General features: G+C 36.9%; 1 protein-coding gene and 1 non-coding gene across 5 annotated transcripts; one reads left to right on the top strand and one right to left on the bottom strand.

Moving 5' to 3' along the window:
* Nucleotides 1-61,317: 61,317 nt before the first annotated feature.
* On the bottom strand, nucleotides 61,318-271,389 carry DTWD2 (DTW motif tRNA-uridine aminocarboxypropyltransferase 2). 4 transcript variants are annotated; one of them, XM_077138881.1, is made up of 6 exons: nucleotides 271,089-271,389; nucleotides 209,604-209,694; nucleotides 195,900-195,994; nucleotides 175,730-175,922; nucleotides 76,663-76,791; nucleotides 61,318-62,855 (listed from the first exon to the last, which is right to left on the bottom strand). In XM_077138881.1, the coding sequence occupies exons 1-6, from the start codon at nucleotides 271,301-271,303 to the stop codon at nucleotides 62,685-62,687; spliced, it is 894 nt and encodes a 297-aa protein (XP_076994996.1). In that variant the 5' UTR covers nucleotides 271,304-271,389; the 3' UTR covers nucleotides 61,318-62,684. The 4 variants fall into 4 exon arrangements, with proteins under 4 accessions (XP_076994996.1, XP_076994999.1, XP_076994997.1 ...); XM_077138884.1 differs by having other exon boundaries at nucleotides 271,237-271,389; XM_077138882.1 differs by lacking the exon at nucleotides 271,089-271,389 and adding an exon at nucleotides 211,342-211,523.
* On the top strand, nucleotides 147,783-147,853 carry TRNAE-UUC (transfer RNA glutamic acid (anticodon UUC)). The gene has a single exon. It is a non-coding gene; the product is annotated as a tRNA-Glu (tRNA).
* Nucleotides 271,390-288,358: the final 16,969 nt, after the last annotated feature.

The following is a 288,358-nucleotide window of genomic DNA, read 5'->3' as shown; positions in this document are numbered from 1 at the left end:
ACTTTATCCATTCCTATGAGCATGAACCTATCATAAGAAGGACATTTTGATGAGGTTACTTCAACAAAGGTATGACTCTGTCAGGATGGGTCTTGATTCTATTACTGGATTCCTTTATAGCAGAATGAAATTCAGACAGATAGAAAGCCATGGGAAGCAAGAAGCTGTAGCTCAACAGAACCCAGAAAAGAAGGCAGAGGCCAAGAGAGGTCACCAGGTACATTGCGATGTGACAGTGGAACCAAGGCCCAAGATGGCAGCCAGCTGTAGAACACCAGTCCTTAAGAAGAAAGCATGGCCTTGATGATGCCTTGATGGACTTTCTCCTAGCCTCAGTGAGCTATTATAAATTTTCATTATTAAGCCATTGTCTAATTCCCATTGCATAGCATTTGCTTGCACAGCCAAGGAAACTAAAACATCTATTCTATCATCTCAGTATTCTATACAGAGAGACAGTTAAATCATCTCTGCAGGTCAGCCACCTCTCTGCAAAGCTTCCCTGAATTCTCAGCCTAGTTGACTCTTACCTCTTAATGTCTAAGGTGACCATTGAAAGAAAAGAGTGAACATTGCCTTAGTCCACATCTAATCATCACTCCACATTCGTGTTACTGAAATTATCCAGTTATAAGTCCTAAGAAAGGTGGAATATAGGGCATAATTCTATGGTACTTCTTTCCACAATTTTATCAGGAGCTAAACTTCCAAATTCATTCAAGAGAGCTGCTCCTTGATGGTAGAGTTGGAAGGGTCAAACAATTTCTTTAGGGGTTATGATTGGTGCTTGTGGACTAATACATTTTGTGTGACTTGCACAATGTTTACCTTTAAAAAATAAATAAATTTCTAGCATTTCACATTGGGCCTCTCAGTTAAAATTCAGATTTCTAGCTTCTCTCAAAAAATTAAAAGAATTTGATCTAATTGGACCTGTATACCTTCATGGCAACAATCAACTGGAGGTCAGTGTTGTCTGCTCTGTTTAGACAGGTATACTGTTATTCATGTGGGACTGTAATTCTTATTTTTGTTTGTTTGTTCATTTTTGTTTTGCCTGAGCAAGCACCAGGAAGTGAACCCGGGTCTCTGGCATGGCAGGTGAGAACTCTGCCACTGAGCCACCATGGCCCACCTGCAATTCCTGTTTTAGACTCCAAATTGAGTACTTGTATATAGCCCTATAATCAAAGAGGTTACTAAGAGTAACCTTAGTAATCTCTTAGAAGAGGTTCCTAGCAGTACTCTTTTAAGTTGTTTATTGTAGGTATAGCTGGCATATATTGTTCTCATCATGTCTCTCTGATCAAATGGGACAAAAATTGAACTGCTTAACAGTCATAATATTGTTTCTACAAAATTTTTTTCCCAGTTTCTACTGTGGATGTGGAAGTTTGCTATATATATTAGTACAGGGTTCTTTTTTGGTGGAAATTTATAGTTCAACATTTCAATATGAATTGAGCTGATTGGCTCAAAATATTCGTTTTTGTGTCTTAGGCAGGGTTAGTAAGGACATAGCTTGCTGCTTCTTTCTGTATTTAATACATTTTACACACTTTTGATTCTAACTAGAATAATTCAGGAAAATTTTCCTTGTATAGAGATAATAGGAAACCATTTAGAAGGAATAGTATATAACTTGAACCAACCAAGGAATGTATTGTAACCACTTAAGAATAAATAAACTCTTCAAAAGTTAATTAGTTGTATCACAAAGGACAACAGAAAGAAGTAGCAGATTAATAGAGCTGTATAAGGTTATTGCAATATCTTCCTACATTCCAATGTATTTTGGGCAGAAAATAAAAACAGTATTTGCAAAGAGAAGAATTTGTAATTAATAAATTTCCCTACTTGGGGAATTCCTAATATTCTCTCAAGGGTTAGGACTCCCAATTTAATAAATCAAGCTCTTGATCTTGAGGCTTGACTTTGTGAAATTTATATCTGTAACAGATAGGTAAGCTTACTTATAAACATGCCTAAGAGTCACCTACAGAGAACCTCTTTGATGCTCAAGTATGGCCTGTCTCCCTAAGCCAAACTTTGCAAATAAACTCACTATCCTTCTCTCCAACTTGGGACATGACTCCCAGGGATGAGCCTAGCCCTGACATCATGGGATCAACAATGCCTTCTCGACCAAAAGGGAGATGGGAAATGAAACAAAATGAAGTTGCAGTGGCTAAGAGATTTGAAATAGAATTGAGAGGTCATTTTGAAGGTAATTCTTATTCAAGTTTCATCCAGATATTGCAAATTGCCACAGCTTACCAAGCCCCAACAAAAAGTATTCCTGGAAACCCTAGAGACTACCCTTGGCTCTATCTAGGACTCCATAAAAGTTTTACCTACTAAGTTTATTTTTTCAGAAACTTAAAGCCTCCAGATGGCTCCTATGCCAGATAAGCCCTGAAACCCAGAGTTACCAATCTCTCCAAGAACATCAACCAGTTTCATTTCTCTATCCCGTAATGTTGACACCCCTTATGAGCATGAAGAATGGCTGTTGTCCAGATATCCCTGAAGATTAAGAAAATGATCAAATGAAAGGGGTGAGTTGTAACTCAAAGTTAGGATTTAACAAATAATTATGACTACTGACTCATCATATATTTCTTTTTAGTTTCTAGTGTGTTAGAATTGCCAGAAGGAAATACACAAAATTGCTGAACTGTAATCCAGTAACCTTGATCTTTGATAATGACTGTATAACTATACAGCCTTCATCTTGTGACCAAGTGATTGTTAAAACCTTGTGACTGACATCCCCTTTATCCAGTGTGTGGGTAGATGAGTAATAAAATAACGAATATATGAAAAAAAAAGGCTAGGAATATGGTGGGACTCTCTGTCCTATGTAAACTATGGAAGGTAGCTAATAGCACTACTTCAATAATATTTCATCAATTGTAACAACTATAACTACTATCAAAAATAGTAGAATTACAAAAAGGTGCTGTCATTAATCTTAACAAATTTTTCTCACCAAAGCAAGTACTGGTGCTGGGAAGGTATATGGAAACTTGTATTTCATGTATAATTGTTCTGTAAACCCAAAACTTCTCTAATGAAAGGTTTTTTAAAATAGAGCTGTACAAAGAATTGGATCTGACTGATCCCAGATTTACGGTTGCACACCTTCTTTACATGCCCCTAATGGTTTATATCTGGACGGAGCCGAAGGTATTGAATTTTCACGCCAAAGACTAAAGTAAAAGTGGTTATGCTTCTGCTGCTTTCTTGTACATGAGAAGAATGTTTATGTGATGCTTTATTTTTATTTTTACTCCTAAGTTGAGTCAAAGTGTTAAAAGCATATGTTACAGGGTGAGCATGTGAAGAAATATTCTAATTTTAGAAAATGAATGTAAAAATGTTGAAGTTATCTAGATTTTCTGGAGAGAATCAAGTATATGGGTGGGGTGTAATGCAATAAATGAGATTAAGAGAGAGAGAAACTGGTATGTGTAGGATTTCAAGAAAGAGTTTAGACTGAATTGGAAATTACTGGGTTGTCTTTGAAATGAAACTGAGTAAGGAGTTGAAAAGCCAAAGCCTTCTTCTCTTGTCTACTTATATACACCTCTGCTCTACAGGTTGCTACTGACATTTGTATTTTTTGAGTCTTTTAAATTTAAGGTTGGGTAATTGATCGAATCAATAAGAATCACTCACAGAATGGGGCAAAATGTTATTTCATTGACTTTGTAAAAACTGTTTATCTGAGTGTAATGTGGCACCTAAGAAGCAAATGGAGGCAGAGCTGCTTCAGATTGTAGACAATTCATTTCCAAGGTCTGGTGGATATTTCAGTGTTAATTGAAGTCTGCAAGGACTGCAAAAAAGTACCCCCTTCCTTTTTATTTTTAATTTCTAACAAATGGTGTTACACTACCTTTTGGTATCATTCAAATCATGATGAGTCCATCAAGATTTCTATGATGATGAACCAAAGACAAGTCATTTGAGCTCTAGGAAATTAGGAAAGTTTATTTATGAAATCATCTCAAATTATTATATTCTAGCAAACACCCACATTTATAACAATTTGAGGATATAAAAATATGCTGATTAGCTTAACTGGTTAGCCGCAAAATAATCTAAAATAACACATTTATGATAAATAGTGTGATACACTATATGTCAGTCAGGTCTGTGTATTTTTATACTAAACATTAGGGGGAAAAAGTCTTCATTAGGAACTTTAGAAGCTAATATTTGATTGAAATAGTTGTACTCTAAATGAGGATGCTTGAAAAGAAAAAGTGCAAAATGAGTAAAATCTCACAGGGCACCAGACCACTGGAAGCCTGAAATCTGAGAAAGTAATTATTCTAATATGCTAGTCAGAGGAATGATTCTGAAACTCTATAAACTATGATCTACGATGATGCAGAAATCATCATAGTTATGAGCCAAATTCACTAACAGGGGCCAATTTCTCTAAACAAATTTTAGGTGTAATGATATTATTAATCCTTGCATCCTATATTGTTATACAATAAATATAATCAAATCAATGACAAGAAGAATAAAAGATTTTGTTGATGTTAAGATTCTGGTGCAATGTGATGGTAGCTAGCAATTCAGACAGATATAAAACTTAAAAAAACATTTTGAGGGCAGTGTGATGGTGGCTCAGTGGCAGAATTCTTGCCTGCTATGCCGGAGACCCGGGTTTGATTCTCTGTGTCTGCCCATTAAAAAAAAAAAAAACATAATTAAATGTCAAAAATTCTGGGTTACTTATGTAAACTAAAAATTCTTATGTCTTTGTTAAAAGGACATTTTAAAATCCCTCTGAAACGTGATTCATGGAGTTAGGCCTAATCTTAGAAAAAAAAAGACTTTGAAGAAATCATTTTGTGTGCTTTACTTCTCTAGCTGGTATTTTTATCTGGGTGTAATCAAATTAATACAATCATCAAAGAAACCTCTGAAAGAATGCTGTGAGAGTACAGGGAATGGAATAATGTTATAAATCCTTCTTCCTAATACAATGTATGTGTTAGGAAAGAAGAAACTCAAAAACATTATAGAATGCCCGAGATTCCGGGTTACTTGGGTCAACTAAAAATTCATATGTCTTAGTTAAAAGGACATTTTTAAATCCTCTGAAATGTGATTCATGGAGGTAAGCCTAATCTTAGAAAGAAAGAAGACTTAAAGAAATCATTCCGTGTGCTTTACTTTTCTAGCCGGTGTTTTTATCTGGGTGTAATCAAATTAATACAATCATCAAAGAAACCTCTGAAAGAATGCTGTAAGAGTATGGGAAATGGAACAAAATCATAAATCCTTCTCCTTAATACAATGTGTGTGAAAGGAAAGAAGGACCAATTTTGCTTAGTTTGCTTTGTGTATAGTAAGGGTTTTATATTTGATTTATAGGGGTTTATATTTGATTTCTGTGGGAATCCCAGATCTTTTCTAACACTAATTTGCCGAGCTTCCTTTTCTCATGAGTTCCTTGTGGGACATTCTGTGGTTGTGCAGAGCCATAAAGTAGAGGCTGGCAAATTATGGCCCAAGGGCCAAATCATGCTTGTCACCTGTTTCCTTACATCTCTTGAGCTAAGAAGGCTTTTAATATTTTTTAATGGTTGGAAAAAATTGAATGCTGAAAATATTTAGTAACATGAAAATGCCATGAAATTCAAATACCAGTGTCCATAACTAAATTTTTATTGGAACACAGCCATGCCTATTCATTTTTATATTGTCTGTAGCTTTCTGTGGGTTATAACAGAAGATATGAGTAGCTGTGACAGAGACTACTGTTGGCAAAGCCTAAATTATTTACTGTCTCTTTACAGAAAAAGTTTGCCCATCCCAATCCTAAAGGTATGAGATTTAGGAAGAATACCTGAAATTCTTTCTCAAGATCTGGGCATCAACAGCATAAACTCTCCTGTGGAAATTCTAAAAGTGCACGTCCCTGAGTCCCAATGTTGCACCACCTACTGAACAGAAATCCATGGAGCTAGGACTACAGTCTGCATTTTTAACTAGCTCTCTAAGTGAATATTCTGTTTTATTCAGGAAAGCCACACTGCGCTCTAGGATGGCTAAAAGCAGATTTAGTCAATCTGGCAGATTTTCCTGGCTCTATAGGAAATGTCATTTAGGGATTATTTGAGATAGATTGGAGTATTGTCTCTGAATTCTACATATTTCTGTGATCCCTTCTCACCTGCAGAGGAAGCCTTGCTTATTGAAATAAGATTTTATAGTATAAAATGAATGTCTCCAAAAGTGGGGGCATTTAGAGCTGGAGACTGCAAACCTGAATTCGAGGAAGAAAATATTAGAATTATAAATTTCCATTGCAATTTAATTTTTACTTTTATCTTAATGAAATACATGTATGTAATTTAAAGATTAAACTGTCATAACAGAAATACAGTATTCCCCAATTATTTCCATTCCCTCACTGATGCCTTTACCCCAGATGCTGTTGCTGCTTTTTGTTTTTATGTCATTTACCCTTATATTCCTAAAAAGAATACCCATATTATTATTTCTTTTTTCTTTTTGCAGCTATTTTAAAATTTTATCTGGAAATCAGCTTTTAGTTTTCATTCATATTGACTGCCTGTAGGTTTTTGAAAGCATTGACAGGTATATAGATAACCAACGTATAGAGCTTGTTTGGCGAAGATTCATCCTATTACATTTTCTGTACTAACACATGGATCTAGTATGGGCTTTTCCTTATTCCTTTGGGTCAAACAGCTTTGTTGAGCCTGGTGTTAATGTGCACATTTGACTTTCCCATCTCCTCGATAGCAAATTTCCAGATCTCAGAGGTGCTTGATAAAGAAGGGACACATCTTTAAGACCACTCCATGGATGTGCTTGGGAGCGTGGATGGGGTTCTCCCCTGTCTCCATCTCAGAGATGGTAGGATGGGCCTTTTCCTTCTTGCCACCCTTCTTTGCATGAGCCGTTCTCCCTAGACTAGGTTGGAAAGGAAGCGCACAAAGGATTATCCATACTACTATTTCTTGATTTCTCTGTTTTAGACATTATCTGTGACTTCTTATTACGAAAGATGAAGATTTAATTGTTCTATGTTCTTACTCCTGCTTTTCCCTTTTGCCATTCTCTTAATGTGGTTATACCAGAATTTTTTAGCTTAATATTAATATACTCTTTTTTTGTTGATCTTCTGCTTTCTTGAAACTCGTATTACCTTTTTCTTGATTTAGTCCCTCATTTTGATGGATCTACTTTCCAATATCTTCCTGATGAAGATAATGCAGGAGAGAATTTTTTCCTTCATAAGGCATTGTTTCATTTACTTCTAACTTCTAAAGTTGATATTAAGAAAGTCAATGCCATGTTGACTCCTGATCCTTTGTTTCTCTCTGAAGCTATATTTATAAATTCCGCTTTCCACCAGGGATTTGAAATTTTAGGATCACAGGTCTTATTGTAGGTCATTATTCATTCATTGTGAGGAACACATTATTTCACTGGACAATCTTTCAAGTAGAACAAAAGTCATTAGATGTCTGACTTTAGCAGTATAGTATTAATCCTTATTTGGAGGACATGTAAGGTTTATGTAATACCCAGGCATCAGTCAATCAGACCAAGAAAAAAGACACATCAATTTTATGAGTCTGCCTGAGTCACGCATTTGATTTCACTGAAGCTTTCCTTCTGCAATTGATTATCTGCTGACTCCTATTCTATTGACTCTTAACTAATTTTGTTAAAGTAATTTGTCATTCCTCATTTGGAGTAAGAAAGAAACTCTTCTTTAAATATCAATAGATTATAAAGTGAAGGTGGGCTTAATCTATTGTGGTGCCAATTAATGGTGCTGAAGTGTACGTGTAGGAAGGGACTAGGTCTGGAGCATGCTGCGTGGCACGTTTTCCAAGACCATATGAGAAGTTATGGCTCTCTATTTTACATACACACACAAATGGTTGGATAGTCAATACCAGCACTGATATTTACAAATTAAAATGTGGTTTTATCTTCACACTATTCTTTTATTTTTTATATCATATTCTTACTAATGTAAAGTCCTGCCTATATATGGAAATGGAGGTTGGAGACTACATGATTAAATTACTCTTGCCAGTTAATATTAACTGATGCTGTTTCATTTCATTCTCAGTCTCTAAATAGCAAAACATTTAGTGGCTTGTTTAGAACAACAACGTTGGACCTAACCTTTAATTGCTATAAACAATTAGTATACCCACTTAAGGCTACTACTTCTGGCTACATGTTATTTGTCAGATATCATTCAAATTTCTATATGTATATCCAGTCTCCAGATCTTCTGATATTTGTTTGCTGAGTTAAGCCAGTAATAGTAAGATAGTAATGCATTATCTACTATGATAATCTTAGGAACCATTTTCTAAAATTTTGCTGAATTACTTGATGAGTTAGATATTAAACAGACATTGAATGAAGAATTCACGAGAATGGACTACTGCTGAATGGGCTATCCAAAGTAGAATAGGATCTTCACTTCAATCAAGAATTCTATAATGGGAAAAACTGTCCTGTGAAAGTGAGTGAGAGATGGTGCAAGGGTAATTCAGTGGTAGAATTCTTACCTGCATGTGGGAGACCCAGGTGCAATTCTTGGTCCACGGACATCCCAAAAAACATACAAACAAACAAAAAATTCAACAAATGGTGCTGCAATAATGGGATACTCACATGGAAAAAGAATGAAATATGACCACACCATAGAGTATACAAAAAAAAAGAGTGAAAGTTTAAGATATTTTCAAACAAACACACTGAGAGATTTTGTGAACAAGAGACATGATCTACAAGAAATACTAAAGGGAGTATTATAGGCAGATAGGAAAAGACAGAAGACAGAGGTTTGAAGAAGAGTATAGAAATGAACACTATCAGTAAAGGTAAAGAAAAAAGAAGTATGACATACAAAATCCAAAAGACAAAATGCTAGAAAAAAAGTACTGCCTTTAAAGTAATAACATTAAATATTGATCTATTAAACTTCCCAACCAAAAGGCACAGACTGGCAGAATGGATTAAAAAAAAACAGGACTCATCTAAAGATCTACAGTAAGTAGGATCAAGCCAAGGACAATCATCAATTAAGCCATATAAAAGAAGGAGAAATTGGCCTTCAGAGTTAACTCCTCATGATACTCAGAGGTCTAGATATCACCAAAAATTACAAGGCATGATAAGAAAAAGGTAGAAATGGTTCAGTCAAGGAAACAGATTAAAACTTCAGAGGATACTCAGAATTTGGAACACTAATCAATGAAGTTCAAGATAACTGAAACAATTCAAAGAAATGAAGGAAAATATACATGAAGAGATAAAGGATATTAAGCAGACAATGGGTGAGCATAAAAAAATTTTCAAGTATAAAAAGAAACATAACAGAAATTATGGAATGAAAGGCCCAGTAGTAGAAATTAAATACACTAGAGGCATGCAACAACAGATTTGAAAAGGCAGAAGAAAGAATCTACAAACTAGAAGATAGGACAATTGAAATCATGCAGTCAGATAAACAAATAGAGAAAAGAACAGAAAAAAATTGAGCAGTGCCTCAGGGGTTCAAATTATAGCACAAAATGTGCAAACATATACATCATGGGTGTTCCAGAAAAAGAAGAGGAGTAAAAAAGGGCAGAAAGAATATTTGAAGAAATAATGGCTGAAAATTTCCCAACTCTTATTAAAGACATAAATATACAAGTCCAAGCTCAATGTACCCTAAACAGAATAAATCCTAATGAACTTACTCTGAGACACATATGAATCAGAATGTCAAATGCCAAAGGTAAAGAGAGAATTCTGAAAGTAGCAGGAGAAAAGTGGTTCATTACATACAACAGATTCTAGATAACTGTGCTTCAGAAATGAGAAAGAGTTGAAAATATTGACAGATAAACAGAAACTGAGAGAGTTCATCAACAAAAGACCTGCTCTGCAATAATTACTAAAGGGAGTTCTGCAGATTGAAAGAAAAAGACAGGAGTAAGTGGCTTGGAGTAGTAAGAAGAAATGAAGATTATCAGTAAAGGCAACTAAGAGTGTATATGCGAAACTCAATAGTAACTGTATCCTTAACACACAACTCCACACTTTAATTCCTGTAAGAGTCAGAATAGAATGGACAAGAGAAAGGCATGTTTCTTGAAAATGGACATGCAAAATATAGTGTGGTAAGATGGAACAAGAAAAACACAAAGAGGGGAAACTGAAGAATATGGGAGCAGACAGCATGTATGCTGTGAAGCTAAGTTGTTGTCTTTTCAAATTAGTAGGTGTATTAGTTAGGGTTCTCTAGAGAAACAGAATCAACAGGGAACACTTGCAAATATAAAATTTATGAAAGTGTCTCACGTGACCGTAGGAACGCAGAGTCCAAAATCCACAGGGCAGGCTGCGAAGCCGATGACTCCAATGGATGGCCTGGATGAACTCCACAGGAGAGGCTCACCAGCCAAAGCAGGAATGGGACCTGTCCCCTTTGAGTCCTCCTTAAAAGGCTTCCCATGATTGGATTTAGCATCACTAATTGCAGAAGACACTCCCCTTTGGCTGATTACAAATGGAATCAGCTGTGGATGTAGCTGACGTGATCATGACTTAATCCTATGAAATGCCCTCATTGCAACAGACAGGCCAGTGCTTGCCCAATCAGATGAACAGGTACCACAACTTGGCCAAGTTGACACCTGTCCCTAACCATGACAGTAGGTTACACATTGGAGATGGTTCTCTGAGGACTTGAGTGGTTGGCTGACAGCCAAGGGCATGGGGCATAGGCACACCATGCTCTGCTAATGTGGTAAACTGAAGAAGCAAGGGCATAGGCACACTGTGTTCTGCTAATGTGGTAAGCTGCAGAAGCAAGGGCATAGGCACACTGTGCTCTGCTAATGTGGTAAATTGCAGAAGCAAATGTTCTCAAGGATGCTGACTCAAGAGTCCAAAGAGACCTGAAAAGAGAACATTTTGATAAAAAATAAACAATTCCTGAGACAAGGAGCAGGGAACCAAACTTTGCAAGCATGACAGATATTCAAAAACAATCTTGCTTTGATTATACTCCCTAAAGCAAAGCCTGTGTAAGAGCACAATAACTATGTGGATGTCAGTATATTCAGGGCTCTTGCTCCTGATGAGTTTGAGTCCCCTGACCCCAGTTAACTATCATCTCGTGTCAGTCATTTCTTAATCCTGTACAGCACCCCTTTTTCTCCCCTGTTCTCTGGGAAATTCCCAGCAGTTACAGAAGGGTTATGTAATATAACCCCTAGTATAAACACAAAGAAAATATTTACAAATTGTACAGAAACAGAAATCAGAAAGGGACCAGTTAGTTATATCAAGAAATATCAACTCTACAGAAAAGGAGGTTGCAATAAAGGAGAACAGAGACAAAAAATCATGACCTATATAAAAAGTAAAGGACAAAGTGGTTGACATAAGTACTGCCTTTACAGTAATACCACTGGATGTTAATGGATTAAACTTCCCAATCAAAAGAAACAGAATGTCAGAATGGATAAAAGAGCATGATCCACCAATATATTGTTTACTAGAGACTGATCTTACTCACAAGACAAGAGGTTTAAAGTGACATGATGGACATACACGTATATATAAAATACATTCCAAGCAAATTGTAACAGAAAAGACCTGGGGTTGCTGTACTTATTTCAGACAAAATAGATTTTAACTAAAAGCTGTTATAAGACACAAAGAAGTACACTTTATTTTAATAACAGGAGGAATCCAACAAGAAGAAATAACAATCATAAATATTTATGCACCTAACCAGTGTTCCCCAAAATACTTGAGACAACACTCACAAAACTAAAGGAAGAAGTAGACACCTCTATAAAACAGTTGGAAACATGCAATCATCACTCTCATTAATAGATAGAATATCTAGAACAAAGATCAATAAGGAAACAGAGAACTTGAATAATATGATAAATGAACTAAACCTAACAGACATATGGAGAACATTGTCCCCCCAAACAGTAAGATATACATTCTTCTCAAATGCATGTGGATCATTCTCCAGGACAGTCCAGATGATGGGTCAGAAAACAAGTCTCAAAAAATGGAAGATGGTTTAAATTCTTGAAACTATCCTCTCTGACCATAATGATATGAAGCTGGAAATAAATAACAAGCAGAGAAGTGGAAAATATATGAAAGTTAAATAATCAGTGGGTCCAAGAATAAATTGTAAGGGAAATCAATAAATATTTTAAGGCATACTGAAGTAAGAACCCAATATATCAAAATGTATGGGATGCCTTATAACCTTACATTAAAATAGAAGAGCTAAAATCAAAAACCTAAACTTACACCTGGATTTCTAGGAAAAAATGAAAACAGAAAATTAATCCCAAAGCAAACAGAAGAAAAGAACAGAGAATATACCAGATACAAATAAAATTTAGAACAACAAACAATAGAGATTATAACAAAACTAAAAGTTGGTTCTTTGAGAAGACCAATAAAAATAACACTTAGTTATACTGACAAAGAGCAAAAGAGAGAGGATACAAATAAATAACATCAGTATTGAAAGGGGGGAGATTACAACTGACCCCACAGAAATAAAAGGTTCATAAGATTATATTATAAACAATTGTATGGCAACAACTTAGATAACATAGATGAAATGGACAAATTCCTAGAAACACACAAACAACTTACACTGATGAGAGAAGAAATAGAAGACTTCATCAGAACAATTACAAATAAAGAGATGGAATCAGTCATCTAAAACCTCCCCCAAAAAGGAAATCCCATGACCCCATTTCATTCACAAATGAATTTCAGCAATCATTCTAAGGCTATTCAATACCAATCCTGCTCAAACTTCACCAAAAATTTAAGAGGAGGGTACATTACCTAACTGATTCTATAAGGCCAATATCATCATAATATCAGAGCCAGGTAAAGATACTACAAGAAAAGAAAACTGCAGGCCAATTTCTCTTATGAATATGGATGCAAAAGTTCTCAACAAAATACTTACAAATAAAATCCAATAGCATATCAAAAGATTTACATGCCTGATCAAGTGGGTTTTATCCCAGGAATGCAAGGGTGGGTTCAACATAAGAAAATCAATGTTATACATCACATCAACAAAATAAAAGGAAAAGAATGCATGAGTATCTCCTTGGATGCAGAAAAGGTACTTGGCAAAATTCAGCATCCTTTCTTGATAAAAACACTTCAAAAAATAGGAATAGAAGAAAACTTCTCCCATATCATAAAGGGCTTATATGAAAAGTCCACAGGTAATATCATACTCAGTAACAAAAGACTGAAAATGTTCCTCCAAGATCAGGAACAACACAATTACTCCAAATTGTTATTCAACATTGCATTGGACATTCTAGCCAGAGCAATTAGGCAAGGGAAAGAAAGGCATCCAAATTGGAAAGGAAGAAGTAAAACTTTCAATATTTGCACATGACATGATCTTATATAAAGAAAGTCCAGAAAAAAACAACAAGACTACTAGAGCTAATAAATGAATTCAACAATGTAGTTGGTTAATATCAACATGCAAAAATGAGTGGGGTTTCTATACACTAGTAATGAGCAATCAATAAAAAATTTCACTTACAATAGCAATTAAAAGAATAAAACACCTGGAGCCTGCCCAAGCCATAAATAAATATATAAATAAAACATTTAAAAATAAATTTAACCAATGATGTAAAGGCCCTATACATAGAAACTTATAAAACCAGCCAAAAGAAATCAAAGAAGTCCAAGATAAATGGAAGAACATTCTGTGTTCATGGATTGGAAGACTAAATAAATACCATCGAGATGCCAATTATCCCAAAAAATGATTAATAATTTCAATGCAATTCCAATCAATTTAAACTGCCTACTTTGTATAAGTGGAAAAACCAATTGTCAAATTTATTTGGAAAGACAAGGGGCCCAAAAGACCAAAAACATTTTGAAAATGTAGGAAATTGGACTTACATTTACTATCCTTAAGGCAATTAAAAAGCAACAGCTGTCAAAAAGCATGGTACTGACATGAGGATAGACATATTGACCAATGGAATTCAATTAACAGTTCAGAAATAAACCCTCACACCTATGGCCAATTGAGTTTTGATATGGCTGCCAAGTCCACTCAACTGGAAAAAAATAATCTCTTCAACAGTTGCTACTGAAAAAACTGGACATCCACAAGCAAAAGAATGAAAAAGGACCCTATCACACAGCATATATAAAACTAAACTAAAAATGGATCAAAGATATAAATAGAAAAGCCAGAACTCTAAAACTACAAAACTCCTAGGAGAAAATGTAGGGAGGCATCTTCAGGATTTTGTGTTAGGCAATGGTTTTTTGGATCAAAACACAAGATAAAATAAATAAATGCGACCTCATCAAAATTAAGAAGTTTTGTTCATCAAAAGACTTTGTAACAAACGGTAAAAGACAACTTACTGTTATGTGGACAGCTTAAGTGAAGACCATAATACTTGGAATCATGAGTAGGGCATGAGATTTTGTAGGTTTGTCCAGACTGATGCCCTGATAAATCCCAGAAGGATTTAAACAGTGAATAAAAGAGTATTTGCAAAGTCCTCTTGGGGGAATGGTGAGACGGGGGAAATTCAACATCCCCAAGTGGAGAACTCTTGATATTCTCCCAAGCAGTGGGGAGAATCAAAGCAATAGGCTGAGCCCCTAATCTTGGGGTTTGTTCATAAGAAAATTAACCCTGCAAGGGACAGGCTAAGCCTACTTGGAATTGAGCCTGGGGGTCACCCCCAAGAGAACCTCTTTTGTTACTCAGGTGTGGCCTCTTTCTCTCAGCCAACACGACAAGCAAACTCACTTCCCTCCCCCTCTGTATGTGGGACATGACTCTCAGGGGTGTGGGCCTTCCTGGCAACAAGGGACAGAAATCCTAGAAAGAGCTGGGAAGACCTTCTCAACCAAAGAGGGGAGGAGTGAAATGAAACAAAATAAAGTGACAATGGCTGAGAGATTCTGAACTGAGTTGGGAGGTTGTCCTGGAGGTTATTCTTGTGCATTAAATAGATATCACCTATTTAGTTGGGGTGTAATGGAGAGGCTGGAGGGAACTGCTTGAAGATGTAGAGCTGTGTTCCAGTAGCCATATTTCTTGAAGATGTTTGTATAATGATATAGCTTTTGCAATGTGACTGCATGATTGTGAAAGCCTTGTGTCTGATGCTCCTTTTATCTACCTTATTGACAGGTGAGTAGAACATCTGGATTGAAAATGAATAAATAATAGGGGGAACAAATGTTGGAATTGATTTGGTGGATTGAGATGCTGGTGATCGATGAGAAGGAGGGGTAAGGGTCATGGTGTGTATGAAATTTTTTTCTGTTTTCTTTTTATTTCTTTTTCTGAATTGATGCAAATGTTCTAAGAAATGATCATGATGATGAATGTACAGCTGTGTGGTGATTTTGTGAGTTATTGATTGTATAACAAGAATGGAGTGATCATATGGAAAGAATGTTTGTGTTTGCATGTGCTTAAGTTTCATTAAAAAATGATTATGGTGAAGAATACACAGCTATGTCATGATGTGGTGAGCCATTGATTGTATACCATGTATGGACTGTATGTTTGTGACAATTTGTCAATAAAAATATTTAAAAAATAAAAAGACAACCTACTCAATGGGAGAAAATATTTGGAAACCACATATCTAATAAGGTTTAATATCTAGAATATATATAGAAATACTATAACTCAACAGCAGAAAGATCAATAAACCAATTAAAAAGTGGGCAAAAGACTTGAGAAGACATTTCTCCAAAGAGGATATACAAATGCTAAAAATCACATTAAAAGATGCTCAGCATGACTAGCAATTAGGAAAATGCAAATCCAAACCACAGTGAGACATCATTTCATGCCCATTAAAATGGCTGCTATTTTAAAAAGTACGAGTATTGGAGAGGATATGGAGAAACAGGGACATTCATTCTTTGCTGGTGGTAATGCAAACTGGAGTAGTCACTACGGAAGACATTTGGCAGTTCCTCAGGAAGCTAAATATAGAAATACCATATGACCCAGTGTTCTAGGTTGAAAGCTGCCAGAATGCAATATACTAGAAACAGAATAGCTTTTAAAAGGGGGAATTTATTAAGTTACAAGTTTACTGTTTGAAGGCAGTGAAAATACCCAAATTAAACCAAGGTTATAGAAATGTTTAATATAAGGCATCCAGTAAAAGATACCTTGGTTCAAGAAGGCTGATAGTGTTCAGGGTTTCTTTCGCAACTGGAAAGGCACATGGTAAACATGGGGACATCTGCTAGCTTTCTCTCCAGGCTTCTTATTTCATGAAGCTCCCCCAGGGGTGTTTTCCTTCTTTGTCTTCAAAGGTCTCTGGCTGCATGGGCTCTAAAGCTTTTTCCAAAATGGTTCCATCTTAAGGGGTTCCAGTAAGCAACCCCACCTTGAATGGGTGGAGACACATCTCCATGGAAACCATATAATCAAAAGTTACCACCCACAATTGGGTGGGTCACATCTCCATGAAAACAATAAAAAAGATACCACCCGGCACTATTCAATGAGGATTATAGGACATGGCTTCTCTGGGGTATACAAGATTCAAACCAGCACATCCAGCAATCCTGCTATTAGGTATATACCCAGAAGAACTGAAAACAGGTACTTACATTGGCATACCAATGTTCATGGAAGCATTACTCAAATTGCCAAAAGAAGAAAGACATCCAAGACTTCAATAATTGATCAAAGGATAAACATAATGTGCTATATACACATGATGGAATAGTATTTATCCATTAAAGGAATGAAATCCTGATGCATGTGACACATGGATGAACTGGGAGGGCATTATGCTTAATGAAATAAACCAGACACAAAAGGACAAATATTGTATAATCTCACTGATATGAACTAATTATAATAAGCAAGCTCACTGAGTTAGAATCTAGAATATAGGTTATAAGGGGAAGCTAAAGGGAAGATATTGCTTAATTAGTAGAGAATTTCTATATAAGTTAATTTTAAAGGTTTAGAAACAGCGATGGTGGTATCACATTATTGTGAGTGTAATTAACAGCATGGAGTTTGTATATGAATGTGGCTGAAAGGTTTTGGGCTATGCAGACATTTCATGGACTTAAATTATGATCTCGTTGGCTGCATCCACAGCTGATTGCAGTTGTAGTCAGTTAAGGGGAATGTCTTCCGCAATGAGTGATGCTTAATCTAATCACTGGAAGGCTTCTAAGGAGGATTTAGAAGAGACAGTCACTCTTCCTGCTTCAACCAGCGAGCCTGTCCTGTGGAGTACATCCAGACCCTTCATCAAAGCTGCAACTTTACAGCCCTCTCTATGGATTTTGGACTCCTTCATTCCCACGGTTGTCCAGCCAGCCTTTCCTGAGAGTTCATTTAAGGACGTTCATCAGAGTTACAGCTTGTGGCCTGCCCTACACACATTGGAATCTACATTCCCATGGTTACATGAGACACTTTTATAAATTTTATATCTATAGATATCTCCTGCTGATTCTGTTTCTTTAGAGAACCCTGGCTAATATAACATATAAAATGCCACTGTTTGTACACTTTGGATGTGTCATATGGTATATTAACATATCTCAACAATACTGCTTTAAAAATAAGTCCTTAAGGAAGAGTAAAAACCCAAGGAATTTTTCTTTTGTAAGATTTGTTCTGGTTCCAAGGAGACAGAATAGAGCAAAAATACATCTTATGAGATGTAGGGAGACCATTAGTTTTACTACTCAGAATAATCTCTTCTATATCATTATGTTCAGGTGCATAAAGGACTTCTACGCAGCAGAGGAAAAATTCTTTCAGATAATTGTATCTTTACAATAGTAAGAATAGATTCACATAATATTTCACCTCATTTTAAAACAAGTATCCCTATTCTATATTAAATATATATGATGTCAAAATTTGAAACACCAAGATATGAAAGAGGTTTTTTTTTTTTGAAACCATTTCACTGCCTATTCAGTAAGCAATTTAGTAAAGGATGAGTTAGGAGATAACTAGGCAAAGAAGAAAGGAAAAGCATTATAGAGAGAGAGATAACAGCACGTATGTGTAAATGTCCTGGGTAGAAGGAATATGGCCAAAGTAATTGCTTTAAAGAAGACCTCTATAGCTGGAAGAAAGAGAGTAGGAAGGGAAGATGGCACTATCTGAAATCAGGGTTACACATGGAATGTTTTAGCACATACTACATTTTGCTTTTATTCTAAATGCAATGAAAAGTCACTGAATATGTTCGATAGACACATAACTCCACATCCTACTCCTCCATTCTAAGCCCTGTACAGGCCTCTGACTGCCCCAGGGAAAGTTCAATGGGACTCCAAAATTAATAGGGCAAGCCCTCGATCTTGAGGCTTGCTCTTGTGAAACTTATTTCTGTAGCAGAGAAGATAAGCATACCTAGAATTATGCCTAAGAGTTGCTTCCAGAAAACCTCTTTTGTTGCTTACATGTGGCCTCTCTAAGTCCAACTCTGCAAGGAAAGTCATTACCCTTCCCTGTACAAAGAACATGAAATCCAGGGGTGAAACTCTCCCTGTCAACATGGGAGATGACTTCCAGGTATGAGCTTGGCCCTGGCACTATGCATTTGACAATCCCTTCTTGAACAATAGTGGGAAAATAAACATAACAAAATGGGGTATCAGTGTCCCAGAGAGTTCAAATAGAGTCAAGAGGCTATTATGCAGGCTACTCTTATGCAAGCCTCAGCTAGATACCACTGATTGGTTTGCCAAACCCCAATCAGCATCATTCAGCTCCATTTGAGATTCTACAAAAATTTCACACATTAACTTTACTTTCCAGAAACCTATACCTCCAGATGGTTCCTAGGCCAGGTAAGTCCTGAAACCCAGAGGGGCCAGGCTCTGCAAGAACATCAACCAGTTCCATTCCTCTCTCCTATACTGGCAACATCCCTTTTCAACAATAAAAAGTTACAGTGGGGCGGGGCCAAGATGGCGGCTTAGTAAGGTACGTGCGTCTTAGTCCCTCCTCCAAAGCAACTACTAGGTGAGCTGAAACAGTGCAGAACAGCTCCCGGGGCCACGGCAGGTAATGGACACACAGCATACCCCAGTCTGGACTGGCTAGCCTGACTGCGAGACTCGGCTGCGGTGAGATCCCCAAGCGGCGCGCGATTTCCCAAGAAGCGGCAGCTATGGCGGCCGGAGCTCCTCCCTCCCTCCTTCCCTGGCCGGCTGAGAGTCTCAGAGAGGCAAGTTTTCCAAGCCGAGGCGGCCGGCGCCCCTCTTTTGTGGGCGGCTTCCTGGTCTGGCTACGAGTCTCGGATCAGAGGGCTACCCAAGCTGCGGTGGCCCTCCCCCACGGGCGGCTTCCTTGTCCGGTGGAGAATTCCACAGGCCACGGTGGCCGGTCACCGACACCACTCCCCCGCAGGCGACTTCCTGGTACGGTGGTGAATTCCCTGGGCCCGCTGCGGCCAGCGACCAGCCACAGGGTCCCCTCAAGCCGCAGTGGCTGACGCCCCCACCACGACGGCCCCCCGAACCAACGGAGAGAATTGGATCGGAAATCCCCAGGCTGCGGAGATTGGTGACCAGGGGGATCCCTTCCAAACACGTGAGACAAACGTGTGCCATGAGCGCCACCTACTGGGCAGGATAAGAAAAACAGAACCCAGAGATTTCACAGAAAAATCTTACAACCTTGTTGGGTCTGACACTCAGGGAAATCTGACTAAATGCCCAGACGCCAGCAGCAGAAGATAACGGTCCATGCTCAGAAGATTGAGAATATGGCCCAGTCAAAGGAACAAACCAATAGTTCAAATGAGATACAAGAGCTGAGACAACTAATGATGAATATACGAACAGAAATGGAAAACCTCTTCAAAAATGAAATCGATAAATTGAGGGAGGACATGAAGAAGACATGGGCTGAACATGAAGAAATAGAAAAACTGAAAAAACAAATCACAGAACTTATGGAAGTGAAGGATAAAGTAGAAAAGATGGAAAAAACAATGGATACCTACAATGATAGATTTAAAGAGACAGAAGATAGAATTAGTGATTTGGAGGATGGAACATTTGAATTCCAAAAAGAAACAGAAACTATCGGGAAAAGAATGGAAAAATTTGAACAGGGTATCAGGGAACTCAAGGACAATATGAACCGCACAAATATACGTGTTGTGGGTGTCCCAGAAGGAGAAGAGAAGAGAAAAGGATGAGAAAAACTAATGGAAGAAATTATCACTGAAAATTTACCAACTCTTATGAAAGACCTAAAATTACAGATCCAAGAAGTGCAGCACACCCCAAAGAGATTAGACCCAAATAGGCATTCTCCAAGACACTTATTAGTTAGAATGTCAGAGGTCAAAAAGAAAGAGAGGATCTTGAAAGCAGCAAGAGAAAAATAATCCATCACATACAAGGGAAACCCAATAAGACTATGTGTAGATTTCTCAGCAGAAACCATGGAAGCTAGAAGACAGTGGGATGATATATTTAAATTACTAAAAGAGAAAAACTGCCAACCATGACTCCTATATCCAGCAAAATTGTCCTTCAAAAATGAGGAAGAAATTAAAACATTCTCAGACAAAAAGCCACTGAGAGAATTTGTGACCAAGAGACCAGCTCTGCAAGAAATACTACAGGGAGCATTAGAGTCAGATACAAAAAGACAGAAGAGAAAGGTATGGAGAAGAGTGTAGAAAGAAGGAAAATCAGATATGATATATATAATACAAAAGGCAAAATGGTAGAGGAAAATATTATCCAAACAGTAATAACACTAAATGTTAATGGACTGAATTCCCCAATCAAAAGACATAGATTGGCAGAATGGATTAAAAAACACGGTCCTTCTATATGCTGTCTACAGGAAACACATCTTAGACCCAAAGATAAACATAGGTTGAAAGTGAAAGGTTGGGAAAAGATATTTCATGCAAATAACAACCAGAAAAGAGCAGGAGTAGCTATACTAATATCCAACAAACTAGACTTCAAATGTAAAACAGTTAAAAGAGACAAAAAAGGACACTATATACTAATAAAAGGAACAATTAAACAAGAAGACATAACAATCATAAATATTTATGCACCAAACCAGAACGCCCCAAAATACGTGAGGAATACACTGCAAACACTGAAAAGGGAAATACACTCATATACCATTATAGTTGGAGACTTCAATTCACCACTCTCATCAATGGACAGAACATCTAGACAGAGGATCAATAAAGAAATAGAGAATCTGAATATTACTATAAATGAGCTAGACTTAACAGACATTTATAGGACATTACATCCCACAACAGCAGGATACACCTTTTTCTCAAGTGCTCATGGATCATTCTCAAAGATAGACCATATGCTGGGTCACAAAGCAAGTCTTAACGAATTTAAAAAGATTGAAATCATACACAACACTTTCTCGGATCATAAAGGAATGAAGTTGGAAATCAATAATAGGCGGAGTGCCAGAAAATTCACAAATACGTGGAGGCTCAACAACACACTCTTAAACAACCAGTGGGTCAAAGAAGAAATTGCTAGAGAAATTAGCAAATACCTCGAGGAGGATGAAAATGAAAACACAACATAAAAAAACTTATGGGATGCAGCAAAGGCAGTGCTAAGAGGGAAATTTATTGCCCTAAATGCCTATATCAGAAAAGAAGAAAAGGCAAAAATGCAGGAATTAACTGTCCACTTGGAAGAACTGGAGAAAGAACAGCAAACTAATCCCAAAGCAAGCAAAAAGAAAGAAATAACAAAGATTAGAGCAGAAATAAATGAAATTGAAAACATGAAAACAATAGAGAAAATCAATAAGGCCAGAAGTTGGTTCTATGAGAAAATCAATAAGATTGATGGGTCCTTAGCAAGATTGACAAAAAGAAGAAGAGAGAGGATGCAAATAAATAAGATCAGAAATGGAAGAGGAGACATAACTACTGACCTCACAGAAATAAAGGAGGTAATAACAGGATACTATGAACAACTTTACGCTAATAAATACAACAATTTAGAGGAAATGGACGGGTTCCTGGAAAGACATGAACAACCAACTTTGACTCAAGAAGACATAGATGACCTCAAAAACCAATCACAAGTAAAGAAATTGAATTAGTCATTCAAAAGCTTCCTAAAAAGAAAAGTCCAGGACCAGACGGCTTCACACCTGAATTCTATCAAACATTCCAGAAAGAATTAGTACCAACTCTCCTCAAACTCTTCAAAAAAATCGAAGAGGAGGGAAAACTACCTAATTCATTCTATGAAGTCAACATCACCCTCATACCAAAACCAGGCAAAGATATTACAAAAAAAGAAAACTACAGGCCAATCTCTCTAATGAATATAGATGCAAAAATCCTCAATAAAATTCTAGCAAATTGTATCCAACAACACATTAAAAGAATTATGCATCATGACCAAGTAGGATTCATCCCAGGTATGCAAGGATGGTTCAACATAAGAAAATCAATTAATGTAATACACCATATCAACAAATCAAAACAGAAAAATCACATGATCATCTCAATTGATGCAGAGAAGGCATTTGACAAGATTCAACATCCTTTCCTGTTGAAAACACTTCAAATGATAGGAATACAAGGGAACTTCCTTAAAATGATAGAGGGAATATATGAAAAACCCACAGCTAATATCATCCTCAATGGGGAAAAATTGAAAACTTTCCCCCTAAGATCAGGAACAAGACAAGGATGTCCACTATCACCACTATTATCCAACATTGTGTTGGAGGTTGTAGCCAGAGCAATTAGATAAGAAAAAGAAATACAAGGCATCAAAATTGGAAAGGAAGAAGTAAAACTATCACTGTTTGCAGACGATATGATACTATACGTTGAAAACCGGGAAAAATCCACAACAAAACTACTAGAGCTAATAAATGAGTACAGCAAAGTAGCAGGTTACAAGATCAACATTCAGAAATCTGTAGCATTTCTATACACTAGCAATGAACAAGTGGAGGGGGAAATCAAGAAACGAATCCCATTTACAATTGCAACTAAAAGAATAAAATACCTAGGAATAAATTTAACTAAAGAGACAAAAAACCTATATAAAGAAAACTACAAAAAACTGCTAAAAGAAATCACAGAAGACCTAAATAGATGGAAGGGCATACCGTGTTCATGGATTGGAAGACTAAATATAGTTAAGATGTCAATCCTACCTAAATTGATTTACAGATTCAATGCAATACCAATCAAAATCCCAACAACTTATTTTTCAGAAATAGAAAAACCAATAAGCAAATTTATCTGGAAGGGCAGGGTGCCCCGAATTGCTTAAAACATCTTGAGGAAAAAAAACAAAGCTGGAGGTCTTGCACTGCCTGACTTTAAGGCATATTATAAAGCCACAGTGGTCAAAACAGCATGGTATTGGCATAAAGATAGATATATCGACCAATGGAATCGAATAGAGTGCTCAGATATAGACCCTCTCATCTATGGGCATTTGATCTTTGATAAGGCAGTCAAGCCAACTCTCCTGGGACAGAACAGTCTCTTCAATAAATGGTGCCTAAAGAACTGGATATCCATATGCAAAAGAATGAAAGAAGACCCATATCTCACAGCCTACACAAAAGTTAATTCAAAATGGATCAAAGATCTAAACATTAGGTCTAAGACCATAAAACAGTTAGAGGAAAATGTAGGGAGATATCTTATGAATCTTACAAATGGAGGCAGTTTTATGGACCTTAAACCTAAAGCAAGAGCACTGAAGAATGAAATAAATAAATGGGAACTCCTCAAAATTAAACACTTTTGTGCATCAAAGAACTTCATCAAGAAAGTAGAAAGACTGCCTACACAATAGGAAACAATATTTGGAAATGACATATCAGATAAAGGTCTAGTATCCAGAATTTATAAAGAGATTGTTCAGCTCAACAAGAAAAAGACAGCCAACCCAATTACAAAATGGGAAAAAGACTTGAATAGACACCTCTCAGAGGAGGAAATACAAATGGCCAAAAGGCACATGAAGAGATGCTCAATGTCCCTGGCCATTAGAGAAATGCAAATCAAAACCACAATGAGATATCATCTCACACCCACCAGAATGGCCATTATCAACAAAACAGAAAATGACAAGTGCTGGAGACGATGCGGTGAAAGAGGCACACTTATCCACTGTTGGTGGGAATGTCAAATGGTGCAACTACTGTGGAAGGCAGTTTGGCGGTTCCTCAAAAAGCTGAATATAGAATTGCCATACGACCCAGCAATACCATTGCTGGGAATCTACTCAAAGGACTTAAGGGCAAAAACTCAAACGGACATTTGCACACCAATGTTTATAGCAGCATTATTTACAATTGCAAAGAGATGGGAACAGCCAAAATGTCCATCAACAGACGAGTGGCTAAACAAACTGTGGTATATACATACGATGGAATATTATGCAGCTTTAAGACAGGATAAAATTATGAAGCATGTAATAACATGGATGGACCTAAAGAACATTATGCTGAGTGAGTCTAGCCAAAAACTAAAAGACAAATACTGTATGGTCCCAATGATGTGAATCAACATTCGAGAATAAACTTGGAATATGTCATTGGTAACAGAGTTCAGCAGGAGTTAGAAACAGGGTAAGATAATGGGTAATTGGAGCTGAAGGGATACAGACTGTGCAACAGGACTAGATACAAAAACTCAAAAATGGACAGCACAATAATACCTAATTGTAAAGTAATCATGTTAAAACACTGAATGAAGCTGCATCCGAGCTATAGGTTTTTGTTTTGTTTTGTTTTGTTTTGTTCTTACTATTATTACTTTTATTTTTTTCTCTATATTAACATTCTATATCTTTTTTGGTTGTGTTGCTAGTTCTTCTAAACCGATGCAAATGTACTAAGAAACGATGATCATTCATCTATGTGATGATGTTAAGAATTACTGATTGCATATGTAGAATGGTATGATTTCTAAATGTTGGGTTAATTTCTTTTTTTCCGTTAATTAATAAAAAAAAAAAGGTTACAGTGGGTATAGTCCAAATATCTCTAAAGATTGGGAGAAGGATCAAAGGTGAAGGAGGAGTGTGCTGAGTTAAAACTGTTGCATAGCCCAGTAAAGCCATGTTCTCTAATCCTGATTCAATATTGTAGGGTGGAACCTTTTGATTAGATTACTTCCATGGAGATGTGATACACCAATTGTGGGTGGGACGTTTTGATTAGATGGAGATGTGACTCTGCCCATTCAAAGTGGGTCTTTGTTAGTTTACTGGAGTCCTTTAAAAGAGGAAACATGTTGGAGAAAGTTCAGAGCCAATAGACACAGATATATGGAGATGCTTGGATTGCCAACACAGAGAGCAAGCACCTAGACACAGATGTTTGAAGATGCAGAGCCCAGAAGATATCATCATTTCCCTTACTATGAGATGCTAATCAAGCCAAAACCCAGAGTTGTGTCCCGAAGGAACTATGTGAAGGTGCATGGATGCTTAGAGAGGAAACCACTGGTATCAGAAGATGGAAGTATTGGACTTGAGAACAAGGTCCAGCAGATGCTAGCCACATGCCTTCTCATGTGACAGAAATAAGCCTTTCTTGAGTCAAGGTATCTTTCTCTGGATGCCTTAGTTTGGATGCTTTTATGGCCTTAGAATTGTAAACTTGTAATATAACAAATTCCCTTTTTAAGAAGTCATTCTGTTCCTTCTAATTGCATTCTGGAAATATTAGCAAACTAAACTGGTTTTGGTAGCAGAGAGGTAGCGTACTGTGGTTTGCAAATACACATGTTATAACACGTTTTCCATGGATAAAAGGGAAGATTTGGGAAGAATTGTGATATACTTGAAAGGGAATGCCTACAATGCTTTGAAGAGACTGATGGGAGGAATATGGGTGCTAAGGTGCTTCCAATTAGGTCTTAGACAGAAATGATGCATGCGTAATTGCAAACTGGAAGAAGGATGGTGATCCTTGCTTTAAAGTGGCAGAGAATTTGGCCAATTTAAGTGCTGGTATAGGATGGAAGGCAGGATTTGAGAGTGATAAACATGGATATATAGCAGATAAGATTTCTAAAGTAAATGTGGAAAATGCAGTTTGGCTGCACCTTGCAGCGTGTAATAAAATGTGACAGGAAAAAGATGAGCTAAGAACTGAATTCTTGGGTACAAAGAAATCAGAAATTGAAGGTGTGCAAAATTATGGGTTTCCAAAAAGAAAAACCCCAGAGGTTATTGCCCCATGTGAAGATTTAACCAAACATGAAACCAGATAGACATAAAGGACAAACCAGAATTTGAGATGAAGTTATCCAAAAAGGATCTGTGGAAGGTCATCTTGTCTGATGGGTAGGATCCCTGTATACTGCACAGAAAACCAATAAGAGTGTTGTGGGATCTATACAAATGGAACCACTGCCAGTTTTGACTAAAAGAGACAGAAAATGAACTAAGTGAAGGAAAAATAAATTCAAAGGCAGGATCATGGATGCTAAGGTCTGAAGCCAAGAAATCTCAGACCAGGAAAGCAGACCCACTCATGCAGGTGGAGAGGGTGAGTTTGGCTCAGAAAAGTAGAGGGTGGGCCTTATGCCTCATTGCTGAATAGGAATTTTGCCACCCCAAGCCTCAGAGAAGTTGGACCAAATTTGTCAGGGATAGGCAAGAGCCTCTTGACCACCCATTGTTTTGAAAGTTTTGTGTGCCCTGGAGATGGCAGAGAATCTGGGGGCTGTCCTAATACTCAGAGACAGTAGAGCCTGGAGAAATGTGCTCCAATGTTGCAACCCTCATCCCAGCATTTGGAGAGAACAGGGCCACTGCGTAGGCCTTTGTAAAGGGTGGAAATGCCACTTTCTAAAGTCCCAAGGATGAATGACTCTCAGACTTGCCCTGCAAATTTCTGGAACTGTTTGGGTCCTGTGACCCCAGTTTTCCTTTCAAACTCCCCCAATGGCAATAGGAAATTTTATCTTATGACTTTTTTCCCTCCTTTGTACATTGGCAGCAGATAACCTGTTCTAAAACTTCACAGGTCCACAACAGATGAAGAATTTGCCTTAGAATAAACCATGCCTGTAACTGACTTCGATGAGATTTTGTAATATTTTTGAATTGGTATTGTATTTGTATTGTTACTGAAATGGTTTAAGGATTTGTGATACTGTAATGGAATGAAAACATTTCATATATGGAAAGAATATGTCCTTTTGGGGTCAGACGTTGGAATGTGCCAGGGTGAAACTGTTGCATACCCCCAAAAAGGCATGTTCTCTAATACTGATTCAATATTGTAGGGTGGACCAATATTATAGGGTGGACCATTTTGATCAGATAATTTTCCATGGAAATGTGACACACCCAATTGTGGGTGAGACCTTTTGATCAGATAGAGATGTGACTCTGCCCATTCAATGCAGGACAGGGTGTTGGTCTTTATTAGTTTACTGAAGTCCTTTAAAAGAGAAAACATTTTGGAGAAAGCTCAGAAGAAACAGAGATGTAGATATTTGGAGATGCTTGGATTGCCAACAGACAGAGCAGACACCTAGATACAGATGTTTGGAGATGCAAAGCCCAGAAGGCATTGCTGTATGCCTTACCATGAGATGCTAAGCAAGCCAAAACCCACAGTTGTGTTTTGGAGGAGCTAAATGAAGGCTCACAGACACTTAGAGAGGAAACCATTAGCACCAGAATTTGGAAGCAACAGAATTAGGAAAAACAACCAGCAGATGCCAGCCACATGCCTTCTCATGGGACAGGCGTCAGTCTTTCTTGAGTCAAGGTATCTTTTTCTGGATGCCTTAGTTTGGCCATTTTATGTCGTTAGAACTATAAACTTGTAACTTAATAAATTCCCTGTTTAAAAGCTGTTCCATTTCTGCTATATTGTATTCTGGCAGTATTCAATAAACTAAAACAAGGATTTATAACAGAGAAGATAGAATTAACACATGAATAGGACTGCTGAATCATACTGATATTTCTTTTAGTCTCCAGTGTCTTGGAGCAGCTAGAAGGAAAAACCTGAAATTGTAGAACTGTAACCCATACCAAACTTTGAAATTTCTTCTATAACAACTTATTAGAATGTACTCAGAAATTTATTGCTTTTTGTATATGTTATATTTCACAATAAAAATATTTTTTAAAAGAGTAAATTTAATAATATCTAGGTATGAGTAGTTCAGCTCAGAATATCTTCTTCCTCCTGGGGAGGGACTTGTCTAGTGAAGTAGTAGTCATGGTATATCTTCTCTAAGAACACTCAATAAAATATTTTGGCTTCCCTTTCCATTCTTTCTAAACATGTATATAATATTTGTTATAATCCAGGAAAGAAGAGGCATGCTATTTGTTGAGGGACTCCTATGAAACTCAGCAAAATAGTTTTATGAGGGATAGTACATAATGAAAGAAGAACAAAGTTGAAATAGTCACTGAGGAAAACAAAACGAGTGGCATGAGAAAGATAGGATAAGCACTAATTTGAAAAATTACGATACAATTGGTTAGTTTAAACAATGGGAATTTGTTGGTTTATGGTTTTCAGGCTAGGAAAAGTCCAAAACTAAGGCATCAGAAAGGCAATGCTTCCTTTCCTAGGATCATGGTGTTCTGGGGTTGACTACTGGTGATCTATGGTCCTTGGCTTTCCTTTCATATGGGAATGCACAGGACAGCCTCTCCTGGCTCCTCTCTCTGTCTTTCACACTGCCTATGAGGGACGTCAGTAATCTGGGTTAAAGCCCAACCAGATTCACTGGGGCTATACCCTAACTGAAGTAGTACCTTGGAGATATCTTACTTAAAACAGGCCAATAAGGGTGGGCCATGGTGGCTCAGCATGCAAAGTTCTTGCCTGCCATGCTGGAGATACGGGTTTGCTTCCCAGTGCCTGCCCATGCATAAAGAAAAAAAATGGGCCAATACCCACTAGAATGCAGACCAAGACCAAGAACGTATCCAAATTGGCATATACAATTCAATCAAATGCAAGTACAGCAGCTCTGTTTTCTATTAGCCATTAATTCATAACATTGTTAATGTGTTCACTTTTGTAACTTTTTTCAACACACTTAGATCATTTGGGGAGGTAAGAAAAAAGTGAATTATTTGGCTCACCCAGATTTAAATTTTTTGCCAGATGGTAAGACAGAGGGACACAGAATTCTGGGATGTTGGCAGGAGTTGGCTATATCTTCAATACCTACAGCAATACCTGATACAGATGGTGTGTGTGTGTGTGCATGCACATGTGTGTGTGTTGATTAATGGTAAATAATATGGATTGAAAAATGAAGAATGCCAGCATCTGATGGAGTGAGAGAAAATACAAGGATCAATGACTGGAATTCCTAATGAAGTTGAAGAATGATTAGAGTGAAATTATTTGAACAAGATGGAGGGGAGATTATTGGATATTAAAAAGGGATGTTCAATTTAGAGCAGTGTCTTTGTTTGCCAGGCTGCTATAGCAAATACCACTTAATAAATTGGCTTAACAATAGGAATTTATTGGCTCAGTTTGTAAGGCTAAAAGTGCAAAGACAAGACATCAGCAAGGCCATGCCTTCTCTTCAAAGTCTATAAATTCTGGGGCTGGTTAGCTGCAATCCTTGTCTCCTGTCATATGACAATCTCTCTCTCCTTGTGTCTGCTTTTTTAGTATCTGCTGACTTCCAGCTTTTGGCTCCTTTATACAGCTTCCAGGAATATGGATTAAGACCAACTCGATTCATTTGCCCACATCTTAACTTTTAATAACAACTTCAAAAAGTCATTTATGAATGGGTTAAAACCCACAGGAATATGGATTAAGATTAAGAACATACCACAAGCAGTTACAAGTGATAAATCTGAATATGGAACCATGGAGTTGGTGGTTGAAAAGGAGTGGAGGAGGTCACTGAAGTTGGGAGGTAAAGGAATTTGGGGGTCATGATGTTAAGATACCAGTCAGGATACTCATAAAGACTGGAGGGTGCAGAAACACTATACTCAGATGCTACTTCTTCATCATTGAAGAATGAAGAAATGGACAGTCAATTAATATTTGGTACCAAGAGAAAAAAAAAAGATAATTCCTGCTATGCCTAACTCACATCAGTATTTCTCGTAAATCTTCATAAATTCGATACATACCTTGATTCAATGGCTTCCTGTTCTTAGGCTTATGGCCCAGTTAGAACTTTAGCCAGGATCCATTTTCTCATACTCAAATAAGTATTGGGGTATATTGAGGATGAATATAATAGAATCCCAACCAGAGTTGTATGTGCAGGCTTATCAGTGTGATAAAACCAGGATATGGCATATGGCGGTATTATAGAATAGCTTGCAATACAGCATAGGAAGTAGTGTGCAATTTCCTCAAAGTATACTCATTGCATATTACATATAATTTTAAGTACTTTTAAATACAAAAGTAACACAATACAAGTCATATCTTACAATATATATCTATATAACTATCTTTACCTTACATAAGAATAATCAAATAGCACAAAAGAGCTGATAATGAAAAGCAACAGATTCCTTCCTCACTTCTCTAAACAGCAGTTCTTTATTAGATGTGCAATTTGCAAATCTTTTTTCCATTTTCTTATATTAGCTTTTCATTCTTTTGCCAGTGTCTTTTTTTCCAACAAGTTCTTCATTTAATAAGTCTGAATTCATTGTACCTACATGGTATTGTTCACTGTCATCTGTTGAACCAGATTTCTGGGTTTTTGTTTGTTTGTTTGTTTATTACATGGGCAGGCACTGAGAATCAAACATGGGTCTCTGGCATGACAGATGAGAACTCTGTAAGCTACCATGGCCCACACCCAGATTTCTTTTTAACAGCTTTTAGTTTAAAAGTCATATAGGACACAGGGCAAGATGGTGGCATAGTGAGGTGTGGAATTTAATTCATCCTCCAGAGCAGCTAGTAAACAGCCAGGAAGTATACAGAACAACTGCTGGGGGTCATCAGTGACTGGACACACATTGTACACCAGTTGGAAATGGGTTGGAATGGCTGAGATCCCACACAGAACTATAAGTCTCCCAAGCCATGGAGGCTAGTGCCCTTCCCCAATGGGCATGGCAGGCTGGTTCCCCAAAGGGAAAGGAAACAGACTTTATAGTAGCAATGAGTTAGCTCAACCAAACTCCAATTGCAGAATTAATTAATAAATTCTGACTACTGAAAATAAGTCTCAAGAACAGATAAACCTATAGTAAGCACTAAAGGAACCAGGAGTTTTCACCCTTGTAGAAAGGGGAAAGGTCTGGTGGGGGAAAAATACAGTATTTTTGAGTTGGACAGCACAAAACAAGGTAAAGGGCTAGACCCCAAGAAAAGAGGGCACACAGAGCCTGGGAACACACAGAGCCAGTTACCAACTCCAGCTTTTGTTGGGCAAACCTGGGGAGCTGGGGTCAGCTCTGGAAAGGCTTTTTAACTTCTTAACAGCTCATTAGAACTGTGAGCACTCTCAGGCTCTAGTTAAGTGGATGGGGACAATTCCCTACAGGGTGTAACTTCTCCAATAAAAGGGAGGTATGGCTCAGCTCATGTTGAGGCCCTCCTTCAGGGAATTCAGGCCTGAGGGGCTGGAAACAGAAGCAATAAAAGCCTGCCTTCTACTCAGCCTCTGTATTAACCACACTCCTGGCAGAGAAAGGCTATTGAAGTTGTAGATGCCACATCACTTTAAGCTGGTGGGAAGCTGTGGGCAGATGAGTACACATGGTTGGCAGGATAGAAAAGCACAGAGTCTAGAGGCTTCACAAGAAAGTTTGATAATCTGCTGGGTCTCACCCTCAAGGAAACTTGATAGTGACTACTCACTCCTGAGGTGTGGGCCTGTCTGGTCTGGGAAAATCTGACTGGGGTCAATAGCATGAGAAGACCCTCCTCAAAAAAAGGTTCCACATAGGCAGGGCAAGAAACAGATAAACAAGAACTGAAAAAATTATGATCAGTAAAACAGACCTCTGCTAATAGTCTAAAAGGAGTTGAACTGAATGCCAAAGAACAGACAGAGATCAAAGCCACTCAATAACAAAACAAAACAAAAAAACCTAAAGAGTGAAAACAACCTCCAGAATAAAGTAATTAAGGAAATCAAATGCCTAGACACCAGCAAAAAAGAACAAATCATACTAGGAAAATTGAAGATACAGTCCAGTTAAAGGAGAAAAACAACATTTCAAATGAGATACAGGAGTTGAAACAACTATTTCAGGATGTTCAAACACACATGCAAAATCTCATCAAAAATCAAATCAATGAGTTGAGGAGGATAAAAAGAATATATTGGGAGAACATAAAGAAGAACTCAAAAGTTTGTAAACATCAGAGAACTTATGGAAATGAAAGGCAAAATAGAAGAGATAAAAAAAACAATGGAAACTTACAACAATAGATTTGAAGAGGCAGAAGAAAGGATTAGGGAACTAGAGAACAAGTCATCTGAAATCTGACACACAAAGGAAAATACAGCAAAAACTATGGAAAAATATGGGCAGGGTCTCGGGGAATTGAATGACAACATTAAGAGCATGAATATACATGCTACAAGTGTTCCATAAGGGGAACAGAAGGGAAAAGAGCAGAAAGATTAATGGAGGAAATAATCACTGAAAATTTCCCATCTCTTCTGAAAGATATAACATTACATATCCAAGAAATACAGTGTACCCAAAGAGATAAGATGCAAATAGATCTGCCCTGAGACACTAATGAAATTCTCAAATGTCAAAGACAGACAGTTTCTCAGCAGAAACTACAGAGTGAGAAGAGAGAGGTATGATAGATTTAAGACTCTGAAAGAGAAAAACAGACAACCAAGAATTCTATATACAGCAACACTGTCGTTCAAAAGTGAGGAGATTAAACTATTTTCAGACAGTTACTGAGAGAATTTGTGACTAAGAAACTGGCTCTACAAGAAATACTAAAAGGAACACTACAGGGAGAAAGGAAAAGACAGGAGAGAGAGGTATTAAGAAGAGTGTAGAAATGAAGACTATCAGTAAAGGTAAAAAAAGAAAATAGATATGACATATAAAATCCAAAAGATAATATGGTAGAAGAAATTACTGCCTTTAAAGTAATAACATTAAATGTTAATGGATTAAACTCCACAGTCAAAAGACATAGACTGGTGGACTGGATTAAAAAACAGGACCCATCAATATGCTGTCTTCAGGAGACTCACTTTAGACACAAGGGCAAAAATAGGTTGAAAGTGAAAGGTTGGAAATATATTTCATGTAAACAACAACCAGAAAAGAGCAGGGGTAGATATACTAATATACAACAATTTAGAATTCAAATGGAAAACAATTAAAAGAGAAAAAGATGGACACTGTGTATTAATAAAAGAAACAATTCAACATAACAGATATAAATATTTATGCACTGAGCCATGGTGCTCCAAAATACATGAAGCAAATCCAGATAACACTGAAAACAGAAGTAGACACTCTACAATAATAGTTGGAGACTTCAATTCTCCATTTTCATCAATGGATAGAATGGCTGAGATCCCACATGGGGATAGAAGGAAATATCCTCCACGTGATAAAGGGAATATATGAAAAACCCAAGCTAACATCATCCTCAATGGGGAAAGACTGAAAGCTTTCCCTCTAAGATCAGGAACAAGACAAAAACAATTTCACCATTGTTACTCAGCATTGTACTTGAAGTTTTAGCCAGAGAAATTAGACAAGACAATTAGACATCCAAATTGGAAATGAAGAAGTAAAACTCACTTGCATGATTCTATATGTCAAAAATCTACAATAAAGTACAGCAAAATGGCAGGGTGCAGAGCAACACTCAAAAATTAATAGTCCAACTCACCTGGGACAATAAATGGTGCCTAGAGAACTGGATATTCATATGCAAAAGAATGAAAGAGGACCCGTATCTCACACCCTATACAAAAGTTAACTCAAAATGGATCAAAGATCTAAACATTAGGTCTAAGATCATAAAACAGTTAGAGGAAAATGTAGGGAGATATCTTATGAATCTTACAATTGGAGGCGGTTTTATGGACCTTAAACCTAAAGCAAGAGCACTGAAGAAAGAAAGAAAGAAATGGGAGCTCCTCAAAATTAAACACTTTTGTGCATCAAAGAACTTCATCAAGAAAGTAGAAAGACAGCCTACACAATGGGAGACAATATTTGGAAACGACATATCAGATAAAGGTCTAGTATCCAGAATTTATAAAGAGATTGTTCAACTCAACAACAAAAAGACAGCCAACCCAATTACAAAATGGGAAAAAGACTTGAACAGACACCTCTCAGAAGAGGAAATACAAATGGCCAAAAGGCACATGAAGAGATGCTCAATGTCCCTGGCCATTAGAGAAATGCAAATCAAAACCACAATGAGATATCATCTCACACCCACCAGAATGGCCATTATCAACAAAACAGAAAATGACAAGTGCTGGAGAGGATGTGGAGAAAGAGGCACACTTATTCACTGTTGGTGGGAATGTCAAATGGTGCAACCACTGTGGAAGGCAGTTTGGCGGTTCCTCAAAAAGCTGAATATAGAATTGCCATACGACCAGCAATACCATTGCTAGGTATCTACTCAAAGGACTTAAGGGCAAAGACACAAAGGACATTTGCACACCAATGTTTATAGCAGCATTATTTACAATTGCAAAGAGATGGGAACAGCCAAAATGTCCATCAACAGACGAGTGGCTAAACAAACTGTGGTATATACATACGATGGAATATTATGCAGCTTTAAGACAGGATAAACTTATGAAGCATGTAATAACATGGATGGACCTAGAGAACATTATGCTGAGTGAGTCTAGCCAAAAACTAAAGGACAAATACTGTGTGGTCCCACTGATGTGAACCGACATTCGAGAATAAACTTGGAATATGTCATTGGTAACAGAGACCATCAAGAGTTAGAAATAGGGTAAGATAATGGGTAATTGGAGCTGAAGGGATACAGACTGTGCAACAGGAGTGGATACAAAAACTCAAAAATGGACAGCACAATACTACCTAATTGTAATGTAATTATGTTAAAACACTGAATGAAGCTGCATCTGAGCTATTGTTTTTTGTTTTTTTAATATATTTTTTGTATTTTGTATTTTTATTTTTTCTCTATATTATCATTTTATTTCTTTTTCTGTTGTCTTGCTATTTCTTTTTCTAAATCGATGCAAATGTACTAAGAAATGATAATCATACATCTAGGTGATGATATTAAGAATTAGTGATTGCATATGTAGAATGGAATGATTTCTAAATGTTGTGTTAGTTAATTTTTTTAATTAATAAAAAAAAAGAATCTACAGTGTTAATATGAAAAAAGAAAGGATTTTTGTTCCCTGAAGAGAGAATTCTAAGGGTCAATAATTATTTTTAAATGTAACCCAGAGGAATGAACTCTACTTGACATTGTTACAAGATATTTCAGTACTGTCTTTACTGTGCATGAGTCCTTTAGCAATCAGATGAATGAAGGGGAACATCATAATTAAGATGCATATTGAAAGGAATAAAAATTAATTTGATCATGTTAAGATTAAAAAAAAAAGAAATGAAGTTCTGATACATGCAACAACATGGATGAACAAAAATCATAAAACTAAACAACACAGTGAATCCTATTGTAAACAATAGGCTACATTTAATAGTACAAGTATAAAAAAGTTTGCATTAATTAGGGTTCTCTAGAGAAACAGAATCAACAGGGAATACTTGCAAATATAAAATTTATAAAAGTATCTCATGTGATTGCAAGAACACAGAATCCAAAATCCACAGGGCAGGCTGTGAAAAAAAAAAGATTAATAGTGTTTCTATACAATAGTGAGGAGGAAATCAAGAAAAAAATTCCACTTACACCAGCAACCAAAAGAATCAAATATTTAGGAATAAATTTAAGTAAGGATACAAAAGATTTTTATTCATAAAACTACAAGAAATTGCTAAAAGAAATTATGGAAGACCTAAATAAATGGAAGGGTATATGATGTTCATAGATTGGAAGACTAAATATAGTTCAGATGTCAATTCTACCTAAACTGGTTTATAGAGTTAATGCCATACTAATTAAAATCCCAACAAATTACTTTGCAGAAATAGAAAAACCAATAATCAAACTTATTTGGAAAGGCAGTGTGCCCTGAATAGCTAAAATATCTTGAGAAAGAAAAATAAAGTGGGAGATCTCACACTATCTGACTTTAAACCATATTACAAAGTTATAGTGGTCAAAACAGCATGGTTCTGGCATCAAGATGGATGTACTGATCAATGGAATCAAATTGAGTGCTCAGAAATAGACCTCTCTCATCTATGAACAATTGTTCTTTGATAAGGTGGTCAAGCCAATGCAACTGGGACAGAGAAGTCTCTTCAATAAATGGTGTTTGGAGAATTGGTATCAATATGCAAAAGAAGAAAAGAGGATCTATAATTCATACTTTATTCAAAAATTAACTCAAAATGGATCAAAGACTTAAACATTAGAGCTAAGACTATAAAACTTTCAGGAGAAAATGTAGGGAAATATCTTATAAATCTTATAATAGGAGCTGGTTTCCTAGACCTTACACCCAAAGAACAAACAATGAAAAAAGAAATAGATAAATGGGATCTCCACAAAATTCAATACTTTTGTGCATCAAAGAACTTTGTCAGGAAAGTGAAAAGGCAGCCTACCCACTAGGAGACAATATTTGGAAACCATATATCAGATAAGGATTTAATATCTAGAATATACAAAGAGATCCTACAACAGAACAGAAAAAGACAAATACCCCAATTTAAAAATGGGCAAAAGACATGAACAGACACTTGTCAGAAGAGCAAATATAAATGGCTAAAGGCATATGAAAAGATGCTGAACTTCACTGACTCTTAGATAAATACAAATCAAAACCACAATGAGATACCATCTCAATACCACCAGAATGGCCATTTAAAAAAAAAAAAAAAAAAAAAGACAAGTGCTGGAGAGCATGTGGAGAAACAGCATATTAGCCATTGTTGGTGGGAATGGAAAATGGTATAACTGCTCTGGAAGGCAGTTTGGTACTTCCTCAGGAAGCCAAGTACAGAATTGCCTTATGATCCAGCAATCCCATTAATGGTATATATTCAGAGGAACTAAAAGCAAAGACATAAATGGACACTTGCACACAGATGTGCATCATTCACAATTGCCAAGAGATGGAAAACAGCCCATATGTCCATCAATAGATGAGTAACTAAACAAGCTGTGGTATAAACATTCAACAGAAAATTATGCAGTTATAACACAGAACAAAGTCATGAAGCATGTAACAATGTGGACGAAACTTGAGGACATTATGCTGAGTGAAATTAGCCAGAAACAAAAGGGCAAATACTGTATGGTCTCACTAATATGAACTAACATTAATCAGTGAACTTTGAGAGTTAAATTTAAGAAAACAGGTTATTAGGAGATAGAAAAGGGTAGAAATTGGGCATTTAGTGCTGAAGGAATGCAGAATGTGCAACAGGACTGATTATAAAGATTCAGAAATGGATAGCACAATACTATCTGATGGTAGCACAATAGTATAATTACACTGATGGAAGCTAAACGTGAGTACGGTTGAGGGAGAAGGACTGGGGGCACATACTACACCAGAACGAAAGACAGAGGATACAGATTGAGACTGTATAATTTAGGAATGCCTAAAGTGGACATTGATGGTGATTAAATTTGCAAACATAAAAAAATGTTATTTCGTGAGGGAAAACGAATGTTAGCATTGCAAGGTGTTAAAAATGGAATGGTATACAGGAAAAAAATCAATGCAAGCCAGGGTCTATAACCGACAGTAACATTGTAATATACTTCCACTGAATGTAACAAAGGCATTATGCCAAAATGGGGGAAGGATGAGGATTCTTTGTGAAAGAGAAGGAAATGTCTTCATATAGATTATGGTGGTGAAGGTGAATAGAGAAAGAAATATACATATTCAATGTTTGTAGGGAAGTGGAGAGGTCACGGCTCTCTGGAGGTCAATGTAGTCATTCCACAAGAGGCTAGGGATGGGCTTGCCATAGGATCCTGCAACCCCTTTGTTAGGAATATAACAGGAGGAATTGAGAGTGGGGACATGAATGGACATTTGCATACTAGTGTTTATAGTGGTAGTGTTCAGATTTGCAGGGGATGGAGGTGGCCTAAGGGTACAATGTTGGAGAGTGGAAGGGGAACTGTGGTGTATATATACAAAGGACTACTGAGCAGCTGCAAGGAGGAGTGAAGTTGTGAGGCATGCAACTAGGTGAATGAAACTTAAGGACACTATGTTGAATGAAATATCTGAAATACAATGACAAATATTTTCATGTCTCACTCATGCAGACTAACTATAATATACAAGCTTGGAGATTTGAAGTAAGAGCATGGGTTATCAGGTTGGAGCCTCTTGTAAAAGTTCCTAGCTTGTAAGCTCTTACAACAGTCACATGTATTGGGGAGTTGCAGTGGTTGTTTCTAAATTCTGAGATATTGAGCTATTTGTACATAACCTGGTCATTCCCTGAAACAGTTATGTGACACTCTTGAGACTCAGAGTTAGAGCTCTAAAGCTATGAAAGTCAGCATTACCCCATACAGAAACTGTTAAATCAGTTGAAAAAATGATCAGACTTCATGTAGAGAAATCAGTGAAGCTGATCTGGATAGGACTAAGGTAGATCAGAATGCAGGGTAAAGGATGTTATGGTCTGTACTTTAAAACTTCAACTCCAGTGTCAGATCAAAGGAAGAGATGTTTATTCAGTGCAAAATTTGTTTTGGGTAGTGCACTACCTAATTTAACTCATATGATCAGTTTATCTGAACACCATAATTACATGGGATCTTGAATAGGGCGTGAGATTTTGTTGGTTTGTACAAGTTAGTGTAGATACCCTGATATATCCCAGAGTAATTTGGGTAATGAATAAAAAAAAATTTTGCAAAGTCCATTTGGGGAACTGAAGAGAAAGGAGGAAATATTAAACTTCCCTATGTGGGGAATTCCTAATACCCTCACAAGCAGTGGGGACAATCAATTCAATTGGCTGAGCCCTCAATCATGGGGTTTGCTCCTATGAAACATTCCTACGAGGGAGAAGCCAAGCTTACTTATAACTATGCCCCCAGAGAACCTCTTCTGTTGAAAGATGTGGCCTCTCTAAGTCAACTTGGCAGGTGAATTTACTGCCTTCCTCCCTTCGTGGGACATGACCCCCAGGGGTGTAAATTTCCCTGCAACGTGGAACAAGATTCTCAGGATGAGTCAGCACCCAGCATCATGGGATTGAGAAAGCCTTCCTGACCAAAAAGGGGAAGAGGGAAATTAGTCACAATAAGATTTCAGTGGCTGAGAGATTTCAAACATAGTCAAGATGTTATCCTGGAGGTTATTCTTACGCATTATCTACATACCCCTTGCTAGTTTATGGTGTATTGGGGTGGCTAAAGAGAAGTACCAGAAACTGTTCGACTGTATTCCAGTAGTCTTTATTCTTGAAGACAATTGTATAACTGCAGTTTTTACAATGTAATGGTGTGACTGTGAAATCCTTACGTCTGATGTGCCTTTTATTCAGGATAAGGATAGATGAATGAAAAAAATAAGGGAAAAACAAAAATAATAGGGAGGTAAGAGGTAAAAAAAATCGGGTAGATTGAAATACTACTGGTCAGCAAGAGGGAAGTGCAAGTGTTAAGGGATGTATGAGTTTTTCCATTTTACTTCATTTTCTAGAGTGATGCAAATGTTCTAAAAATGATCATGGTGATGAATATACAACTATATGATGATATTGTGAGCCACTGATTATATACTAGGGATGGACTGCATGTGTGTGAATATTTTTCAATAAAAATATATTTTAAAAATTCATAGATACTGTGAATTTTGTATAAATTTGTGGATAGTAAGTCAGTTCCTTTCTTTTGACTTATAACCCTCAATTTCACTGCAGAATAAAGGCCAAAGAAAGCATAGTCGGTAACTCGTATAGAACTGTATTGTTTATATAATGTGAAGCTTTCTGAATGGTCAGGTTCAGGCCTGATGCAACTATATAAAAAGATTACTTAATGGAATTGCACAAAATATTATTAACTTTAATCATTAATAGCTTGAATAGCACTATATTACTAATGGCTATTTGAGATAAAAAAAAAAAACCTGTTTTGAATCACGTACATGGCATGTGTACATAACCATGTGAGCTAATGTCAGCACAGATCTCAACAGAAACTTTGGCTTTAGGAAAGAATCACGAACATTTAAAACAATGACTTTAATAATCATTTTAAGTATATGGTAGGGGTAAAATGTGCTTTAATTAAATATAAATCATACCAGTGATGCTGACAAAGTTGAAAGTTACTCCTAACATTGATAGCAATAAAAACTAGTTTGTACATGATGAGACAGAGAAAAAAGGAGTCCCTTTGAAACAAACTTCTAAAATAAAAAAAAAAGTTTACAGTGATTTGTTTCAACAGTATGTATTTTATGACAATAACATGTATAGATTCAGAGAATTTGCACTCTCTTTATATACTAAAGAAAACAAACTTTACATTACACGTGAATTGTACTTCATTTGAAAAGATCAATGGTACACTTGACCCCTAGACAGGTTAAACTCAAGGGAGCTCCAACTGAAGATTTAATTAACAAATTCCGGAATACAAACTCTGAGCATAGTTTTAACATGACCATTTACATTGTTTGAAAAGGAAAAGACAAAAAACAAAGCAAAATGCTATTCTTGGGAATGGAAGAGTCTTTCGTTTGCTGTTATAACCAGTAAATGAATTGTTTTGTCCATTTAAATATAACACAATTATGGATATATTTGGGGTTATATCATACTGCTGTTTGTTTTCTATTTGTCCCCTCTAATCTTTGTTCTTAACTCCTCTGTTCCTGTCTTCTTCTGGGTGAACTATGTTTTAGTATTTCATTTTATTTCCTCTACTGACTTTTTAGCTATATCTCTTTGTATAACAGTTTTAGTGGTTGTTCTAGGAAAGTGTTATCCAAAAGAACTTTCTGTGATGATAGAAATGTTCCACACTTGTGCTAACATACTAACCACTAGTCACATGGTTATTAAGCATTTGAAAATGAGGCTAGTGCAAATGAGGATCTGAATTTTTTAATCTGAAAGCTGCATATGGTGGCATTTAATTTTTCTTTTAATTTTTTTAAACATAACAACACACAAATATGAACATTCTTACCATATGATCATTCCATTCTTAGTATATAATCAAGAACTCACCATCTCATCACATAACATAGTTGTATATTCTTCATCATGATCATTTCTGAGAACACTTGAATCAATTCAGAAAGACAAATAAAAAGAAAAAAGAAAAAAAATCATACATACCATTCCCCTTACCCCTCCCTTTCACTGATCATTAGCATTCCAATCTATTAAATTTATTCTAACATTTGGTCCCCTATTATCTATTTATTTTTAATAGATAGGTTTTACTAATCTGTCCATAAGGTAGATAAAAGGAGCATCAGACACAAGGATTTAATGATCACACAGTCACACTGAGAAAGCTGTATCATTATACAATCACCTTCAAGAAACATGGCTACTAGAACACAGCTCTACATTTTCAGGCACTTCCCTCCAGCCTCTCCACTAAACCTTAACTAAAAAGGCGATATCTATATAATGCATAAGAATAACCTCCAGTTTAACCTCACAACTCTGAAATCATTCAGTCATTGACACTTTATTTTGTCTCATTTCCCTCTTCTTCCTTTTGTTCAAGAAGGTTTTCTCAGTCCCTTGCTGCCGAGTTCCAGCTCATTCTCGGATTTGTGTCCCATGTTGCCAGGAAGGCTTATAGCCCTGGGAGTCATGTCCCACATACAGAGGGAGAGGGAAGTGAGCTTGGTTTGTTGTGTTACCTGAGAGAAGGCCATATCTGAGCAACAAAAGAGGTTCTCTGGGGGTGACTCTCAGGCCTAATTTTAAGTAGGCTTAGCCTATTCTTTGCAGGGGTAAGTTTCATATGAACAAACCCCAAGACTGAGGGCTCGGCCTATTGCTTTGGTTGTCCCCACCGCTTGTGAGAATATCAGGAATTCACTATATGGGGAAGTTGAATTTTCCCCCTTTCTTGCCACTCCCCCAAGGGGATTTTGAAAACACTTTTTTATTCATTGTTCAAATCACTCTTGAGATTTTTGGGGCATCACTTTGAACAAACTTACAAAATTTGATGCCCTACTCAAGGTTCCATGTACTTATGGTGTTCAATTAAACTGTCCACATAAGTTATATTAGGAAATGCACTAGTCAAAATGTAAATTTTGTACCAAATAAACATTTTTTTGCTTTAGTCTCACACATAAGTTAAAGTTTTAAAATATGAATTACCATCTATTTTCACACCCTGCAGTATTGACATTCCTTTGTTCTTCCTCATGCAAAAACATTTTTAAATTGTTACATTTAGCCACTATCATTATACATTCCAGGCATTTCTAGATTACACCATCTCAGTCTCTATTGTCTATCTTTCCTTCTGATTTGTGACATTTAATTTTAAATAGCAACATAGGGAGATGTGGAATTCAGTTTGTCTTCTAAGGTAGCTAGTAAATAGCCAGGAACTGCCTGGATCAACTACTTGGGGGACTTCTATGACCGGACACACATTGTACACCAGTCTGGAATGGGTGGACTGGCCAAAATCAGAGTGCAAAACTGTGAGTAAAAGCTCCCAAACCATGGAGGTTGGTGCCTCTCCCCCACTGACATGGCAGACTGTTGTGGAGTCACTTACCCATGCTAAAAGGAAGCAGTCTCTACTAGGAGCAAGGGAAGGAGAGCTCAAAAGAGCTCCAAGTGAAGATTTAATTAACAAATTTGGGCCACTGAATAGAAACTCTGAGCACAAATAAACTCAGAGCAAACATGAAAGGAACCTGGAAGAGAAGAGGCAGGCTGACAGAAAAAAAAAAAAAGGCTATTCAAATTGGCAGAGCTCAGAATAGTGGAAAAGGGATATGCCCCAATAAAAGAGGCACACAGAACCAGGTACCAATTCTGGCTCTTGATGGGTGAACTTGAAAAGGGGATTGGCACTGAAAAAGATTAAAAAATAAAAAAAACTTTTTTGCAGCCCTAATAGAGAGACCCAGGAAACTTCAATTGTCAGTACTGCCATAGGCAAGGGCAGAATTAAGGGATGTCTGAGAGATAAAGTTACTAGTCAGATGAAGGAGATAATTCCCTAAAGGATATATCCTTCCCAAGAAAAGGTGAGGGGCTGGGCAGGGCCCAGCACAAATGGTATATCCCATTCAGGTATTTCAGACCCCAGGGGCTAGAAAACAGAAAAGAGTTTAAGCCAACCTTCTGCCTCAGTCACTGTGTCAACCATCTCCTGGCAGAACAGGGCCTACTGAGAAATAAAGGTACCACAGCACATTATGCCAGTGAGGAGATGTGGGCTGACAAGTGCATCTGCTGGACAAGACAGGAAAAGTACAGAATCAAGAGGCTTCATGGGAATGACTGGTAGCCTGCTGCATATCATCCTCAGTGAAACTTGATACTGATTTCACTCTCATCCTGAGAACTGGGCCTGTCTTGTCTGGGAAAATCTAATTGGGGTCAATCATATCTGGGGAGACCCTTCAAAAAAACTTCCATATAGGTAGGGCAAGAACCAGATAAACAGGAGTTGAAAAATTCTGATCACTTAAACAGTACTTATGCTGGAGGTCTAGGATAAGTTGAACTGAATGTAAAAATAATAATAATAATAAAATAAAGAACCGGAGAGCAAAGCCAACCAACAAGAAAACCCCAGATAAAAGACAGAACAAACTCCAGAATAAACCAATCAAGGAAACCAGATCCTTAGACACAGCAAAAAATCACAAGTCATATTAGGAAGCATGAAAATATGACCCAGTTAAAGGAACAAACACTTCAAAAAGATAAAGGAAATTAATTAAAGATGTTTAAACAAATATTCCAAATCAAATCAACGAGTGGAAATGCCTACTCCACGACACTAATCAGATGGCCAAATGTTAAAGACAGACAGAATTCTGAAAGCAGCAAGAGAAAACTGATTCATTACATACAAGCTCAGTAAGACCATGTGTGGATTTCTCAGCAGAAACCATGGATGCAAGAAGGCAATCATATGATATATTTAAGATATTGAAAGAGAAAAACTGCCAACCAAGATTCTTTATCTGGCATAACTGCCCTTCAAAAATGAGGGAGAGTTTAAAATATTTTCAGACAAACAGACACTGAGTTTGTGAACAAGAGACCTGCTCTATAAGAAATACTCAAGGGACCACTACAAGCAGATAATAAAAGAAAGGAGAGAGCGGTTTGGAGAAGAGTATGGGTATGTTTAAAAGAGAAAGGCTCAAGGCATTTATGACACTAGAAAGAAAGAAAAGAGGATAAAAACTGGGATGGTATAACTTAGTGAAACCTAGAATGGTAAATGATGGTGATTAAATGTACAAATAAAAGAAAGTTCTTACATGAGAGAGAATAAATGAATGTCACCTTGCAAGATAATGAAAATAGGATGGCATTTTCAAAAAATACAATCATTGCAAACTAGATCTCTAGTTAACACTAACATTGCAATATGCTTCCATTAATTGCAACAAAGGTGATATAACAAAACTAAATGTCAAGGAGAGGGGTATATATGGGAGGGGTATGGTATTCTTGGTGTCTTTTCTGTTTTGTTTTTGGTTGTTTTTTTTGGCATGGGCAGGCACTAGGAATCAAACCCGGCTCTCCAGCATGGCCACTGAGCCACTGTTCCACCACCCCCTTTTATTTTTTTATTCTTTTTCATTTTTTTTCCTCTTCTTTCTTTGTGAAAGACATGAAAATATTCTCACATAGATTGTGGTGGAAATGCATAACTATGTAATTCTACTGGGAGCAATTGCTTGTTTACTTAAGATGGGTTGTATGGTGTGTGAATAAAATTATTTTAAAAATAAACAGAAAAATACAAGTTCTGGAGAAGTTGCGCAGAGAGGTATGTACCTATTCACTGTTGACAGGGAAATAGATCAGTGCAGTCCCTCTGGAAGGCAGTGTGTGGTTCCACAGGAGGCTAAGTATAGGGTTGCCATACGATCCTGCAACCCCTTTACTAGGTATATACTCAGAAGAACTGAAAGCAGGGACACAAATGATCATTTGCACAGTGGTGTTTATGGTGGTATAATTCATGATTTGCAATGGAAGTAAGGGTTCACAAATGAATGGAAGGATGAACTGTTGTACATACATACAAATGGAATATCAAGCAGCTGCAAGGAAGAATAAAGTTGTGGGGCATGCAACTAGGTCAATGAACCTTGAAGACAGTATTTTGAGTGAAAAAAACCAGAAATGAAAAGACAAATATTGTAAGGCCTCACTACTATGAAATAACTGTAATGAGCAAATCTAAGACTTGAATTTGAGAGCACTTGCCATCAGGGGATAGAACATTGGTAGAGATTGGGGAATCAATGATTAAGAAGTACAGAATGTTCAATAGGGCTTCTTGTAAAGGTTCCCAGACTGTAAGCAATCACAGCAGTCACATCTATTCCTGAGTTTTATTTCTAAATTCAGAGATGCTGAGCTATTTGTGCATACTGGCAGTTCCGTGGAATTTTGGGTATACATGCAACATGTAAGACTCTCAGAATTATCCCATACAGCACCTGTTAAAGAAACTGAAAAAAGAGACCAGACTTCAATTAGAGATACAAATGAAAAAGGACTTGGTTAGGACTAATGTAAATCAGAATACAGGGTAAAGGATATCAACTCCATTTTAGAACTTCAACTTGTGTGTGAGACCAAAGGAGGAGATGTTTATTTGGTACAAAATGTATATTTTCTGCAGTGCACTATCTAAACATGTATGGTCAATTTATTTAAACAATATATTTACATGAAATCTAGAATAGGGAATGACATCTTGTTTTTCTGTACAGGTTAATGTAATACCCTGATACATCCCAGAGTATCTGGGGCAGAAAATGGAAAAGGTATTTGCAAAATCCCCTTGAGGAACTGGGGAAAATTATGGAAATATTAATCTTCCCTATCTGAGGAATAACGGATATTCTCCCAAGCATTATGGTTTCTTACTTTAGTAAGCCAAGACCTTGATCTTGGATCTTAACCTTATGAAACTTACTCCTTCAGAGGAGAAGATAAGCCTACTTTTAATTCTGCCTAAGAGTCACCCCCATAAACTCATTTATTGGTTAGATGTAGCCACTCTCTCTCTAAGCCAACTCTGCAAACTCACTACCCTTCCCCCCTACGAGGGACATGACACCCAGGGATGAGCCTGTGCCTGGCATTGTGAGATTCAGAAAGTCTGCTTGACCAAAATAGGGAAGAGAAATGAAACAAAATAAAGCTTCAGTGGCTAAGAGATTTCAAATGTAGTTGAGAGGTCATTCTGGAGGCCATTTTTTTGCATTATATAGAAAGTCCTTTTTACTTTCTAGGTAAAAGGATAGCTAGAAGGAAAGACCTGAAACTGTTAAACTGTAATTCAGCATTCTTGATTCTTGATGATAGGACTGTACAACTATATAGGTTTTATGGTGAGACCATGTGATTGTGAAAACCTTGTGACTGACACTCCCTTTATCCAGTGTATGAGCAGGTGAGTAATAAAATAAGATATACATACATACATACATACATACATATGGAGGATAAGAAGTATGGGATGCTTTGGGTGTTCATTTTTATTTTTATTTTTTTGAGTAATGAAAATGTTCTAAAATTGATTGTGGTGATGAATGCACAACCATATGATGATATGGTAAGCCACTGAATGTATACTTTGGTAGATTATATTGTGTATGAATATATCTCAATAAAATTGCATTAAAATTTAAATAGTTGCATTTAGCTAGTGGCTACCATATTGGATAACACAACTATAGGGATTACAATATGCTTCCTTAATTTACATAGTCTACTGTGAATTAATAATATATTACTTTGACAGCATAACTCTATTTATACTCCCTTGAATCCTCTGTACTATTCTTATATATTTTACTTCTATGTATTATAAACCTTACAGTACATTTTTTAAATTTTATATATTTTTATTTTTTTGTTTTCATTTATTTTTTTTAACTTTTTTATTAATTAAAAAAATTAACAAACAAAACATTAATATATCATTCCATTCTAGATATACAATCAGCAATTCCTAATATCATCACATAGTTGCACACCCATCATTTCTTAGAACATTTGCATCGATTTAGAGAAAGAAATAAAAAAACAGAAAAAGAAATAAAACGATAAGAGAAAAAAAAAGATTATACATACGATACCCCTTACCCCTTGCCCTCATCCACCACCAGCATTTCAAACTAAATTTATTTTAACATTTGTTCCCCCTATTATCTATTTTTATTCCATATGTTCCACTCCTCTGTTGATATAGTAGCTAAAAGGAGCATCAGACACAAGGCTCCCACATTCACCGAGTCTCACTATGAAAGCCATATCTTTGTTCAATCATCATCAAGAAACATGGCCACTGGAACACAGCTCTGCATTTTCAGGCAGTTCCCTCCAGCCTCTCTGCTACATCTTGAACAACAAGGTGATATCTACTTAATGCATAAGAATAACCTCCAGGATAAACTCTCAACTCTGTTTGGAATCTCTCAGCCATTGACACTTAGTCTCATTTCACTCTTCCCCCTTTGGTCGAGAAGGTTCTCTCAATCCCTTGGTATTAATTCTCAGCTCATTCTAGGGTTTTTCTCAGTCCTTTGATGCCGAGTCTCAGCTAATTCCAGGATCTCTGTCCCACGTTGCCAGGAAGGTCCACACCCCTGGGAGTCATGTCCCACGCAGAGAGGGGGAGGGTGATGAAACTGCTCATCATATTGGCTGGAGAGAGAGGCCACATCTGAGCAACAAAAGAGGCTCTCTTGGGGGTGACTCTTAGGCCCAAACCTCAAGTAGACTTGACCTATCCTTTGTGGGGTTAAGTTTCACATGAACAAACCCCAAGACTGGGGGCTCAGCCTACAGCTTTGGTTGTCCACACTGCTTGTGAGATATCAAGAATTCAACTTGGGGAAGTTGAATTTCTCCCCACTCTCACCATTCCCCGAAGGGGGCTTGCAAATACTTTTCCAGTCACTGATCAAATCACTCTGGGATTCATCAGGGGATCACTCTGGACAAACCAACAAAATCTCATGTGCTACCTGAGATTCCAAGTACTTATGACATTCAATCAAACTATCTACATGAGTTATATTAGGAAATGCTCTAGTCAAAATCTAAATTTTGTTAACAAATAAACATTTTTTGCTTTAGTCTCACACATAAGGTGACATTTTAAAGTATTAATTATCATCTATCTTCAGCACTCTGCAATAACATTCCTTTGTTCTTCCTCATGCGAAAACATTTTTAAAATTTGTACATTGTACATTTCACAATTATTATACACTCTAGGCATTCCTAGATTATACCATCTCGATCTTTACCATCTATCTTTCTTTCTGATTTCATTTATGTCCCCAGCCCTCCTCCCTCTATCATTCTCACATGCAGCTTCATTCAATGTTTTAACATAATTACATTACAGTTAGGTAGTATTGTGCTGTCCATTTCTGAGTTTTTATATTCAGTCCTGTTGTACAATCTGTATCCCTTCAGCTCCAATTACCCAATATCTCACCCTATTTCTATCTCCTGATGGTCTCTGTTACGAAGGAAATATTCCAAGTTTATTCACTAATGTCAGTTCATATCAGTGAGACCATACAGCATTTGTCCTTTTGTTTCTGGCTAATCACACTCAGCATAATGTCCTTAGGGTCCATTCATGTTGTTACATACTTCATAACTTTATTCTGTCTTACAGCTGCATAATATTCCATCTTATGTATATGTCACAGTTTGTTTAGTCAGCTGTCTGTTGATGGACATTTTGGCTGTTTCTATCTCTTGGTAATTGTTAATAATGCTGCTATAAACATTGGTGTGTAAATGTCCATTTGTGTCCTTGGTCTTGTGTCCTTTGAGTAGAGACAGCATATAGATGGGTCCTGTTTTTTATTCCATTCTGCCAGACTATGTCTTTTGATTGGAGAGTTTAATCCATTAACATTCAGTGTTATTACTGCATGGGTAGTACTTTCATCTACTATTTTGCCTTCTGGATTTTATATGTCATATCTAATTTTCCTTCTTTTTACCTTTACTCATAGTCTTCCTTTCTACACTCTTCTCCACACCTCTCTCTTCTGTCTTCGTATCTTTCTCTAGTGTTCCCTTTAGTATTTCTTGCAGAGCTGGTCTCTTGGTCACAAATTCTCTCAGTGATTTTTTGTCTGAAAATATTTTAATTTCTCCCTCATTTTTGAAGGACAACTTTGCTGGATATAGAATTCTTGGTTGGCAGTTTTTCTCTTTTAATAATTTAAATATATTATCCCATTGTCTTCATGCCTCCATGGTTTCTGCTGAGAGATCTGCGCATAGTCTTATTGGGCTTCCCTTGTATGTGATGGATTGCTTTTCTCTTGCTGCTTTCAAGATCCTCTCTTTCTCTTTGACCTCTGACATTCTGATTATTAAATGTCTTGGAGTATGTCTATTTGGATCTATTCTCTTTGGGGTACGCTGCACTTCTTGGATCTGTAATTTTAAGTCTTTCGTAAGAGTTGGGAAATTTTCAGTGATAATTTCCTCCATTAGTTTTTCTCCTCCTTTTTCCTTCTCTTCTCCTTTTGGGACACCCACAACACGTATATTCGTGTGCTTTGTATTGTCTTTCAATTCCATGAGTCCCTGCTCATATTTTTCCATTTTTTTTCCTATAGTTTCTGTTTCTTGTCGGATTTCAGATGTTCCGCCCTCCAGTTTTGAAATCCTATGTTCTGTCTCTCGAAATCTACCATTGTAGGTTTCCATTGTTATTTTTTCCTCTCTTCTACTGTGTCTTTCATTCCCATAAGTTCTGTGATTTGTTTTTTCAGACTTTCAGTTTCTTCTTTTTGTTCTTTCCTTACCTTCTTTATATCCTCCCTCAATTCATTGATTTGGTTTTTGATGAGGTTTTCCATGTCTGTTCATACATTCTGAATTAATTGTTTCAGCTCCTGTATGTCATTTGAATTGTTGGTTTGTTCCTTTGACTGGGCCATATCTTCAGTTTTCCTAGTGTGATTTGTTATTTTTTGCTGTCATCTAGGCATTTAATTACCTTAATTAGTTTATTCTGGGGATTGCTTTCACTTCTTTTATCTAGGGTTTTCTTGCTGGATGAATTTGTCTATCTGTTCTTTCACATTCCGTTCAGCTTTATCTGGACCTTTAGCTTAAGTTTTGTTTAACAGGGGAGAATTTTTCAGTTCTTGCTTTCTTGTTTCTTGCCCTGCTTGTGTTGTGCCTTTCCCCGCAACACACACTTAGGAGGGTCTACTTAGATATTATAGACCCCAGCCAGATTTTCCCAGACCAAACTGGCCTCCTATCAGGAGGAAAGAGTCACCTGCATCGGTTTTTCCTGTGGGTGAGACCCAGCAGGTTGAAAGACTTTCCTCTGAAGTCTCTGGACTCTGTTTTTCTTATCCTGCCCTGGGTGAGACCCAACAGGTTGAAAGACTTTCCTGTGAAGTCTCTGGACTCTGTTTTTCTTATCCTGCCCTGTGTGTGGCGCTTGTCTGACTGCAGGTCCCACCAGCATAAGATGATATGGTACCTTTAACTTTGGCAGACTTTCCCTGCTGGGGGCGTGGTGGAGACAGAGGAGAGGTTGTAGGCTGGTTTTAATGGCTTCAAATTACCAAGCCCTGGGGTCTGAATTCCTTGATGGAGGGATTCCACCTAAGTTGGGCTTCACCCCTCACCTGGGGAAGGCACAGGCTCCAGACAAGCCCCCCAAAGAACTCACTTCTGCCTATGCCTGGGGCAGTTGCAGCCTGAAAAGTCCTGCCGCTGTATCCAGAGGCAGTCAAGTCTTTGTAGATACACAGCCACAAAAACCTGTTTCCTTCTCTTATTTTCCCCCTTTTTCTGTCAGTCCTGCCCCTTTGGTGCTGGGGCAAAAATGAGCAACCTCCGCTTTGATCCAGTTCATCTAAGCTGGGGGCCTATTTTTAGTAGCCAGAATTTGTTAATTAGTTTCACAATTGGCGTTTGATTGTGCCCAGTCCCTGCTGCTGGTAAAGTCCTTTCCTTTCCCCTCTGGGAAGCAGCCTGTTGGGGAGGGGCGCTGGCCGACGCAGCTTTGGGAACTCACGATTCTGGGGGGTGCTCACAGCCTGTCCAGCTGGTCCAGACTGGGGTACGCTGTGTGTCTGGTCACTGATGTGGCCCCAGGAGCTGTTCTGTACTGTTTCTGGTTATTTAGTAGTTGTTCTGGAGGACGAACTAAAACACACACGTTGTTAAGCTGCCATCTTGGCCCAGAAGCCCCTACAGTACATTTTACTATTTTTCCTTTAAACAACTGATTTTAAAGAATTTTAAAAGGAAAGAAAAATAATATTCTATATTTATCTATTTCTTTTTTTATTTATTTATATATTTTAAACATAGAAATATGAACATTCTTACCATATGATCATTCCATACGTGATATATAATCAACATCTCACAATATCATCACATAGTTATATATTCATCATCATGATTATTTCTTAGAACATTTACATCAATTCAGAAAAAGAATAAAAAGAAAAAAAGAAAAAAATTCATACATACCATACCCCTAAAAACAGATTTACTATTTCTATAATAAAATATAGTGCCATTTCTATTGCAGATACAATTGCCATCTGCCATCATTTCCCTTTATTCTTAAGAATATCCTTAAGAATTTGTCATGTAGGTTTGATGGATATGAATTATCTCAGCCCATTTTACTGTCTTTATTTCGTTGTGTTTTTTTTTTTACATGGCCAGGCACCGGGAATCGAACCTGGGTCTCTGGCATTGCAGGTGAAAACTCTGCTGAGCCACTGTGGCCTGCCTAATTCTGCCTTCATTTTTGCAAGACAGTTTTATTGGATGAATAATTTCACATTCAGCACTAATGACATCTGGTCTCTTCTGGCCTCTTTCCTGGATCCATGGATTACTATTTTTTATTATAGTTAGATACTTTTTCATTGTTTCTAATGTTGTTCAAACATATTCTCTTCTCTCCAATTAAACATGTTAGCTGCTTAAATGTTTCACAGATTATTGAGGTACAAATTTTTATTTGACATGTCTTCAAATTCACTGATCCTTATTTTTCCTGATGGGGCCAATCTATTATTAAAAATAACATGCAATGAATTTCCCATTTCAGATTTTGTACTTTTCATTTCTAGAGTTTCCACTTGGTTCATATTGGTATAGTTTATATATATAATTTCCAACTCTCTTGAAATTCCCCCTTTTTTTACCCAATATATTCATCTTTTCTGGTAAACCCTTTAACATATTTATCAGAGTTATTTTAAACTTCTTGCCTACTAATTCCAACATTTGAGTAATTAGCAGAACTATTGACTAGTTTTTCTCCTATCAGTCAAATTTTCCTGTCTTTTCACTATCATTTTTTAATTGTATAACTGAACACTGTGAATTATATATTGTAGAGTCTCTGGGATCTGTTATCTTCTGAAGAGTTTTGGTCTAACAGTTGAATTACATTTAATTTGTTGAGATTTGATTTTACCCTTCATAGGGTGGATCTACTGTGTCTTGTCCTCAGTTCTAGCTCTAGTTACTTAGTCATGGAATTTCTAATTTTTTCCAAAAATGTGTTCCTTCTGGATTTTCATGAAAGTCTGGAGTGTATACAAAATTCCTCTAATTTGGGAGGACTCAGACTTCCAAACTCTCTCTCATGCAGCTGGCAATAACTGAAATCTCTTCCTAGCTCTTTCAGCTGTTGTTTTCCTTTGGAGCTTCTTGGAATCTCACCCACTTTTTAAAAATTTATGAATCAGACAATAATTTAAGGTCAGATTCTATGAAAAATTTAAAGCTCTTTCTATTCCAGGATTTACCTCCTCCATCTCAATATCTAATCACTCTAGCAATCCCAATCTTTGCCCATGATCTACCCTCCCCACGCAATATGGACCAGATTGAACCCTCAGGGAAAACCCATATAAAAATGGTCTCATTCAGTGTGGGGTCCCTTCTTTCAAGGATAAAATTCCAAGTTTATGCCTAATTTTCATCACTCTTCAAGTGCCTTCATTGTTTTTTAAAATATAATTTCCAGAATTACGAGTGTTATTTGCGAGAAGATTGTTCTGCTACAAGTTACTTATGACTCACTTCCAGCCTTTCACTTTTCATCTCCAATTCTATCACTTTCCCCCATTATCATTGTCACTACCTTAGTTTCAAACCATCAGTATCTCCCAAATGGCCTATAATAGAATTCTAATGTCTTCCTATTAGCACACTTATTTCCCCTACCTGTTTTCCGCACATCATTTAAAAACTGGATTATACCATTCTCTAGCTGTCATATTAATGGTTCACCATACAAAGTCTTTCAGCTGGTCCCAGCCCAATCAAATTCAAGCTTGCCAGGACCGCTTAAACTTCCTCATTTGGTCCCCATACTTGACAGATTAGCTTTCTCAGAGCAAGCCCATATGGTTTGGCCCAATTCCCTTTCCCTTAGATCCTTACAGTATTTCCCGCATGCTTTTTGTTTGAATTTTAGCAGGTCATATGACTGAAGATGCTTTCTCATGCCTATTAAAAGCATTCTAAAATTACAAGTAGCACAGGAATACAATTAAATGAGGCACCTAAATGAAATTACTTTAAAAGGTTCACGCTCCTAAAATATTAGAGTAGTAATAAAGCTATTTAAGTCTCTGAAAATGATTATAAATAAAATACAAATGGTCAGACTTGACATTTCAAAATGAAAATTGTTTCCAGATATTCTTAAAATTCATTTATATCTTTGGTCTGTTAGAAGACCTTTAATCACTTTATATTTAAATGCCTGCCCTTTCCCATAAACAATCACCCTTAGGATATAGAGACTTACTCCCTCATGGCTTACATAGTCAGTCATCTCAACCCAATCAGAAATGCAAACCTCCCAGATTATTCATCATTATATGTACTCACCACTAAGATTCTCTGTACATCCTATTTCCTATTCTTCTAACCTTGTAAATCCTTCCACTGTAACTTTTAGAAGTCGTGGTGAGTCACCGATTGTGTAACTATGGGTTACAATTTACCCATTACTGTATCACTTTAGTTTTTCCAGTATCTCATCCAATAGATAAAAGTTAATCTAATCATCAGTAAGCTCTCTTATCCTTTGAAAGTTACCTCTGAGCATTTCTCTCACTGTAAATGAAACCTGCTGTTCTCTGAGGACACAGCTTCCCCTGCAGCCCTCTCAAGCGGAGACTGTTTTTCCTCCCAAATACCTCACACCTTAGAGCCTGGAGATATGATAAATCTCCTCTTTGATGGCCACTGTTCATTACTCAATTCTCTACTTCATTAAAAAACCCAGCCCTTACCTCTTACTCACATTGCTAGCATTTGCTATTAACTTCTAGTCACCTCACTCATTGATGAATTCAGCAACTAGTTTACTGTCTCTCCACCACTACTCTTTGTTTTTTTCTGAGGGTTTCCACATCCCATAAGTGGTCCATCCAATTCCAAAGTCTTCTGATTCTTTGACTATGCTAGCTCTAAACATCAATACCTCCACCAAACCTCAGCATCATTTCAATGACCAAACAGTGGATATTGTGACCAGTAATAACTACCACTTCTGAAATCTCAATTTCAAATTTCCTGTTCTCTGATGCTTACCTTCTAGCTTATTTACTCTAAAACCCATAGTCCAATAATTCTCTGACCTTACTAAGACCTCCAGTCAATGACCCTACCATTTTTTACTATCCATCGTCCAGATATATTCCTTACCTCCTTACCCAGCCTAGATTCTATGGTTTAGCATTATAACACATCACCCCTAACTCTCTTACCTTCTCTCCTTTCCTTGTGCTCATCTAAAAACAGCCAAAATCAATCTTTTGCTTACTCTAGAACTATCCAGTACAGCAGAATGTGGGGGGGGGGGGGGACAAATAAGTATATAGACTAGATCTACTTCAAATTTATCATCATACATCTGAAAGGAGCACACAATTATGCCAAGTATTCCTACACCCTTCTTTAGTAAATCCATTCTCTAGATAACTATTTCACATGCTCTTTCACTGATACATCTATATCATCTTATATTTAACCAATGACTTTGCCACTTGATTCACAGGGGGGAAAAGAATGTAATCAGATGAAAATTACCCCATATTTTTATTCAATCTACCTACATGACTATCTTTAATATCACCTATCTTTAAAAGAAACAAAATAAACAAACAAAAAACCTTCTCCTTTGACCCCTTTGTATTATCATGTCTCTGAATGTCTTTTTCAGAGAATTTTTCCTCTCTGAAAAACTCGAGTTATTTATATGGATGTTTCCATCTCATTATTTAGCACAAAACTGAAATGTCACCTCGTCAGCGAGGCCCTTCCTGAACACTATGACTAAAGAACCTTATCCCCTCATCATATTCCACCTTTGGATCCTATTTTTTATCTTTCTAATAGCAGTTATCAATACATGAAATTATTTGATCATTGTCTGTTTTTAATCACCAGAATATCAATTTCCTGGAGAAATGGATTCTATCTTGTACTCCTTAGTATCTAACACAGTGCCTGAAACACAGAAATTGTTAAATAAAAATATCTGCTGAATGAATTAATGGTTTATTGGATTGATTAAGAAGCAACAATCAACCCAAGACCTACCTACTAACAGTAATAAAAAACAGAATTACAGAAACTGCTAAAATATACTGAAATTTGATGTTTTTAGGGAAACCCAAATCTATTTCACTACCCATCATCATGAATGTTACCCAAAATAATGGTAGATGCATGGAGAGAGATGCTACCCAAAATATCTCAAAGACCTACTCTCCCAAAGACTCTGCTCTTTGCTTCTGAATACTAGGGCATAATTCATATACTTGCAATTAAATATTTGCTATATTTTAATAACGGGTGTTCTAGTTTGCCAGCTGCCGGAATGCAATACACCAGAAATGGAACAGCTTTTACAAGGGGGAATTTAATGAGTTGCTAGTTTACAGATCTAAGGCCAAGAAAATGTCCCAATCAAAACAAGTCTGTAGAAATGCTCACTCTAAGGCATCCAGGAAAAGATACCTTGGTTCAAGAAGGCTGATGAAATTCAGGGTGAGAAGGCACATGGCAAACACAGTCAGGGCTTCTCTCTCGGCTGGAAGGGCACGTGGCAAATGCAGCATCATCTGCTAGCTTTCTCCCCTGGCTTCTGGTTTCATGAAGCTCCCCGGGAGGTGTTTTCCTTCTTCATCTCCAAAGGTCACTGGCTGGTGGACTCTCTGCTTTGTGGTGCTACAGCATTCTCTGCTGTCTCTGAATCTCCCATTCTCCAAAATGTTTCCTCTTTTATAGGACTCCAGTAAATCAATCAAGACCCACCCAAATGGTTGGAGACATGTCGTCACCTAATCCAGTTTAACAACCACTCTTGACTAAATCACATCAACCAGGGAGATGATCTGATTACAGTTTCAATCATACAGTATTGAATAGGGATTATTTTACCTTAATGAAATGGGATTTTGATTAAAACATGGCTTTTCTACGGGGCATACATCCTTTCAAACCAGCACAATGGGATTATTGAAAATCACCACCAAAATAAAATGCAAGAATAATATTTTAAAAAAGAACTCAAACAAAAGATTGTAAAAGCATTATAAAAAATAACTATTAAAGTTATTAATGATTTAACTAATTCTTTTAAGGCCTAAATAAAGTTTTAAATTATATTAATAATTTTTAAAATTATTTCACATTATAAATCATAAATGTTTAATTCTAAGTAAAAGCTATTAGTATACCCCATCAGAAAAGACATTATACTCAAGGTTAAAATGATGACCAATGCTCTCAAAAGTAATGAAATCAATTAGCATAAGATGAAAAACAAAGAGTGACACCAGATTCCATCTTTCCCACTTCAACTGATTACACCATTTATAAATTAAAGAGTCTGTTGCTTAAAGATACTCATTATTTCTATTAATCTTTACTTTTTCTTTATTCACTAAATGGATCTTTTCTTCTATAGCAGACCATAAATGTTCTGGGTGAAAGCACTTGTCATTGTTTACCCCATAGAATTTGAATCTGCAAGAGTTCTGAGATTTACTTAAAAAGCAAGTATTAAAATATAATGTTAAAACAATGCTTTCATTTTTACAATTGTAGGTTACAATGCCAGCAATGGAAAAAGAGGGGGTTTATATTTTAGATCCAAAGTCAAGGCATTTTTACATACAAGTAAAAATGTTTCCCCATAGATTTTTATTAAGAAAAAAAGTGACTCTAGAAATAAAACTTTTAATAAAGTCAAAATAGCACTTGAAAATTATACAATTCGATGACATTATAAATTACTGCCCTTTTTCATAATCAATTCATTCTTTTCCCTAAAATTAAATATACAAAGAATGCAATGGATATTTCACTTTGTAAATAACATATTCAGAAGCAGAAATGAGTAAATGCTATTAGCATACAAAATAAATGAATATATCTGTGATAGAAATTAATTCTGAGGAAGAGGTACTTTTTAAAATGCTTCAAATCTGTAAAAAACTTAAAAACAAAAACAGTAAACCAAAGAGTATAATTTGTCATTCAAAGTTTGCTTAGTTCAGTTTAAAAATAATCCCTTACCTTTAAAAGTTTTTTTTTTAAGTAGTTCTAAAAAAGTAGTTCTTATGTTGTTAAGACTAATAAACAATTGCTTGTATATCTAATATGCTTTTTTATTTTTTTGAATGCTGTATGGTGGGGCCACATTTCATTATTTTTCCCTGTGAGTATTCTGTTATTGCAGCACCATTTGTTGAATTTTTTGTTTGTTTGTTTTTTGGGGCGAAGTGCATGGACTGGGAATTGAACCTGGGTCTCCTGCATAGCAGGCACTGAACTACCCTTGCACCCCCTAATATGTTTTACTTTTAATAGTGAAGGAACAAAGTAATCACAGGGTAGTCTTAAAAGTCACAGAGAACCACCTGACCTCCTGAGCAAAATTTAAATAAAAACTTCTAATTTATCAAGACAAACACAGGATCTTTGTAAAGAAATATGTTAAATCAAGGATATAGGAATAATCTGCAAAAATAAAAGGAGCTAGTACCCAGGACAAGGATAGTAGAAAAGGAAAGAGTACAGTGGTGATGTGAGAGGGAAAGGAAGAACCTGGGAAGGAGGATGAAAATGTGAAGGGAGAGGAGAGAGAACATGCTTTAAGTAAATCCAGTAAATGAAAATTTATATTGGACAAATTAAGAGGTAGTTAATCATTCTACAAAAAGAAGAACTGCTTATGGTATATAATTAAATGCAAAGTTTCATTACATTTAAAACAAGATTGCTTATAAAAAATTCACTTATACCTATTTTTAAGGAATAAATCCACATGGTAAAGTTAAGTACTGTTATATAAAGTTTTGAGTTCACTCAGTCAGACCTAATTTCTGACTTATCAATAAAATCACTTCTGTATCACTCACATTAGAATCCAAGGATTAACAACTCACCTCCCTAAAATTCAGCATCATCCAATGGACAGGATAACATTTTTAAACAGCTGGTTTAGGACAATTACGGGAATATGTGATGAGGAAAGTGAAAGAATAAGGTAGATGTGTTCTACATAATTCAACTAACAATAGCAGTAGTGAGGGAGCTTGCTTCTCTCCAAAATCTTAAAAAAACAGTCCTAACACTGTAATGGTCAGAACCAAGGACAAAGTTGCATCTGGCATCTTAAAGTAAAAAAAAGATAATTTTTCCTAATAAAACTCTCATGCTGAGTGGCATTGGTGTTTCAGAGGCAGAATTCTCACCTCCTGTGCCAGAGACCCGGGTTTGATTCCAGACCCCGCCCATGCAAAAAAAAAAAAAAAAAAAAAAAATTCCCACGCTTTCCATAACAGCTTTCATAAGCTATTGAAAGCTGCCAAGCACTGTGACTCACTTCAAATATTATAGTTCTCAAACCTCTATATGTGCCCTCCCCAGCAGTCACAGGTGTAACTCCTCAAATACTACTACTCATTACCTGTACTGACTCCCAGCCTACTGTGAACTAGCTGACTAAAAGTGCAGTCCCTTTATATATAAGGGAATACCAATATCTGAGTCACAGGGTTTAAATATCAACTCATGAAACAATCTGCCCCACTTCAAGTGCATTTAAAGTATATATGTATATCTACAAATCCAGAAAATCTGGAACTAGTGCAGGCAAATTATGCAATTAAAAAGCATCAGAATTTAAAAGCCAACTAATACAATAAAAAAGTAACCATTTTTCATAAGCCAAATTAAATTAGCAGTTAAAATATGCACATAATGCTACATCCTTTGAGAACTTTACATTAAAAATACAGTAATACTTTTAAAAACTTACTTTAAACTTACTGAAAGTGGGTAACAGTTATGGCATGCATTGTAGACTAGAGAAGATGGAATAACGGAATCACTTTATAAAAAGATCAGTAAAAAATAAGTAAAAGGTTAATTTGGAAATCTATACTTTCTTAAAGAAAATTTTATACATTTACAAAAATTAAATTTTAGTTTTTGAAAAACTAAAGTACTGAAAGTTTGAATGAAGTTTGAAAATACTCTAAAATGTTATATTTAAAAGGAGAAAGTAGCAATTATTTAAAAAAATCAACACAAACTAAATTAAAATTTTTGAGATATAAATGATGTCATATGTAGAAATTTTCTTTTAAAAAACACTTGTAAGAATAGCTACAGAAAATGAAGAAGTTTAATTCTGATATGAAAAAATTTACTGCAAAATGATTTTAACTCATTTGTCAAGAAACTATTATACATTATTATATATTATTTATTTTCTATCATACCTAGCTAAACATTTGATATTGAGTATTTTAAATTATAAATGCGTTAACTTGGCTTTGTTTTTTATTTTTGCTTTTTTCAAAGAGAGAGTTTATTGCTAGGTGGGAAGCAAAAGATCAAATGGCCTAGTGGTCCAAAAAGCTGTCTTCCTGAGTATAGGAGGTTCAAGGTTTTTATGGATTCTAACAAGGAAAGACATTAAAATTTCCAAAGTAAGCAGAGTGGAACAGAAGAGACAGAGTTAACATTTCAATAGCAGGTAGAGGTGGAACAACTTACAAATAAAGGAATGAAATTGGGGCGGTAGCTAGTTAATGGCTGACTCATTAGTATTAGGGCATTTGCCCTTACACACTTCTAAAGTAAAAAAAAAAGGAAAAGGAATAAATTTTTTTTGTATGGCACTGTCACATTTCATTTGTTCTCAATGTGAGTAACCCATTATTGCAGCACAATTTGTTAAATTTTTTTGTTAGTCTGTTTTCTTATTTGTTTATTTTTTGGGAAGTGCATGGACCTGGAATCAAACCCGGGTCTCCCACATGGGAGGTGAGAATTCTACCACTGAACTACCCTTGCACCCCCACTAATTTGTTTTTAAATCCAGAAAAAAAGCCAAAGACAGGAGACAGAAACCTAACTTTTGTTTAATATTTAATAAAGTTTTCTGCAGTTTCCTCATATAATTTCATTAGCATTCTAATCATTGATGGAACTAACAAACTTACGTAACCTGTTGCGGCTGATTAAACTTCACCTACCCTGGCGAACTGGAGAGCCCCACCTGCCTATCCCTAACAATCTACGAAGCATACCAAATGTTTAACTACAGAAGTGCAACCACAAAAGACATTGTTCTTGGCGGGCCGCGGTGGCTCAGCGGGCAAGAGTGCTTGCCTGCCATGCCGGAGGACCCCGGTTCGATTCCCGGCCCCAGCCCATGTAAAAAACAAACAAAATATAATAAAAATAAAGATGTTTCCCTTTCTTCCTCCCTTCCTTCCTTCCATCCTTCCTTCCTTCTCTGTCTTTCTTTCCTTCCTTTCCTCCCTCTCTCTTTAAAAAAAAAAAAAAAAAGACATTGTTCTTTTGTTTTTTATCTTTCTTGGTTTCAATAAAACCTGCTCTATAAATATGCTACTCTCCCTCCCCTTAGCATGGCTTTTGGTTCAGTTAGCTTGACTGCTCCTTGGGCCAAGCTTGCCAAGATCCGTTGAGGTCCGTCCGTTTCTTCTTTTCATGAATTTTCCTCGTCTACTGTCCTTCACTTTCCTTTCAATTGTGACTAGCATTATACCTACTAAAAAAGGTCTAAACCAGTCAACAATAAACAAATAAATGAGCAAGATGACTGTTGAAAAATACCATTGGTGCATGCTCATGTACCATCACACACATGCAAAAACATGTATCAAACTTGCTCTTAAATTGCTAAACTGCATGTTTTCGTTTTCTGTACAATTTAAGACTAAATACTGGAAACTCTGTAAGTTATAAACAAAGAACAAAACAAAATCCTCTCTCTTCTTGAGAAAAGGTGTACATAATAGCAGTAGACTTAAATTAAATATAAATGCACGTTACATACATGTTTCCTATTCTATGCCAAATCCCAGTAAATATTTTTCTAAGGGGGAGATGGCAAATTTGTTCTCTCAAATTGAAAGTTTTTGCCCTTAATTTTCCTTTTATATAGCCCAAACTTCAGGGCTCAAAATAACAGTTGTATTATATCCTATTTCAGTTGTTTACAAATATGAAAACTTAGATACAATCATTTTATCACCTAGAAGTAAATCTCCTTAATAAGAATTGAAAAATAAAAATGTATCCAAAGTGAATGCGAATGAAAATGTAGGCTATATCATATTATATGCACCTCTTACAAATTAGGATGAGTTAAAATCACATCAGCTGAGTTAAGGTTTAGTACTTAGAGAATACTTATTTTTATTGTTTTGCTGAAAGAAACAAGTTTAATCTGAAGTATTTGGTTATGATTATCTTCTATTACTTATTTCAAACCATAAAGTTCATGTATAAGTCTCAAAACTAATGTAGGTACCCTCTATTATAGATCTACATCTAATGGCCTATAAATATTAATTGAAGCAATACTGTTCCAATCAGTCACAACAGTTTCCTTCCTTTTTATAAGCAATAACTTCTAACTCAGCTCAACAATTAATCACATTTTAGATTATAAATTTGAAAATTTTATTAGAGGCACATTAAAAATGAAAACAAATACAGTAGGAAATCTTGCTTTTCACACTCGGTAAATTTTTTTGCTTTTGTTTTTATGGCTATTTGGCTTACTTCCTTCTCCTGGGCAAGATTAGCACGCAACTCTTCTTCTTATAGACGGTCAAAAATCATAGAGTCAAACTGTCTGCATACCTAACTTAGCATTGTCAGCTGAAGACAGGTAAACTAGCACCATAAGAACAACTGTACTAAATTTTAATACTCTTCATTAATAGTTCCATTTTCCTGAGTTTTCGTTTGTTCCTTGGCATGGGCTTAGGATATAATCCATTTTTCAGAAGGTGTTCCTTGCTGAGGCGAATTTGAGCACCATGCTGAAGCTGGAAGGAGCATAATGCTTGAAGAGGTCGAAGCAAAGTCTGTTAAGAAAAAGATACCAAAATGGTGTTGGGACAAATCATGATAGTCTATCCAGATTTTTTTTTTTTCAGAAATGGATTATTATGTTTCTTTTTGTACTAGGACTGGCATTTAACTATGAAAAACAGTATATATTGTGATAAATGTATCATTATAAATAAACAATACTTTTAAATTCATACCTTGCATAGCATTAAGGAACCAAAAAGATAGAAATACTGATTTTTTTTTATTAGAGAAGTTGTGGGTTTACAGAACAATCATGCATAAACTACAGGATTCCCTTATACACTCCCTACTACTAACACCTTGCATAGGTGTGGTACATTTGCTACAACTGATTAAAGAAAATTTTTATACTTGTACTATATTAACTATAGTTTATGGTTTAACTTAAGGTTCACTGCTCGTGTAGTATAGCTTCAGGGATTTTTAAAAAATATTTATCCTATTACCACATACATAACCTAGCATTCCCCCTTTATCCACATTCAGATACATATTTCCATGCTGTTAATTATGTTCATGATGTTATGCTACCAATTTCCTCTGTTCCAAATAGGTATTCTATACATTTTAAACCCTAACTCCCTATTCACTAGCCCCACTCCTTCCCCCTGGAAACCTAAATGCTAGATTCTGACTTCATGAGTTTGTTTATTCTAATTACAGAAATACTGATTTTTAATATAGGTAGTAAAATCTGAATGTAGTATTTTTTTTTTATGTTGTATGGTTAGGGTCACATTTTATTCTTTTTTCATGTGAGTATCCCATTATCGCAGCACCATTTGTTGACTTTTTTGCTTGTTCGTTTGCTTGTCTGTTTGTTTTTTGGGGAAGTGCATGGGCCGGGAATTGAACCTGGGTCTCCTGCATGGCAGGCAAGAATTCTACCACTGAACTACCCTTGTACCCCCTGAACTCACTTTTTTTTTTCGCATGAGCAGGCACTGGGAATTGAACCTGGGTCTCCAGCATGGCAGGAGAGAATTCTGTCACTGAGCCACTGAACTTACTTTTTATACATTAATGTATTCAAAACACCAAGAAAAATTGTTACCACTTATAATAATTTAATGTTATAAACAGGCTAAAAAAGTTTTATATTTAAAGATAAGCATATCAAATTAATAATTCAGCTTCAATCTGACTGAATTGGTTAACAGTAAGGTAACAACAGAGCGTAAGCAGTTAACTAATTCTCTCACACTGGTCCATGGACTATACAGATTAGATATCAAAGTTTTTGGTGCATTTGAAATAACTACGACTGTAGATGTATGCACCTGTCTCAATTTAAATACCTACAGGGCCATGTATGTAACATAAATATGTGAAGAGGGAATGGTGGAAATTATAAAATAACTGGAATACATGTCTTTCCTAAAGTTACTCAAATTCAAAAAGAAAACAAAATAATATCATGTCGGTGTTTTAACAGCATTTTAGGTCAGATTCTATTGTCAGGCCTGTGAACTCTGATCTAACTAAACCTTTAAAAAATAAAGGCAAAAACTTGAATTAAACAGACACTCAACTTTAAAGGAACATAAAAACAGTAAAGATAAAACTGACAGATTTAACTACAAAATTTTTACATCTATATGAAAAATTTACTCCCCACCATATACAACCTAAGTGGGAGAAAAAGAACTCACACAAACTATGATGATTATTAGTAGTTCCTTCTCTATAGCCATTCTTTTTTATTAAAAGAACTCAACTTGTATTCAAGGTGGCAATGTTCCCTGCTAATAATATAATATTACACTAGATACATGACACAGTTTTATCCAAGGAGATATAAGTAGAAGTCCTTGGGTGGGGATTCCAGACATCTTGTTTATAAGTGGACAGATAGAGCAGGCACAAGCACTTTGATCTTTCTCCTTGCCTGGAACATGTTAGACCATCATGTGGACTACCAGACAATTAATTTGGGGAGAAAGACCAAAGGTGATGGTAGAGTTATACAGAGAAGGTTGGGTTTAACAAAGGAGTATGACTGCAGAATCATTATATGGATACTTCTTTTAGTCTCCAGATTCTTAGAGCTGCTAGAAGTAAAAACCTAAAATTGTGGTATTGTAACCCATACCAAACTCTGAAATCTGTTCTACAACTAATTGTTGCACTGTGCTTTGAAATTTATTGCTTTTTTGTATATGTTAGTTTTCACACACAAAAAATAAAAAGTCGATTGTGTTGATAAAAGAATATTTATTCTTTCTAGCCTGCAATGTTCTAGAGCAGCTAGAAGGAAAAATCTGAGATGATAATATGGTAGCCCCTGACAAACTCTGGGATCTGTCCTGTAACTACTCGTTGAAGAGTGCTCTGAAAACTATTGCTTTTTTCTTTCTTTGTTTTGTATATATGTTATGTTATACAACATATATAAACTATAAACACTAATAAGAAAAAGATAAACACCTTGAGAAAAGCTGTGTATCAAATTACTGTGGAAAGTCTCTTAGGTAGATTCTTTTTTTTTTTTTTAACTTTTTAAATTATATAACATAACATATATACAAAACAAAGAAAAAAAAGCAATAGTTTTCAGAGTACTCTTCAACAAGTAGTTATAGGAGAGATCCCAGAGTTTGTCAGGGGCTACCATATCATCATGTCAGATTTTTCCTTCTAGCTGCTCCAGAACATTTATTAGTTTACTGAAATTCTTTAAGAGAGGAAGCATCTTGGAAGGAGTCCTTTTTCAAAGCCGCGAGAGAGCCACGGCACAGCTTTGAGAATCACACAGTCCACTAGCCAGAGACCTTTGGACATGCAAAAGAAAAACGCTCCAGGGTAGAGCTTCATGAAACAAGAAGCCATGAGAGAAAGCGAGCAAACTAGAACATTATCTTCACTCAAGAACAACCGATGAAGTTCAGGGTTTCTCTCTCAATTGGAAAGGCACATGGCAACTATGGCGATGTCTGCTAGCTTTCTCTCCAGGCTTCTTGTTTCATGAAGCTCCTCCTGGGGCGTTTTCCTTCTTCTCCAAAGGTCTCTGGCTGCATGGGCTCTCAAGGTTCTCATGGCTCTCTAGCTTTTTCCAAAACACTTCCGCTTTTAAAGGATTCCAGTAAACTAATCGAAACCCAACTGGAATGGGTGGAGTCACTTCTCTGTGGAGACAATCAAGTTTCCCACCTATAGTATTAAAGAGGGAATAAAAGAAATCTTTTTCCTTTCTTCATGCTACAAGATGGGATCAGGATTAAAACACAGCTTTTCTAGAGCACATAATCCTTTCAAACCACCAAAGACTCTTACACCCCCATGTCTGCATGAGACACTTATAAATTCTATATTTACAGGTATCTCCTGCAGATTCTGCTTCTCTAGAGAACTCTAGCTAATACACCATCATTTGCCAATCTACTTTCCAGTCAGGGAATCCTTCAGTCAATTGTATTCCTAAGGCATCATGCATAATGCCCAAAGTCCACAGTCCATCCACATTCTCCATTTAGATAATTTCATTGTTCCCAAGAGAAAGAACACCAATAAACACACCCTCACCAAACAGGAAATCTGAACTTCTTCTTAACCCATTATTTACCTGTGGTGTTGCTGTGGTATTGGTGATGTTTTCCTGTTAAATATAGACCACAGCACGCAATAGCAGTTTTTCTCCTATACCCTGAACTTAAACACTCTGTACAAGAATCATATCTTTGAAGTAGTTCATGCAAGAACTTATTTATATTTGTAGTGTTATTCAATGGGACACATAGTGTAAGAATTCGAGAATTCGACAGTTTTGCCACGCAAAGGAAGACTCCAAGAGACGTTCTCTCATGCAACACGCAAGGGGTTTATTTACCACACATGCGTGGGGCTCACTGAACACGCAGGAACAGACAGCCCCGAGCCTGGGTTTTGGGAAGCTTTTTGAGGGCCAGGATAAGGGGGTGGGGTTTGAGGGTTGAACATGAGTTACAGGTTCTGCTTTATGCAGGAAGTAGATAACGAACATTTTGCAAGAAGTAGATAACAAACATTTTGCAAGAAGCAGATAACAAACATTTTTCGCGCATGAGTCATGGGAGCTGCTTCATGCAAGAAGCAGCTGTCTCGTGCAAAACTCCCTTACTCAACCTTCTCAGTTGCATTCTTAGATAAACTTCCTCCGGCAGTTACAACCTTGCATAACAAAGGCAGCAGAAAACCTTGCATAACAAAGGCAGCAGATAACTGCCCCTGGGAAGTCCCAGGTTGTTTTTCTTAGCCTGATGGGGCCCATAACTCTTTTCTTTACAATCCTTCTTTACATAAGAAAAGTTAGCTACTGCTAAGTTTTATAAAATCCTTCTTTACATAAGAAAAGTTAGCTACTGTTAAGTTTTATAAAATCCTTCTTTACATTAGGTCTATACAATCCCTTTCAATCAAGTTTACCTTCAATTCAGTAATATTACTTATAGACCCACTAGTGAACCACCTTCGTGTCTATTCCCTTACATTTGTGTTCAACCACATTAGCTAACCATTTGCCCATCTCTAGCTTCTATGTACCTCTAAGTCCCCCAAATTCTGTATTAAAAGCCTTCAATTTTACCTTTACCATGGTCGTAAAAGTGCAGTCAGATAGTATCTATTCTTCTGTGTCTGGCTTATTTCACTCAGCATTATGTCCTCAAGGCTCATCCATCTAGTCATGTGCTTCAGGATGTCATTTTGTCTCGCTGCTGCATAATATTCCATCACATATATACATACCACATTTTGTTAATCCACTTGTCTGTTGATGGGCACCTGGGGTGTTTCCATCTTTGGGCAACTGTAAATAATGCTGCTATGAACACTGGTATGCAAATGTCTGCTTGTATATTTGAATGCAAATGCTTTCATTTAGCTCTTCTGGGTATATACCAAGTAGCGTTTTGTTGGGTCACAGGGCAACTCAATATTCAGTTTCTTAAGGAACTGCCAAACTGTCTTACAAAGTGGCTGTACCATTATGTATTCCTGCCAGCAGTGCATAAGTGTCCCAATTTCTCCACATCCTCTGCAACATTTGCAGTTTCCTATTTAATAGCAGCCATTGTTACAGGAGTGAGGTGGTATCTCACTCTTGTCTTGACCTCCATTTCCCTTATAGCTAATGAAAATAAGCATCTCTTCATGTGCTTTTGAGCAACCTGTATTTGCTCTTCAGAAAAATGCCTATTCATATTTTTAGCGCATTTTATAATTGGATTGTTTTGTTCTTTTGTTGTTGAGTTGTATGATTGCTTTATGTGCACAGGATATCAAACCTTTGTCTAATTGATTTCCAAATATTTTCTCCCACCATGTTGGCTGCCTCTTCACCTTTTTGACAGTTTTTTGAGGTACAGAAGCATTTGATTTTGAGGAGTTCCCATTAATCTATCATTCCCTTTGTTGCTTGTGCTTTGGGTATAATGTTTAGGAAACTATCGCCTATTACTAGGTCTTGAAGATGTTTCCCTACATTTTCTTCTAGAAGCTTTATGGTACTAGATATTATATTTAGTTGTTTGATCCACTTTGAGTTAATTTTTGCACAGGGTGTAAGGTAAGGGTCCTCTTTCATTCTTTTGGCTATTGATATACAGTTCTCCCATGCTCATTTATTGGAAAGATTGTTTGGTCCCAGTTCAGGGTATTTGGGGGTCTTGTTAAAAATTGGTTGACCATAGATTTCGTGGTCTATTTCTGCACTCTCAATTCAATTCCATTGGTCCAACTTCTATCTTTGTTCCAGTATCATGCTGTTTTGACCACTGTGGCTTTATAATGATTTTAAAAATTAGGAAGTGTTAATCCTCCTACTTTATCCTTCTTTTTTAGGGTGCTTTTAGCTATTCAGGGTCTCTTTCTCTTCCAGATGAATTTGGTAACTAGCTTTTTCAAGTCTTCAAAGTAAGTTGTTGGAATTTTTATTGGTATTGCATTGACTCTGTAGGTCAATTTGGGTAGAACTGACATCTTAACTACATCGAACCTTCCTATCCATGAGCAGGGAATGTCTTTCCACCTATCTATATCTTCTTTGATTTCTTTTAGCAATGTTATGTAGCTTTCTGTGAACAAGTTCTTTACACCCCTATCTGTATTCATTCCTAGGTACTTGATTCTTTTAGCTGCTACTTTGAATGGAATTTTTTCTTTAACTGATTCCTCAGTTAGGTCATTGCTTCTGTACAGAATCATTACTGATTTTTGCACATTAATTTTATATCCCACCATCTTGCTGAATTTATTAGCTTAAGTAACTTTGCTGTAGATTTCTCAGGATTTTTCCAGTATAGTATCATGTCATCTGCAAATAATGAAAGTTTTACTTCTTTCCAGTTCGAGGACTTTTATTTCTTTTTCCTGCCTGATTGCTCTAGCTAGAACTTCTAGTACAGTGATGAATAATAGTGGTGATAGACAACATCTTTGTCTCATTTCCAATCTTAGATGGAAAGCTTTCAGTCTCTCTCCATTGAGCACAATGCTGGCTATCAGTTTTTCAGATATGCCCTTTAACATACTGAGGAAGTTACCTTTGATTCCTATCTTCTGAAGTGTTTTCATCAGAAAAGGGTGTTAAATTTTGTTGAATGCTTTTTCAGCATCATTCAAGATGATGTGGCTATTTTTCCCTTTCAATTTGTTAATGTGCTATATTACATTAATTGATTTTCTTGTGATGAACCATCCTTGCATTCCTGGTAGAAACCCCACTTGGTCATGGTGTATAATTCTTTTAAAGTGCTGTTGGAATCAATTTCCTGGTATTTTGTTGAGAATTTTTCCATCTATATTCATTAGGGAGATTAGCCTGCAGTTCTCCTTTCTTATACCATCTTTAACTGGTACTAAAATGACGTTAGCTTCATAAAATGAATTAGGCAGTGTTCCTTTTTCCTCAGTTTTTCAGAAGTTTGAGCAGGATTGCTGCTAGTTCTTTTTGGAATGTTTGATAAAATTTCCCTGTGAAGCCATATGGCCTTGGGTTTTTCTTTGTAGGAAGATTTTTGATGACTGATTGAATCTCTTTATTTGTGATTGTTTGTGGAGATCTTATATTTCTTCTGCGTCACTGTAGCTTGTTTGTATGTTTCCAGGAATTTGTCCAATTCATCTAAGTTGTCTGGCATTACGTTGTTCATTGTATTCTCTTATGATCTCTTTTATTCTTCAAGGTCTGTGGTAATGCTCCCCTTCTCATTTCTGATTTTGTTTTTTTGGGGTTTTTTTTTTTTTTGCATCCTCTTTTTTACTTCATCTGCCTTGTTAGTGGCCCATTTATTTTACTGATTTTCTCAGAGAATCAACTTTTGGTTTTATTGATTCTTTCTATTGTTCTTTTGTTCTCTCATTCAACTCTGCTTTAATCTTTGTTATTATTCTTCTATTTGCTTTGGGGTTAGTTTGCTGTTCTTTCTCAAGTTCCTCAAAGTGAGCAGTTAAATCCTAGATTTTTGCTCTTTCTTATATTTTTTAATTTAGTTATTTAGGGTAATAAATTTCCCTCTCAGCACAGACTTTGCCACATTCCATAAGTCCTGATACGTAGTACTTTTATTTTCATAAGTCTCCAGATAGCTACTGATTTCTCTAACAATTTCTTCTATGACTCACTGGTTGTTTAGGAGTGTGTTATTTAATCTCCATATGTTTGTGGAAGTTCTCATTCTTTGATGGTTACTGATATCCAGCTTCATTCCACTGTGATCAGATAAAGTGCTTTGAATAATTTCAGAGTTTTTAAATTTATAAAGACCATCATATGATCTATTCTGGAGAATGTTCCATGAGCACTAGAGAAGAATGTATATCCTGGTGTTTGGGGGTATAATGGCCTATATATGTCTGTTAGGTCTAATTCATTTATCAAGTTGTTTAACTTCTCTATTTTCTTGTTGATTCTCTGTCTGGTTGTTCCATGTATAGAGGAGAGTGGTGTATTGAACTTTCCTACTATTATTGTTGAAACCTCTGTTGCTCCCTTCAATTTTGCCAATATCTGTCTTAGTTTGCCAATATCTGTCTCAAGGAGCTCTTTGGAGCTCCCTGACTGGGGACATAAGCATTTATGATTGTTATTTATTCTTGGTGAATTGTTCCTTTAATTAATATGTACCGTACTTCTTTGTCTTTTATGATATGTTTACATTTAAAGTCTATTTTGCCCAATATTAGTAAGCTACTGCTGCTTCCTTTTGATTAACAACTTGCGTGGAACATCTTTTCTATTCTTTCACTTTTAATCTATTTGTATCCTTGTGTCTAAGATGAGTTTCTTGTAAGTAGCATATAGTTGGATTATATTTCTTAATCCATTCTACCAATTCGTATCTTTTAATTGGTAAGTTTAGTCTGTTAACAGTCAATGTTATTAGTGAAAAGGCGTTTCTTGTATCCATCACTTTATCCTTTTAATTTTATTTGTCAGATCTATATAGTCTTTTTCACCCCCTTTTTTTTTATCCTTTAAGTTACCCTTATTAATACTCTTCAATTCTGTGCCCTCCTCCAGAACCCCCTCTTCTGTCTTTTTTTGTTGTTCAATTGGCAGAATTCCCGTTAGTATTTCTTGTAGGGCTGGTCTCTTGATGACAAATTCTTTCAGGACTTCTTTGTCTGTGAAAACTTTAACCTCTCCCTCAGTTTTGAAGGACAATTTGGCTGGGTACAGAATCCTTGGCTGGAAGTCTTTCTCTTTCAGGATTTTAAATACATCATACCACTGCCTTTGTGCCTCCATAGTGCCAGTTAAGTAGTCTGAACTCAGTTTTATGTGGTGTTCCTTGTATGGAGTATTTTTTTCTTTTTTGCCATTTGTTGCTTTTAGTGCTCAAAATCAGTTGTCCTGTCCTTTAGTTCACTTATTCGTTCTTCTTCCTCTTCAAATCTGCTGTTGTGTGCCTTGAGTGCATTTTTGTTTTGGTCTACAGCATCTTTAATCTCTGTGATATCTGCTATTTTTCTATTTATTCTTTCAAATTCCTCTTTATGCTCTTCCAGTGTCTTCCTGATCTCCTTTATGTCATTAACCATCATATTTATTTTATTTAGTAGAGTTATAGGAACATTTTTGTTTAGTTGTTCCAAAGTCTGTGTCTCCTCCAGTGTTTTAATATGGTCATTAGGCTGGGCTATACACGTCTGCATCATGATATGCTTAGTGATCATCTGTTGTCTTCATGTAAATATCTTGATAGGTTTACTTTGGAAGTTGATTTCCTTCAGCATTCTAAAATTTTGTAATTGCATGATGAATGTGGAGCACGGGGTGGGGCACAACAGTGCAGTGATGCATTGCGGTGCAGGTATAGGCACAGGTTGGGGACACCATGCTCGTGCTTCCGAATTCCTGTCTCACTGTCCATGCGCTCCGGAGGGTTCCAGGCTTCTGTTTGGAACAGGGCACATTAGGCTGTTTGCACCAGCTGGACGGTCTCCAGTTCTTTGTGTCTCAGTTCTTCACCTTTTGCAAGCAGGGCCTCCCTGTATTGTGTAGAAGATATTCCCAGGTCACTTCCACCCTAGGACTGCCTCACCTTCTCATCCATTCTGTAGCTGGTCCTTGGAGGAGGGATGAACTCGACCTATCATATTCTGCCATCTTCCTGGAACTGCTTAGATTCTTATAATTTTTAAAGAATGCATGGAAACAAGAGAGGGATATGTGGAAATGACTGTATATTAGTTTACACAGGCAACACTGTGGTTCTAGACTGGATCTGAAACATCATCCCTAGGAGATATTTTGAACTATATATAGACTGATTCAACAAAAGGGCCTATTGCTATTTCATGATGTTTATTAAATTCTTCATATACAGGTGAGAACTAAAATGCCTCCGGGAAAGGGTTTCCAACTTTTACAACCTAAAGACAAGATTTCATCAATTTAATTAGTTAATTAGGAGAATGAACTTCATAGTTAGAGCTGGATTAGAATTCTCACTTCCTCTCTAAGGTAGTCACTGAGGGAGTAACTGAAAAATAAGGATTTAAGAGATGATTATGATTACTGAATCATTATTTAGATATTCCTTTTTACTCTCTGGTATATTAGACAAAGGTGAACACTTGAATTCTCTGAACTGTAACCCAGCTGCCTTGAACTCTGATGATTATATATAGCCTTTATTTTGTGCTGTTCTGATTGTAAAAACCTTGTGACTAACTTTCACTTATACCCATTTTATACTGTTTTTGGACTTTAGAGTCATTTGATCACTAAAGATAGCCCCTAATGTTTATTAATGAAGGGTCTTGGGTCAGTCCAGAACTAACTCACCCCAAGTCCAAAGTCACCTTAGTAACCGAAGCTAGATCTAACCAAAATGGTCCACCTGACATGGGTAGTAGCTTAGACTTTAACCTATGAGCCACTATACCTCATTATAATACCAAAATTCATGTCCATCATCATAAGGCCATCATTTTCTTATATTCATCCTATGACTAAGTATGTAATCAATCTCTGCATGCTCAATCATTAGATCCTCTCTAATTACATATTCTAGAGCCACTGTACTCATTATCCTAAAACCTTCCCATCTTTAAATGTATAAAACTATCAGAATTACTACAGTTCAGGTAGATAGAATTTTGGGCCAGTAGGCCATCTGATCTCCTGTTTCACACCTAGCAATAAACTTTTTCTCTCTTTGAAACCCCAGTGTCTCAGGAATTGGTCATTTGATGCATGGGGCAGAAAACTCACCACCTTTGTCTGTTAACAAGGCTGTTCACAAATATACCAATACTCCTAATTAGTACATGATCAGATTGTACTTTCTAGCTCCCCTTGACATTAAACACGGCCATAGGACTTGTTTTTGTTAATAAAATGACAGCTTGAGTAATGTGTGTCATCTCTGGGCAGAAGTGTTAAAAGCAGTATAAGAAGTGGAAAGATGTGACCAGATAGCACTTCCATCAGCCTGGGTCACTGAGTGACTGCAAGCTCAAATATACGTAGTGTGAGAGGCATAAACCTTTGTTATGCTGGAGAAGTCACGGACATGCCTAGCAGTCATTTCCCAGCCCTCACCTGCACACACGCCCCGCATCTCCAATTTATTATGTACAGATGTTTCAATATGTTTCCATTCCACAGGGAGGAAGGGGGAGGGATGAATTTAGGTCTAATAGAGTGTCCTGACTGTACCTTAACCCCAAAACTGGGAACAAGCAGTCCCAATAGCTGATCAAGGCAGGAAGTCACAGTGATAGGGTGCCCTCCCCTAGGTATATAAACAAATCTAACTCTTGGGCAGCACAGATTGTCTTTTCCCTCCTATGCAAAGTGGGGTGTAACAAACCACCAACCATTAAGTGTGACCAAATCAGTTGGCCAACAAGATGGACTGGCTATGATGGGATCTCTTCCCCTGCTCTTTTGGACTCTTTGTGTTATGTAAGTAATAAAGTGGTCATTTGCTGAAAGTTTTTGTTGTGCCTGATGTTGTGTTCTCATGACACACTGAGTAGGAACTGCCCCCACACTGAGTTACACCATTTTCAGTTTCAGAGTTGAAAGTTACTGCAGCCTGATGCAGCCACCTAGTAGTTATGTGTTCCCAGATAAGTTATATAACCTCTCTGCCACATTTTCTTTGTAAAATGAGGAAAAGAATGCCTACTTCAGAAGATCATTGTTAGGGTAAAATAAGATGATACTTCTATATAAATTATGAACATCCTATCTGAAGCAATGTGAAGCTATATAAGAGACAGATAGGTTCAGGTGGAACAAAGAAAATACCCTACTTATAAAACAAGTTCATTTCTAAAAGTTAATTTGGGGAAAAATCAGTCTTTTGTAAATCCTTTAGTTTGTCTGTAGGTGCAAAGTGACAGTTTTTAAGTGACCACTATTAATGTTACTAACTGCTGATGTTGGAAGAGCTAAGAGCTAAGATGTTGGAAGGCTGTGGCAAAAAGGTTTGCCGTATTTGTCTACAGAAATTCATAATGTAAAATTTCCCAAATACAGGAAGTTCTGTAATTAAAAAAAAAAAAGACACCCAAGTTCAAGGTTTCCAATACAGCAAAAGCCTTGGTAAATAATGTAGTAGCTAAATGAAAGTCACCACTTACAAATCCAAAATTTCTTTTATATTTCTATAAGCAAGAATCAGAAAGGCAAAGAAGTACAAATAACTCTTCTTGAGTATCAATGTATCAAGCAATTAACTCAAACTATCACAATAATCCTAGGATAGTTTTGTATACTACAAACTATCACAACAATGCTAAGTGGTAAGTATTTTTGTGTGTGCTACATAGGAAACAAGTATAAAGAGATTATTTGAATTGCCCACTTATAAAAGGTGATGAAATTGCAATTCAAAGCCAATTCAAAGCCCTTATCATGTTATTTATAGGGAGCTATGCCCCCATATCACAGTACTTCCAGGTACTTGAACAACTTCTGCCCTAGAAAAAAGGATAAGGATGAATCCACAGACCAAGGAAAAATCCTCAAACAAGAATTCTCTGGCAAATTCTTTATTTTGAGGAGCCCACCTTTGTAGAATGAAGCTAACTACTCTCCTCTATCATTTTAAAGTTTTATTAGAATACCCCTAATAAAAGGTTATTGCTTTAAAAAAGGGTATATCATAGCTTTCCTCCCTAGCAAGGGGAGAAAACGCCTATGATAAGAGCAGACAATAATTGTGCTTCATAGAGAAATGTACTAATTTTTAAAATTTTAGCTAGATTTGAATAGACTGGACTTGGGGTTCCTCACTGAGACAGAAGGCTTTCCCATAAACTGACTGAGGACCAATTTTTGCCATCTATGATAGTAAGCAACCTGAGTTGTTTCATTATGCATTTTTTCTGTTCATGCTCCTGTCCACCATCGTATCAGCACCTCCCAAATCACACATCTGATTATCAAACGTTCTTTTTATACTCCTGGCCACTGTAGTATAACTATGCCTGGAAACCAAGGCAAACAAAATGAGAGCTCCTAGGATCTTACAGTTATTTGGGATTTTATTTTCAATTTGGTCACAGACAGCATACAATAGTTAAAGAGATGACGGGCCCTGAGTCCTAAATCAACATTCTGAACCTTAAACTTTGCCTGTTGTTAGATATTATACTCAGAACAAAAGTTTTCTTGTTAGTGTCATGGAAATCATAACAAGGATACCTTTTTTTATTATATATCCCAAAAGACTAAGATGTTAGTGAGCTCGCTGACTCATTCTTTTTTGATTATTATTAATTATATATGAAATCATCAGGCTTTCAGGTAAATTAAATAAAATGATGATTACAGGCATTTTATATTCATATTTTGAATATTTTGAAGGCATTTTCTCAAAAAAATGTGTATCATTTTATACTCTAAGCAAGGTTAATAAGACAAACAGAAAATTGGTATACTTCATCAAATAAAAGTAACAATGCCAACATATAAATATATTTGTTGTTGCTGTAAGAAGGTACTTTCAATTAAAAAGGAATAAGAAAAAAGTTGGGTATAGGAGAACAGAAAATACTGAAAGAGAAATATCAAATACTAAAAGAAAAATCTATCTTAAAAAAACAATTTAATGTTGTGTTACTTAGATGCAATTTAGCATATTATAAATGCTGTTTACACAGCTTAGGATGAATATTAAATAATACAGTCTAGAACCCAAACTAACCCAGAAAAATACAGAGGGAATGATGTACCTTTCACAGATAATTCTACTTGTCACTTGATCTATAAATTTAACATTATACATTTCTAAATTTCCTAGATAAAATCTAAACAAAATTCTACTTCTGAAAACTATAACCTTCCAACACTTTCCATACCTCTTGTATGAAACTATTTTTCTCCAGGATGGAAAGAGCAACAGCTGCACACTCCAGTGTAGAAAGGCACCTATTGGTTGGCTGCATCCGAATTACATACTGACTAGAAACACTAGTTTTTAACTGCACCTGAAATCAAAAACAAATAACATCATTGAATTTTGTTTGAATTTAAAACTATAAAGTTTGTTAGAAATAAAAATTTCCCTCTGAAATTGCCTTTTGTTGTTGCTGTTCTTAAATAGTAATTCAAGAGGACACTTACACATATATCTGACAAAGAACATATATCCAGAATCTAAACAGAATTCCTACAAATCAAAAATAAAAAGACTCAGAGAAACTATAACACAGGTTATGAGTGGCCAGGGTAGGGGTGGAGAATGGGGAATTAATACTTAATTGGTGCAAAGGTTCCATGTGGGGTGATGGAAAAATTTTGGGAATGGATGGTGATAATGGTAGCACAACATTCTGAATTTAAGTAACACCACTGAATTTGAATGCAGTGAAATGTGGAAAATTTGGGTTATAATTATGTTACTAGAATAAATATTTTTAAAAAAACATAGAAGAGTACAACATAAACTGAATCCTAATATGAACTATTGACAATTATTTATAGTATAACAATGATACTTCATCAATTTTAACAAAAGTACCACATTCTGCTGGTTTGAAACTATTATATACCTCAGAAAAGCCATGCTCTTTTAATACTAATCCAATTTTGTGGGGGCAGATCTATTGTTTGGATGGGATCTTTTTTCTTTTTTTCCAGATGGCCGATTATAGGTTTATTGTAGTAAAGGGATACAACTAAGAAGCCAAGAGATGCATAGGGTGAGGTTTGGGAAGGTCTCAAACAACTGTCCATGTCCTTTCCATGTGGAGTCAGAGCATGAGAGACCCTCCCAGCAGAGTGATGTCTCTTTCCAATCATGGAAGCTCATTGGAGTTTCAAGTGTCCTAAGTTTATATGGGGTCTCTTCATGTAGGCATGGTTGATAGAATCAATACTCTCATGGTTGAGCTCCATCTGCAGCCGACCCCTCCTGTAGGAAGATTTTTGATGACTGATTGAATCTCTACTTGTGATTGGTTTGTTGAGAGCTTCTACTTCTTCCTGAGTTAGTGTAACTTGTTTGTGTGTTTCCAGGAATTTGTCCATTTCATCTATGTTGTCCAGTTTGTTGGTGTATAGTTGTTCAAAATATCCTCTTATAATTTCTTATATTTCTTCAGGGTCTGTGGTAACACACCCCTTCTCATTTCTGATTTGGTTTATTTACATCCGCTCTCTTTTTTTCTTTGCCAGTGGCCCCTCAATTTTACTGATTTTCTTAAAGAAACTTTTGGTTTTACTGATTCTTTCTATCATTCTTTTGCTCTCCCATTCATTAAACTCTGCTTTAATCTTTGTTATTCGTTTCTCCTATTTGCTTTGGGCTTAGTTTGCTGGTCTTTCTCAAGTTCCTCCAGGTGTGCTGTTAAGTCCTCGATTTTTGCTCTTTCTTGTTTTTTAATATAGGCATTTAGGGCAATAAATTTCCCTCTCAGCACAGTCTTTGCCATATCCCATAAGTTCTGATAAGATGTATTCTCATTTTTATTCATCTCCAGATAGCTGATTTCTCTAGCAATTTCTTCTTTGACCCACTGCTTGTTTAAGACTGTGTTATTTAATCTCCATATATTTGTGAATGTTCTCGTTCTTTGGTGGTTATGGAGATCCAACTTCATCCCGTTGTGATCAGAGAAAGTGCTTTGAATAATTTCAAGGTTTTTAAGTTTATAAAGACCTGTTTTGTGCCCAGCATATGATCTATCTTACAGAATGTTCCATGAGCACTAGAGAAGAATGTATATCCTTGTGCTTTGTGGTGCAATGACCTATATGTGTCTGTTAGGTCTAATTCATTTATCAAGTTATTTAACTTCTCTATCTCCTTTTTGATCTTCTGTCCGGTTGTTCTATCTATAGAGGAGAGTGGTGTATTGAAGTCTCCTATTCTTGTTGAAACATCTATCACTCCCTTCAGTTTTGCTAATGTCAGTCTCATTTGCTTTGGAGCTCCTTGATTGGGAGCATACACATTTATGATTGTTATATCTTCTTGGTGAATTCACCCTTTAATTAGTATATAGGGTTCTTCTTTGTCTCTTATGATGTCTTTACATTTAAAGTCTATCGTGTCTAATATTTGTATAGCTACCCCTGCTTTCTCTTCATTACAACTTGCATGGAAAATCTTTTTCCATCCTTTCACTTTCAATATATCTGTATCCTTGTGTCTAAGATGAGTCTCTTGTAAACAGCATATAGCTGGATTATGTTTCTTAATCCATTCTGCCATTCTGTATCTTTCAATTGGTAAGTTTAGTCCGTTAACATTCAGAGTTATTACTGAAAATGCATTTATTGAATGCACCATCATATCTTTTTTATTTTGTCAGATCTATATATCTTTTCCCTCTTTCTCTTGGTATTCTTTAAATAACCCTTAGTGGTACTCTTCAATCCTGCGCCCTACTCTAGACCTTTCTCTCCTGTCTTTTTTCGTTTTCAGCCAGCAGAACTCTTTTTAGTATTTCTTGTAGGGTCAGTTTCTTGTTGACAAATTCTTTTAGGACTTCTTTGTCTGTGAAAACTTCAATCTCCCCCTCAGTTTTGAAGGACAACTTGGCTGGGTATAGAATTCTTAGCTAGAAGTCTTCCTCCTTCAGGATCTTGAACATATTACACCACTGCCAGTTTGCCTCCATGGTGCTAGTTGAGCAGACTGAACTCAGTCTTATTTTATTTTCCTTGTATGTAGTAGATTGTTTTTCTCTTGCTGCTTTCAGGATTTTCTGCTTCTCTTTAGTATGTGCCAGAGTGATGAGTATATGCCCTGGGGAAGGCCTATTTGGATTTATTCTGTTGGGAATTTGTTGGGCTTCTTTGACTTGTATATTTACATCCTTTATAAGTATTGGGAAGTTTTCCCCCATTATACCCTCAACTACTCTTCCTAGCCCTTTACTCCTCTCTTCTTCTGGGACACCAATGATTCTTATACTTGTGCGCTTATTTTGTCTATCATTTCCCTGAGATTCAATCCAAATTTTTTCATCTTTTTTTGCCATTTGTTGTTTTGAGTCTTTGAAGTCAGTTATCCTGTTCTCCATGTCACCTATTCTTTCTTCTGTCTCTTCAAATCTGGTGCTGTTGTGCCACTGGTATGTTTTTTTATAAATCAAGAAGTTACCTTTACTCAAGAAGGACCGATGAAGTTCAGGGTTTCACTCTCAGCTGGAAAGGCACATGGCAAACATGGTGATGTCCAGTACATTTCTCTCCAGGCTTCCTGCTTCATGAAGCTCTCCCAGGGGCATTTTCCTTCTTCATCTCCAAAGGTCTTGGGCAGTGTGAGCTCTCATGCTTTTCTTGTCTCTCTGTGGCTCCAAAAAGGGACTATAAAAACAAAAAAATTTGGTTACTGGTTCCTATATTTCTGAAAAGTTAAGTTGTGGGAATTTTAATTGGTATTGCATTGAATGTATACATCAATTTGGGTAGGATTGACATCTTAACTACATTTAGTCTTCCAATCCATGAAGACCATATGCTCTTCCATTTATTTAGGTCTCTCGTGATTTCTTTTAGCAATGTCTTGTAGTTTTCTGTGCATAGGTCTATTGTATACTTAGTTAAATTTATTACCAAATATTTGATTCTTTTGGTTCCTATAGATAATGAATTTTTTTCTTGATTTCCTCCTTAGATTACTCATTATTAGTGTATAGAAGCACTACTAATTTTGGGGTGTTGATCTTGTATGTTGCCACTTTGCTTTTTTCATTTATCAGTTCTAGTAGTTTTGCTGTGGATTTTTTGGGATTTCCGACATACAGTACCATATCATCTGCAAACAGTGAGAATTTTACTTCTTCCTTTCCAATTCTAGACACCTTTTATTTATTTTTCTTGTCTAATTGTTCCAGCTAGAACTTCTAGCACAATGTTGAATAACAATGGTGACAGTGGGCATCTTTGTCTTGCTCCTGATTTAGAGGGACAGCTTTCAGTCTCTTCCCTTGGAGGATAATATTAGTTGTGGGTTTTCCATATATTCCCTTTACCATGTTGAGGAAGTTCCCTTCTATTCCTATCCTTTGAAGTGTTTTCATCAAGAAAGGATATTGAATTTTGTCAAATGCCTTTGCTGAATCAATCAAAATGATCATGTGGTTTTTCTGCTTTGATTTGTTGATATGGCATATTATATATTAATTGATTTTCTTATGTTGAACCCTCCTTGCATACCTGGAATAAATCCTACTTGTTCATGGTGTATAATTCTTTTAATGTTGCTGGATTCGATTTGCAATTACTTTGCTGAGGATTTTTTGCAAAGATATTCATTAGAGAGATTGATCTGTAATTTTCTTTCTTTTTTTTTTGTAGTAGCTTTGTCTAGCTTTGTTATTAGGTTGATGTTGGCTTTATAGAATGAGTTAGGTAGCCTTCCCTCTTCTTCAATTCTTTTGAAGCATTTGAGTAGGATTGGTACTAATTGTTTCTTTTTGCTTAACGTCAAAGAATTGTCCACTTAAAATGGTCACAAAAAATATTTTTATTGATAAATCTTAACATACAAACATACGAACATTCTTAACACACAAACATTCCATATATGGGGTACAATCAATGGCTCACAATATCATCACATAGTTGTGTATTCATCACCATGATCATTTTTTATAACATTTGTAACACTCCAGAAAAAGAAATAAAAAAGAAACTCATACATACAGTACTCCTTACCCCTCCCTCCCACTGACCCACTGAACTTGGGTATTTTCATCTACCCAAAGATATTTTAACCCCTGTCCCCCCATTGTTTATTTTTTATCATGTTTTTTGCTCATCTGTCCATACCTGAGATAAAAGGAGCATCAGGCACAAGGTTTTCACAATCACACAGCCATATTGAAAAAGTTATATCATTACACAATCGTCTTCAAGAATCAAGCTACTGGAATACTGCTCTACAGTTTCAGATACTTCCCTCCAACCACTCCAGTACATCATAAACTAAAAAGGGGTACCTATATACTGTGTAAAAATAACCTCCAGGATAACTCTCCACTCTGTTTGAAATCTCTCAACCACTGAACCTTTCTCTTTTCTCATTTCTCTCTCCCCCCTTGTGCTGGTTTGAAAGGATTATGTACCCTAGAAAAGCCATGTTTTAATCCTGATCCATCTTGTAGAGGCAAATGTTTCTTTTAATCCCTGTTATCTCCACAGAAACATGACTCACCCAATTGTGGGTATTAAATTTTGATTGGAGAGAAATGTGACTCCACCCATTCCAGGTGGGTCTTCATTAGTTTGCTGGAATCCTTTAAAACAGGAAGCATTTTGAAACTTGAGAGCTATGGGAGAGCCACGAGAACCATGAGAGCCCACACTGCCAAAGACCTTTGGAGATGAAGAAGGAAAATGCCCCTGGGAGAGAGCTTCATGAAACAGGAAGCCTAAAGAGAAAGGTACCAGACATCACCATGTTTGCCATGTGCCTTTCCAGTTGAGAAAGAAACCCTGAACTTGAACGGCCCTTCTTGAGTAAAGGTAACTTCTTGTTGGTGCCTTAATTTGGACAATTTACAGACTTGTTTTAATTGGGACATTTTCATGGACTTATGATTGTAAACTTGCAATTTAATAAATTCCCCCCTTGTAAAAGCATTCTGTTTCTGGTATATTGCAGTCATGCAGCAAGCAAACTAGAGCACCCCTTTTTGTCAAGAACATTTTATTTTCTCAATCTCTTGATGCTGGGTCCTGGCTCATCCCAGCATTTTGGTTCCACACTGCCAGGGAAATGTGCACCCCCGGGATTCCTGTCCCATGCAGTGGAGGGAGGGGCAGTGAGTTCATTTGCCACATCAGTTTAGAGAGGCCACACCTGAGCAACAAAAGAGGTTCTCTGGGGATAAGTCTTAGGCCTAACTTTAAGTAAGCTTAGCCTATCCTTTGCAGGAATAAATTTCGTAGTGGTGAACCCTAAGATTGAAAGCTCAGCCTACTAATTCTTTCCTGAATGCTTGGTAGAATTCACATGTGAAGTCATCTGGCCCTGGACTTTTCTTTTTTGGGAGCTTCTTGAAGAATAATTCAATTTCTTTACTTGTGACTGAATTGATAAGGTCGTCTATTTTTTCTCAAGTCAATTATAGGTGTTCATGCCTTTCTAGGAAGTTGTCCATTTCATTCATATTGTCTAGTTTATTAGCATATAGTTACTCATAGTGTCCTCTCATTACCTCCTTTACGTTTGTGGGGTTAGTGGTTATGTCTTCTGTGCTGGTTTGAAAGGATGTATGTCCCCTAGAAAAGCCATGTTTTAATCAAAATCCCATTTCATAAAGGCAGAATAATTCCTGTTCAATACTTTATGTTTGAAACTGTAATCAGATCATCTCCCTGGAGATTTGATTTAATCATGAGTAGTTGTTAAGCTGGATTAGGTGGCGACATGTCTCCATCCATTTGGGTTGGGTCTTATAAAGAGATTCAGAGAGAGCAGAGCAGAACAACATAGCCATGAGAAGACCTTTGGAGATGAAGAAGGAAAATGCCTCCCGGGGAGCTTCATGAAACAGGAAGCCAGGAGAAGAAGCTAGCAGATGATTCCATGTTTGCCATGTGCCCTTACAACTGAGAGAGAAACCCTGAACTTCATCAGCCTTCTTGAACCAAGGTATCTTTTCCTGGATGCCTTTGATTGGGTATGTCTATAGAGTTGGTTTAATTTGGACATTTCCTCAGCCTTAGAACTGTAAACTAGCAACTCATTAAATTTCCTTTTTTAAAAGCCATTCCATTTCTGGTATATTGCATTCCAGCAGCTAGCAAACTAGAACAGATTTTGGTATCTGAGGAGTGGGGTGCTGCTGCAATTTGTAGATACAAAACACATTGGAACAGTTTTTTAAATGGATAAAGGAAAGAATCTGGAGGAGCTGTGAGAAGCCTGATGGAGAAGACCTAGAATGTTTTGAAGAGACTGTGGGTAGAAACGTGGACTCTAAAGATATCTCTGACCAGGCTCTAGACAGAAATGAGGCATATGCTATTTCAAACTGGGAGGAAGGCGATCCTTAGTTTAAAATAGCAGATAATCTAGTAAAATTGACCAGTGGCTTTGGCTGGAAGGCAGATTTTTAAAGCCATGAACTTGGATAATTAGCAGAAGAGATCTCCAAATTAAATGTGGAAAGTACAGTCTGGTTACTCCTCACAGCTTATAGTGAAATACAACAGGATAGAGATAAGCTTATAACTGAACTCTTGGGTACAAAGAAACCAGAAATTGATGTCCTGGTAAATTCTGGGCTTGCAGGAAGGGAGACCCCAAGAACAGTGCTCCATGTGAGGATTTGGCCAGATGTGGAACCAGTCAGTCATTTCAGAGAAAGCAAGATTCGGACTTGGAATTATTCAGAAAGGATTTGTGGAAACTCCTTATGTCTGATGGGCACGATCCAAAGCTACTGCATAGAAAGCCAACGAGAGTGCTGTGGGACCTGTATAAACACAGCCATGCCAGTCTGGACTGGGAGGTTCAGAGAAGGGACACATTGGAGGAAAAATAACTTCAGAGGCAAAACCATGGAGGCTGAGGTCTGAAGTCAAGAAGCCTCAGGCCAGGAGAACGGACCCACCCAAGCCCGTGAAGAGGGTGAGTTTGCCCCAGAAGCAGAGTATGGGCCTTCCACTTCACTGCAGTATAAGAGTCATGCTGCCTCAGGCCTTGGAGAGGGTGAAGCACATTCCTTGGGGTTTGCAGAGAACCTGGCTGCCACCACATGGAGGGGTTGAATGTGTGCCCTGGAGATGGCAGAGAGCCTGGGTGTGGCCCCAATGCTTGCAGAGGATGGAGCTGAGAAAAAGGTGGTCTCCCCAATGTCCCCCAAGGTTGCATTTGAACAGACACAGGCCTCTGCATAGGCCCTTGGAAAGGGTGAGACTGATGCTTTCAGAAGCCCTGAGGATAAATGACTCTCAGACTTTGAAATCTAATGGCTATCTATTCCTCTCAATTCCTCTTTGAGCTCTCTTCCAGATCCTCTGCAGTAGAAACAGTGGTGCCCAGTGATGTCTGGCAGGGAGAAATTAAAACTACAGGATCATGTGCTACAGGATCACATGCTCTCACTTTGCTGGCCAATATCTGGCTCAGTACTGAGCAGTATACTTCACCACACTTGTATTGGAAGATTCCTGTGGCTGTCCCTGTCTGCAATCATACCCCCTTCAAGGACTGGGTTCCCTGCCGTTGCTTCCCTTGAGGGTGGGAAATTGGCACCAGGTGCATCGGGTGGAATTACTCACAGTCTCTGTCCACAGTTTCTCAGTCTCTTTGTCCCGAACTTCCCTGGGCATTGTTCTGACCTCCCCTGTTCCCTGGATGCCCAAACAGTTGATCTAGACAATTTCAGCTGTGGGGAGAGAAGTAGATTCTACAGCTCCTTCCTTAATCTTCCACTATGAAAGTTCCTCTTTGTGGTACTGCTCGTTGACTTGTTTGCTGCCCACGTCTCTTTTGACCTGGGTCCCCATGTCTACATATATATATATATATATATATGTTGGGATCCAACTCACTGCTGTGTCTTTATAGTCTTGGTTCCCTGTGGGAGGTAAAAGAGATCAGCCACTGCTTCTGAGCACTTCCTAAGCTGCATGGGACCAAATGAGGTGGAGGGAAGAATCTTGGCCAGTCTGGGATGAAAGCTTCCAAGCTGACAGTTTTCTCTTTCTTATCTTAGGTGTTTGTGGAGTCCTTTTCTATCCTCTACTTACCTCCAGAGTTCTGAGCAAGTGAGCTTTGCCCTTTTTTTCACTGAATCTTTGGGGATGTTTCTTCAGGAGATATCATATGACCATGTTTATGATGTCCTTTCTCCTCTGGCATTTTACTACAAGCAAAGAGAAACCTGGTTTTCTTTACTACTTTACATATGCAGTTTAGAAATTTCTTCAACTAAATGTCCAAACTCATCACTGTCAAATTCTGCCTTCCATTCAATATCAGTACTCAATTTTGCTAAATTCTCTGCCACTTTTTAACACGGATTGCCTTTCTTCCATTTTCTAACAACAGATTCATCATATCTGTCTAAGGCCTCACTGTAAGTAATTTAAGTGGTCCATATTTCTACCAACAGTCTCTTCAAAGCAATATAAGCCTTTTCTATTGAACAGTTCACAATTCTTCCTGCCTCTACCCATTACCAAATTCCAAAGCTGTTTTCACATTTTTGTTATTTGCAACAGCAGCACCCCATTCTGAGTACCAAAATCTGTTTTTGTTTTCTAGGCTGCTGAAACCAAGTACAACAAAATGGTTCCACTTGAGCAATGGGAATTTAATTGCTTATGGTTAGGGATGTCCAAATCAAGAAAGGAGATGCTTTCTTCCCAAAGACCAGTGCTGGCAATCCTTGACTCTTCTGTCAAATGGCATGTCACATGGTAGTATCTATTGGGCTCTCCCTTCTCTTCCAGGTTTGAATTTTGGCTTCATGTTTCAGCGGCATTTTCTCTCACCCTGTATTCGTACTGTTTAGAAAGGACTCGTAATAGAATTAAAACCCAGCCTGAATAAAGTGGGTGACATTTAATTGCATTTGTCTAATCAAAAGGTCTTACTTAGAATGAGTATTTACACCCCAAAAATAGATTAAGTTTAAAGACAAGTTTTTCTAGACTACACAGAGCTTTAAACCACCACATACCTGAAATTAATCAATTGTGTAATATTAGATGAGTCACTTAAACTTGTTAAGATTTAATTTTATAACCTGAAAATTTGGGATAGGACCAGTCCTTGCAGTAATAAAATTTTTATGATTCTTTTAAAAAAAAGTCATCTAAACCTATGTCAAAAATGCAGCATAATATGATAAATTCAGACACAGAGTGTGCAATATACAATTACGCATATAATACTTATGCAAAACTTCTAGATTATTCATTAATAAACAACCCAGTGGTGCATGAAAAGTGGAGTTCAAGAGATGGGCAAGAAGATATTCATGAACATTAAACCTCTACTGGGGAACACAAAAAAAGGCTTGAAAGAAAATGAAATGTAAAATTTGTAAGTAAAGGAAGGAGTCAGTGTTGTAAATATATTAATTCTTCTTAAATTAATCTATAAATTCAATGAGAATACCAATGAAATTATTACTGTTGTTATTAGAATTGAAAATAAAAATATTTTTAGTCAGAAAAATTGAGAAAATTCTGAAGAATGTAACAAGGACTACCTCTACCGGATGTTAAAATATCCTTAAAGACCTTAAAAATAAAAAATAAAAAAATTATGCTGGCCCCCAAATAGGCAGATCAACAAAGCAGAATAAAAGGGCATGAAGAAATGATATATGCACTTTATAGGAAACATGTGCCCTTTATTCCAATACTGAATAGCACAAAGAATCTAATATATCTCAAAGTAACAATCATAAAGAACAAATTCAATCCACAAGTACAAGACTTTAAATAACCCCATTAGGGAAAAAATATTTTACTTACAAGTATGCTACAGTTAAGCATCTTTTTTTCCAGTCAATTGTTTATATTATCCACTTTTTATCTTTTTTGCAAGACAGTTTTTTCAGGGCAGCAGATGGATTAAGAACTCTGTGGACCCAGACCGGCTTCAAAATCAGGCCTGACACTTTCTAACACTGTGGACTTGAGTTACTTAACCTCTCTGCCTTCCATTTCCTTAACTAAGTACTGTAGAAGCAGGTAAGGGAAATGTTTATGGTTAACTGACTATGGCAGCCTAAGGCCAAGAATCTACTCTCTCCCATCCAAAATTCCTCAAATTGACAGGAAGACAAGAAATAGACACAAATGTGCAGTCATCCATAACAACACTTAAAAAACATAAAAAGGGACACCAGTTGATCAGATATTGTTCGAACAGAACCTAAAATTGTGGAACTGTAACCCATACCAAACTCTGAAATCTGTTTTAATAATTACTTGTTAAAATGTACTTTGAAATTTATTGCTTTTTTGTACATATGTTATATTTCACAGAAAAAAAACTAAAAAATTTAATCTCTGCTTATCAAATCTACAAGAATATTTTTAATAAAATTTTTTCAAAGGCACTAAAATTTTAGCAAAATGTACACTTCTCACTTTCTGCATTTATATACATATACTACAATAATTTCTTCTGTATGCACATCAAAAATACCTTCCCTCAATTGGTGCCTTGTCTTTACATTCTCTTAAAAGCTTCTTCTTAAGAGCATAAGTTTTTAATTTTGATGTAAGTCCAAATCACTTTGTTCTTCCAGAAACTGTGTTTTTAGTAAAGCCCAAGGTCACAAAGAAAAATTCTTCCTAGGGTTCTAGCCCTACCTATACATGCACCTCCTGCAAATAACAGGCCAAGAAAAACACACCTCATACAAAGATGAGAGAGAAAGAGGGAAAGAACAAAGAAAAAATAAAGGAAGAAAGAAAAATGAAAGAAACAAGCACAGGATCTATACAATGTTATTACCAGAAAAATAAAAAGAAAAGGAAACAACAACAGAAAGGGCTAAGGAGGAATAATTTAACATCATGCAAGGAAGTACTAAGTCATTGCTTTGTTAGGCTGAAATGTAATCCTTAAAAATAGTTTTTGAGGAAACAATGTAAAGCATCACTCAGCTTTCCACTGAAAATCAAGGTCTTCTGACTTCAGAAATAAATGGATCATTCTGTTACTATTTGATGGTAACCTGAAACACTGTACAATCCACCAAAAGAAACTGAATGCCACTATACATAATACCAATAAAAAATATTTGAGTGCTCACTATGTGCCAGCAGCTATGCTGAATGCTTTTCATGTATTAAAATTCACAACCAGCTATGAAGTAAACACTATTATTATTATTACCATTTTCCAAATGAGGAAACTAAGGACAGAGAGGTAACTTACCAAATCAAACAGCAAATAAGTTATAGAACCAGATACAAAGCCAAGCAGCCTAATATCAGGATCTGGGCTCATACGCACTATATAATACAGCTTGTTCTACATACTTCATTCACTAAATAGCATAAACGCTAAAAAGATAGTTTTTTATATACTCTTCAATGATTCAAAATTTTATAAACTTTAAGGTCTTAGATTGTAAACTGATTTCAAATATTCATTTAAGTCTCTATATATCTTTGAAAACATGTGGATCTTAGTTTTAGATGAATACAATCCGAAGGATATAAATTAAAGCAAAACACCAAAAGTTAAAATCCCGATTTCATGAATTTTGTGCCTTAATTACATGCATTACTCTCTTTAATTCAGAAGACAAATGCACAGATAAAAAGGTTTTTAAAATGTGTACAGTTCATTATTAAGCAGGTAGAAGAACAGAGCAGAAATATGTGGAGGAACTAAATGTGAAATTCTAGAGGGTGAAAAATGCCTACATATTTATATAACGATTATATCAATAATGAGATTTCATTGCATTAAAAAATGCAATGAAATAAATCTTACAATATCTGTTCTTCTTTTTGAATAAATTTGGTTAATTTTTTTCTTTTTTTTTCCATTTATCTTCTGGTTGTTCTCCAAACCTATTAAAACTTTCCCTGAGTCTTTAAAAAAAACTATTTCTTATTAGTATGGCAAAAAATTGGAAAGTCAAATATTTTTTAGCCATCTGTTCCCACTATTCAATCCATTTTACTTCATAAACAGAAAGTTTTATCCACTATGCCCTATAATTGAGGCACATAATCATACCAGCTGTCTAACTATGCAATGCATGCCTGTTATGCAAACAGTTCTTCTTTCTCTGAATTAATTGTATCTACTGGGCCAATTTAATGCTGTGCTTCTCTAGCACTATCTTTGCCAAATGTTACAGCTGCTGAAAAAAGAAGTCTACAGTGCATACACTACCACTCACAGCCTACTCTCCTTTGTGGCTACGCAGAACATCTCTGAATAATGTACATTTCTGAAAGAATACAAGCAATTAGAGGATTCATCTCTGTCAGTGTCATAACATGATTCACTGTAAGTTACTGTAACTGATACACACATGCGCAAAGCCATTTCCATGTTTAGATACCTTTAGATATGTTTGCAACCCAGTAAGATTCCCCAGTTCAAGGCATTACTATTTAATAAATACATCAAAAGCATTAAAATCTTACTAACAGAGTGGTTGAAGTGATTAGGAAAACCGAGAAACTACCAGTGAAAGAATTAAGACCAAACTACCCCTACTTCAAACTTCTCTTAACCTCAAGCACTGAGAAAATGCTGACAAATTTTTATGCAAGGAAAACAAATAACATAGTTCAGCACTGTCTAATAAAAGTACATTGCGACTTTGGGAAAAGATGGCGGCTTAGTAAAACGCGCGGATCTTAGTTTCTCCTCCAGAACAGCTACTAGGGGAGTAGAAACGATACAGAACAGCTCCCAAAGCCACGACAGAGATAAAAAAGACAGCGTACCCCATCCTGGAACGGCTGGCTAGCTGAGAGAACCCACTCTGGTGAGATCGCCGAGGGGCGCGGGCTTCACCGGGTGGGGCGGCAAGCGGCCGGAGTCACTCCCTTCCCCCTTCCCGGGCCGGCTGGGAGAATTGGACAGGGGGTCCCCTCAAACCGCAGCAGTTGGCGCCGACACCACGCACGGCCCCCCGGACCAACTGAGAGAATTGGATCGGAAACCCCCAGGCCGAGGAGAACAGTGACGGGGAGGGGGAGCCCCTTCCAAACCCATGATTCCCCAGGAACGGTGCACACTCCCGGGCGGGCTGCTGCGGCTGGCACCCTCCCGCCACGCTTGGCGCCCCGGGCCGATTAGGAAATTCGGAAGGGCACTTTCCCAGGCTGCGGCAGCCAGCGACCCTCCCCGCGTTCGGACCCCGGGCCGGCCGGCACTCTTCCAAGCCGTTTCGGCTAGCGAACCTCCCGGACGGCGAGAGTTTTCCAAAGTTAAAGGACCCACAGCACATTTTACTGGTGGGACCCGCAGACAAACGTGTGCCACGAACGCCACCTACTGGACAGGATAAGAAAAACAGAACTCAGAGATTTCACAGTAAAATCTTCCAAACTTTTGGATCCAACACCCAGGGAAATCTGTCTAAATGCGCAGACGTCAGCAGAAGATAAAGGATCACGCTCAAAAAATTGAAAATATGGCCCAGTCAAAGGAACAAACCAATAGTTCAAATGAGATACAGGAGCTGAGGCAAGTAATGCTGAATATACGAACAGAAATGGAAAACCTCTTCAAAAATGAAATCGACAAATTGAGGGAGGACATGAAGAAGACATGGGCTGAACATAAAGAAGAAATAGAAAAACTGAAAAAACAAATCACAGAACTTATGGAAGTGAAGGACAAAGTAGAAAAGATGGAAAAAACAAGGGATACCTACAATGATAGATTCAAAGAGACAGAAGATAGAATTAGTGATTTGGAGGATGGAACATCTGAATTCCAAAAACAAACAGAAATTACCGGGAAAAGAATGGAAAAATTTGAACAGGGTATCAGGGAACTCAAGGACAATATGAAGCGCACAAATATACGTGTTGTGGGGTTCCCAGAAGGAGAAGAGAAGGGAAAAGGAGGAGAAAAACTAATGGAAGAAATTATCACTGAAAATTTCCCAACTCTTATGAAAGACCTGAAATTACAGATCCAAGAAGTGCAGCACACCCCAAAGAGATTAGACCCAAGTAGGCGTTCTCGAAGACACTTAATAGTTAGAATATCAGAGGTCAAAGAGAAACAGAGGATCTTGAAAGCAGCAAGAGAAAAACAATCCATCACATACAAGGTAAACCCAATAAGACTATGTGTAGATTTCTCAGCAGAAACCATGGAGGCTAGAAGACAGTGGGATGATATATTAAATTACTAAAAGAGAAAAACTGCCAACCAAGACTCCTATATCCAGCAAAACTGTCCTTCAAAAATGAGGGAGAAATTAAAACATTCTCAGACAAAAAAGTCACTGAGAGAATTTGTGACCAAGAGAGCAGCTCTGCAAGAAATACTAAAGGGAGCACTAGAGTCAGAAACGAAAAGAGAGAAGAGAGAGGTATGGAGAAGAGTGTAGAAAGAAGGAAAGTCAGATATGATATATATAATACAAAAGGCAAAATGGTAGAGGAAAATATTATCCAAACAGTAATAACACTAAATGTTAACGGACTGAATTCCCCAATCAAAAGACATAGAATGGCAGAATGGATTAAAAAACAGGATCCTTCTATATGCTGTCTACAGGAAACACAACTTAGACCCAAAGATAAACATAGGTTGAAAGTGAAAGGTTGGGAAAAGATATTTCATGCAAATAACAACCAGAAAAGAGCAGGAGTGGCTACAATAATATCCAACAAGTTAGACTTCAAATGTAAAACAGTCAAAAGAGACAAAGAAGGACACTATATACTAATAAAAGGAACAATTAAACAAGAAGACATAACAATCATAAATATTTACGCACCGAACCAGAATGCCCCAAAATACGTGAGGAATACACTGCAAACACTGAAAAGGGAAATAAACACAAATACCATAATAGTTGGAGACTTCAATTCCCCACTCTCTTCAATGGACAGAACATCTAGACAGAGGATGAATAAAGAAATAGAGAATCTGAATATTACTATAAATGAGCTAGACTTAACAAACATTTATAGGACATTACATCCCACAACAGCAGGATACACCTTTTTCTCAAGTGCTCATGGATCATGCTCAAAGATAGACCATATGCTGGGTCACAAAGCAAGTCTTAACAAATTTAAAAAGATTGAAATCATACACAACACTTTCTCGGATCATAAAGGAATGAAGTTGGAAACCAATAATAGGTGGAGTGCCAGAAAATTCACAAATACGTGGAGGCTCAACAACACACTCTTAAACAACGAGTGGGTCAAAGAAGAAATTGCAAGAGAAATTAGTAAATACCTCGAGGCGAATGAAAATGAAAACACAACATATCAAAACTTATGGGATGCAGCAAAGGCAGTGCTAAGAGGGAAATTTATTGCCCTAAATGCCTATATCAGAAAAGAAGAAAAGGCAAAAATGCAGGAATTAACTGTTCACTTGGAAGAACTGGAGAAAGAACAGCAAACTAATCCCAAAGCAAGCAAAAGGAAAGAAATAATAAAGATTAGAACAGAAATAAATGAAATTGAAAACATGAAAACAATAGAGAAAATCAATAAGGCCAGAAGTTGGTTCTATGAGAAAATCAATAAGATTGATGGACCCTTAGCAAGATTGACAAAAAGAAGAAGAGAGAGGATGCAAATAAATAAGATCAGAAATGGAAGAGGAGACATAACTACTGACCTCACAGAAATAAAAGAGGTAATAACAGGATACTATGAACAACTTTACGCTAATAAATACAACAATTTAGATGAAATGTACGGGTTCCTGGAAAGACATGAACAACCAACTTTGACTCAAGAAGAAATAGATGACCTCAACAAACCAATCACAAGTAAAGAGATTGAATTAGTCATTCAAAAGCTTCCTAAAAAGAAAAGTCCAGGACCAGATGGCTTCACATGTGAATTCTACCAAACATTCCAGAAAGAATTAGTACCAACTCTCCTCAAACACTTCAAAAAAATTGAAGTGGAGGGAAAACTACCTAATTCATTCTATGAAGTCAACATCACCCTCATACCAAAACCAGGCAAAGATATTACAAAAAAAGAAAACTACAGACCAATCTGTCTAATGAATATAGATGCAAAAATCCTCAATAAAATTCTAGCAAATCGTATCCAACAACACATTAAAAGAATTATACATCATGACCAAGTAGGATTCATCCCAGGTATGCAAGGATGGTTCAACATAAGAAAATCAATTAATGGAATACACCATATCAACAAATCAAAGCAGAAAAATCACATGATCATCTCAATTGATGCAGAGAAGGCATTTGACAAGATTCAACATCCTTTCCTGTTGAAAACACTTCAAAAGATAGGAATACAAGGGAACTTCCTTAAAATGATAGAGGGAATATATGAAAAACCCACAGCTAATATCATTCTCAATGGGGAAAAATTGAAAACTTTCCCCCTAAGATCAGGAACAAGACAAGGATGTCCACTATCACAACTATTATTCAACATTGTGCTGGAGGTTCTAGCCAGAGCAATTAGACAAGAAAAAGAAATACAAGGCATCAAAATTGGAAAGGAAGAAGTAAAACTATCACTCTTTGCAGATGATATGATACCATACGTCGAAAACCCAGAAAAATCCACAACAAAACTACTAGAGCTAATAAATGAATACAGCAAAGTAGCAGGTTACAAGATCAACATTCAAAAATCTGTAGCATTTCTATACACTAGCAATGAACAAGCTGAGGGGGAAATCAAGAAACGAATCCCATTTACAATTGCAACTAAAAGAATAAAATACCTAGGAATAAATTTAACTAAAGAGACAAAAAACCTATGTAAAGAAAACTACAAAAAACTGCTAAAAGAAATCACAGAAGACCTAAATAGATGGAAGGGCATACCGTGTTCATGGATTGGAAGACTAAATATAGTTAAGATGTCAATCCTACCTAAATTGATTTACAGATTCAATGCAATACGAATCAAAATCCCAACAACTTACTTTTCAGAAATAGAAAAACCAATAAGCATATTTATCTGGAAGGGCAGGGTGCCCCGAATTGCTAAAAACATTTTGAGAAAAAAAAATGAAGCTGGAGGTCTCGCGCTGCCTGACTTTAAGGCATATTATGAAGCCACAGTGGTCAAAACAGCATGGTATTGGCATAAAGATAGATATATCGACCAATGGAATCGAACAGAGTGCTCAGATATAGACCCTCTCATCTATGGACATTTGATCTTTGATAAGGCAGTCAAGCCAACTCACCTGGGACAGAACAGTCTCTTCAATAAATGGTGCCTAGAGAACTGGATATCCATATGCAAAAGAATGAAAGAAGACCCATGTCTCACACCCTATACAAAAGTTAACTCAAAATGGATCAAAGATCTAAACATTAGGTCTAAGACCATAAAACAGTTAGAGGAAAATGTAGGGAGATATCTTACGAATCTTACAACTGGAGGCGTTTTTATGGACCTTAAACCTAAAGCAAGAACACTGAAGAAGGAAATAAATAAATGGGAGCTCCTCAAAATTAAACACTTTTGTGCATCAAATAACTTCATCAAGAAAGTAGAAAGACAGCCTACACAATGGGAGACAATATTTGGAAATGACATATCAGATAAAGGTCTAGTATCCAGAATTTATAAAGAGATTGTTCAACTCAACAACAAAAAGACAGCCAACCCAATTACAAAATGGGAAAAAGGCTTGAACAGACACCTCTCAGAAGAGGAAATACAAATGGCCAAAAGGCACATGAAGAGATGCTCAATGTCCCTGGCCATTAGAGAAATGCAAATCAAAACCACAGTGAGATATCATCTCACACCCACCAGAATGGCCATTATCAACAAAACAGAAAATGACAAGTGCTGGAGACGATGCGGTGAAAGAGGCACACTTATCTACTGTTGATGGGAATGTCAAATGGTGCAACCTCTGTGGAAGGCAGTTTGGCGGTTCCTCAAAAAGCTGAATATAGAATTGCCATACGACCCAGCAATACCATTGCTGGGAATCTACTCAAAGGACTTAAGGGCAAAGACACAAACAGACATTTGCACACCAATGTTTATAGCAGCGTTATTTACAATTGCAAAGAGATGGAAACAGCCAAAATATCCATCAACAGAAGAGTGGCTAAACAAACTGTGGTATATACATACGATGGAATATTATGCAGCTTTAAGACAGGATAAACTTATGAAGCAGGTAATAACATGGATGGACCTAGAGAACATTATGCTGAGTGAGTCTAGCCAAAAACTAAAGGACAAATACTGTATGGTCCCATTGATGTGAACGGACATTTGAGAATAAATTTGGAATATGTCATTGGTAACAGAGTCCAGCAGGAGGTAGAAACAGGGTAAGATGATGGGCAATTGGAGCTGAAGGGATACAGACTGTGCAACAGGACTAGATACAAAAACTCAAAAATGGACAGCACAATAATACCTAATTGTAAAGTAATCATGTTAAAACACTGAATGAAGCTGCATCTGAGCTATAGGTTTTTGTTTTGTTTTGTTTTGTTTTTACTATTATTACTTTTATTTTTTTCTCTATATTAACATTCTATATCTTTTTCAGTTGTGTTGCTAGTTCTTCTAAACCGATGCAAATGTACTAAGAAACGATGATCATGCATCTATGTGATGATGTTAAGAATTACTGATTGCATATGTAGAATGGTATGATTTCTAAATGTTGGGTTAATTTCATTTTTTCTGTTAATTAAAAAAAAAAGAGAGAAGGGGTAATTGGAGCTGAAGGGATACAGACTGTGCAACAGGACTGGATATAAAAACTCAGAAATGGACAGCACAATACTACCTAATTGTAATGCAATTATGTTAAAACATTGAATGAAGCTGCATGTGAGGTATAGGTTTTTTTTCTCTCTATTATCGTTTTAATTCTTATTCTGTTGTCTTTTTATTTCCTTTTCTAAATCGATGCAAATGTACTAAGAAATGATGAATATGCAACTATATGATGATATTAAGAATTACTGATTGTACATGTAGAATGGAATGATTTCTAAATGTTTTGTTAATTTTTTTAATTACTTAAAAAAAAGTACATTGCAAGCTATACATGCGATGCTAAATTTTCTAGTAACCACATGAAAAAAAGAAACATAAACAGGTTAAACTTATTTTAATAATATGTTATTTAACCCAATATATCCAAAATATTATTTTAACATGTATTTTGATTTGGTAAGACTGTTGGGATACAATGTACCAGAAATGGAGCGGCTTTTAAAAAGGCAATTTAGTAAGTTGCAAGTTTACCATTCTAAGGCTGTAAAAGCATCCAAACTAAGGCATCCAGGAAAACATACTTTGACTCAAGAAAGGCTGAAGGGTTCAGAACAACTCTGTCAGCTGGGAAGGCACAGGGCTGGTGTCTGCTGAGGTCTTTGGTTTAAAACAGCCTGCCTAAGGGCATTTATTTTCTGCATCTCCAAACATCTGGGTCTTATGTTGGCTTTCAGGTTTCTCTAAAACATTTTCCCTTTTAAAGGATTCCAGAAAACTACTGCCGAAGAAGGAGCCAAGATGGCAGCTTAGTGAGGTGTGGGATTTAGTTTGTTCTCCAGAGCAACTACTAAATAGCCAGGAACAGTACAGAACAACTGCTGGGGCCACATCAGTGACCGGACACACAGTGTACACCAGTCTGGACAAGCTGGACCAGCTGTGATCCCACCCGGAACTGTGAGTCCCCCAAGACATGGCAGCCAGTGCCCCTCTCCCATAGACCAGAAAAGAAAGAGAATTTACTAGGAGCAAGTGGCTGACAACCAAGCTCAAAGTTTTGGAATTAATTAACAAATTCTGACTACTAAAAATAGGTCCTCAGTTCAGGTGAAAAAGCTAAGGTTGCTGGGTTTTGCCCCAGTGAAGAGGGGGCAGGGCTGATGGAAAAAGAAAACAAAGTTTTTTTGGACCGGACAGCACAAAATACTTGAAAGGGTCTGGGCTCTGAGGGAAAGGAGGGGGCACATAGAACCTGGAGATAAATAGAGGAATGTACTAACTTAAGCTCTTGACTGGGAAACCCAAGGAATCCTGCTCTGAAAAGGAGGATCTTTTTTTCTTTTCTTTTTTGTAGCTATGTTTCTCTGGCTTAACTGCTCTTTGGATACAACTGCAAGGTTTCTCAGGTTCCAACTGCGTCCAGGCAAGGGCAGAATTAAGCTTGTATGAGAGCTTGTCTGGAGGCTGTGTCTTCCCCAGAAGAGGGGTGGGGCCCATCCCAGGTGGAATCCTTCTCTCAAGGAATTCCAACCCCAGGGCCTAGAAAACTGAAGTGATTAAAGCCAGCCTACTACCTCTCCTCTGTCTCAACCACACTCCTAGCAGGAAGAGTCTGTTTAAAGGTACCATATCACCTTATGCTGGGGGGACTCGCAGGAAGACATGAGTCACATACTGGGCAGCACAAGAACAACAGGGAATCTAGAAGCTTCTCAGGAAAGTCTTTCAACCTGCTGGGTCTCACCCTCAGGGAAAAATGATGTAAGTGACTTTTTACTCCTGAGGGGAGGCAAGTTGGGTCTGGGAAAATCTGGCTGGGGTCTATAATACCTAAGTACACCCTCCTAAGGGGGGAAAAAAGCCACCACACAGGCAGGGCAAGAAACAAGAAAACAATAACTGAAAAATTCTGATATGTTAAACAAAACCCAAGCTAGAGGTCTAGAATAAGCTGAAATGAATGTCAAAGAACAGACAGATAACAAACTCATCCACCCAGATAATTCTAGGTAAAAAATAAAAAATGAAAACAAACTCCAGAATAAACTAATTAAGGAAATTAAATGCCTAGACAGAAGCAAAAAATAACGAATAATACTAGGAAAATTGAAGATATGGCCCAGTCAAAGGAACAAACCAACAATTCAAATGAGATACAGGAGGTGAAACAATTAATTTAGAATGTTTGAACAGACATGGAAAACCTCATCAAAATCAAAATCAATGAATCAAGGGAGGATATAAAGAAAGCAAGGGATGAACAAAAATAAGAAATCAAAAGTCTGAAAAAACAAATCACAGAACTTATGGGAATGAATGAAAGGCACAGTAGAAGAGATGAAAAAACAATGGAAACTTACAATGTTTTCAAGAGGCAGAAAATGAGATTACTGGACTGGAGGATGGGAAATTTGAAATCCAACAAGCAAAAGAAAACATAGGGAAAAGGATGGAAAAATACGAGCACGGACTCAGGGAACTGAATGACAGCATGAAGCACATGAATATACGTGTTATGCGTGTCCCAGAAGGAGAAGAGAAGGGAAAAGGAGGAGAAAAACGAACAGAGGAAATTTATCACTGAAAATTTCCCAACTCTCAAGAAAGAATTAAAATTACCGATTGAAGAAGTGTAGCATACCCCAAACAGAACAGATCCAACCAGACATACCTAAGACACTTATTAATCAAAATGAAAAGATGTCAAAGAGAAAGAGAAAATTCTGAAAGCAGCAAGAGAAAAGCAATCCATCACATACAAGGGAAACCCAATAAGACTATGCGTAGATTTCTGAGTAGAAAGCATGCAGGCAAGAAGACAGTGGGGTGATATATTTAAATTACTAAAAGAGAAAAACTACCAAGCAAGAATTCTATAACCAGCAAAACTGTCCTTCAAAAATGAGGGGGAAATTAAAACATTTTCAGACAAAAAAAAATCACTGAGAGAATTTGTGACCAAGAGACCGGCTATGCAAGAAATACTAAAGGGAGCACTAGAGACAGACAGGAAAAGACAGGAGAGAGAGTTGCGGAGAAGAGTGTAGGAATGAAGACTATCAGTAAAGACAAAAAGAAGAAAAATTAGATATGGCATATAAAATCCAAAAGACAAAATGGTGGAAGAAAGTACTTCCCTTACAGTAATAACACTGAATGTTAACAGATTAAACTCACCAACCAAAAGACATAGACTGGCAGAATGCATTAAAAAACAGGACCCATCTATATGCTGTCTAAAGGAGATGCATTTTAGAACCAAGGATAAATATAGGTTGAAAGTGAAAGGTTGGGAAAAGATACTTCATGCAAACAACACATAAAAGAGCAGGAGTAACTATACTAATATCCAACAAATTAGATTTCAAATGTAAAACAATTAAAAAGGACAAAGAAGGACACTATGTAATAATAAAAAGAACAATTCAATAAGAAGACATAACAATCATAAATATTTATGGACTGAGTCAGAGTGCTCCAAAATACATGAGGCAAACACTGAAAAGAGAAACAGACATATCTAGCATGATAGTTGGAGACTTCAATTCCCCACTCTCATCAATGGACAGAACATCTAGAGAGAGGATCAATAAAGAAATAGAGAATGTGAATGATACAATAAATGAGCTACACTTTACAGACATTTATAGAACATTACACGCACAAAAGCAGGATATACCTTTTTCTCAAGTGCTCAAGGATCATTCTCAAGGATAGACCATATGCCGGGACACAAAGCAAGTCTCAATAAATTTAAAGATTGAAATCATGCAAAACATTGTCTCAGAACATAAAGGAATGAAGTTGGAAATCAATAATAGGGCCAGAAATTTCACAAATATATGGAGGCTCAACATCACACTCTTAAACAACCAGTGGGTCAAGGAAAAAGTTACAAGAGAAATCAGTAAATCTCTTGAGGAAAATTAAAATGAAAACACAACATATCAAATTTAATGGGATGCAGCAAAGGCACTGCTAAGAGGGAAATTTATTGCCCTAAATGCCTATATAAAAAAGAAGAAAGAGCAAAAATTGAGTAATTAACTGTCTACTTGGAAGAACTAGAGAAAGAACAGCAAACTAACCCCAAAGCAAGCCAAAGGAAAGAAATAATGAAGACTAGAGCAGAAATAAGTGAAATTGAGAACATGATAATAATTGAGGAAATCAACAAAACCAGAAACTGGTTCTACAAGAAAATCAGTAAGACTGATGGACCCTTAGTGAAGCTGACAAAAATAAGGAGAAAGGATGCAAATAAATAAAATCAGAAATGGAGGAGGAGACATAACCACTGGCCCTGCAGAAATAAATGAGGTAATGAGAGGATACCAAGAACAACTTTCTGCTAATAAACTAGACAATGTAGATGAAGTGGATAACTTTCTAGAAAGGCATGAACAACCAACATTGACTTGAAGAAACAGATAACTTCAACAAGTCAATCACAAGTAAAGAAATTGAATCAGTCATTAAGAAGCTTCCAAAAAAAAAAAAAAATTCCAGGACCAGATGGCTTCACATGTGCATTCTACCAAACATTCAAGAAAGAATTGTACTAATACTGCTCAAATTCTTCAAAAGAAATGAAGAGGAGGGAAGTCTACCTAACTTATCCTATGAAGCCAACATCACCCTATACCAAAGCCAGACAAAGATACTACAAGAAAAGAAAATTACAGACCAATCTCTAATGAATACAAATGCAAAAATCGTGAACAAAATTCTTGCAAATCACATCCAGCAGCACATTAAAAGAATTAGATACCATGACCAAGTAGGATTTATCCCAGGTATGCAAGGATGGTTCAACATAAAAAAAATTAATTAATGTAATACACCATTATCAACAAATTAAAGCAGAAAAACCACATGATCATCTTGATTGCTGCAGTAAAGGCATTTGACAAAATTCAACATCCTTTCTTGTTGAAAACACTTTAAAGGATAGGAATAGAAGGGAACTTTCCAAACATGATAAAGGGAATATATGAAAAACCCACAACTAACATTCTCAATGTTGAAAAACTGAAAAATTTCCCCCTAAGATCAGGAACAAGACAAGGATGTCCACTATCACCATTGTTATTCAACATTCTGTTAGAAGGTCTAGCCAGAGCAATTAGACAAGAAAAAGAAATACAAGGCATCAAAATTGGAAAGGAAGATGTAAAACCCACTGTTTGCAGATGATATGATACTATATGTCAAAAATCCTGAAAAATCCACAACAAAACTACCAGAGCTAATAAATAAGTACAGTAAAGTGGGAGATTACAAGATCAACAGTCAAAAGTCCATAGTGTTTCTATACACCAGGAAAGATCAAGAGAAAAATTCCATTTACAATTACAACCAAAGAATAAAATATTTAGGAATAAATTTAACTATGGATACAAAAAACCTATACAAAGAAAACTACAAGAAATCGCTAAAAGAAATCACAGAAGACCTAAATAAATGGAAATGCATTCAATGTTCATGAACTGGAAGGCTAAATATAGTTAAGATGTCAATTCTACCTAAAATTGATTTACAGATTCAATGCAATACCATTTAAAATCCCAGAAACTTACTTCGCAGAAACAGAAAAACCAACAACCAAATTTATCTGGAAGGGCACGGTGCCCTTAATAGCTAAAAAGACCCTGAGAAAGAAAACTGAAGTTGGAGGTCTCACACTACCCGACTTTAAGATGTATTACGAAGTTACAGTGGTCAAAACAGCATGGTACAGGCATAAAGATGCATATACTGACCAATGGAATCAAATAGAGTGTTCAGATATAGACTCTCTCATCTATGGACAACTGATCTTTGATAAGGCAGTCAAGCCAACTCACCTGGGACTAAACAGCCTCTTCAATAAATGGTGCCTAGAGAACTGGATATCTACATGCAAAAAATTGAAAGAGGATCCATATCTCACACCCTATACAAAAATTAACTCAAAATGGATCAAAGACCTAAACATCAGATCTAAGACCATAAAATTTTTAAAAGAAAATGTAGGGAAATATCTTATAAATCTTATAATAGGAGGTGGTTTCCTAAGATCTTATACCAAAAGCACAAGCACTGAAGAAAGAAATAGATAAATGGGAACTCCTCAAAATTAAACACTTTTGTGCATCAAAGAACATTGTCAAGAAAGTAAAAAGACACAGCCTATACAACAGGAGACAATATTTGGAAACAGTATATCAGATAAGGATCTAGTATCCAGAATATATAAAGACATTGTTCAACTCAACAACAAAAAGACAAACAACCCACTTACAAAATGGGCAACAAAAGACATGAACACACTTCTCAGAAGAGAAAATACAAATGGCCAAAAGGCACATGAAAAGATGCTCAACTTCACTGGCTATCAGGGAAATGCAAATTAAAACCACAATGAGATATCATTTCACACCCATCAGAACGGCCACTATCAATACAACAGAAAACAAACAATCCTGGAGAGGATGTGGAGAAAGAGGCACACTGTTGGTGGGAATGTAAAATGGTTCAACCACTGTGGAAGGTAGTTTGGTGGTTTCTCAGGAAGCTAAGTATAGAACTGCCAAATGATCCGGCAATACTATTGCTAGGTACTCAGAGGACATGAGGGCAAGGACACAAATGGACATCTGCACACCAATGTTTATAGCAACATTATTTACAATTGCCAAGAGATGCAAACAGCCCAAATGTCCATCAACAGATGAGTGGCTAAACAAGCTGTGGTATATACATATGATGGAATATTATGCAGCTGTAAGACAGAATAAAGTTATGAAGTATGTAACATCATGGATGGACCTTGAGGACATTATGCTGAGTGAGATGACATTATGCTGAGTGAGATTAGCCAGAAACACAAGGATAAATACTGCATAGTCTCACTGATATGAACTAACATTAATGAAAGAACTTGGATAACTTCAGTTAAGAACAGAGGTCATCAGGAGATCGAAATAGGGTAGATATTGGGTAATTGGAACTGAAGGGATACAGATTGTGCAACAGGACTTTTACCTTTACTGATAGTGTTCATTCCTAGACTCTTCTCCACACCTTTCTCTCCTGTCTTTTCGTATCTGTCTCTAGTGCTCCCTTTACTATTTCTTGCAGAGTCGGTCTCTTGGTCACAAATTCTCTCAGTGATTTTTTGCCTGAATATGTTTTAATTTATCCCTCATTTTTGAAGGACAATTTTGCTGGATATAGAATTCTTGGTTGGCAGTTTTTTTCTTTAGTAATTTAAATGTATCATCCCACTGTCTTCTCGCCTCCATGGTTTCTGCTGAGAAATTTACACATAGTCATCTTGGATTTCCCTTGTATGTGAGGATTATTTCTCTTTTTCTTTGACAACTGACATTCTGATTAGTACATGCCTTGGAGTATGTCTATTTGGATCTATTCTGTTTGGAGTACACTGCACCTCTTGGATCTGTAATTTTAAGTCTTTCATAAGAGTTGGGAAATTTTCAGTGATAAATTTCCTCCGTTAGTTTTTCTCCTCCTTTTCCCTTCTCTTCTCCTTCTGGGACACCCACAACATGTATTTTTGTGTGCTTCATGTTGTCACCCAATTTCCTGAGTCATAGTTTTCCATTCTGTTTCCTATATTTTCTTTTGCTTGTCAGATTTCAGATGTACCATCCTCCAGTTCACTAATCTGTCTTCTGCCTCTTGAAATCTGACATTGTAGGTTTTCATTGCTTTTTTCATCACTTCTACTACACCTTTCATTTCCATAAGTTCTGTGATTTGTTTTTTCAGACTTTTGATTTCTTCTTTTTGTTCATCCCTTGCCTTCTTTATACCCTCCCTCAATTCACTGATTTGATTTTTGATTAGGTTTTCCGTGTCAGTTCACACATTCTGAATTGTTTCAACTCCTGTACCTCATTTGAATTGTTGGTCCTTTCCTTTGACTGGACCATATCTTCAATTTTCCCAGTATGATTCATTATTTTTTGCTGGCATCTAGGCATTTAATTACCTTAATTAGTTTATTCTGGAGTTCGTTTTCATTTTTTTTACCTAGGATTTTCTTGCTGGATGACTTTGTTGTCTTTTTTTTTTTTTTTTTTTTTTGACATTCAGTTCAGCTCATTCTGGACCTCTAGCTTAGGTTTTGTTTAACAGATCAGAATTTTTCAGTTCTTGTTTTCTTGTTGCTTGCCCTGCCTGTATGGTACCTTCTTTCCCCACTTACAAGGGTCTACTTCGGTATTATAGACCCCAGCCAGATTTTCCAGACCAAAGTGGCCTCCTGCCAGGAGAAAAGAATCACCTCTATCAGTTTTCCCTGAGGGTGAGACCAAGCAGATTGAAAGGCTTTCCTATGAACCCTTGGGCTCTCCATTTTTCCTATCCTGCCCAGTATGTGCACTTGTCTGCCCGCAGGTCCCACCATCATAAGGTGATGTGTTACCTTTAACTTCAGCAGACTTTCCCTGCTGGGGGCATGGTGGAGACAGAGAAGAGGTTGTAGTCTGGCTTTAACTGCTTCACTTCTCTAGAAGCTGGGGTCTGAACTCCTTGAGGGGGGGGATTCCACCTGAGCTGGGCTCCACCACTCTCCTGGGGAAGGCATAGCTTCCAGACACTCTCAAACTTAATTCTGCCTATGCCTGGGGCAGTGGAGCCCGAGAAGTCTTGCAACTGTATCCAAAGAGCAGTCAAGGCATAGAAACACAGTCACCAAAACAAAAGAGAAAAATCCTTTTCAGAGAAGGACCCCCATTCCTAGGGTCTGCTAATCAAGAGCTTAAGTTGGTAGGTTGCTCTGTGTATCTCCAGGTACTATGTGCCGCCTCCCTTTCTTCAGGACCCAGACTTCTTCAAATCCAAAAAAAAAACCTGTTTTGTTTTTTTTGGTCAGCCCTGCTGCCCCTCTGCACCGGGACATAAACCAGCAACCTCCGCTTTTACTCAAGGTTCAGCTGAGCTAAGGGCCTATTTTAGTAGTCAGAATTTGTGAATTAATTCCACAACTGGTGTTTCATTGCATTCAGTCCCTGCTGCAGGTAAAGTCTCTTTCCCTTCCCCTCTGGGAGGCAATCTGTTGGGGAGGGGCACTGGCCACCGTGGCTTGGAGGACTCACGGTTCTGGGTGGGCTCATGGCCAGTCCAGCTGGTCCAGACTGGGGTACGCTGTGTGTCTGGTCACTGATGTGGCCCCAGCAGTTGTTCTGTACTGTTCCTGGCTATTTATTAGCTGCTCTGGAGGACGAACTAAATCCCACAATTTGTGTAGCTGCTATCTTGGCCGTCCTTCCCACCACTGAATCTTTAGTGGTTAAAACAGTATCTAGCACATATCAGGCACTGAATAAATGTGTTGAATGAACAAATGCATTACTTTCCTTGACTAGACACTTAAAATTTAATTCTGGACCCATCCTAGTTCTCTCCTATTCCAACTGAAGATCCAATTGGATCTCCTTCTCAATCAAATCCCACCACCTGCACTTTAAATTCTATCTTTTTCTTTTTAACTGAAAAATGATATATTATCAAACATTCTTTCTCTTTATGGTACATTTGGCCTCTCCCTTTCAACTAAATCCTTTTCACTAGCTCTTGAACAGGCTTAAGTCTCTCCTATTTGTAAAAAGGAAAACACTTTCTACTGAACCCACTCTCCATCCAGCTTCTACCTCATTTCTCTTCTTACTTTCATAGTCAAACTAACCAAAAGAGATCTCTACACTTACTGGATTAACTTCCTCATCTCTCACTGTCCCTTAAGCCAGATCTGCCTGGTCTATACTCCATCACTACACCAAAATAGCTCTTACTAAAATCAACTAAAATGAACCCATTTTACCAAAACTAATGGTCCTCATCTTAGGTAATCTCCTAGCAACATTCAACTCTGATGATACTCTCAAGTATGCCTTTTTCCTACCTAATTACACATTCTCAGTCTCCATTGTGGTTTCAACCTTTTCCCTTGGCCATTAAATATTATAGTTCCTAAAAGTCTAATGTTAAATACTCCTTTCTTTACACTCTGTATTCATACTGACCTACCTGAACTGATTTACAAATATATGCCTCACACTCTAACCAATCCTTTGAACTCCAGATTGAGAATTACTGCTTTAAAGAGATTCTACATTTACTGGACATAATTCTGAAGTTACAGATGAAACCATGGTAAGTACAAAATAAGCTAAAATTTGAAATAGACACTGTTAACATTCAAGGAATTTTCATATTATTCAAAAAGGATACAAGGGCTCTTTAGGAAATACAGACTAGTAAGTAAACAAGAAAAACTTCTAATCACAGGTTTTAAAAAATTCCCATATCAAGTAAGAATAACTTCTGGTTATAAAAAGCAATAGCTAGAAGAAAGGGTGAAGGGTCATGGAGCTGTAAACCATGCCAAGTTTTAGAGTCTGTTCTATGGCTATCTGTTGGACTTGGAAATTCGCTGCTTTTTTATATATATATGTTATATTTTACAATTTAAAAAACATTTTAAAAAAAACCACAGTACTTTCTATAAAGGGAATTTATGCCTCCAAGGTTCTTCTGGAATAGAAATATTACAGTACATGAGCCTGTGGTACTGCTCATAGGTCAGATTTTCCTTTTCTAAATTAAAATAAAAAAAAAAACAAAGAATCTGAAAAGTCATATAAAAGCAACTAGAAAGATCATTCTCTAAGGAAAATAAAATAAAAGCATTAATTCTCCTCACTTAGAAACATAAGCACCAAGGAGACTGTTACATGTTAATAAAATCACAAAAGGTACATATAACATGAACACAGAATTATTCAGCAGAATGAGGAGAAATTTTTAGCACTTGGAAAAGGTGGTTTGGGAAAAACAAAAGGAATGAACAACTTTTTATTTTTTCTATTCAGGGAAGTCTGATTTCTTCTTAATTGGTGTCTCTCAAGGTTTAATGCCATAAACGCTATTGTATCAATTCCAGTCAACAGAACTAGCTGATCTCAGCCTTCCACTCATTCATGCCAAGTGCCAGATATGTGCAAAAAGCTGTCTTGGACAGTCCAATTCAGCTCAGTCATCAGAGGAATACCACCAAGTAATTCTTGTCAATATCAACTCAAGCTGTGCATAATTCTTGACCAAAAAATCATGAGATATAATAAAATGTTTGTTGATTTAAGACATTAAGTTCTGTGGACATTTGTTAAATGATGTGCCAGGCATTCTCAAGACCACCCCAAGTTTCAATGATTCACTAGAAGGACTCACAGGATTCAACATAACCGGTACTCATGATTGAGACTTACAATGAAAGCATACCAAGCAAAATTAGCAAAGGGAAAAAGTACTAGAATAAAGCCAGAAGAAATGAGGCATGAGCTTCCAAGTGTCCTTTCCTAATGGAGTCCCACAGGTGCATTTACTTCCTCTATCATCAAATTGTAACAAAGCATGTAAAGTGCTGTCTACCAGGGAATATCACTAGGGACACAGTGCCCAAGATTTTTATCAGAGGTTGGTCACATAGGAACTCTCTGCCTACTATGTAACAAATTTTCAGGCCTCCAGAAGGAAAAGTAGGTATTCGCCAGACACCATGTGATTTAGTTTAGGCAAACCAAGCCATTCATCATTTATCGAGAGTTTCATATCAATGGAGTGAACTGCTTACCATTCACATTCCCAGATACCACCCATGAGACAAACTTGCAAGTAGGTTTTTCTAAGGGTAGCAGCCTCAGACCTACTTTCTTCATTCTTATATACACATGCAGCAATAGATAACTGGAAGAGCCACAATGCCACTGTCAAAAACAATATTCTATTCTATACAAAACCACTGGCTTGACAAGACCTACAATAACATGCTTCCTCTTCTTGTGAGAAAACTAATTTAAAAGTAATTAAAAGAAAGCAATGCACAAAGAAAAATACATATTTCTTTAAATGCATCACTGCAAACAACCTAAGTAAAATTAGTATTGGAAAATTAACTCTTCACCCCAGTTTTTTCTACTGGTATATTTGGAGACTCTTAAAGGTTGACCTTGATAGGATTTATTCTGATGAATATGCAATGTACCATTTGAAAAGCAATAATTTAATGGCCAGTTGTTACTGAGAAAAGGAAAAATAATAATAACGTGCAATGTTACAATCAGTCCCCAGTCATCAGAGAATCAGAAGATAAAATTTTATACTTAATAAAACTTGGTATAAAAATGACTCATTATGAAAACTCAAAATCTGGTCCAAGAAAGGTATTTACAGATTGATCCTCTAGCACTGCTCTAATTTAATCAACCACAAACTGTCATTAAAAACGTTTAGTTAGGAGGTGTGCCCAAGAAAGCGGCTTAGCAATGTGCGCGTTTTAGTTCATCCTCCAGAACAACTACTAAATAACCAGAAACAGTACAGAACAGCTTCTGGAGCCATGTCAGTGACTGGACACACAGGGTACCCCAGTTTGGACTAGCTGGACCAGCTGCGAGCCTCCCCAGAACCGTGAGTTCCCCAAGCCGCCACAGCCAGTGGCCCTCCCCCACAGGCTGCTTCCCAGAGGGAAAGGAAAGAGACTTTAACTGCAGCTGGGGCTGAGTCCAACCAAACACCAATTGTGGCATTAATTAAAAAATTCTGACTACTAAAAACAGGCCCCCAGCTCAGGTGAACATGGTCAAAGCGGAGGTCGCTCATTGGATTAACGGAAAAAGATAAAAAAGGAAAGAAACAGAGGTTTTTGTGGCTACCTTTCTACAAAGGTTTGACTGCCTCTGGATTCAGTGGCAGGACTTTTCAGGCTGCAACTGCCCCAGGCATAGGCAGAAACAAGCTGCTTTCAGGTAGGGCTCGTCTCGAGCCTGTGCCTTCCCCAGGGGAGGGGTGAAGTCCATATCAGGTGGAATCCCTCCCTCAAGGAATTCAGACCCCAGGGCTTAGTAATTTGAAGCCATTAAAACCAGCCTACAACCTCTCCTCTGTCTCCACCACGCCCCCAGCAGGAAGAGTCTTCCAAAGTTCAAGGTGCCACATCATCTTATGCTGGTGGGACCCACAGACAGCCAAGCACCACATAATCGGCAGGATAAGAAAAACAGAGCCCAGAGACTTCACAGGAAAGTCTTTTAACCTGGTGGGTCTCACCCTCAGGGAAAACTGATGCAGGTGATTCCTACCCCCTGACAGGAGGTCAGTTTAGACCGGCAAAACTTGGCTGGAATCTATAATACCTATGTAGATCCTCCTAAGGGTGGAGGGGAAAAGGCACCATACAAACAGAGCAAGAAACAAGAAAACAAGAACCAAAAAATTCTCCTCTGTTAAACGAAACCTAAGCTAGAGGTCCAGAAGAAGTTGAACTGAATGTCAAAGAACAGACAGAAAACAAATTCATCCAGTAAGAAAACCCTAGGTAAGAGAAGGGAAAGCAATCTCCAGAATAAACTAATCAAGGTAATTAAATGTCTAGATGCCAGCAAAAAATAACAAATCACACCAGGAAAACTGAAGATATGGCCCAGTCAAAGGAACAAAACAACAGTTCAAATGAGATACAAGAACTGAAACAATTAATTCAGAATATACGAACAAACATGGAAAACCTCATCAAAAACCAAATCAATGAACTGAGGGAGGACATGAAGAAGGCTAGGAATGAACAAAAAGAAGAAATGGAAACTCTGAAAAAACAAATCACAGAACTCATGGGAATGAAAGGCACAGTAGAAGAGGTGAAAAAAACAATGGAAACCTACAATGGTAGATTTCGAGAGACAGAGGATAGGATGAGTGAACTGGAGGACAGAACATCTGAAATCCGACAAGAAACAGAAACTACAGGGAAAAATATGGAAAAATATGAGCAGGGACTCAGGGAACTGAGGGATAATATGAAGCGCATGAATATACGTGTTGTGGATGTTCCAGAAGGAGAAGAGAAGGGAAAAGGAGGAGAAAAACTAATGGAGGAAATTATCACTGAAAATTTCCCAACTCTTATGAAAGACTCAAAATTAGAGATCCAAGAAGTACAGCGTACCCAAAAGAGAACAGATCCAAATAGATGTACTCCAAGACATTTACTAATCAGAATGCCAGAGGTCAAAGAGAGAGGATCCTGAAAGCAGCAAGAGAAAACCAATCCATCACATACAAGGGAAACCCAATAAGACTATGCATAGATTTCTCAGTAGAAACCATGCAGGCAAGAAGACAGTGGGGTGATATATTTAAATTACTAAAAGAGAAAAACTGCCAACCAAGAATTCTATATCCAGCAAAACTGTCCTTCAAAAATGAGGGAAAAATTAAAACATTTTCAGACAAAAAGTCACTGAGAGAATTTGTGACCAAGACACCAGCTCTGCAAGAAATACTAAAGGGAGCACTAGAGACAGATACGAAAACACAAAAGAAAGAGGTGTGAAGAAGAGTATAGAAAGAAGGAAAATTAGATATAACATATAAATTCCAAAATGCAAAATGGTAGAAGAAAGTACTACCTGTACAGTAATAACACTAAATGTTAATGGATTGAATGCCCGAATCAAAAGACATAGAGTGGCAGAACGGATTAAAAAACACGATCCTTCTATATGCTGTCTAAAGGAAACACATCTTAGACCCAAAGATAAACATAGGTTGAAAGTGAAAGGTTGGGAAAAGATATTTCATGCAAATAACAACCAGAAAAGAGCCGGAGTAGCTATACTAATTTCCAACAAATTAGACTTCAAATGAAAAACAGTTAAAAGAGACAAAAAAGGACACTATATACTAATAAAAGGAACAATTCAACAAGAAGACATAACAATCATAAATATTTACACACCAAGCCAGAATGCTCCAAAATACATGAGGCAAACACTGCAAACACTGAAAAGAGAAACAGACATCCACTATAATAGTTGGAGACTTCAATTCCCCACTCTCATCAATGGACAGAACATCAAGACAGAGGATCAATAAAGAAACAGAGAATTTGAATATTACAATAAATGAGTTAGACTTAACAGACATTTATAGGACATTACACCTCACAACAGCAGGATATATCTTTTTCTCAAGTGCTCATGGATCATTCTCAAAGACAGACCATATGCTGGGTCACAAAGCAAGTCTCAACAAATTTAAAAAGATTGAAATCATACAAACACTTTCTCAGATCATAAAGGAATGAAGTTGGAAATCAATAACAGGTAGAGCGCCAGAAAATTCACAAATATGTGGAGGCTCAACAACATACTCTTAAACAACCAGTGGGTCAAGGACGAAATTACAAGAGAAATAAGTAAACATCTCAAGGCAAATGAAAATGAAAACACAACGTATCAAAACTTATGGGATGCAGCAAAGGCAGTGCTAAGAGGGAAATTTATTGCCCTAAATGCCTACATTAAAAAAGAAGAAAGGGCAAAAATTCAGGAATTAACTGTCCACTTGGAAGAACTGGAGAAAGAACAGCAAACTAACCCCAAAGCTAGCAAAAGGAAAGAAACAACGAAGATTAGAGCAGAAATAAATGAAAACAATTGAGAAAATCAATAAAACCAAAAGCTAGTTCTATGAGAAAATCAATAAGATTGATGGGCCCTTAGCAAGATTTACAAAAAGAAGAAGAGAGAGGATGCAAATAAATAAGATAAGATGTGGAAGAGGAGACATAACCACTGACCCCACAGAAATAAAGGACATAATAACAGGATACTATGAACAACTTTATGCTAACAAATACAACAATGTAGATGAAATGGACAACTTCCTAGAAAGGCATGAACAACCAACTTTGACTCAAGAAGAAAAAGACAACCTCAACAAAGCAATCACAAGTAAAGAAATCGAATCAGTCATTAAAAAGCTTCCCAAAAAGAAAAGTCCAGGACCAGACGGCTTCACATGTGAAGCCTACCAAACATTCCAGAAAGAATTAGTACCAATCATGCGCAAACTCTTCAAAAAAATTGAAGTGGAGGGAAAGCTACCTAGTTCATTCTATAACGCCAACATCACCCTCATACCAAAGCCAGACAAAGATATTACAAAAAAAAAGAAAACTACAGACCAATGTCTAATGAATATAGATGCAAAAATCCTCAACAAAATTCTTGCAAATCGAATCCAGCAACACATTAAGAGAATTATACATCATGACCAAGTAGGATTCATCCCAGGTATGCAAGGATGGTTCAACATAAGAAAATCAATTAATGTAATACACCATATCAACAAATCAAAGCAGAAAAATCACATGATCATCTTGATTGATGCAGAAAAGGCATTTGACAAAATTCAACATCCTTTCCTGTTGAAAACATTTCAAAGGATAGGAATACAAGGGAACTTCATTAAAATGATATAAAAATGATAAAGGAAATATATGAAAATCCCACAGCTAATATCATCCTCAACGGGGACAAACTGAAAATTTTCCCCCTAAAATCAGGAACAAGACAAGGATGTTCACTATCACCACTGTTTTTCAACATTGTGTTGGAAGTTCTAGCCAGAGCAATTATACAAGAAAAAGAAATACAGGCATCAAAACTGGAAAGGAAGAAGTAAAACTCTCATTGTTTGCAGACGATATAAGACTATATATCGAAAACCCTGAAAAACCCACAGCAAAAGTACTAGAGCTCATACACGAGTACAGCTAAGTGGCAGGTTACAAGATCAACATTCAAAAATCTGTAGTGTTTCTATACACTAATAATGAACAATCTGAGGGGGAAATCAAGAAACGAATTCTATTCACAATTGCAACCAAAAGAATAAAATATTTAGGAATAAATTTAACTAAAGAGACAAAAGACCTATACAAAGAAAACTACAAGAAATTGTTAAAAGAAATCACAGAAGACCTAAATAGATGGAAGGGCATACCGTGTTCATGGATTGGATGACTAAATATACATAAGATGTCAATTCTACCTAAACTGATTTACAGATTCAACGCAATACCAATCAAAATCCCAACAACTTACTTTTCAGAAATAGAAAAACTAATAAGCAAATTTATCTGGAAGGGCAGGGTGCCCCGAATTGCTAAAAATATCTTAAGGAAGAAAAATGAAGCTGGAGGTCTCACACTGCCTGACTTTAAGGCATATTAGGAAGCTACAGTGGTCAAAATAGCATGTACTGGCATAAAGATAGGTATATTGACCAACAGAATCAAATACAGTGTTCAGATATAGACTCTCTCATCTATGGACATTTGATCTTTGATAAGGCAGTCAAGCCAACTCACCTGGGACAGAACAGTCTCTTAGAGAACTGGATATCCATATGCAAAAGAATGAAAGAGGACCCATATCTCACACCCTACACAAAAGTTAACTCAAAATGGATAAAAAATCTAAACATTAGGTTTAAGACCATAAAACAGTTAGAGGAAAATGTAGGGAAATATCTTATAAGTCTTATAATTGGAGGCGGTTTTATAGATCTTATACCCAAAGCAAGAGCACTGAAGAAAGAAAGAAAGAAATGGGAACTTCTCAAAATTAAACACTTTTGTACATCAAAGAACTTCATCAAGAGAGTAAAAAGACAGCCTACACAATGGGAGGCAATATTTGGAAATGCTGTATCAGATAAAGGTCTAGTATCCAGAATTTATAAAGAGATTGTTCAACTCAACAACAAAAAGACAGACAATCCAATTACAAAATGGGGAAAAGACTTGAACAGACACTTCTCAGAAGAGGAAATACAAATGGCCAAAAGGCACATGAAAAGATGCTCAACGTCCCTGGCCATTAGAGAAATGCAAATCAAAACCGCAATGAGATATCATCTCACACCCACCAGAATGGCCATTATCAACAAAACAAAATGACAAGTGCTGCAGAGGATGTGGAGAAAGAGGCACACTTATTCACTGTTGGTGGGAATGTCAAATGGTGCAACCGCTGTGGAAGGCAGTTTGGCAGTTCCTCAAAAAGCTGAATATAGAATTGCTATATGACGCAGCAATACCACTGCTAGGTATCTACTTAGAGGACATAAGGGCAAAGACACAAGCGGACATTTGCACACCAATGTTTATAGCAGCATTGTTTACAATTGCAAGGAGATGGAAACAGCCAAAATGTCCATCAACAGACGAGTGGCTAAACAAACTGTGGTATATACATACAATGGAATATCATGCAGCTTTAAGACAGAATAAAGTTATGAAGTATGTAACAACATGGATGAACCCTGAGAACATTATACTGAGTGAGACTAGCCAAAAACAAAAGGACAAATATTGTATGGTCTCACTGATATGAACTGACAGTATGAATAAATTTGGAATATTTTGTTGGTAACAGAGACCATCAGGAGATAGAAATAGGGTAAGATATTGGGTAACTGGAGCTGAAGGGATACAGACTGTGCAACAGGACTGAATACAAAGACTCAGAAACGACAGCGCAATACAACCTAACTCTACTATAATTATGTTAAAACACTGAATGAAGCTGCATGTGAGAATGATAGAGGGAGGAGGGCTGGGGGCATAAATGAAATCAGAAAGAAAGATAGATGTTAAAGATTGAGATGGTATAATCTAGGAATGCCTAGAGTGTATAATAATAGTGACTAAATGTACAAATTTTAAAAATGCTTCTGCATGAGGAAGAACAAAGGAATGTCATTATTGCAGGGTGTTGAAAATAGATGGTAATTAATATTTTAAAATGTCACCTTATGTGTGAGACTAAAGCAAAAAATGTTTATGTGGTACAAAATTTATATTTTGACTAGTCCATTTCCTAATATATCTTATGTAGATAGTTTGATTGAACACCATAAGTACTTGGAATCTCAGGTAGGACATGAGATTTTGTTGGTTTGTCCAGAGTGATGCCCCAATGAATCCCAGAGTGATTCGATCAGTGAGTGGAAAAGTATTTGCAAAGCCCTCTTTGGGGAATGGTGAGAACAGGGAGAAATTCAACTTCCCCATGTTGAATTCTTGATATTCTCATAAGCAGTGTGGACAACCAAAGCTATAGGCTGAGCCACCAGTCTTGGGGTTTGTTCTTATGAAACTTAATCCTGCAAAGGATAGGTCAAATCTACTTAAAATTTAGGTCTAAGAGTCACCCCCAAGAGAGCCTCTTTTGTTGCTCAGATGTGATCTCTCTCTCTCCAGCCAACACAACAAGCAGACTCACCACCCTCCGCATCTACGTGGGACATGACTCCCAGGGGTGTGGACCTTCCTGGCAACATGGGACAGAAATCCTGGAATGAGCTGAGACTCAGCATCAAGGGATTGAGAAAAACCCTAGAATGAGCTGAGACTCAGCATCAAGGGATTGAGAAAACCTTCTCGACCAAAAGGGGGAAGAGGGAAATGAGACAAAGTGTCAATGGCTGAGAGATTCCAAACAGAGTCGAGAGGTTATCCTGGAGGTTATTCTTACGCATTAAGTAGATATCACCTTGTTATCCAAGACATAGTAGAGAGGCTGGAGGGAACTGCCTGAAAATGTAGAGCTGTGTTCCAGTAGCCATGTTTCTTGAAGATGATAGTATAATGATATAGCTTTCACAATGTGACTGTGTGATTGTGAAAACCTTGTGTCTGATGCTCCTTTTATCTACCATGTCAACAGACAAGTAGAACATATGGAATAAAAATAAATAATAGGGGGAACAAATGTTAAAATAAATTTAGTTTGAAATGCTAGTGATAAATGAAAGCGAGGGATAAGGGGTATGGTATGTATCATCTTTTTTTTTTCTCTGTTATCATTTTATTTCTTTTTCTGTTGTCTTTATTTCCTTTTCTGAATTGATGCAAATGTTCTAAGAAATGATGAATATGCAACTATGTGATTATATTGAGAATTACTGATTATATATGTAGAACGGAATGATATGTTAATGTTTCTTCTTAATTTTTAAATTAATAAACAAATTAATTAAAAAAACATTTAGTTAAGAGGAAAAAGTTAACCTTACCATCTTGCATATTTGATTTAGAAATAAATAGTTATTTAGGTAAAGCTGGGATATATACATGCTATTGTAATATTTTAAAAAATACTTCCACCTAAATTATATTACATACAAATGTAAGAAGTTATTTATTGTCATATGAATATCACTAAATCAATAATTGTAAATAAAATACTGCTGTAAAACATTCTGTGTGCACCTTAGCAGAGAGGGTATGAAAATAGCGACGGTGGTTCAGTGGCAGAATCCTTGCCTGCCATGCCATGGCCTGGGTTCAATTCCCAGTGCCTGCCCATGCCAAAATAAATTAATAAATAAATAAATAAAAATTAAAACCTAACGATGATAAAACTATTCATAATTCTATCTCCTGTTATTTTCTGGGGCAGAGTTCTCAAAATTATTATCACTTCCCAGGTATTTACATATTCACATATTTTAAATTTTCTTGTGATTTAACTGTACTATAAAATCTATATGAATATACAGTTCCGGAAAGATGGCAGAATAGGATAGAATGAGGAACAGCTAGAGAAGGGACTAAAGGGCGACTGAGATGGTGATTCCAGGGTGTAAGTGACCCAGGAGAGTCTTCTGCAACACACAGGGCAGCCCTGTTTGCAGAACCTGAGGAACTCAGATGGCAGAGAACCAGAGACTGTTGGGCTGCTGCAAACAGCCTAACACGGAAGCCCGGAGCCCTCAGAAATGACGGACAGGGAGACGGGGAGCAGGAAGTGGGTGTTCCTTGAATGCACTACCCTCACCAGGGCAGCCCTGAGACCTGTGACTCACCCCACACCCCATGCACCTGAACCCCGTCACCAGCACCCCCCTTCTTAGAGCTCCCAGCCCCTCCTCCTCTCACCCCCACCCTCCATGCCCCCACCCCCCACCCTCATTATCCACCACTCCCCCCACTTCCCCTTCCAACCCCTCATGCACATACTTGCCCCACAACCCTACCCCAAGCATACGCACACCTGCCCCAACCCAACCCAACTCTCCTCCACAAGTGCAGTCTTGCCATACCCTTCCTGAGCCCTACCTCCCTGTCCTTGGCCCCTGCAGGTGCTTGCCAGCACATAAAAGGCTGTCTTACCTCCATGCCCAGGCTACACCTGACCCCAGCCCATACAGTCCCACAACCCCACCATGTGCCCCTGAGCTCTAATGTGTACATTAGTTTACAGCCCTCCAAGATCTGTTCATGTGCATGGCCTCCAGTCAGGCCCCCAGTTGTGGGCAACCACTGACCTGTGCAGCCCACCCACATCTTCACCCAGCCTACCCAGGCACAACACCGACTCACTACCCTCAACTCTGCACTTGCGTACAAAGGCACGGCACCCTAGACCAGCACACATCAGGAACCCGGGACCCAGACCCATGGACCTGCACAGCAACATCCTCCCCGCCAATGAGAGCCCATGCTTACAAGCACCAGCACAAGCATTCCCACGTGTGCCTATACCTGAACTGCAAGGCATCACCACACTGTTCTGACCCGTCTGTACCCTGCATACTTCACCACATCCATCCCACAAGTACAAAGCTTTAGACTACTGAAGAAAATCAACTTCCAAAGTAAACCAATCAAGATATTTACATGCCATGAAGACAGCAGAGGATTACTAAATATATCATGATGCACACAGATATAGACCAGGCTAACAACCAAACTAAAACACCAGAGGAGAGACAGACGTTGGAACTAATCAAAGATGTTCAGATAACTTTACTAAATAAAATTAATGGGATGGCTAATGACATAAAGAGATCAAAAAGACAGCAGAAGAGCATAAAGAGGAATTTGAAAGAATAAACAAAAAATAGCAGATATCACAGAGATTATCTGTTGACCAAATAAAAAATATATAAGAGGGTCGGCGATGGCAGTAAAGTGGTGACAGGGTTCTCACATGCCATGCTGAAGACCCAGCTTCGATTCCTGGTGCCTGCTCATGCAAAAAAAATTAAAAAAAGAAACATACGAGAGACACACAGTAGGTCTGAAGAGGCAGAAGAAAGAATAAGTGAATTAGAAGACAGGACAACTGATTTCAAACACTCAAAACAGCAAACGGCAAAAATGATGGAAAAATTTGAATTGAATCTCAGAGTAATGATGGACAAAACAAAGTACACAAACTATAAGAATAACTGTTGCCCCAGAAGGAGAAGGGAAGAGAAAAGGGCAAGGAAAATTAGTTGAGGATATAACAGGGGAAAACTTCACAACCCTTATAAAGGATATAGATATACAAGTCAAAGAAGCTCAATAAACTCCAAACAGAATAAATCCCAACAGGCCTTTCCCAAGACACAAACTAATCAGTCTGTCAAATGTTAAAAAGAAGCAGAAAATCCTCAAAGCGGCAAGAGAAAAAGAATTTACTATATACAAGGAAAAACATATAAGACTTAGTTCAGACTACTCAACTAGTGAGAAGGCAGTGGTATGAAATATTTAAAATCCTGAAAAAGAAAGACTGCCAGCCAAGCATTCTGTACCCAGCCAAACTGTCCTTCAAAACTGAGGGAGCGATTAAAATTTTCACAGACAGACAAACCCTGAAGGAATTTGTTAACAAGAGACCAACCCCACAAGAAATACTAAAGGGAGTTCTGCCAGTTGAAAAAAAAAAAAAGACAAGACAAAAGAAGGAGGTCTAGAAGAGGGCAAAGAATTGAAGAGTATTAGTAAGGGTAACTTAAAGGATAAAAAGAGAAAGATGGAAAAAATATATAGATCTGACAAATAAAATTAAAAAGATAAGATGGTGGATTCAATAAATGCATTTTTAGTAATAACTTTGAATGTTAAAGGACTAAAGTTACTAATAAAAAATATGATTAGCAGAATGGATTGGGAAACATAATCCAGCAATATGCTGTTTACAAAAGACTCAACTTAGACACAAGGATATACAGAGATTAAAAGTGAAAGGATGGAAAAAGATTTTCAATGCAAATTGTTAACCAAAAGAAAGCAGGAGTACCTATATTAATATCAGAAAAAATAGACTTTAAATGTAAAAATATCCTAAGATACAAAGAAGGACACTATATATTAATTAAAGGGACAATTCACCAAGAAGAAATAAAAATCATTAATGTTTATGCTCCCAATCAAAGAGCTCCAAAGTAAATGAAACAGATATTGGCAAAACTGAAGGGAGTGATAGATATTTCAACAATAATAGTAGGAGACTTCAATACACAACTCTCCTCTACAGACAGAACCACCAGACAGAAGATCAAGAAGGAAACAGACAAGTTATACAACTTGATACACAAATTAGACCTAACAGACATATATATAGGTCATTGCACGCTAAAACACCAGGAAATACATTCTTCTCTAGTGCTCATGGAACATTCTTCAGGATAGCTCATATGCTAGGGCACAAAACAGGTCTTTATAAATTTTAAAACACTGAATTTATTCAAACGTACTTTCTCTAATAACAACGGAATGAAGCTGGATATCAATAACCACCAAAGAACAAGAACATTCACAAATATATGGAGACTAAGTAACACACTCTTAAACAACCAGTAGGTCAAAGAAGAAATTGCTAGAGAAATCAGTAGCTAACTGGAGACCAATGAAAATGAGAAGACAACTTATCAGAACTTATGGGATGCAGCAAAGACTGTGCTGAGAGGGAAATTTATTGCCCTAAATGCCTATATTTAAAAACAAGAAAGTTTGTTCTATAACTGCTTGTTTCAATATACTTTGAAATTTATTGCTTTTTTTGTATATATGCTATATTTCACAATAAAAATTAAAAATTAAATATTAAAAAAAAACAGGAAAGTAAAAAGCAAGGATTTAACTGCTCACCTGGAGGGCTTTGAGAAAGAACATCAAACTAACCCCAAAGCAAACAGCAGAAGAGAAATAACAAAGATTAAAGCAGAGATAAATGAATGGGAGAACAAAAGAAAGAATCAATAAAACCTAAGTTGGTTCTCTGAAAAAATAAATAAAACTGATGGGCCACTAGCAAGACAGACAAAGAAAAAATGAGAGACGGTGCAAATAAACAAAATCACAAATGAGTAGGAGTACATTACTACAGACCCTGAAGAAACAGAAGAAATCAAAAGCATATACTACAAACAGCTATATGCCAACGAACTAGAAAACTTATATAAAATGGAAAAATTCCTGGAAAATCACAAAAAAGCTACAGTGACTCAGGAAGAAATAGAAGATCTCAACAATCACAAGTAAAGAGATTCAATCAGTCATCAAAAATCCTCCTACAAAGAAAAGCCCAGTGCCACATGGCTTCACAAGGGAATTTTATTAAACATTCCAAAAAGAACTAACACAAATCTAGCTCAAACTTTTCCAAAGAATTGAGGAAAAAGGAACACTACCTAACTTATTTTATGAAGCTAATATCATTTTAACACCAAAACCAGGTAAAGATGTTATGAGAAAGGAAATCTACAGACCAATCTCCCTAATGAACATAGATGGAAAAATCCTCAACAAAATACCAGCAAATCAAATCCAACAACGCTTTAAAAGAATTATACACCATGATCAAGTAGAGTTTATACCAGGAATGTAAGGATGGGTCAATGCAAAAAAATCAATTAATGTAATACAGAACATTAAAAAATTGAAAGGGAAAAAAAAACACATGATCATCTCTATAGATGCTGAAAAAGCATTCAACAAAATTTAAAATTCTTTTCTGATAAAAACACATCAAAAGATAGGAATCAAAGATAACTTCCTCAATATGATAAAGGGCATATATGAAAAATTGATAGCCAGCACTGTACTCAAGAGACTGAAAGTAACCCCCTAAGATTAGGAACAAGACAAGCATGCTCACTATCACCACTATTATTCAACATTGTGCTAGAAGTTCTAGCTAGAGCAATCAGGTAGGACAAAGAAATAAAAGGCACCCAAATCGGAAAGGAAGAAGTAAAACTCTCATTATTTGCAGATGGCATGATACTATACTTGAAAAATCCTAAGAAATCTACAGCAAAGTTACCTGAGCTAATAAACAAATTCAGCAAGGTGGCAGGATATAAAATAAATGTATCCAAATCAGTAATGTTTCTAGACACAATGATCTAACTGAGTAGTTGAGGAAAAAAAATCCATTCAAAATAGCAACTAAAAGAATCAAGTACTTAGGAATGAACTTAAATAGGGGCGTAAAGGACTTCTACACAGAAAGCTACATAACATTGCTAACAGAAATCAAAGAAGATCTAAATAGGTGGAAAGACATTCCTCGCTTATGGATAGGAAGGTTAAATATAGTTAAAATGTCAATTCTACCCAAATTGACCTACAGATTCAATACAGTAACAAAATTCCAACAACCTACTTTGAAGACTTGGACAAGATTGTTAACAAATTCAACTGGAAGGGAGAGACCCTTAATAGCTAAAAGTCCTAAAAGAGAACTTCTGACTTTAAAACTTATTATAAAGCCATAGTGGTGAAAAGAGCACAGGACCAAAAAAATAATAATAATAAAACAGCATGGTACTGGCACAAGGACAGAAGTACTGACCAATGGAATTGAATCAAGAGCGCAGAAACAAACCACCAAATATAGTTTGACAAGGCCCCCAAATCCACTGAACTGGGACAAAATAGTTTTTTCAATAAACAGGCATGGGAAACCGCATATCAATAGCCAAAAGAATGAAAGAGGATAATGGAAGAGGATAGGTAAAAGTGAATGCAGTTCTCTAGTGGGTCTATAAATAATATTACCATATTGAAGGTGAACAAGATTGAACACAAAGATAGATCTATGTGTTCCACTGATTAACACTAGAAATATAAATTAGTTCTTGCAAGAACTACTTCAAAGGTATAATTCACGTACAAAGAGTGTTTAAGTCCAGGGTACAGGGGGAAAACTGCTATTGCATGCTATGGGCTATGTTTAACAGGAAAATATCACCAGTACCACAGCAACAGCAGAGGCAAATAATGTGGGGAGGGACAAGAGTTAAGGGGAAGTTTAGATTTCCTATTTGGTGAGGGTGTGTATATTCGTTCTTTCTCTTGGGAACAATGAAACTATCTAAAATTGAGAGTGTAGATGGACTGTGGACTTTGGGGATTATACAGGATGTCTAATGAATGCAGGAGGCTGAAAGATGCACTGACTGAGAAGTAGATTGGTGAACGATAGCAGATACATATGATCAAATATTGTGCTGCTACAAAAAGGAATGAAGTAGTGACGCATGCAATGATGTGAATGAATCTGTGGGATACTTAGTGAGTCAAAATAAGCCAGAAATGAAAGAACAGTTATTGTATGGTCTTCTTCAGAAAATGTTTATAAGAAAACAAGGGCCTAGACAGCAAGCTCTTATAGCAGACACACTTAGTTTGGAGTGATAATTATAATTTCTGGATTTTTTTTTCTTTTTTTTTTTTTCATGGACAGGTACCAGAAATCAAACCCACGTCTCTGGCATGGCAGGCAAGAACTCTGCCTGCTGAGTCACCATCGCCCACCCTACTTCTGGATTTTGAGAGGCTGTTTTATACGTCTGTAACCTGGTGTTCAGAGATAAGAATGAAGCCAATCAGGTCAGGATTAAGGTGATTCCGAACACAGGGGTAAGGAAGACATTGTCTATAGTTTAGATCAGGACCTACTCTTTGAGACCAGAGGAAGAAAGGTTTATTTTGTCTGGAGCTGAAATTTTCTCTAGCACATAATCAAACTCAACTTGTCTGGATAGCTCATTTGAACAATTAAAACAGAGGGAGTCCAGAAACAGAATGAGAGCCTCTAATCCTGTATAATTAACGTAATGCCTGATACATACTAGAATATAGTAAGCAGATAATCAAAAAGTATTGACAAAATCTCTTGAGGGATGGGAGAGAAAATATGGAAGTATTAAACTTTACCATCAGAGAATCCCCTGATACTGTGTCAAACATTAGGGAAACTCAAATAAATAGGCCAAGCCCTTGATCGTAAGGCTTACTCTTGTGAAGCTTATGTAGGTAGCTGAGAAGCTTAGCCTAAGAGTTATAGGTATGCCTAAGAGTTACTTCTGGAGGACCTCATTTGTTGCTCAGATGCGGTCTCACTCTCACTAAGTTCAACTCTTTAAGTGAAATCACTGTCCTCCTCCCCTACGTGGGACATGACATCCAGGGATGAAAGTCTCTCTGGTGGCATGGGAGATGACTCCCAGGGATGAGTCAGCCCTGGCACTGTGGGATCAACAATTCCATCCTGGCCAAAAGCGGGAAAGAAGTGTAACTAATAAACTGAAAGAGTTCAAACAGAGTTGAGAGGCTACTCTGGAGGTCACTCCTATGCAAGCTTCAGTTAGACATTGCTACCTATCACAACTTACGAAACCATAACCAAAACCATTCCAGCCAATCATAAAGTACAGCTAGGGCAATATATAAGAACCTACAAATGTTCCATGCACTAGGGTAACTTTTCAGAAACCTACAAACCCCAGATGGGTTTCTGGACCAGAGATGTCCTGAAACCTAGAAGGCCCAGCCTCTCCAGAAAATCTGCTAGTTCCAACTTCCTGCCCCATATTACTGATAGCCCCTATCAACATGAAAAAGTTAGAATGGCCATAACCCAAATACCCCTAGAGTGGGGTAGAAAGATCAAAGGTGATGTTGGAGTCATACAGAGAAGGTAGGGTTGAACAAACAAATGTGATTGTTTAATTATTTATTAATATATTAATCTCCATACTTTTTACTTAGTTATTAAAAGAACTGTATTAGTTTGTTAATGCTGCCAGAAAGCAATATACTAGAAATGGAACAGCTTTTCAAAAGGGAATTTAATAAGTTACCAGTTTACAGCTCTAGTGCTGAGAAAAATGTTCAAACTAAGACACCAACAAAAGGTTACGATCATTCAAGAAAGGCTGATGCTGTCCAGAAAACCTCTGTCAGCTGGGAAAGCATGTAGCTATCATCTGCTGGCTCCTGTTCCCAGCTCCACTGCTCTCAGCCTCTGTTTCCTATGGGGGTTCCTCACTTGGCATCTATGGGCCTTAACTTAGCAATTCTAGGGTTCTGGCTCGCTTAGGATCTAATGGGGAGGCACACTGATGTCTGCTGGGCCATGCATCTCCAAATGTCTGGGTCTCACGGCTCTGTCAACTCTGAAGCAAGTATTCTCCAAGCATCCGCATTGGTTCTCCTCTTTCTCCAAAGTGTCTTCCGTTTTAAAGGACTCCAATAAATTAATCAAGACCCACCCTGAATGGGCAGAGTCACATCTCTATCTAATCAGAAGGTCGCACACAAAATTGGGCATGCCACATCTCCATGGAGATAATCTAATCAAAGTTTCTGCCTTACAACAGTGAATCAGGATTGAAAGAAATGGCTATCCCCACAAGATAAGGTCAGGATTAAAATATGGCTTTTCTGGGGTATGTACTAGTTTCAAATCAGCACAAGTACTTTCATTAATATTAATCATAGAAACAACAGCAAATTCTAAAAGTATACATCTTTCCCAAAAATTTTTACTTTCAGCCACTACGATTGTCCATTGTTCTAAAAGTAAAAAACTTAAGTTGTTATTCCTCCAACATAGTGACAACCACATTTCCTAGCAAGTTTTTGTGAGAAACAAATGAAATAAATATAAAACAGCTGTGGAAATTATAAATCACTACACAAATATAAGGTATTATTGAAGCATTTTCATATGTACAAATAATAGTTGATAACATTTCTTCTAAAAAGATAACAGAATTGCTAGAGAGAAAATAGAAGACATTTACACCACATCAACTGAAGAAAATAAAACAGCCTTCCTGATTAATTCTACCTGTCTCTTTTTTCTTGAAGAATCACTTATAATCTACAATCCAGTGGAAATATCAACAAATGTTAAGGTATTTAAAGGATTCTAGTTCCACATGGTGAAAAGTCAGTAACCCTTGAGACTACCTCCAAAGTACTTTGAGAATACAAGAATGATCTGGTCCTATGACACCTACTGAAATTTTTGAAAAGAGTAGTAGGATCTCCAAATCTCTACCTAAATCTATATATAAAGAAAATTCTTCCTAGCCCCATTTGTTCTTTAAAAGTATGGTAAACTTTATGTATTATCATTATGAATATGAAATTGCATCCAAAATAAAATTGTATTACCCGAAAATTATTAAAAAAAAAACAGTTACAGACGGGTGGGTGGGCCACAGTGGCTCAGCAAGTAGAGTTCTCACCTGCCATACCAGAGACCTGCGTTCAATTCCCACTGCCTGCCCGTGCAGAAAAAAAAAACAAAAGGGAAAAAGGTGTCTACCACCTTTTTCAACTGCATAATCATAATCTTCTCTAGTAATGTATATTTTAAAATTCAATCAAATGAAATGGAAGAGAAAAAAAATAAAGGCTGTCTTAAAAATATTATGCTTCTATAAGAGAATTTTACATATATATTCAGCAATAAATTATGTCATCAGAAATAGAAGATAAAAATCTCTATCTCCTTAAAGAAGATTATAATCAACATCTTTAATGCACATCATTAGGATCTGAATAAATTTAGGTGATTCAATTAAAAAGAAATTGAAAACAATAGACGTCATTTTGAAACATCATATCATAAAAATTGCTTTATAATTTATACATTATATATATATATAATAATAATTACTATAAAAATTAAAAGGATCACATAACATCCAGGACTGCTGAGAATATGGAAACACATATAATTCTTTTTTAATTTTTTTCTTTTATTTTTATTTATTTTTAACTTTTCTTATTGTATAGGGTAACATATATATAAAGCAAAGAAATAAAAAAGCAATAGTTTTCAAAGTATTTAACAACTTGGTGCAGGACAGATCCCAGAGTTTGTCATGGGCTACCATACAATCCTCTCATATTTTTCCTTCTAGCTGCCCCAGAATATAGGAAGCTAGAGAGCTTAAATACGTTTTTATCATCACAACAGACTTTTTTTCTTCTTTTTTTGTGAAAATAACATATATACAAAGCTATAAATTTCAAAGCACAGCACCACAAATACTTATACAAAATAATCAGAATTTGACATGGGTTACAATTTTAGTTTTTTTGTTTGTTTGTTTGTTTTTTCAGGATGTAACCAGAGGAGAAATTTTGTTTGTAGACCTGGATTCTTGTTCTCACTGATATAACTACAAAAATAATGAAATGATTCCTAGGATAGGGTGTAGATGATGTGTTTTTCATGAAAGTACTAGTAAGCATGAACTACGCGTTGTATAATAAAATTTAAAAAGTATACAAAAGAATATAAGTATGAACATTTTCTGAATAACGTAATGGATGGATATCTATTAACTGCTTCAGATTTAACAAAACAAAACAGAATATTATAGTTGAAATCCACCTTCCTCTTTTCCAGTCTCCCTCCTCAAAACTATTGAGAATTATGAATATATTATATCCATGAAAGTTTTTATACCTGAATCATAGGTATATATCTTAAATAGTATATAGTATCATTTTTCTTGTTTCCAAACTTTATATAAACTGGTATCAATTTACATAAATGGTATATTTCTACCCTTGGTTTTTTTGTACAATATTGTATGTTTTTAAAAGTATACCATATTTTTAAAATCAATCCATATTGAGACATGTAGCTCTAGGTCATTCATTTTTGTTGTCTTAGATATTCCATTGAATTGATAAATTCCAATTTTTTAACTCATTTGTAAGTTAATGGACATTTGGATGGTTTCTAATTGTTCACAGTTCCAAGCAGTGCTGCAACTTCTACATGTCTCTTTATTCTCATAAGGAAGAGATTCTTCAGGAATTTGCCTTGAATTTGAATTGCCCCATTGAATAGTTTTAAAAAAAACAAAATCAACTTTATAGATAGCAACACATTTCTCTTCAGTGGTTGTACCAATTTAAGTTTCTACCAGTAGTGAATAAGATTTTTTGTCCTACATATCCTCGCCAAAATTTGGTATTTTCAGAGATTTCAGTTTTGCCAATTTGATGGATTTGTGATAGTATCTTGATAAATGTGGGTTTCTTTCCTGGTTCCTAATAAGGTGAACATTTTTTATATGCATACTTTTAATTTAGGTTTCGTCTTCTACAAATCACAAGTTTATATCCTTTTCTCATTTCTTCTGCGTTGTATCATTTGTTTCATCAATGTGTGCAAGTTCTGTATTAATTCTATGTCAGTTACATGCATCACAAATACATTCTCTCAGTCTGGGACTAGTCTACATACTTTTTTTTTAGTTGCATATTCATCATTTCTTAGAAAATTTGCATTAATTCAGAAAAAGAAATAAAAAGACAATATAAAAAGAAAGAAAATGAACACAGGAAAGAAAAAAAAAAGATTATACCTACCATACCCCTTACCCCTCACTTTCATTGATCACTAACATTTAAACTAAATTTATTTTAGCATTTGTTCCCCCTATTATTTCTTTTTATTCCATATGTTCTACTCCTTTGTAGACAAGGTATATTAAAAGAGCATCAGACACAACGTTTTCACAATCATACAGTCACATTGTGACAGCTGTATCATTATTCAATCATCCTCAAGAAACATGGCTAAAATTTAAGAAGGGAAGATGGCGGCTTAGTAAGACGCGCGGATCTTAGTTTCTTCTCCAGGACACCTACTAGGGGAGTAGAAACGATACAGAAAGCGCCCAAAGCCACAACAGAGATAAAAAAGACAGCGTACCCCATCCTGGAACGGCTGGCTGGCTGAGAGAAGCAGCTCGGGTGAGATCGCCGAGGCGCGCGGGCCTTACCGGGCGGGGTGGCAAGCGGCCGGAGTTACTCCCTTCCCCCTTCCCGGGCCGGCTGGGAGAATTGGAGAGGTGGTCCCCTGAAACCAAGGCGACTGGTGCCCACACCACGCGCAGCCCCCAGACCAACTGAGAGAATTGGATCGGAAACCCCCAGGCCGCGGAGAACGGTGACCCCGTGACTCCCGGGGAACGTGCACTCTCTCGGGCGGGCCGCTGCCGCTGGCGCCCTCCCGCCACGCTTGTTGCCCAGGGCCGACTAGGAAATTCGGACGGGCTCTTTCCCTGGCTGCGGCGACCAGCAACCCTCCCTGCGTTCGGACCCCGGGCCGGCTCAAGCCGCTTCGGCTAGCGAACCCCCAGGACGGCGAGAGTTTTCCAAAGTTTAAGGTCCCACAGCACCTTTTACTGGTGGGACCCGCAGACAAACGTGTGCCACGAGCGCCACCTACTGGGCAGGATAAGAAAAACAGAACCCAGAGATTTCACAGAAAAATATTACAACCTTGCTGGGTCCAACACCAAGAGAAATCTGAATAAATGCCCGGACGCCAGCAGCAGAAGATAACTGTCCACGCTCAAAAGATTGAGAATATGGCTCAGTCAAAGGAACAAACCAATAGCTCAAATGAGACACAAGAGCTGAGACAACTAATGCTGAATATACGAACAGAAATGGAAAACCTCTTCAAAAATGAAATCGATAAATTGAGGGAGGACATGAAGAGGACATGGGCTGAACATAAAGAAGAAATAGAAAAACTGAAAAAACAAATCGCAGAACTTATGGAAGTGAAGGATAAAGTAGCAAACATAGAAAAAATAATGGATAGCTACAATGATAGATTTAAAGAGACAGAAGATAGAATTAGTGATTTGGAGGATGGAACATCTGAATTCCAAAAAGAAACAGAAACTATAGGGAAAAGAATGGAAAAATTTGAACAGGGTATCAGGGAACTCAAGGACAATATGAACCGCACAAATATACGTGTTGTGGGTGTCCCAGAAGGAGAAGAAAAGGGAAAAGGAGGAGAAAAACTAATGGAAGAAATTATCACTGAAAATTTCCCAACTCTTATGAAAGACCTAAAATTACAGATCCAAGAAGTGCAGCGCACCCCAAAGAGATTAGACCCAAATAGGCGTTCTCCAAGACACTTACTAGTTAGAATGTCAGAGGTCAAAGAGAAAGAGAAGATCTTGAAAGCAGCAAGAGAAAAACAATCCATTACATACAAGGGAAACCCAATAAGACTTTGTGTAGATTTCTCAGCAGAAACCATGGAAGCTAGAAGACAGTGGATTGATATATTTAAAATACTAAAAGAGAAAAACTGCCAACCAAGACTCCTATATCCAGCAAAATTATCCTTCAAAAATGAGGGAGAAATTAAAACATTCTCAGACAAAAAGTCACTGAAAGAATTTGTGACCAAGAGACCAGCTCTGCAAGAAATACTAAAGGGAGCACTAGAGTCAGATACAAAAAGACAGAAGAGAGAGATATGGAAAAGAGTGTAGAAAGAAGGAAAATCAGATATGATATATATAATACAAAAGGCAAAATGTTAGAGGAAAATATTATCCAAACAGTAATAACACTAAATGTCAATGGACTGAATTCCCCAATCAAAAGACATAGATTGGCAGAATGGATTAAAAAACAGGATCCTTCGATATGCTGTCTACAGGAAACACATCTTAGACCCAAAGATAAACATAGGTTGAAAGTGAAAGGTTGGGAAAAGATATTTCATGCAAATAACAACCAGAAAAGAGCAGGAGTGGCTATACTAATATCCAACAAATTAGACTTCAAATGTAAAACAGTTAAAAGAGACAAAGAAGGACACTATATACTAATAAAAGGAACAATTAAACAAGAAGACATAACAATCATAAATATTTACGCACCGAATCAGAATGCCCCAAAATACGTGAGGAATATACTGCAAACACTGAAAAGGGAAATAGACTCATATACCATAATAGTTGGAGACTTCAACTCACCACTCTCATCAAGGGACAGAACATCTAGACAGAGGATCAACAAAGAAATAGAGAATCTGAATATTACTATAAATGAACTAGACTTAATAGACATTTATAGGACATTACATCCCACAACAGCAGGATACACCTTTTTCTCAAGTGCTCATGGATCATTCTCAAAGATAGACCATATGCTGGGTCACAAAGCAAGTCTTAACAAATTTAAAAAGATTGAAATCTTACACAACACTTTCTCGGACCATAAAGGAATGATGTTGGAAATCAATAATAGGTGGAGTGCCAGAAAATTCACAAATACGTGGAGGCTCAACAACACACTCCTAAACAACGACTGGGTCAAAGAAGAAATTGCAAGAGAAATTAGCAAATACCTCGAGGCGAATGAAAATGAAAACACAACATATCAAAACTTATGGGACGCAGCAAAGGCAGTGCTAAGAGGGAAATTTATTGCTCTAAATGCCTATATCAGAAAAGAAGAAAAGGCAAAAATTCAGGAATTAACTATTCATTTGGAAGAACTGGAGAAAGAACAGCAAGCTAACCCCAAAGCAAGCAAAAGGAAAGAAATAACAAAGATTAGAGCACAAATAAATGAAATTGAAAACATGAAAACAATAGAGAAAATCAATAAGGCCAGAAGTTGGTTCTATGAGAAAATCAATAAGATTGATGGGCCCTTAGCAAGATTGACAAAAAGAAGAAGAGAGAGGATGCAAATAAATAAGATCAGAAATGGAAGAGGAGACATAACTACTGACCTCACAGAAATAAAGGAGGTAATAACAGGATACTATGAACAACTTTACGCTAATAAATACAACAATTTAGAGGAAATGGACGGGTTCCTGGAAAGACATGAACAACCAACTTTGACTCAAGAAGACATAGATGACCTCAACAAACCAATCACAAGTAAAGAAATTGAATTAGTCATTCAAAAGCTTCCTAAAAAGAAAAGTCCAGGACCAGATGGCTTCACATGTGAATTCTACCAAACGTTCCAGAAAGAATTAGTACCAATTCTCTTCAAACTCTTCAAAAAAATTGAAGTGGAGGGAAAACTACCTAATTCATTCTATGAAGCCAACATCACCCTCATGCCAAAACCAGGCAAAGATATTACAAAAAAAGAAAACTACAGACCAATCTCTCTAATGAATACAGATGCAAAAATCCTCAATAAAATTCTAGCAAATCGTATCCAACAACACATTAAAAGAATTATACATCATGACCAAGTAGGATTCATCCCAGGTATGCAAGGATGGTTCAACATAAGAAAATCAATTAATGTAATACACCATATCAACAAATCAAAGCAGAAAAATCACATGATCATCTCAATTGATGCAGAGAAGGCATTCGACAAGATTCAACATCCTTTCCTGTTGAAAACACTTCAAAAGATAGGAATACAAGGGAACTTCCTTAAAATGATAGAGGGAATATATGAAAAACCCACAGCTAATATCATCCTCAATGGGGAAAAATTGAAAACTTTCCCCCTAAGATCAGGAACAAGACAAGGATGTCCACTATCACCACTATTATTCAACATTGTGTTGGAGGTTCTAGCCAGAGCAATTAGACAAGAAAAAGAAATACAAGGCATCAAAATTGGAAAGGAAGAAGTAAAACTATCACTGTTTGCAGACGATATGATACTATACGTCGAAAACCCGGAAAAATCCACAACAAAACTACTAGAGCTAATAAATGAGTACAGCAAAGTAGCAGGTTACAAGATCAACATTCAAAAATCTGTAGCATTTCTATACACTAGTAAGGAACAAGCTGAGGGGGAAATCAAGAAACGAATCCCATTCACAATTGCAACTAAAAGAATAAAATACCTAGGAATAAATTTAACTAAAGAGACAAAAAACCTATATAAAGAAAACTACAAAAAACTGCTAAAAGAAATCACAGAAGACCTAAATAGATGGAAGGGCATACCGTGCTCATGGATTGGAAGACTAAATATAGTTAAGATGTCAATCCTACCTAAATTGATTTACAGATTCAATGCAATACCAATCAAAATCCCAACAACTTATTTTTCAGAAATAGAAAAACCAATAAGCAAATTTATCTGGAAGGGCAGGGTGCCCCGAATTGCTAAAAACATCTTGAGGAAAAAAAACGAAGCTGGAGGTCTCGCGCTGCCTGACTTTAAGGCATATTATGAAGCCACAGTGGTCAAAACAGCATGGTATTGGCATAAAGATAGATATATCGACCAATGGAATCGAATAGAGTGCTCAGATATAGACCCTCTCATCTATGGACATTTGATCTTTGATAAGGCAGTCAAGCCAACTCACCTGGGACAGAGCAGTCTCTTCAATAAATGGTGCCTAGAGAACTGGATATCCATATGCAAAAGAATGAAAGAAGACCCATCTCTCACACCCTATACAAAAGTTAACTCAAAATGGATCAAAGATCTAAACATTAGGTCTAAGACCATAAAACAGTTAGAGGAAAATGTTGGGAGAAATCTTATGGATCTTACAACTGGAGGCGGTTTTATGGACCTTAAACCTAAAGCAAGAGCACTGAAGAAGGAAATAAATAAATGGGAACTCCTCAAAATTAAACACTTTTGTGCATCAAAGAACTTCATCAAGAAAGTAGAAAGACAGCCTTCACAATGGGAGACAATATTTGGAAATGATATATCAGATAAAGGTCTAGTATCCAGAATTTATAAAGAGATTGTTCATCTCAACAACAAAAAGACAGCCAACCCAATTACAAAATGGGAAAAAGACTTGAACAGACACCTCTCAGAAGAGGAAATACGGATGGCCAAGAGGCACATGAAGAGATGCTCAATGTCCCTGGCCATTAGAGAAATGCAAATCAAAACCACAATGAGATATCATCTCACACCCACCAGAATGGCCATTATCAACAAAACAGAAAATGACAAGTGCTGGAGAGGATGCGGAGAAAGAGGCACACTTATCCACTGTTGGTGGGAATGTCAAAGGGTGCAACCACTGTGGAAGGCAGTTTGGCGGTTCCTCAAAAAGCTGAATATAGAATTGCCATACGACCCAGCAATACCATTGCTAGGTATCTACTCAAAGGACTTAAGGGCAAAGACACAAACGGACATTTGCACACCAATGTTTATAGCAGCATTATTTACAATTGCAAAGAGATGGAAACAGCCAAAATCTCCATCAACAGAAGAGTGGCTAAACAAACTGTGGTATATACATACGATGGAATATTATGCAGCTTTAAGACAAGATAAACTTACGAACCATGTAATAACATGGATGGACCTAGAGAATATTATGCTGAGTGAATCCAGCCAAAAACTAAAGGACAAATACTGTATGGTCCCACTGATGTGAACGGACATTCGAGAATAAACTTGAAATATGTCATTGGTAACAGAGTTCAGCAGGAGTTAGAAACAGGGTAAGACAATGGGTAATTGAAGCTGAAGGGATACAGACTGTGCAACAGGACTAGATACAAAAACTCAAAAATGGACAGTACAATAATACCTAATTGTAAAGTAATCATGTTAAAACACTGAATGAAGCTGCATCTGAGCTATAAAAAAAAAAAAAAAAAAAAAAAAAAAAAAAAAGAAACATGGCTACTGGAACACAGCTCTACATTTTCAAGCAGTTCCCTCCAGCCTCTCCATTACATCTTGAATAACAAGATGATATCTACTTGATGCATAAGAATAACCTCCAGGATAACCTCTCGACTCTGTTTGGAATCTCTCAGCCATTGACACTTTGTCTCATTTCCCTCTTCCCCCTTTTGGTTGAGAAGGTTTTCTCAATCCCTTGATGTTGAGTCTCAGCTCATTCTAGGGTTTTTCTCAATCCCTTGATGCTGAGTCTCCGCTCATTCCAAGATCTCTTTTCCACGTTGCCAGGAAGGTCCACACCCCTGGGAGTCATATCCCACATAGAGAGGGGTAGGGTGGTGAGACTGCTCGTTGTGTTGGCTGGAGAGAGAGGCCACATCTGAGCAACAAAAGAGGCTCTCTTGGGGGTGACTCTTAGGCCTAAATTTTAAGTAGACTTGACCTATCCTTTGCAGGGTTAAGTTTCATATGAACAAACCCCAAGACTAGTGGCTCAGCCTATAGCTTTGGTTGCCCACACTGCTTGTAAGAATTCAATTTGGGGAAGTTGAGTTTTAGGATTTTGCTTCTAGCTGCTCTGAAGTACTGGAGACTAGAAGAGATACCAATTTAATGATTCAGCATTCATATTCATTTGTTAAATCCTATCTTCTCAGTTTAACTCCACTATCAGCTGTGATCCTTCCATCCCTCTCTTAAGGGGTGTTTGAGCTATGACCATTTTAAATTTTTCATATTGGAAAGGTCTGTCACTAATACAGGGTAGGGAGATGGAACTATCTGATGTTCTGGAGAGACTGGGCTAGGTTTCAGGTCTTATCTGGACCAGGGACCCATTTGGAGGTTAGGTTTCTGGAAACTTGCTCTAGTGCATGGAACCCTTGTCAAATGCTTATATATTGCCCAAGGTGTTCTTTAGGATTGGCTGGAATGGTCCCAGTTAGGGGTTGGCAGGTTATGATAGGTAGCAAGTCTAACTGAAGCTTGCGTAACAGCAATCTCCAGAGTAACCTCTTGACTCTATTGGAACTCTCTCTGCCACTGATACTTTATTAATTATACTTCTTTTCCCCCTTTTGTCAGGATGGAATTGTTGATTCCACAGTGCCAGGTGTGCATTCATGCCTGGGAACGATCTCTCACGTCATCAGGGAGACTTTCATCCCTGGATGTCATGTCCCACATAAGTGGGAGGGCAATGATTTCACTTGCAGAGCTGGGTTTAGAGAAACTGAGGCTACATCTGAGTAAAAAGAGAGGTCCTCCAGAAGTAAGCTTTAGGTATGCCTATAGGTAGTCTAAGCTTCCCCGCTACCTACAAAAGCTTCATAAGAGTAAGCCTCATGATTGAGGTTATGGCCTATTGATTTGGATGTCCCTAAAGTTTCACACAATATCAGGGGATTCCCTGATGGTAAGGTTTAAAAGACCCATATTCCTTCTCCCATCCCTAAGGGGACTTTGCCAATACTTTTTGATTATTTGCTTAATATACTCTAGGATGTATCCAGGCATTACATTAATCTATACAGGATTAAAGGACCTTTTTCTTATTCTGTATTCTCTGTGTTTCAACTGTTCAAATGAGCTATATAGATAGGTTGAATTAGATTATAGACTACAGATTTCCATACCAGACCAAATAAACCTTTCATACAATGATCTCAAAGAGGATGTGTGGTTCTTAAACAAAGACATTGTCTTCCTTACGCCTATGTTCTGAATTACTTTAACCCCAACCTGATTGGCTGTGTTCTTATTTCTAAATATCAGGTAATAAATATAAAACAGCCTCTCAAAATCCAGAAATAATGATCATCACTCCGGACTTAATGTGTCTGCTCTAAAAGCTTACAAGCTAGGCCTCTGTTTTCTTATAAACATTTTCTAAAGGTGACCATACCATTCTTGTTCTTTTGTTTGTGGCTTAATTTGATTCACCAAATGTCCCACCATGTTCACCAACATGTTCATTCACATTGTTGCATGCCTCACGACTTTGCTCCTTTTTGTAGCAGCACAACCTTAATAAGTATACATCACTTTCACCAATCTACTTCTTAGTCAGTACATCCTTCATCTACCTACATTCAATATGGTAATATTACTTACCGACCCACTAGAGAATCACCTTCGCTCCTATCTATTCCCTTACATTGGAGTTCAACCTCATTAGCTAATGATTCAGCCATCTCTAGATTCTATGTATCTCTAAGTTCCCTATCTTCTGTATTATAAGCCCCTGATTATACCCTTTATGCTGGTCATAAAAGTGGAATCATACAGTATCTACCCTTTTGAGTCTGGATAATTTCACTCAGCATTATGTCCTCAAAGCTCAACCATCTTGTCATGTGCTTTAGGATGTCATTTTGAATTACTGCTGCATAATATTCCATCGTATGTATATACTACCTTTTGTTGATGGGCATTTGATTTGTTTCCATCTTTTGGCGATTGTGAATAATGCTGCTATGAACATCAGTGTGCAAATGTCAGTGTGTGTCCTTGCTTTCAGAACTTCTGGGTATATACCAAGTAGTGCTATTGCTGGGTCATAGGGCAACTCAATATTTAGTTTCCTAAGGAACCACCAAACAGTGTTCCATAGTGGCTGCACCATTATACATTCCCACCAGCAGTGCATAAAAGTGTCCCAGTTTCTTCACATCCTCTCCAACATTTATAGTTTCCTGTTTGTTTAATAGCAGCCATTCTTATAGGTGTGAGGTGGTATTTCATTGTAGTCTTGATCTGCATTTCCCTAACAGCCAGTAAAAATGAGCATTTCCTCATGTGCTTTTGAGCCATTTGTACTTGCACTTCAGAAAAACACCTATTCATATCTTTAGCCCATTTTATAATTGGGTTGTTTGTTCTTTTGTTGTTGAGCAGTATGACTTCTTTGTATATATAGGAAATTAAAACTTTGTCCGATATGTGATTTCCAAATATTTTCTCCCATTGAGTTGGCTGTCTCTTCACCTTTTTGACAAAGTCTTTTGAAGTGGAGAAGCATTTCATCTTGAGGAGTTCCCATTTATCGATTTTTTTCTTTTGTTGCTTGTGCCTTGGGTGTAAAGTTTAGGAAGCTATCTCCTATTACTAGGTCATGAACATGTTTCCCTACATTTTCTACTAGAAGTTTCATGGTGCTAGTTCTTATATTAAGGTGTTTGATTCACTTTGAGTTAATTTTTGTGTAGGATGTAAGACAGGGGTCCTCTTCAATTTCTTGGCTATTAATATTCAGTTCTCTCATGCCCAATTTTTGAAAAGACTATTTTGTCCAGGTTCAGAGATTTTAGGGGCCTTACCAAAAATAGTTGACCATAGATTGGTGGTCTATTTCTGCACTCTCGATTCAATTCTTCTGGTCAATGTTTCTGTCTTTGTGCCTGTACCATGCTGTTTTCACCACTGTGGTTTTATAATTGGTTTTAAAGTCAGGGAGTGTTAATCCTCCCACTTCATCATTCTTTTCTTTTTTTTTTTATCAGTGGATGTAATTCTAGTTTCTTTTTACTTATTTTAGGCATATTTGTGAAAACACAGAAAAGTATAAGTTATAGAGTAAGAATTATGCATATTTCAGATACTTCACCAATCATATTAACAGGTGAAATCATACTGTATTATTTTCTTTTCTGCTCTTTTCCACTTAACATTATAACCTGAGTGTTTTCCATATTACTAAAGATTTTAGTGTGTACATAATGAAAATATAGGGGTCCACCATGGCAATAATGCTTCTTTTTTTAATTTTTTATTAGTTAAAAAATTACAAGAAACAAACATTCCCAACACATACACTCAGCAATTCACAATATCATCACATAGTTGCATATTCATCATCATGATCAATTCTCAGAACATTAGCATCCATTCAGAAAAAGAAATAAAATGACAACAAAAAAATATAAGAAACAGAAAAAAAAAAAAAACTTTACAGGCCATACCCCTTACTGATCCCTTTCATTGATCACTAGCATTTCAAACTAAATCTATTTTAACATTTGTTCCCCCTCTTATCTATTTTTATTCCATATGTTCCTCTCATCTGTTGACAAGGTAGATAAAAGGAGCAGCAGACATAAGGTTTTCACAATCACACAGTCACACTGTGAAAGCTATATCATTATACAATCATCATCAAGAAACATGGCTACTGGAACACAGCTCTACATTTTCAGGCAGTTCCCTCCAGCCTCTCTATTACATCTTGGATAACAAGGTGATATCTACTTAATGCATAAGAATAACCTCCAGGATAACCTCTCGACTCTGTTTGGAATCTCTCAGCCACTGACACTTTGTCTCATTTCACTCCTCCCCCTTTTGGTCGAGAAGGTTTTCTCAATCCCTTGATGCTGGATCTTTCGCATTCTAGAGTTTTTCTCAATCCCTTGATGCTGAATCTCAGCTCATTCTGGGATTTCTGTCCCACGCTGCCAGGAAGATCCACACCCCTGGTAGTCATGTCCCACGTAGACAGGGGGAGGGTGGTGAGTCTGCTTGCCGTGTTGGCTGGAGAGAGGGGCCACATTTGAGTAACAAAAGAGGTTCTCTTGGGGGTGACTCTTAGGCTTAATTTTAAGTAGGCTTGACCTATCCCCTGTGGGGTTAAGTTTCATATGAACAAACCCCAAGACTGGGGGCTCAGCCTAAAGCTTTGTTTGTCCACACTGCTTGTGAGAATATCAAGAATTCAACTTGGGGAAGTTGAGTTTTCCCCCATTCTCACCATTCCCCGAAGGGGACTTTGCAAATACTTTTCCACTCACTGATCAAATCACTCTGGGATTCATCAGGGCATCACCTGGACAAACCAACAAAATCTCATGTCCTATAGAAAGTTCCATGTACTTAAGGTGTTCAATCAACTATCTACATAAGTTATATTAGGAGATGCACTAGTCAAAGTATTGATTTGTACCAAATAAACATTTTTTGCTTTAGTCTCACACATTAGTTGAAATTTTAAACTATTAAGTACCATCTATTTTCAGCACACTGCAGTAATGACATTTTTTGTTCTTCCTCATGCAAAAACATTTTTTTAATTTGTACATTTAGTCACTATCATTATACACTCTAGGCATTCCTAGATTATACCATCTCAATCTTTATTGTCTATCTTTCTTTGTGATTTCATTTATGCCCCAGCCCTCCTCCCTCTATCATTCTCATATGCAGTTTCATTCAGTGTTTTAACATAATTGTATTACAGTTAGGTAATATTGTGCTGTCCATTTCTGAGTTTTTATACTCAGTCCTGTTGCACAATCTGTATCCCTTCAGCTCCAATTACCCAATATCTTACCCTATTTCTATCTCCTGATGGTCTCTGTTACCAAGGAAATATTCCAAGTTTATCCACTAATGTCAGTTCATATCAGTGAGACCATACAGCATTTGTTGTTTTGTTTCTGGATAATCATATTCTTTTTTAGGATGCTTTTAGCTATTCAGAGTCTCTTTCCCTTCCAGATGAATTTGGTAAGGAGCTTGTTCAAGTCTTCAAAGTAGGTTGTTGGAATTTTGACTGCTACTGCGTTGAATCTGTAGGTCAATTTGGGGAGAAATGAAATCTTAACTATATTTAGCCTTCCTATCCATGAGCCGGGAATGTCTCTCCACCTATTTAGATCTTCTCTGATTTCTTTCAGCAATGTTATGTAGTTTTCTGTGTACAATTCCTTTACGTCCCTAGTTAAGTTCATTGCTAAGTATCTGATTCTTTTAGTTGCTATTTTGAATGGAGTTTTTTTCCTTAACTGACTCCTCAGCTAAGTCATTGCTTGTGTATAGAATTGTTACTGATTTTTGCACATCAATTTCATATCCCACCAGCTTACTGAATTTATTATCTCAAGTAACTTTGCTGTAGATTTTTCAGGATCTTCCAAGTACAGTATCATATCATTTGCAAAAATAATGAGAGTTAACTTCTTCCTTTCCAATTTGGATGGCTTTTATTTCTTTGTCTTGCCTGATTGCTCTAGCTAGAACTTCTAGCACTATGCTGAATAACAGTGGTGACAGTGGGCATCCTTGTCTTGTTCCTGATCTTAGGGGGAAGGCTTTCAGTCTCTCTCCATTGAGTAGGATGGTGGCTATTGGTTTTTCATATATGCCCTTTATAATACTGAGGTAGTTAACTTTGATTCCCATATTTTGGAATGATAAAAACATTTTGGAGTGTTTTTATCAGAAAAGGATGCTGAATTTTTTGTCGAATGCTTTTTCAGCATCAATTGACATGCTCATGTGATTTTTCCCCTTCGATTTGTTAATGTGCTGTATTACATTAATTGATTTTCTTGTGTTAAACCTTCCTTGCATTTCTGGTATAAACCACATTTCGTCAAGGTATATAATTCTGGGTTTGATTTGCTAATATTTTATTGAGAATTTTTCCATCTATGTTCATTAGGGTGATTGACCTGTAGTTTTCCTTTTTAATAGCATCTTTACCTGGTTTTGGTATTAAAATGATATTAGCTTCATAAAATGAGTTGGGTAGAGTTCCTTTTTCCTCAATTTTTTTTTGGAAAAGATTGCACAGGATTGGTGTTAGTTCTTTTTGGAATGTTTGATAAAATTCCCTTCTGAAGCCATGTGGCCCTGGGCTTTCCTTGCAGGAAGATTTTTGATGACTGACTGAATCTCTTTGTGAGGTCTGTTGAGATCTTCTATTTCTTCCTGAGTCAGTGTAGCTTGCTTGTGCATCTCCAGAAATTTGTCCATTTCATCTAAGTTGTCTAGTTTGTTGGTGTATAATTGCTCATAGTTTCCTCTTATGATTTCGTTTTTTCAGGATCCGTAGTAATGCACCCCTTCTCAATTCTGATTTTGTTTCTTTGCATCCTCTCTCTTTTTCTCTTTGTCAGTCTTGCTAGTGGTCTATCAATTTTACTGATTCTCTCAAAGAACCAGCTTTTGGTTTTATTGATATTTTCTGTTGTTCTTTTGTTGTCCCAGTCATTTCTTTCTTTTTTAATCCTTGTTATTTCTCTTCTTTTTTTGTGCTTTGGGCTTAGTTTTCTGTTCTTTCTCAAGTCCCTCCAGATGTGAGGTTAAATCCTTGAATTTTGTTCTTTCTTGTTTTTTAATATAGGCATTTAGGGCAATGTATTTCCCTCTCAGCACAGCATTTGCCACATCCCATAAGTCTGATAAGTTGTATTCTCATCTTCATTTATCTTCAGATAGTTACTGATTTCTCTGTAATTTCTTCTTTGACCCACTAGTTGTTTAAGAATGTGTTATTTAATCTCCATATATTTGTGAATGTCCTTATTCTATGGTGGTTATTGAGATCCAGCTTCATCCCATTGTGATCAGAGAAAGTATTTTGAATTATTTCAATGTTTTTAAATTTATAAAGACCTGTTTTGTGCTCCAGCATGTGATCTATCCTGGAGAAAGTTCCATGAGCACTAGAGAAGAATGTATATCCTTGAGCTTTGTGGTGCAATAACCTATATATGTCTGTTAGGTCTAATTCATTTATCAAGTTACTTAATTCTCTATTTCTTTGTTGGTCTTCTCACTGATTGTTCTATCTTTAGAGGACAGTGGTGTATTGGAGCTTCCTACTATTATTGTTGAAACATCTATTGCTCCCTTCAGTTTTGCCCATGTCTGTCCCATGTACTTTGGTGTTCCTTGATCGAGAGCATACACATTTATGATTGCCATATCTTCTTGGTGAATTGACCCTTTAATTAGTATATAGTGTCCTTCTTTGTCTCTTATGATGTTTTTACATTTAAAGTCTATTGTGTCTGATATTAGTATAGCTATTCTTGCTTTCTTTTCATTACAACTAGCATGGAAAATCTTCTCCATCCTTTCACTTTCAATCTATTTGTACCCCTGTGTCTAAGATGAGTCTCTTGTAAGCAGCATATTGCTGGATTATGTTTCTTAATCCATCCTGCCAATCAGTATATTTTAATTGGTAAGTTTGGCCCGTTAATATTAAAAGCTATTACAGAAAATGTGTTTCTTGATTCCACCATCTTATCTTTTTTATTTTATTTGTCATATCTATATATTCTTTTCCCTCTTTCTCTTGGTATTCTTGAGATTACCCTTAGTGGTACCTTCAATTCTGTGACCTCGTCTAGAACTCCCTTTTCTTTTCCTTTTTCTTTCAGCTGTCAGAATCCCTTTTAGTATTTCTTGTAAGGCCGATCTCTTATTGACAAATTCTTTCAGGACTTCTTTGTCTGTGAAAACTTTAATGTCCCCCTCAGTTTTGAAGGACATTTAGGCTGGGTACAGAATTCTGGGCTGGAAGTCTTTCTCGTTCAGGATCTTGAATATATCATACCACTGCCTTCTTGCCTCCAGGGTGCTAGTGGAGTAGTCTGAACTCAGTCTTATTTGGTTTTTCTTGTATGTAGTAGATTGTTTTTCTCTTGCCACTTTCAGGATTTTCTGCTTCTCTTCAATATTTGACAAACTGATTAATATGTGCCTTGGGGAAGGTCTATTTGAATGTATTGTGTTTGGAGTTCATTGGGCTCCTCTGACTTGTATATTTATGTCCTTTATAACGGCTAGGAAGTTTTTCCCCATTATGTCCTCAACTACTCTTCCTAGCCTTTTACATCTCTCTTCTCCTTCTGGGACACCAATTATTCTTATATTTGTGTGCTTTGTTTTATCTTTCATTTCCCTGAGATTCAATTCAAATTTCTCAATCTTTTTTTGTCATTTCCTGTTTTGAGACTTCGAAGTCAGCTGTCCTGTCCTCTATATCACTTATTTTATCTTCTGTCTCTTCAAATCTAGTGTTGTGTGCCTCTAGTATATGTTTTATTTGGTCAACAGTCTTTAATTTCTGTGATATCTGCTATTTTTCTATTTATTCTTTCAAATTCCTCTTTACACTCTTCTATTGACTTCTTGATCTCCTTTATGTCATTTTCTATTCCACTCATTTTATTAAGCAGAGGTGTATAAACATATCTGATTTATTGTTCCAATGTCTGTGTCTCTCTGGTGTTTTAATTTGGTCATTAGACACGGTTGTATCTGCCTGCATTGTGATATGATTAGTGATCTTCTGCTGTCTTTGTGGCATGTAAATATCTTGATTGATTTACTGTGGGAGTTGATTTCTTTCAGTAGTCTAAGGCCTTGTGTTTGCAGGATGGTTGTACAGCAGGGAGCAGGGTACGGGGCGGGGCATTTAGTGCGATGATTTGTTTCAGGGCAGGTATAGGTGCAGATTGGGGATGTTACGCTGATGCTTGTGAACGTCTGCACCCAGCAGTCAGGGAGGATGTGGCTGTGTGCGTGCACCGGTCTGGGTGGTATAACCCTGGTTTGCACTGGTCTAAGGCACTGGCCCTTTGTGCACATGCATAGAGCTGTGGCAGCAGGTTGGTGTTATGCCCTCATGGACTGGGGGCAGATGTGACCTGGCTGCACAGGTCAGCACTTTATCAGAGCTAGAAAGTGAGGCTGAGGGCCATGTGCATGTGTGGTTCTAGGACTGCTGTAAAACGTGGTTCCCAGATCTGAATGATGTAATTGGGGGCCTGTGCGCATGCGTGTGCTTAGGAGTGCCATAAACTGATGGGGAGAGCTCAGGGAGTAGGGCAGGATGAGGCTGTGCGACACTATGGCTGGGGGGGCAGGGGTAGCCTAGGTATGGAGGTCAGTGCCCTCAGCTTTGAAGCACTGGCAACAGCCTGCAGGGAACAGGGAGGGCGAGATGGTGCTCACGAGGGGTGCAGGAGAGGTGGGTTTGGCTACACTTAGGGTAGGGGTATGGGGCAGGCATGTGCACTGGGAACTAGTGGGGTGGGGGAACCTGGAGTACAGGGAATGGGAGCCAGTGATGGGGTTCAGGTGTTTGGGATATGGGGTAAGTCACCGGTCACAGAGCCGCATTGGTGATGGTATCACACCCAAGGAACGTATCCTGGCTTACTTCCTAGTACCTGGCTCCCGTCCATGCACTCCCACAGGCTCCGTGCCTCCACACCAGGCTCCAGCTTTCTGTCTCTCAGTTCCTCGGCTTCTGCAACCAGGGTTGCCGTATGTGGTACGGAAGGTTCTCCCAAGCCAGCTGCACATACAGATTGTCACCTCAGATGTCCTCCTGTCCCTTCTCTAATTTTTCTGTGGAGTAGGGCTAATTTCGGGCTACTCTATTTAGCTATCTTCCCGGAAGTTTTAGCTTCCTGCTCTCTTTCCTTGGCGGGTCTGGAACCACAGATAATCTTATATACTGTTAGTGGAGACTAATATGACAACCACTTTCAATATATAAAATATACAAAATTTACTTCTAGGAATTTTGAATAAAAATACTGACCTAATTATTCCAGCATGTTCACTAAAATATAACAATAACACTCTAAATGTCCAATAAAAGGAACAGTTAAATGAATTATCACACATTTGATATAACACTTTTTAAAAAGGTACATTTATATGTACTGTAATAATATTTTTAAAAGTCCACATTATAGTGTCAAGTACAAAAGGAAAGTTCCAGAATGATATGTACAAATGGGATTTCTTTAAAAAAAATTACTATATACATTTATGTAGCAGGAATCAAACATTTTTTTAAACTGAATGATGTCAATGTTTTTGTCTGTTAGAAAAATTCTTATTAAACAATACAGGATATATAAATAGTGAGTCAAAGAGATACTTAAATCTCTCTTGAACATAAAAGTATTCAGAAGTTTAGAAGCAAAAGAGAAGAAAATAGGAGATAATAGAAGAAAGAGGCAGGGAGAAATAGAGAGAGAATATGATTAAGAGATAATTACTAGGAGCATGTAGAGAATGAACAGTGATATTAAACATTCAATTTTAAATAGTATACCTTGTTACAACCTCTCTTCTCAACTTCATCTTCCCAAACATTCATAGAGTCTACTTACAATACACATAAATGCTTTGCATAAGTGATGTGGGGTATATTTTAGGAAATGGGCTTACATTCCACACCTGGATAGACAGGAAACCAAGAAAATACAACCTCCATGGGGAATAAGCATTCAGCAGGGTAGGGATTCAGAACAAGAGATGACATAAGATTTTTGCAAGAAATTTCCACAGCATAACTGATAAAGAGGTTAAGACAATGGTTGTTAAATCTCTAAAGATAAAGAAACCTATGCTAACATCTGCACTATGTATATGTCTATGTTTATATGTTTATAAATATATATAAACATATATATAGGTATATAAATATATGTTTAAAAGCAAAATGTTATATTCTCTACATCTGATTTGTTAAATTTTTGTCCTTTTTTTCTTTCCACATTCTAAATATTTAAGTTTTCAGTCTTGCTCTTTTCTCCTAGTAGCTAGTAATTAATGGAATCTCTGATTTAGTTTCGAGAATACAGGACATCCTAGTTAGTGGTCCCCCAGTAAAAGGAATCTCAGGAAAGATAAGGAAATGTTCTCTCTCTCCCTCCTGCAGCCAGAGAGAGCAGAACATTCAGAGTTAGAGGCCTATTCAGACGCAGTGAGAGTATTCACAAGAACATCTCAAGCCTAATTAGAGGGTGTAAGTAAAGCTATAACTGTAATCAACCTGTTCTATTTTCCATTATAAAACCACCCGTACAAAGGTGATTTGTAACAAGAAGTCTCTCAAGCAATCTGAATTCAGAGAATCTTAATAAGTCCTCTGACTCTAACCTGCATCTAAAAAAACCTGGTTTGCTAAACTGGTTGTCTTACTTGTTAAGTGATTGCCCTGTAAAGAAGAATTTTAAATAACACTTCTATTTCTGAAGGTACAAATACTTCTACAATAGCACTGTAGACAAAAAAAGTTTGGGAACTTTACTCTTTTCACTTTTCACACATAAAGGTATAACAAACTGATTTGTCAAATAGATTCTTTATCTTAAAAACATATACATGAAGAATATTGATAAATGAGATATAATCAAAATTAAGAAATTCTTCACTTACAAAGAGACTATTAAAAGAATGAAAATGCAAGCCACTGACTGGGAGAAAATATTTATACATCACATACATGACAAAGGAATTCTACCTGGAATATATTAAGAACTCTCATCAAAGAAGCCAAAATAAAACAGGCAAAATATATGAAGGGACACTTCACCAGAGACGATGTACAGATGATAAGTAAGAACATGAAGAGATACTCAGCATTATTAATCATTTAGGTAAATACAAATTAAAACCACAATGAAATGCCCCTATAAAACTACTGGAAAGGTTAAAATTAAAATGACTGCTTTGTAAAGTCTCAGTGGCTGAGAGATTTCAGATTTGGGAGGTTATTCTGGAAGTTATTTGTACATATTATACAGATATTCCTTTTTAGTTTATGATATATTGGAGTGGCTAAAGGGAAGTACCTGAAACTGTTGAGCTGTGTTCCAGTAGCCTTGAATCTTGAAGAAGACTGTATAACTATAAAGCTTTTACAATGTTACTGTGTGTGACTGTGAAAACTTTGTGTCTGATGCTCCTTTTATTCAGGGTAGGGACAGATGAGAAAAAAAAAAGAAGAAGAAGAAAAACTAAATAAATAAATAATAGGGGGAGATAAAGGGTAAAAATTGTGTAGGCTCAAATACTGTGGGTCAATGAGAGAGAGGGTGAAGGGGTATGAGATGTACAAGTTCTTTTCTTTTTCTTTTTCTGGAGTGATGCAAATGTTCTAAAAATGATCATTGTGAAGAATACACAATAGTGAGGCACTGATTTTATAATATAGTTGGACTGTATATGTGCGGATATTTCTCAATAAAAATATATTTTTTAAAAAATCAGGCAGGGGGGTTCTCACCTGCCAGGCTGAAGACCCAGGTTCGATTCCCAGTGCCAGCCCATGCAAACAAACAAACAAACAAAAAATCAGGCAGAGGGTGCAAGGGTAGATCAGTGGTAGAATTCTCACTTGCCATGTGGAAGACAAGGTTCAATTTTTGGCCCATGCACTTTCCAAAACAAACAAGCAAACAAACAAAAAACAAACAAAATTCACAAATGGTGCTACAATAACAACATTCTCACATGGAAAAAGAATGAAATGTGACTCTAACCATACAGCATACAAAAAAAAAATCTGGCAAAAGCATTCATACTTCACTATCTTTAACTTTATTTTACTTTCATGAGATATACCCATTGCATTATTTTATAAGGAGGTCAAAAGGACAAGTCTGTACATTTGTCTGCCTAATTTTAAAATAAAATATTGTCTTCTAAAAAAAAAGACTGTTCATATCAAGGATTGTCTAGAATCTCTCATACACTACTGGAATAGATGGTTGTAAAATGATACCAACCATATTGAATACAGTTTGCAGTCTCTTAAAACCTTAAACATACACCTACCATATGAATTCAGGAATTGCATTCCTAGGTATTATGCAGAAGAAAAAAAATATATGCCTATACAAAGACTTGGACAGATGCTCATAACCACTTATCTGTAACTATCAAAAACTGAAAACATCCCCAAATTTCCACAAACAGATACAAGGATAACACAATCAAAAACTGAAAACAACTCCAAATTTCCATAAACAGGTAAATGGATAAACAAAGCGTGATATATACATAAAATGGAATATGATTTTACAATAAAAAAGAAATGAACTACTAAAATATGCAACAAGGATGAATTATAAAATATTTTTGCTGAATGAAAGAGGTCACACAAAAAACAATACATAATATATGACTATATTTATATAAAATTCTAGAATATTCAAACTAATTGACAATGGCTGACGCAGACTACTGGCTTGCCTAAGGAAAAGGAGTGAGGTAAAATATGGAAATTTTGAGGGTGATGGATATGTTCATTAACTTCATTGTGGTGGTGGTTTCACAGGTATGTACAAATGTCAAAACTGAGGAAAATACACACTTCAAACATGTGTGGCTTACTGTACATCAGTTAAAAAATAAAATAAAAAGGAGGAAAGGACGTATGGATGCCCAAGATAAACACAAGGCAATGACATATCAAAATTTTAATAGGTTCTATGAGAAGAAAATATCAAGGGCATTAGATATTGAAAAGGAGAGATAAATTATAATCATTAGTTTTTAAAGAAGACAAAGAAACTAAGACTAGAATGACATCATAATTTATGCTAACATCACAGTTCTGCATGGGAATTTTCTTATTTTAGTGACATCCTACAGAAGTGTGTTCTAAGAGAAACTGTGCTTATTAAAAGCATTATTGTCCTGGGTGCATGGGTGGTTCAGTGGTAGAATGCTCGCCTTTCATGCGGGAGACCTGGGTTTGATTCCCAGACCATGCACCCCCCAAAAAAAGTATTATTGTCCTGTCAACTATGCAATTAATTAAAAAAAAAAAAATCACTCTGGCAGACCCACCCTGATCATGCCGGCAGAGTGAAAGGCTTCTGGACTCCACCCTCCACAGACGCTTTGAACAACCAGCAAGAACTGGCAGAAACCAGACACAAAAGGACTGATATTTTATTATTTCATTAATATGAACTAACTAGAACATGTAAACTCGGAGTCTTAAAATGTAAAATATAGGGTGCTTAGAGAAAGGAGAGGTTACCTAATATGTACAGAATTGTTAACAATGTTATTCCAGTTTGAAACTGTAATGTACCCCAGAAAAGCCACGTTCTTTAATCCTCATTCAATATTAATGGATGGAATCTTTTGAATTAAGTTGTTTCCATTGAGATGCAAATCCACCCAACGGTGACTAGGACCTTTTGATTACATCGCTTCCATGGAGATGTGTCTCCACCCATTCAAGGTGGGGTTGCTTTCTGGAGTCCTTTAAGAGTGAACCATTTTGAAAAGAGCTAACAGAGCCAAGATGAGACCCAGACATTTGGAGACGCAGGGCCCAGTGGACAATGCCATGTACCTTACCATGAGATGCTAAGCAAGCCAGAACACTGAGAGAGCCAGGGGAAGCCAAGAGATGAAACCCAGCTCAGAAGCCAAGTGAGGAACCCCCACAGGAAACAGAGGCTGAAAGCAACAGAGCCCAGGAGCAAGGGACCAGGAGATGTCAACCAGGTGCCTTCCCAGTTGACAGAGGTGTCCTGGACAGCATCAGTCTTGAATGAAGGTAAATTCTTTTTGGTGCCTTAATTTGGACATTTTCATGGCTTTAGAACTGTAAACTTGGAACTTAATAAATTCCCTTTTTAAAAACCATCCATTTCTGGTATACTGCATTCCAGCAGTTTTAACAAACTAAAACAGAAGCTGAACTTAAATATTTGGGAACAGACAGATGTGAAGGTAACTCACTATTGGGATTAGAGATAATAGCAATGTATTGTAGGTGAATTTGACTGCAAGTGGTTGTTTACAGACTCATGTATATAAATAAGTTCTTGTATAAACTTCTACAAATATAAAAAATACTAATAGAGGGATGTACGGGAAAAACATAGCTATTGCAAACTACAGACTATAGTTAACAGTAATATTTTAATATTCTTTCATCAACGGTAACAAATTTACTACACCATTACTATGGATTAACAATGGGGGGTGGATTAGGGATATGGGAGAATTTGGATTGTATTTTTTAATCTTATTTGTCTTCTGGAGTAAGGATAAAAATGTTCCAAAATTAATCATGGGGGTATATGCACAACTATGTGATAACACGGTTATCAGTGTTTGTGTGGTATGTAAATATATCTCAATAGAATTGAAAGAAAAAAAAAACCAAACTAGAGAAACATTTTTCTTAAAGCTCTAGAAAACAGTTAAGAGACTGAAGTAACAGGGAAAACTGGAATCAAGAAAATGTCCACTAGAAAGCAGTGATCTCTTGGTGGCTGGCTGACACTCCTCCATCCCCCACTGGCCCAACAATGAACTGGCCTGTGTTCCCAGCGCAGATCTTGATTCAAGTTCCAGAGGAAGCAGAGTAATCCTCATGTACTAGGAGCATGTATTCTGGCCCAATCTGTCTGGTGGTGGGTGGCCTGAAGGACTCTGTCCCAGAACTTTCCCTGCATGTAGAAGGTCGCTCACTGAGCTCTCCAAGTCCTCCTATGGAAGACTCTGGGAGAGTGGTCAAGTCGTGCTACCTGGGGCAAGGGATTGCTCATTGCAGAACATACAGTTTAGTGCCCGGTAATCGGAGAAAACTGTTTCCTAAGGAAGAGGGGATATTTCTAAATATGGAATAATCCCTAAATGTGGAAATCCCTAAAGCCACACACAGATGTCCAAAACAAGAGGCATGTACAGAGATCAAGGAGGCCCCTATGCTTTGGCTTGGAACACATCTCCAAATTCATAATATGGATAAGTAATTAAAGAAAGTATTCACTCAAATCAATCTGCAAAGACTGAGAAAGAGTTTACTGTTTTTCCATCTTTTTTGTTACCTCTTGTCACTCAACGAAGGCTCTGCCATAGCACTAGCTAGATACAAGCTTAAGGAACTGACACCTCAGTCTAAATACCAGAGATAAAACACTAATATATCAAAATGTTCACATGTCAACAAAAGGTTATAAATCATACACAGAAACAAGAAATTATGGCTCAGGCAAAGGAGAGAAATAAAGCACTAGAAATCACCCATGAGATGGATCAGACCTGGGATATTCCAGACAAAGACTTTTAAAGAATGGTCCAAAATATCTCAAAGGGCTAAAAGGAAAACAAGAACAAAGAACTAAAAGAAATCAGGAAAATAACAGATGAATGTAAAGAAAATATCATTAGAGAGATGGAAATTATGGAAAGGAACCAAACAGAGCTGAAGACCAAAGAAACAGAAATTAAATGAGTTAAATGAGTTCAATAGCAGGTTGGAGGTAGCAGAAGAAAGAAATCAGTGAACTTGAAGATAAGACCATTGAAATCATGTAGTCTAAGAAGCAAAAAGAGGAAAGTGTGAAAAAAAGGGAACAAAGTCTGAAGAACATTGGGATACCATCAGGCATATCAATAAATACATTGTGGGAATCCCACAAGAAAAAAAAAGGGGGCAGAGAAAATACTCAAACAATGTTGGAAAGCTTACCAATTTTAATTAAAGATATGAACAAACTCATTCAAGATGCTAAACAAATCCAAATAGGATAAACCTACATACACCTTCACCATGCCATGCTATAAACTGTTAAATGCTAAAGATAAAGAGAGGGAAGATGGTGGGAAAAGGTTGGGTAGAGTTCACTCCTTCACCAAAAGCACCTACAGAAAAGGCAGGAATTATGTAAATCAGTGGTTCTGGAGCTCAGGAGACCAGAAAAGGACCACTGCAACTTATGAAGAGAAGCTGAACAAAAAACAAAGAAATATAACTAAGAAATTGTGGTGAGTGAGCTGAACTGTGGCATCTGGTGTCCCTCCTCCCTCCTGAGCCTTGTGACATTGGATCAGCTTGGTTCTCATGAGCTAGTAAGATACAGTGCAGCTGACAGCCCATGATGGCTCTCTTGGTCCCAAAGACTGGAGCCTTTTTTTGCAGCAGTCAGGGGCTCGGGGTCCATTGATCCCAGGAGTTGAGAGACTGCAGAAGAGACTGGTCTCTGTTGCAATTCCCATTGCACATCCCCCACCACCAAAACCAGCAGACGAAGTCTAATCATGGATTTACTTTATGCAAGGAAAACTGAGAATTATTAAGACACATTCTGTCAACATATTATTAAACATCACGAGTAAAGAAGGAATCCTAAAAGCAATAAGACATGTGATGTCAGCACCCATGGCAATAACCATATGATTGTATGCCTTTGACTTTTTTCCCTGATACTGAACTCTGTATTAACAGTATAACTCGGTACAGCCAACAGAGTTTTGAAGGAAAAATAATGTTAACCAAGAATTCAGAACTATGCCAAGATGCATTTCATTTGTCACAGGAACAAAGATATCCTCAAATATGTTCAGAAAGTGTAACAACCATATATCTTTCCTAAAATTTTCATTTAGCAATGTTGTCAAGCTAACTAAAAAAGTGATAACCATAAGTCATAAAAACTGAGAAGCTATATGATAAAAACACCAGCAGTGAACAATAAAATGGTTTAAACATGGAATTGCCTATTTAAATAACTGTAGCAAAGTTATTATAAAACCCAAATGTGATATCTGTTATTCTTCAAAGAATGCTACGTAATGTAAAAATAATATTTTATGATCAATCCACTGGTATATAATCAATAACTCACAATATATCACATACCTATATATTCATCACCATGATTATTTCTTAGAACGTTTGCATCAATTCAGAAAAAGAAATACAGAGAAAAAAGAAAAATACTCATATCCCTTACCCCTCCCTCTCATTGACTGCTCGTATTTCCATCTACCAAATACATTTTAGCCTTTGTTTCCCCATCAAGAATTTTTAATGACTATAAACTTGAATAAAAATACAGCATATCAACAAAAACTGCTGATTAGGATGACAACATAGACATCTTTTACATTTCCTTAGGAAGGAAAAGAAGCAAAAGTACAAAAAAATAAGATATAAATGAGCCCATACAAACATTTGCAACTAATGTAATGAAATAAATTAGCATGTCATTAATATCTGCCTTCATCTTTATTGTATCATCATTAATTTTGTCCTACAGCTATCCTTACATAGACTTTATCATTTGATACACAAAGGTCCAGAACAATTTGTATCCTTGGTGATTTTCACCTGCATCCATTTTATTAATTACTTCTTCAAATATTCATTGAGCACAGACACAAGGCAAGACACTCAGCTACAATAATAAATAAGACAGGCACAGTACACACATAGATCTTACAATCTAGTTGGCAAGCAAAACATGAAATGAAATATTAGCAAGGAGAATCAAGGAACATATTACAAGAATAATGCAAGGCAATTTACGAAGATTTCTTCCAGGAATGCAAGCAGAGTTCAGTATCAGGGAAAAAAGTCAAAGGCATACAATCATATGGTTATTGCCATGAGTGCTGACATCACATTTATTCTTTTAATCCTTATTTCTCATTTCTCCTTATTATCAGAAATACATGAATATCTCTCAATATGGAGCTTAAAAAAAAGCTTTTATCGTGTTTAAAAGTCAGATACTAGAAATCTTTCCATTAAAACCAGAAATAAAGATTCCCATTAGCCAAGATGAGCCCCCAAACTAACTCTATCCAAAGTTCAAAGCTGATCTTTGAAATTCAACTGAATTTGATTAACTTCTTTCCCATATTCAGTGAGTAGAAGCCCAAAATTTCAACTAATCACTAGGAATTCCATCTGGGAACGTGAGTGAAAGGAAGAATGGCTTACAGCTTTTCCAGGTATCTCAGAATCTGGGTTGATCACCCTTGTTCTTTACCATCAAGATTGACTAATTCTGTATCACATGGAAGATAATTGCAAAAGTAAGAAGTTCTGAAATCCTAAATTGGCACAACGTCACAACAGCAATTTAAACTGAGTAAACATTCCCAGAGACAAAGATGATGTTGAATACACAACAAAAAGAGTACATTCCCAGTAAGGGAGTGGGGATTGAGGAAGGATATCTACTGACACAAACCTGAGATGAGGCCATTCAAATTCCACATAGATGAGAAACTGTTTGCTTTAGTTTTCTAGCTGCTAAAAGAAATACCAAAAAATGGGTTGGCTAAACCACAGGAAATTATTAGCTCATGGTTTCAGAGGCTAGAGGCTTGCTTCCTCCTGATCGTATCATCTGGTCAGCCAGCTATCTTTAAGGATCCTGGCTTTTGGTCACATGGCAATGCACATGACAGCATCTTCTCCTTTCTTTTCCAGGTTCCACTGACCACCAGCATTTGTCTGTTTCCCAGGGATTTTTCTGTGTCCAATTTCCTCTGCTTTTAAGATCTTAAGCCATATTGGGTTAAGGCTCACCCTCATTCAGTTTGAGCATACTTATTGACAATAACATCCTCTAGGGTCTTTGAACTATTTACAAAAGGGCTCATAACCACAGAACCAGGGTTGGGACCTGAACATGCCTTTTGAAGGGAACATGATTCAACCCCCTGTCTTCGTTAGGAAGACAACTTTGGCCAGCTGGAATATAGAAAGACAGCTAGTTCCTCAAGGCAACATTTAGACCTACAGTATGAGAATTATAACAGAAATGCCAACCCTGTTGGTCTAAGTGACTTGGTTTCACCTTCGAGTGTTTTCTCTTGCATTTTCATCATATGAGAACTAAAAACATGTGATCCATTATTGTTATATTTTTGGTTCAATGACAATCTAACAAAAAAAGATTTCAAAGCCATTTATAATATACCATTAGTCTATTAAAAGACATTAAAATAAAGTAAGTAAATCCAATAAATAAAATTGGAATTCCACAGAAATTATTTTTCCTTCTTTATTTTCAGCAACCCAATCTTAATCAGCAACCTTTCAATTTTAACGTGGAATAACCCTTCCTCATGTATCTAAAATGATAAAATTTTAGTCAATAGCATTATTCACAATAAAATTTGTAGCTTTTCAATGTAACCACAACAAATCTTTAACCTCTATTAATACTACTGTTAAGAAAGATGTAGGGCCACATTGGCTCAACAGGCAAGGACGCTTGTCTGCCATGCCAGAGGACCTGGGTTCGTTTCCAGGTGCCTGCCCATGTAAAAAAAAAAAAAAAAAGAAAGATGCAGAGCAATTCTTTTCTGTCTCTCTCAAAAATACATCTAATTATAAGTACACTCTTCAATGAACCTGTAGCACAGGAAAATCAATGGAGAGTTTAAGATCCCTCTCTTCACCCTAATTTGGGCATCTTAAAATTACTTTAAACTAAAATTTAAAATATCTTAAAATAATTTTGTAAAATTATTATATACACACACACACAGAGATAATACATATAGATTTGATTCACAGAATAAAGTAGTAGTAAGGGATGATATACAGCAAAAATCTTTATATTAAAGATGAATAGGTTTAATTTAACTACTAAATGTGCTATAACCAGACCACGTGCAAGTACTATAACCCTAGATTCACAATCTTACCGAAAAGAGTACTCTGCCTAACATGTGCTATTCTCTTTTCCTACAATAAAACAGATGAAAAGAAACAATAGGGAAGGAGAAAAGAAAGAACCCAGGTTTTAGGGTCTTAGGTTGTATAAAGAATTTATCAAAATAAATGCACCTTCATTACTCACAAAAGGCAAAAGAAAGAAGCAACCCAAGTGTCCATCAACAGATGAATGGATAGACAAAATGTGGTATATTCACACAATGGAATATTATTCAGCTGTAAAAAGGATTGAAGTTCTGATGCATGCTACAAGATGAATGAACCTTGAAGACATCATGTTGTATGAAATAAACCAGACACAAAAAGACACATCATATGACCTCACTTATATGACATGCCTGGAAGAAGGAAACTTCATAAACACAAATAGTAGTTTATTAGTTACCAGGAGCTGAGGGATGGGTGGAAAGAGGGAGTTACAGCTTAATGGACGAAGAGTTTCTGTTTGAATGGATACAGGTGATGGGAACATAATATCGTGAATGTACAGTTAAATGTAGTTAAAATGGGGAATTTTCTGGAGACCCGGGTTTGATTCTGGGAGCCTGCCCGTGCAAAAAAAAAAAAAAAAAAAGTGGAGGGTTGAAATTTTGAGTTGTATATTTGTTACTACTATAAAAAGCCTTTTAAGTGCAGCTATGTTAAATGTATGAATAAAATGCATTTCAAAGACTAAAATATTCATTATTCAGATTTTCCAAGGAGACAGCACAGATGTTAGGAAACCCATTTTTGGACTTTTGGTTTCTTTTTCTAAGTATACAAGTAACATACTGTTCACTGAAAAATCTGGAAAATAAAAGGTAACAAACATGGGCAATCTGATAACCCAGAGATAATTTATATCAATCAGGTTTCTTTTTTCTTTTTTTTATTTTGACATGGGCAGGCCCCAGGAATCAAACCCAGGTCTCCAGCATGGCAGGCAAAAATTCTGCCACAATGCCACTGTTGCCTGCTCTCAGTCAGGTTTCTCAATTACAAACAGCAGAATCTAATCTGACAACTTTAAATAGAACAGGGACTTATTAAAAAAAAACCTAGGTAGTTCACAAATCATTGTTAGGATTAGAGAAACAGATTCAAAGCTAAACTTAGAGGAGCAAAAATATCTAAAAATATGCTACAGACTGGCCTGATGAAGATGCCACTATCTAATTCTGCCAGTCATTGAAATCCAGGAATTCAACTTTACTGCAACAGCTACTGCCACCACTGCCACTCTTGCATCAAGAACATGACGCTGCTGATGAATATACAACTATGTGATGATATTATGAGCCACTGATTGTACACCACGTATGGAATACTTCTATGTTGCATGTTGTTTAGTCAATAAAAATTTTTTTTAAAAAAAGCCCATTTTGTAACACAACAGTAAATGATTCTCTAATGGATGACGTTGATAAGACAGCATTTTGAATGTAATACCACTGAATTATACACTTCAAAGTGGTTAAAATGGGAAATTTTATACTGTATATTGGTTTAGCATAATAAAAAATATTTTTAAGTAAAAAAAGATTAATGTGACTTTACAATCACTGAAAAAGTGAAAGAGCATTGTTTCTGATGCTACTGATATTATCAAAAAGCCAGACACCTTTGTCAACACCAATAAATTAAAAGAGGCTTCAAATAGGTCCTGTTTTCCTCTCACTCAAAGGTGAGAGTGACAGAGTATAGTTGTTTGCCTGCCTTCTAGTTACAAGAAAAACTGGATATTATTTTTTATATCTATATTTATTTAACTATCCTGACAAGAAGAACAAGGTTTCTCAATCAGAGGTAGACTTTTAAATAATCACAGAATATCTCGGGTTGGTTCTAACACCCAATGGGGCAATATGACGATGGCAGATGTCACCTGCACATGCAAGGAGTTTTAAACAATGGGAAATTCCAAAATTATGAAACTCAAAGTTTATATAGGAAATTCTGGCACATCTGCTCCCTCTAGAGAGAATATAAACAAATACTCTCTATGAAGACGAGACAGTCCCCAGGTTTTTACAACCCCTGAGGTATAAGCAAATGGTCCTGTGTTTGATTTCTATTCAAACATAAAATACAAGTGTCTTTATGTGTTTAAATCTATCACCTTTAGAATGTGAGCAAATGGCTCTGGGGAAATACACAGTTTCTAACTTTCAAGGCATGTTTACCATACCAACATGCTTTAACCCAGGTGCCAGCATTCTGCACTTAAAAAGCCTTCAGAATACAGAAATATGAACATATTCATGGAGCACTGTTTCCCAATACTGGGAATTTAAGTTCTGAGCTTTAAATTTTATATATACAGCTCATAATAGGAAATTTCAAGAGGATGATATTCAGCCATGCACATGATGACTAACTACTATATCACTGCATTATGACGTTATCTTTCCCATTTTTAATTCTATTTATCTATGCTTGCTTTGAACCAGACAAGGATCATCATATTTGTTTATGCTTGAACCTCTTCTCATATTATTAAATTTTCCTGCAAATAGTGAAATTTCATTCTTTTCTTCAAATAAAATCTTAGGCATAAGTCCCATATAAAAGATGTATTAATTTGAAATCACATTGTCTGAAATGGGAATAGGAGGCCTGGAACCCCAGCATTAGTTTGCCCCTCTTTACCATTATTCTCTAAGACATCTTGGAGAGTTTTACAATATGTCTAGAACCCATGAAATTTTAAACACCACCTTTCAAGAACAGGACTTTTACTTCTATATACTAGTCTAAAATATTATAATTAACTAAACCTATACTTTCCCCACCCATTTACATGACTACTATTTCCCTGTATTATTTATTTTATCATTATAAAAAATAAATACTGAGTGAGAGAAAGATCAAAGGTGATGGTGGAATTATACGAAGAATGTATGGTTTAACAAATGAGTATGACTACTGAATCATTATGTTGATATTTCTTTTGGTTTCCAGTGTCTTAGAGAAGCTAGAAGAAAAAATGAAAAATCATGGAACTGTAACCCATACCAAACTTTAAAATCTGTTCTCAACTACTTGTTAAAATGTACTTGGAAATTTATTGCTTTTTTTGTACATATGTTATATATCACAATTTAAAAAAAATTTTAAATGAATAAATAAATACTGCCCTCTGTAATGTACTTACAAATTATTCTCAAATGTGGTATAAAGTATGAATCTGACATTATTTTTTCCCCAAACAGTCCATAAATTACCCAACAGCATTTAATGAACAATGCTGCCAATTATTTGAAATCCCATCTTCCTAATATAAAGGTCTTAAATATTTGGACTCTCCTATTTCATACCATTTATCATATAAGTTATAAACATATTAATATCAAACTATATTTAAAATTTTTAACAAAAAAATAATTTTAAAAATTAGGGGAATATTAATCTAGATCTGAGATAGGAAAGACTTTAAGCAAGATAGAAAACCCAGAGGCAATAGAGAAATAGACTGAAAAATTTAGGTGCATATATTTAAAACTGTCTGAAGAACAAAATAAACCAGAAACAAAGTCAAAGAACAAATTAGAGGCTACAATAAAATATGTGCAATGAATATGATGAAAAAAAGGTTGATATCATCTACTTGAAAAGAGTGTACATACTAAAAAGACAAATAATCACCTCCAATCTCTCTCTCCCTCCAAAAATTTCACCCAATATATAACTGATAAATACATACAGCCAATAATTCTAAAAAGGTTGTCCAGCATCACTAATGGAAGGAGAACTAAAGTTAAATCTAAGAGATATTAATTGTTCAGCCAAATTGGGAAATATTTAAAAATTCATTAATATCCCATACTTGAAATGAAGGGGGAAATCTGGCATTCTCATATATTGCTGATGGAGGTGTGAACTGCTACATTTTTTGGAAAGTAGTATGGCAGTAGCCATTATACTTTTTTAAATGTGTACATCTTTGACCCTATAATTTTAAGAATCTATCCTACAAAAATAAGTACCCCAGTACATAAAGACAGATGTCAAAGATGTTTATTTCATCCTTATTAACACCGCAAAAGAAAAAAGTATACAAAAAATATATATATATTTGTAAATTATTCCCAAGTATAGTGTAAAGTATGACTCTGATACGCGCTGTCTCTCAATAGGAGAATCATCGATCATTGAATCCACTTTCACTCATAAGCAAAATAACTCATATCTATACACATTAACTTGAGAGAAATGTCCCCATTTAAAAGGGCAAATAGGAATGTAATGCATATGTCATCCTGTTTCTCTAAAAAAAGGATTCTATAAATATATGTTGTGTATATATATATAGATATGTATGTGTGTGTGTGTGTAAATATAAATGAGCACAGAAAAACTTCTGGAAGCAAATACCACGTACTTTTAACTCTAGATACCTGAGATGGAGGGTGAGACGGGTAGTTGTGAAAGTTACCTGGAAAGAGGGCAGAGAAGATGTTCTAATTTTTTCTTTAAACACTCCTAAATTGTTTGCACTGTCTCAACAAACAGGTTAAAGAAGGGTATATCCTATTCCTTATTTATTAGGCATTATTAATTAGAAATGCATTTTGAATTTTCTTTCTTCTTCAGCCTCAATCAACGTAACCAAATGATTTTATAAATTATTGAACTCCATATTTCTATAAAACAGTACTAATCCACAACACTTTTTCCTTTCAAAAAGTGATTAGCATTTCTGACCAGTTCTCTTATAGCTATATTCATAAGAAAGATTGTTCTACTCATATTTTATGTTGTCAAACTTTAATATTAATCATTATGCTACCTTCATAAAGTAAATGAGGAGCTTTTCTTTTTTCCATGCCCTGAATTATTAAACCTGGATTCAAATCCCATAACTGCCAATAATTATCTATAGGGCCATATATGAACCCTTCACTAAACCTTTCCAACTAGATCAGTGGATCCTGTAAATAATTTAGTACTGATCTTTTTTATCAATTTCTTAGAGTTTATCCACTGTGAATTTTTTTTAAGAGTTCTTTATATTTTGGAATATTAAATGCTTATCAGAAACATGACTCCAAATGTTTTTTCCATTCTGTAGGTTGTCTTTTCATTTTCTTGATGATGTCTTTTGATACATAAAAGTTTTTAATTTTGATGAAGTCCATTTCATCTACTCTGTTACTGCTTTCGCTTTTCATGTAAAGTCTAAAAACACATTGCCTACTACAAGATCCTGACGGTATTTTCCTGTGTTTCGTTTTAGGAGTTTTATAGTATTAGCTCTTACATTTCAGTCTTTTTTCCACTTTGGATTAATTTTTTGAATATGGTTGAAATGTGGGAGTCCACATTCATTCTTTAGCATGTGGATTTCCAGTTGCCCCAGCACCATTCATGGAAGAGACAAAAGTTATTTCCCCATTGAATGGACTTGGCATCTTTGTTGAAAATCACCTGGCTGTAAATGTGTGGATTTATCTTTGGATTCTCAATCCTATTCCATTGCTTTACATGTTTATCCTTATGCAAGTCCCACACTGTTTATGTTATTATAGCTTTGTAGTAAGTTTTTAAATCACGAAGTATGAGTCCTGTAATTTTATTCTTTTTCAAAGTTGTTTTGGTTTTCAGGGGCCCTTACAATTCCATATGAATTTGAGGATCAACTTTCCTATTTCTGGAAAATACGCTGCTGGAATTTTGATAGGGATTGTATTGAACTTGTACATTTAGGCAGCATTGACATCTTAACAATATTAAGTTTTCCAATCCATGAGTATGGGATGTCTTTCTATTTATTTAGGTCTTCAATTTCTTTCAGCAATGTCTTCTAGTTTTTAGTGAAGAAGTCTCTCACCTCCTTGGTTAAATTTATTCCTAGGTATTTTATTCTTTTAGAGGCTATTTTAAATGGAACTGGTTTCTGGATTCCCTTTCCAGGTTGTTCATTTCTGGTGTATAGAAATCTAACTGACTTCTGTATATTTATCTTTATTCTGTAACTGTTGAATTTGTTTATTAGTTCTAGTAGCTTTCTGGTAGATTTTTAGGGATTTTCTGTATATAGAACCACATCATTTTTGAACAGGGATAATTTGACTCTTTCCCTTCCAATTTCGGTGTCTTTTATTTCTTTCTCTTTCCCGACTGCTCTGGCTAGAACTTCCAGTACAATATTGAACAACACTGGTATCAGTGGGCATCTTTGTCTTGTTCCTGATCTTTGGGAGAAAGTCTTTCACCATTGATTGTGATATTTGCTGTGGAGTTTTCATAAATACTCTTTATCATTTTGAGAAAGTTCCCTCTACTCCTAGTTTTCTGAGTGTTTTTCTATCATATAAAGGATGCTGGATTTGGATAAAAGTCTTATCTGCATCATGAAATGACTGTGTGGGTTTTTTTCTTTCGTTCTATTAATGTGGCGTTTTACATTTACTTATTTTGAATCATCCTTGCATTCATGGAATAAATGTCCCTTGGTCATGGCGTATAATCCTTTTATATACTGTTGGTTTCAGTTTGCTAGTATTTTGAGGGTTTTTGCATTTATATTCATGAGGGATATTGGTCTGTAATTTTCTTTTCTTGTACCATCTTTATCTGACATTGGCATCAAATTGTTGCTGACCTCACAGAATGATTTAGGATGTAATCTATTTTTTGGTAAAGGTTGGTGTTTAAATCTTCCCATGTTTAGCAGAATATAGCAATGAAACCATCTAGTCCTGGACTTTTCTTTGTTGGGAGGTTTTAAATTAGTGACCCAGTCTCTTTATTAGTTAGAGGTCTGGTACTATTTTCTATTTATTCTTAGTTTAGGTAATTTGTGTGTTCCAAGTACTTTTCCATTTCATTCAAGTTTTCTAATTTTTGGTATATAACTGTTCATAGTAACCTCTTATAATCCTTTTTATTTCTGTAAGTCCTGTAGTAATGTGTCCACTTTCAAACCTAATTTTAGTTATTTGTGTATTTTTTCTCTTTTTCTTTGCCAGTCTATGTTTTAGTTTGCTAAAGCTGCTAGAATGCAATATGCCAGAAATGGATTGGCTGTTATAATAGGGATTTATTAGTTTACAAATTTACAGCTCTTTGGTCATAAATATGTCCCAATTCAGGCATCAGCAAGATGATCCCTTCTATGAAGAAAGGCTAATGGTATTTGGGGTGCTCTATAACACGGGAAAGTGCATGGCCAGTGACTACTGATCCTGCTTCCCCAGTTTCTGTTTGTTCCCTCTAAACTCTCTTCAAAATGCCTCTGGGCATCTTTTTCTCTGGGTTCTCATAAGGGGCTCTAGGACAGGATTAAGACCCACTTTGAATGAGCTAGATCTCAACTCAATTGAACCAAAAGGTTCCATTCACAATAGGTCTCCCCCACAGGGATGGATTAAAATAACAAGGTCTTCAGATAAGTCCTGAACCCCTGAGGGGCTGGCCTCTCCAAAAGCATCAACCAATTTCATCCCCTTATCCTATATTGTCAATACCCCTTTTCAACAAGAAAGTTACAACAGGCATAGCCCCCAAATCCTTATCAATTGGGAGACGGTTCAAAGGAGAAGGAGGAGCTATATATCGGATTTAACAAATGAGTATGACTGCTGAATCACTACATAGAGATTTCTTTTAGTCTCCAGTATTTTGGAGCAGCTAGAAGGAAACATCTGAAATTGTGGAATGCTAACCCATATGAAATTCTGAAATCTATTCTGTAACTACTTGTTAAAATGTGCTTTGAAAAGTATCGTTTTTACTTCTGTGTGTATATATGTTATACTTCACAATTAAAAAATGTTTAAAAAAAGAAAATAAAAGAATATGGCCTTTTCTGGGGTACATAACAGCTCTAAACCAGCTTTGTTTTAATATACAAATATACTTTGTTTTAATATACAAAGACTAAATATATTATTCAGTCAATTATACTTCAAAAGTGCTAACATACAAATACTGTATTTGGTACATATGATCCTCTCTAGAAAAAAAAAGACTTTATTCAAGTGAACATTTTGGGATAATAGAACTGTTCTCTATATCTTGATTGGGGTGGTTGTTTGGTTACAACTATATACATTTTTCAGAATTTACCAAACTGTATACTTTAAAATGATGAATTTACTGTGTGTGAATTAAACCTCAATAAAGCTGATATTTTTCAAAAATTAAAAAATGCAGAATTTCCTTCTTAAATTATTTGCAATGCCCAGAAAAAAAGTATTCCTATGTTATGGTTATTCTACATATTTATTTTCATATTTTGATAAACAATTAGAAAAAGTAAAATGACAAAGTCCAGCAAAATAACAGCAATTAACGTTTTCGTTCTGTAAAATGGTAGTTTTTCAAATGTATCACATGATATCACAATATAAAATAGTTTTTTCTGCCCTGGAATTAAAGATCTTTTTGTGGAAACAATATATTTATAACTCTGAGCTTTTAGCAAACAAACCCTAGGAAGTTTCTATGACCTACATTTTTACTGAGAGCAAAGGGAAATACACAAATTGCTTTTCTAATCCACACTTACGGATTTAATAAAAAACAACACTAATAATAATAGTTCTGTAAATAAGTGGGAAACAAAAGAATTTATTTTTTAAAATCCTAAGTATTTAAATACTTCAGTGAAAGTACACACATTTGTAGTCAGGCATGAAATCAGTCCCTGAAAATGTAAACTAAAATTTAAAAGAATTTTCACACATTCAAAAATACTAAAACATTCGAAGTCAAACTGCATACAGTATTATTTCATGTGGAAGTCAAGACATCAAGTGTCAGTCATTAAGTGTCAGGCCAGTCATCAAGTGTCCAGGTATAAAGTTTATACAGCAGATGGACTCCACATTAACACACACACCAGTTACCATTTCTTTCCCCCCTCTCTTAAAAATGTAGAATATTTTTTCACAAAAATCATATCTCCTCATGGATTTAATGAGTTATCCAAAAGATCTTAACAATATGTAAGGCTTAAAAGTTTTCACTCTCTCATGGACATATAATACCACATTAAATCATTAAATGATAATTGCCATCTAAATATGGGAAAGTATGTGTTATTATTTCTTAAATCTCTTAAGAAAGGTACATAAAATATATGTAAAATGTATAGATGGAAGTATACTTTAAAATAAAAATAAAGTTATTTAATAAATTCCCAGAGATAAAACATCTGACAGACATAATGAAGCAGCATCAGATGTTTACCCAAACTGCAACAGAGTTTTCCAAACCAGCCCTAGCTCATTTTATACATGCTCTCACATTATTTCTTCTCTGTCCTTCTCTGTAATTAAGTTTAGAGATTAGCCCTTCAATTCTTTAATAATGACACTGTATTTTATACAGAAATGTTAAGATACATGTTAAAATGTTTTAATAACCACCACATATTAGCTGTATGACCCTGGGCAAGCTGTGCCTCAGTTTCTGTTTCTATAAAATGGAAACAATAATAGCATCTATCTTGTGGAATTGTTATAAAAGTTAAATGATTTAATATTTGTATTTAGAAAGGTGACTAACACATAATCATTGTAAAAGTGTTTGTAAAATAAACTTAAATTATTAAGTAAATAGTGTAAGAGCTTTTTGACTTGGAAATATTCCTAGCATTTGATAGCGAAGAATCTTAAGCACCGTTCCCAAATCTGAAATTCCTTTCAACTTTATACCCAATATTTTTTTCCTCTTTCCTTTTCCTCTGTGCATTAAAACATCTAGTAGACATGCATCAAAAGTAAAACTAGATAAATTGGACTTCATCAAAATTAAAAATGTTTGTGCTTCAAAGAATACTATCAAGAAAATAAAAAGATTCACAGATGGAAAAATATTTGCAAGTCTGATATCTGATAAGTGACTAGTTTATATATACAAAGAACTCTTACAAATCAACAATAAAAAGATAAACAAATAAAAAATTAGCAAAGGATATGAACAGACACTTCTCCAAAGAAGACAGACAAATGGCTAATAAAAGCATACAGTGATGCTCAACATCATCAGCCTGAGGGAAACACAAATAAAGACTACAGTGAGGCACTAGGACCACAACAATAGGAATAATAAGAGGATAACAAGCGCTGGTGATAACTGAAGAAAGTGAAACCTTTATACACTGCTGTTGAGAATGGAAAAAATGTAATCACTCTGGAAATCACTTTAACAGTTCCTCAAAAAATTAAAGAGAATTACTGCATGACCCATCTTCACTCTTAATAATATACCCAAGACAGCTGAAAACCTATGTTCACACAAAAATTTGTATACCGATGTTCATCAGAGCATTATTCACAATAGCCAGTAAGTGAAAACAAATCAGATATGCATCAACTGATGAATGGATAAACAAAACATGGCATATATGCAAAGGAATATTATTTGGCCATTAAAAAGAAAAAGTTTTGATACATGTTACAACTTGGATAAACTATGAAAATATCCATGGGTAAGTAAAATAAACCAAATATATACAACAGATCACATACTATATGGATTTCATTTTTATGAAATATCCAGAATAGGCAAATCTATGGAGATCAGTATTTGTATGGGGTTGGGTGACTGCTAACGGATATAGCTTTCTTTTTGGGGTGAAACCCCAGACCATGAAAATATTCTGGAATTAGATAGTGGTGATGGTTGCACAACTTTGTGTATATACTTAGAAAACACTGAATCACATGTTTTAAAAATGTGAATTTCACGGTAAGTGAATTATATCTCAATAATTAAAAAAAATTAGAAAACATTGCTTCTCAAACTTTAATATGCAGAAAAATCATCTGTTGAAATGAAGACTCTTAAGTGTTCTGAAGTGGATCCTTAGATTCTGCATTCCCAACAAGCTCCCAGGTGATGTCAATGCTGCTGGTCCGCAGACCACACTTTGTAGAGAAAGGTGGAGCAAAACTTTCATAATCTGCTTCTGTATACCTATAAACTGATTTATTCCACTTGAGAATAAAAATGCCTTAAATTTAACACATTGTTAGACCAAATGATTTATAATATAAAACTGTACATTTAGATTAATTTTCAAATAAAAGTAAAGTCCAATTTTTTTTTACTAGAATATTCTAGAGACAGCATGGGTTAGAATGGAGGAGACACATTCCATTGCTAGTTCTCCCCTTAACTGGCTATAACTTTAGAAGAGTCATTTACTACTAACTTTCAGCTTCCTCACTTCTGAAATGCTAGGGATTTATTAATCTTTAAGATTTCCTCAAGTTACAAAATTATTTGCTGCCAGTAAATTTAAGACTTTCTCGCAGTAAGAAATAAATTCACAGTCAAGAACTCAATAAAGAACAGTTTAAGTAGGAAGGCAGGGAATTCTATGTCGAGATCAATAACTTTTAAATTATCCTTTTAAATACAGCAAGACCTTAGTGTCTATCACTTCCTGGAGTCATAATCCCAACAGATCTTAATGTTCTTTCAAGTTAAATCAAATTCTGAATGTAAAATATGATGCTATCTAAAGCATTAGAGGTCAGCCTTACATACAGTCTGTGAGGAATACATAACCCCAAATATGTGAGCCAGGAAGAGCCTAAAGATGTGACTCTGTTTAGTGGTTGTCCTCTGTGAATAAAATTATGAATGATATACAGATGCCAAAAAAGTAAATCACTGATACAGTAGAACTTTGTCAATCTGGAGTTAACACTCACTGTTCTGACTGTGCCACAAAGACGCTGAAGTTCAGGATATGAAATCATCAGTTATTTTGCTGAGACACTAATTAAAAGTATATTCAGTAGGAAGGTTTAGTATTGAAGCAAGTCACTTAACTAACAATAAGTAGAACAGTCAATCCAAAATCCACATCTCAATGAGGTTCTATTGTGCCCAACTTTTCCAGGATCATTTATATATTAACACTGTTGAAGGAAAAACAAATTGTTTTTTTCTTTTTAGAGGGCATTCAAAAAGTAAGCCGACCATCAATGCTGGTGATCTAAGTAAAGAAAAATGAAATTTTGGATAAGGTAAAAAGGATGAGGTGAATTTGGCAATATGTCCTCTATATAACATAAACCAGTGCTGAAAACCTCCATGTGGAAACGAAAAAATTTTCATGGAAATGAATTAGCCAATGAGTGCTTCCAACAGTGCTCGACTTATCAAATGAGAAATTAAGCTTTAGTAGAAGCTTAAAAGGCAGTAAAGCAAGAATATACAAATATTCCATGGAAGTATGTTTATGAAGAAAGCCAGAAAATTCTACAAACATTTCCATATCCACCTTGGATTTATTCCTAGAAAATATTAAAGGATCTGTGAGTAAAATCCCTCTGAGAGAAGAATCACTGCCAAATGTCTGGATATAGTAGAATTCCAGATTAAAAGGAGGCCAAGTTAATGGGTTTACAAGATAATTCTTTCATTTCTCAATAAGGTAAGCGTAACGTCCACATATGGGTCCTTATTTAAGAGGAGAAAAAACTAAGTATTTTTCTATAAAGAAGCAAAACTCTAGTCTTCAAATTTTTATTTTCTTTCTGCCACTTTCTCTCATGCATTTGGAACAAACTTTTATATTACTATAGAAAATGACTGGATCAACCAAGCAACAGCTAAGAAAAATCAACAGCCAAAAAAAGGGAAGTGGGTTTATGTATATTGAAGGGGGATGAGAAAAAAGGACAAATTACATTTAGAAATATAACCCAATTAACTCAAACTACATTATTTATAGATTTGGGAAAATGAGACAATAGCTGAATAAAATTTTCCTTTAGCATTTTTAATTTTTACTTTCTGAACAAGACTGTAAAGAGAAAATTATTAAAACGCTGATTTGGAGTATGAACATTGAATGAATCAATAAGTGTATACGCATGCATTTATATGCAAAGAAGCGACATGAAGTTGACTACACTATCTATGGGCTTTTTGTCTGCTTGTCATGCTTTCACATCACCCTTCTGATAATAGCAGTCCATAGCTTCTGAGGAACGTCCTCTAACTTGCTGTGATCCTATTGTCAATAACGGTATCTACCCTCTACCTTAACCCCAATGATAGGGGAATTCACAATTTTACTCTGGGAAGGAGAAATTATCTTTCTAGTAAGATAATTAAAATTGGAAGGATATTAAGCTGCTGCTGTTGTTCATAACTATCTTCCAGGATGAAGGAAGGCCATCCATGATAAGAAAAAATCAAGCAAATACAATGGAAAGAAAACCTCAAAAATGGAGATCTGTTTGAAACTGAGATCCAACCAAGCCAAAGCCATCTCTGCTACATGACCTATATAGTTCCTTTTGTGTTTGAGCTGGTTTGAGACGGATTCATGTCAGCTACCTTATAAAGAGACATGTCATTTATAACTTATTTGTATCAATATATTAAAGCAGAGCCCCTAGAAAAGTCCACTGTAATAAGCTAAATTTATTTTCATCCAGAAAACCTGCGCAAACAGTGTTACTAGTTAACTGAATATTGTGATATCCTAAGAGTCATCACATTAGAATAGATATTATTCAATAAACAGAAAATACATTTTCTAATTATTCAATCAAATCTTTTTTTGGTGTTATATAAGGTAGTCAGAACGTCATATAAATCACTATAACTGACATACAGTGAGGAGGATACTCTGGGCTCACCTTTCTCCCAGAAAAACAACTAGGCGGCAGGCAGAAACTGTCCACAGCACTGTTCTGGGGTTCTGAAAATTGGGAGGAGTGCTGCACAATACCCAGGAAAGTACAGGATGAAGAGACAGAGAAGCTACAGTGAGACAACATGAGTAACACCCCTCTACCCCTGCTACTGTTGCACATCTCCCACTCTTGGGGTAGAAAGTTTCAGGGTCTCCAGTACCTGACAGGGTTGTCAACTACAGACTTAAAAGGCAGTGGAGGCCCACTCTTCCTAGAACAAGAGTGGGACACAATCTAGCATTGTTCCAGTGAATTTGAAACAGCCAGGACCTGCAGTTCAAACCTTTTCTGTAAGGTACTGCTATGCCATTGTCACAAGCCAACAACTAAGAATACACTGCCTTCTGAGAGCTGAGGGTAACAGGTTGCCAAAGAACACCATCTAGTAGCAGGAGAGGAAAGTATACCTCCAGGAAACCATCTAAAAGGCTTTTGGGCGTGGTGTGATGGTGGCTCAGTGGCAGAATTCCCGCCTGCCATGCCGGAGACCCGGTTTCGATTCCTGGTGCCTGCCCATACAAAAAAACAGAAAAGCTTTTGGCCAAGGAGGGCTATATGCTGGGGGGTGGGTAGGTGGGTGGGGCAAGAAAACACAACCATAGGGAGCACAACTAAAGGTTTTTTGGTGTCTTCAACTAACCCTCTCCCAAAGGCCTGGTGGACCCCTTCATGGGTCCCTGGCCAGGCCCTAGCTGGGTAATACCGGTTTCCCAAGTGTCAAAGAAGAGCATTAACATAAAGCCAATCAACAGCAAAAGCTTTGAAAACAGAGAGAATCTGACCTTCAGAGTAAACTCACCAAGATAATGCAATGCCTAGACATCAGCAAAAATAACAAGCCATAATAAGAAAAAGGAAGATACGGCCCAGTCAAAGGAGCAAATGAAGTGTAGGAGAAAATACAGAATCTGGAACAACTAATCAAAGACATTCAAACAACTCAAACCATTTCAAGAAGTTGGCTAAAGAAGTAAAAAATAATAAAACATTGGGTGAGAATAAGAACTTGAAACCTGAGAATAAGTACGAACTTGAAACAGATCTCGGGCCATGGTGGCTCAGTGGCAGAGTTCTCACCTGCCATGGCAGAGACCTGGGTTTGATTCCCAGTGCCTGCCCATGTGAAAAAAAAACCTTAATCACTTTCGGCGGGTCACAGTGGCTCAGCAGGCAGAGTTCCCGGGTTCGGTTCCCAGTGCCTGCCCATGTAAAAAGTAAGAAAGAAAGAAAGAATAGATCTTATAAGAATGAGAGGCACAATATATGAAATTAAAAATAAACTAGCAGAAGACAGAACAAATTTGAAGAGACAGAAGAAAGTAAATCTAGAAGACAGAGTTTCTGCACCCACACAGAAAAAAGAACAAATAGAGAAAAGAATGGAGAAAATTGAGCAAGGTCTCAGGGAACAGACTACCAACATGAAATGCACAAACATTCATGTAATGAGTATTAGAGAGAAGGGAAAAGGGACAGGAGGAACATCTGAGAAAATAAGAGCCAAGAATTTCTCAACTCTTAAGAAAGATATTAAAAGCAATATCCAAGAAGCACAATGTACTCCTAAATGAATAAATCTGAATAGGCCTATCCAAGATACATACTAATCAGAAAGTGAAATACCAAAGATAAAGAGAGAATTCTGAAAGTAGCAAGAGAAAAGAGATTCATTAATGAAAAGAAATGATAAGACTAAGCTCCAGTTTCTCATCAGGAAGAAAACTGCAAGAGAAATCAATAAATACATCATGACAAATGAAAACGAGAACACAACATATCAAAAGTCATGTGATGAAATGAAAGCAGTCCTAGGAGGAAATTTTATTGCTCTAAACCTACTTTAAAAAGGAACAGAGAGCTAAATCAAAGCCCTAATCACACACCTGGAGAAACCAGAAAAAGAACAACAAACTAACCCCAAAGGAAGCAGAAAGAAACGGACTGTAACAGATATACATGCAATTGACAACAAAACACAACAGAGAAAAATTTAAAAAACGATAGTTCTTTGAAAAGATCAACAAATTTGACAAGCCCTTAGCTAGACTGACAAAGAAAAAAAGAGACAATGCAAATGAATAAAATCAGAAATGAGGAGAATTACTACTATTGGCCCCACAGAAATAAAAAGGACCATAAGAGGATATTATGAGCAACTGTATGCCAACAACTTAGACAATATAAAATAGACAAACCCCTACAAGCACACAACAATCTACAGTGAGTAGAGGAAGAAATAGAAGATCTCAAAAGACCAATCACAAGTAAAGAGATTGAAAACAGTCATCAAAAACTCCCCAAAAAGAAAAGCCCAGGACCAGATAAACGGGCCTGGAGTGAATTCTACCAATTATTCCAAAAGAATTAATATCAATCACACTCAAACTCTTCCAAAAAAAACTGAACAGGAGGGAACATTCCCTAATTCATTCTATGAGGCCAATATCACCCTCATAACAAAGCCAGATAAAGATGCTATAAGAAAATTACAGACCAATTTTTCTTATGAATATAGATGCAAAAATCCTCAACAAAATACTTGCAAACCGAATCCAAGAGCATGTTAAAAGAATTAGATACCATGAGCAAGCGCATTTTATCCCAGGTATGCAAGGGTGGTTCAACATAAGAAAATCAACTAACATAATAGACCACATTAACGAAACAAAGAGAAGAAACTACATAATCATGTTCATTGATGCAGAAAAGGTATTTGACAAAATCCAGCATCCCTTCCTGATTAAACACTTTGAAAAGCAGGAATCAAAGGAAACATGCTCAACATGATAAAGGGCATATATAAAAGGCCCATAGCTAACATCGTACTCAATGGCAGAAGACTGAAATCTTCCCCTCTAAGATCTGGAACAAGACAAGGATGCTCACTGTCACCACTGTTATTCAACATGTTACTGGAAGTTTTAGCTAGAGCAATAGGCAAGAGAAAGAAATAAAAGGCATCTAAATGAGAAAGGAAGAAGTAAAACTTTCACTATTTGCAGATGACATGATTTTATACAGAGAATGTCCCAAAAAATTTACAACAAAGCTACAAGATCCAAAAAACAAGTTCAGAAAAGAGGTGGATACAAGATCAATACTATTAGTACTGTTCCTACGCACTAGTAATGAACAATCTGAGGAGGAAATAGTAAAAAAATTCCATTTACAATAACTAAAAGAACCAAGTATCCAGGAATAAACATAATCAAGGATGTAAAAGACCTGTATTCAGAAAACTACAAAGCATTGTTAAAAGAAATCAAAGAAGAACTAAATAAATGGAAGGACATTTCCATATTTATGAACTGGAAGACTTAAAATCATTAAGATGTTGTAGGAGCCTGGGTTAATAGAAAACCTGTGGAATTTATTGGGAGCAACTGGCTTCAGAGTGGCATCGGCAGTAAACTGGAGACCCCTACCTGCTTAATTGGAGGACAGTCTGAGAGGGAGAGAATGTTTGTTTTTTCTTAAACCCCAAGGTCTTGTTAGCTATCTCTTGTATGTAGGGAGTAACATACTGAAAAGTAGGCACTCTGTTTTATCACAAAATGTATGCATGCTTTTAGTCACATAAACCCTGCCGTATATAAGCAGGAACTAGTTAAGAATAAAGTTGTCTGCTGTCTTTAGTGCTAAAGCTTCAGACCCCCTGATCCCAGTCTCTCTCTCATTTTTACTTTAACATTCCTTAGGGTCATAACAGTGGCCAACAAGATGTCAAGTCTACTCAAATTCATGAACAGATTCAATGCAATTCCAATCAAAGTTCCAACAGCCTAAATGTCTTCAACAGATGAGTGGCTAAACAAGCTGGGGTATACACATACGATGGACTATTATGCAGTTGTAAGACAGATTAAAGTTGTGAAGCATGTAACAACATGGATGGATCTTGAAGATATTACAAGGAGTGAAATTAGCCAAAACAAAAGGACAAATATTGTATGCTCTCCCTGATATAAACTAATATTAATAGTGATCTTGGAGAATTTCAGTTAAGAACACAGGTTATCAGGCGATAGAAATAGGGTAGAGATTGGGTAATTAGTGCTGAAGAGATACAGATAGTGCAACAAAACTGACTGCAAACATTCAGAAATGGATAGCACAATACTACATGATGGCAGCACAATAATGTAAGTACACTGAATGAAGCTGAATATGAGAATGATAGTGGGAGAAGGGCTGGGGGCATGTATGAAAACAGAAGGAAAAATATACGATAAAGACTGTGATGGCATAATTCCTAAATTTAGGAATGCCTAGAGTGTACAATGATAGTGACTAAAAGTACAAATTAAAAACTGTTTTTGCATGAGGAAGAACAAAGGAATGTCAGCATTGCAGGGTGATGAGAATAGATGGTCATCCATATTTTAAAACTTCAATTTTAAAACTTCATCTTCTGTGTGAGACTAAAGGGAGAAATGTCTATTTGGTGCAAAATTTATACTTTGACTAGTGCATTTCCTAATTTAACTTGTATTGTCAGTTTAACTGAACACCTATGTACATGGAACCTTGAATAGGGTGTGAAATTTTGTTGGTTTGTCCAGGTTAGTGTGATGCCCCAATAAATTCCAGAGTAATATGAACAGTGAGTAAGAAGTATTTGCAGGGTTCCCTTGGGGGAATAGGGAGAAAGGGGAAACATTCTGTCATGGCCAGGTTCATGTGTCAACTTGGCCAAGTGGTGGTACCTGTTTGTCTGGTTGGGCAAGTACTGGATTGTCTGTTGTAATGAGGACCTATCATATCTTGCAAACCTCAGCCAAAAACATTCCTGCCAATCATAAAGAACACCTGGCGCATTATATAAGATTCTACAAAGGCTCCATACACCATGGTAACTTTTCAGAAACATACAACCTCCAGATGGGTCCCTGGACCAGGTAAGTCCTGAAATGCAGAGGGGCCAACCTCTCCCGAACATCAATTAGTTTCATCCCCCATCCCATATTATCAACAGCCCCTTTCAACATGAAAAATGTAGAATGGGCATAGCCCAAATACCCCTAAAGAGCAGGAGAATGATCAAAGGTGATGGCAGAATTATACAGAGAAAGTTTAACAAATGAGCATGATTGCTGAATCATTATATTATTTCTTTTAGTTCCCAGTATCTTAGAGCAGCTAGAAGTGAAAACCTGAAATTGTGGAATAGTAACCCATACCAAACTCTGAAATCTGTTCTACAACTAATTGTGGCAATGTGCTTTGAATTTTGAAATTTATTGCTTTTTTGTATATGTGTTATTTTTTATAAACAAGAAAAAAAGTTGATTGTGGTGATAAATGCAGTTCTACGATCATATTGTGAACCACTGATTGTACACCTTGGATGATTATATGGTATGCGAATATATAATACGTGTGAAGAAAAATTTTCTAAAAATAGGTTCTATCTTTTAAATTTGACTATGTGCTTAATCTCTAATGTACTTTAATAGTTACCACAAAATGAAACATTAAAGATGTAGGTATGGCATATTTATGCAAAAGATAAACATCAAATATTTGGAAAAAAAGAAAGTTGTTACACTTGGTGTGTACTGGGAGATATTCTAAATGTAATATGAACATAAAATTTTACATAGAGTGTGCCACAATCTTACAGCACCCATGCCTTTTATTAGTTGGTTCTTGTGGAACACATCCAACATTTCAGAAATTAGAAAAACCTCCCTCAGTTTCCTTTTCTGTACTCTAAAATAACAAGAATACTTTCCTATGTAAATATGTACATATGTAAACATACAAAGCCCTTGGAAGTGGATTTGACCCATAAAAAGAATTCAAAGTATTAACTAATTTTAAAAATCATTTCATATCTCATTTAAAAACCATATCTATATTTTGGTAAAGGGGATGAAAAACTAGAAAAGAGCCTGAGATTAAAATCTCAAAAGTCAGTATTTGTTATTCTTCACCATATGTGGCTTGTGTGCACTCAACAATTGAACAGATAAATAAAAAACACTAAAACTACCGTAAAAGCAAGGAAAACTTCATTAAAAATACTTAAGAACAGAAGTCATTTTTACAGCTTTTTTCAGTTTACTGAAAACAAAACATAAAGAAAAATGAAATTAGCAAGCTTTAAAAAAGATAATAACGTACATCCTTACATCCCTAAAAAGAGATTGTGCATTGCTATATTCATAGAAATTTTACAAAAATCTACCATGCGCTTATAAACCCAGAAATCTTAAAGTTATTCAAAATATCACAGGAAGTGTTCTTTCATCACTTCAGCAGTATACCAAAATTAGAAATAACAATAAGACAGTGACCAAAAATCATAGATAGAAAGAAAAAACATAAAACAAATTACAGCAATGATGTAGAGAGAACTCTTCAATTCAAAACAATAAGGTATGACAAAAGTTATATTCAGAGGAAATATTTAAGTCTTCTTTCTGGTTATTAATGGAACTTAGTACTCTTCATAAAGGGACTTAGTAAAAATCTTATAAAATCAGAAAGCAAACAAAAAAAAAGAGACTTCTCTTTTGAGACTTTTCAAGGAAAATATGTATATAAGAGAGAAAGATTAGAAATGAGAAAGGATACAGTCAACAGGAACTTAACTATTTTAAAGTACTTATGAGAATATACTAATCGAGTTGATAAACCAGAGTTAAGAGTAATTTCATAGAGAAATTCAAGATATTAAAATTGATCCAAATAGAAGGAGAAACCTTGAAAATTTTCCATAGAAGAGTTTGAAAGAATTAAAAAGCTACAATTTTAAAGGAACCAGGACCAAGTATTTACACAAGCTTCATGAAATTAAGAAACAGGGAACAACAATGTTATTACATTTTTCCAACCCATAAAAAAAATAACCTCACAAATGTATTTTATGACGTTAATACCATGTTATACTCAAATACGATAAAGGGTGCAAAAATATATAAATTATAAACTGATGTCATTAAATAAAATATGTTCCAACAGTATATCAAAATAATCATATAATAAGACCAAGAAGAGTTCATTCTAGGAACAAAAATAATTCGATACTAGAAAATATACCCTCATAATTAATTATATCAACAAACCGAAGGATAAACCATATGATCATAATAATGAATGAAAGCATTTCATAAAAACTGAGTATTAAGTCATTGCTAAAAAGAACTAGGTAATATACTAATCAAGTTAAAAATTAAATATAACACTTTATAATGGTAAGAATACATATACAAAAAATTAAGCCTTAGCAATGTATTTGATTAAACGTCTGAGAGACTCCTAATACAGCAAAATGTATAAAGCCTGGTGAATTTTGGCAGCAGGAATTGAGAAAGAAAGACAAATTTCAAATGTTCTATATATATATAATATACATATCTATATACATGCATATATAAATATCAGAAAATTCATTATATAAAAGTGTATATGCATCAACTCACAGAAAACATACATAATAGATATAACTATACTTTTGCATCTATTCTATTAAAATACTAGTTTACCTGTTTGGGAAGTCGAAACAAGGAATTCTTATAGAAAATGTCCTTAGCCTGGCTCCATGTACCATCAATAATGATGATTGTGGAAGGATAAATAGGAGAATCTAAAATAAATTCTTCCAAATTGGCAGCTTCAGCCCCTGGGTATAATATTAATGTACCAGACTTTCGGCAAAGAGTTGAAAGCTCAGGATCTCTTAAAACAAAAACAAACAAACAAAAAAGTTATTTATTAAATTTTGTGGGAAAACAAGTCTAATTTCATTTCCTAATGAAAGTTCCCTTTATCTGGTCATTTGCATAACCAAAGAGATGCACTAATTAGCCCATAAAATATGAGTCAAAACACAAAAAATTTTGTACACTTTTCTCTCAACTATCACCCATAATTCTGCAATCACAACCTAGATATTTATATAATTGAGTTGAAAACTTGTGCCCATGCAAAAAATATCTGCTCACTAATGTTTATAGAAGCTTTATTTATAACTGATGATAACTATAAGCAAACACTAGAAGCAAATATTCTGAACTCAGTGAATGGATAAAGACACTGTGGCACATCCATACAAAGCAATGGAACATTACTCAGTGATAAAAAGAAATGCATTGGTGAGGCAAGGCAAGATGGTAGTGTAGGGAGGTGTGGAACTTAGTTAGTCTTCCAGAGCGGCTAGTAAATAGCCAGGAACTGTCTGGAACCACTGGTTAGGGGACATCCATGACCAGAGACACATCACAAACCAGTCTGGAATGGGTGGAAGGGCCAAAATCGTACCAGGTAATTGTAAGTAAAGCCCCTGAATTGCAGAGGCTGTGTGCCCCTCATCCCACTGGCATGGCAGGCTGTTGGAAAGACCTACCCATGGGAAAAAGTAGTCTCCATGAGGAGCAAGGGAAGGCAGCTCAACAAAGCTCCAACTGCAGTTTTAATTAACAAATTTGGACAGTTGAATACAAGTGCTGAGCATAGCTAAAGCCAAAGAAAGAAGGAAAGTAACCCTGAGGTCTCTCCCAGTATAGAGGAGACAAGGCTGATGAAAATGGTGTGGGGGCGGAGGATGAGGGGAAGGAGGAGTGCAGAATAGAAGCTTCTGCAGTCAGCTGACCTGGGCTGCCTTGTCTGGGGAAAATTTTATTGAGGCTGTCCTTATCAGGGGAGACCCTCCTCATAAAAAGGTTCACATAGGCATGGCAAGAACCAGAAAAGCAAGAGTTGAATATTTTTGATCTAGTAAGCAGAAGCTATGCTAGAAGTCTAGAATAAGTTGAAATGAATGTCAAAGAACAGATAGAGAACAAAGCCAACCAACAGGAAAAGCTTACGTAAAAGAGTGAAAACGACACCCAGAATAAACTAATCAAGAAAATCAGATGCCTAGATACTAGCAAAAAATTATACATCGTACTAGGAAAATGAAGACATGCCCAGACAAAGGAACAAACTAACACTTTCAATGAGATACAGAAGTTAAAACAACTAATTAAAGATGTTGAAACCAGCATATTAAATCAATTCAAAAATCAAATCAGCAAGTTGAGAGAAGATATGACAAAAGAGATGAAGGATATAAAGGAGATATTGGGTGACCATAAAGAAGAACTAGAAAGCTTGAAAGAACAAATGGCAGAACTTACAGGAATGAAAAGTACAATAAAAGAGATGAAAAATACAATGGAGACTTACAACAGCAGATGTGAAGAGGTAGAAGAAAGGATTAGTGAACTAGAGGACAGGGCATCTGAAATCCTACACACAAAAGTACAGATAGGGAAAAGAATGGAAAAAATATGATCAGAGGCTCAGAGAACTGAATGACAACATGAAGTGCACAAATATATGTGTTATGGGTATGCTAGAAGGAAAAGAGAAGGGAAAAGGGACATAACGGAAGAAAAAGTCACTGAAAATTCCCCAACTCTTATGAACGACATGAAATTACAGATCCAAGAAGCACTGCAGTTTCAGACAGAATAAATCCCCATAGACCTACTCCAAGACATTTACTAACCAGGTTGTCAAATGTCAAAGAGAATTCTGAAGCACCAAGAGGAAAGCAATGCATCACATGAAAGCAAAGTGGATAAGACTACGTGTCGCTTTCTCAGCAGAAACCATGGAGATGAGAATATAATGGTATGATATATTAAAATACTGAAAGAGAAAAACTGCCAACGAAGAATTCTGTATCTGGCAAAACTATCCCTAAAAGATCGGATGGGGGGAGTGTTAAAATATTTTCAGACAGATACTGAAAGAATTTGTGAACAATAAACCTGAACTACAAGAAATACCAAAGGGAGCTGTACAAGTAGATAAGAAAAGACAGGAGTGAGAGATCTGGAGGACAGGGTAGAAATGAAGACTATCAATAAGGGTAAAAAGAAAGAAAAAAAAATAAGATATAACAGAATAAAGTCATGATCCATGCAACAATGTGGACAAAACTTGAGGATATTATGTTGAGTAAAATTAGCAAGAAACAAAAAATACAAATATGTATTGTCTCACAAATATGAAATAGCATTAATGAGCATACTTTGAGAGTGAAAAGTTGAGACACAGGTTATCAGGAGATAGAGGGCAGAGATTGGACATTTGATGCTGAAGGAGTTGAAAGTGTTCACCAGGATTGACTATAAATACCCAGAAATGGATAGTACAACACTATCTGATGATAGCACAGTAAGTACGCTGAACAAAGCTGAGCACGAGTATGGTTGACAGAAGAAGGCCAGAGGCAGGTATGATACCAGTAGGAAAGACAGAAGATAAAGACTGGGACTGTATAACTTATGGAAAACTACAGTCGACAACAAGGGTGATTAAATGTACAAATTTAAGAACGATTTTACATAAGGGAGAATAAATGAACATCAACAGTGCAAGGTGTTGAAAATGGGATGGTATATGGAAAAAGTACAATGCACAACAGGGTCTATACCTAACAGTAGCACTGTATACTTCCATTAAACTTAACAATGGCAATATACCAAAATTAAATATCAATAAGAGGGGGATATAAGGAAGGGGTATAGGATTCTTGGTGGTGCCGTTGTTTCTGCTTTTTATTTTATTTTCCTTTTTATTCTTCATTTTTTTCCTCATTTTCTTTCTTTGTGGGAGAAATAGAAATGTCCTCATATAGACTGTCGTGGTGAATCCATAACTATGCAATTATAACAAGAACCATTGAACCCCGTCACCCACTCCCATTCCTTGTGCTCCAGGTGCCCCCACCCCACCAGCCCCCAGGACATGTACCTGCCCCACACCCCCACTCCAAATGCAGCCCAACCCACCTCTCCTGCATACGTCCCGAACAATACCTCCCCCTTTCTGCTCCCTGAAGGCTGTCACAAGAACATAAAGGCTGCGGGCACTTACCTCCATACCCAGACCATATAACCACACAGCCTCACCCCAGGCCCCCTGAGCCCTGCACACAGGTGTATCAGTTTAGAGTGCTCCCAGATCCGCACATGTGCACAGCCCCCAGTCATGCTCCTCAACTCTGGGAACATCAGTTTATGGCACTCCTAGACCCACGCATGTGCATGGCCGCCAGTCATGCCCCACCCTCTCCCAGCTCTGCAAAAGTGCTGACCTGCACAGCAGGGTCACATCTGCCCTGACACCATGCAGGCATAATACTGACCTACTGCCATAGTTCCGTGCATGCGCACAAAGTTTACTGCGCCCTAGACCAGTGTACACCAGGATTATGCCCTCCCAGACCCATGCACCCACATAGCTACATCTTCCCTGGCCACTGGGTGCTAACATTCACAAGTACCAGTGCAGCACCCCCATCCTGTGCCTATACCTGTCCTGCAACACAACACCACATAGTTGTGCCCTACCCCATGCCCTGCATCTTGCTACACATCCATCTCACAAACACAAGGCTTTAGCCTACTGAAGGGAAACAATTTCCAAAGTAAATCAATGAAGACATTTACATGCAATGAAAACAACAGAAGGTCACTAAGCATTTCATAATGCAGACAGATAGCCCTGCCTAGTGACCAAATTAAAACACCAGAGAAGACACAGACATTGGAACAACTAATCAAAGATGTTCATATAACTCCACTTAATAAAATAAGTGGGATGGCAAATGATATAAAGGAGATCAAGACAGTAGAAGAGCATAATGAGGAATTTGAAAGAATAAATAAAAATAGCAGATATCACAGAGATTAAAGACTGTTGACCAAATAAAAAACATAACAGAGGCACACAACACCAGATATGAAGAGACAGAAGAAAGAATAAACAATACAGAGGACAGGATAACTGATTTTGAACACTCAAAAGAGCAAATGGCAAAAAAAAAAAGATGAAAAAATTTGAATTGGATCTCAGAGAAATGGTGGACAAAACAAAGCATACAGATATAAGAATCACTGGTGTTCCAAAAGGAGAAGAGAGGAGTAGAAGGCTAGGAAGAGTAGTTGAGGATATAATGGGGGAAAACTTCCCAACCCTTATAAAGGACATAAACATACAAGTCAAAGAAGCCCAACGAACTCCAAACAGAATACATCCAAACAGGCCTTCACCAAGTCACATACTAATCAGTCTGTCAAATATTGAAGAGAAGCAGAAAATTCTGAAAGCAGGAAGAGAAAAACAATCTACTACATATAAAGGAAAATATATAAGACTGAGTTCAGACTACTCAACTGGTACCATGAAAGTGAGAAGGCAGTTGTAAGATAAATTTACAATCCTCAAAGACAAAGACTTCCAGCCAAGAATTCTGTACCCAGTCAAACTGTCCTTCAAAACTGAGGGAGAGGGTGGGCCATGGTGGCTCAGCAGGCAGAGTCCTTGCCTGCCATGCTATAGAGACCCGGGTTCGATTACCAGTGCCTGCCCATGCAGGAAAAAAAAAAAAAAAAAAACTGAGGGAGAGATTAAAATTTTCACAGACAAATACTGAAAGAATTTCTCAACAAGAGACCGGCCCTACAAGAAATACTAAAGGGAGCTCTACCAGTCGGAAAAAAAAAGACAGGAGAGGGAAGTCTGGAGGAGGTCACAGAATCGAAGAGTACCAGTAAAGTAACTTAAAGGACAAAAAGAGAAAGAGGGAAAACAATATATAGCTTTGAAAAATAAAATAAAAAAGATAAGATGGTAGATTCGAGAAATGTCTTTTCAGTAATAACTTTAAATGTTAGACTAAACTTACCAATTAAAAGTGAAGGCAGTTCTCTAATGGGTCTATACGTAACATTACCATATTGAAGGTGAACATGATTAAAATTTGTTGTACAGACCTATATGTATCACTGATTAACACTAGAAATAGAAATAAGTTCTTGCATGAACTATTTCAAAGGTATGATTCTTACATAAAGAGTGTTTAAGTCCAGGGTACAGGGGGAAAACTGCTATTGTATGCTATGGTCTAGGTTTAACAGGAAAACACTAACAGTACCACAACAATAGCATGGGTAAATAATGGGGGGAGGAACAAGAGTTAAGGGGAGGTTTAGATTTCCTATTTGGTGAGGATGCATTTATTGGTTATCTTTCTCTTGTGAACAATGAAATTATTTAAACTTGAGAGTACCAATGGCATTATACTTTTGGTATTAAACATGATGCCTAATGAATGCAGGTGGCTGAAGGATGTACTAACTGAGAACCAGATTGGCAAATGATGGTGTGCATACATATGATCAAATATTGTGCTGCTACAAAAAGGAACGAAGTTGTGAGGCAGGCAACATTGTGAATGACTGTCCTGTGGGACACTGGGCGAGACAAAATAAGCCAGAAAGAAAAGAACAATTATTGTATGGTCTCCCTGAGAAAAATGCTCATAAGAAAGTAGGGGACTAGATCATAAGCTCTTATAGTAGACACATTTAGTCCGGAGTGGTAATTATTATTTCTGGATTTTGAGAAGCTGTTTTGTATATGTACAACCTGGTATTTAGAGATAAGAATGAAGCCAATTAGGTTGAGATTAAGGTAATTCAGAATACAAGGGTAAAAAAGACATTGTCTACATTTTAGAACCATACCTACTCCTTGACACCAAAGGAAGAAAGGTTTATCTGGAACCTAAATTTTCTGTACCATATAATATAAATCAACCTGTCAGGACAGCTCATTTGAACAACCGAAACACAGCGAGCCCAGAATAAGAAGGAGGGCCTTCAATTCTTATAGCCTAATGTAATGCCTGGATACAACCTAGATATTCAAAAAGTTTTGGCAAAGTCCCTTGAGAGATGGGAGAAAAAAATATGGAACTATTAAACTTTACCAGTGGGGAAATCCCTGATACTGTGTCAAACATTAGGGACACCTAAATCAAAACTCTTCAAGTGAAATCATTGCCCTCCTCTATACATGGGACATGACATCCAGGGGTGAAAACTCCCTGGCAGCATAGGAAATGACACCCAGGGATAGTCCAGCCCTGGCACCATAGGATCAACAATTCCATTCTGATGAAAACAGGGAAAATAAGTGTAACAAATAAGGTATCAGTGGCTAGGAGAGTGCAAATAGAGTTGAGAGGCTACTCTGGAGGTCACTCTCACGCAAGCTTCAGTTAAATATTGCCACCTATCACAACCCGCCAAACCCCAATCAAAACCATTCCAGCCAATCCTAAAGTACACACTAGGACAATATATAAGATTCTACAAAGGTTCCACGCACTAAGTAAGTTTCCAGAAACCTATAACCTCCAGACGGGATTCTAAAACCTAGAGGGGTCAGCCTCTTGAGAACATCAGCTAGGTTCCATCTCCCTACCCCATATTATTGACAGCCCCTTGCAACATAAAAAAGTTAGAATGGCCATAGCCCAAATACCCCTAAAGAGTGGGAAAGAAATATCAAAGGTGATGGTGAAGTTATACAGAGAAAGTAGGATTTAACAAATGGGTATAATTGCTGAATCATTATAATGATATTTATTTTAGTCTCCAGTATCTTAGAGCAACTAGAAGTAAAAACCTAAAATTGTGGAATTGTACCCCATACCAGACTCTGAAACCTGTTCTACAACTAATTGTGCTGTGCTTTGAAATTTCTTGCTTTTTTGTATATATACTACTTTTTCACAAAAAAAAGAAAAAAAATGTTGATTGTGATGATACAAAAATATTTATTCCTTCTAACCTTCTATATTCTAGAGCAGCTAGAAGGAAAAATCTGAGAAGATGGTATGGTAGCCCACGACAAACTGGGATCTATTCTGTAACTACCTATAGAAGAGTGCTTTGAAAACTATTGTTTTTTACCTTCTTTTCTTTGTATATTTGTTATACTACACAATTTAAAAAGTTAAAAAAAAAAAAACTAAGACTGTGGAATTTGTAACCCACAGCAAACCCTGAAATCTGTTCTACAACTAATTGTTATGATGCACTTTGAAATGTATTGTTTTTATGTACATATGTTATTTAAAGAAAAGGAGGAAAATAGAAAAGGTAGGAGTTAGCAAATGAGAATTACTGCTGAATCATTATATTGATATTTCTGTTGGTCTACAGCTTCTTGGATTAGCTAGAAAAATGAAAAATTGTGGAACCATAACCCATACCAAACTTTAAAATCTGTTCTATAACTACCTGTTAAAATGAACTTGGATATTTATTGCTTTTTTGTATATATGTTATATTTCGCAATAAAAAAATAGCTTTTTTATTCTGTTTAACAGGAAGGGTAATCCCCTCACTCAAGCCTGCTCTGGCCTTCCAGACTCACTAACGGATAGAGGGACGTTATATAAGAAGGAATGCTTGCAAAGGTTACAGACCAGAAAAACAAGCCCACTAACAGACTGAGATTTACTTGAAAGACTATGGAACACTCCCCCCTATACACACACCTTACCACCACATCAACATGGCTTCAATATGATAACAGTAGATTACAGCTGGTAAGGATGCAAGGCACAGACTGTCTATAAGGAGGACTACTTAGGGAAGTGCAAAAAAAGTCCATGGGGGAGACAAAAACAGGGACACTAGACAACCTTGAAAACTTGAGCATCTACAGCTACAGAAAACATAAAAGCTGAACTTCCAGACAAAGTAAAATAAATTCTCACAAACAGAAGCCTGTTTATCTCAGTTCCTATTACCTGATACAACTTTTCCAGCTTTTAACAAAAAATTACTAGTCACACTGTTTTCATTTCCTAGACTGTTCAAAGCAAATATCATGAAATGGGTCAGGTTAAACAATGGGAATTTATTCACTCATGGTTTCTAGAACAGGAAAATGTCCAAAGTAAGGCATCATCAAGGCAATGCTTTCTTCCTGAAGATCAGCTGCCTGTAATCCTTGGCTCCTCTTGTCACATGACAAGACAGATGGCATCTGCTGGTCTCTTTTTCTTCTGGGTTTTGTTGCTTTCAGCTTCTTGCTTCTAGGGCTTTCTCTCTCTCTCTACGAATTTCATTCTCTTCTAAAGGACTCCACTAATGGGACTAAGACCAATCTTGGCACACCTTAACTGTGGGACACACCTTAACTGAATTACCTTACACCCACAGGAATGGATTAGATTTAAGAACATGTTTTTCTGGGATACATACAGCTTTAAATCACCATGCACACTAAAAATCAATATAAAAAACAACGTCTGAAGAGAAAAAGCAAGCATGAAAATGAGACTCAGAGTACGTTAAAATTAACAGAGAGGAAGTTTTTAATTACTATGATGAACGTTAAAGACTCTAATACAAAAAGTATACAATATATAAGAATAGATGGAGAATGTAAGCAGAAAGATGGAAATTTTAAGAAAGAGTCAAAAAGAAAAACTAGAAATAAAAAAAAAAATGCAACAGAAATGGCAAATGCCTTTGAGGCTTCTTTACTAAACTTCACACAGCCAAGGAGCGTATCACCGAACATGAACACAAATCAAGAGACACTTCCCAAACTGAAAATGCAAAGAGAAAAAAAAAAAAAAAGAACATCCAAGGACTATGGGATGATTTCAAAAGATATAAGATACGTGAATGAAATCCAGAAGGTAAAGAAAGACAGAAAGAAGCAAGGAATTATTTAAAGTAAAAATGGCTGAGAATTTTCCAAAATTAAAGACAAGCGTTCTAGCCTGGGAAACTGTGAGCAAATAAATTTCCCTTCTTAAGCCAAAAAAAAGACAAATATAAAACTACAGATTCATGAGGCTCATAGAATACCAGGGAGAATGAATGAGCACAAAACAACACCTAGGCATATCATAATTCAACTGCTGAAAACCAAAGAGAAAGAGAAAATTTTGAAAGAAAGCAGAGGGAAAAAGCACCCTTACCTATTGTTTACTGTGTTAAATGCTGCTGGAATATAATATACGAGAAATGGAAAGGCTTTTAAAAAGAGAATTTATTAAGTTACAAGTTTACAGTTCTAAGGCCAAAAAACTGTCCAAACGAAGGCACCCAGAGAAAGATATCTTGACTCAAGAAATGCTGATGATGTCTGTCTATGGGAAGGCATGTGGCTGGCATCTGTTGGTCCTTGTTCAGTTCCATTATTTCCAGCTTCTGATGTTAGTGGCTTCTTGTCTAAGCACCTGTGGGGCCATACTTAGCTCCTCTGGGACACAACTCTGGGTTCTGGCTTGCTCAGTATCTCATAGGGAGGCACATGGTGACATCTGCTAGACTCTGCATCTGCAAACACTATGTCTAGGCATCTGCTGTCTTTATTGACACTCCAAGCATTTCAAAATGCCTGCATCTCTCTTAGCTCTGAAGCACTTCTGTTTTCTCCAAAATGTCTCTCCTTTTAAAGGACTACAGTAAACTAATCAAGACTCATCTAATCCAATGGCCACACCCACAGCTGGATGCATCATATCTCCATAGAAGAAATCTAATCAGCAGGTCACACCCACAATTGAGTGGGTCAATCTCCATGGAAACAATCCGAAAGGTTTCCACTCAACAATACTGAATCAGGATTAAAAGACATGGCTTTCCCAGGGTGTATACAACTTTCAAATCAGCACACCTACTGAGCAACAAGGATAAGAATTTTATCCACACTTCTCAATAGAAACCACGTAAACAAGACTGTAGACTGAAAGATTAAAGTATTGAAAGAATGAAGCAAAAAAACCTTGGAATTTTATATCCAGCAAATACACCCTTCAGAAGTAAAGTACAAATAAAAACTTTCCTAGACAAGTAAAAGCTGAGGTAATTCATCACTAATAAACCTGTCCTACAAAAACTGTTACACGATTTTATTTAAGCAGAAAGAAACTGAAAAGATCAGAAACTCAGATCTATATAAAGAAAGAATGAGCAACAGAGAAAGAATGGATTAGGGTTAAACAAAATATATTTTTTCCAATTCTTAATTAATCTAAAAGGTAACTATGTTTAAAGCAATAATTTGACAATGTATTTGATGATTACAGCATATGGATAAGTGAACTGAATCACAGCAATGTCACAAGGGATAAGAAAAAAGCACTCAAAATACTAAGGTACCTAAACTACATGTGAAGTAGAATAGCATTTTTTCAAGGTATACTTAGATTAGTTAAAAATATACTGTATACACTTGTGGCAAACTGAGTTCTGTACTCCAAGAAAGGAAATCATGTTCTTAATCTTAACTCACATTTCTGCGGAAATCCCTTGTAAATAGGACCTGCTCTAGTTTGCTAGCTGCTGGAATGCAACACACCAGAGATGGATTGGCTTTCAATAAAAGGGGATTTATTTAGTTAATACATAGTTCTTCAGAGGAAAGGCAGCTAATTTTCAACTGAGGTTCTTTCCTATGTGGGAAGGCACAGGAAGATCTCTGCTGGCATTCTCTCCAAGGCTGTGGATTCCAAAAACTTTCCCGGGGGTGATTTCTTTCTGCATTTCCAAAGGCCTGGGCTCAGCTGTGAGTGCTGAGATGAGGTATGCTGAGCTGCTTTGGCTGGGCTACATTAAGCTCTCTCATTTAAGCACCAGCCAATTAAATCAAACATCATTCATTGCAGCAGGCACACCTCCTAGCCGACTGCAAATGTAATCAGCAACAGATGAGGTTCATGTACCACTGGCTCATGTCCACAGCAATAATTCAGGCATCTTCACCTGGCCAAGTTGACAACTGACTCTTAACTACCACATGTCCACCCCTTGTCAACTTGGTAACTACACACATCACCTTAAACAATACTAAGGTGCAAAAAATTCTCTTCTAGCTGTGGACCTATGAATCTCAAAACAAGTCATCTGGTGTCAATATGCAAAGGAGGACAGTCACAGGATTCAGCTTTTCATTTCCATAGGGAGAAATTGGAAGGAACACAAGAGTCACAAGACCCGAACAGTTTTGAAAACCTGCAGGGCAACCTCCATTGGATTTCAAAGTCTGAAAGTCATTTATCCTTTGGCTTTAAAAAGTGGCAGCCTCACCCTTTCCAAGGGCCTATGCAGTGGCCCACCTCTTTCCAAATTAACCTCAGGGGACATTGAGGAGATCACCTTTTTCTCAGCTCCACTCTCTCCAAGCATCAGGGCCACATCTGGACTCTCTGTCATTTCTGGGGCACACACTCAACCCCTCCATGTGGTGGCAGCCAGGCTCTCCCCAGTTCCCAAGGAGCGTGCTATACCTTCTCAAAGGCCTGAGGCAGCACAACTCTTCCACTGCAATTAGATGGGAGGCTCACCCTCTGCCCTCAGGGCAAACTCACCCTTACCATGTATATGGGTAAGTCCACTCTCCCGGCCCAAAGTTTCTTGGCTTTAGACTCAAACTTCCACTGATTCTCATTCTGCAAACTCCAATTTGTCCCTTTTGTGTCCCCCTTTGTCCAGATTGGCAGTGGTTCCATTTACACCAACAGTCTCTTCAAACACTCCAGGACTTCTCCATCATTCTCTTCACAGTTTCTCCAAAATCTTCCCCTTATCCATCCAAAAAACCATTCCAAGATATCTGGTATTTGCAAACTGCTGCAGCACCCCACTCCTGGTACCAAATCTGTTCTGGTTTGCTAGCTGCCAGAATGCAACACACCAGAGATGGATTGGCTTTTAATAAAAGGGGATTTATTTCATTAGATCTTCAGAGGAAAGGCAGCTAACTTTCAACTGAGGTTCTTTCCTATGTGGGAAGGCACAGGGTGATCTCTGCTGGCCTTCTCTCCAGGCCTCAGGGTTCCAACAACTTTCCCTGGGGTGATTTCTTTCTGCAAGTCCAAAGGCCTGGGATGAGCTGCGAGTGCTGAGATGAGTATGCTCCTTGGGCTGTGCTACATTAAGCTCTCTCATTTAAGCACCAGCCAATTAAATCAAGCATCATTCACTGCAGCAGGCATGCCTCCTAGCCGAATTGCAGATGTAATCAGCAACAAATGAGGTTCACGTACCATTGGCTCATGTTCACAGCAATAGATCCAGGCACCTTCACCTGGCCAGGTTGACAACTGAATCTAACTACAACAAGACCTTTTGAAGATGTTTTAGTTAAGGTATGGTCAACTTTATCAGGATGAGCCTTGTAATGGTTAAGTTCTGGTGTCAACTTGCCCAAGAGATTAGGCCCAGTTGTCTGGTCAGGCAAGCATTGGCCTGAATGATGATGCAAGGATATTTCCTGACTGGTTGATAAAGTGAAAGGCAGGTGTATCAAATCATCAGTCAGTTGATTGTATCTGTGGCTGATCACATTTGAGATCAACTAAAGCCTGCCTCCCACAATGAGGCAGTCCAATCAGTTGAAGGCTTTTAAGGAAGACGAGAGACTCTTTCACTGCTTCTTCAGCCAGAGATCCTCTCCTGTGGAGTTCATCCAGAACCTTCATCAGAGCCATCAGCTTCACAGCCTGCCCTACAGATTCTGGATCTTCCATTCCCATGGTGATGTGAGACACCTTTATAAATCTCATATTTACAGATCTCTCCTGTTGGTTCTGTTTCTCTAGAGAACCCTGACTAACACAAGTCTTAATTCTGTCATTGGAGACTTTATGAAGAGAAAGCCAGGAGGAGGAGCTAGAAGTTGCAAGTCAATGGAACCAGAAGAGAAAGGAGACTACATCACCATATGATGGGAAAGCCAAAGGACCCAAGGATTGCCAACATGCCAGAATACCACCAAACCTAGTAGAAACAAGCCCTCTAACCCGAAAACTGTGAGCCAATAAATTTCTGTTCTTTAGACAACCTATCATGCAGTATTTGTCATAGTAGCTGAGAAACTAAGACAATACTCTAGAGCAACCATTTATAAAATACTTTAAAGAAGCATAAATGATATGCTAAGTGTTCTAGTTTGCTAGCTGCCAGAATGCAACACACCAGAGACAGATTGGCTTTTAATAAAGGGGATTTATTTTGTTAGTTCTTCAGAGGAAAGGCAGCTAACTTTCAACTGAGGTTCTCTCTTACATGGGAAAGCACAGAGCGATCTCTGCTGGCCTTCTCTCCAGGCCTCTGGGTTCCAACAACTTTCCCCAGGGTGATTTCTTTCTGCATCTCCAAAGGCCTGGGCTGAGCTGCGAGTGCTGAGATGAGGTATGTTGAGCTGCTTGGGCTGTGCTATGTTGAGTCTCTCATTTAAGTACCAGCTAATTAAGTCAAACATTATTCATGACAGCAGGCACGCCTCTTAACTGACTGCAGATGTAATGAGCAACAGATGAGGTTCATGTGCCATTACCTCATGTCCACAGCAACAGAACTAGGTGCCTTAACCTGGCCCAGGTGACAACTGAATCTAACTACCACACTAAGCAAGGAGATAAACATCTATATAAAATGTTCAACTACAACCAGAGAAAGCAGAAAAAGTGGCAATAAACAGAAAACAATTACAAATATGTTTTAGATTAATCCAAACAGATCAATAAGCAATTCAAAGGTGAATGCCTTAAACACAAATTAAAAGACTATCATGTCATAGTGAACAAAAATATGTTGAGTAAAAGATACCCACTTTAAATATAAAGGCTCTATTAGGTTAGAAGTAAAGGAATGGAAGAAGGCATACCAAGCAACACTAATCAAAAGAAAGCTACGGTAGATATGTTATTTTCAGACAAAGCAGACTTCAGAACAAGTAAAATTGCCAGGGATAAAGCAGGGCATTGCATAATGGCAAAGGGGTCAATTTTCAAAAAAGACATATCAATCCTAAAGGTGTATGTACAAAACAAATCAGCATCAAAATATATGAGGCAAAAACTGATAGAATACCAAGGAGAAATAGACCAATTCTATACTACAATTTGAGGCTTCAACAGCCCCTTGTCAGTAACTGATAGATCAAGGAGGTGGAAAATCAAAAGGATACAGTTGACCTGAACAGCACTATGAATCAATGTGATCTACCTGATATTTATAGAATATTCTATCCAACAACAGCAGAATACACAATCTTCTCAAGTTCACATGGAACATTCACCAAGATAGGTCACATTCCGGAACACAAAATACACCTTAACAAATGAAAAATAATTGAAATCATAAAAATATGTCCACAGGCTGCAATGGAATTAAATGAGAGAGCAATAAGGGAAAAAACTTGAAAATACTAAAAAAAACTATAAATTAAACAACACATAATCTAAATAACCTAAGGGTCAAAATATAAGTCTCAAATGAAATTTAAACACATTTTCAAGTAAATGAAAATTCAACTTAACAAAACTTGTTGATCAGTGCTTAGATGGAAATTTTTAGCATTAAAAATGCATACAAAAAAGAATGGATTATTTTTTATACATAATAATATATGTATACATATATAATAATATATATTTATTATACATAAAGAATGCATTAAATGCATACATTCAAAAAAGAAAGCTCTAAAATCAACAGCCTAAGCCTCCAACTTAGAAACTAAAGAGAACAATTTAACCTAGAGCAAGCAAAAGAAATGATAAAAAATTAGAGCACAAATCAACAAAACTGTAAACTAATGAAATCAAAAGCTAGTTCTTTAAAAATACCAATTAAACTGACAAACCTCTGATTCAGCTAACCAAGAAAAATGAGAGAAGAAACAATTGCAATTTCTTAAAAAAAAAGGGGGCTAATCACTACTGATCCCATGGACATGGATACAATAAAGGAATACACAAGTTTGTTAATTTAGATGAAACAATTCCTCAAAATACACAAACTACCAAACTTACACAAGGAGAAATAGATAACATAAATAGATCTTTGTCTGTTAAAGAAATGTAATCAATAAAAATCGCCAGTTCCAGATGTCTTCCCTGGTGAAATCTCAACATTGAAGGAAGATATCAATTCTCTACAATCTTCTCCAGATAATAAAAGTAGAAGGAATATTCCCTAGCTCATTGCATGAGGTCAACATTACACAAATACCAAAACTTGATAAGGACATTACTACAAAGAAAAACTACAGACCAAAATCCTCATGAACACAGACACAAAAATACTAAACACAATGTTAGCAAGTTATATCCAACAATGTATAAAAAGAATTATACCACAACAATCAAGATTTATTCTAGGTATGCAAGGTTGGTTCAACAGTCAAAAATCAATTAATATAATTATCACACCCACAGGCTAAAGAAGAAAATCATATAATCATATCAATAGATGCAGAAAAAGCATTTGACAAAAATCCAACACCTATCTGTCATAAAAATGCTCAGCAAACTAGGAATATAGGAGAATTTCCTCAACTTGCTAAGACAATCTTTAAAAAAACTTAAACCAAAAAAAGACCTATTGGTGAGAAACTGGCTTGAGAAGAAATAAAACTGTCACTATTTGCAGATTACACAATCATCTATTTAGAAAATCCAAAAAAAATCTACAAAAAAACTCCAGAAACTAACAAGCATGTATAACCAACACTGTATGATTCAAGGTTAATCTACAAAAGTCAATTGCTTTCCTACATACCAACAATGAAAATGAGAATTAGAAATTGTAAATATATATTATTTACAATAGAATCCACAAATAAAAGTTAGGTGTGAATCTAACAAAATATGAACTGCATCTATATACGCAAAACTATAAAACACTGAAACAAAAAGAAAACCTAAATAAATACTTTAGTTTTACAGAATTACTGCAAAGGTAGTAGAGATAGTTCCCTTTAACTCACGTACCCAGTTATTCCTATTATACAGAAATAAAATAAATGAAAACAATAGCCCAAAGGATGTTATGTTGTATAGTCAGCAATAATAAATTAAGAATGCATACTATAATCAGTTGACAAACCACAAAGAAAAAGGACATACCTAAAAAGCTAACAAAGGAGAGAGTAGAAGGCTAAAAAAATAATGAACCCAAAAAAAGGAAGTAAAAGAGGAACAAAGGATCAATGAACTGATGAGATTACAGAAAATCAATTATCAAGATGGATAACAAAACAAACACATCAATAATTCCAGTAAATGGAAAAGGGATAAACTTTCAAATAAAACAACAGAGATTATAAGACTATATATAAAACCAAGATTTAATTATATGCTGTTTATAAGAGACACACTTTAAATATAGAGATACAAATTGAAAGTAAAAGTATGGAAAAATCCATACCATATAAACACAGGAGTCAAAAACAGTATACTCCAAAACAACGAGTATTAACAGAGATTAAGAAGGGCACTCCATAATGATGAAAGGATCAATTCATCAAGAACATATAACAATAGTAAAGACATATTAATTGAAAAGCCTTTAAAAATCCATGAAACAGAAATTAAAAGAATGAAATATAAAAGTAATCAAATCTATAATCATAATTGGAGATTTTTAAACATTTTCTTGTTAATTAAGAGAAGTACACAGAAAATCAGCCATGACGCTCAACATAATTGATATTTGTGTAACACTATATGTAATATTCATAGAGTGCAGTGTTCTTATGGTTACAGAACATTCACCAATATAGACCATAGAATGGACCATAAAACAAGTCTCAATAAAATTTCAAAACTTGAAATCACAGAATATGATTAAATTAGAAATCAAAATAATTAACATAATGATAATTGTAGTAATAATATTTATAATAAAGGATCTCAAATATCCCTCCCATTATCTGAAATTAAGCAACACACTTCTAAATATTCCATGGGTCAAAGAAAAAAAATCACAAGAGTAATTTAAAAAATCCTGAACTGAACAAAAACAAAAACACAATATAACAAAATTGGTGAGATTTAGCTAAAGTGTAAGAGGAGATATTTATAGCCTTAAATGTTTATATGAATAAAGAAGAAAGATTTAAAATCAACAATTTAATCTTCTACATAAGGACTGTGAAGAGAAGAGAAAATTAAACTCAAAAGAAGGAAAATAAGGAAATAATAAACAACAGAGAACAAATTAATGAAATAGAAAAACAGACAAATATTGGAGGAAAACAATAAAGCCAAGTGGTGGTTCTTTAAAAAGATTAACAAAGTGGATAAACTACTACCAACTGAGAGAAAAAAAAAACAGAAAACACTATCTATATCAAGAATAAAAGAGGCTATCACTCAAATTCTACAGACATTAAAAGAATAATAAAGGGATAATATAAACAACTATGACAATAAGTTCAACAACTTGGATGACACGTACAAATTCCTTGAAAGGTAAAAATTACCAAACCTGATGCAAAAAGAAATAGAAAAGCTTAATTGCTTCATGTTTAATAAATGCATTTTATTTGTAATTCAGAACTTTCACACAAATACAACTCCAGGATCAGACTGTTTGACTGCTGAATTTTACAAAACATTCAAGGATAAAAAATAATAAAACCATACGTAAAATCTTTTAGAAAATAGGTGATAAGAAAAGGACTAAATCATTTTATAAGGCCAACATAAAACTGATACAAAAACCAGACAAGTTACTGAATTAAATCCCCTCATGAACCAAGACACTGAAATACTCAACAAAATACTGGTAAATCACATCCAGCAGTATAAAATATATAGGCCCCAGAAATGAATGTTTACTTGAAAATTTAAAAATCAAGCAATCTAATTCAGCACATTAATAGAATTGAGGAAGAAACACATGACTCATTCAATAGATGCAGACAAAGCATTTAATGAAATGCAGTATCAATTTATGATTAAAACTCTCAACATTTAGGAATAGTAGGCAACTTCCTCAAACTGATAAATGGTATCTATAAAATTATACAACCAGAATCATACATAAGTATATCTCCTAAGACTGACCTCAAGGTACTGAGGTTAGCTTTCACCACTTCAATGAACTGGAGATCCAGTTTTTGTAATAAGGCATACACACCAGAAAGGAAGAAGCATAACTGACCTATTTACAGATGCTATTACTGCTTACACAGAATGTTCCAGGGAAACCACATAATTATTTCTAGAACTAATAAATGAATTTAGCAATGCCAGAGGACACATGGTTAATACACAAAAATCAACTGTTTCCTTATATACTAAAGGCCAAAAACTGAAACAATTATTTTTAAATTCTAAGCACAATACCACTAAGAAAAAAAACCACACACAAATAATAATAAATCCAAGAAAACATCCCTAAAGTCTTTAAATGAAAATTAGCAAACATTACTAAGAAAAATTAAAGAAGACCTACATAACTGCAAAGATAAACCACACCATATTTAGAAACTATAAGGCTTGATATTTTTAACATGGTAATTCTCTCCAAATAAATCAACAGATTCAAAGCAATTCCAATCAAAACTGTATCAGGCTTTTTTTTTCTTTTTAACATAAATTAACAAACTGCTGGTAAAACTTATAAGGACTAACTTTTGGCTCTAGCTAAAATGGATTAATCCCATTCCACCCAGGTCTTCTAAAATACAATTAAAATTTTCTGAACATAATACAACAAGTATAATCAGACTGAAAGAGAAAGCAGAGGGCCTAGGGATTATCAGATTGGAGAACTGACATGGCAGTGAGTTCCTAAGCATTCCTACTGCCTCTCATGTAGCCCAGAAAGAGTGCTGCAGAAGCCTCTACTTCAGAACTACCAACACGCACAAACAACAAAGGCTGCAGGAAAAGCCTTCCCCTTAGCCAAAAGACACCAAACACGGTGCATTTTTTAATTTAACCCCCATGGTTACATCAAGTACTCTAACAAAAACTTAAATAAGATCATTCAATAACTAGATTAACATTTATTTAACCAATAGTCTTAATCTGTTTTAGTTTAAAATCCATCAGCCCATAATAGTTTACTGAGTCAGCACTGTATAGAATTTCATATGAACTGAACAAATTTTAATACAAGTTCCCCACCATCTTGAAAGCATTTTTAAAGAAAATGAAACAAAGGAATGAAGTTCTGATACATGCAACTAGGTGGATGAACCTTGACATCATGTTGATAGAAATAAACCAGACATAAAAGGACAAATATTTGTGATCTCACTGATAGGAAATACTGAGAATAAGCAAATTCACAGTCAGAAACTAGAATGCAGGTTACCACAGGTCAAAGTCGGGGAGGAAATGGGAAGTTAATGTGAGAGTTTCTCTCTGGAGTGATGAAAAAGCTTTGATAAAGAATGGTGGAGATAGCAGCATAACATTATGAATATAATTACTACCACTGAATTACATACTTGAATGTGGTAAAAGAGGAAATTTTAGGTTGTATATGTGTTACTAAGATTTAAAAAAAAGCATTGGACTGTGTGACACACTAAACCCTAATGTAAACTATGAACTACAGTTAATAGTGTAATTGTAATAACATTTTTTCATCAATTGTAACAAAGTCACTACATTAATGCAAGCTGTTAATAATAGGGACAACTGTGTATTGTGTGGAGGAGGTATATATGGGAACTCTGTATTTTTCTGCAATTTTTCTGTAAACATAAAATTGCTCTAAAAATAAACTATATTGCTTTAAAAAAAGAAACAAACAACAAACATATGATATTTGCCTTTTAAATTCAATATATCTTTCTATGGAATTCAGATAATGCTATTACTCCTATGTTTATTCCATACTGCTGCTTTTGGTCTTGCATTATTTTGTTTGTACCATATTCTGGGTCTAATGACTAAGTCGAAGGAAACCATTTTTAAAGACTTCTATGGGAAAGAGATATTTTAAAATATCTCTTTCCCACAGAAGTTAATTAAAACTTCTATGGGAAAATAAAAGTTAATTAAAAAATTAACTTTTGCCCTAAAAGTTAATTTACCTTTCTTCACTGAAGCGACGACCAATCTTGACTTTACACTTGTCCCGGGGCAGGCATGCTGCTAGCAGAGGAACTGTTCGCAACACTTTGTTTTCCTTTAATTGAAAAGTTACATCAATTTTTACTTAAATATATAACCTTTAAAATGCTTATAACGAACACAATTCACAGCTTTACATATAAATTTCATAAGTCTCTTACTACAGATCACAATTTTATTTTGATCTTTTATATAGTTATACATTTACATACACACACAGATATATATACATGCATGTATGTATGTATGTATGTTTGGGATGTATCCCAATTCTTGCCATAATGACACATACTACTTTATAAATGACAAATTTTGGTATTTTAAAAATTCCTCTCATGGCAATCTATTATCAGACATATAAAATGAGCTTGATTTTGTTTGCCAGGATATAACAGTACCACAGACTAGTTGGCTTAAACAACAGGAATTATTGTCTCACAGTTTCAGAGGCTAGAAAGCCAAAATCAAAGCGTCAACAGGATCATGCTCTCTCTAAGGTCTGTAGCGTTCTGATAGTGACTTGTCACAATTCATAACTCAATCTCTGCTTCGATCACATGGTCAATCTTCTACTACTGGGTCTAATTTCTCTGAATATAAAGACTCTAGCTATATTGGATAAAAGCCCACGTTAACTCAATTTGGTCTTCCCTTAACAAATAACATCTTCAAAGATCGTGTTTACAAAAGGGTTCCCAACCACAAAGACACAGGTTAGGACTGGAACACATCTTTGTGGGAGACATAAATGAATCCATAACTGACCTTTTTATAAAATTTGGATACTGTTTTATAAAAATAAATAATTATAGATTACCTGCTATGTAAATTCACAGCATTCTTCCTTAAGGAAATTTACAAAATTGTTATATTTACAGCTTTAACCTATGTTAAAATATTTACAAAATTGTTCTTTGTAATTTTTCTTCTTCTTCGTCTTTCTTTGTTGACGACACAAATTCTAGCCTGGGTTGATATATAAGCTTCAGGCAAGCATCAGAGTAAAACAAAAACTATGAGTAAATAACAGAGAATTTAAGTGGCTGTTATTAATTTATTAATACAAATTTTCAAATGTAATAACTCTGATGACACTTAATAGCAAGAACAATGCAACTAACTAATAATGAAATTCAGTAGTTTTTAAGACATGCAAAACAATATAATACGCCATTCCAAAAAAAAAAAAGAATCAGACCAAATTCATTTCGGATAACAATGAAGCCCATTTTTCAAAGCAATCAGTGAATGTTATGCCTTATTTCTTAAAATGGGTTACCAAGATATTTATAATGGAAAAAAAATTTTGAGATAAAGGTCTAGGAACTACTCATACAGCACACAATTTCTGAAGTATTTGTATTAACAGCATTTTACCTATACATAAATTTAACTTGGGGAAGACTGATTATCTTTTCTAATTTGTTAACTATTCTCATGTAACTCATCAATAGTAATACATTGAATAAACCTAATTATTTTTCATCTTTCTTTTTTATAAGGCGAAAGAACAATCTTTATGTTATTTCAGAAACTCTTTAGAAAATCTCAAAAGACAGTTTCAGGGTATACAGACAGTTCATTGGTGGAGTTCTTGCCTGCCAACTGGGAGACCCGGGCCATGCATTTAAAAAAAAAAATCAATAAATGATGCTGCAATAACAGGATATTCATATGGAAAAGAATGAAATGTATGTGAACCCCACTGCACAGTGTTCCAAAGAAAGATAATTTCAGGTAGAAAAAGAGAACCTGAAAGTTATACTATTTTATTTTGTAGGATCGGAAAACAATGAAGTATTCAGGAAAATAAAATTAAAAAAAATGATGGGCACATCAAAAGGACACAAAAGTCAGTCAACATTATAGAATTTTCAATGATAAAAGCTAGAATATTTTGAGAAACAAAATAAATTAACATAGTACTGGATTATAACACAAAGTATAAAATAAGTATATAGGATCATACTGACAGATAACTGAATAAATAAATAAACAAATAAAATGAATGAATGAAGAACTGGGGATAAATCTTCTTTGCAGAAGAACAAATGACGCATGTAGATACTCCTCCCTCCTGTAAACAGAGCTTAATCTCCCCCTCCAGTTTTGAGTGTGGGATGGATTTATGACTTTGCTTCCAAAGAACACAGTATTAGCTGGGGAAAATGTAGCAACTTTAGAGAAATATAACACTACCTTATCTAAGTGATCACCATTACTATCACCAGTGCTGAGTCATGTTGACATAATGATGTTCCCCCTGATAAAAGCGCACTTTCACCCATGTGGAATTCTTACCCAAAGTCTGCAACGCAGTCTGATCATCAGACAAACATCAGTCAAACCCTAATATTGAGGGACATTCTAGAAAATACCTGAGCAGTACTTCTCAAAACTGTCAAAGTCATGAAAAACAAGTTGAGAGACAGAACATACAAAGAGACAATGACCAGACCATATATCAAAAAACTGTGACCCACAACCTGCAGCAAGGAGCCAAGAAGCCAAACCATAACCACTGCAGCAAACTATACAGGAAATCAAACCACATCCATAGCAGTCAGCTCAAAACAGTTAAAATTTGATCAATAACTGAAAACTTTCCTAATTTTTGTCCCAGCTTCCAACTTAGGACCAACGAGAGAATGTCAAATGCTACCCTGAACAATCACATAGGATGCCCTATTTCTACTTAGCCTATCTCTGCTTTTCCACGTCAATGGCATCTCCAATCAGGAATTACCTAAAGACTTCTCTTTTCTCCACTATATGGTTTCCAACATTTCCACCTGGCTTTGATCTGCCAAATGCAAGTGACAGTGGCTGACTCCCTTGCTACAGCAAGCTCCAAATAAATAGCTTTTGCTTGTTCTCATCTGGGTAGTCTTCATTTCCACAAAGGAAAAACTAAAAAACTGTCACAGACCAGAGAAGTCTAAATAGACAACTAAATCTAAAATTCTGATAAAGCCTGTAGTTTAATAGTAATAGTAATATACCAACCTTGGATTTGTGAAAACGTAATGGTTAATGACTAAACTAACCATCTTGATTTGCTTAAGCTTACACACTGTCCGGGGGAGCACGAGTCAACTGGGAATCAGATGAGGCAGCTCTAGTTTGACATACCTGTGATCCCTTGAGTGCCCAGGACATTCCACCAGCTACAGCAACTACTGGTCTCCCAGAAAGAAACAGTTTAAGCTATTAACAAAAAACTTCACCAGCAAACATCCTGCCTCTGTGTTACGTGCACTGGCTAGCAGTGTCCAAAGACACTTGACTTCCACTGATAAACTTCTTACCTCCTAAGTATCTGGTCAGCTGTGTCCAAGGACACTCCATCCAAAACTACCCCTAACAATGCCCTAGCCCTTTGCAAAGCAACTCAAGTCTCAGATAAGCCATTCCCTAAACCCCAAACCTTGAGCAGGTGCTACTTTCCTACTCTGTTCCACATGCATGTTTGCTCTTGCTCAGTAAAACTTCATTCTTGCCTTTGCAGCAAGTCCTCTGATTAGTTCTTTCCTTGACAGTCTGTCTTGACAAATATACCATGGTAATAAAAGATGTTAACAATAGTAGAAAATGGGTTAGCTGTATACAGAAACTCTCTGTATTATCTAGGCTAGTTTTCTGTGAATTTAAAATCATTCAAAAGTTAAAAGCTTAAATAGCAAAAAGGTATCGAGGATTTTATTTAACTTATTAATTAAATGAGAGAACAGTAAGTTGTTACAATAGTTCAAAGGAAAAGTTACAGAGCTACAAATTCATATGAAGTAAAGGGATACTGAAATGAATTTACAAATGAACCTGAAAACTGACTTCTGTCACAAGGGAAGAAGGAAGCCAACTGAAATTCCACCAGGTATCTCTGCCATGCATTCATTTTCTATTTTATAAACTTCATGTTTTATCTCTTTTTTAATTGTCTTACATGTAACACACACAATTTTAAATTTGTAATGATATTTTAGAAAGTAAAAAACAAGCAAAGTTATTTTAAAATAATTCAGGCATTTTGTATTCTTTGCTTCCACACAACTTTCAAAATCTGGTGTGTATTTTGCATATACAGCACAACTCAATTTAAACAGGCCACATTTTAAATGCTCAATAAACACATGTGGCTACTATAACTTGGAAAGTCTTTTTGACATTATGAAAGATAAAACTAGAATCCCTATTAACCTAACACTATTTTCTAAGAATTTGCCTTAGAAAGTAAAACATCGAATTTATTTGCTTTAGGGAGGCTCTGAAGAGTATTAAAAAGCAACTGTGAACAAGAATAAATTCCAAATATTTTCCCTATTCAGAGAAAAAGAAACTTGAATCTTCTTCACCATCTGATGAATGGTGTACATATACAGATAACAGATATAAATACAAATTCATACACAAGCACCTCAGTTTGGAGAAAATAAAAATAAATTTTAGAAATACTCATTTCTAATTGTAACTGAAGGCAGCAAGTTAGAAAAACATATGGACTGGTACTATGTCTTCTATGGTGGAGAAGACTGTAATTTTAAATGAATGAAGCAGTGCAAATGTGAGTTTGCAAAGAAAGAACAGTGGAACCCAGATAAGGCCTGAGAGTATGGGGATGAAGTTTTGGGAAGTACCAGAGATCTAGCAATTCATTCTACAGCTAGGGTCTGCGAGATTTTCTGTAAATTTCACTTTATCTAGTATGAATGTTTTCATTTCTTAAAACCAAAAGTGGAACAAATTACTGTACAACCCTTAAAATGGTGTTGCAGAAGTGTGTTCACAAGATACTATTTAGTGAACAAAGGAGGTTAACAAAAATGATCTGCGGCATAATGCCAAATATGTACATTTTTCCAAATTATTTTCTAATAATTATTTAGTCATCTTCATTGATTAAACATTCCTCTCAATCTAATAAATCTTGTTTTGGTAGATCAGCAATTACTCATGGTGATGGATTTTGCAGGTATTTTGAAAATTCCAACCTCCCATGTTCAAAAACATTTAGAGGGGTTAAGTAAGCCAAAGAATATGTAAATATAAAGTGGGAAATCTCAGACTTGAAGACAGTAAAAAAGTAAAATGGGTTACAGAGATCAGCAGAAGTTAATAGCCTAAATAAACTTTCATTCCTGATTCTGCCACTATAGGCTATGGGCAATTTATTAATCTTCTCTGTACTTCAGTTTCCTTAGCCAGAAAATGAGTTTGATTACAATAACTACCTCAAGAGATGTTGTGAGGATTAAATTTATTATCTATTAAGTGCTTTAGAACAGTGGCCTGACACACATTAAGTGACTAAATGTGCTTGTTGTTCCATAGGTATCTTTAAAAACAAACTGTATAAAGTGACATAAGCTGTTCTTTCCCTTCCTATTAGTAATTTCCTAACAAAATATGTTGTGTCTTTTTTGTGGTTGTTCTTCAATTAAAATTTTATAGTTAAATACTGGTATTCTGAGTTATCAAGAAAATATTCAAAACTAGTGTCAAGCACCAGTATTAACAACCTGATGTGTATCCTCCACAAGGCACTGCATGTTCACATAACCAGCTTAACATACATACATGTTTACAAAAAATGGAATCTTCTTACATAGTACTCAAACTCCGGCTTTTCTCAATTTAAATATATAGCTGAGAAATTCATGTAAGTCAAATGGTATAGACAGAAAAGCTTCTTTTAAATCACCCATAATATTCTGCGGTATGGTTATACCATAATTTATTCAATTATTCTCCATTAAGTAGTCACTAGGTTTTGGTATTTTATACCTCTAAATACAGGGTTATAAACCTATTATAAATACATCATTTTAAAGAAGTATGTTTGCTTTCATGCACATATGTGCACATGTGGAATTTCTGGGCCTAAGTATATTTGTATCTTTTAATTTCAATGTATATTGCTGGATTTTTTTCCAAAACAACTGTAATAATTCACACTTAAACACCATTTTTTAAGATATTTTATTTCAACAGTAATCCAACTATCATTCTTTTGAATTTTGCCATTTGATATGTACAGCTTCTTAGGGTTTTTATTTTATTACCCATTAACAGAGAGTTTTTATGACATTTCATATACATTTGTTAATTTATGAACTGCATATTCTTCATATCCTTTGCTCATTTTTCTATTAAATTTTCCTTTTAATTTCCAAGAGTTCTCTGTTATATATATACAAACCATTCTTCTCTTCACATTTTGCAAATACTTTTCCAATTTATCGTTTTTCTATTGACTTTGTGAGATCTTTTGGCACACAAAAGGAATTTTAATTTTTGTATGGTCAAATGCTTTATTTGAACAGATTTTGGGTTTCAACTGTATGCCTACTTTGTTATATATTAAAATCTCATTTATATTGGAATCTACTTTGTTCCAATGCTGATACTATTTAGTTTTAATTTTGTAGCTTTGTAGTGCCTTTTAGTATTTATTAAGGCTTGCTTCTCCTCACCATTTTTCTCTTTCCTAACGCTTGGTTACATTGGATCTTAACTATCCAGTAAAAACAATAAGATAATATTATCAATTTCAAAATTTAACAACAGTGGGAGGAGATTCTAAACAGTATTTCAACTTCCCATGCAAGAATATAGTACATTTTTGTTCTCTTCTTCTTTTATGTTCTTCAGTAAGAATATTGAGTTTTCTTCATATGGGTGTCATGTAAATGTAATGTTGTAACAAACAGAGCAGATCAAATTCTAAAAGAAATTTAGCATTTTAAAGCAGTTCCACCGGACTACAATACAGATGCTCAATTCAACTTATTTGCTCACTTAATTGATCACTTCCAATATGAACACTGCACAGGTCACGGAACACAATACAATTAAAATGGAGGATATCAAAGACTAATATCGATTGGAACAAGAGCCGCTAGACTATAGGCAGATAATTTGAACAAGCGGGACCCAAGAGGCAGGTCTGACGTGCCATCGTAAAGGATCTAAAGCAATCCGTGGGAGGCACTGGTCTGACCATGAGGTGTCAGCAAGGATGGCAACAATTTTGCAGCATCGGTATTACAGGCAGGACAGAGATCAGGTCAGAAACCCGAGATAAATCTGCCTCAACCACATGCTCACTGGAGTAGCATCCTCATTGTATTTTTTAAGAAGTGCCGAATGTCCAATTACCAGTCATTTTAAAAACATATTTTTCTCAATTTGTTTACATTCCATTTAAGGTCAATATGTTACAAATTTTGGGGATTTAAGATTATTAATATAATTTCAATACATAACAATGTATCCTGTATTCTTCTTTCAATTTATTCCTAAATATTTAACAGATTTTGCAAAAAGTGTAAATGAAATTTGTATTTCCATTTTCACTTTTAAATGTATGCTGCAAGGGGAGTAGCTACTGGTTTGGTATGCCGGTTTGAAAGTATTATGTACCCCAGAAAAGCCAGGTTTTAATCCTGAGTCAATCTTGTGGAGGCAGCCCTTTCTTTTAATCCTGATTCAATACTGCAGGTTGGAAACTTTTGATTAGATTATTTCTACAGAGATGTGATGCGCCCAATTGTAGATGTGTCCTGTGATTAGATGGAGGTGTGACTCTACCCCTTCCAGGTGGGTCTTGATTAGATTAGTGGAATCCTTTGAAAGAGGAAACATTATGGAGAGAGTGAGAAATGAGAGAAATGACAGAGCCAACAGAAAGAACAGAGACACGAATGCGTGGAGATGCTTGGAGCCCAGCAGGCATGGCTGTGTGTTTTCAAATGAGATGTTAAGCAAGCCAGAACCTGGAGACAGCCAAGAGATGAAAGCCAGCCCTGGAGAAGCAAAGTAAGGAACCCCCACAGGAACAGAGGCTGAAAGCAATGGAGCCCAGGAGCAAAAGACCAGCAGATGCCAGCCATGTGATCTCCCAGCTGACAGAGCTGTTCTGGACAGTATCAGCCTTTCGTGAATGAAGGTGACCTCTTGTTAGTGTCTTAATTTGGACACTTTCACTTTCTTAGAACTGTAAACCTGAAACTTATTAAAATCCCCTTGTGTAAAAGCCCTTCCAGTTCTGTTATACCCATTCTGGCAGCTAGCAAACTAACACACCTGGGTATATTTATGTTATATCCAATCACCTAACCAAGGAGTTTTATTTCTAAGTAGGTTTTAGCAGGGTCTTTTGGAGTCTTTGGAAACACAATCATATCATCACATGATTGGAAATAAAAAATATATTATTTCCCCCAACATTATATCAATATATATTTATATGAATTTACATCATTTTCTTGTCATTGTATTTGCTATAACTGTCAAAATAAAGTGGAATAATAATGACAATAACAGTCATTCCTGTCTTATGACCAATGTAATGGGAATGGCTGTAAATTTTTCACCATTTGGAATGATGTACACTTTTAGTTTTTAGTAAATAACACTTTTCACTGTAAATCTTCCACAGACCTAGAAAAAAGAACATATACTTTTCCTATTTCAAGACTTAAGGCTTAATACATATGCAAACTGAGTCTGTTAACTGTATTATACAGGTCTTCTACAGAGGTATACTACAACTCTAAAAGTTGTATTCAAATCTATCTCACTCTATTTCATCAAGTCTTATTATATTCCTAATAATTTTCCTGTATTTATGAGTATTATATTTCCTTTGTAGACTCTGTCTTTTGTCATTAGCTATTGTCCATCTTTATACTGGTTAGTGCTTTGAACTATAAATACTTCACTGTTGTACTAATGTTTGCACTTCTGCTTTCTATTTTGTCTGCATTACCTTCTTTACTGGTCCTTTCATTTCCAACCTATCTTTATCACTTTCATTTGCTTCCTGTAAGTAACATTTGACTAGGTTTTTAGTTTGGGGGTTTTTGTTTTGCTTTTATATAATCTGACAGCCTCAATCATTAATTAGAAAAATTCGACCTGATCTCATTCAGTCTGACAACTGATACAGGTTTTTTTCCTAGATCTCACTTTATTTTGACTACTTATTTTGTTTTTTCCTCTTTTCTTTGTTTTTCCTATTTATATCAAATTTCTATTTGCCCCATTCCCTCTCCATCCAACCCAATGATTTGGGAGTTAATGTGTATTTTTCGTTTCTTTCCCAATAATCATAATCAAAATAAATTTCTATAATATTATCTGAAAACAAGATATCAGTTATCTCCCACTCCCACCAAGAAATTCCAAACCACTATTGTTTCTCTTCTTCCCAGACACACCTCAAACAAGGAAATCTGAGAATGCTTTCTTCCTCTTTTCTTTAGACCTTTATTCCCCTAATTCTTAGATTTTGTTGATTTAACACTCATTGCTTTAATAATTATTTGGTTTTTCTCTTGTACATTGTTTCTTTAATTAAAGAAAAAAAAAGGCATCTCCATCAGTTTGAAAGTATCATGTATCCCAGAAAACACATGTTTTAACTCTGATTCAATCTTGTGGAGGCAGCCATTTCTTTTAAGCCTGATTCAGTGTTGTAGGTTGGAATCTTTTGATTAGATTATCTCCATGGAGATATGAAACGCCCAATTGTGGGTGTGACCTTTTGATTAAATGGAGATGTGACTCCACCCAGTCTAGGTGGGTCTTGATTAGTTTACTGGAATGCTTTAAAAGAGGAAACATTTTGGAGAAAGCTCAGAAATGACAGAAGCCTCAGATCTGACAGAAACTTCACAGCAGAGCTGACAAAGATGCAGACACATGGCGAACAGAGATAGAGACATCTGGAGATGCTTGGAGCCCAGCAGACATTGCTATGAGATGTTAAGCAAACTAGAACCTGGAGAGAGATAAAAGAAACCGAGAGATGAAAGCCAGTCCCAGAGAAGCAAAGTGAGGAACCCCCACAGGGACAGAGGCTGAAAGCAATGGAGCCCATGAGCAAGGGACCAGTAGATGCCAGCCATACAACTTCCCAGCTGACAGAGGTGTTACTGACCCATCAGCCTTTCTTGAGTGAAGGTAACCTCTTGGTGCCTTAATTTGGCCACTTTCACTTCCTTAGAACATAAACTTGTAACTTATTAAATTCTCCTATATAAAAAGATGTTCTATTTCTGATATAGTACATTCTGTCAGCTTTCAAACCAGAACAGCATCTATGATGAAAACAATATGTATGACAATATATGTGTATATGAATAAAGAGGTGCATGGAAAGACATCTGATTTGTCTCTGGGGAGGACGGGTGGAATTTCAGGTGATTTTTGTTTTCTTTCTTATATATTTGTGTATTATTCAAACTCTGAACAGTAAGCTAGTATTGTATCTTTTAAATAGTCTCAAATATTGAAAACATAATGACTGAGAAAATAAAGATTGTTCAAAGTAAGTTGGAAAATTGTACCAGGAGTTCAGATTAATGTAATATGCTATATTTAAATCAATATTTAGATTAACATGTTTATATCAAGAAAAACATCTCTAAATCATTATTCATCTCCAATATATTGAATTCCAAATAGCATTATGACTATCCATTTTCCTTCTCTACAGTTTTTACTGCAACGTATCTGGTCATCAAAACAACCATGCTTTATACTGAGGCAAATACTCAGGCCCCAATTTGTTAATTTTATAATTCCATAGAACGACTGATCAAGTAACATGTTAATTAAGTCTTCTGAACCTTCACACTATTCTAATATTTCAAATGGTTCCTGTGCAAACTACTTCTATTTTCCTTTCCAAACTTTTTTTTAATGTAATGGATCTTCCTGAAGAACTTCTCAGCTATTTATTTGTTCCTTTTCCTCTCAGGCTAATAAATATGGATTAGCATGTAATTCTGGTTAAAACTAACAGAAACTTTTTTTAAATTTTATTTCCACCTGACCTCTTAATAAATTTGAAGACTGAAAATGTAAAGATCGATTTTTTAAAAAATTCTCATCTTCTCAGTCTCTACTTTACTGCAGTCTTTTAAAGAAACTATAGCATATCTTAACTCTTAGAGTACTTTCACCTTCTTTTTCCCTTCATTTTCAGCAGGCAAAATTCTTCTTGATGACTCTTTCTGTAACTTCAATTAACTTAACTATCATCAGCAGGTTTTTTCAAAGTCCTAATTTCCAACACTGCAAACCACCTTTACTTTTGTCAGAAGTCTATCCTTATTTCCAGAAGAGCTGGGTGACTGGCTGCTCTGCCTCACTCTCCCACTCTTCTTGGTTATTTTGATCTATAATATGATGCTCAGTTACTGACTTTAAATTCTAATCAGTTTACCTACATGCAAATACAATGCAATGTTATAGTGAACAATTTATATACTACTACTTGTATTTATCCTCATAATCCTACTTATATATATACTTTGATCATTTCTGTATATTTAGAAAAAGACAACCTACTTAAGGGACACTAAATATCCTTTATTTTGCTTTAAGAATATCAGAATTACTTGGCAAACTAATAATGTTAAATTGTAATATTACCAATGAATTTATTCAGTAATTCTAAACACTTAGAACTAAATATAAGAGCATTTATTCATGTCTGTTACAGAAACAAAAATATAGTAATAAAACCACAAACAAAAAAAGTGTGCATGCACACAAACATACACAGACACTTGCTTCATGGACATTTTTCTTATTACCTGTTTTGCCCCTCAGTCTTTGATGTGATGATTAAAATAATATGCAAAAAGGAAAATTTGAAGATACTAAGAGTAACTAAACTGATCTACATAATAAAAAGTTGGAAAAGGAATTAGGAGGGTCAGAATTTAATGGAATTTTAACTAAAAAGAGTATGCGGTGGGCTGTAGCTATAGAGGAAACTGAAAAGAATGATGGGAGTAGCTGATATGATGAATGGGACTGCCAAGGAGATAAGTGAGAGAGGGTTTTTAAGACATCGTCCAGAATTTCATGTAATGTTCTTCCCTCCTCAAATCACTATTGGAGACCTTGACACAGACTTAAATCACTTCAATTTCTTTTTCAAAGTAATATGTGCATATATATTAAATGAAGCAAAGCCAAAAGATTTGTAATGCCACGGCTGTTGCCTGATATATTCCTCAGTACCACTTCCCTGAAACAGTCACTTTAACACTTTTAGCTACTTCTTCTGGTAGTTATCTTCGTATTTCTATATAATACAGGTATTTCTTGATTTATCAATTTTAGATACAATGTATAAACTACCAATTATCATCATCATCATAACAGCTAACATTCATATGCACAATTCTAATGCTTTACTTATATTGATTCATTTACTTTTCACAATAAGCAGGCAAGGAAGGGTACTTCTATCATCTCCTTTTTACTGATGACTAAACTGATGCATTGTGAGGTTAATTAACTTGCCTAAGGTTGAAGAATTTACCAATTTATAAAAGATTTGAACTCAAGCAGTCTGGCTCCAGAGCCTTTCCTCTTAACACCTGTGGTAGCTGGGTTCAGGTGTCAACTTGGCCAGGTGAAAGTGCCTAGTTCTGTTGCTGCAGACACTAGCCAATGGCATGTGAAACTCATCTGTCGCTGATTACACGTGCAGTTGGCTAAGAGGTGTGTCTGCTGCAATGAATGATGTTTGATTTAACTGGCTGGATACCTAAATGAGAGAGCTCAAGGCAGCACAACCCAAGCAGCTCAGCATACCTCATTTCAGCACTCGCAGCTCAGCCCAGGCCTTTGGAGATGCAGAAAGGGATCACCCCGGGGAAAGTTGTTAGAACCCAGAGGCCTGAAGAGAAAGCCAGCAGAGATCGCCCTGTGCCTTCCCATGTAAGAAAGAACCTCAGTTGAAGGTGAGCTGCCTTTCCTCTGAAGAACTATACGTTTTTAACTAAATAAATCCCCTTTTATTGAAAGCCAATCCATCTCTGGTGTGTTGCATTCTGGCAGCTTTGGTAAACTAAAACAACATTGCATTTTGTAACTCCTGCCTCTCATAATAAATGAGGTTTTAGCTTTTTTACACCACTACTCACCTTTTAATGTTTAGTAAATCAACAAAGTGTTTATATCACTTTGGCTACACGTACAGTGTTCACAAGGGTTAAGTAGTTTAACATGAGAACATTTCCTTGTAAACTTTTTTCTTTTTCACCTGTTATGTTTTTATCCTTAAGTAATTTTCTACATATATATACCTACTCTTTTAAATGCTCCATCATACACATACACACTGTACACTTAAAATTTAACTACTACAGGAAGGCATTAATATTAAAATTCTTTGTATATAAAATACACATATTTGTTCTACTCATCTAAATGAGACCTAAAATTTATACATTATTTTTATAACACTAAAATGCTTAGTTACTCCTACTTTAGCAAGAAAAGACATCAACGAATATAAGCTATATGAAAATAAAGTAATTTTTTTATCTCTTCACTCACAAATTCTTTTTCTTTTCATGCAAAATTGTTGGAGTTCTAAATTCTATATATAAGTAAAAGTTTTTATAAAATTTTATGTTTCTAACACATGATACTCTAACACATGATAGTATATGTACATAGTATATGTATATGAAAGAAATATTCATATGAAAGAATTTTTTTTTCCAAAGAGAGAGCATTTACCAATTTATTTTCAAAATTTCTGAAGAGCTGGAAGGGATAAATAAGTTTTTCTGTGTATTTGTGCTTTCAAACTCATACCCTATTTAGAATTATATGTTTTATACAATCTAACTCACCTCTGCTGGATGCTGAATTATGTACAAATGGGTAGAGATGTGAAGAGGATGCACTGGTAGAAATGGACACAAACACACCTTCTGAGGCCGGCTAAAGAGGAAAAGAAAAGAAAAACTGTCAATTTTTTACATACAATGATATGCAATGACCTAAAACTTGAATGTGACCACTAGCTAATGCTGGAGTCCTTTAAACATAAAACAGAAAGAATGAATTTAATCAGTCCTTAGAAATGAGAATTTCAAAAAAGATTAAAGTCACTTTTTAAACATCTATATATATTAAAGTACCTCAGAATATCTTATCTTACTTATCTTTAGTGGAAGAATAGGTATCAGTCACCATGGTGCCAGCTCCACCCCAGATAGGTGTAGTCAAGAGGATAGAACTCCTACTACCCTCATCTCTTAATCAAAACTTACTGTGTCTGAACAGAAGTGGCAGGTTGCCGCATTTCTCATCCCCTCCAAGCTCCGGTGAAGAGACTAAATTTCTGGTGAGTGTAGTCAAGAAGTCAGAGGCTCGCTTTCTCTACCCAGTCCTTATCGATGGGACAGAGGCTTTATCACAAAAGCAGCAGACTGAGAATGCAGGGGCCTCAACCACATTTACCCTAGCTTACTTGTAGGACGGAGGTTCCAAATCAGGAGAGGAAAACCTAAAGAAATTACCCAGCCCAGACCCCAGACTAGAGGCTCAGACAGCTTTTCCAGGAGGAAAGGTAATCCATAAAAAAAAAAAAAAAAAAAAAAAAAAAAAAAAGAACCCTACAAAACTCTCTTCAAAGCAGCTGAATTTATTTGAAACAGAATGCAATGAAGTTGAAGCCTACAGGCGCTTCTTGAGAACAACGGCACCTTTTAATTAAGAGAAACAAGCTTAAACCATAGGCCAACTAATTCACCAATGAGAAAACCAAGGGAAGAGACAGCAAAGAATAGCACTCCTGGGATCAGAAAAAAAACTCAAAAATTGGCCTCAAAAACTACCCCTGCCCAAATTTAATTCAATCAGACTGCTGAGCAAATTGCCCCAAAAAGCACCTTCAAAAACAACAGTGAACTTGGAATAGTGGAGCATAATAAGGGGTGTAATACCAAATGAGGGCAACTTAACAAACAGATCAGCGAAAAAGATCTCTGCTAAACCCACTTCTCATCCCAAGACTTCACCTTCTGAGAAGCAATACCAAACAAAGGCTTCACACTGTGGAGGAAATACACTTCACTATAACAGTCTAATAAAGTCACAAAACAACTAAACAAGCAAACAACAAAAACAAAACCTAGATATGTGGGAAGGGAATCAGTATTCAGAGATGCTACAAAATAAATTAACTCAACTGTCTACTTTCCAACAATAACAAAAGATAAACACAGAAACTGAGAAGTGTGATCTATACACAAGGAAAAAAGCACACGATAGAAACTGCCTGTCAGAGGGCCAAGTGTCAGATTTAACAAAAACATCAAAGTGGTAGAAGAATTTTTTCAAAGAACTGAAAGAAACCATATTTAAATAAGTAAAGAAGTATGAAGACAATGTCTGATCAAATAGAGAATATCAGTAAAAAGATTAAAAACTTCAACTAGAGATAAGCTGGTCTGACTGTGTTCTGGTTTGCTAGCTGCCGGAATGCAACACACCAGAGACGGACTGGCTTTTAATAAAAGGGGATTTATTTTGTTGGTTCTTCAGAGGAAAGGCAGCTAACTTTCCACTGAGGTTCTTTCTTACGTGGAAGGCACAGGATGGTCTCTGCTGGTCTTCTCTCCAAGCCCCTGGGTTCCAACAACTTTCCCCGGGGTGACTTCTTTCTGTATCTCCAAAGGCCTGGGCTGAGCTGCAAGTGCTGAGATGAGGAATGCAGAGCTGCTTAGCAGTGCTACGTTGCAATCTCTCATTTAAGCACCAGCCAATTAAGTCAAACATCACTCACTGCAGCAGACACGCCTCCTAGCTGACTGCAGATGTAATTGGCAACAGATGAGGTTCACATACCGCTGGCTTATGTCCGCAGCAACAAGACTAGGTATGCTCACCTGGCCAAGTTGACAACTGAATCTAACTAACACAGACTGGAACTAAGATAAATAAATACAGGGTAACAGATGATACTGTCTGTATTTTAGAACTTCACTTACTATATGAGAGCAATCAAAGATATATTTATTTTTTCCAAAACTTAAGTTTTCTGTAACACACAATCTAACTTAACCTATCTGGCCAGTTCATTTAAACAACCTAAATACATGGAGACTAGAATTGGGAATGAGATCTCATAATTCTGTACAGGTTAATGTAATACCCTGATACATTCTAGAGTATTTGAAGATAATTAAAAAGTATTGGCAAGAAAGGACTTCCAGGATGAGCAGGGACCTGGCATCACAGGGATGTGAAAGCTTTCTAGAATAAAAGGGGGAAGAGAGAAACGAGACAAAATAAATTTTCATGGCTGAAAGATTTCAAACAGAGTCACAAGGTTGTCCTGGAGGTTATAATTATGCATTATATAGACATCCTTTTTTAGTTTATGGTGCATTGGACTGGTAGAGGGAACTATTGAACTGTGTTCCAGTAGCCTTGATTCTTGGAGGCAATTGTATAATTATATAGCTTTTACAATGTAATTGTGTGATTGTGTCCATACCCTTTATTCAGGGTATGGACAGATGAGTAAAAAAATAAATAAATAATAGGAGGGATAAGGAGTAAAAAAAATTGGACAGACTGATATACTAGTGGTCAATGAGAGGGAAGGGTAAAGGGTATGGGAGGTATAAGTTTTTTCTTTTTTCTTTTTATTTCTTTTTCTGGAGTGATGCAAACGTTCGAAAAATGATCATGTTGACAAATACCCTAGGGCATGCTGGGTCTTCTCTAGATAAATCTGTAATGGTCTGCCCTGAGGACATAGCCACCCTACCTCCAGTCTGCCTTGAGGAGGTGGCCCTCAACCTTCACCTGAAGGGATTAGCCCTAGAGTGATTAATCATGTTTCACCAGATGAAACTGCAAATGAATGCCCTGAAGCAAATGGCTTGGAGGATACTTCTAATTTTTTTCATGACCCACCCTCTCCACCCCTTGTTGCTTCCAGACCTATAACTAGACTAAAGTCCCAACAGGCCCCAAAAGGTATAAACCTCCCTGGCAACGTGGGACAGAAATCCTAGAATGAGGTGGGACTCAGCGTCAAGGGATTGAGAAAACCTGCTAGATCAAAAGGGGGAAGAGAGAAATGACACAAAAGCAAGTATCAGTGGCTGAGAGATTTCAAACGAAGTGGATAAGTTATCCTGGAGGTTATTCTTACATATTATATTGATAACCCTTTTTAGTTTAAGGTATATTAGAGAGGCTAGAGGGAAGTGCCTGAAACTGTAGAGCTGTGATCTAGTAGCCATGCTTCTTGAAGATGAAGTATAATGATATAGCTTTTGCAACGTGACTATGTGATTGTGAAAACCTCATGTCTTATGCTCCTTTTATCTACGGTATGGACAGATGAGTAAAAAATATGGATTAAAAATAAATAAATAATAGGGGGAACAAATGTTAAAACAAATTGAGTAGATTGAAATACAAGTGATCAATGAAAGAGTGGTAAGGTGTACAGAAAAAAATAGGGGAAACAAAGGTTAAAATATATTGGGTAGATGGAAATACCAGTGGTCAATGAGAGGGAGGGTTAAGAGGTATGGGATGTATGAGTTTTTTCTTTTTTCTTTCTATTTGTTTTTCTGGAGTGATGCAAATGTTCTAAAAAATGATCATGGTGATGAATATACTACTATGTCATGATATTGTGAGCCATTATTGTACACCATGTATGGAATGTTTGTATGTTAAGAATGTTCATGTTTGTATGTTGTTTGAGTTTGCCAATTAAAAAAAATTTATGCTTATGTTTAAACATGACAAAAAAAAAGTTTAAAGGTTGGTTGTTCAGAACTATTTATTTAGATTTTCAGTCCAGCCCACCAAAGTTAATTTAACCCATAAACTTATGGCATATAATATTTAAAACATTATTTTTAGTATAACACCTAACTACCACCACATTGTTTATGCTCCAGAACCAGACACTCCTCTCTCATTCGTAAGTCTGTCATACTCCTAGTACTGAATTCATTGTCTTTCATTTATATTCCTTTATATTCCTATTTGCACTTGTACTTTAACACTTGATCACATCATATTATAATATTTTTTCAATTTGCTAAACCACAGATTGCTGAGTTCCATCTCCAAAGTTTCATTAGACCTGGGGTCAAGCAGGAGGATTTGCATTTCTAACAAGTTCCAAGTGAAACTGATGCTGCCAGTGGGTGGGAGTGTGCTGGAGACAGCTCTCTGAAGGCTCGAGTGGTTGGCTGTCAGATGAGTATCAGAACACCATGCTCTGCTGATGTGACAAACCATGGAAGCAAATGCTCTCAAGGACGCTGACTTAAAAGACAGTAGAGAGGGTAGGATATGAAAAACAGAGTCCAGAGACTTCACAGGAAAGTCTTTCAACCTGCTGGTTCTCACCCTTAGGGAAAACCGACACAGGTGACTCTTTCCTCCTGATAGGAGGCCAGTTTGGTCTGGGAAAATCTGGCTGGGGTCTATAATATCTAAGTAGACACTCCTAAGTGTGTGTGGGGGGAAGGCACCACACAAGCAGGGCAAGAAACAAGAAAACAAGAACTGAAAAATTCTCCTCTGTTAAACAAAACTTAAGCTAAAGGTCCAGATAAAGCTGAACGGAATGTCAAAGAGCAGAGAGAACAAATTCATCCAGCAAGAAAACCCTAGGTAAAAGAAGCGAAAGCAATCTCCAGAATAAACTAATTAAGGTAATTAAATGCCTAGACACCAGCAAAAAATAACAAATCACACTAGGAAAATGAAGATATGGCCCAGTCAAAGGAACAAACCAACAATTCAAATGACATACAGGAGCTGAAACAATTAATTCAGAATATACAAACAGACATGGAAAACCTCATCAAAAACCAAATCAATGAATTGAGGGAGGATATAAAGAAGGCAAGGAAAGAACAAAAAAGAAGAAACTGAAAGTCTGAAAAAACAAATCACAGAACTTATGGGAATGAAAGACACAGCAGAAGAGATAAAAAACAATGGAAACCTACAATGGTAGATTTCGAGAGACAGAACATAGGATTTCTGAACTGGAGGACAGAACATCTGAAATCCAACAAGAAACAGAAATTATAGGAAAAAAATGGAAAAATATGAGCAGGGACTCAGGGAATTGAAAGACAATATGAAGCACACAGATATACGTGTTGTGGGTGTCCCAGAAGGAGAAGAGAAGGGAAAAGGAGGAGAAAAACTAATGGAGGAAATTATCACTGAAAATTTCCCAACTCTTATTGAAGACTTAAAATTACAGATCCAAGAAGTGCAGCATACCCCAGAGAGAATAGATCCAAATAGACATACTCCAAGACATTTAATAATCAGAATGTCAGAGGTCAAAGAGAAAGAGAGGATCTTGAAAGCAGCAAGAGAAAAGCAATCACATACAAGGGAAGCCCAATAAGACTATGCACAGATCTCTCAGCAGAAACCATGGAGGCGAGAAGACAGTGGGATAATATATTTAAATTATTAAAAGAGAAAAACTGCCAACCAAGAATTCTATATCCAGTAAAATTGTCCTTCAAAAATGAAGGAGAAATTAAAACATTTTCAGATAAAAAATCACTGAGAGAATTTGTGACCCAGAGACCAGCTCTGCAAGAAATACTAAAGGGAACACTAGAGACAGATACAAAGACAGAAGAGAGAGGTGTGTAGAAAGGAAGACTATGAGTAAAGGTAAAAAGAAGGAAAATTAGATATGACATATAAAATCCAGAAGGCAAAATAGTAGACGAAAGTACTACCCATGCAGTAATAACACTGAATGTTAATGGATTAAACTCTCCAATCAAAAGCCATAGTCTGGCAGAATGGATTAAAAAACAGGACCCATCTATATGCTGACTCTACTCAAAGGACACGAGGCCAAGGACACAAATGGACATTTACAAACCAATGTTTATAGCAGCATTATTAACAATTACCAAGAGATGGAAACAACCAAAATGTCCATCAACAGACAGTTGGCTAAACAAACTGTGACATTTACGTAAGATGAAATATTATGCACCTGTAAGACAGAATAAAGTTATGAAGTATGTAACAACATGAATGGACCTTAAGGATATTATGCTGAGTGTGATTAGCCAGAAACAAAAGGACAAATACTGTATGGTCTCACTGATATGAATTGACATTAGTGAATAAACTTGGAATATTTCCTTGGTAACAGAGACCATCAGGAGATAGAAATAGGGCAAGATATTGGGTAACTGGAGCTGAAGGGATACAGATTGTACAACAGGACTGAATATAAAAACTCAGAAATGGACAGCACAATATTACCTAACTGTAATACAATTATGTTAAAACACTGAATGAAGCTGCATATGAGAATGATAGAGGGAGGAGGGCTGAGGCATAAATGAAATCACAAAGAAAGATAGACAATAAAGACTGAGATGGTGTAATCTAGGAATGCCTAGAGTGTATAATGATAGTGACCAAACGTACAAATTTAAAAATGTTTTTGCATGAGGAAGAACAAAAGAATGTCATTACTGCAGTGTGCTGAAAATAGATGGTACTTAATAGTTTAAAATTTCAACTAATGTGTGAGACTAAAGCAAAAAATGTTTATTTGGTACAAATCAATACTTTGACTAGTGCATCTCCTAATATAACTTATGTAGATAGTTGATTGAACACCTTAAGTACATGGAACTTTCTATAGGACATGAGATTTTGTTGGTTTGTCCAGGTGATGCCCTGATGAATCCCAGAGCAATTTGATTAGTGAGTGGAAAAGTATTTGCAAAGCCCCCTTTGGGGAATGGTGAGAACAGGGGAAAACTCAACTTCCCCAAGTTGAATTCTTGATATTCTCACAAGCAGTGTCGACAAACAAAGCTATAGGCTGAGCCCCCAGTCTTGGGGTTTGTTCATATGAAACTTAACCCCACAGGGGATAGGTCAAGCCTACTTAAAATTAAGCCTAAGAGCCACCCCCAAGAGAACCTCTTTTGTTGCTCAGATGTGGCCCCTCTCTCCAGCCAACACAGCAAGCAGACTCACCACCCTCCCCCTGTCTACGTGGGACATGACTACCAGGGGTGTGGATCTTCCTGGCAGCGTGGGACAGAAATCCCAGAATGAGCTGAGATTCAGCATCAAGGGATTGAGAAAAACTCTAGAATGAGCTGAGACCCAGCATCAAGGGATTGAGAAAACCTTCTCGACCAAAAGAGTAAATGAGACAAAGTGTCAATGGCTGAGAGATTCCAAACAGAGTCGAGAGGTTATCCTGGAGGTTATTCTTATGCATTAAGTAGATATCACCTTGTTATCCAAGATGTAATGGAGAGGCTGGAGGGAACTGCCTGAAAATGTAGAGCTGTGTTCCAGTAGCCATGTTTCTTGATGATGACTGTATAATGATACAGCTTACAATGTGACTGTGTGATTGTGAAAACCTTATGTCTGCTGCTCCTTTTATCCACCTTGTCAACAGATGAGAGGAACATATGGAATAAAAATAAATAATAGGGCGAACAACTGTTAAAATAGATTTAGTTTGAAATGCTAGTGATCAATGAAAGGAATCAGTAAGGGGTATGGCATGTAAAATTTTTTTTCTTTGTTATATTTTTCTGTTGTCTTTTTATTTCTTTTTCTGAATGGATGCTAATGTTCTGGGAAATGATCATGATGATGAATATGCAACTATGTGATGACATTGTGAATTGCTGAGTGTATGTGTTGGGAATGTTTGTGTTTCTTGTCATTTTTTTTAGTTAATAAAAAAATTTTTTAAAAAAAGACAGTAGAGACCTGAATAAAGAGCATGCGGATAACAAACAGCTCCTGAGACAAGGAGCTGGGAACCAAACTTTGTAGCTTTGCAGGCATGACAGATGTTCAAGAATAATCCTGCTTTGATTATACTCCCTAAAAGCAATTTCCATGTAAGAAAACAATAAATACATGGATGTCAGTTTATTTGGGGCTCAAGCTCAAGCTCTTGCTCTTGCACCTGGTGAGCTTGAATCCTCTGACCCACTTAACTTCTTGGGTCTGTCATTTCTTAATCCTGTGCAGCACTCCTTCTTCTCCCCTGTTCTCCAGGGAAATCCCGGCAGGAGTGGGAGTGAGGAATAGGAAGGACCACATTTTGAGAAGCAAGGTCCTAGCATTGTTTCCAAGGCCCCTGTCATGATCAGGTTCATGCGTCAACTTGGCCAAGTGGTGGTACCTGTTTGTCTGTTTGGGCAAGTGCTGGCCTGTTTGTTGCGATGAGGACATTTCATAGAATTAAACAATGATCATGTCAGCTGCATCCGCAGCTGATTCCATCTGTAATCAGCCAAGAGGAGTGTCTTCTGCAATGAGTGATGCTTGATCTAATCATTGGAAGCCTTTTAAAGAGGATTCAGAAGAGACAGGCTCTCTTCCTGCTTCAGCTGGCGAGCCTCACCTGTGGAGTTCGTCCAGACCCTCCATCAGAATCGTCCGCTTCACAGCCTGCCCTGTGGATTTTGGACTCTGTGTTCCCATGGTTACATGAGACACTTTTATAAATTTTATATTTGCGAATGTTTCTTGTTGGTTCTGTTTCTCTAGAGAACCCAATCTAATAGAGCCACCATGGATTTTCAAGTGACATGAAATTGCTCATATTTAAATCGAGCCCAACTACCCATTCATATCTCCAGCTAAGGACTGATGAACCCTTATCATTGTTGAGAAAAGTAATCAAAGAATAATAAACAACAACAGCTATGGATAAAACTAAACCCTTTCTCTCTGACTGAAAATTTGACCTTCAATTAACTGACTAGCTTTGTTTCCCTGTCAAATCAACTATATTGCTAGGTAACAAATACATGTGATAAAAATGACCCCTGACTGGTAGACTGCCTATGGGCAGGAGAACTATAAAGATTTGATGGGGACACCATACTTCAGGTTTCCCTGAATGGAGAACCCAGAAGCTCTACCTATAGTTTTTCTAGAGATGTTGGCTCCTATGCGCAGGAAGCTAGTAAGTCAAGGGAGGCCCCTAAACCCAGCTCAGTGTGGAACTCTTCACTTTCCACCTGATCCAGTTTGCTAGCTGCTGGAATGCAATATACCAGAAACAGAATGGCTTTTAAAAAGGGGAATTTGATAAGTTGCTAGTTTATAGTTCTAAGGCTGAGAAAATGTCCCAATTAAAGCAAGTCTATAAAAATGTCCAAATTAAGGCACCAACAAGAGTTACCTTCACTCAAGAAAGGCCGATGAAGTTCAGGGGTTTTCTCTCTGATTGCAGTTCAGGATTTTTCTCTCAACTGGAAAGGCACATGGTGAACATGGAGATGTTCATTAGCTTCTTCTCCAGGCCTCTTGCTTCATGAAGGTCCCGATGGGCATCCTCCTTCTTCATCTCCAAAGGTCACTGGCTGGTGGACTCTGTGGTTCTCTCATCACTCTCAAGCTTTCTCTAAAATGTTTCCTCTTAAAAGAGGATTCCAGCAAAGTAATCAAGACCCACGTGGAATGAGTAGGGACATATCTTCCTCTATTCAAAAGTTAATACCCCCACAATTGGGTGAGTCACATCTCCATGGAGATAACCTATTCAAGTGTCTAACCAATAGTACTGAATAGGGATTAGAAGAAACAGTTGCTTCCACAAGATTGATTAGGATTAAAACATGGATTTTCTGGGGTACACAAATCCTTGCAGGCCGGCACACCACCTGAGCTGTATTGCTATGCGAAGTCTTCAGAAGATAAGGAATACCTGAGGATGGTCTATTGTGAGCTATGAACCCAGTCCTATATCCTTCTGGTAGCATGTGTGGTCCACCTATTCTTAAGCAGCTGAATGTCTATTATTAACTGCCTGGTATCTTCCCACAGCAATCGGCATGGCTTAATCCTTCACTGCATCCAGGTCTTTGCACCAATTCACTTTTCTAAACTACTGCACCTCTTCTCTCACTATCATTCTGTATTCCCTTATCCTGGTTTATTTTTCTTCATAGCACTTTATCACTATTGAACATTACATTTTCTGAATGTAGGTTTCCTCTGCAACGTAAGCTACACAAGGGCAAGGATTTGGACTACCTTTCTCACTGCTGTATTACCTGCAACTAGCAAAGTAGGCTCTCAATAAATACTGTTGAATACATGAATGAATACATTTCCTCCACTTTGGGATGCCTTTCTCTTCCACGCAATTTTATTCCAGCTCTTCATTTTCCTACATAAGAAATTTTGATCTCTCCTTCACTTCCTCTCAAGTATTCAATGAATTCAGAGTCTCATATATTCTTTTCTTAAAATTTGTGACTGTTCTGATAAACTACAGCACATAAGAGAAAAAATGCTTACTAAAGAAAAACTAAGTACCTTATGTGTAAATACTGTGATTTAAGCTAAAACTTATTGCTTTCACTCATGCTTTGATATGCTCATAATACATCACTATCTTAAATCATGTCCTCTTTATTAACCTAATTCTAATTAAAATTATTTCAAACTAATAAAACTTAACTTCTTTAAAACACTTTACAATTCCAACTGACCAACTTTCTGTTTAGCAAGTTACTTTACAATACAATTTTTTTACATTCCCAGCCATCTTTCTCATACTTTCCACCTACACTACAATACTCTGTACTATGCTAGTGACTTACTTTCCAACTGTTAAACTATTTCTTAGAAAACAATGGGGTAAGTGCAGAGTATCTGCTTTCTTCAATTCTAAAATACTTTCCTGAAGAACAAAATAATCTACCTATATCCACAATCAACTCTTAAAATTTTTAATATTTCAAATTGATAGCAGGCTAAATAATTTACAAACTCAACAGATTTTATTCAAATACTTATTGGACACTGTTCTAACTTGCTAACTGCCAGAATGTGACATACCAGAAATGGAACAGCTTTTAAAAGAGGAAATTTGTTAAGTTGCAAGTTCACAGTTCTAAGGCCAAGAAAACACCCCAATTAAAGCAAATCTATAAAAATATCCAAATTAAGGCATCAACAAGAGGTTACATTCACAAGAAGGGCCAGTGAAGTTCAGGGTTTCTCTCTCAACTGGAAAGGCACATGGCGAAATCTGCTAGCTTCCTCTCCAGGCTTCCTGTTTCATGAAGCTACCCCAGGGGTGTTTTCCTTCTTCATCTCCAAAAGTCTCTGGCTGTGTGGGTACTCCTCCTGGCTCTCATCATTCTGAAGCTTTCTCAAAAATGCTTCCTCTTTTAAAGGGTTCCAGTAAACTAATCCAGACCCATGTGGAATAGGTGGAACTACATCTTCCTCTAATTAATACCCATAATTGGGTGAGTCACATTTTCATGGAGATAATTTAATCAAGTCTCCAACCTAAAGTGCTGAACAGGGATTAAAAGAACTGGTTGCTCCCACAAGACTGGATCAAGATTAAAACACGGCTTTTCCAGGGTACATAATCCATTCAAATCACCACACACAGCACATTAGGCAGACATTAGGCACTTGGACCAACAAAACAAAGATTTCTGCCCTTGTGGAGCTTATTTGTTCTCAATACACTAGAAAGATGAAAAGAAAAACTCCTTGCCTCATATAAGTGATTATAATTGATAGGTTAAAAAGATAAATAACAGATAACTATTCATCAAAAAATGATTATTTATAAATCATGAATATTCATTTTAATATAAAAGTCAAACTATTTCTAGAACTTATGCAGAGCTGAGAAAGAAAAACCAATATCTGAAGAAATATAAACTGGTTAACTGGCCAAAGGTTTGAGATACAACTATTAAAATATATCATTAAATAAAATAATATAAATTCAGCCAATTCTAAACAACACCTAGGCCAATATATAATATTCTACAAAGGTTCCATGCACTAGGGTAACTTCCCGGAAACCTACAATCTCCAGATGGGTTCCTGGACCAGATAAATCCTGAAACCTAGAGGGGCTAGCTTCTCCAGAACATCAGCTGGTTCCATTTCCCTACCCCATATTACAGACAGTCCGTTTCAATGTGAAAAAGTTAGAATGGCCATAGCCCAAATACCCTAAAGAGTGGGACAGAAAGCTCAAAGATGATGGCAGAGTTATACAAAAAAGGTACAGTTTAAAAAATGATATGATTGCTGAATCATTAAACTGGTATTTCTTTCAGTCTCCAGTATCTTAGAGCCACTAGAAGTAAAAACCCAAAATTGTGGGATTATAATCCATACCAAATTCTGAAATCTGTTCTACAACTAATTGTTGCCTGTGCTTTGAAATTTATTGTTTTTGCATTTGTTATTTTTCACAAAAAGGAAAAAAAAAGTCAATTGTGATAATAAAAAATACATATTTATTACTTCTAGTCTTCTATATTCTGGAGCAGCAAGAAGGAAAAATCTGAGAGGATGGTATGGTAGCCCATGACAAACTCTGGGATCTGTCCTGTAACTACTTTTGAAGAGTGCTTTGAAAACTATTCCTTTTCCTTTCTTTGCTTTGTATATGTTATATTATATAATAAAAAAGTTAAAAAAAAAAAAAGAAAGAAAGAAAAAACAAAATGTATCACTGACCATGTCACTGTCTTGTTATATAACCTCAGGTATGTCACAGGTTTTCAATTTCTTCTGGCAACAACAAGACAATCAAGAAAATTATGGGGAACTGCAGACTGAACTGCAGGCAAACATGATAAAATGTGATTATGTTATGCCTATTTTTTTTTCTCAGCTCACTTAAAATTGCATGACCAAAACAAGAGCTGAGATTCCACTCCCCCACTCCTCTACATATGCCAGTGCATTATAAATATTATTTATCCATTCACTGGCATTTATCTTCATTAAAATCTATATAACCCAATTAATGCTAGCTATTTTTTTTAATCTAAATCGAATCTTCAAAAAGTACCCTAAGGGAATTGTATAAAGTAAGCTTTTTCTTCATTTCTCATTACGGATGTAGCAATAAATGCAGAGGCTTCCTGTCAGACAAAGATTGACTCACTTCTAAAAATGAATGCTCTTACACCTGGGAGTGGTAGTTAGATTCAGGTGTCAACTTGGGCAGGTGAAGGTGCCCAGTTCTATTGCTGTGGACATGAGACCATGTGAACCTCATCTGTTGCTGATTACATCTGCAGTTGGCTAGCAGGTGTGCCTGCTACAATGAATGATGTTTGATTTAATTGGCAGGTGTTTAAATGAGAAAGCTTAATGTAGCACAGCCCAAGCAGCTCAGCATACCTCATCTCAGCACTCACAGCTCAGCCCAGGCCTTTGGAGATACAGAAGAAATCATCCCGGGGGAAGTTGTTGGAACTCAAAGGCCTGGAGAGAAGGCCAGCAGAGATTGCCCTGTGCCTTCTCACATAAGAAAAAACCTCAGCTGAAAGTTAGCAGCCTTTCCTCTGAAGAACTATACATTAACTCTTATTGAAAGCCAATCCATCTCTGGTGTGTTGCATTCTGGCAGGTAGCAAACTAGAACACAGGGTAATCTGTCACTTTGAGCATGCTATCTCTGACAGCCTGTATGCTAATAAAATTATATTTGACATATAAGTAGAGGTTCTAGGACCTACAAAAAAACAACCTTCAAGTTTTTAATTAAATTTCTTAAATAATATTCTCTGAAAGCTATTTTTCTCAAAGCGTTGATTTCAATAGATAATTTCACATTGACAAACTTTAAAGAACAGTGAATAGACGTATAAGACTTACTATTTTAAAAGGATTACTTTTGCCCACTAAACAAAAGAAAATGTAGAGTCCAGAAAAAAAACACACCTCAAATTTTCCAAAACTCAACAAAATTTTTATAGTCCCAACAGAGGGAAAGAGCAAAGAACAAAGAATTTCAGAGCTTTTCATTGCATTATTTGAATAGATACATGCATTACACATACATGTCAACAACTTTCTAATTTCAATACAGGTTTTGAAAAGCCAAATCGTAGAGTGCCCTCTCCTGTCATTTTAAAGAAATCGACATAATCTATAAAGTAAACTCTAGTTTTGAAATTCCCAAAACTATATTCAACACAACCAATTAAAAAAGAACTTTCCAGTATTAATCCTTTATTAATATAGCATTATAATAAACTTTTATCTCATAAACAAAAGAAAAGTAGAACTAGACTAACACTCTCTCCTTGAGTCAGTATATTAAATGATCATGTATCATCCTGACATGTGGTACCCTGAGAAAAGACCAGGAGTTCCTTAACTTAGCTGACAAGGGCACCCAGAAAGAAACAATATATACCCAAAAATAATCTATCCTAGTGTGTCTAATAACATAATCAAATGAATAACAAGAGCTATTTCTTTCTTACTCCTAGTGCAAACTTTTCATTACTCAGGAAATCTAAACAGATCAGACAATAAGTAAGAAAAAGGTAGAAATTATCAAGCTCATGTGAACTGTGGATTTACATTAAACCACATTCGAAGTACATATTGTGCTTTGATAAAAATGAATACACAGTATGAGTCCATCACAGATAGCAAGACATTTTAAAATCTAGTTTATTTCATTATGCTCTCATTCTTTTTTAATATCTATTTTTGCATATGTTTTATGAGGCCTATTATATATTAGTATATAATAAATTTTTAATTGTAAATAAATAAGTAAACCAACTAAAAACACATCTTAATTTTTTTTAGCCAACTGGTATGATCAAAATAATTTAAAGATACCTGAGCTAGAGATAAGATTGTTCCTACAATAGCAACTATAAGAAAAGTTTAGTGAGTGTTTTTCTAAGTAAAAATGCCTCAGAGGGGTCAGATGCCCTGAGAACAAAAGTCTCATGTCCAGAAAGGTGATTATCTGTAGCAGCCATAAAAGGGCTCAACTAAAACAGTGATAAAGAAGTTAGAGATCAACTAAAACTTAGTATCTTATCATAAAGTTGTTTTCCTATTGTTTACTTGCTCTCCTTTTATAGGAATATAAACAAGGTAAAAAATACCAAATAGGAGATCACGCAAGGGTAGCTTAGCTCAGTGGTAAAGCTTTTGCCTGCAATGCGGGAGACGCGGGTTCAATTCCCAAAGCCAGAACATGCAGAAAAAAAAAAATGAGGCTAGATTTTTCTTATTATAAAAAAAAAAATAGGTTTCTTAATAGCAGATTATAACTCTTTCCTCTGCAGACTCCTGTTTTATATGTCAATAATTTGTCTTATATATTAGTTACTTAGATACATGTTTTCTCTATCACTCAATCCACTATAAATTCTTAAGGAAATAATGTTTCAATCATTTTTATATGACCCCAGCTGTGCATTTATTCTGTATTGGATACTGAATAGTTAATGACTGAATTAATAAAGACTGTACACATGATTTATCAAACTAAGTCATCAGGTCCATGTATAATCCAATTCTATCCTCCTTGTCTACTGGCCAACCAAAGGGAACAGTATAAATGTCCATCCTTAAAAGCAAGGGATCAAAGGCTAAAGTGGTTTCAAAGACTAGCTATCCTTCAATAGAAATACTGTACAGAAAAGAATGAGCACAGAATAAAAAGGAGCTACATTACTAGAAAACAGTTTCATTTTGCTTATTCTTTCCTCCCCTCTTACTTAAAAGCTGCCTATATTTTAAAATACAGATTTTGTTTACCTGATTTATTTGGAGGAATTTTACTCTTCATTTTACATAAATGTCTGTTTCTTCAAAAGAACACAGAGAAAACGGTGAGAATTTTTTTTTGATATAAGATAGAAAAAATATATTAAGGTTTAGGTTATTGTTACTTTACTAAATAAGAGAAAATAACAGGGCTATGAACAAGCCACAAATTTTGATGCCACAATTCTTATTTTTCAGTTCTTTTCCTTAACACATAATTTGGTGCTCATTATAAAAAAAAATAGTAGAGAACTTAAATACCTACTTTCTAAAGCACATTTTATCAACATAAGCAATCACCTCTTCACTTTCAGCAATGGATCTCCGGATGATATTTACGATAAAAGTTCTCTTGAATGTGACAGGAGATACTGTCAGTGCTTCATCCATATCACTCACTCAGACCCCATTATTTCAATGCCTCTGCCAATCTGCAACTAATATACACATCTTTCTGCCTGACTTCTTTGGGAACCCCAAAAGCCGTGCTGCATGCACACACCTCGAGACTGAGTGGATAACTACACTCCCTCACCCTTTGTTTTAGTTTGCCAATGCAGCCAGGATGCAATATGCAATATACCAGAAATGAATCAGGCCTTATAAAGGGGATTTATTAAATTACAAGTTTACAGTTCTAAAGCCATAAAAACGTCCAAACTCAGGCATCCAGAAAAAAGATATCTTGCCCCTAAAGAAAGGCCAAATGGCATCTAGATTTTCTCTGTCATATGGAAAGGCACATGGCCAGCTTCTGCTGGTCCTTTCACTCTTTTTTTTTATTTTAATTTATGCAACTCCACATTTACTTTCATAGTAAAAGAAAACCACCTATCCCACTTTGTAAGCACACAAGACTAATTAAAATAATATGTTAAGTGAATAAAGCAAGGTGCTAACTTTTGTAAAAAAGGGGAAATATGAATATACTAGCCATACTGCTTATATTTGTTAAAAATAAATCTAAATTTTTAAAATTAATTACCAATAGGGGAAGTAAGAAAGTGAAGGGGTCAGGAATGAATATACAACTTCTCTGAATATAGTTCTAGTCTTGGCTTTGAAATCATGTAAATGGTTTATAAGTTCAAAAGTAAATATATAAATTAAAAAGCAATGCCCCAAATTTGAAAACAAATGGAAACAAATAAACCTAATCACATTTTAATTTGGTGACACAAACATAAGAGTTCAGAACAATGTACTGTGTATCCACAATGGAATATATTATGGTCATAAAAAATTGCAAAGAAATTTAAACTTCATTCACTGGTCTTATTGTTAGTAGTAATACCAGTATTATTATTTTGAAGCTATTTTTACATAATATAGGATAAAGCAACTAAGTAATTATGATTTTGTTCTTCAGAATATAGAATAAAGAGAGGCAAATGTAAAGTCAGAGTTTCAATAAAAATCCTAATGCTAATTTCAACTAGAAAAATAAAAAATGACTCTTGATTGTTCTTCCATAAATAACAGTTTCTGGTTCTTTCCACTGAAAAATCCTACAAGCAATTACAGCATTGTAACCACAAATTGTGGTCTCTAAATACCATTCTTCACTAAAAGGAACAGAGCTCCTTTGGGGGAATATCGGATTGATTTGATTTAAATGTTTAGTGTTATTTTTAGTAAATATCTGATTCGAATCCTCAATAGATCTCCATGGCAAGAAATGTATAGGATGAGGCTCTGGCTGAAGGCAAAATATCTAATAAAGGTTAATGGAACATAGAAGTTAAGGAGTAAAAAAATGTTAATGGAGTTGTGTCAAAAGGACATATGAGACCAACATGAGTAAGTACCCATTGGGCAAAGATAGTTTTAATGGTTTTATCATTAAAATCCCATGAGTTCATAGGAGATAGAGTAATAAATTAAGTGATATAATCAGAGAACAAATATATAAATCTAGAATGTGGGATAGCTTCTCCAGGGCAACTGAAGAGTTTCTTCAACAAGTCACCGACACACACACAAAAAAAAGACACAAGAAAATCTGTTGGAGTTGTTGTGAAAGATCACAGTGGAGTTACTAGGGTGAGAAAGAAACCACACCAGTTTCATAGGGGAAGGTGGTAGCCAGCTAGAACTATAAAAGAAAGGGAACCAGGACCCAGCACTAAAAACTAATGAGATGTTCATAAATTACACAAATTTAGAAACTATATTTAGGCCAACATCATGAATTTAACTGCATCCTGCTTCAATAGTCAGGCAGAGAAGCTGAACTCAACAGACTGCAAGCACAGGTGCAGAAACCCCAAACCTGTCCTTTAGAAGACCCCTGACTTATTAGCATAGCAAAAGACACACTCAAGGGTGGAGACTTTCTGCTATTTTTGAACATGCAATGTATGAAATAGTATGTAATCAACACAGGATTATATAACCCTAGGTACATGCTCATTAATTAGTAGTCAACAAATAATCATACATGCAAATAATACTAGCTGTATGCAGAATCCCTTTGGCCCCAAGCTACACAAGAATATATAAGCCAAGGATAGGAAAGCCTAGGGGTCCTGGCTTCTGGACAAGGGCTGGATCCTTGCCTCTGCAGACGCAATTGAACTCTTTGAATCTCCTGCTTATGTTGTGTTTCTTCTTAGAGTGGTCACCGTTGGTTTCCCTAAGAGGTGGATGGTTTCCTAAACCTAACAAATCCATTAATGCAACAAACCACATCAACAGAACAAAAAAAAAGAAAAAGAAATTATAATCTCATTTGGCTCTAAAAGGGTATTTGACAAAAATCCAGCACCCATTCTTCATAAAAACACTTAGAAAACTAGAAATAGAAGGAAACGTCCTCAACATGATAAAGAGCATATATGAAAAGCCCACAGCTAACATCATACTTAAAAGTGAAAGATTGAGGGCAGGCTACAGAGTGGCTCAGCGGCAGAGTTTTTGCCTGTTATGTCGGAAACCCGGGTTTGATTTCTGGAGCCTGCCCATGTAAAAAAAAAAAAGAAAAGTAAAAGTGAAAGACTGAAAGCTTTCCCTCTTAAGATCAGGTGCAAGACAAGGATGCCCACTGTCACCAATGTTATCCAATATTGTACTGGAAGCTCTAGGCAGAGCTACTAGGTAAGAGAAAAAAATAAAATAAAAGGTAGAGGTAAAACTTTCACTATTTGCAAATGCCATGATCCTCTACAGAGAAACTGCTGAAAAATCTCCAACGAAGCCACTAGAGATAATAATCAAACCCAGCAAAGTGGCAAGAGCTCAAGACCAACACACAAAATTCAATAATGGTCCTATACATTAGTAATGAACAACATGAAGAAGAAATTAAGGGAAACATTCCATTTATACTACCAACTGCCAGAATCAAATATTTAAGAATAAATTTAACCAAGGACTCATACATGGAAAACTATAACACACTGTTAAAATAAATCAAAGAAGACCTACATAACTAGAAAGACATTCTGGGTTCATGGATTGGAAACCTATATATTGTCAGATGTCAATTCTACCCAAAGTGATTAACAGATCCAATACAGCACCAATCTACATTCCAACAGCTTTTTTTGCAGAAACAGAAAAGCCAAACATCAAATTTATATGGAAGGGCAAGGTGCCTGAATAGTCAGAAACTTTTTTTTCCAAAACCATTTTTAAAAAAGACTAAGTCAGAGAAGATACACTGCCCAATTTTAAAATTATTACATGGCTACAGTGGTCAAAACAGCATAGTACTGGCACAAGGACAGACATGTAGACCAATGGAATCTAACTGAGAGTTCAGAAATCAACGCTGATTTATAGCCAAATGATTTTTGACAGGGGGGCAAGTATCATTCCATTGGGAATGAACAGTCTCTTCAACAAATGGTTCTGAAAAAACCAGATCTCCATATGCAAAACAAAAAAAGGAAAGTGGACCCCTACCTCATACAAAGATAAACTCAAATTGGATTAAAGAGGAAAGGGGTGGGGCAGGATGGTAGCATAAGGAGATATGGAATTAAATTAGCCCTCTAGGGCAGCCAGTAACTATTCAGGAACTGTCTGGAACAATGACCACACACACACACATTTATACCAATCTAAAATGGGCAAAAGGGCCAGAGATCATAGCACAGAACTGTGAGTAAAGCCCTGAACCGTGGAGGCTGGCGCCCTCCCCCACAGCCAAGGCAGGCTGCTGGAGACATTTCCTGGTGGAAAAAAGAAGCAGGCCCTACTAGGAACAAGAGAAGGTAGATCAGCCAAGCTTCAACTGCAGTTTTCATTAACAAATCTGAACTGCTAAATACAAGCTCAGAGCATAGATAAACCCAGAGAAGGCAGGAGAGTATCCCAGCAGAAAGAAAAAGGGAGCTGATGAAAAAAGAAAAACAAAAACAAAAACAGAGGCTTCTGTAGTCAGCCAAACTCAGAATACTGGAAAAGGGCAGTGCCCCTTTATACAGCCAGGTACCAACTACCCTTGGGGGCAGGGGACTGGCTCTGAAAAGGGATTTTTTTTTTTATATCTTTCTCCTTTTTTTTTAAAAAAGTATTCTAAGTAGCTCATTAGAGAAAGCCAAAAGCCAAAAGCCTCAAGTATTTTCAGTTGTCAGCACCAACCTAGGCAAGGGCTGAGTTAACATAGGTTTGTGAGTCAAACTATCAAGTCAAGTGAAGGAAATAATTCTCTGAAGGGCAAATCCTTCCCAAGAAAAAGGAGGGGGGGGGTGGGCAAACTCAAGTGGCAGCCTGCCTTCAAAGAAGTCAGACCCTAATGACTGGGAATAAGAAATAGCTTAAGACCACCTTCCACCTCAGCCTCTATCTCAACCACGACCACGGCAGGCTGAGAACTGAAGGCACCGCACCACTCGACGTCAGTGGGGAGTTGTGGGCGCACAAGCACCATCCACAGGGCAGGACAGGAAAAGCACAGAATCAAGGCACTGCACAGGAATACCAAGTAACCTGCTGGGTCTCATCCTCAAGAAAACCTGATACTGACTATACCTCTTCCTGAGATCTGGGTCTGCCTTGTCCAGGTAAATCTGATTGGGGTCGATCATATCTGGGGATACCCTCCTCAAAAAAAGAATCCATATAGGCAGGGCAAGATCCAGAAAAACAAGAGCCGTAAATTTCTACACTGTTAAATAGAAGTTATGCTAGAGGTCTGGAATGAATTGAACTGAAGGACAAAAAAAACAGAGAATAAAGCCAACCAACAAGAAAACCCTAGGTAAAAGAGTGAAAATGACCTCCAGAATAAACTAATCAAGGAAATCAGATGCCAAGACACCAACAAAAATCACAAGCCATACTAGGAAAACTGAAGATATGGGAACAAATTAACACTTCAAATGAGATACAGGAGTTGAAACAACTAATTAGACACGCTAAACCAATTCAAAAATCAAATCTAGTTGAAGGAAGATACGGGAGAAGAAATTAAGGATATAAAGAAGACATTGGGCAAATATACAGAAGAACTCAAAAGCTTGAAAAAACAAATAGCATAATTTATTTTAGAGCTACTGTCACAGCTGCAGAACCCTAGTTCTGAGTCTCAGGTGTCACACAAATACCTGAGGTTCCAGGGAACAACCAAATTATACACAAAAAGCTCAAAAGCTTGAAAACACATAGAGCATGATGAGATATTCTGGGCATTCTTTTTGCTTTTATTTTTATTTTCTTCAAAAAAAAGTGTACAGAGCTATTTGGAATGATGGAAATGTTTTGGGAATGTATGACAGTGATGGTAGCATGACATTGTGAACATAATTAACAGCACTGAAATATATATCTGAATGTGGTTAAAAGGGGAAGTGTTATATTGTATAAATAGTAATAGGATAAAAAAATTTTTGGGACTTCCGGAGAAGATGGCGGCTTAGTAAGACGCGCGGGTCTTAGTTCCTCCTCCAGAAAAGCAACTAAAGAAACAGAAACAATACGAAACAGCTCCCGGAGTCACGACAGAGACCAAAAAGACAGCGTACCCCATTCTGGAACAGCTGAACAGGCAGGGAGAATCTGCTGCGGTGAGATACCCAAGGGGCGCGCGGTTTCCCGGCCGGGGCGGCTGGCGACTGGGGTCCCCTCCACGCACGTGGCTCCCCGGTCTGACTGGGAACATTGGATAGCGGGGCCCTCCCGTCACGCTTGGCGTTTCGGGCCAGCTGGGCAATTGGGACCGGCACTCTCCCAAGCCGCGGCGGCCAGCGACCCCCACCTCCACGCGCGGTTTCCCGGGCCGACTGCCGTGCAGACAGACGAGCGCCACGAGCGCCACCTACTGGGCAGGAAAAGAAAAACAGAGCCCAGAGATTTCACAGAAAAAGCTTTCAACCAGCTGGGTCCCACACCCAGGGAAATCTGATCAAATGCCCAGACACCAGCAGAAAATAATGGATGACGCTCGGAAAATTGAAGATATGGCCCAGTCAAAGGAACAAACCAATAGTTCAAATGAGATACAGGAGCTGAGACAACTAATTCTGAATATACGAACAGAAATGGAAAACCTTTTCAAAAACCAAATCAATAAATTGAGGGAAGATATGAAGAAGGCAAGGGATGGACAAAAAGAAGAAATGGAAAGTCTGAAAAAACAAATCACAGAACTTATGGGAGTGAAGGACAAAGAAGAAAAAATGGAAAAAACAATGGATACCTACAATGGTAGATCTAAAGAGACAGAAGCTACAATTAGTGAACTGGAGGATGGAACATCTGAATCCCAAAAAGAAACAGAAACTATAGGGAAAAGAATGGAAAAACTTGAGCAGGGGATCAGGGAACTGAATGACAATATGAAGCGCACAAATATACGTGTTGTGGGTGTCCCAGAAGGAGAAGAGAAGGGAAAAGGAGGAGAAAAACTAATGGAAGAAATTATCACTGAAAATTTCCCAACTCTTATGAAAGACCTAAATTTGCAGATCCAAGAAGTGCAGCGCACCCCAAAGAGATTAGACCCAAATAGGCATTCTCCAAGACACTTACTAGTTAGAATGTCAGAGGTCAAAGAGAAAGAGAGGATCTTGAAAGCAGCAAGAGAAAAACAATCTGTCACATACAAGGGAAACCCAATAAGACTATGTGTAGATTTCTCAGCAGAAACCATGGAAGCTAGAAGACAGTGGGATGATATATTTAAATTACTAAAAGAGAAAAACTGCCAACCAAGACTCCTATATCCAGCAAAATTGTCCTTCAAAAATGAAGGAGAAATTAAAACATTTATAGACAAAAAGTCACTGAGAGAATTTGTGACCAAGAGACCAGCTCTGCAAGAAATACTAAAGGGAGCACTAGAGTCAGATACGAAAAGACAGAAGAGAGAGGTATGGAGTAAAGTGTAGAAAGAAGGAAAATCAGATATGATATATATAATACAAAAGCCAAAATGGTAGAGGAAAATATTATCCAAACAGTAATAATACTAAAAGTTAATGGACTGAATTTCCCAATCAAAAGACATAGAATGGCAGAATGGATTACGACCCAGCAATACCACTGCTAGGTATCTACTCAAGGGACTTAAGGGCAAAGACACAGATGGACATTTGCACACCAGTGTTTATAGCAGCATTATCTACAATTGCAAAGAGATGGAAACAGCCAAAATGTTCATCAACAGACGAGTGGCTAAACAAACTGTGGCGTATACCTACGATGGAATATTATGCAGCTTTAAGACAGACTAAACTTATGAAGCATGTAATAACATGGATGGACCTAGAGAACATTATGCTGAGTGAGTCTAGCCCAAAACTAAAGGACAAATACTGTAAGGTCCCACTGATGTGAACCGACATTCGAGAATCAGCTTGGAATATATCATTGGTAACAGAGACCAGCAGGAGTTAGAAACAGGGTAAGATAATGGGCAATTGGAGCTGAAGGGATACAGACTGTGCAACAGGACTAGATACAAAAACTCAAAAATGGACAGCACAATAATACCTAGGTGTAATGTAACTAGGTTGGAACACTGAATGAAGCTGCACCTGAAATATGGTTTTTTGTTTGTTTGTTTGTGTGTTTGTATCTTTTGTTTTTGTTTTTTTCTTTTTCCTTTTTATATATATATATATTATTAGTAAAAAAAAAAAAATTTTTTAGTCCATTAAACTGCACTACAAGCAGTAAACTCTAAGTTAAACCATGGACTATATAGTTAAATAGTAAATCGTATAAATGTGCTTTCACCAATTGTGACAAATGTACCACACCAATGCAAGGTATTAACAGTATGATGTATTTTACACATGATTTTTCTGTAAACCCACAATTTCTTTAATAAATTTTTTTAATGGATCAAAAACCTAAATAAAGGAGCCAGAACTATCAAATGCCTAGAAAAAAAATGTAGGGAAACAACTGCAGGACATTTTCTTAGGCAATGGTTTCTTAGACTTTACACTCAAATAACAAAAGAAAAATAAATAGGACCTCATCAAAATTAAACATTTTTATGCATCAAAAGGCTTTATCATAGATCATAAACACAACCACATTTACTTGTCAGTTATACCACTTTGCTCTAAAACTTCCAAAATTTAAATTTAAATTTCCATTAGCACACTATCTAATTTGACCTATCAGTTTATTTAAACAACCTAATTCTGCTTCATTTGACACAGAACCTAGAAAAAATGAAAAACAAAATCTTAAATCAGAAAACGAAAATATGTGCAAAGTTCCTTAAGAAACTAGACTAACATGTAAAACTATTGAACACACACCTCCCCCCCCGAGGAATTCTTGATATTTTCTTAAGCAATATGGGCACCCAATTTAATAAGCCAAGCTCTCAATCTTGAGGCTTGCCCTCTTATAACATTTCTGTAACAGCAGAACTAAGCCTTATTATTATTAATGCCTAAAGGGCACCCCCAGAGAACCTCTTTTGTTGCCCAGATGTGGTCTCTCTCTAAGCCAAACTCTACAAATAAACTCACTACCTTCTCCCCTAAGTGGGAAAGAACTTAACAGGGATATAAATCTCCCTTGCAACGTGAGACATGACTCCCAAAGATGAAAATGAAATTTCAGTGGCTTAAGGAATTTCAAAGAGTCATTCTAGAAGTTATTTCAGTTATTAACATCCATCTACCTAGTTATTTCACTGCTCTATTTCTTTCTCATGAGAAAGGGCACCACCAGATAAGTGGAAGCAGGCGAGTGCACCAGCTCTGCACAGTAACAAAGATTAAATAGGTCCCCTGATGCAATTGCCCCCTCCCGCTGCTCACCCATCCCCACTGGCTGGGAGTTGGGAGCTTACAGTCTTGAGTGTGAAAGCTAATCTAGTTAGAAAGATAAACAACTCTTCCAGGGTGAACGTTAATTCAATTAGAAAGAGACATGACCCTCCCTTAGGAAGGTCCGAGTTTACAGTTACAGCCCCCTTGTGGACTTGGATTTGGGGAAATGGACTGGCCTAAAGGAATGCCAATCTTAGCTTGTGCTTATAGGAACTTAAACAAGGAACCAGGATATGGGAGGTTGGGCAAGCAGATCCAAGCCATTTTGTTTCCTGAGAAGAGGCCATTTTTCCTATTTCCCTCAAGAGTCTTGTAATCACTGAAGCAGCCTTTAGTGTTTATTAATGAAAGGTCCTGGATCAGCCCAGAACTAACCTACCCCAAGTCCAAAGTTATCTTGATAATCAAGACTGGATCCTCCTGATATGTGCAGTAGTTTAGACTTTAATCTACAAGTCACCTATACCTCATTCCTCCATTTTTGCTTTCTACTCCACTATACCAGAAAGCAAAGAGGAGTATCTATATAATGATTTAGTAAAGAAATCATCCCTTAAATCCTAATTTCTCAGGTACAATCACAAAACTGGAAAAAGACTGAGGAGACAGAATTAAACGTAATGCTGGATCATACATTCATTTCCGGACCAGGGCAGGGGGAGAGGGGAAGATATTAGTAGGAAAACTGGTAAAATCTGAAGAGCTTAGTTTACAATATTGTGCCAAGGTTAACTTATTAGTTTTTATATTAGTTTGCGGGGCTGCCATAACGAATTACAACAAACTTGGTGGCTTAAAACAAAAATGTATTCTCTCAGTTCTGAAGACCAGAGTCTGAACTCACGATACAGGCAAGGCCATGCTCTCTCTGAAGGCTCATCTTTTCCATGACCCCCTCCTAGCTTCCAGTGGTTGCCAGTAATCCATGGCATTCCTTGGCTTGCAGTTCTATCAGTTCAATCTCCGTTTCCAACATTACAAGGCATCATTCCTCTGTGGCTCTGTATGAATCGCTCTCATTTTTCTGTTATAAAAGCATCAGTCATTGGATTCAGAGGCAAGACTACTCCAGTCTGTGCCCGTCTTAACTTGATTACATCACCAAAGATCCTACTTCCAAGTAAGGTCAAATTCACAGGAACAAGGGATTAGGACTTCAACAAATGTTTTGGGGGAACACAATTCTACCCACAATTTTCTTAAATGAACTTGATGGGAGACAATTCTTCATGGGTCCATCTGCATGTCTTGTTAGTGAGGCATTAACTGCCCTTTTATTCTAAACCAGTTTTTCAAAGAGGCTTCCATGGTGAGCTGATCCTACGTATGAAAAGCTCCCTCTGGAGCAAAGGGCAGGCTTGCTTGGAACCCATAATAAAAGATTCAGTATCCCTAAACTCAGGTTTCTTCAGCTCTGTAGCAGGCCCAATGCATGTATTAACATCCATCTAGCCTCTCTGGGAAGGCCCTGGTAGAAACTGGGGGAAGGGGACCAAGGAAACCAATACAAAGTGTGCCATGAATAACTAAATCCTTTGTTTTTGACCCAGGAATTTTGTGTCTTATGAAGCATCCACAAAATGGTGGCAGACTAACTTGTCTACTTCCAAACAAGATAAAATTTCAGACCCTTCTTGATAGTACCACGGTTATGTACAATTAAGGAAAGCTGGGTGACAGACAGGTATACAGGAACTTATATTCAGCATAGCACTATTTTTACAAAATTAAAAGTTAAAACTATGCAGAGGGGCCAGCCTTCCCAGAACATCAACTAGTTCCACTCCCCTATCTCATATTATCGACAGCCCCTTTCACCATGAAAAATTCAGAATAGTCGTAGCCCAAATACTCCTAAAGATTGGGAGTAAAATCAAAGGTGATGATGGTGAAGTTACATATACAGAGCAGGTAGGATTTAACAAACGAGTATGATTGCTGTATTAATATACTGGTATCTCTTTTAATCTTCAGTATCTTATAGCAGCTAGGAGTAAAAATCTAAAATTGTGGAATTGTAACCCATACCAGACTATGAAACCTGCTCTATAACTAACTGTTGTAATGCGCTCTGAAATTTACTGCTTTTTTCGTATATACATTATTTTTCATAAAAAAAAAAAAGTCGATTGTGATGATAAAAAAATATTTATTCCTTCTAGCTGCCAATGTTCTGGAGCAGCTAGAAGGAAAAATCAGAGATGATGATATGGTAGCCCACGACAAACTGGGTCTGTCCTGTAATTGCTTGTTGAAGAGTGTTTTGAAAAAACTACTGCTTTTTTCTTTCTTTGTTATATTTTACAATTTAAAAAGTTTTTAAAAAAATGCATACAACAACAAAAAAGCCCTGAGGCAGGTAAAAATACAATTAATTTTTAGCCAAATGCAAATTCCTCCATGCCAAAAGAAAAAATTTAAAATGGATTCATCATTGCCACTGTATAATTGTATTAAATTTTGCTTTCAAAGAATTTATAGTTGACTAGTGTATAATAGGGGTAATCATTGCATTGTTTTCAGTGATTTCTTCTTTTGGGGAGCTTCCTTTTAAAGATTTAATTTCAAATATTTTAAGTAGTTTAAGAATGATTTGTTTATTCATTACCTAGGTTATTGCATACTAATAAATTTCCACAGCAATTATGCATTCAGCTTACAAGACTTCACCCAACTAAGGTTGGGAGTAGGGGATTCAGGAACAGATTACCCTCTTATAACAGAGGAAGAGTATACTTAACATACCACAGAATCACACTGCCACACAACTTTGCTTTCAAGATTATTGCCAAGACGTTTGTCCCAGCAGCAATTATAATAAGGTAAATCACATGTGAAAAACCAAACAAAAGCTTCTAACAATGAAAATTAATAGTTACATTACCTTGCACATGTTATTGTCCTATATTAATTATTCTCACATATATTAAGTCACATGATACTGTAAAGTAGATTATAGTTCCATGTAACAGATAAACAAAGTGCCATGGATTTAAGTGCCTTACCCAAAGTCACACAGTTGAGTACTAACACAAAGTTGACAAAAGGAATATACTTTAATCCAGTTCAGTGCTCTTTCTACTATGGAATAATGTCTTAAAAAAACATATTTTCCAAATTAACTAGAACTCCCTTTTGTTTTATAAGCTAAGGCAATAAATATTCTGAAATTTTTAATAATAAATATAGTTAAAATTTATTGAGCATTTATTATACAAAAAGTACTGTTCGAAGCATTCTGTCTAGATTAAGTCACCTAATCCTGTAAGGTAGGTAACTATTATCAGTTTTACATGTGGTGAAGCTGAAACACAGAGATGTCTAGTAACTTAATGTCACAGAGCCAGGCTGCAAACCCAGGCAATATAACTCTAAAACCTCTTCATTATGACTAGCCTATACAGTGATCTGTACCAAAAAAAAAGAGAGACTATACTAGTGTTTTATTTGTTAATGCTGCCAAAAATGCAATATACCAAATAGGTTGGCTTTTATAAAAGGAATTTATTAAGCTACAAGTTTACAGTTCTAAAGCCATAAAAATGTTGAAACTAAGACATTCAGAGAGAGATACCTTGACCTAAGAAAGCTAGGAAGGCATGTGGCTGGTGTCTGCTGGTCCTTTGGCTTCTGGTTGCAACAGTTCCCAAGGACATTTTCTTTCTGCATCTCCAAAATGGTTCCCTCTTAAAGGACTCCAGTAAGCAGATAAAGACCCACCTTGAATGGGCAGAGATAAATCTCCACGGAAGCTACCTAATCAACAGGTCTCATCCACAATTGGGTGGGTCACCTCTCCAAGGAAACAACTTAAACAAAAAGACCCCACCTAAACAATAGGTTTGCCCCAAGAAGACGGGATTAGGATAACGAACATGGCTTTTCTGGGGTACATAACAGCCTCAAATCAACACAACTACATAAAAACAAAAAAAAGACAGAGCAAACACATTTTTATTGGGTCAATCCTTCTAATCCCTTGCAAGGAAATGAAATACCTTTTCACTTTTTCCTCCTTGAATAACATGGAACAATTTTTCCATTTATTTCATTATTAAATAAATTCTTAATAATGTTTTCATTTTTCTGACTGATAAGGAGCCACCAATAAGAACCTGATCACAGGTGGATAGTGGTAAAGGACTCTGAAGATACAGACTTACCATTAAAAACAACAGTAATTTAAAATTGGTCACCCAACATAATTAAAAATGACCATGGACAAAAAAGAAAATCTATGGATTAGAAGTAAGCAAAATACACCTAAATGTAAGTACATTTTTTTAATTTTTGTTGTGGTAACATAAATATAAAATTTCCCTTTTTAACCACTTTCAAGTAAACAATTTAGTGGTATTAATTACATTCATAATACTGTGCCACCATTACCACCATTCATTACCAAAACCTTTCCATCATCCCCCAAAAAAACTCTTCACACATTAAGCATTAACTCTCAATGCTCCCAATAATCCCCCACCCTGGTAACCTGTAATCTATTTTTTGTCTCTATGAATTTGCATATTCTAGGTTTTTCATTTAAGGGAAGTCACACAGTATTTGTCCTTTGTGTCCCGCTTATTTCACTCAATATGCTGTCTTTAAGTCTTGTTCATGTTATAAAAACACAACAGAATGTATTAGAACTTCATTCTTTTTTACAGCTGAATAACATTTCATTGTATGGCTATGCCACATTTTCTTTTCTCATTCATCTGTTAATGGATATTTGGGTTGCTTCCACTCTCTGGCTACTGTGAATAATGCTGCCATGAATATTGGGTTACAAATAACTGGCTGAGTCCCTACTTTCAATTTTTGGGGGTATATATCTAGATGTGGGATTGCTTGTGTCTTGGTTTGCCAAGGCTATTATAACAAATATCACAGATTGGTTGACAACAGGAATCGACTGTCTCACAGTGTGGAGGTTAGATGCCCAAAATCAAGGTATCAGCAGGCCAAGCTACTCAGAAGTCTATACTACGGTTTGCTTGCTGGCAATTTATCTACACACCTCCATCAAATGATAACCTATCTCCTTCTGTCTCCTCTTGTGGTTTCCACTTACAGGGTCAACTTTCCTTTGTTTATAAGAACACCAGTCATATTGGATTAAAGCCTACCCTGATTCAATTTGGCTTCATCTTAACAGGATCTTCAAATATTCCATTTACAAAGAAGTCCACATTCACAAGACAAGGGGTTAGGATTTGAACAGGTCATGTGGGATATGATTCAATCCATAATAGTCAATCATATAGAAATATTAGTGGTCAATGAGAGGGAGAGGTAAGAAGTATGGTATGTATGAGTTTTTCTTTTTTCTTTTTATTTCTTTTTCTGGACTAATGTAAATGTTCTTAAAAAATGACCATGGTGATGAATACACAACTCTGTAATGATATCGTGAGCCACTGATTGTACACCATGTATGGAATGTATGTGTGTGAAGATTTGCCAATACAAATATTTTTTTTAAAAGTCAACCATATAGTATTTCTAAACTTAACTATCTGAGGAACCACCAAATTGTTTTCCATAGTGGTTGCACCATTTTACATTCCCACCAACAACATACAAGGGTTTTTATTTCTCTATATCTCCACAAACACTTATTTTCTCTTTCTTTAACAATAGGCATTCTAATGGATATGAAATGGTATTTGATTTGGACTCCCCTAATGGATACTGATGTTGAATATCTTTTCATGGGCTTATTGACCATCTGTATATCACCTTTGGAGAATTTCAAAGTTCTGTGCTCATTTTTTAATAGCACTATTTGACTCATTATTGTTGAGTTGTAGTAGATCTTTATATAATATGGGTATTCACTCAATATCAGCCATACGGTTTCCAAATATTTCCTCCCATTTTGTAGGTTTTCTTTTCACTTTCTTGATAATGCCCTTTGATGCGCAAATTTTAAATTTTAATGAAGTTCACTTTATTTTTTTTTTCTTTTGCTGCTCATACTTTTGACATAAAGTCTATCATGGTCAGGTTCATGTGTCAACTTGGCCAAGTGGTGGTATCTGTTTGTCTGGTTGGGCAAGTGCTGGCCTGTCTGTTGTGACATTTCATAGAATTAAATCACGATCTTGTCAGCTGCATCTACAGCTGATTCTACTTGTAATCAGCCAAAAGGGAGTGTCTTCTGCAATAGTGATGCTTAATCTAATCACTGGAAGCCTTTTAAGGAGGATTCAGAAGAGACAGTCTCTCTTCTTGCTTCGGCTGGTGAACCTCTCCTATGGAGTTCATCTAGACCCTCCATCGGAATCGTCGGCTTCACAGCCTGCCCTGCAGGTTTTGGACTTTGCAATCCTGCGGCCATGTGAGATACTTTTATAAATTTTGTATTTGTGAATGTTCCCTGTTGATTCTGTTTCTCTAGAGGACCCTAACTAACACAAAGTCCAAAAGTCCATTGCCTAATACAAGGTTGTGAAGATATTCCCCTATTTCTTCTAAGAGTTTTATAACTTCAGCTCTTACATTAGGTCACAGATACATTTTGAATTAATTTATATATATGGTGTGAGGTGGGGGATTCATTTTCATTCTGGATATCCGGTTTTCCAAGTACTATTTGTGGAATAAACTATTCTTTAACCATGAAGTAAACTTGACACCCTTATCAAAAATCAACTGGCCACAGATGTATAGATTTATTATTGCAAGTAACTATTGCATGAAATAGGAAAAAAAAAGACAGTCATGCTGGTCATTTAAAGCATTAATCATTATTACGTGGTGTAGCATCAAAAGCATGAAAGCTTACTAGTCATCTGACCTTGAGAAGTTTCTTTACCTATAAAATAGATAACATTACTTATTCACAAAATCGTCTTTTATATTCAATTAAAATGTAAATTTAAGAGTACTTTGTGGAAGGTTCCATGCACTAGGTTAAATTTTCAGAAACCTACAACCTCCACATGGGTCCCTGGACCAGATAAGTCCTGAAATACAAAGGGGCCAGCCTCTCCAGAACATCATCTAGTTCTATTCCCCTATACCATATTATCGAAAGCCCCTTCCAAGATGAAAAAGTTAGAATGGGCATAGCCCAAATACCCCTAAAGAGGGGGAGAAAGATCAAAGATGATGATGGAGTTATACAGAGAAGGCAGAGTTTAACAAATGAGTATGATGGCTGAATCATTATATTGAAACTTCTTTCAGTCTCTAGTATCTCAGAGCAGCTAGAAGTAAAAACCTAAAATTGTAGAATTGTAACCCATACCAAACTCTGAAATCTGTTCTACAACTAACTGTGCTATGCTTTGAAACTTATTTTTTTTATATGTTATTTTTCACAGAAAAGAAAAAAAAGTTGATTGTGATGACAAATGCACAGCAATACTGTGAACCACTGATTGTAACTTTGGATGATTACAAGGTATGTAAATATATAATATATCTCAATTAAAAAAATGTCAGAGATAAGAAAAAAAAGTACTTTGTAGAGCAATTTTGTCAACCACTGCAGTAGCTTTGCTTGTTGGATGCAGCTTTTCTTCTAGGTAGCCAAAGCGGCACATCAGTCAAAGAAGCGGCCTAAGACTGTGGCTTTGGGTAATGGAAAATAGCCCAAAACAAGAAGACTGTTCATAAATCCACTGGTGGGAAAGCCCCCTCAAACAGCTGGCTACTAAGGCTGCCTAATAAAGAACCCCCTCTACCAGCAGGGTGAAAAAAAAAAAAAAAACACCGTTACAGGCCAAGTACCACTGCAGTTCAAGACCTCCATCATTTACCAAGAGCCAGTTGAGCTTCTGACCCAGAAGCTGCCTTACCAGAAGTTGGTAAAGGAGATCGCCCAGGATTCCCAAACTGACTTGAGGTTTCATAGTGCAACTACTGGCGCACTTTGGGAGGCTAGTGAGGAGTACCTGGTGGGTTTATTTGGAGATGACAATCTGTGTTCCATTCACACGAAGAGAGTCACTATCATGCCCAAAGATATCCAGTTTGCTTGCCGGATACGGGGAGAGAGAGCTTAAGATAAGGCAGTTCTTATGGCATTTTGTAGTAAATTACGTAAAATACTTCGGTTTAATTTGTGACTTTTTTGTAAAAAATTGTTTATAATATGCTGCATTTGTACTTAAGCCATTCCATCTTTCAGTCAGGATGAAGGTGGCAGTGACTGTCCACAGACCTCAGTGACGTGAGCACTGTTGCTCAGAAGTGGCAGGCTGCTAATACGCAGAAGGGGTGGGTGATGTTTCTTGCTTCTCATGATGCATATTTCTGTATGTTAATGACTTGTTGGATAGCTATTAAGGTACCAGAATTGATAAATGTGTACAGGGTCCTTTTGCAATAAAACTGGTTATGACTTGATCCAAGTGTTTAACAACTGGGGCTATTAAGTCAGACCATACATCACTGTGATAGAATGTGAGCTTTTTTAAGAGTGAAATACAAGTTTAAGCCACAGTGTAACTTACAGTTTCCTTTAAAAAATAAAAAAAAATGAACCTGGCAGCTATAGAATGCACTATGTGCATTTATAATAGCTATCATATATTGTAGTGCCAATATTTTAAAATTAAAAGTTTTACACTCACATGTGGTGGGGAGTCTTGTCATTATGGTGTGTGTAATTTTAGAGTCCAATTGGTTTTCTCCAAACTAGACTGCACTTGATTTCATAGTAAAAAATGTTATGCCACATTATACTTTGTATAAGTCCTTATCTGACCACATTTTAACTCATCCTCTAGCAGATAATGTAGACACTAACGGGGGATTTTATTTATAAGGGCTCTAGAATTTTACACTGACATCATCTATTACTAATAATGTGAACTAGCTAGTGCAGCTTTTCAATGAGTCTGTTGATCTCAAACTAGGTTGAGTATTTCTCCTCTATCAAGAGGAAACAATACCGAAGCTCTTTTCCTTGTGGAGTCTGTACTAAAGCAACTCTTGAGTAAACTTGCTATGGGAGAAGGGTACACAGCTCCAGCTTATTGAACTTTCATAAAATTTTAGGTTAGGCTACATCACCTTTACAGAGATGGCCTTGAAAGTGGTTTTAAAATTTTTCGTCTTCTATTGAAGTCTATAGGTCAATTATTCACGTTGACTAAATTTACAAATAAACTTCTTCATCCAACCTAAGTGTCAAACCTAAATTGAATGTGTAACGCTTCAATAAATCCATTACTCAGGTTCTTTGTAAAAAAAAAAATAAAATAAAAAGTACTTTTTAATTTGTGGACTTCTTACAAATATTACCAAATTCTAGACTAGACCATTTCTAAATATATTTTTTAACTTACATTAGCACTAATAAAACTATGAATTATTAGTTTTGAGCAAATGAACCTAAGAAATTGACCTTCTTCAAACAAGTTTTCTATCAAAGGGTAATAATTATAATTCTTATTTTCTTGGGGAAAATAACTGTTTAGAAAAGTCCTAATGTGGAATTTAAAGTTGTTCACTCCTCTATGGGGACTTAATTATCAGAAAAAAAATGACACATATCAACTTTGCCAAACTTTGAACATACGATTAGCTTGCACAGTAATGTGTAAATCAATTAGCTTTCCACTATATTATGCGTGAACTACTTCAAAGAATAAACAAACATTTTCCATACTAACAGGAAAGAATAAATTAATTATTTTCCTTTGAGTATATAATCCTTTAATACACACAAATAATTAACTTTATAGAATACCTTAGTTTTCACCCCAAAAATTATCATCAGTAATCTAGGTGACTTTAAATTTACTACAGTTTGTCTTGTAATTTATTTTTTTTTTTACATGTACATGGTAATACTATTCAATAGTCTCAATCAATCTAAACTAATTACACCAGAACCTACCATTTTTCATCTGTACCTATCAATCTGCAGAATGATTTATCAGAACAGCCACAATGATAAAAATGAGATCCAAAGTCAAAATGCAAATGCCTACAGGGAGTAAGCAGTTAACTATAAATGAATTAAGCAGACAGGGTGAGAAGTGTGGTGATCGGAATAGATCACTGCCATCTAAGGCAGCTCAGACAACCTTGTTCAGCAAGGTGGCCCTAGAAACCTAGACTTTTATATAAAACTTCTTGATTTTTAACTGTTAGCAACTTATTTAAAAACAAAAACAAGTAAAATACTGTTCAAAATAAATTATCTGTAAGCTTACAGTTTATGACCCTCAATTCCTCTGCAGGAGACCTACAGTCTTTTTTCCCTTCCCCTCGCCCTCATGATTTTTATCCCTGTATTAGCTAGGGTTCTCCAGAGAAACAGAATCAGCAGGAGATATCTGTAGATATAAAATTTATAAGGGGTGCGAGGGTAGTTCAGTGGTAGAATTCTCACCTGCCATGAGGGAGACTGGGGTTTAATTTCCAGCCCATGAACTTCCCTAGAAAACAAACAAGCAAACAAACAAACAAAAACCAACAGAACAAAAACAATTCAACAAATGGTGCTGCAATAACAGGATATTCACATGGAAAAAGAATGAAATGTGATCCCACCATACAGCATTCAAAAAAAAAAGTTTATAAAAGTGTCTCATGTAACTGTGGAGATGTAGAGTCCAAGGTGTGTAGGGCAGGCCACAAGCTGTCAGCTCCAATGAAGGTCTTCAATGAACTCTCAGGAGAGGCTGGCTGGCTGAAGCAGGAATAGTGACTGTCTTTTCTGATCCTCCTTAAAAGCCTTCCAGTGATTAGATTAAGTGTCACTCATTGCAGAAGGCACTCCCCTTAGCTGACTGCAATCAGCTGTGGATGCAGCCAATGTGGTCATGACTTAAGTCCATGAAATGTCCTCATAGCAACAGACAGGCCAGTGCTTACCCTTTTAGACAACCAGGCACCACCACCTGGCAAGTTTGACACCTAAATCTGATCATGACAATCTCCATCACTTTTTTCTCCAAAACATCTAAGCCTAAACAATAAGAAAAAGTTCACAATATGTGGAATAAAGTAGGCAGGAAAAATACTTTTTCTCAGACATCTTGTAACTAGCTAAAACATGTTGAAAATTAGAGCTAGTATTCCAGTCACGGTAGCTCACTTCAATGACTACACATAGTTATTCACCAAACAAAATCAAAAGGCCTCTTCTGCATGGAGTACTGTCAAACGCCTGCATAAGTTTGGGAGCAAAGTGGACTGCTGCAGGAGACCCAATTAAACTACTTGCTTGTAAACCTCTACCTCATCAGTCAAAAGTGAACAATATCCAACAACAAAAACAAAACACAAGTGAACAGTATCCAAGAAAGTGAAATGACAACCTATAGGATGGGAGAAAATTTCTGCACATCATATATCTGATAAGGGTTTATTATCCATAATATATAAACTAAAAATAAATTTATATACTCTATACCTTGCAATAATAAATTACAAAGTTGGGATTTTTTTAAAGAATATATCACTAATGCTTAAGAAATGTTGGATTCTTAATGAGCAAAATTCTGCTTAGACATTAAATTGAACTGCACTTCCTAAACAAAACCAGTTTCTGGAAATCCTTAGGCTGTGACAACTGTAGTAATGTGTTTAGAGAATTTGAAATGCTTCCGTAAATGGCCAAATAATTGTGACTTACTGATTACTCATGTCTAAGAATGGATTTTAAAATTTATCACGGGCAGAAATACAAAGAAGTTCACCAAGGAACTAATAACACTCAACAGTATGATGAAATATAAAGAACCATCAATTATTTTATATTTTAGTAATAATAACTAAAAAATTTCCATATTTCTAGAATTGCATTCTACTCAAATAACATAAAGTGTACAGCATGCTAAGGGGAGGCAAGTTTTTAAAAGGTAGTATATTTCACGACAAATAAACAAAGCACAAAAATGTTAAAAAGAGTTATAATATTAAAGCACTGACTAAATGTTAATAAAAAGCTCACCTCCAAACCACTATTACTTTTAAAAAGCAGATCCAAAAAGTACATAAATCTTTGCTAAACATAAAAGATTAATAAAAATACTATTTGCAAGATTTATTATTACCAGTTCTGAAGAGCCTAAAAACTAATGGCTCTACAATCAAATGGCTGAGTAAGAAGCTTCAGGGCTCTGTGCCCCCTGAAGCTTTGAAAAAGAATTCACAGAAGCATCTTTCTCAAAGCTCAAAAAAATAGCTAAAGGATCACAATAAAAGTACAAAACGCCAAATCAAGAAAAAGGTTACTACTTAAAAGGGCAGGATCTTTAGGCATGCTGGCTGGCCCCTCTCCCACCCCTAACTAGCTAAGCACAGAGCTACCCGTGCTGCCATGGCAGATGCCAGGTTCCAGATCCAGAGGGAGCAGAATAATCCCTGCACACATACTGGGATCATGCATGTACAATACGTCATGAGGTGGCCTGAAGGACCTTGCTGTCACAGAATTTGCACTTTGTGTGGAATGTGACTTACAGAGGATTCCTATAGGATGCTGGAGATAGCAGTCAAGTTATGCTACCTGGAACAAGGAGCTTTTAGTTGTAGGACATACAAGGAAGTTTTCTAGGGAGAAGGGAACATTCAAAACTGTGGAAACAGGGGAAGTTCTAGGGCCAGGACAAGACACATGCACAGACAGGACCAGGGAGGTCCCTACACTTTGGCCTGGAGCTATTTTTCTAAACTCACTGTACGGATAAGCTCTAAAAGAAAGCATTCACACAGGTCAATCTGAAAAGACTGGGAAAGGCATTTTCATTTTTATTAATTTTGTTGTTGTTAGCTCATGGGATTCAAGGAATTCTCTAATATAATACTAGCTAGATACAATCTTAAGAAACAAACACTTCAGAGTCTAAATTCTAGCATTAACACCTTAAAATATCAAAATGTCCAGGTTTCAACAAATGATTACAAAACATACCCAAAAAACAGGAAGGGATAACCCAGGCAAATAAGATTAAAACATTAGAAAACATCAATGAAAAGGAACATACATTCCAGACAAAGACTTTTTAAAAATGGTCCTTGTGCTGGTTTGAAAGGATTTATGTACCCCAGAAAAGTCATGTTTTAATCCTAATCACTCTTGGGGGAGCAAGACTTTCTTCTAATCCCTATTCAGTACTATAGGCTGGAAACTTGATTAGGTTATTTCCACAGAGATATGACTCAATCAATTGTGGGTATTAAACTGGATTAGATGGAGATATGCCTTCCATCCATTCTACATGGGTTTTGATTAGTTTACTGGAGTCCTTTAAAAGAAGAAGCATTTTGGAGAAAGCTTCTTTCTCCACAGAATCACAAAGCAGAAAGTCCACCAGGCAGCAGAGATGAAAAAGGAAAACGCCTCCTGGGGAGCTTCTGGAAACAAGAGACCTGATGAGAAAGCTAGCAGATGCCGCCATGTTTTCCATGTGCCCTTCCAACTGAGAGAGAAATGATGAACATCATCGAACTTCTTGAACCAAGGTATCTTTCTCTGGATGCCTTAGATTGGACATTTTTATAAACTTGTTTTAATTGGGGCAATTTCATAGCCTTAGAACTGTAAACTTGTAACTTATTAAATTCCCTTTTTTAAAAGTTGTTCCGCTTCTGGTATATTGCATTCTGGCAGGTAGCCTACTAGAACAATCCTCAGTATCTCAATGAGCTAAAGGAAAACATGGACAAAGAACTAATGGAAATCAGGAAAACAAAAGACACAGATTGGCAAACCGGATTTAAAAAAAATATGATCCATCTACATGCTGTTTACAAGAGACTCATATTAGATCCACAGACACAAACAGGCTGAAAGTGACATCAAAAGTCTCCCAAAAAACTAAAGCCCAGGACCAGATGGCTTCACAATTGAATTTTATCAAGCATTCCAAGAAGAATTAATACAAATTCTCCTCAAACTCTTCCAAAATTTTGACCAAGAATGTTTTGGTTTGGTAAGGCTGACAAAATACATTATACCAGAAATGGACTGGCATTTAAAAGTAAGGATTTATTACAAGTTTACAAGTTATAAGTTACAAGCTTACAAGTTTACAAGCTTACAAATTTAAAATTCTTAGGCCATAAAAATGTCCAAATTAAGACATCAACCCAACAATACCTTCTCTGAAGACTGGTTACCAATGGGCTTAGTCTCATCTATTTCATATAACAGATGATACACGGTGACATCTGTTGGTCCTTCTCTCCTGGAATTCATTGTTTCTAGCTTCTGGCTATGTTTCTCTTTCAGCTTCTCTGGGTGTGTTCCGTCTCAATGCTTCTCTGGAGCTTTTTTCACGAGCGTCTCTTAATTTTATCTCTTAGCTTCTGTATGTGTTTTATACTCTTACAAAGGACTCCAGTAAGAGAATTAAGATCCACCTTGAATGAAGTAGGTCATATCTCAATTAAAATAACCTAATCAAAAGGCCCCACCCACAACAGATCTATATCCACAGGAATGGATTAAAGGAACATAATCCTTTCTAGAGTACATATAGCCTCAAAACTACCACAAAGAGGGAACACTTACATAACTCATTCTAAGAAGCAAATATCACCCTAATACTAAAGCCTGATAAAGACTCTACAAGAAAAAAAATTACATACCAATGTCTCTAAAGAATATAGGTGCAAAAATCATCAACAAAATACCTACAAATTGAATCCAACAGCACATTTAAAAACTACATACTATGACCAAGTATGTTTTATCCCAGGTATGCAAGAATGGCTCGAAATAAGAAAAATCAATTAATGTAATTGTAATGGTTAGATTCATTTGTCAACTTGGCCATGGGATGCTGCCCAGTTGTCTGGTCAAGCAGGCACTGGCCTACCTGTTGCTGTGAGGACATTCATAGACTTGAATCATCAACATGTTGATTGCATTTATAGCTGAGTATATCTGCAGCCAGCTAAAGGGAATGTCTTCCACAATGAGTGATGCTGAAAGCTTTAAAGGAGAAATCAGAAAAGCGAATCTCTCGCTATTTTAGCCAGCTAGCCTCTCCTGGGTAGTTCACCAAAGACCTTCATTGGAGTTGCCAGCTTGTGGCCTGTCCTGGAATTTGAACTCAGGCATATCCAAAGTTACATGAGACACTTTTATACAATCTCATATTTACAAGTATCTCCGGTTGGTCCTGCTCCCCGACAGAACCTTAACTACTACAATAATACACATTAACAAATGAAAAAGGAAAAAAACCAGGATGGTCTCAGTTGACACAGAAAAGGCATTTGACAAAATCCAGCATCCTTTCTTGACAAAAACACTTTAAAAAACAGGAATAGAAGGAAAATTCCTCAGCATGATAAAGAGAATACATAAACTACCCATAGCTAAAATCATACTCAATGGCGAGAGACTGAAATCCTTAACTTTAAAATCACCAAGTAAGACAAGGATGCCCACTGTAACTGCTATTAATCAATACTGTGCTAGAAGTTCTAGCCATAGCAAGAAGCCAGATGAAAAAAAGACATCCAATTTGGAAAGGGAAAAGTAAAACTCACTATTCACAGACATGATCCTATATTTAGAAAGCCACAAAAAATGACAACAAACCTATCTCCAGCAAAGTAACAGGATATAAGATCAACATGCAAAATTAGTAGCACTTCTATATACCAGTAATGAGCTATGCAAGGAAGAAGAAATCAAGAAAAAAATCCATTCACAATAGTAACTAAAAGAATCAAATATCTAGGGAAAAACTCAACCAAAGATATAACAGAAAACTATAAAACACTGCTAAAAAAATCAAAGAAGACCTTAGCAAATGGAAAAATATTCTGTGTTCAAGGTTTTGAAGGCTAAACATTGTCAAGATGTCAATTCTGTCCAAATGGATCTACAGATAAAAAGCAAACCAGCGAAAATTCCAAAGCCTACTTTGTTAAAATGAAAAAGCTAATTATCAAACTTATTTGGAAGAGAAAGGGACCATGGATAACAAAAAACATCTTCAAAAAGAATAAAGTGAGAAGAATCACACTCCCTGACTTTAAAGTATACTATAAAGCCAGCATGGCATTAAGAGAAACACACTGATCCATGGAATCAAATTGAGAGTTTAGAAATAGATCTTCAGGTCTATGTTGTTTTAGTTTGCTAGCTGCCAGATGCAATATACCAGAAATGGAATGGCTTTTAAAAAGGGGCATTTAATAAGCTGCTAGTTTATACTTCTAAGGCCAAAAAAATGTCCCAATTAAAACAAGTCTATAGAAATGTCCAATCAAAGGCATCCAGGGAAAGATACCTTGGTTCAAGTAGGCCGATGAAGTTCAGGGTCTCTCTCTCATCCAAGAAGGCACATGGTGAACAGTCATAGTTTCTCCCTCAGCTGGAAGGGCACATGGCGAGCACAGCGTCATCTGCTAGCTTTCTCTCTTGGCTTTCTGTCTCATGAAGCTCCCTGGAAGGTGTTTTCTTTCTTCATCTCCGAAGCGCTGGCTGATGGACTCTCTGCTTCATGGTGCTGCAGCATTCTCTGCTCTTTCTGAATCTCCCATTCTCCAAAATGTTTCCTCTTTTATAGGACTCCAGTAAACCAATCAAGACCTACCCAAATGGGAGGAGACACATCTCCCCTAATCCAGCTTAATAACCACTCTTGATCTGCTTACATCTCTAGGGAGATGATCTAATAACATATAGTATTGAATAGCGATTATTCTGCCTTTAAGAAATGGGATTTTGAGTAAAACATGGCTTTTCAAGGGTACATACATCATTTCAAACCAGCACAATGGTCAATTGATTTTTAGAAGGCTCTCAATTCCACTGAGCTAGACAGAAAAGTGTTTCCAATAAATGTTGCCAGAAGACTGGATATCCATATCCAAAAGAATGAAAGAATAACCCCATCTCACTCCCTGTACAAAAATTAACTCAGCACAGAACAAAAACCTAAATATAAGAGACTCAGAACCTTAAAACTCCTAGAAAGAAAATGTAGGTTAACATCTTCAAGATCTAGTGATAGGCAGCAGTATTCTAGACCTTATACCCAAAGCATAAGCAATAAAAGAAAAAACAAGATAAATGGGAACGCCTCAAAATCAAATACTTCCGTGCTTCAAAGGACTTTGTCAAAAAAAGTGAAAAGGCAGCCAACTCAATGGGAAACATATTTGGAAACCACTTATCTGAGAAGAGTTTGACAGCCAGAATATATAAAGAAATCCTAGAATCCAACAATAAGAAGACAAATGTCCCAATGAGGAAATACAAATGGCTAAAAAGCACATGAAAACATAATCATCTTCACTCTCTATTGGGGAAGTGCAAATCAAAACCACAAAGAGGTATCATTTCACATCTATTAGAATGTCCACTTAAACAGAAAACTATAAGTGTTAGAGAGGATGTGGAAAAATTGGAACATTATTCACTACAGGGGGAATGTAAAATGATTTAGCCACTGTGGAGGTCAGTTTGGCTGTTCCTCAGAAAGCTAAGTATAGAGTTGTCCTACAATCCAGCAATCCCCCCACTTGGAATATATATCCAGAAGAAATAAAGCATGTTGCACACTACATTAATATGTTAAGCTGTCAGAATACAATACACCAGAAATGGGACAGTTTTTAAAAATGGAATTGAATAAGGTGCAGGCTTATATTTCTAAGGCCAGAAAATGTCCAAATGTAAAGCACAAACAAGAGGTGACCTTCCTTCAAGAAAGGCTGATGCCATTCAGAACACCTCTGTTGGCTGAGAAGGCACATACCTGGCATCTGCTGGTACCTTGCTCCTCGCTCTGTCGCTTTCAGCCTCTGCTTTCCATAGGAATTCCTCACTTGGCATCTGTGGTCCTTCACTCAGCTGTTCTGGGACAAAACTCTGGGTTTCATCTCTTAGCTTAGCATCTGCCAGGGCCAAAGTGTCTCCTCTTCATGTTCTGGCTATTTCTGTGAGTCCTTGCTTAGCACCCAGGTTATTTCTGTCTTGATCTCCAAGCACCTACATTGGCTCTGCCTGTCAGCTCTGCTCTGCTCTCTCTAAAATGTTTCCTCCTTTAAAGGACTCCAGTAAACTAATCAATACCCATCTGGAATGGGTGGAGCCACATCTCCATCTAATCAAAAGGTCACACCCAAAATTGGGCATGCCACATCTCCATGGAGATAATATAATCAACAGTTTCCAACCTAAAAGATTGAGCCAGGATTAAAAGAAATAGCTGCTCCCAGAAGACTGGATCAGGATCCAAATATGGCCTTTCTGGGGTGCATAATAGCTTCAAATCAGCAGACATATCAATGGTTATAGTGGCATTATTTACAATTGCCAAAAGATGGAAGCAAACCAAGTGTTCACCAACTGATGAATGGGTAAACACACACACACACACACACACACACACATATACACTGGATTATTCAACAACAAGAAGGAATGAAGTCCTAAGCATGTGACAATATGGACGAAATATGAGCACACAATGTTGAATAAATTTAGTCAGACACAAAAGGACAAATATTTTATGATCTAATGTGAAATAATTATGCATCTAAACTCATGGACATAGAATCTAGAATATAGGTTACCAAGAGATAGAATGAAGCTAGAGAATGGGGAGCCACTGCTTAAGTCATGCAGAATTTTTAGCTAGGTTGAATTAAATGAGTGAAAATGGACAGAGGTGATTGGAGCAATTATTATAAGTACAATTAACATGCTGAGCTGTATGTGAGTGTGGTCGATAAGGGAAATTTAGAGTCATATATGTCAACAGAAGGAAAGCCAAAGGTTAAAAATGGGAATGTATAACTCAGGAAATTCTGTGGTGGATAATGACAATGAATTGGGTTGGAACACAGTTCAAACATAAAAAATTTCCTCCAAGAATTAAAATTATTGTATGAAACTATTACAAGGAGTTAATAAAGTAGTATATGGAAAAAAATGTACCTATTGCAATCTATGGACCACAGTTAACAGTAATACCTTAATATTCTTTCATCAACAGTAACAAATGTACCACACCAATGCTAGGGATCAATGATGCAGGGATAAGTGGTGCTGGATGTTTTTGGTTTTCTCTCTTTTTTTTTTCTTTGCTCGCTGGAGTAATGAAAATGTTCTAAAATTGACTGGGGTGATTAACACACAATGATGTGATAATACTGTGAGCCCCTGATTGTTTACTTTGAATGGACTGTATGGTATATGAGTGTATCTCTGTAAAATTGTATTAGAAAAACTAAAGTACAAGGATAGTATAAGGGAAACATTTTTGGTTGTTATGAATGATAAAAGACAGCTAAATTATAAATTCTTCTTCCTAAATAGTGGGAAATAAATGGATAATAGCTAAAAATAAAGATTAAGAAATAACATCATCATTTAACACCACAGTCTTTAAGAATAAAAAGGAAAAAAAAAGAAGTAACAGCTACAAGAGTTGAAAATAGATGTCACTGGATATCAGGAAACAGCAGTTTTTTATTATAAGCCTTGCACTACTGTTTGATTTTTTAGCACTCTGAATATTTATGACTATGAGAAAAATAAAATTAAATTATGACAATAAAATAAAAAATAAAAAAAAATTTAAGGAAAAAAACAGATCAGCATCCCAGGAGGATGAAGAAGGAAAAGGAAGCTTTTTCTTGGGAGTGAAACAATTGCACAAACAGTGCAATCTCAAAAATCATACCATATATTCTGGGCAAGAATCAGATGAATAAGAGCTGAAAAATTCTGATCAGTTTAGCACGAGCTATTCTAAATGTCTAGAATAATACCTAGTGTGGAGAGCCGCCTCCCGGGTCGGGCCTAGTGGACACGCCGCAGCCTGCCCTAGAGTTCCCCCCGCCCATCGAGTGAGCCAAGATGGCGCCCGCATCCTGTTTCCGCCTTATACATATACCCGACGTTCGGGCCAAGATGGCACCCGATCGTCACTTCCGCCCATGATGTACACGTCCGCCTCTCCTATCCACCTATCCCAGCCTTGTACGTGTAGCTCAGCCATTGGTAATCACCACACTATATCTAGGACCCCGGGCGGGAAGTCGGGGAGACAGCCCGCAGAGAGCCGTGCTTGACGGCCGCATAGAGGTTGTCCCCCGCAGGGAGTCTCCCCCCTGCGTGAGAAATGTAACAAGGTGTGTAAGCTTAGCTCCAGTAAAACTTGGCACTTACGACAAACCTGGAGGAGTGTGTCCGAGTCTTTTTTTTTTTTTTTAAGGGAGGAAGGGAAGGAAAGACAGAGAGAAGGAAGGAAGGATGGAAGGAAGGAAGGGAAACATCTTTAAACATTTTCTTGTTTTATTGTATTTTGTTTGTTTGTTTGTTTTTTACATGGGCTGGGGCCGGGAATCGAACCGAGGTCCTCCGGCATGGCAGGCAAGCACTTTGCCCGCTGAGCCACCGCGGCCCGCCCCCGGAGTCTTTTTCTTCAGCGTCTTCCCCCGCCGGCCGGGGACCAGAGACCAAGAGAAGAAGCTCCGGACAAGTGGTGGCCCGTACGGGGACATCCTCGCGCCTCTCCTGATTCCTCTCAACCTTCGCGCCTGATCACCGCGAAGAGGTAAGTGTCTTTGCTTTACTTGAGGGTTAAGGCCCGTGGGTACTCAGGCCACCCCGGGGGAGAGCTCGGTAGACGTCACCGAGCACGCTTGAAGCTAGTGCCGACTGCAAGCATGGGGCAGTCTGAAAGTTCACCTTTACTGTCTTCCCTGAAAACATTGTTAAAGCACAGGGGTATCTCAGTACGAAAAAGCTCCCTTCAGCGCTTTATAGATGATGTTTTCACCTTTGCCCCCTGGTTCATCACCACTGGGAGCCTTTCTCTGCCCTCTTGGATCAAGCTCGGCCGTGATATTGACCGAGCGCGTAGGACGGGTTTAGGTATGGACCCGATCCTGGTCCCCGTATGGGAGACTGTCCGCGCCTGCCTGGAAGCGGAGGCTGCTACGGGCCTAGGCCCGACCCTCGCCCTAGAACAGGCCCGAGATGCATTACGAGATGCCCGGTCTGCCTCGTCTACGGACGGTTCTTGCAGAGGCAGGCCGTCGGAGCCAGGCGCCTCATCAGACAGCTCGGACTCAGCATCAGAGGACGGTAAGGGTGTGGGGACAAATGAAAACCCGTTAATTGAGCTAGAAACCTGCCCACGACCTTCCGCCCCGCCCGCACCCGCGAGCGTGACGCGGGGGCCTTTGGGGGGAGGCCCTGGTGTTTCCGCCTTAGACCCCCGATACGGGCTCCCCCTAGTGGCCGACTCGGGTAACTGTCATGATTCTTTTTCACCCCCTCCAGAAGGTAACCCTGAATTTCCGGAGCGCTGGCAGGAGGAGGGACCACTTTGCCTACCTCCGCCACCCGCGTATACAGCCCCACAGGGCCGCTCGTTAGCTCTTGGTAGGGGGAGATTCTTTTGGAGATGGAACCCTTTTAATGCGATAAGTGCTAATCAGCCAACAGGCATGTTTCCAGTCCTTATTAATCCTCCCGGTAATAACCAGTATGAGGCCTATGACTATAAAGTGTTAAAAGAATTAAGACAAGCTGTTCATCAGTATGGCCCGAATGCACCATTCACTCTAAATATGGTTGAGAACCTCTCGGCACTAAACCACACGCCCGCAGACATTTATCAGCTCGCTCGTGCTTGCTTGCCTCCAGGTCGGTACATCGACTGGAAAGCGTGGTTTGAGGAATTAGCGGAAGAACAAGCGGCAAAGAATGCCGCAGGGAGGCGGGGTGGGTGGAATGCCGACATGCTACTAGGAAAAGGCACCCACGCCCACAATCAGACGGGGTATCCACAAGAAGTCTATGCTCAAGTCTTCCGCTGCTTTGTGGGAGCATGGAAAAAGCTGACCGGGGAAGGGGAAGCTCAGGCCTCGCTTACCAGCATTCACCAAGGACCCACCGAACCATTTGTAGACTTTGTGGCAAAAATGCAGACCGCAGCAGAAAGAATCTTTTCTGACCCAGGGGTAGCAGAAACAGTTATCAAACAGATGATATTCGAACAGTGCAATAAAGAATGTAAAGTTATTCTTGCACAAAATCGAGGGAAGTCCCTGACAGATTGGGTTCGCCTCTGTAGAGATGCTGGTAGCCCTTTAACTAATGCAGGTCTTGCTGCCATGCTAGCTAGCTCTCTACATGTGGACACAGGAGACTCGGGGGGTCCTGTGGTAAGGCCTAAAACCTGTTTTGGATGTGGCAAACCAGGTCACTTTAAGAGGGAATGTCCCGGTAGAGCCCCTAATCAGCGGCAAAATGAACCCCGAGTCCAAAGCAAACTCTGTGGCCGCTGTAGAAAGGGACCTCATCGTGCGGAAGATTGTAGATCAGCCTTCAGCGCAGAAGGGGAGCGTCTCTCTGGAAGACCAGAACAGCCCTCAAAAAACGGGCGGAGGGGGCCCCCCAATACGGAGGGCCCCCGCCCTGCTCCTCTCCGCTCCGTGCGTCCCCCGGGTCCGCAGGATTGGACCTCTGTGCCACCTCCCGACTCGTATTAACCCCCTCCATGGGTGTTCAGCTAGTGAAAACTTCCTTTAAAGGGCCCTTACCCCAAGGGGCTGTTGGGTTAATATTAGGGAGAGCGTCCACGGCCCTAAAAGGACTAACAGTTATACCAGGCGTGGTAGACTCAGACTTCACCGGCTCCCCCCAAATCATGGTTCAGTCACAGCAAGGCACCTTAGTCATTGCAGAGGGCGATAAATTGGCACAACTCCTGCTCCTGCCTAGTTTACATGCTGCCTTTCCAAGCAGACCCGACCTAAGGGGAGACAGAGGATTTGGATCGTCTGGGGAAGTCTTTGAAGGTTTACATATGTCCCTAGAGAACCGACCCATGTTGACACTCAAGGTGCAAGGCAGGCCCTTCCTGGGCCTGCTGGACACCGGAGCTGACCGATCTATTATACGGCAGCAAGACTGGCCCGCCTCTTGGTCGCTATGCAAAGCGGAAGAAATCCTCACAGGGATCGGGCAGTGCTCTGCTCCCATGATAAGTGCCTCCGCCCTTCACTGGGCAGATGACGAAGGACATCACGGCTCTTTTCAGCCTTTCGTGCTGGCTTTACCCGTTTCCCTATGGGGAAGAGACGTACTGACACAAATGGATCTTACCCTAACAACTAATTATTCCAAAACAGCCAAGGACCTTCTAAAAGGTATGGGATACGTCCCCGGAAAAGGATTGGGGGCCTCCCTGCAAGGACGCCCAGCGCCTGTACAGACCATACCCAATCCAGGCAGGCAGGGCCTGGGTTTTTCGCGGGGGCCACTGAGGGAAGATTCCCACCCACCCCAATAAAAATAACTTGGAAAACATTGACCCCTATTTGGGTGCCTCAGTGGCCCTTGCCGCAGGAAAAGCTCAATGCGCTACACGCGCTTATATCAGAACAGCTAAAAGAAGGTCATATCATTCCGTCCTCATCCCCTTGGAATACACCTGTATTTGTCATAAAGAAAAAATCAGGGAAATGGAGACTATTACATGATTTAAGAGCCATTAATAACTGTATGGAACCCCTAGGACCTGTTCAAACGGGGTTACCCTTGCTCTCCGCCTTACCGGAGCATTGGCCTGTCTTTATACTAGACCTTAAAGACTGTTTTTTCTCAATCCCACTTCACCCTGAAGACACCCCAAAGTTCGCCTTTACCATACCTTCCCTTAACCAGGAAGGGCCTAGTCAACGATTTGAATGGACAGTCCTGCCCCAGGGCATGACCAATAGCCCTACTATGTGTCAACTGTACGTTGCCGCACGGTTAACTGATACCCGGCGACGTTTCCCTCGAGTGAAAATCGTTCACTACATGGACGATCTTTTACTAACTTCTGCAGACTTACCCCTCCTTCAGGCAGCGCTGTCACATCTAGTGCTGACGCTCAGAAATACCAATCTCATGATTGCTCCTGAAAAAATTCAAATGGCTGATAATGCCACCTTCCTGGGAGCGAAGCTTTCGCCCACTCAAGTCTCCCCCCAAAAGGTGTCTCTTAGAACAGACACTCTTAAGACCCTAAATGACCTGCAAAAACTAATGGGGGATATCAATTGGGTTCGCCCATACTTAAAACTACCCAATGCCACACTGGCACCTTTATATGATTTGTTGAAAGGAGACCCAGATATAACCTCTCCCCGGCTTCTCACTCCCGAAGCACGGCGAGCACTAGCTAAAGTAGAGGAGGCACTCAGCACCGCTGTCATAAAAAGAATAAACCCCCATGAACCTTTTGAAGCCTGCCTGCTGCCCACAGAACTGCAGCCTACGGCAGTGCTGTGGCAACAAGGACCACTACTCTGGGTCCACCCCGGAATCTCCCCCAGAAAAAGTTTAGAACATTATCCCACAGCGGTTGCAGAATTGGCCTCAGAAGCCCTAAAAAGAGCAGTGCAACACTTTGGCCAACACCCTAAAAACCTCAGAGTGCCATACTCTTCCCGGCAACTCGAAACGCTTACTGGGTGCATAGACCAATGGGCTATTCTCAGGTGTATTTTTGCAGGAAATATTGACAACCAATACCCGAAAGACCCCCTCTTGCAATTTATTACCCAACATCCAATAATTTTTCCTAAAATAACTTCACCTAAGCCACTAGTGAATGCCCTCACCGTATACACGGATGGTTCCAGCTCCGGTTCAGGAGCATACTGTGTAGAAGGGAGTACTCCCAAGACAGTATTTTTTCAACCACAAAGACCTCAGTGGGTAGAATTACAAGTCATTATCACTGTCCTGAAAGAAATCACCGATCCTCTAAATATTGTATCAGACTCCCTTTACGTAGTGAATTCTGTAAATATTTTAGAAACGGTGGGCGTTATAAAGCATTCTTCCTCAGTAAGACCATTTTTCCTCAAACTTCAGGAAACCATATATTCCCGGCAATGCCCCTTCTTCATAACCCATATAAGAGCTCACTCAGGCCTGCCAGGTCCCATGGCGCAGGGAAATCGCCTAGTAGATAAGGCCACTCGGCAACCACATATTTTCCCAGTGCTAACACCATATCAGCAAGCACAGGGATTCCATACTAAATTTCATGTCAATGCAAGCACCTTGGCCAGACGGTTTCAAATACCGCGCGCAGCTGCCCGAGATATAGTTAGAGCCTGCAATAATTGTTCCGAGCAAAAGGCAGCCCCTTCACTGGGCATCAACCCCAAAGGTCTCATCCCAGGTGACATTTGGCAAATGGATGTCACTCACCATGCGGAATTTGGCAAAGTGAGATATTTACATGTATCTATAGATACATACTCCCAAATACTATTCGCCACGGCTGAGACCGGAGAAAAAGTTCACCAGGTTATTTCGCACTGCCTTGCCGCTTGGGCAGCATGGGGCAAGCCAAAATTGTTAAAAACAGACAATGGACCAGCTTACACCAGTCAAACCTTTCAAAGGTTCTGTGATACTATGGAGGTGCAATTAAAGCATGGCATCCCTTATAATCCTCAAGGACAGGGAATCATCGAAAGAGCACATAGGTCTCTTAAAGACCTGCTCAAAAAACAAAAAGGGGGAATAAGCCATGGCCTATCCCCGAAGGCTCAACTGTCAGTGGCTTTATTTACATATAATTTTCTAAATGAAAACCCACTAGGGGTGACACCTGCCCTTCAACACACCACCTCAAGCCCACCGCATAGAGGTCTAGTCCGGTGGAAAGATATTCTGTCAGGACAATGGAAAGGCCCTGACCCGGTACTTAGTTGGGCCAGAGGCTCTGTTTGTGTTTTTCCCCAGGAACCAGGACGTCAACCTGTGTGGGTTCCGGAAAGACTGGTGAGAACCGTGACGTCGCCCGAGGACGCCAAGGAACTGTTGCCCAGAAAATTGATAAGCCTCCAACCAGAGCCACCGGATCCGGTCTCCAACTCTGCTGATGATGGCGACGACCAAAAAGATGACAACAACAGTGCAAGTGACCCTCCGACCGAGTAGAAGAGAGACTAACTTTAACCCCACTTTTCCCACTACGAGCTACTGTGGGACCAAGTCACCTCATGGTTCTCTTGGCCCAGGTTGACCACTTGGATTCTTTTAGCAGTGGGACTCTTAGTAACTCTGCTCATTGTTAAATGTTTGTTAGAACGCTTGTTCCAGACGCAGCAACAGCTACGCGTCACCACTATGTTGGCTATGTCACTCGCCCCTGATGCTCCTGGCAACGACCGTCCCGCTACCCAGTCCTTCCCCTCACTGTATGACCCGTCCCGGCCACTCAGGGCGGGGCGCTCGAAAACAGGATCTGCTGCAAAGCCCATGGCCGTGTCCCGGGTGTAAAAGGCGGCACCAGAAGTCATAATTTTTGTCTAAAGGATGATCTCTACGGCGGAGTCACGGTCCTGGCCAGACTAGACTCCGGCCATTGCACAGAGACACCTAATGACGCTCTCGGCTCTGGTTGCCGCTCTCCTGCCCCCCTACATAACCCAGTTGCGAGGCGAAGCACTGCAGGGAGAGTCACGTGGTTTCCAGCTCACGGGCTCTCCGGTCTCTATATGAGGTGAGCATTCTGGTCGGTGCCAGAGGTTCAGCCGCAAGATGGCTGGAGCCTAGTCCAGACTCCCCAAAGCACCAAATCATGTAGTGGGCCTCTCAGGCTCATGGGAGCACACTCATCAATGGAGACACTGGGTCAAAATGAATAAAAAAGGGGGAGATGTGGAGAGCCGCCTCCCGGGTCGGGCCTAGTGGACACGCCGCAGCCTGCCCTAGAGTTCCCCCCGCCCATCGAGTGAGCCAAGATGGCGCCCGCATCCTGTTTCCGCCTTATACATATACCCGACGTTCGGGCCAAGATGGCACCCGATCGTCACTTCCGCCCATGATGTACACGTCCGCCTCTCCTATCCACCTATCCCAGCCTTGTACGTGTAGCTCAGCCATTGGTAATCACCACACTATATCTAGGACCCCGGGCGGGAAGTCGGGGAGACAGCCCGCAGAGAGCCGTGCTTGACGGCCGCATAGAGGTTGTCCCCCGCAGGGAGTCTCCCCCCTGCGTGAGAAATGTAACAAGGTGTGTAAGCTTAGCTCCAGTAAAACTTGGCACTTACGACAAACCTGGAGGAGTGTGTCCGAGTCTTTTTCTTCAGCGTCTTCCCCCGCCGGCCGGGGACCAGAGACCAAGAGAAGAAGCTCCGGACAACCTAGGTCATTACAGAAGATTCTACAAAGGTTCCATGCACTAGGGTTACTTTCCAGAAACTTACAACCTACAAATGGCTCCCTGGACCAGACGGATCCTGAAGTGCAGAGAAGTCAACCTTTCCAGAACATCAACTAGTCCCATCCCCTTATCCCATATTATCAACAGCCCCTTCCAACATGAAAAAGTTAGAATGGCTGTACCCAAATGCCCCTAAAGAACGAGAGAAAAATCAAAGGTGATGGTAAAGTTATACAGAGACAGTCGTATGAGTATGAATGCTGAATCAGTATGCTGATATTTCTTAGTCTCCAGTACCTTAAGAGCAGCTAGAAATGAAAACCTAAAGTTGTGAAATTGTAACCCATACCAAACTCTGAAATCTGTTCTATAACTAATTGTTGCAATGTACTTTGAAATTTATTGTTTTTGTATATTGTGGTATTTCACAATAAAGAAAAAAAAGAGACGGAAGGGTAAATAGAAGACATAGGATTCAACAAATGAATACGACTGTTTAATCAACATACTGATATTTTTGTTGGTTTTCTATGTCTTGGAGCAGATAAAAGAAAAACGAAAAATCGTGGACTGTAAACCACAGCAAACTTAAAAATCTGTTGTATAACTACTTGTTTAAACGTATATAGAAATTTATTGCTTTTTTGTATATATGTTATTTTTCACAATAAAAAATGTTTAAAAAAAAATTTTTTTAAAACTGCTTTAAGTTACTGCCAGTGACATTTTCCCCTCCTGAAAAGCAGCAGTCATTACTTTAAAAATATCAAGTTCTTATTTTACTCAAAATATTTGGTTCTTAACCAGCACCATTTCTAAGCTAAATATTGTAAAACAGAAGTTTAAAATAAAAACCATACAATGCATAGTCTCTGAACATAACAGAATGAAGCCAGAAATCAGTAACAGAGGGTGTGTTAGTTAGAGTCAGTTGTCAACTTGGCCAGGTGAGCATACCTAGTCTTGTTGCTGCAGACATGAGCCAATGGTGCATGAACCTCATCTGTTGCCAATTACATCTGCAGTCAGCTAGGAGGCGTGTCTGTTGCAATGAGTGACATTCGACTTAATTGGCTGGTGCTTAAATGGGAGAACGCAATGTAGCACTGCTAAGCAGCTCAGCATTCCTCATCTCAGCACTAGCAGCTCAGTCCAGGCCTTTGGAGATGCAGAAAGAGGTCACCCCGGGGAAAGTTGTTGGAACCCAGGGGCCTGGAGAGAAGACCAGCAGAGACCATCTTGTGCCTTCCACGTAAGAAAGAACCTCAGTGGAAAGTTAGCTGCCTTTCCTCTGAAGAGCCAACAAAATAAATCCCCTTTTATTAAAAGCCAATCCGTCTCTGGTGTGTTGCATTCCGGCAGCTAGCAAACCAGAACAGAGGGGGAAATGGAAAATTTACAAATTAAACAACATACTCTTAAACAACAAATGGGCTAAAGGGGAAATCACAAGTGAAGTTAAAAAATATCTTGAGGTGAATTAAAATTAAAATATAACAGGAAACCTACAGGATGCAGGGAAGGCAGTGCTGAGAGAGAAATTTATACCTCTAAATGCTTAGATTAAAAAAAAAGAGGACAGAGAATGGGGAACTGACGCTTAATTTGTGCACAATTTTTTAATAAGGTTGACTTTAAATGTTTGGAAATAGAGGTGATGGTACTACATTGTCATGTGTGTAAATAACAATGCTGCATCATGTGTGTGACTGGATGAAGGAAGTCATTTAGGGCTGTGTATAGCACTAGAAGGAAAGCTAGAGGATGAAATAAGGGACTGTATAACATAGCGAACCTTGTGGATGATGAAGGAGGTTAACAGTACAAATACAAGAATGGGCTTTTACAAATTAGAACAAATGTATGTCACAGCTACAAGATGATATATGGGGGGAAATACACCTAAAACAAACTATGGACTATAATTGACAGTAATATCTTAATGTTCTTCCATCATTTGTAACAAAGGTACCACACCGATGCTAAGTATCAATAATGGGGGGGGGGGGTAAAAGGGACATAGGGACTTTCCTTCTGGAACTGTGAAAACGTTCTAAAATTGACTGTGGTAATGAGAGCACAATTCTGTGATTATACGGAGAGCCACTGATTGTACAGTTTGGATGGACTGCATGGTGAGTGAATAAAAAATTGCTTTGAAAAAAAGAGAGAAGAAAGACTTCAAATCAGAGACCTAAACTCAAAACTGGAAGAACTAGAGAAAAAAAAAAAAAAAGAGCAAACTAAACCCAAAGGGAGCAAAAGAAAGGAAAAAATGAATATGTGTTGGCCCCAAACCATCAAAAAATGGAAGATGAGGGAACACTCTCCAATTCATTTCTCAAGGCCAACATCACCATCATACCAAAACTAGATAAAGATACTACAAGAAAAGAAAACTACAGACCAATATCTCTTATGAATATATCTATATTTTTAAATCCTCAACAAAATACTAGGCAACCGAACCCAAAAGAATATTAAAAAACTCATACACCATGATTAAGAGGGATTTATCCCTGGTTTGCAAGACTGTTTCAACAAATGGAAACCCATGAATGTAATACACAGTAACACTAGCAGAATGAAGGAAAAAAAAGCCAATCATCTCATGTGATACAGAAAAGGCATTTGAAAAATTCAGCACCAGTTCTTTTTTTTAATATAAAAGATTTTATTACAAATAATTATTCACATCATTAATAACTTTTATGGCAATGTCAATAAATGCTGAAAAATATGAGGACTCTAATTCAGCATTACTTAAAATGTAGGTAGTATGTTCAAATCATTCAACAATCAAATTTCATTTAAAAAGTACAAAAAAGAAAGGACAAAAGTATACAGAGAAGCCTCTCTCCCACCCTGGTTCCTTCAAACAACCATTTTATTAGTTTCTCATTATTCTCCCAGTGTGATACTCAGGGAATATAAGTAAATTGGATATATATTTTCATTCCCTTTCTCACAAAAAGTGTTTTATATTTATATTACATACACAAACACTATTGTTCATCTTGCATTTTTCATTTAATAATTTATCTTGGAGATCTTTCCATTACAATAAGAATATCTTCCTTATTCTTTTATTATACCTGCACAGTATTCCACTGTGTGGTATACCACAGTTTAACAAACTAGTCCCATATTGATTACATATTTAACTATTGGAAGCAATGCCAAATATTTTCAGAAAATATTTTGGGTGTATCTGCATAATAGATTCTCAGAAATGTGATATATAAGTATAAAAATAAGCTTTTCTATACATTTAATACCTATACATATAGTATACAAATGTACTTATAGTATTGGCAGATATCATCAAGTTCCTCTACATAGAAGTTATTCTATTTTATACTTCCAACAGCAATGTGAGAAAATGTCTATTTCTACATAGCTATACTAAATAATGAGTTTTCAAACTTTTCCTTTTTGCTAACCTGATAGGTGGGAAATGGTTTCTCAGTATGGTGTTGATTTGTGTTTTCCATAACACGAGATATGTTTAAGGACCATCTGTAATTCTTCAACTGAACTGCCCCTTCACAGTTTTTACACTTTTTCTTCTTGATTGCTAAGAGCTCTTGATAAATGGGGAAAATAATCCTTTTGGTGATGATATAAATTACAAATATTTTCATTAGTTTGCAATCTTTCACCCAGTTTGTATTCTTTCTTAGGGAACTAAGCCTATTCTGATGAGAGGGAAAACCTCCATCTTTCCTAAAGCCCTGCCACAAAGTTTCTCTTTCCAATCCAAAATTTATTTCATTCATTCAGGGAAAGGCAAAAGAATATGGTTGAAGAAGTGACTGTAAAAAATAACACCATTTCATGATCTTATATACTCCACTGAGGTGATACTGCACAATAAACAGGCTTAACTTAATTTTCCTTCACAATGTTTGATGTTTTACAATAGACATATATCATTTTGTAATTAGAAGAACAAATATTATATATAAAATAAAAAGTCATCCATTGACACTATTAATATATTACTATATTTTTTCCAGATTTTTCCTCCATAGGTATCCTTATATCTGTTATATTGTACACATTTTCCTAAGTCATTAAAAATTATCCCAAAACATAATTTTTGTTGCTGGCTAATACTATACCATATAGATATATTATAGTTTAAAAAAAAAATTTCTTTCTCATTATAAAATAACCCCTTCCTTCTTTTAGAAAATATTATAAATGGCATGGTAATGTATAATCTTTATACATAAATCATTTTAATTCCTCTGAATATTTCTTTAACATAAATGCTTAGATGTGAAATTCTGAGTCAAATGGCATAACCATTTGAAAGTGTTTTCTGGAAAAGATGTTGTGAAAGTATTCTGGAGAAACTTAATTCACTGAACTGCATTTATTAGAAAACATGGAAGGTTAATAATAAATAATCTCTAATCACGCAAGTCGAGAAGCTAGAAAAAATATATAAACCTAAAAGAAGTACAAGGATATAATAAAGATTTTAATCATTACTGTGCTGGTTTGAAAGGATGTATGTCCCCTAGAAAAGCCATGTTTTAATCTAAATTCCATTTCATAAAAGCAGAATAATGCCTATTCAATACTGTATGTTTGAAACTGTAATCAGAGCATCTCCCTGGAGATGTGATTTAATCAAGAGTGGTTGTTAAGCTGGATTAGGTGACGACATGTCTCCACCCATTTGGGTGGGTCTTGATAAGTTTCTGGAGTCCTATAAAAGAGGAAACATTTTGGAGAATGAAGAGATTCAGAGAGAGCAGAGCAGAACAACATAGCCACAAGTAGCAGAGTCCACCAGCCAACAAACCTTGAAAATGAAGAAGGAAAATGTCTCCCAGGGAGCTTCACGAAACAGGAAGCCAGGAGAAGAAACTAACAGATGATGCTGTGTTTGCCACATGCCCTTCCAGATGAGAGAGAAACTCTGACTGTGTTTGCCATGTGCCTTCTCATTTAAGAGAGAAAACCTGAACTTCACTGGCCTTCTTGAACCAAGGTATCTTTCCCTGGATGCCTTTGATTGGACATTTCTATAGACTTGTTGTAATTGGGACATTTTCTTAGCCTTAGAACTGTAAACAAGCAACTTATTAAATTCCCCTTTTTAAAAGCCGTTCTGTTTCTGGTATATCGCATACTGGAAGCTAGCAAACTAGAACAATTACTAAGATAGAAAATAAAAATGTAGACGCATCTTGATTAGGAAAAATATAAATAAATCCTCGCCTATGTACATTATAGTGAAGTGGCAGACTATTAGAATCTTAAAAACAACCAGAGAGAAAAAGATAGACTGCCTCAGAAGAAACAACAAACTTTTCAATAGCAGCACTAGAGGCTGAGGAATTGCTGAGGGAGAATAAATGTCCATTTAGAATCCTATATTCAGCTATGCTATAATTCAAGAGTAAGGGAAAAATAAAGAACTAAAGAAGTTAATGCTTTCAGACATCTTGCTGAAAAACTACTGAGGGATTTATTTATTTTATTTATATAACAAGTCTCTTTTATAAAATTTAATCCATGCCAGGTACTATTAATGACTCTACAAATATTATTTATTTGCTCATTATAACAACTCCATGAAATAGATACCATTATCTACTGTACAGAAGGAGAAAATGAAGCACAAAGAAACTAATAATCTGCTCAAGGTCATACAGTTAGGTATCAACAGAACTGATCAAATCCAGGTAGTCTGGCTGCAGAGTCAGTGCTTTTACCACTACAAAAGCTGCCTTTTCTCCTCTATATAAGGCTGAAAAAACTGAACTCAGAAGGAAGGAAGAAATGCAAGAATCAGTGGTAAGAAACTGGTAAAAATGCAAGTTAATCCAAACTTGCAGCAGATACCTAAAACAATAAAAACATTGACAAATAATGACAAAAAACACAATGGAATTAAAACTCCATATAATAATAGCACGCAATATGGGAGGAGGACAAGAAAAGTATTCTACTCTATATTACCAAATCTATATTATATGCAATGTAGCATACAATAAGAGAAAATGTAGCAACTAATCTTGTAGAGAAAAACAAACAATGAAGAAAACATAATCCACTGGGAAGAATGAAATGAGAGAAAAACAAACAACGACAACCACAACAAAGAAAAACTTGTGCAATTCCAAAAAGAAAAAAGTCCAACAGATTTTTCTTCAAGGAATTTGACAAGCTGATCCTAAAATTTATATGAAACATTTATATTAAAATAAAATTTTATATTGAAACAGCCAAGACAATTTCTAATAATAGCCATAATAGTTAAAAGTGTTATTGCCACAGACATACAAATAGTCTATTGAAAAGAGTATCTATCTGATAGACTACAATATGACAAGTTAAAATCAATTAAATAGTTCTAATATATCAGGCATTAAAAAAATCTAAGAAATATAACATTTAGTGAAAAAGCAAATCAGCACCTGTTCTTGACAAAAAAAAAAACAGAACACTAGAATAGAAGGAAACTTCCTCAACATGATAAAGGGCATATATGAAAAGCCCATCGCTAACGCACTATTTAATGACAAAAAATTGAACGCTTTCCCTCTAAGATGAGGAGCAAGGCAAGGATACCTACTGTCACCATTGTTATTCAACACTGTATTGGAAGTTCCTGCCAGAGCTATTAGACAAGAAAAAAATAAATGGCATCCAAATTGGAAATGAAGAAGTAAAACTGTCACTATTTGCAGAAAATGTGATCCTTACACAGAAAATTCTGAAAAATCCACCACAAATCTCCTAGAGCTAATAAATTAATTCAGCAAAACGGCTGGGTACAAGACAACATCCAAAAATCAGTAGTGTTTCTATACACAAGCAATGAACAATCACAAGAAAAAAATTCCATTCACAATAGCAGTCAAAAGAATCAAATATCTAGGAATAAATCTAACCAAAGACCTAAAGCATTTGTACACAGAAAACTATAAAACATTGCTAAAAGAAGTCAAACATTACCTAAATAAATGGACAAACCCAAATATACATACCCACGCCATGGCCTACTATAATCAAACTGTTAAATGCCAAAGATAAAAAGATAATTCTGAAAATTACAAGAGAAGAGCAATGTGTTACATACAAGAAAACCTCAATAATATTAAGTTCCAAATTCTTCTTAGAAGCCATAGAGGGAAAAAAGTAGTTTCAGTTTTGTTAGAAGCAAAAAAAAAAAATGCCAACCAAGAACTCCAAATTCAACAAAAACATCTCTCAAAAATGACGGATGGATTAAGGCATTAACACATAAACGAAAGCAGAGGGACCTCATCATCACTACACTGTCCATCCAAGCAGTATTAAAGGGAGTTTTGCAGGTTGAAAGGATAAAACATTAGACAACTGATGGAAGCCACGTTAAGAAATAAAGATATCAGGTAAAGATAATGACATGGGCAAATATAAACACAAGTACTGGGGTAGCTTGATTTGTAACTCCACTTTTTATTTCCTATAGCATCTAAAAGGTACATGCATAAAAAGTAATGATGAATCAATGGTTTTGTGCCTTTAATGTATAAATATGTCATCTGTCACAAGAACTACAAAAAGGTATGGAAACTGGGGGTACAGAAACATAGTTTATATATGCTATTGAAGTTAAGCCAGTCTCAAAGCAAACAACAGTGCTGTAGATACAGGGGATTAAATTTAAGCCCCATGGTAACCACAAAGAAAATATCAGTAAACATACAAATTCATAGAAAAAGAAAGTAGAGTACAGGTCACCAGGAGTGAAAGGCAGGGTAATGGAGAACTAAGGAGAAATGAGTGTAGGATTCCAGTTTGAAGCAAGGGAAAGTTCTAGTAATGGATGCTGGCAAAGGTACTGCAATATCGCGATTCTGATTAATCCCACTGAATGGTATGCTTAGAAGGGGTGGGGAAAAAAATTTCATGTTGTATATACGTAGCCACAATTTTTAAAAGGATAAAATAAGAAGATAATGACAATTAAATGTAATACATGATACTAGATGGGATCTAAGAATAGAGGAAAAAGGGTCAAAAGAACATTATCGGACATAGAAACTGGATACAGAATGTAAACTTTACATCAATGTTAAATTTCTTAAACTTTATAACTGCACTTACGGTTGATTACCTAAGTGAATATTCTTCCTTGTAGGGAATGTACATGGAAGTACTACGTGTTCAAGGATTACGAAGTGTGCAACCTGGTCTCAAATGTTCAGAGAAGAGAGGGAGGGAGAGAAGGAGAATGACACAATAAAGGTGGCAAAACGCTAAAATTGGTGAATCTGGGTATCTGGGGTGGTTAGGGTAGGCTGGAGTTCTCTGTATGGAATTTGAATTATTTTTGCAACTATCCTATAAGTTTGACATTATTTTGAAATTAAATATTAAAAAATTATATGATCAAGCTAGCATCTAATATAGCCTTGGATTTGCATTTGAAACACTGTTATTCCAGCATCCTTACTGAGTCCCTTGTACAGCATTTTCAAATGTTACCTCCTAATCCCTTTAGACAACTTCTTTAAATGAATTGTATTGACACCTTCTTTCTGTCCAAATACACAAGTCCTTTCTAGTCACAACTTATCCATCCTTCTCAAGGGTTTACTGAGTATCTACTATGCATAGTACACCTACAAAATACAAAAAGATTTTTACGCTGTAGATCCCTTCCCTCTGAGTCTTACAATCCAGTCCTCCAAAGTTCAAAATATCCAAGGCAGGATACTCTAAGAACACAAGTGGTAAAGACATTCTTCCATATAACCACATTTTGTCCTGTACCTCTTTTTGGAATGCTTTTCTTCTGGCTGGATCCTTCTAATATTTCAAATTTCAATATAAATGCTATATCTCCAATGATCTTTACTGATCAGTTATTTTCTAGTAGCATCCCATTCCTTTCCTTCATTGTTTTTTTTTAATCTGTAATTACTGGCCCTTTGTTTACGAATGAGACTGCAAACTCCACACAGACATAGGCTCCGTGTATACCTGTATGCCCAGCGATTAGCAAAGCACTCAATAGGTACCTGCGAGGAAAGAGGTCTGGCTTGGAGATCTCAGGATATAGTGTACTTGCACACAAACAAAAGTATTACTGCCCATCCTGTCTTACTTTCCCTACCAGACTCAAAGTCTTACAGGAACCTTAAGAAATCACTGCCCAGGATAAAAGATTTCACAGAATAATTCCTATTCTGTCCACCAGCGGAACCCACCGCCGCGAGCGCAGAACTTGCCAACACCAGCACGGCCCAAGCCGGATCCGCCGCCGCCTCCCCGGCAGGGGGCGCCGCAGCCTTCTCCGCAGGCCGCCGCCGGACCCAGACTCCGCCCCCGGCCCTGCGGTCACCTGCAGCGGCGGCACTCCGGCCTACGCTCGGTCAGCTCCACCGGCAGCTGCCACAGCCCGTCCGCGCTAACGCCGTCCTCCACGTCCAAAGCAGCTGCCGCCGGCGCCCCGCCTCCCTCTGGCCGCTCCTCTTCATTCTGGGTCTGACCTCTCGAGATCCCAGGCGACCACGCGAAGGGGTCTCCGGCCGTTCGCGCCTCTTCCTGAGACTCCATGGCAGACGCTCGGATCAGACTGTCGCATTGATGCCCCACCGCCGCCGGGGGGCGCCGCGCGCAGGAGAAATCGCCCCGCGCCTCACGTCGCCACGCACGCACGGCACGTACGGGGGCGGGTCTCCGGAGCCCTAAATGGAGGCCACGCCCCTCTGCAGGGATGGGAGGAGCCCGCTGTCAGTGCACCGCGGGACTTCTGTCTAGAATTAGGAAGGGCGGGGTGGGGTCTGCTGGGGTTCCGGTGCGGTTCGGTAGAGTTATTTGGACAGATAAGAGAACCCCCTCTAAAAGCACCACAGTAATGGATATAGAGTTTGTTTTGGTAATGGATAGTGGTGATGGTTAGCATAACATTGTGAATGTAAATAACATCACAGAATTGTATACCTGAAAGGGGTTACAATGGGAAATGTTGTGTTGTATTTAAATTTTACCACAATAAAAATATGTTTAATAAGAAAGTACTCAGATAGTGTGAATCTTTCTGCTTTTTCCGGCTTAGGATGGTGATTTAAGAAATGGCTGGGCTCCAAAAGGAGCTCCATGGTGAGTGCCTCAGTGGTTACAGCTGGTAATGTATTTGATCGTTAAATGCCGACAAAGGGGAGATTGTGCGACTGAAATTCGGATTCACGCCTGCTTAATTTCGTTGTGTGAATGCCTTGCTCTAAAAGGCAGAAACCTGTGTCTTGTACTTCTTGACATTTCTCCTCGGCATCAAGTACACTGTTTTACGCTAGACACCACATATTTGTTTTTGTTTTGTTTTATTACATATTTGTTAAATGAAAGGTTTTTTAATTCTCCAAGACCCCCAGGGTCAAGAGGCAATAGGCAGGCTAGGGGACAAATCAGGTTTTACCTATGAGGCCACTGAAGCCCTCGCAAGTTTACTGCCTTGTCCAAGCTACTCGGTAACACCATGTAGCTGGAAGCTCAATTTTGTAAAAGCCAAAATGGAGGTGGAAATGCTCCTTTCCCAAAAGGGTGCCGGTTTCTTTTCACGATGAATGAAATGCTTTAAGTTACTTCCACCAATGTAAATGTATTTAAATAAAGAAACATTCAAACTTAGTTTTCATAATTAGGTTTTGCAATCATAATTATCTTGATTCTAGAGTTGTGAAGGACTAAATTAAAAACAAAGTAGATTTACCAGGTTAACAGAGTAATAGGGAAATAATTGTATTTCTTAAAGTATTTTATTTCACTATCAGATTTCCAGTCATTTTAAACTTAAGTTGGTGAATACAGGGCTGTTGTTTTCAACTATTCTGCATCTTTTTCCTCTGGAAACAGCATCCCTTTTTTCTTTTGACGTACTCCAAGGGAGGGAGAGAAAAAGGCTAGATGTCCACCTGGTGATGCATGTAGGGTAGAAGAAAAGAACTGGCCAGTTATGCCAGTTGGAATGAGGAGATAAAATCCAGAGACTATAGGAAAGCTGTAAATCTGAAAATAAGAAGATTGGTGCTCATCTTCCTTTTCAAGAGGTAAAATGTGCTCTTAAGTCATTAAGGTTCCTCCTGAGTCCAAATTGTGTGGTAAGAGAGGGGAAATGAGTTGTGAGAAGGCTTCTTATCCTTGGCTTCTCTCTCCGACTCCCCACATTAGATCTCTGGTTCTACCCTTCACTTATATTGGAGCCTTTCTCATCTTACACTACTTAAACCCTGATCCAAGATCCCATTGCTTCTATTTCAAACCTAGAGAAAGAGAAGCTGTCACTACTTAAATGACCAAGATGAATATCAAAGTTGAGAACCAATGCAATTCACTTAAATGTTTTTCTCATAAGATGCATATTACTGAGATTTTTTTTTCCCTCCATCTTTTTACAACTGCTTAGTCTTCTTTTGTTGTTATTAGCTTAATGTATTTGCTTTTTAAAAGCACCACAGTCCTACTTGAGGAACGTTTTCACCATAGCAGCAATTCATTACCTCTCCCTTCCCTTTCCTTCCTCTTCCCCCCCCCCCCCCCCCCACATGGGCAAGCACCAGGAATTAAACCCGGGTCTCCGGCAAGGCAGGCAAGAACTCTGCCTGTTAAGCCACTGTGGCCCACCCTCCTTCCTCTTTTTTGGAGACTTAAATTCTAACAGGATGTTGAGAAGAGGCAATAAATAAAAACTGAATAGGGAAAAGAAGGTAAAGAATGATTAACACTAGAATGCGTAAATAACCACAAAGAACTGGACAGACATAACAGTTTATTTCATTTTGGGAAAATATGGTTAAATTAATAGTTAATAGCTTAGTCTTAGGAAAAAAATTCATTGAAGATTCTCTTTTTTTGCGGGGAACTATGCTAAGTACTTCACATACACTATCTCACATCATCTTAGCAACAACCCTATGAGGTAATCATGATTATCTCCACTTTACAAAGAAGGAAAATGAAGCGTACAGAAATTAAGTAATTTTGGCAAAGGTCACATAGTAACTGAAAATATATAAATTGAAATGATTAACAAAGATTTCCAGTACCAACGTACTTGCTTGTCTCCTTACACAAAGCGCTGAGTAGAGGCAAAAATAGTTCTAGAAGTCAGCAGTATTGGGGACAAAGATCAACTGAGAACTACTGGACTGCTCTAAAATCTGACTGCAAATTCACTCACTCCACTGGGCCCACTGGTTTCCTAGGGGTAGACTGCCTTCTGCAAACATCCCAATAGAATGCATATACTTTAATTTCAAAATATGGCATAAGGAAAAAATTGAAGAGCTGAATATACCTATATCATGAGAAAAGTTATCAAGGAATCGCCTCCAATACACTCTAGGCCCTAATAATTCTTCAAGTGCATAACTTCAAACATTTTTCAGAGAATGGATTATTTCCATGATCAAAATTGTCATAGAAAACTGGAAAATATGGAATCCTATTCAGTTTATTGTATGAAGCTAGGAAAAGCCCAGAGTGGAAAATATAAAATAATAAAAACGTAAACCATTTACATTTATGAATATAAGAAAATTTGTAGTAAAATATTAGCAAACTGCTTTTAGTAATAATTAAAACATTGACTATAATAAAGTGGAGTTTATCAGGAAAAGTGGGAGAAGTTCATTATTAGGAAATCTTTACATAAAATAATATGAGTTTTATTATTGGACCTATCACACAATGAAACTCATATAATTGTAAGAGATGCTTTAAAAAGTCCATTAGAGAAAATAAGCAGACATAGAATAAAATAGAGCACTTCTCTTGAAAAGAACATTTTAGAAAGCTAGAAATAGAAGGATACAACTAGTATCTACCTATCTTGAACTTAAAAGATGATAAAGGAAACATTACAACAGACAACATCAAACTCAAAAGTGAAACATTCATGTTTAAATAAAATTAAAGCTGGATTCCAACTGTCACAATTATTTAACACTGATATCAAAGAAAAGTGGTGTGCATACCAGCCAACTTTTGACCCTGGGGTTTCAAAGACAGAAAGTTTAATGCTAGATGCAGGAAGCCAGAAACAGGCCAAAACTCTGTTTCCCAGAGTCTAAAGAGTTCAGAGTTTTTATGGATTCAAACTAGAAGGGGGGATAGAGTTATTACGGTAACTACAGTAAGTATACACAAGGCTGAGACTGAGCTAGAATAGCCATTACAATAGCAATTGTAAACAGAACTGAGATCAGACCACAAAAACCTTTATGCTAGTAAGTATATACAAGGATGAGACTAGTTGAGTTTCAATAATTTCAAGTATTCTGCCTATTCTACAATATATAGAGAAAATCATCTACATAATGATTCAGTGATCATAATTATTTGTTAATTCTTAATTTCTTGGTTACAACACAATTCCCTAATTTTCTAGCAAATACAGTTAAGTATCGAAGAAACCAAGTCTAACATTTCTAACAAGAGAACCTACACATTACAAATAATCATGGATTAATTCACAGGAGACTGGTAAATTCATTTACAGTTTGGGTGAGCAAATTCAAATACCATTAACAAATATTTTGCAACATGTAAACCAATACACTTTCCTATAATATCCATGTTTCATGAGCTTTGAGGTCACCCAAGCTTCCCTGCTAACATTACATTCCTTGGGAGATTAAAAAAACGTTGTAGTTGGACAATTGATTATCACTGAGATAGTCTTCCTCTATTTTAAATAACATTGAAATGAAAATATAATAATAATAACAAGAAAAAGAACGTATGTAAATAATGTTATAAAATGGCTTCCTGCATTGGACATTACCAGGGAAGACCCCTTTTCAGAGAGTACTTTTCTAAAAGACAGAAACAGTTGACATACAGAGGGTTTCTCAGAAAAATGGAGCACACTGCAGAACTGCAGGTTACAGCACCTGGTGATAAAACTAGTTTCAGATTGGCAAGTATACCATTCTAATCAATGTATATCTGCTCCCCACTTTGCACAACCTCTCCCCCAACCATGTAAAATGGAAACTTAATGTCAGCCAATCAGAATATTTCTTCACTTCTGAATTGACTCTGTATAAGCTTCCGCTTTCCACTCCTCAGAGGAGATCCCTTCTACTTTTTTTGAATTAGATGCTGCCCAATTCATGAATTGCTCAATAAAGCTGATCATAAATTGCATGATCAGTTTAAATTATTAATTTAAATAAGAGAATTCTCCCAGCTAGTCTCAAACAAAGCTATTGGTTGTGTGTGTCCCCAAAGTAACTGGGAAGTAAATACTCTCTACCTTCTTTTACTTATTTTAGGATAACAACAGTATGGACATTATTAAAATATTTATGGCCATACAAAGTTCCCTGAAGGAATGAAGAAAAAATATGGAACTTTTAAACTTTACCACTGGTGAAACCCCTGTACTGATTTAAACATTAGGGACTCACAAGTCAAGAAGCCAAGCCCTTGACCTTGAGGCTTGTTCTTATGAAGCTTATTTCTGTGGTGGAGAGGCTAAGCCTATCTACAGTTATGTCTAAGGACTACTTCCAGAAAACCTCTATCGTTGCTCATATATGGCCTCTCTCTCTCTAGACCCAACTCTGCAAGAAAAATCATTACCACCACCATCACCGAACATGGGACATGACATCCAGGGGTGAAAGTCTCCCTGCCAATGTGGGATATGACTCCTAGAAATCAGCCTGGCCCTGGCACTGTGGGATAGACAATGTCTTCCTCACCAAAAGGGGGAAAAGAAATGTAACAAAATAAGGTATCAGTGGCTAAGAGTGTTCAAATAGAGTTGAGAAGCTATTCTGGAGGCTACTCTAATGCAAGCTTCAGCTAGACATTGCAATTTACTACTTAACCCTGGGGTTAAGATAGAACCCTAGGGCTCTATCCGAGATTCTACAAAAGTTTCATACACTAAGGTTACTTTCCAGAAATCTATAACCTCCAGATAGTTCCTAGGCCAGATAAGTCCTGAAACCCAGAAAAACCAGTCTCTCCAACAACATCAACTAGTTCCATTCCCCTATCCCATATTGTCAACCATCCTTTCCAAAATGAAAAGGTTAGAATGGGCATAGCCCAAATACTCCCAATGTTTGGGAGAAGGATCAAAGGAGATGGAGGAGTTATAATAGAGACTGTAGGACTTAACAATGAGCATGACTGCTGAATCATATTGATATCTCTTTTAGTCTACAGTGTCTTGGAGCAGCTAGAAGGAAACACCTAAAATTTTGGAACTGTAACCCACAGAAAATCTTAAATCTGTTCTACAACCACTTGTTACAATGTATTTTGAAATTTATTGCTTTTTACATATTTTATATTTCATAATAAAAAATGTTTAAAAAAATATTATGGCCACAAGTAAAATTGTGTTTCTATAACTAGGGTCAGTTGCAGACATTAAATTCCTGATTCCTTCAGGCACACACTACAATAAAAAATAATACTATTGAAACAGAGTAAGATTTTGTTATCCCCAAATAATACTATATAAATTTAGAAAACCCAAGACAATTAACAGGAAAACTTTAAGAATTAATAAGGACAAATGTAAAGACTGAGTAAAGTGACTAGAAACTGGAGAGATGGGCAAAAATCATGATTTCCTATATGTCAAAAATAAGTTTAGGAAATGAGTGGAGTCTATAAAATTAAAGCAAAGAAAACTATAATAAGCACTATACTCTTTTTAAGCTTTTCATTCAAAAGTACAGGTTAAACAATTCTGATAATGCTGTACATATATACTGAACTTGAACAAATAACTAAAATGGACCACAGGTGGTGGGAAGTGGATTTCTCACTATTGGAGTGTATAAGTGTACATACAAATCTCAAACAGAAAAAAAGAATAAATTTCCTCTGATGCAGAATGGGAAAGAGATTTTTGCTCCTTCCTTTTCTTTCAGCATCTACTTTAAAAAATTTGTAATTGTTTGGACCCTTTGAAATGTACATAAATCTTTTCCTCAAAGGTTACATAAAGCCTCTTGGAAATTTCACCACTGTAGAATGTTTCCTCAAGGAAGGAAGCCATTTGTTTTCAACGTATTCAAGGAAAATATTGCCCCAATCTATCTTTCAGTTTCCAGAGAAGAGATGAGCATAACTTTAGAGGTTCCTAGTTCAAATTTTTAAACCTGCCTCTAGTCCTAAAGGTATGAGAAATATCTTGACAATATGCATGTAATGGGTCACATCTGCTTAGTTACATCAAAAGAATGAGTTTTCTTTCTGTCTTTGCAATCTGTTTACCAAATGACCTGTGGTACATCACATCCTGATTTAGTGCTTATTTAATAATAAAATGTATTTTATTTCTCTTCTACATTTGTGTAGAGGTTTTCTGGGTTGGGAAAAGATTTTGTTTTTAATTATGTTTCCCCAACAAGTGGGAGTTTACAGATAAGCAAAAGGAGGAAGTTAGAATGACGCATGTGGTGGTGAATTATATTTGGAGATAACAGTATGAACACATGTTTAGCTTAATATAGACACAGAAAGTTATACATAGAAATACTTGTACATATGTTTCTATACTAGTTAGTATACACATATACATTTCCTTGCTCTGTCAGGAAGGGACCTTGAAGGAACATGCTCCAGTAGCAACAAGCAGAATGGTTTGTAATACTAGTCTCCAATAAAAGGAACCTGGGGTTCTTTGAGAAGTGACTGATTCTAAGACTAGGCAAGATATACAAGATAAGCCTGGAAAATAATGTAAGGAAGTGTCTTCCACCTCCCCCCAAAACTCTACAATAATGAGGGCATGTCAAAGGACACAGAAACCAACTGAATAGCCCCATAGCCAAAGCTGGAACAATTAGAGCAACAAAATAAAGTAGTATTGTATTATAAACCAGCAAATAAAATAAAAATCCATGAGTCTATACTAATGTAAACAAGTGGTTGAATAAATAACTGGGGAAGAAGAGACAAATCTTATGCATAGAAGGATTCCAAATAACTTATGTAAATATTCTACCATCAAGGAACACTCCACTTCGAGGCATAGTAATGTCCTTCCACATTTGTGGCCCACAGAAAAGCCATGGCCTTTAATCCTCATTCAGTATTGCTGGGTGGGAGTTTTTTAATTATCCATGGAGATGTGATCCACCCAATTATAGGTGGTAACTTTTGATTAGATGATTTCCATGGAGATGTGTCTCCACCCATTCAAGGGGGGTGTTCTAGTGTGCTAGCTGCTGGAATGCAGAATACCAGAAACAGATGTTTTAAAATACCCATTTTTAAAAAGGGGAAATGTTTTAAAATACCCATTTTTAAAAAGGAGAATTTAATAAATTGCTAGTTTACAGTTCTAAGGCTGAGATAATGTCCCAATTAAACAAGTCTCTGGAAATGTCCAATCAAAGGCATCCAGGGAAAGATACCTTGGTTCAAGAAGGTTGATGAAGTTCAGGGTCTCTCTCTCTCAAGTGAGAAGGCACATGGCAAACACAGTCAGGGTTTCTCTTTCAGCTGGAAAGACACATGGTGAACACAATGTCATCTGCTATCTTTCTCTCCTGGCTTCCTGTTTCATGAAACTCCCTGGCAGGCGTTTTCCTTCTTCATCTCCAAAGGTCGCTTGCTGGTGGACTCTGCTTCATGGTGTCACAGCAGTCTCTGCTCTCTCCGGATATCTCTCATTCTCCAAAATGTTTCCTCTTTTATAGGACTCCAGAAACTAATCAAGACCCACCCAAATGGGTGGAGACACGCCTCCACCTAATTTGGCTTACCAACCACTCTTGATTAAATCACATTTCCATGGAGATGATCTAATTACAGTTTCAAACATACAATACTGAATAGGGATTAGAAGAAACAACTGCCTTTACAAAATGGGATTAGGATTAAAACATGGCTTTTCAAGGGTACATACATCATTTCAAACCAACACATTCCACCCTCTGGACCCTAAAAAGAGACATGTTTTCCCCATATACAAAATACATTCATTCCATAACAATATCAGAGAACCTTAAACCATTCCAGTAACATTTCAAATATAAGATTAATACAAGATTAAAATCAGTACAAAGTCTCATCAAAGTTAGTTAAAGGCATGGCCAGTCCTAAGGCAAAATTTTCTACATTTGCTCTGGACATGTAAAACTCAGGACAAGTTATTTGCTGCCTACACACAAAGGAGGAACATTTATAGGATACATGTACCCATTTCCATAGGGAGGAAGGAACACAGGGGTCACTGGACCCAAGCAGTTTCGAAAACCTGCAGGGCAAAGTCCATTAGATTTCAAAACCTGAGAGTCATTTATCTTCAGGGCTTTAGAAAGCAGCAGTCCCACCCTTTCCAAGGGCCTATGCAGAGGCCTGCCTCTCTCCGAATGCAACCTTGGGGGATATTGGGGAGACCACCTTTCTCTTGGCACCACCCTCTCCAAGGATTGGGGCTGCCCCCAGGCTCTCTGCCATCTCTGGGGCACAGGTTCAACCCCTCCATGTGGTGGCAGCCAGGCTCTCCCCAAACCCCAAGGAATATGCTTCACCCTCTTCAAGGCCTGAGGCAGCAGGACTCTTCCACCGCAACAAGGTAGAAGGCCCGTTCTCTACCTTTGGGACAAACTTACCTTCTCCATGGGCTTGGGTGGGTCCCTTGTCCTGGCCCTAGGCTTCTTGACTTCAGACTTCAGTCTCCATGGTTTTGCCTCTGAAGTTATTTTTCCTCCAATGTGTCCCTTCTCTGAACCCCCCAGTCCAGACTTGTAGCAGCTCTATTTATACAGGTCCCACAGCACTCTCGTTGGCTTTCTATGCAGTAGCCTTGAGTCATGCCCATCAGACATAAGGAGTTCCCACAAATCCTTCCTGGATAACTCCATGTCCGAGCCTGGCTTTCTCTGAAATGGCTGGCTGGTTCTACATTTGGTTAAATCCTCACATGGGACACTTTTCTCTGGGGTCTTCCTTTCTGGAGGCCCAGAATTTTCTGGTTTCTTTATATCCAAGAGTTCAGTTCTTAGCTTATCCTTTTCCTGTCACATTTCACTATAAACTGTGAGGAGAAACCTATACTTTAACATTTAATTTGGAGATCTCTTCTGATAAAGATCCAAGTTCATGGCTTTTAAAATCTGCATTCCAGCGAAAGCCACTAGTCAATTTTGCCAGATTATCTGCTATTTTAAAACACGGATTGTCTTCATTCCAGCCTATGACACATGCCTCATTTCTGTCTAAGACTTTATCAGAGGTATCTTTAGAGTCCATGTTTCTACCAACAGTCTCTTCAAAGCATTCTAGGCCTTCTCTATCAAGCTTCTCACAACTCTTCCAGAATCTTCCCCTTACCCATTTAAAAAGCCATTCCAACATGTTTGATATTTGCAAACCGCAGCAGCACCCCACTCTCCGGTACCAAAATCTGCTCTAGTTTGCTAGCTGCCAGAATGTAGTTTGCCAGAATGGAGTGGCTTTTGAAAAGGGGAATTTAATAAGTTGCTAGTTTACAGTTCTAAGGCCGAGATAATGTCCCAATTAAAGCAAGGTGTGGTAGTTAGATTCAGTTGTCAACTTGGCCACGTGAGTGTACCTAGTTTTGTTGCTATGAACATGAGCCAATGGTACGTGAACCTCATCCGTTGCTGATTTACATCTGCAGTCAGCTAGGAGGCATGTCTGCTGCAATGAATGACATTTCACTTAATTGGCTGAGGCTTAAATGAGAGACCACAACGTAGCACAGCCTAAGCAGTTCAGCATTCCTCATCTCAGCACTCGCAGCTCAGCCCAGGCCTTTGGAGATGCAGAAAGAAGTCACCCCAGGGAGAGTTGTTGGAACCCAGGGGCCTGGAGAGAAGGCCAGCAGAGACCATCTTGTGCCTTCCCATGTAAGAAAGAACCTCAGTGGAAAGTTAGCTGCCTTTCCTCTGAAGAACTAACAAAATAAATCCCCTTTTATTAAAAGCCAATTCGTTTCTGGTGTGTTGCATTCCAGCAGCTAGCAAACTAGAACACAAGGCTATAGAAATAGACCTTTCTAGAGTACATTCATCATTTCAAACCAGCACAGTGGGGTTGCTTACTGGAGCCTTTTAAGAAGGAGTCATTTTGGAGAGAACCACAGGTCCACAAGAGCCCATTAAGCCAGAGACCTTTGGAGAGGCAGCAGGAAAATGCCCCAGGGGAGTTCCTGAACCAAGAAGCCAGAAGAGAAAGCTAGCAGATGCCACCATGTTTGCCATGTGCCTTTCCAGTTGAGAGACAAATCCTGAACGTCATCAGCCTTCTTGAACCAAGGAATCTTTCCCCAAATACCTTAGATTGGACATTTCTATAGCCTTGCTTTAGTTGTGACATTTTTATGACCTTAGAACTGTAAACTAGCAACTTATTAAATTCTCCTCTTTATTTGTTTATTTTTTTTTAATTCCTCTTTTTAAAAGCATTCTGTTTCTGGTATATTGCATTCTGGCAGCTAGCAAACTAGAACAGGAGATAAAATTACAATGGAGAAAATTGACAAACGCTACTTCAGCCAGGTGATCAAAGTCAATATAAATACTGATTAATCATGTTTTCAGTATGTACCCTTGATATGATGTGAAGAAAAGGGCACTTTGTCTCTGTGATCTTCTCCCCAAACCACCATCCCCATATAATCATGAAAAAAAAATGTGGCAAAACCCAGTTGAGCACCACTTAATCGTACACATGGAAGTGACTGAAATGGGAAATGTTATGTTCTACATGTATTATCACAATAAAAATGCTTTTTTTTTTTTTTTGCATGGGCAGGCACCAGGAATTGAACGCAGGTCTCCAGCATGGCAGGTGAGAATTCAAAGAAAACACTTTTAAAACATTTTTTTTAATCACAATTGAAGGGAATTTTACAAAATAGCAACCTCAAAAACAAGTAAAGATAGGAAACTGTCACAACCAAAGAAGCCAAAGGAAAGATGACAATGAAATGTAATACAGTCTCCTGCAGAAGATTATGGAACAGAAAAAAGGACATTAGGTAAAACTGTAGGAAATCTGAATAAAATATGGACTTTAGTTAACAATAATGTATTATCGTTGGTTCATTAATTGTAACAAATATACCATGCTAATGTAAGATGTTACTAATAGGGGAAACTAAGTACTGTCCTATAGGGGAATTTTCTGTACTATCTTCACAAGTTTCTGTAAATCCTAAACCATTCTAAAAAAGATTGTTTATTAAAAAAAAATTATAGCCATTGGAACATACACTAAAAAAGTTCCCTTTCATAAGAAAAACAAAATTCTTAGGACTAACCCTAACAGGAAAGGAGCAAGCCCTGATGATAAGTGATATGAGAGATTCTGAAAACTAAAGATAAGTAGTATTTGTCTTTATAGAGAAAATATTGTAAAAAATGTGTTTCTTTCCAAACTCTACAATATTAATGCAAAGCGAAATAGAACTTATTCTCAATTATTTTATTCCCATTCCACTGCTAGTGTAAAAGAAAAATGGTAAAACTCCTTGGGCTGTTTCTTCAAAAGTTAAACATATACTACCATTGGACCCAGCCCTGCCACTCCTACCCAAAAGAAATGAAAGCATATGTTTACACAAAGACTTGAATTTCAATGTTTAGAGTAGCTTTATTCACAATATCCCAAAACTGGAAAAAAATCATCAGTGGATGAGTAGACAAGCAAATTGTGTTATATCCATACTAATGGAATAATGCATCACAAAATAAGGGAATAATACATACAATAATACATGCATCATTGTGGTTGAATATTATAATCAAGATTCAATAATGAGTGCAAGAAGCCAGATACAAGGAAGAATACATTGTATGATTCCACATATGCAAAATGTGGAGAGTGCAAACTAACCTGTAGAAAAGAAAACAGATCAGCGGTTGCCTGGGGTCAGGACAGAAGGAGGGTTGTATGCAGACTGGTTCAGAAAACTTTGGTTGAGGATAGAAGTGGTCTGTGTATTGATTGTCTAAGTTTCACAGGGGTTAAAAATCTGTCAAATCTCGTCATTTAAATGGAAAAAGTTACTGTACAGTTTTTTCCCTCAATAATATAAGAAAGAAAGAAAGAAAATCTGAATAAGGTGGGGGCCAGATTTGGCAAAATAATATTTCTTTTAAGTATATGAGAATAGGAAATAAAAATTTTGTAACAGATGTTAAAGAGTGGTCACTTCTAGACAAGGCAGCCATGCTGTACAATTCCAGGTGATAGTTTATTCTGCTCCTAAATAGTAATGCATGTAAAACTGTGATGATACAGACTGTTCTAGTTTGTTAGCTGCAGGAATGCAACATACCTGAAATGGAATGACTTTTAAAAAGGGGGATTTAATCAGATGCTAGTTTACAGTTCTAAGACCGCGAAAATGTCTCAATTAAAACAAGTCTATAGAAATGTCCAATCTAAGGCATCCAGGCTTGGTTCAAGAAGGCTGATGAAGTTCAGGGTTTCTCTCTTAAGTGGAAGGGCACATGGTGAGCACAGTCAGAGTTTCTTTATCATCTGGAAAGGCACATGGTGAACACGGTCAGGGTTGCTCTCTCATCTGGAAGGGCACATGGTAAGCACGGCATCATCTTCTAGTTCTTCTCTCCTGGCTTCTGGTTTCATGAAGCTCCCTGGAGTCATTTTCCTTCTTCATCTCCAAAGGTCTCTGGCTCATGGACTCTCTGCTTCATAGTCCTGCAGCATTCTCTGCTCTCTCTCTGAATCTCTCATTTTCCAAAATGTTTCCTTTTTTATAGAACTCCAGTAAACCAATCAAGACCCACCCAAATGGGTGGAGACATGTTGTCACCTAATCCAGTTTAACAACCGCTCTTGACTAAATCACATCACCCAGGGAGATGATCTGATTACAGTTTCAAACATACAGTATTGAATAGGGATTATTCTACATTTATGAAATGGGATTTTGATTAAAACATGGCTTTTCTAGGGGGCATACATCCTTTCAAACCAGCACACAGACCAATCAATGGAACCAAAAAGATAGCTGAAGAGAATTCGTACAGTGTATAGAAGAACTTAAAACATGATAGAGAATGCAGTTTTGCAATGGAAAAAACCATGTTATTCAAACTTTGATGTTGGGAAGATACATAGCAGTTTAGAGCTACACATGATATCAAAAAATAAAAAACCAATAGAGTTTAATTTAAAATTATACCAGCACTAATAAGTTCAGAGAAAATATAATTTTATATTTAGTCAAGACCTATATAGGAGAGGTCTTTTAAGCATAAAGGCAATATAGCAGAAGCATGAGGAAAATGAGAATTGGACTATACAAAACTATAAAACATTTATATGCCCTAAACCACATACATGAAAATTTTAAAAACCAACTAAAATTCAACCCCTATCCTCAACCATAAAGTATAGATACAGTCATTTTCCTTTGTGTTGGAAATGGCTATTGCTATAGAAAGAGGGATTTGGAGGGGTAAGTCAAGGGTTAATTGAATGCAGAGCTGATAACCGACAATCAGCCAATGTATACAGATATGGCCATATCCATCATCAAAATGCTGATTTATAATACCTGCTGCCTGAAATTATGTGTTCTCTCCTCTTGAGTTGTAACTGAGAAATTAAGAATTAACAAATGATTATGATTACTGAATCAATGCATAGAGGTGTTTTTCTATGTTGTAGAATAGGCAGAAGTTCATACCTAAAATTACTGAAAATCAACTAGTCTCACGATTGTATATGTTTTCTATTGTCGTGGTTATTATAACCTGGTCTCAGCCCTGTGTACACTTACTATTGTATGGTTACAACTCCACCACCCCCCACCCCCCCCCGGCTTGAATCCATAAAAACCCTGAACTCCTTAGACTCAGGGGGAGAGATTGGGGGCCAGTAGGCCATCTGCTTTTCTGCTTCATGCAGCATTAAACTCTTTCTCTCTTTGAAACCACAGTGTCATGGATTGGCAGTTATGTGCATTGGGCAGAGAACCCCCCAATTTTGTCCTGTAAGAGATTCAGGAACCTACAATTCCTGTCCATTCCGATTGGTCAGTTAAACCCTGTGCCTACTGATTGTTAAGTATTTATACTAGCCCTAGTGATTGTATTGGTAACACTCCAGGGTGTTTTTAGTACCAACAGGCAGAACTGTATCTTCCTTCCCTTCCTTCCTCTCTCTCCTGCTGATGTAGAGCTAAACTAAGTAAATTTCTTCTGACATTGCCCTGGAGGGATGAAGAAGAAGATTAACTGAAAATATTAAACACAGGATGAGATTAGGATAGTACCCAATAAAATAGCTATTTAACATTCTAAATGTCAATTGGGGGAGGAGGGGGCATGGGTGGAAGGAGGTAAGCAAAGCTCAAAGAAGGTGGATGGGAATACACTCCTATCAGTTTGTTGGCACCCACCCTACCCTTTATCAGAGATTCCAAAGCTGATATGACCTAGGCTTTTGGATATCATTGAACTATCTATCTAAGGGCATAAGACTCTGAACCTTGAACTTCATTGAGGAAACCTCACCCCTTCCCTTGATAGCTTTGAGCCCCAAAGAGTATCTTGGTCTCAGGTATCATCTGTTGACATCTCTCGTTTGAGCCAGTAGCTAAAAGTTATAAGCTCCCACCTGAAATGGCTCTCCTTTAGAGCTGTTCCCTGAAGTGTAGAGGAAAGTATGAGCTGTAACTGCACTCTGGCTTTTGTTCTTCACCCTTAAATATCCTTGAAAATATTGCAAAGGTAATGATTAAGTAACTTTTGGCTTTTAAAGTTCAAATTTCACAAACAATGTATTACCAGGTCACAATCCTTCAGCACAGAGAGGCCAAATTTGCTCATCTTTGTTTCCCCTAAAACACCAGCCCTGTAAGTGAGCTCCTACACTAGCTCATGAGTATCTTGGGGTCAGAACTGGGCCTTTCAACACCCCATCCTTAGTGTAGTGAACCCAGTTAGTAACAAGGAGTCTCAAAATGGTGCTGGAATTCAGTCTGAAACTGAAACAGGGGGGCAGAAACTATTGTCATCGAATTATGGAACTTTAGAACCACTGCGCCCCTCACAGAAAATCTTTTATAACCTACTTATTTTATAGCTAAGAAAGTGAGACCCAGAAGTTTTAAGTTACTAATGCAAGATCTAATAGCAAAGCAATGCTAGATAGAGCCAAGTCCCCACTTGCTTTCATGCATTTTTCATAAAGATACAATAAAAATTAAAAGAAGTCAAGACTGTGGTAGTACTATCTATGGATCAATCATTACCTGCTAGGCAGAACACAGTCCCTAGGCATGTTCTGCTGATTTAGGGTAGTTAAAAGAGAACATCTTGTACTGAGACAATTGGGAAAATTTTAATAAGGCCTGCAGATTAGATCAAAGTGGTATATCAATATTAATTTCCTATTTTTAAAAAATGTATCTGGTTGTCTAAGGGAATGTTTTGTATTTGGAAATTACATGTTCAAGTATTTAGGGATAAAGAAGCACCATGTCTGAAACTTACTCTTTTTTTTACTTTATTTTTATTTATTTATTTATTTTTAAACATAACATACAAACACCAACATTCTTACCATATGATCATTCCATTCTTGATTTACAATCAAGAACTCACAATATTATCACATAGTTGTATATTCATCATCATGATCATTTCTTAGAACATTTGCATCAATTCAGAAAAAGAAGTAAAAAGAAAAGAGAAAAAAATTCATACATACCATACCCCTTACCCCTCCTTGTCATTGATTACTAGCATTTCAATCTACTAAATTTATTTTAACATTTGTTCCCCCTATTATTTATTTATTTTTAATCCATTTGTTTAACTCATCTGTCCATGAGGTAGATAAAAGGAGTGCAACTTACTCTTAAGATGTACAGAAAAATATATGTGGAGAGAGACAGACAAAAAGAAAGGAAGGGAGAGAAGGAAGAAAGAAATGATGAATTAGGGTAATAGTGATGTGCTGGTTTGAAAGGACATATGTCCCCTAGAAAAGCCATGTTTTAATCTAAATCCCATTTCATAAAGGCAGAATAATCCCTATTCAATACTGTATGTTTGAAACTGTAATTAGATCATCTCCCTGGAGATGTGATTTAATCGAGAGTGGTTGTTAAACTGGATTAGGTGACGACACGTCTCCACCCAGTTTTGGGCGGATCTCGATAAGTTTCTGGAGTCCTATAAAAGAGGAAACATTTTGGAGAATGAAAGAGATCTGAGAGAGCAGAGCAGAACGATATAGCCATGTGAAGCAGAGTCCACCAGCCAGCAACCTTTGGAGATAAAGAAGGAAAATGTCTCCCGGGGAACTTCACGAAACTGGAAGCCAGGAGAATAAGCTAGCAGATGATGCCGTGCTCACCATGTGCCTTTCCAGATGAACGAGAAACTCTGACTCTGTTCTTCATGTGCCCTTCCACTTGAGAGGGAAACCGTGAACTTCATCAGCCTTCCTGAACCAAGGTTCCTTGGTTCAATCAAAGGATGGATGCCTTTGATTGGACATTTCTATAGACTTGTTTTAATTGGGATATTTTCTCGGTCTTAGAACTATAAACTAGCAACTCATTAAATTCCCTGTTTTAAAAGCCATTCTGTTTCTGGTACATTGCATTCTGGCAGCTAGCAA

Source organism: Tamandua tetradactyla, chromosome 21 (assembly GCF_023851605.1).
Source record: "Tamandua tetradactyla isolate mTamTet1 chromosome 21, mTamTet1.pri, whole genome shotgun sequence".
In the NCBI taxonomy this organism is placed as follows: Eukaryota; Metazoa; Chordata; class Mammalia; order Pilosa; family Myrmecophagidae; genus Tamandua; species Tamandua tetradactyla.
Note: the sequence above shows the minus strand (reverse complement) of the source record. Positions and strands in the feature narration are given on the sequence as shown.

Coding starts and splice junctions, on each gene's coding strand:
- DTWD2 (XM_077138881.1), bottom strand. CDS start 271,303: ATGGAGTCTCAGGAAGAGGCGCGAACGGCCGGAGACCCCTTCGCGTGG. Junction 209,695..271,088: donor CCGGAGTGCCGCCGCTGCAG/GTGACCGCAGGG, acceptor TTTCCTCTTTAG/CCGGCCTCAGAAGGTGTGTT. Junction 62,856..76,662: donor AAAATAGTTTCATACAAGAG/GTATGGAAAGTG, acceptor TTTTCTTAACAG/ACTTTGCTTCGACCTCTTCA.